Source organism: Hakea prostrata, chromosome 2 (assembly GCF_041222555.1).
Source record: "Hakea prostrata isolate BN-2017 chromosome 2, UWA_Hpros_2, whole genome shotgun sequence".
Lineage (NCBI taxonomy): Eukaryota > Viridiplantae > Streptophyta > Magnoliopsida > Proteales > Proteaceae > Hakea > Hakea prostrata.
In genome coordinates this window covers 58586779-58805156 of record NC_142601.1, presented here as the reverse complement: position 1 = coordinate 58805156, position 218378 = coordinate 58586779, and the positions used below count along the sequence as shown (strand labels likewise).

The window sequence follows — 218378 nt, the reverse complement described above, 5'->3', positions numbered from 1 at the left end:
AAGATTCGGATCACGTACACCTTCGGAAGAATGGAAATCGCTCCTCTCTCTCGTTTCTCCTTTTCTCCAAGCCTCCGTCTCTTTCTAGCCTCCAAAATGCGTTTACGGATGAGATAAACATAAATAGGGTTTTAAAATCCGAATTTCCAATTTTGCCCCTTGTAGGTGGGGGTTGGTTCACCTAACGGCTCAAACTTCGCCTGGTTGGCCTCCAACCGAACTCGATTTTGATGTTTTTGGCTCGTTGGAAGGTCTTTCGCGATCTTTGATTTGTATCTTATTTGTGTCAATCGGTTCTCCATCACTGATCTACGATATTCCAAATTACCCTTTTATCTTCGAGCTAATCTTCTCTCTTCACTTAAACTTTAGGAGAGTTTTGAGTCATTATAGGGTCATTTACCAACATTTGTTTAATTTCCAATCCTTCGGGCTCGATTGATGGTCCACAATTTCGCCGAATCAGTCCCGGGTTCTCGGTCTTAAACCACGGGTTGGGGGGGGGGGGGGGGGTTTTTTTTTTTTTTTTTGGGGTTTTGTTTTTGGGGGGTTTTTTCCCGGGGGGCCCCTGGGGGGGGGGCCTTTTTTGGGTCGATTCTTTTGGGATTAGGGGCAAGTCTTGCCTTATATTTAAATTCTATGTAAAATATCTATTGAATAGTCAATTCTATAATAGTTCTATTGTAAGAGTTTCAACTTAATTTGCTTTGGTGGCGTCTCTCTTAGCTGGCGTGGTATTTTTTCCCACTTTAGAAAATTTACAAAGGCAAAAAATGAGTGACTTTATTTATTAATCATGAAAGGCAAAACACAAACTTAGTCTACCTTCATTAAAATATATATATATATATATATATATATATATATTATTTTTTTTTTTTTTTTTTTTTTTTTTATTATATATTATATATATATATATATATATATAAAAAAAGAAGTCTAAACTCAGATTTTTTTTAATTTTTTTGGTCCAAACCAAACTCATATTTAAAAAAAATACGAAGACAACCTTTTTCTACTCATTTTTACATGTTCTTCAAAAACATATTAAACATAAAGGATGTGTGTGTATTTTTATTTTTATTATTATTATTTTTTCAAAGAGTTAAAAATGTGTTTACAATGGGAATTTTAAGTTTTTTGCAACATCCTCATAAAAGCACCCGTTCAGAAAAATCATATATTATATTTAGGTCATTTAAATTACAAGTTTTTCCTTCAAATTCTTCATTTTCTTTGTTTATTCTATTTTCTTATTCGGTCACTAACAACCATCACTCAATGGGATATCGTTGTATAATTGAAAAGAGGAGGGTGGCAATAAGAAGGAATGGAGTCAAAAGAATGCAATTCCATTCAACTTGGTCGTTTTGTTTCTTCCCTTTTTCCATATTGTGGATCATCTCAATTCTATATTTGAAGATTAATGGATAGACCAATACAATGTTAGTTTCCTAGAAGTGTCAACTCTGCATAGACACTCTAGACCGTAAGGCCTTGTTAAATGAAAGGTAGGATGGTTTGGCCATCTTCCACTCCCTACGTGAGGGAAAATTTAGACTTCCAAAACCTCGAACTCCTTATCTTGATCAATTCCTTTCTACCAAAAGAAGAAAAAAAAATCTCAATTTGTAAAAAATAATAGATATTAAAAAAATAAATCTATACATCAAATACAAGACTGCATTTTGTACTTCAAATGTAACTAAAGAATAAATACTGATGTCCAATCTAACGAATAAATTCCTTTATAGGAGGAAGAAGTAGAAGAGGAAAAAAGGCAGCAAAGATAAAGAGGTTTTATTATTATTATTATTATTATTATTAGAGCAAATTGCACTGGCACCCCAAAATGGAGGCTTTAAAGCACTGACACCCCACTTTATGTTTAAAAAACACAAACACCCCAATTCATTAACCATGTTAGTCCATTTTATTAGTGAAACCATTAACCCATTATTTATTTTTTTAATTCCAAAAATACCCTTGTCAAAATCGAGGAAAGGTGCCAATCTTTCTCTCTCCTCCTTGGCTATCTGTCGCTTCCCCTCTCCCCTTCGCTCCGTGGCGCCGCCTCCCCCTTCCCCTCGGCTTGCTTCGGCCTGGTTTCATCTAACGGTTCCTGTTGCCCGGCCCCTTCCGCGCCGGGGTCTTCCCGGGCTCTCTCGGGTTGCTTCCTCTGTTGGTGCGGTGCCTCGTTTCTCTCTCTCTCTCTCTCTCTCTCTCTCTCTCTCTCTCTCTCTCTCTCTCTCTCTCTCTCTCTCTCTCTCTCTCTCCCTTTCCCTCTCTTGTCGCCGTGTCTTGGTGTCTGTTATGGTCGAGGTGGTCGCTCGGTGGCGAAGTGGCGGGGGATGGCGGTTGTGGCGGTCTTCCGCACTTCGGTGTCCCGCCTTCCATTCTTCGTTGGCCATCTTGTTCCGTTCTTTCTCCGCACCCCCGTGGTTCGTGCTATAATCCTAGGTGTTTGACCAATATCATCCCATCTGATCATTCGGTTCCGGCTGGGCGGTGTTCGAGCATGGGCCTTTGCTTATATTGGCCGGCCCTCGCTCCGCCCGCTTTCCGTTCTGTTCCTCCCCGTTTTTTTGCGATAGAATGAATTGGAGGGTGTCGGTGACTCCATGCCATTTCGGATCTTTTATCGTCTTCACTGGCCCATGGCCCTCCACCTGTGGTGGGGTGTCGCCATATCTTGATTCCCATTCCAACCCATCGCTTCTTCTTCTTCTTCTTCTTCTTCCGTGTGAATATTTTTTGACCTTGAGGTAGGATCGTGCCGTTTGTTTGTGAGTGAAGGCAACATCATTCTCTCCATGTTCATTTCATTGCTCGATTTCCTCGGTTCTGGGTCTAACTTTCTGCCTTTGTTACCTTGCGTCGTGGGCGCGTATCGCCATGCAATCTGCTTGACGTAGTCGCCCATGGCGGTATGGTGGTGGCGGCGTTCGGGCCGGTGGGGGTGAGCGGGGCGGTGGGAGGGTAGTTTGGCTTTTTTCCCCATTTTGGTAGGGTATTTTCGGAATTGTATAATGGTTATGGTTTTCCTACGGATGGACTAACATGTTTAATGACTCGGGTGTTGTGTTTTTAACATTGGGGTGTCGGTGTTTTAAAGCCTCCATTTTGGGGTGCCAGTGCAATTTGCTCTTATTATTATTATTATTATTATTATTATTATTATATACACATATATATTTTTATTTTATTTTTTAGGGTGTCAGAAAGTAAGAAGTTCTAGTTGGTAAAAATGGTTGAAGAGGTATACGTGTAAGGAGATGGATTTATTAGGCGTGATAATTTGAATTATTTCCATATCATTTCATCCTCTCATTTGAATTATTTCCATATCATTTCATCGTCTCATTTGAATTATTTCCATTCATCACTCCTCTCATTTGAATTCCTTCCATTCATCATTCTTTACATTTGAATTCTTTCCATACCATGCCATCCTTCCATTTCATCAATATCCTAATTTGGCTTTGGCTTGATTAAGTTTCTCTATTAAATCATTTCCATACAAACATTTCCATTTATTTTATTTCTATGTTTTATATCTTTCTTTTATTGTTCATAGTTGCCTTATATCTTTCTTTGATGTTCATAGTTGCCTAACAATATATTTGAAGTTCTCTCATATGAAATCATTCAACTATTTTTCCCATTGAGATTGTTTCTTAATATAGAATCAGCTTAACATACGATTCTACATCTTCATCAGCCATGTCTTCTTCTTCATCATCTTCCATCTCTTCTTCAATGGCTACCAATACTACGTCTTTAATGGATTACTCTCATAAGGTTCACTCTTTTGCTGCAACTGTGATCCTTTCAGTTGTTGCACCATCTTTCACCACAGATCAGTACCATAAACTTCTATCTCTGTTGGAATCCGGTAACATTCCACCATTGACAAATGCTATAGGTAAAGTATCTTCTCTATGGGTTATTCATTCAGGGTGTCGTCTTCATATGGTTTCCGACCTATCTTTATTTCATTCGGATAGTCTTGTTCCCCACACCCAATCTATTCATCTTCCAAATGGTGGTTTTGCTCCCGTTACACATATTGGGAATTACAGCCCCATACCCACTTTACCTCTCACGAACATATTACATGTTCCTTCTTTTGGTTTGAATTTATTATATGTACCCAACTTACCCAACAACTTCATTGTTTCATAACTCTCTATCCTGATCATTGTGTGATACAGGACCTACGCGCGAAAGAGATGATTGGGCTAGGCAAGGTGTACGATGGACTTTATTATTTGGAGTTGGATTATCCTATCGCTGCTATTGTTTTACCCACCAAAGACATTTGGCATTCTCATTTAGGCCATCCGTCTTTAAAGGTTTCTTGTTATATTGCACATTTGGATCCTAATATTTATTTTCCTAAAGATTGTGTTTGCTCTATTTGTCCTTTAGCTAAGCAAACTCAACTTCCCATCTAGTACAATTTCTACCACCTCTTGCTTTGAATTGATACATTGTAACATATGGTGACCTTATTTCGTTTCCCTCAAATTGTGGTGCAAAATATTTTTTAACTATTGTGGAAGATTTTTCACGATGCACCTGGGTGTTTTTGTTAAATCATAAATCTGATGTTTGGTTCCGATTAAGAGAATTTTTTGCTATGATCAAAACCCAATTTGAATGCCAAATTAAACAACTTCGAACTGATAATGGTAATGAGTTTTTTAATCACTATTCAAATGCCTTTTTTACAACCCATGGTATTATTCATTAACATAGTTGTGTTGATACACCCCAACAAAATGGGGTTGTTGAACGCAAACACCGCCATCTTCTTAATGTTGCCCGTGCTCTCTCTTTTCAAGCAAGTCTACCTCATAAGTTTTGGGGTCCTTGTGTTTTGACAGCCGCTTACCTAATTAACCATTACCCACCCCGTTGTTACATGGTAAGTCACCACTTCAAATTTTATTTGGCAATATCCCTTTATATTCTCATCTTCGAACTTTTGGATGCCTTTGTTATGGTCATAACCATTCATCCATTCGTCACAAATTTTACCCATTGCAGCTTGGATTTTCTTTTTTTCACATCTTTTATCATAATATTGGTAGAAGTACATGTGTAAGGAAGATGGATTTTTTTTCTTCTTCTTCTTCTTCTTAAAAATGAATGCCACAATGTTATTGGATGGGTATGAAATGAGAGTATGTTAAATACCCTAGGCCGACTTACAAACTCACATTGTTAGAATTTTTTTTTCTTGTCAAGTAACTTGCGCTTATTTTCTGGCATAAAAAATTGTGCCGATCCAAAACACCAATATAGGTGAGGTTTTAGGCAAAAAACCAGCAATTCTAGTGTGTTTGTTAGCATCAAATTAGGGTAAACACCACATTTGGGCCTAAAATATCCCATAAATTTGGGGGGGGGCGTTCAAAATCTTGCCGAAATTTCGCACTATGGGTATATATAATAGTCTTCACCCCCCTCTTATAAAGTTACCAATTCCCCCCTCCGGCCTCCCAACCCAAGAAAAAGAGTTACTTACATCTGAGTCATTTTTGTGGGATGAAACTCATGTTGAAGAGTCTCTTTGGCATATTTTCAAAGAGATGCATGTGAAAAACACCATAACAAATAATAATATGAACTTATAAGGGGTACTTCTTATTTAATGTGTTTCGAAAGTCTAATGGAAAGTAAAAGAGTTATTTACATTTGAGTCACTTTTTGTGGGTTGAAACTCGTGTTGAATCACTTAAGTGCCCAAAATTACATTTGGATCAACAAGTGAAATTGACACCATTAAGCCTAGTTAACTTCACTAGTAAATGGTCAAAATACCCTTTGAATAAGCTAAAAGAGGCAAATGTACTAAAATACCTTTGTTTCTAATACCATACCCAACCCTTTAAGTGTCCCACTTCACCTTGCCAAAAATCGCCCAAACTGGCCCATCACAAGCTTTGGCCTCATAACAGCCATCAATGCCACACCAACACCACTCTTGGTTGTTACATAAGCATCACCCTTACCAAAAGGGCAATCAATCCCATATCAACATCAAAGACTCGCAGAATCAATTTCAAACCCATAAATTGTTCAAAATAACTAATGGCAATCTAGGATGTGGTTAAAGGTTTGCTTATATAAGAAAATCAAGGATGCTACAACAACAAGTAAGTCGAAAAACAAGGCAGTCTCATCGCCGCTAAAGGTAGATGACATTTTCTCAAGAAATTAAGAAAATATCTTAAAATTCTTAGATTCTCTATGATCTGTCGAGTTTGGAACTTGCTTCCCCCTACTCCACATTGCTTCTCTCCGTTGAGGTAGATTTAGAACTATAATCTTTCATACCACACAAACACATTTACCTCTCAAATATAATATCGGGATCCTCTCTTTCGAAAGGAAAAATAATAGAGTTATCCAAGGTGGTTCCTGGAGGGGTGAAGGATGAAAATGGGTGAATGGGGGGGGGGGGGGGATCTCTTCATGCACTAAAGGGTTGGATATGGCATGAGAAGACACAAGTAAAGGTAATTTAGTATCTTTGCCTGTTGATTTCATAGGACGGTATTACATTCATTTGATTAGTAAAGTTAATTGGGTTTAATGGTGTAATTTTAATTTAATCCTTTGCATATGCAAACGATAGAAATTGATGATATCAATTTTTTTTCATATTTTCTCAGATGGTTCATGGGATTCAACAACTTCTCACAGTGGTCGTGGAGGGCTTATCAAGATATCATTTGAGTCTTTTATAGCTACTCACATGAAAGCAGGTTGGGCTTTATCTGCACAGTAAGTGGAGTTGGAAGCAATGTATGATATCCTTCAAGTAACTTTTATTATAGGGATCAAGAATATCAAGCTTTTTTTTTGATTGTAAGGTCATGGTCTCTAGCTTACATGATCATTCTAGTGCTATAGATTGGTACTATTTGAACTTAATTCAGCTTATTAAGAACTCTTTGTTGGAGTTTGACAACTGTGTTGCATTCCATACTTCTAGGGCAGAAGATACTGTAATAAATTTTTTGGCTAGGGGGGCGTTGTTTGGATTTGTTTAAAGTTTGGTGGATACAATCACCTCGTGGACTTGATCCTTTTTACTAAGTTTCTGATGAGAGAATTTTTCTAGACTTGTTTTTTTAAATGCATTTTTTTTTCTAGACTTATTTTTTTAAATGCATTTCTTTTTTTTGTGTTCGGCCAAAAAAAAACACTTTAACATAAATAACTTAAAACAAAGAAAAACAGAGAAAAAAAGAAAATTTGTGTGAGAAACTTTCCAAACATATGAAATTCCATATGCCGATTTATAAAGTACGGTCTTGCGGGGCCCACAACAAAGAAGGTCATACTGGATTTTAATAGATTGCTTTGGATGCGATACTTAAAACATGACTACCACGAGAGAAAGAGGAAATGAGTCCACTTTTCGTGGATTACGATTTTTTCCCATTCTTTCTTTCTTTACTTTTTTTTTATTTATCGGTTAACACTAAAATTATTATTTTAAATTAATGTCCTAATAATACGAGACCACGAGTTTGTTTTCTCGTGGATGCATCGTCTCATACCGGATGTGATATATCCTCAATTTATCGAGATATTACTTTTTGATTATTGTTCATCTCTTTACGAAATCCAAAATTCCGTATCACGTGATTATTGGGACAGCAGTGGCATATCATGGTAATTATGAGGTTCTCCTTGGGCAAATAGAAAGAGAAATAAAGTTCCAGAGACCAGAGGGTTTTTTTTTTTGTCGCTTCTTTAGAGATAGAGATCTGGAAGTGTGAGAGAAGAGAAGTGCAGTCTCTCTCTTCCCTTGAATATTAGCATTAAAAAGGCCAAGACAGCTGTTTGCTCAAGATTCCGCGCCGGTAAAATCGACAAAACGTAGCTGGCCTTCTTTTCACTGTATCTATATAAGTACTCCTACTTATCATATGATAAGCACATTTTGTTATGACAATATAAGTGCTGTAACTTATGTTTCCCTCTCTGTCTCTTCTTCCTATAAATACGACTTGTTTCTGCAACTTGTAATAATATGGTTTTTTTAATAGCTAAAGCGAGAAGGAAAGAGGGGTTGTGAAGAGAGGAAGAGAGAGAACCAGCTGAAACCTAGTTTGCTCCCAGGCTTGCTTGCTTCCTTCTCTCTTTTGTTCTGTTTTATTTTCTCTGCTTCTTCCCTCCTAGATCTTGGTCTGACTCTGTGTTGAAGGTAAACTTCTGGTGGTTTTCCTCTGTTCGAATCTTTGCTTTTGAAGAAGTTGTCCTTTTTTCCCCTTTCCTTGACCTGCTTTTTTATATTTTTCTTCTTCCATTTCTCGCCTTTTATTCTGCATCTTCGATTGGAATGCGTTAAAGTTTCTTTTGTATTTCCGATCGTTGAAAGCCCTAATTTTGCATCTTACTTCTGCATTTTTAGTTTCTGCTGCCTGCTATTTCTCCGTTTCTTTGGTTTTTGGTAATGGAAAAAATTCGTCTCTTCAGGTTTTAGCTAAGATCAGTTCAAAGTTCTTGTTGTCGTCTGGCGCTTTTTCTCTTGGTAGCTTAAAGCTTGCTTTTGGTGGTGGTAATTTGGAGGATTATGTATAATGGATTTTTGTGTTTTTTTTTGTTTTTCCAGGAGATCTGGGGCTGTTTTGCTTGATTCTGAGAGCCGGGAGTCAAAGTCAGGGCCGTCCCGATGTCTTCTCTCAGTAGGGAGCTTGTGTTTTTGATTTTGCAGTTCCTCGATGAGGAGAAATTCAAGGAGACTGTTCACAAGTAGGTTCATTTTAAAATTTAATCTTTAGGAAATGCTTTTTAAAGTCAAGATTATTGCTAATTTTATTTTTCTGATGGGATTTCTGTTTTTTTTTTCTTTTCAAAGGCTTGAACAGGAGTCGGGGTTCTTCTTCAATATGAAGTACTTCGAGGAGGAGGTTCATAATGGAAATTGGGATGAGGTCGAGAGGTATCTCTCAGGCTTCACCAAAGTGGACGACAATCGGTATTCCATGAAGATTTTTTTCGAAATTAGGAAGCAGAAGTATCTCGAGGCGCTGGATAAGTAAGTTTATCTTTTTCTAATAACCTTCTCTTTTTGAGTAAATATTTTCATGCTGAGTGTTACCTTACTGACTTTATGGCTGATATTTTCGGGAAAATAAACTGATTGTTTTCGAAATTTACTAGGCATGACCGTGCTAAGGCTGTAGATATCCTTGTAAAGGATCTGAAGGTTTTTGCCTCATTTAATGAAGAGTTATTTAAGGAAATCACACAGCTCTTGACGCTAGAGAACTTCAGGTATGATCCTTCAATTTTCAAAAACTTGTAAATGATGGATATCTTCAATGGTATATCTTATTCTGATCATATGAACTTTGTAGGGAAAATGAACAACTTTCCAAATATGGAGATACGAAGTCTGCCAGATCAATAATGCTAGTTGAGCTCAAGAAACTCATTGAAGCCAATCCCCTGTTTCGTGACAAACTGCAGTTTCCTACCCTTAAAAACTCAAGGTTACGGACACTCATAAATCAAAGGTATCCGATGAGTCATTGATTTTTATGGTGGCCATCCTTTTCTAACTGAAGATTGCAATTGTATCTTTTTGACCTTAGGTTCCGTCTGATTGCAAAGTAAATGGAAGGGTGTCAATGCCAGTGTAATGAAAATGGGAATTTTGTAATTCTAATTGTCTTACTACCTTAAACTTTAACTAAATTGGGTATCATAATTTTTAAATTGGATATTTATGTCTGTGTAAAACCAAATTCAAATTTTCTTGCCCTCTCCCATATTTGGTCTAGATCTAGGCGCCACCAGCTCCTGGACATTGAATGCTGCTGGTTTGGTTCTACTTTTGGAGGTTTTTCGATTATCAACACATTGGGAAGCTACTTCTAGGGGCTTGCATCTTGCATATTTGGATGAAGCGAAACTCCTGAGGATGGACCACCAAATCTCAATCCTCCAATCAGATTTGGAAAGCCATCTGCAATGATGTGATGTCCAAGCTCTCCTTCTTGTCTCATAAGGCTTTTGTAGATTTTGCAAGGAATAGGCATATTGTTGTTTCCTGAGGACTTGTTCTTTTTTAGTTTCATCCAGGCATTCCTAGCTTGGTTCCCACCCCCCGCTCTTCCCCTTTTGTATTTCTCTTCTTCCCTTTAGGATCTTTATAGTGTATATTGTTCATAGAAAGAAAAAGAAATTCAATTGCAAAATGTAGTAAAATGTTTTGGATGAATTATAGAATGTTTGTTTTGGAGTTGCATGAAGTTTTTGGTATCATCACTGAAGTTCCTCTTTAGTATTATTGTTGCTTCCTTTATTTCTTTTGAAACCAAATAGAGCTTTCATGCTAAAAGACTTTTGCCTGTGTATATATATTATGACAATTATATATATATATATATATATATATATATATATATATATATATATATATATATATATATATATATATATATATATATATATATAAAATAAAATGACATTGGTTTTTTAAGCGTGGTTACAAAATGGCAGTCCATATCAAGTAGTTTAGATAACTCTGGCTGACATTGATGTTACTCATTGGTTACAATCTTGGATATGTTGGATAATTATTGTGGGTTGCCTGGCAGCTTGAATTGGCAGCACCAGCTCTGTAAAAATCCAAGGCCTAATCCTGACATCAAGACTCTTTTTGTTGATCATACTTGTGGGCAACCAAATGGTGCTCGTGCCCCATCTCCTGCAAACAATCCAATCCTGGGATCCATACCAAAGGCTGGAGGTTTTCCTCCAATTGGTGCACATGGGGTAGGTGGCCTATAGTTCAGTTTATTTTTCATGCTTTATTCTTGTTTATTTACTATGTTTTGAACTTTGTTTTCAGCCTTTCCAACCTACACCAGCACCAGTTCCAACACCCCTTGCTGGTTGGATGTCGAATCCATCTACTATTACTCATCCAGCAGTTTCGGGTGGACCCATTGGTCTTGGTCCTCCAGCAAATCAAGGTTTTGACTTATGCTTGTGGATTATACATTTTCATATTGTGCATTGATGTTCTTTCTGAATCTTATTTTGTTCCAATGCATTGGTAGCTGCAATTTTGAAGCATCCTCGAACTCCGCCAACTAATAACTCCATAGATTATCCATCTGGGGATTCAGATCATGCATCAAAAAGAACAAGGCCAATTAGTATTTCCGATGAGGTACATTTGAGTTGATTTCTGGTTGTTCCCTTTTTTTTTGGGGGGTGGGGGCTGCTTTTGAGATTTATTTCCCATTTCAAGCTCTTTTTATATTCCAACTTTCTTATTTTGACATCTTGCTACCGCCGTCCATTGATACTCGTTCATTTTGTGCAGGTAAATCTGCCTGTTAATATAATGCCAGGAAGTTATCCTGGTCAGAGTCACAGTCAACCTTTCAACATTCCTGATGACTTGCCGAAGACTGTTGTGCGATCCCTGAATCAAGGGTCATGTCCTATGAGCATGGATTTTCACCCTACCCAACAGACCATACTTCTAGGTCTTTGCTTTATCTTTACTTATGTTTCTAATGCTTCACTTTTTATTTCTAATCTTGTTATTTTTTAAATTGGGTTTTTGTATTTACTGTTTGTTAGTTTTGCTGGTTTGTGCTTTACAGTTAACCTGGGTAATAGCTTACAAATGATATTATTGATGTTCCAGTTGGTACCAATGTGGGGGACATAGGACTGTGGGAAGTTGGGTCTAGGGAGAGAATAGTTCTGAAGAATTTCAAGGTCTGGGATCTAGGATCATGTTCAATGCCTTTCCAAGTATGTTATCTTCTTAACTATATATATATTTGTAGGGTGTTTTGATTTTGTTTCCTCGTAATTTGTATTTTTTGAATGATCTGAATTTCAACCAACTTCAATGGACTTCAGGCGGCTTTAGTTAAAGATCCTGGTGTATCAGTTAACCGTGTGATATGGAGTCCTGATGGATCTTTGTTTGGTAATGTCACAGATTCTGCATTCCTTCAATTGTGGTCATGGTTTCTGACCCTGACTCTAACTTAGTCATTGTTCAATGTTCCATCCTGCCATTAAACAGGAGTTGCATACTCGAGGCACATTGTGCAGATATATTCTTACCATGGGAGTGATGAAGTACGGCAGCACTTGGAGGTACACATACTTGGTTTTGGCATTGTTTGGTTCTTTTATCAGCTTATATTATTGATTTGAGAATGCTGCTTGTCTTCTAACATTGTCTCAATGTCCAGATTGATGCTCATGTTGGTGGAGTAAATGATCTTGCATTTTCTCACCCCAATAAACAACTGTGTGTCATAACCTGTGGCGATGACAAGACAATCAAGGTTCGTTTATTGCAGAAGATCATTCATTGCCTAGCACACTAAAGCTCAAATTTGCTTTGTTGAAAATTTGTTTGCTCAGGTGTGGGATGCTGCTACTGGTACCAAACAGTATACTTTTGAAGGTCATGAAGCTCCTGTTTATTCTGTCTGCCCTCATTACAAGGAAAACATCCAGGTGAGGACACATGTCTCTAAATTTTCCTTCTTGAGTATTTATAAACTTGATTTGCGAAAAACTTCCCTTGCTACATTATTTTTTATTAATTTTTTTGGTTGGCAGTCAGTGGCATCCTTAACCTTCTTTATACTTCTTGTCTCAGTTTATCTTTTCAACAGCACTGGATGGAAAGATAAAAGCATGGTTATATGACAATTTGGGATCAAGGGTTGATTATGATGCTCCAGGTCACTGGTGCACAACAATGGCATATAGTGCTGATGGAACAAGGTTTTAACTGCTCCTTTTTCTCCATGCTTCAGATTTCCTGGCATAACAACTACTACCGCCATGATAGTTATTTTTGTTTATCAAAATGACCAATAAGCTAATATTTTCTCATATATTTCCATAGGCTATTCTCATGTGGGACCAGTAAAGATGGAGAATCGTATATTGTTGAATGGAATGAAAGTGAAGGGGCTGTGAAGAGGACCTATCATGGATTCCGGAAACGTTCATTGGGTGTGGTGCAGTTTGATACCACCAGGAACCGGTATTTGGCTGCTGGTGACGAATTTGCGGTCAAATTTTGGGATATGGATAATGTTAACCTTTTGACGACAATTGATGGTGATGGAGGCCTACCAGTAAGTTCTGAATGTGCTTCTTGGTAAAAAATAAAATTTTTGAAGAACATGATTAGTGATCTTACTTATTTAATTTCTTACTATCTCAAGGCAAGCCCACGTATCCGCTTCAATAAGGAGGGTACCTTATTGGCTGTTTCTGCAAATGACAATGGAATTAAAATTTTAGCCAATGCTGAAGGCCTTCGGTTGATCCGTTCATTTGATAATCGTTCTTTTGATGCCTCAAGAATGGCCTCTGAAAGTGTTACAAAGGTTAGCATAATAGTTACTCTTGTGATTCAGTGGTGTTGATTCAATGGTATTTTCCTAATGCATGCTATTTCTCTTGCAGGCTACAATAAACGCAATTACAACTGTAGCAACTGCAACTAGTGCTGGAATGGCAGACAGAGGAGCTCCTGTGGTTTCCCTAGCTGGAATGGTCTGTTTCAACTTCTTTCCATTACCTTGATAAAATCCTATGACATGCACAGTATCCATCTCTGTTTGAAAGAGTTCATTGTGCTTTTCGTTATGTATGCTCTCTAACCACTAAAGCAATATGTAAACTTGTTTAATAGAATGGGGATGCACGAAATTTGGCGGATGTAAAGCCTAGATTAACTGATGAAGCCAATGACAAATCAAAGATTTGGAAACTCACGGAAATAAATGAACAAGCCCAATGTAGAGCTGTGAGACTTCCTGAGAGCGTCAGATCAAACAAGGTACTGTTTCTTTGATTGCCAGCATTTCTTAATGGCATGTTCAACTTGATTTTAACCAAATGATTGCTCAATAAGGCTAGTGCTCCTCTTTTTTTTTTTTGGCTTTATTGATCTGGTTGTCGGTATTGTTCTTTATATTTGGACATTTGATTGATAGTTGTATATACTTTTCCAAGGAGAAAATGATTAATGACCTCACAATTGGCCATGTACACTTGCTTATATTATGTGGATGCATCTAGCAATGTCACTACCATTTGAAGATTCGTTCTTAAGCTTTGAGTAACATAGCTTTATTGATATGATTCTTTCTTATTACTGGTAATTTCACATGTCACTGATAAATCCACAAATCATGCGAGTGCAGAAAAAGAGTCTCACACCATTTTTGCCAGCAGTGTACTTACATGTCTTTTTGTCCAATATATGATATCTGTATAGTGTTTTTAGCCAATTATTCATCTATTAATTTACAGTTTTCTTCACATGCTTCAGAAGAATAATGTTGGATGGTTGGACCGTATCTGTCTTTGTTCTATTACTGTAAATAAAATTCATCTTGGATCATTTGTTGTCATTTAGCTTCTAGTACCTTAGAGTTGCATAAAACTGAAGATGAGGTGGAGAATTATGCAACGGCATTCTAGCATACTAACTTTGCGTGACCATTTTTGTGGCATAGAAGTTTTACCATGTTTCTGTTTGTTTTGGCATAACATAAAATTTATGTGCAAATTTTTACTTAAAAAAAATCAATATTAAAAAAGTTGCATGTTTAAAAATGTTTGTAATTGCTATTTTTTTTTTGGAGGGTGGGGGGGGGGGCATTGAAATTTCCATGTATGAACTCTTTATTTACAAATTGAAATTTTCCACGAGAATGGTTTTTGGGTAAATTTTTACGCCAAAGCAAACGGTGCCTTAGTGATCTTGTGTGCTTTCCCTCTGCTACCGTGGATTCCTATACTTGGGAAATAATTATGATGCAGTTTGACAACTTTGCCACATCTAGAGTGTCTGCATTAGAAACTCGGGATTAAAGTTAGAAAAATGGGGTATCTTACAGAAATTGTACAAGGTTTGGGCTGTTAGCCTGTTAGAAAAAAATGCCTGAGTTCTGTGTCTTGAGGGCAATCATTTTTTTACAAAAGCGCCAAAACTTATGACCGTCTCCAAATGCACCCTCCTAGGGCCCTGCATGTGTTGGAAGGATCATCAGCACTGGGTAACGGCCTTGTGACATGTGGTGGACCTGAGCAAACTTTGAGGTCACATGGTGTATGTAAAGGCTGGTCAATGTCCACCATAGACTGATCTGAATGAGACCTGTTGTGGTGGAGGTTCATTTCCTTGGACCAATCCAAACCCCACCCATTTGGGTATCTAGATGGAGGTGAACAGAGTCCAATTTGGTCTTTGGCTAATAGCTCAACTAGCACCACATATGATCAATAGGTAGTCCATAGTAGGCAGCATAGGCTTCTGCAATGAGAAGTGCGACTTTGCTTGTATGACTATAAAACAAGACAAGTAAGCATAAAAACTGGTTAGTTTAGCTCTACTGCCATGTAACAATAGTAGAATTAGAAATCAGCAACTACGAGTGAGTATGGAAGAGAAGAAGAATTGAGAGATTGCTAAGGTGACTAGCAACTAATTTTGTAGACTCTCCCATCATATCATCTATAGAGTTCAGATTACACAATTCCCATAGAATCCCAGAAAGTTCATCAAGAGAAAGGAGAGAACACTTAAATATTGCTACTGGTAGGACATAAATGCTATTAATCCACTATAGGAAGAGGAGGTGGTATACAATCACATCAAGGCCTAAGGTTTAAAAATTCTTGCATTAATTTCTTGAAAAATTTATCTGACCACCATTAATTACCAGTTCTTGTCTGGGAAAAATAAGACCGTCTGTACCTGATTTAAGAGCTTCAAAGAAACAAAGTGATATTTTGGGCTCTCTAGAATGTTGCCACACCATGAATAGGATTTCAAAGCTTTTCTTAGCCTTGACCAGTGATGAATCTTTGAAGCATTCAAATGGAAGGGATGATTCATGCAGTTTTCTAAGTTTTCCTTTGTTATAGTAATTGGAATGTTCAATTCCTGTTGGTTCTTAATGTTTAGTGGTATTCTAGTGATGATAAGGTACTACTCAAACATATAGACACCAACAAGGGGCAGGATTATGACCCTTTATTTTCTTTAAAAAAATAAGCCAGGGATGCATTGTACCCTAAATGGTATCCAGATCAGTATTGCTGTTTTTGCTTATTTTATGATGCCTCAAAATCTTGTGGTTTGTATTCTTCGCCTGTTGCATGTCTCTTTTTTGTCTGGATAAGTACTCAATCTACTGCTTCAATTGTGTTTCTGTACCCATTTTATTTATCCAAATATTAAAGTAATGGCAAAAGACAGGAACAAATCATATTGGAAACCTACAAAGTATTCAATTCCAAGCCAATGGAAAATAATTTTCTAGTACTACTATCTAATCCTTCTACCTAGAGACTGGTTTTTTTTTCATGGTAAATAGATTTGCAGTATCTTTGTAAATGCCTTGTGCGGGATCTTTATCCCTTGGGGGTTCTCATTAGTTATTTCTTCTTCATCTTCTTTTTTTTTTTCTTCTTTTTTTCTTTATGGCTGTTGCAGATTTCAAGGTTGATCTATACAAATTCAGGAACTGCTATTTTGGCATTAGCATCAAATGCAATTCACCTACTTTGGAAATGGCAGCGTAGTGATCGTAATTCAGCCGGCAAGGTGAGAAGGACACCCAACGAATAATCTCCTCTGTTTTCTTCTCTATGATTGTTTTTGTAATGAAAGGTTTCATTCTTTAGGCTACAGCTAGTGTTCCTCCTCAATTATGGCAACCAGCAAGCGGTATACTAATGACTAATGACATAGCTGACACCAATCCTGAAGATGCTGTTCCTTGCTTTGCTTTGTCGAAGAATGATTCATATGTTATGTCGGCGTCAGGAGGAAAGATTTCCCTCTTCAACATGATGACATTCAAGGTGTCCATTGAACAATAGTGCATTGGAGTGTGAATTCACTGTATCTTTAGTATTTAACCGGCTCTCTATGTCTGCAGACGATGACAACTTTCATGCCTCCACCACCTGCCGCAACTTTTCTTGCTTTTCATCCTCAAGATAATAACATAATTGCTATTGGCATGGATGACTCCACCATCCAGATATATAATGTCCGTGTAGATGAGGTATGTCAGTGTTTCAGAAAAAAACTACCCGAACGGTACTTGTTTGCAAAATTGTACTTAGTTGTTGTGTGTTTCCTTGTTTCATGTAGGTTAAAAGCAAGCTTAAAGGCCACTCCAAGAGAATCACTGGACTTGCCTTTTCCCATGCATTGAATGTACTAGTTTCATCTGGTGCAGATGCGCAGGTTAGTATCAAATTTATATTCCCTGTTCACCAGGAACCGCCGACTTTTTCATCTGCCTGTTCTGGATTATCCAATAGATCCAGTTCTTAGTTCTTATGGAGAAGAAATTTATTATCCTTCTTGCCACAGATTTGTGTCTGGAATTCGGAGGGTTGGGAAAAGCAAAAAAACAGATTCTTGCAGCTTCCTGCAGGCAGGGCACCAACTGCTCTGTCGGACACTCGTGTACAGTTCCACCAGGATCAAGTGCACTTCTTGGTGGTGCATGAGACTCAGCTTGCAATATATGAAACGACGAAATTAGAATGTGTCAAACAGGTAAAGATGGAGTGAACGAGTGCTTCAGAATGCTTTCGAGTCTTTTCAGTTGTCTTATTACTTGAATATGTTTCTTGTAGTGGGTCCCACGAGAATCCTCTGCACCGATATCCCATGCAACATTCTCCTGTGACAGCCATCTGGTTTATGCCTGCTTCCTGGATGCAACTGTTTGCATATTTAGTGCAGCACATCTTAGACTACGGTGCCGGATAAATTCAACCGCTTACCTTCCTGCCAATGTGAGGTATTTCTCAAATATCACTGCTCAGATGATATTAGACATTTGTGCCATCTTGGCTCCTTTCTAATCTGTACTGTTAAAGTTGGCATCCATATTTTGCTGCTTATTAAAACTACACCAGGAAGTTAATATCCTCTTTAGTCTCATCGGTATGTATGAGAGCTTAGCAGTCGAGAGCTTAGCAGTCGAAGTCCAAATAAAATACATTTTCCTGGTTCCGACGTTGTATTGGATCTGTGTGTTCTCTCGAATACCTTTTTGGGGTATAGTATTTGAGGGCTTCGCAATTTAGCAGACCCCAAAACTAAAATGAACAAATTGGAGAAGCCCTGCCTTCTGATGCTTGAAATCGACGGGTATTCCACTTTCAGGTGGTGGAAGTCTCTATGGTAGCTATCAGTTCCAGATTCTTTCTGCGAGATAGACTACTGATGAAAGAAGCTTTGCATGCATGAAAATGTGGCATTTGCTTTGTTTTTTGTAATTGGTTTTGTTATCCTACACTGACATGAATAATTACTTAATTGTTTTATTGGTTTGCAGCTCCAACGTACACCCACTTGTGGTTGCCGCCCATCCATCAGAGGCAAACCAGTTTGCTTTGGGATTAACAGATGGTGGAGTCTATGTCTTCGAGCCTTTGGAATCTGAAGGCAAATGGGGTTCGCCACCACCTGTTGAGAATGGTTCAACAAGCAGCATGTCTACAGCACCCGCAGTTGGAGCTTCTGGTTCAGAACAACCGCAGAGGTGATCGATCTATGAAAGCAGCAGTTCTTTTTTCTTTCTATGCTGCTTGACTGATTTTAGGTCCCCTGTACAACTGCATTTTGGGGTATGTTCCGCTGAAGCACTGTTCTCTTTATGTGAATATGCTTTTCTCCTGCAATGTCTATTACTTAAACACGATACTTATTCGTTTTAAACATGTCTTCTGTGCAGGTTCGAGGTTTGGGTCGTATAATTTACTCTGGAATGGGCACATAGTAGATTAGACTGAGCATATAGGACAAGAGATTTTACTTAAGCTGTATGGTAGTTGGAAGTGGTGGATCAATCTCTTAATTTTATCAGGAAATTGATTTTCTTTCCATTTTAATTTCTTATTTGTTTCAGCGTTTACCCGTTTGATGTAAAGAAGTTGTGTAGTATGTATTTTTTGTAGATTCTGTGAAGTTTACTCTTAGAGCTGCTTTTCCCCCCCTTTGGCGGTGGGTGTCTTGTTGTGTGTTCTGCTATGATGCAATTAATGGCCGTGGTCCAAAGGCATAGTTGTCAATTGGTTGGGTTCTGAAAAGCTTTAGCCCCGGAAATTGTGAAATTTGAAACTGATGGGAGAAGCACACTTGGGATGGAAAACCAATTTCATGCTTTTGCCAATGTTTTCCTTGACAGATGGTTATGGTGATGATGATGCCTTTGAAAGGTGTGGTTCCAATCAATGCTTCGTGCAAGGTCTCTGTACAAGTGTAACCGACACACCAATGGATGTTGTGGCAGATACTTCCGTTTGAGTAGAGCTGAAGTTGAAGTTGAAGTTGAAGTTAGGTTAATTCCATATTTAAAACTAGTCAATGCGACATGGATCCAATCTTCTGATCCATATCATGTCAGCTTTCAGATTGCCTTTTGAAAACGGTGTTTGGGAGAGCAGAGGTGACTCAGCTGCAGCATGATGCCGACAGACGCTGTTGACAATTCAAATCGTTCCAACTGACAGTAATGAATGAATCGAGCACGCTCCAACGCTTCTCTCGACACCTAAGTTTCTATACAGATCATGAATGTTAACACTCGTTGCATATCACACGCCCTAGCCCCTTCTTTCTTCTGAACCAATATGAGCGTCTCACTTAGCCAGGTCAGATGGTTTAATCCTGAACTTCTACTCTATCTTATCCCTTGAATATCACAACTGAAGAGACCTAAATGTTATAAATTATAATCGAATTTAAATTGGATATACTAAGCAACAGAGTTACCATATAAGAACCAAATCCAAATTTCAAACTAACCGAGATAAGGTCCGGTATTCAATCTCAACATCGATCAGGGACTTGATCCAGACTTAAATCTCTCCTCCTTCAGTGCTTGGAATGGAAATTCGAACCAAATGATCAAATCCGTGACCGGTTGACACTATTAAATAAGGGTGTCAATTCGATACAACAGCGGTATTTGGGATGGTTACTAAGATGATCCACACTTTACTCTCCTGGTGGTATAGTTGTGGGGATAAAGATGATCCACACTTTGATTTAACACCCTTATTTTTTTAAGTTTTACCTAAGGACATTAAAAAATAAAACTTACAACCTCGACCTTCTTTGGCAAAAGATGTCTTGCCAACCTGGTTACCCTTCGGATTAATTTTCTGCTACCTACTACAATCTTGATATTCGATGATGACATGAGGTTGAATTTCTTTTCTTTTTGGTAGAAGACAAGGTTGAATCTTAAGAGTGCATCAAGTAATCATGAGGATTTTGTTTTTTGGCCAGAAAGTCATCCTGAGAATTGAAGTTGAAACTGAAAAGTGCACCAAGTCACCATGAGAACTAAGGTTGAAACTTAAAGAGTGCATCAACTCACCAACTACCATTTTTGCTTGTAATTGATTAAATGGTTTTCCTTTCAAACTTTGGATTTTACTGTAAAGTTATTCTGGAAGATATATAGTTCCATGTGTCTTTATCCATAAAACAACATATATTAAGTTAATAAAACTTTAGAAGAGAAATCATATTTTATTGATTTATAAACCTATGAACTAAGAAATCAAAAATGATAAGATAATCTGATCGGTTATCATATTCATGTCGACTATTTATAAAATGAATTCAGACTCTCTAAATTGAATAAGAATACAATACGAAATTGGAAGAGCTTTCCAAACTAATACGGAACTTTGTGTCTTTATGGTTCAATGAAAATAAGATGTAAAACTCACCCAAAAGAGACACTGGAAATGTACTCAAGTATTTCACTAGAAAACGGCAGATATATATTGTTTTCATAGCCCCAAAGCAGCAATATAAATCATGCCTGGGAAGCATGTATTCAATTTCTTGTGCGAATGATTCAATGATCATTTATTCATTTAGAGTGACTTGGAATCGAGATTTCCTTGTTACATTTGTCGAGGATCCATAGATGAGAAAAGGGCCCAGCTTTTCTGGCTTGGCTATGAGCAAACTGATTGAGACATGAGGGAGTTCAGATTCCTCAGAAAACTAATGTCTTCCACACTACGCCAGACTTCCAAAGGAACCAGATTCTGAATAGCTCGTATCAAGCTCAGATTGTCTGACTAAAGTATCATCTTCTCATGGATGTCACCAATTGCTTGAACGCGGCCACTTCGAATGGCGATCGCTTCACCTTGTAGCACTGTCGAGAAGCACACTGGATGACACCTGATGAGCCAGAAAGGAGGAAGCCTATTCCATTAAGTGGCTTATTCTGTGTTCCAGTGAGAGTTGCATCGCCTGACCATACTGGAATAAAACTTCACATATAGCACAGACCACACCACCTTTCTATTTCACCAAGGATCCAGTGAAATTTTTACATGCTATTCTTTTTTACACCTTAATCCAGTCTTCCATATGTACAAATTCATCAAGGTTCTAAGCATTGTTATCGTACTTGAAAACAATATCAGTCTTCAAAACTATACACATACTTGTCCGTCTTTGCAATTCATGTATATCTTAAGGTTCTGGCAACATAGGCCGGACACTGACCAGGTTAGGGAGAGCAGTGGACTGAAGCTTCTTAATTTCAATTGCTGTCACCTTGCAGGACTCCAATGTTAATGATCTCAAATTCTTTAGAGGCTTCAAATAGTGCAACCCCGCATTAGTGATACGAGAATTTGAAACATTTAGAGACACCAATGCAGTCATTCCTGTATTTGCAGAAAACATATATAAGTTAAAAATATGAAGCTACCAAAGGGACATCAACTGAAAAAATTGATAAGACTTCTATAAATCTATCCCTGGAAAGCTCGTTTTTTCGGGGTTGGCATACAGTTCCTTTTCTGGGAACTCAAATCTGGGTTCTCTTTTCAGTCAAGTAAAAATATTAAAAGAATAATATGAAGTTTATAACACCAAGATGAGTGACAAAATCACTCAAAAGTAAGAAATCAGCAAATTGAGATGCCATTGTCCTGATATTCTCTCAATTTGAGAGGTGAGATATTGATCTGCCAATCCGAAAATGATCAAGTTTTGAAAAGTATGTTGGAGTGAATGTCAGGAGCATTGAAATAGGCTTCCTGAGTGCTGCAATGGATGTTGGGAGTATCACTTAGACTATTAGTCAGGCAGCAATTGGACATCAAGCAATGAAGCAGCAAATGGGATATCAAACAATGAAGGATATAAACTTCTCAGCATAAAACGACGTATAGATACCAGAAATTGTTTCCAAGCTTTTATCTGTGAGGTTGCTGTTTTGAGACAGGTTTAATAGCATTAAGGAAGCAAGATCCTTGATATTCCTCACACCAGCATCAGTCAACCCTCCACCACATATCTCTAGACTGCGGAGATTCTTGAAGTCTGAATAAGACAAATATACACATACCAATCAATATGTTGCTGATAAATATGAAGCTGCAATTAAGCAGGGTATTCTGCTACATAATTTCAGTAACTTATTTTTGGATAAAAATATTTCAGCAAGAACCAACCATCACTAACTCTAACAAGTAATATTCAGAAGATAGGCTGGCACAGAAAACATATGATGTATACTTTAAACTTACATCGCAAACTATTTGTTCCTAGATCTGTTATATGAGCGCCAAAAAGATCAAGATGAGTCAACCCAGTAAGACCTGCAATAGCAAAGATAGGTAGGTAAAAAATACATAAAATCCTAAGCTGAAGCATAATATGTTCAAATGCCATCAACAAGTGTAAGGGTTCTCTTTCATCCTTTCCAAGGATTCTAATTACAATAATCATTCAAGTCACCAATTTCAGGCAATTACTAAACTCTGCCACGGGCTGAAGAAGCAAAATGTTGTATAATGTTTAGGCATGATGGTTTAATGACAAAGATATCAATACCTTGACAAACATCATTTCTGACAATTTTGACTTTGTTCCTACAGCTTCAAATAGATACAAGCTATGATAGTAAAACTATATGAAGAAATCATAGGCGATCCCCCTTTCCCTCTCTTCCCTTCAAAAACAAACGTAAGATCATCACAGGCAAATGTCAATGCCGTGGTAGTTTCATGGACAGTTAGATTGGTACAGGAAATCTTGGAAAAACTGTCAAATGTCCAACCAACACTCTATTTTTTACTTCCTTCATCCCTTTCACTTGTGAGAATCTTTAAGAGGATGCGTGTGTGCACCCGGGGGGGGGGTTTGCAGGGGTGCTTGGGGTAAAAGCATCTTTGATTCACAAGTGAAGCAGGAACTCCTACAATAACAGGAGCCAAACAATATTCAACCAAATGAACAACTCCTCCAACACCAACAACAAGAAACACAAAGTGCACAACTCATAAACTGGTAAGACATTACAGCTGCTTCAGTACAAAGATTTACATTTGTGAGAAGTACACTAACAAGCAATATTCCTTCAGTGTGTAAAAGTACTTACTTGTAAGAGCCGCAATCCCAGTATCAGTGATTTGGCGAGAATCCAGATTAAGTGATTTAAGCGATGTCAGTCCAGACAATTTCCTCAGGCCACTATCGGTAACCATGGTGAATGACAAATTTATACACTCCAGATTAACCAAGCCTATAATTGGAAAACCAATACAAAACCAGGATTTAATTTGGGATATATAAAACAACTAACATAATAGCCCACAAATTCAACCATCAGAATGAATAGAGTCAAGTACCAATATCCATAAAATAGACTAAACTTTAAGCCAGAAGAGAAATTGAATAAGATTTACACAGAATAAGTGAAAAAATATCACTAATAATAGAAAATGTGAGCAAGACCAGAGAGATGACGGAGCCCAGGGCTTCCAACTTCAGTATCAGACAACTCCAAACTCTTCAAGTGCCGAAGACCTGAGCTTAAGAAGGGAAACAAAAATAAACAACAAATCAGATCTCCATACACCAGCACATACCCTAAAAGAATAACCTTTTCTTCAAAAGACAGGTTTGTTGTGTAACAATAAATATGTGCAGCAAGTCATACACCCTCCATCCCTAAAAAATAGTAGATATTTTTGATGTTTGAGCCTCTCAAAATGTTTGTGAGATGCCCTCATTTTAATCATCCAAAGTTTACAGTATTCATTTGCTATAATTGTCACTTTCAATTATAATGTTTTTATTATTATTATTATTATTTTAATTTCAAAGAACAGTCTCTTATGCAATACAGCTTTGGAACAATCCAAGTCTGTTTGGAACCCCATCAAGAATCAGGTCCAAATATGGTTTTAGTATCGTAGATATTCAAGATGTTATTATTTATTTTATTGGGATAAGTATGTAAACCTATTTTTAATTTGAGTAGGCTACATAGGAATGAAGATAGTTTTGGTAAGTTTCAAATTGTTTTAAGTTCTAGTATATATATATATATATATATATTTTTTTTTGGAATGAAAAAAATTCATTAACCAAAGGGGAAGCAAGGACACGAGATAAGGGCAAAGCCCATCCAAGCCAACAGCCGAAAAACAGAGCAACACAAGGAGAAAGTACTACAGAGAACTCTAGGCAAACACCAAAAGAGAAATTAGTGTTTTTTTGTTTTCTTCTTCTTCCTGTTGGAAGGATCATACTCCACAACAAAGTCTTTGTCAAGGTTGTTTTGACCTCTAGGAGGCCAATTACTCTGCCTGCGGTACCCAAGGGGGGGGGGGGGGGTGTTTCTGAAGAGGAGATCTCAATCTCAGAGCTGTGGGAAGCAATGTCCAAGGAAGGATCAAGAGAGGGGGAGGGTGAGAGTTGGAATAATGGAAAGGTTGGGTGAGTCCTAATATAGTTGTCGTATTGAAGTCTGTTTTTCTTTTCTGTTATCTGTATGATTGTAGTCAACGTGTTATAAACATAATGAATTGAATGAAAGCGACTTTTCTGTTACTCCCCCTCCCCCCCTCTTTTTTCTTCTTTCCTTTTCAGCTTATGAGATTTCTTCTGTAATTCTGCTTCTGCTCAAACATTCATTTTCACTGTCTCTCTTCCTAGCTATTTCTGCTTCCTCCTTTGATATTTCTTCTCATTCTGTTGTTCCCATTTTCTACTGCAGTTATGACTGTACAACACCAGCCAACAGTGCCATTCTCTTTGTCTGCTGCAAGTAACAGCCCCAGCTCTCTTATTCTCTTCTTTTTTGCTTTCCTCTTTTGGTTTTGCCTCACTGCTGCTGTTCAGCTAATTCCTAGAGATCTGCAAGTTAATTCTATTCCATTCTTATGCTGATCTCTTGCAGTCATTGTTAAAGCTACAACTACTTTGATAAAAATTAAAAAATAAATAAAATCCAATGACTGCAGCTTCTTTTTTTTGTCTTCTTGTTTTACATGTTCTGTTAATGGTACATTTGGTGCTTTGTCATCTTCTCAGCCCAGTTGATAATCAAATTCAGTATTTTTATTTATTTTTAATTTCTAACCCCTGTTTTAGCCTAATTAACCTAGAGTAATCAATGCACCACAGCCTTGGACTGATCCAAGTTCATTTGGGAACACAGGTAAAGAATCAGGCCCCGATTTGGATTTTAGGCCAGCAGGTATTTGGGATTTTATTATTCATTTTACCGGGATATGCATATAGAATCTTTTTAAATTAGTGTCAGGATACATATAAATAGGAATAGTTTTAGTAAGCTTCTATTAGTTGCCCTTTTTTTATTTTTTTTTATTTAAGCATATTCTTTTATTATCCATATGCATGTAATTGAATTGAAGATTGTATGCATTTCACTCCTCTCCCATTCCCTCCCCACACCACCACCCCCCACCCCCCCAAAAAAAAAAACACAAAAGAAGAAGAAAGAAAGACGACAACAACCATCATCTTCATGTTTATAATATAACCATGGTAGGACAATTTATGGGGGTAACAAAGGGAATACCGTCAACATGCCTATTAAACAATCCAGTTGATCAATCCAAATCCCCTAATGGGTTGACTCTCTGATTACTGTTTCATGCAGTTTAGATTGTCTGATTGGGCCTCAGAAAACTTTATTTTGGCCCCTTGAGCTAGAAAAAAACAGATAACATGAGGATGTTGGAACTGCATAAAATCATTAAGTACCATATAGCATGTCCATTGCTTCCAAATTATCAGTAAAGAGAGGAAGCCTGCAAGAGTATAATATAAATCCAAATAATAGAAGCCAATGACCCTTAGATGCTTTCAAGTAAAAAGAACTACAATGAGACAGCCACTAAGTAAACATCATTTTGCCACAAATAGAGCAGACTTTAAACACTGAAAAATGTTCACACAAGAACAGCACCTATAAGGGCAGTTAGACTGCTACGTAGCTATTCTGGATACATGAGTGTCAAGTTGAGAGTAATAAAGTATTTGAAAGCATGTCTTTAAAAACTCATGGTCACATCAGGATTGCTAATGAAATGCAATACAAATGAACAGAATGAAACTGAATCAGAAGAGGAAAGGCAAGGGGAAAAAAATTAACCTGCCAAATTAACTAGACCCGCATCACCAACCTTACATGAATCCAAATTTAGGCTTTCTAAGTTGGTCAAACCTGCAAAGCAGCATTGCTGAACATACTTAGTTAATATTCTTTGGAAAATACAAATTCAATGTTTAAAATTGCTACCAGCAATCACATTAATATATAATGAAAAGAAAATTAAGTACTAAACGTGCAGTTGCTTGCTTCGATGTACCAAGAATATAACAACACAATAACCTTCATCAACCTCTATGCTCAGCTTAACAGCTAACAGAATAAGATTCAAAAAAATCCAAGTCTCAATAACCTGGGGTGGGGAATGGACACTCAACCAATAGCAATCCTGATAGATAAGGACTGAAGTTTCAACACGGGCACCTTCATGGGGGGAATTTTTTTTCTCTTTTTTTTTTTTTTTTTTTTGGGGTTGGGGGGGGGGGGGGGGGGGGGGGGGGAGAGAGAGAGAGAGAGAGAGAGAGAGAGAGAGAGAGAGAGAGAGAGAGAGCACCTTTCAGGTTTACCAAACATGCATCTGTGATATTGTTGAAACCCAAGTTCAATACTTTCAAATTCTCAAATTCTGCAAGATGTAATTGATCACAGGAACTCAATATGCAGACTGCATAGTGTCATGTGTACATGAATATCATAATTCCTTGCACCAACCAAAAAATAGTGCCAACACTCAAGCATCACTCACCAGAAAACTTCTCACATCCAGGATCAGATAGACAGCATCTATTAAGATTCAAAAATAAGAGGGCTACTCGAGCTGCACATTAAAGACAAAAATCCAAAATTCAGTGATAAGCTATCACCCTAATCTCCCCATGTGCTGGGGGAAGGGGGACAATGGAATTTTTACAAGATGCCAAAATATAAATTTTATAAATATCCGTGATAAATTTAATTTGGAAAATGCAATGATATTGTCACTAAATAAAATAGAATTTTAAAAATGTCAACATTTAGTCTCTCTTGATTTAATTTGGAAAATGTAATGATATTGCCACTAAATAAAATAAAATTTTTAAAATGTCAACATTTAGTCTCTCTTGCTTATAGAAATTCTCTAGCAATTGAATACAAGGCCTCCAATTTCTGTGAGAGAGAGAGAAGCCTGGGGGTGGGGGAGTAGTTCAAATTCTCATAAAACTGTTCCTTCAAATCCTAAAGTTGGACTTCCCACCATGGTTATCAAAGCGTCCGCCTAGGCGGCAAAGCGGTTTTTGAACCGCTTAAATTGTGACCGCTTAACTAACGAGCTGATTTCTTGCCGCTTTTTTGTTTATCCATTACCGGTTTGCCGTCTTTTGCGCCTTATTGCCGCCTAGATGCTAAAGCAGCCGCTTTTTTTTACATTTTGTAATTTGTGCATATTAGTTTTCTTTTTTTTTAATCATAATTTATCCTACAATGCCGAATATAAATTTAAATATGTGAGCCATTTTGGAATTGAGGCCCAAATTGCCTGTCGGCAACAAAATGTGAAGCATGAGCCATATTCAATGATTACTAATATAGTACATACTACTTTTCTTTCATTTTTAGTTTTCACATTGATTATTGATATAGTACATGCTACATAATTATTGTTATGAATCTATGAAGCTTGATGAGATAAAGTTATGTTTTTATTCTTTTTTTGGATAATTTTTCATAACTGTGATTCTTGAATGTTTTTTTATTTTTATTTTTATGAATGTGATTGTTGAATGTTTGTTTAGTACTTTAGATTATTATAAAAAGTATTTGTATTAAAAAGTAGTTATATTAAAAATATTGACTAAACCGCTTTGGTCGCTTTATTGCCGCCTAAGCGCGCTTAGTCGCCTAATCGCCAAGACGGAGCCCCAATCGCTTTGGTCGCTTTGCCGCTTTAATAACCATGCTTCCCACTGAATTATACAAAAATAGTAGGGATACTAAGAATCCTTAAGGGCCAGCAGTATTTGTGCTTTAACTTGAATCGTAGATAAAGGACCTCGGGATCTTTCAGTAGACAAATTTTGGGCTGCAACCAACATGGGAGATAGAAGTGCACCTAGAAAATCTTCAAAGGCAAGCCACTGAGAAAGCTGATCCATTCTAGAAAATATTTCTGGGAAAGCTCACTGTGCAGCCGTCTAAATTGTGAACCCATTTTATATATCATAGACTGGGACCTGAGATTCTGAACATCCTCAAATTAACAACAAAACCACTGGTGAATGAAGCAACATCCAAAGGAAGGAAGCAGTATAAAATCCCTAGCCATGGGTTTGTTAGATTGCCTTTATTATGTTTGTTTCTATATTTTTCTTAAATCTCTATATTCTACTCTCTCTGGGCAATCATAAATAGAAGCTCCAGTTCATGCTTTACTGCTACAGAATGAGCCAGAGTTTCTGTTTTCTGTAAAAGTTGCAAATATAAAGTAGAAAGATGCTGGGTTTGATCGGCCTAAAAACCCACATTATAGTGACGACTGTTGGTGACCAAGACTTATGTAATACAAGTTCTGCGGCATCTCATTTTCTGTGATTCACAGTAGCTTTCCGGGGTTGGTCAGCCACCTCAGGACTTCGAAGCACAAATCTTATCAGTTACCAGTCATACAAATTTTACAAAGCAGTAATGGGCTTGATTGTGGCACTATCAAGGTGTATAGTTGAGCTTATATTCAATCTAGACCAAGAAGTTTTGACAATATAACAGTACCCTTTTTTATGCAGAATTGGCAGCATATACAAAAAAGAGAAAAGCCCAATGGTCAAACCCATCAAAGCTTAAGGATATGATCCAAAACAGCCCATGGCTTGCATGGGCTAGGATTATTGTAGTGGGTTAAAGTTAGCCCACATATGTTGAACCTTATAGTCTAGACGTAAGCCCAAGTCTAGATTTTAAAAAGTCAATAAAAGGGGCTGTGGTTTGAAAATAAACGAACTCATTGTCAAAGGAGTTTTCCTTTGTCAAAGAGGTAGGTAGTAGTTGAGTTATTAATAAGTAGATGGTGTTAGCTAGTGGTTGGATGTTACCATTATGTCTCTTTAGAATGCTATATAAAGAGACTTATGTAAGAGGTGAAGACACAACTTATGAATTGGAATCAAATTGCTTGCTAGCATTCCTCCTCTTTGGAGAACCCTTGTGTTTGATCAAGGTAGGTTGGTGTTCGATCCAATCGATCCACCTTGCGGTGTGAAGCTCGGGTGTTACATGTTACATTGTTATTGTCACTTTCTTCATTATAGTTCTGCCCCTATTTGAAGATCTATTCAGCCCGTTATAATACCATTCTAGTTTCAGCCCTCTTTCCCATCTAAACTCTGTTTCACCTTAAGTCCATCAAATTTGCAATTGACTCCTGTGAAGAGGTCCTATTTGGGTATTGTTTTGATCAATCAAATTTGGTATCTACATTACTTATGCTGGCTTTTTTTCAAAACTCATTAGAGGAACTTCATTGTTTTACCCCTAAATTCTAATGTTCTTTTTGGCTAGGGAATACTGCAACTTGGTTTGTTCTCTACTTCTCTGTCTCCCTTCACCACTTTCAAGAAAATGTTGTTTCTTTTGCAGAATATTTAAAAATTTAATCATAGAAAATCATAAAAAATTAAAAAAAAATCCCATGAAAACCAACACAGAAACAAAAATAGTCAAACACCTACACAATAGACAACGATAGACCAATTCACAACCAGAAAGCAAGTTGAAGACTAAATTAATGAATAAGAATAATTCAATGTATAGCGAATTCCTTCAATTTTAACTGCCAGTTATTTTATTCTACACCTAAAAGCAACCATGATGTAAAAGGCAACTCTTTATCCAAGTTGCACCAAGTAAAGCACTGTATGTCTCAAGCTAACAAATGACTGATCACCAAAAAATAATTTATCTATACCAACAACATTGAAAATTTTAAATCAGCCCAGTAAAACATGAGACCTGAGATGGACTCCAAGCATGCTGCAGTAACAGGGCAACCTTCCATGTTCAACAGAACAAGCTTATCCAGACCTGTAACAAAAGAATTTTACGCTTCACCAACTCACCAATCAAGTGCACAAAATCTTTCAATAATGTTCTTTTCTTGTTATCTTCCTTCGGGGTTTGTAATGAATTTCTTTATCATCCAAAAAAAGAAGATGGGAGGGGAGCATGACACTGTTCATGTGAAAAGTGTTTTGGCCTCCTTTTGGTCCTTTTAAAAGATCGCCTGGGTCCAGCACTAGTTCTACTTCAGTCTTTTTAGTGTTGTTTTTGTTTCTGTTGCCAGAACCTCTTGCTCAGCTTGATCTTCTTCTTGTCAGATGATGTCATGGATAACATCAATGAAATTCACATAAGACATAAAACAGGGGTTGGATTATATTAGATGTTTATGTTTAATGGCAATAGGTTAACCTTACAAAGATTTAAGGTAACTTTAGGAAATATAAAATAAGAGACGATTAATTAACCGAAAATATAAATGGAACAGACTAGAATGTAATCTCATAACACATTTATAAGGTGTCTGTGATATTTCTGAATTCCTTTGGGATATCTGTGCTTTAAGGATAAATATTTAGGGAATGTCAGACATTATTAACCCTAAAAAAAAAAAGAAGGAAAAATGTTTGCAGTGTTCTTGTAACCAAAGACAAGTTTCTAAATTAATGAGTTGGTGTATGTATCTACATAATCATATGCACAACAGTATAAGGTAACTACTTTTAGAAAAGAACTAAGGAACCTTTAAGATAAGCAACTCCAAAATCTGAGACTCTATTGCATGAAATTTGCAATTCTTCCAAGTTTGTAAGCCCTGAAACAAAACAGAAAAAGACATTTTAAACAAAAGAATTGTTATTAGTGTATAATACGACAAGTATTCAAGAAGTGAATCAATAACTTTGATGCATGATTTGCAATTCTTTCAGGTTTGATAGCCCATATGAGGAAATATGCAATCTGCACTCCAAATTGATAAATAGAGGACTACCAATCCATGCTTCATCAAAGTGAAGCTTAGGTGATGATCATCCACAGAATAAATATTCAAATTAATAAACAAAAGTAAATGTTTGCAGACCAAATACATATGCTAAAGAAAATTAGGTAGACAATAACGCGCAGCAGAAAAGACTCAGAAAATAATTGTTTGAATGGTAACATTTTGAATCCTTTGTTTAAGCTTCAAGAAAACATCAAACTGCCTCTATTTTTGTAGCATCACAACCATTGGCATCATAACGAATACAAGACCTAACAACAAGTCATACAATTATTATGTAGCACTGCATGCAAGTGCTGCTTCTCAGTATCTGTAAAAGAGAGACAAGATAGACAATGCACTGTCCTCAGGAAAGAAAACTAAATGACAGAATGACTACCTGAGATATGCTCCATGTCTTCGTCCGTAATGCATTTACAACACCTGATATTAAGAGACTCAAGCTTTGATAAACCTGTTGAAAAGAGAAAATGATACTAGATATAAGGCAAATGGCATGTGTAATAGAACAAGATAACACAAACCAATAAATTAATTTTAGAACATGGTACATAAGAGTAAGCAGTTACGTTTGGCTCCAAATACACGAGTGCACCCAAATATTCCAGAGCAGTGAATGCATATAAGACCTTTCAGGTTTTGCAGTAGGAATCTCTATCTACTTCCCTAACAAGTTTCTGTTATAGATTTTCCAAGAGGAAAAAGAGACACATGTAGATGCCATCGGAATTTACCCCCACCCCCACCCACAGCACACACACCAGGAAAAAAATTGCTGTGCAAAAAAATATACAGGAGCAACGGAATTATGGAATCCTCAACACAATGTATCCAACCATACAAAGATGCTAACAATTTAAAATCCCCAAGAATGCTTTATTTTGTTGGAAGTAAATAAACCACGGCTTATCAGTATCATGTAACATATCAGAAGGATGATTTTAAGAGAGATTTTGAATTGTAGAGGAGAGATGCAAGACAGAGAAATGGTCAAGAAACATATGCAAATGCCCAGGATGTATGCAAACTACGGTTATAAAGCATAAAACATTAGAAGCAAGAACTATATAAAATATATCATACATAAAAAGGATAACTGAACACAACAAAATCCACTTAGAATCAGCCCTATGTCGCATTGAATCGTACAAAAAAAAATCTGATAAAAAAGAGCATTTAGTTGAATATATATACAAGATGATGTTTCTTGAATGTATTATGTATCAATACCAATTTTTCATAGATATCACATTGGTGCCTTCAGGATGTGATATGCATCAGTCAATATCCGTGGATATGAGTGGACTCTTGAAACCTCGACAAAAACCTCATATGAGAGTTGTCATGAACTATTAAGTTTAACTATTTTATTTATTAGTTTGATTATCGAATAGGAGTCAGAGAGGTATTAGGAGTTGTTTAAAAGTGGAGCGGTAATCCATTGATGCTGTGTAGTCACGTATGTAGCTATGTCACCATGTAATATCTCCTCAATATTATTATTGTAATGGAAGTGGTGGAGAATTATATCTCAAATTTATTTCCAGTGATTATCTCTTAAGAGAAGAGGATGGCAGCCCCCCCCCCCCCCCCAATTGAGCCAGACACCATTGCTTCACCCATAAAGCAAATCACACTCCTGCCACATCTCTTCTACCCAAATTCCTTTCTATTTCTCTCTTAATTTAATTTTACTTCCAGATTGTCTCATATGTAACAAGAGTTGTAAAAATAATCAAAACTTTATTTTCATAGAGCATCACTAGTTAAATTTTTCCAGTCGAAGCTAGATTACTGACTGACAAACCTTTAAGATGAATAAGTCCGCCATGAATTTCTGAACATCTCTCTAGGTCCAACTTTACAAGGTTAACTAACCCAGGAAAAGCACTCATTCCTTGAGCAGTGATGAAATTGTTCTTTTTAACACTCAAAGATGTCAAGCTTGAAAGACCTGAGAGAACAAGACAAACAATATATTATGATAGTACAAATTCCCAAACCACAAAAGAGTAAATATGAAATAAATAGATAAATAATTGCATGTAGTGACTATATCCCAAAGTAGAAGAGCACAGATCCTGAGTCATCAACAAAAAAAATCCCCTAGCAGGCTATGCATGAAATCTAGTGCATTAGAAAGAAAACAATTAAAAAAAAAAAAAAAAAAAGGATGTTTGTTCATAAAACAGAACTGGAAAATAGAACACATTATCAAATCATCAGGATACAAAAGAAGAAACGTCATCAAACAGATACAGTGTCCATTAGTTCCCAAAGTTAATGACTAACCTTTACCAGCTGAAATTTTATGACATAACACAAAGAAAGAGAGACCCATAGAGGCCGTGACATTCATAAACACATGATTTAAGTACCACTTAACTGCCACAAAGATGATCTCAAGGTCATAGGCTATAGTTTTTATGTCTCCAAAGCAGAATTTATACTCCATTGACGTAAACCAAGAAAATGGTTCTTAGCATAACTAATACATGAAAACATGTAGTTCAATCAGGAGAGTTACATACATAGCATAATAATACCAGACAATGCTAAACTTAAAACACACGCATATCATTCAAACTAAATTGTTCACCATGGTAATAATTTGAAAATTTTATGAGATTTAACCAAAGGAATGTGTGGCTCCAGAGTCCATGAGGTCATGGAATCTCACTAAAAAAGAAGGAAGGAAGGGGTGGGGGGTTGGCATACCCAATGCACAAGACTCCTGCCATTGGTCTGTGGAACGCCAAACCTATTAGCCTTATCCTGGTTTAGCAGAGGTGATGTTTCAAAACTCAAACTATGACTGTCACACTGGAGAAACCTTTAAACGTTGCACCAAGTCCCGCGCTCTAATGGGACCTCATAACAGGAATGAAAAACTAACACTTAAAATAGTTAACAGATATGACATGGGTGACAAGTGAGCTTGCATCTATCATGAAGCAAAGATAAAGAACATAAATATTGACAGTGATTGGTCAACTCAAAGCAACACGAAAATTTCAGCTCACCAAGATAAAACCCCAAACAGGAAGGTGGCCAATCACCACCCAGAATTTCTAATCTCTGTTTTATTTGATAAGATAAATATAACACAAGCATGTAATCAACTGTGTTTTGTGTTGTAACCAGTCAACATTTTCTTTTCATCAAAGTAGCAAGGCAAGAGTTATGTTGAAACATAAAAGCAATCCCCTCCTAGAAGACAAAACAGCAAAAGAAATTCACATCAAGTTGGCCCAAGGCTGTATGATATATGTAATGTTGCCACCGATGAAAGGGAATCATATCAGAAATTAGAAGCTAGATATAATTCATCCGTAGTAAGAAAAAAAATAGTAGAGTAGCCAATTCAAACAATTATAAAACAAACCAGCAGATTTCAAGTCAAACAGTGCTTCAATAATGTTAAAAGATTTCTTTGCGTTCATTTTTATTTGGAGGTAGGGGGATTGAAAGTATTCACAGTGGATCATACATGGGGAGCTGTGTCTAAACAAAACAACCACAGTGACATAGGCTGATATGGGGAAGAAGATACCACTAATGTGTTTTAGTCCACAGTCTGAAATCTGTTCACAATAATTAAGAGTCAGGTCTTGAAGGTTTGTGCAATCTCTAAGCCGAACCAGCCCGGAATCTGTTACATCAGAACCAGAAAGATCTGCTGACAATAAAGATGAACCCTGGGAAGCAATTACATACATCCAACTGTCTCTTGCTCCAGGGTATTCTCCCAGACAAATATCCTGACAAGCAGCAGCTAAAAAAATATTATTTCTCAGTAGACTGTTAGATAAACATGAAATCATTATTTTTCTTCTTCTTTTTTTTTTTTTTTTTTTCTGGGTAAAGGAACATCAAAGCAGTCAAGACCACAAAAGTATGTAGCTGACATGAATAATACCTGAAGATCACAATCTCTAAAAGCCTCAAGAGAAACATCAGTCAAACGATTGGTGTATATGAGTTCATTAAAGATTTGCTGACTTATATCCCTTGGTAGCGTCGAGAAAGCACTATACTTATCAATATCCTGATACGTAAAGCAAAGCGAAAAAAAAATTGGTCAACACCCAAAGAATCAGCACTGAGGATTCTGAGCTAAGCATGCCAAAGGAAATACATACTTCACATAGTCTCCGAATACATAGTTCCATGAGGGATGGGCATCTGCCTCTTCCCTGCTGAATATCTACACTCGACCGAGGAAGGAAAATCCCCATCCATTTTGAGCTGCCACTTTTTGAATATATTCCAGGAATCCCTCTTCGCACACTTTCTTCATTTACCTGTTGGCGCCATTTTCTCGAACAAACCCCTCCCATTGAATAACGACTTCGGAAAACAAAAACAAAAAAAAAAAATCAGAAACTGTCACGAAAATGCTGCAGAACTATACAGACCATCATAAAAAGGAAAGAATAAAAAACGCAATAATAATAATAACTCCACACGTCTGGTGGATCCTCTAAGAATGCAAATGAAGTAAAATTAGTTATGTCCGATACCCAAAATTCAACGTATAATTCAGGGGCATTTTATTTCATGCAATGTTTCTGAAACCTGCTTTCTGCAACCACGGTTGATTAACTCCGCTAAATATTTCGTAAATGAAGAACTAACAGCAAAAAGAGTAAAAGAGAAATCTTTCCTGCCAGAAAAGTGTTCCACAGAATAAACAGGGGAATTAAATTAACAGATCAGAGAAAAAGTAGGGAACTGGGAGGATCAGCGAGTACGTAACCCTAGATGGTAACAAAAAAGCCAACTCGAAAGCACTATCACATCAATCCTCAGCTCATTATACGTTCATGAAGAAAACGAATTGCTTAAATTTCTCAGGAGAGAGAATACCTAGATGAACATCAGAGCCAACGGAGAAAATCAAGAAACTTGGTCGAGTCGATCGTTAGATATAGATGAAAAAGAGAGATGAGAACTCCAAAACCCAGTTTAACCGGAGGGATGTAACTGAAGCAAGCACGAAAGGAGAAAGACGAAGAAGAAGGAAAGCAAAGGCAGTTAACAAGTCAGGACTCACTAGTGAGAGAAGAGCTTCGAAACCCGAACCGTCCTCCGAAGCGTCAAACGGAAGCCACGTGTCAAACGGAATGAGTGGGAACGAGGTCTGGCGTTGATGGTTTGGGCGTTGAGATAAGTAACGGTGTAAGTGTGGGTCCCACGCGAGCTCTCTTTGCTCTATCCGACTCTCCGAGACGTTCCAACTTTAATTATAATTAATCTCCTTTATTTAGGGTCCACGTAATCACTTACCTCATCGTTACTGAACTCATAACTCGGACGAGCTGAGAACCGTTTGAACTCGGGCGTGTTACGGTTAGAGTGATAGAGTTTGTTTCTCTTGGATTATCCAGGAACTGTAGGTTAAGCCTTATGGGTCATGTTTTTTTTAAACATACATTCAACTCAAGCAGTGACTATTGACGGGTGGGGAAATGGTTTGAAAGTCTATCTAGCTTTTATATATATAGCCTTCACTTTTATGTATAGTGTTCACTTTTTCCTTTTTTGATGAAAATATATAGCTTTCACTTAATGGCATGCAGAACACCCATTTTAATAGCATTCGTATATCTTAATATATTATTGAAGTAATTTGAAAATTTTATTCTACATACATAACAGGCATATATAGATAAGGATGACACTATCAAGGAATAATAAATCTATTTGATAAAAAATATCCCTTGCAAGTTGCATTTCAGTTTTAATGGAAAAGAAGAAAGGATAAGATTTAAGGGAAGTAGCCTTTTGATTATAAAACGAGCAGTCCTTTGACTCTAAAATTCTAATATCATATTATATTATAAAAAAATATTAAAACTAGTTGTTATAAACCAAGCTATGATGTGGATGGTACCAAAAAACCCACATAGATGAAGGGGCTGGAATATAGATATTGGCCTTTCACTTTCATTTTCGTTTCCCATCCTTTTCATTGTTTGATACTTGGATGGTGCATTGTTTCCTGGTGTGCTTTGATTGGCTTAGATTTATGCACCATTTTATGTATTGATAGACAAATCGTCCGCTGGAATTAATCTAAGTCGTTTTTGGCAAGTTTTTTCATGTCATGATATGCTCTAAAGATGTAGCTAGTTCGTTGCATAGCTTTTTAACTCATAAGTTAATCCAATGCATGGATCTAGATCCGATCTACCCAAATTGTCTGTCTTCTATCCTTTCACACTCAAATAAGGACTGACACCATGGAGAGCCGTATGTGTGAGTGTATGGGCAGAGCCAGATTGAACATTGTGAGGCCAGATAATGAGTCTGGATCACCTCTCCGTCGAAGAACGAACACTAATGTCTTTTCATCATACATATTACATGGGCCAATGCAGGACCTATTGTAGTTCCCATATTATATTATTTTATTATATTCCAAGGTGTACACAATAAAAATTTGGATAAATTAATAAAGAGACTTAAATATAGATAACACAATTATAAATAACTTATAAAAAAATATTAAAATAAAGCGTAGGGGCCAAAATTGTGGGAGAAAAACTTTAAAAAATCAAAAGAAAAAGGTGAAAAAGAAATTGTGGGAAAAATTATAGGAAAAAATGTAGATTTGAAGTATATTGACTAAATATGGGATAAACACTCAATTTATCATAAATTAATTTAAAAAAAACAATAATTATGATTATATATAATAATATTAATTGCAGAAATTTAAACATCCAATTAATAAAATTTAAATTGCTATTAGTATGAATTGAAACTTTATGAGAAAGTTTATGGATTCAAAAATAAAATTAAATGATTATGATTAGATAGAGAAAATTGATGGCTGAAATTCTAAATGAGATTCAATTTCCATTAATAGGAAATGAAGTTAAAAAAAAAAATCAATGATTATGATTTGATTGATAAAATCAATAGCTAAATTATAACGAGATTTAAATTGCTAATAGTAGAATCAAAATTCTAGGAAAAAGAAAGAATAACGAAATAATTTTTTTTTGTTAATTATGCTTTATGAAAATAATACTAGAAAAATCATGAGTGTGAGAGAGAGAATAATAATTTGAGAAACAGAGAATGAATACTTGATAACTGTGGAGAAGATTAAAAAATATGTATATTCATAATTATAAATTATTATCTCGTTAGAATTCAGCTAGTAAAAGCTAATTGTGATTTAAATATTCTAACGTCGACCACTCATTCCATCCTCACCATACGCAGTTCAATGTTATGCAATTAACGTACAACATTTAAGCTCTATCCCTAAGAGGTTACCATCCAATTCAGTCCGGGTCCCATCATCGGGAAAAAATTGTCTACTTGCACAACAGTGCAACACCAAAGTGCGATATGTGTCTTATGCTAAATAGACGGCGGAGATCAGAATGCTAGCTTTTAAGTAGAGGAGACTCATTTTTGCAACCCGTCTTGGCCAAAACCCACTCTAAACCTAGATCTAGAAATAAAAAAACCATGTTTCCCATCCCTTTCCTCCGTCTCTTGATCTCTCCCACCATCTACCTTTCCTCCATCCATTTTTCCGATGAATTTCCAAGGGACTGCGTTGGTTTCTTCAAGAATCACTTGGTATACGCTAAAATGGGCATACAATAGTAAGGGTACGTATTGTTTACCGATTTCCAAAATGAATGAGAGATTGAGAAGACAAGAAACCTTAACTTATCGAATGATTATGTTCTTATTTTCATCCACTAAGGGCCTGTTTGGTTTCATGAATCCAGAGATTTCAAATCTCTAGATTCATGAATCTGAGAATTATACCCGTTTGGTTGTAAAAATCTATAGATTCATGAAATCTAGAGATTCACCTTTTTACACTAAAAACGTGAATCTGTAGATTTATGGGTAAGGGGTGAAATCCAGAGATTTCAAAAAAGCTATACATTTACACATTAACAAAAATCACGTCGATCAAATAGTTTTTTAGGATGAATCCACAGATTTCATTCTACAACCAAACACCTAATTTTATAAATTATAACTCCATAGATTTGAAATCTATAGATTTGAAATCTATAGATTTGAAATCTCCAGACTCATGTAACCAAACAGGCCCTAAAACAATTTGGAAACCTATATTTTTGAAAAATTTAAGCACGAATTTTGAAATCTATTGATATATCATCTCTTGAAGGACTTCAAAGAACGGTTGTTGTTTGTGATAATTTTGAATTAAAGATGCTACAATGAGTGGAGGTTATTTCCTTGTTAACCTAATTGAGAATCCAAAAGAGTCAAAAGAGAATTAATTTTCTCTCAACCCTTGAATCTCAGTTTGAAAACATAAACATCGGTACAAACAATGGGCTTGTTCATCAGTTTGGTTAGTAGAAGGAAGAAAACAAATACCAAAGAAGGGAGTTTTTGGAGTTTCAATTAATCGAGTTTTGACAAATGAGAGAGAACCAGAGATGCAGGAAAGGGGTGAAAGGAAGATGGGAAAAACCGTGGATTATAGTTTTGGAACTGAGTTTTAGAAATGGGTGGTTTTTTTTTGTTTTTTTTTTTTTTTTGTACTGGTGCTTTTTTAATACTGGAAATGAAATGTCGCCAGTGCGAACCAAAGACCTCCCCATGGGAGTCTGGGCTTTTAACCGCTTTACTAACCCACCATTGACAGAAATGGGTGGGTTTTAACTAAAATGGATCATATAAATGGGTCTCCTTCGCTAAAAAACCAGCGTTCTGATCTCCACCGTCTATTTAGCATAAGACAAATGTCGCACAGCAGAGAATACGATTATTTCCCCCAACCAGGCAGGGCCACCACCATACATGGGTTGGGCCCACCTTTGCCTTTATGTATGGTGGATATCTATCCGAACCCCTAATGAGGCTCATGGCTGGTTATTAGTTATTACTCGCCTACTCGGACAATCCACCCAGTGACTCAGTCCCTGGTAGAAGATTAGGAATGCTCGACTCTTGTCATTTCTGAACATGAGAGTCGAGGCTCTGGGCTCCGGATAAAACCTCCTTCCAGTAGCAGAAGGAGAATTCTGTAACCGCAGGACCTTATCCCCATTTCTGTATCTTGAACTACCTGCCATGGCTGCGATGTCTATGGACAGAGCGACTACCTTAATTGGATTAGATAAGCGGCAGGTGAACACGCTTAGGTTTCAGACTGAAGCATTCCCTGTTTCATGGAGAACCAAGCTTCATCAATCTCCGAGCCTCCAAACATCTTTAGTCAACTTGAAAATGGTGTCCACTTTTTCAGAAACTAAGAGACGTGTTCGCTTGTTTACTGCAGCAGCTGCCACGACTGAGAATGAGAACTCGGATGTTTTAACAAATATTCCACCAGATGATCGTATTCCTGCTACAATAATCACTGGCTTCTTAGGGTCCGGGAAGGTACCCCTGCTCAACCTTTTCATTTTTAATGCCTGTATAAATCAAGAGAGCAAAGTAAATTTGATTTAAAAGAAAAAAAGAAGGAAAAAGAAGTGGTCTTTGAAGTTATTAATCCTGCATTTTGTTATCTGTTACTCTCCAATCTTAGTAGTAGAACGAATACCTTCTGTTATGTACTCAATTGGATATATTACATCTTTAACCCTCTTGAATATGGTCTTGTTTTGAGCAGACGACTTTACTAAACCATATATTGACTGCTGATCACGGCAAGCGCATCGCTGTGATTGAAAATGAGGTATGGGTTAGTGATGGATTAGTCTTTTTCCCCCTAATTGGGAGGATGGGGACGGTGTCATTTTGAAAATAAGAGATGAAAAGCTTATGTGGCTGTACTTTGAAGCTTTGTCCAAATTTAATTTGATTTTATTTCCAGTTTGGTGAAGTGGACATTGATGGTTCTTTGGTAGCTTCCAAAGCCACTGGGACTGAGGACATAATCATGCTCAATAATGGTTGTCTCTGCTGCACTGTGAGGGGTGATCTTGTTCGGATGATTGGGGAGTTGGTGGAAAAAAAGAGAGGAATTTTTGATCACATAGTGATAGAGACTACAGGTACGCATGCATTTAACTCATTGTTGTCCAGCTTATTTTTATTATAAAAAAACTGTAATAAACTAAGGCTTTTCTTTCCTAAAATCGTTTATACACACGCCTGAGATTTTGTTTCTGGAATTAGTATATGCTTCACAGATTACAACTCTTATCAGTTCCATAGTTTGAAAGCTTAGCAGCCCCCCCCACCTTTTTTTTTTTTTTTGGGGGGGGGGTATATCTTATGGATGAGAACAGTACATGTTTGGCATGGCTTCACTGCAAAAGACTGTTTTGTTCATTGTATGATAGAAAACGGAAACAGTATTATTTAATTTGTGTTTCCCAATTGTGATCAAGTTTTCTAGCTAGTTGCAAATTGTGCTAAGGAGAAACTATCCAGCACGATTGACTGTTTGATTTCCCCACAACTTTTCCCGAGACAATCCAGCTTGCTTCAAGCTCCACATCTACAAGATAGATGGTTGTTTGATCTTTTCCTATGGATTGACTGTTTGATTTCCCCAAAACTTTTTGCATATTCTTCAGGATTAGCAAATCCATCACCAATTATCCAGACATTTTATGCTGAGGATGTTGTTTTCGATTCTGTCAAACTGGATGGTGTTGTAACCCTGGTTGATGCAAAACATGCTGGCATTCACCTTGATGAGATTAAGCCCAAAGGTGTAGTCAATGAAGCAGTTGAACAGATTGCTTATGCTGATCGTATTATTGTAAACAAGGTAGGCGATGTTCTAATATCTTTGACATACTTTTCAATTTGGTTTTTGTCAGCCAAGAATTGGTCAGCATAGCCTGAGCAATCGAGTTCTTGAAAACTTGGCTACTGTACTGTTTTGAGGAAGCCATGTATGGATTTGAGTGAGAAACTGAAGAAATGGCTGACCTCAATCGACAGTGCTCTGTTTACTTTTATTACAGTCTCAAAACAATTGTAATTGTTTTGGAAATGTAAGATTGAATTCCATGATAGCGTCCTATCCCATCTCTTTTCTGGGGGACAAGGGATAGTTTTATCGAAACTGACATTGATATATTTCTCTGTTTTCTGCATTTCTTATAGACAGACCTTGTCACCGAATCAGACATTGCTTCTCTGGTCCAGCGTTTAAAGGTTATAAACCACAGTTCTATTTTAATTTCACATTTACCATGAGGCATTGCAACCTCAAGGTTTTTAATGTTCTGTTGGGATGCCACTGGTTGCAGAACATAAATGGCATGGCTCATCTAAAGCGAACTCAATTTGGCCAAGTTGAATTGGATTATGTTCTTGGTATTGGAGGCTTTGATTTGGAGAGGTTATGTCTCTTTGACTTCTACTGGTGCCGTGCTTATTTAGTGAAACTAAGATATAATGCATCCTTTTAGTATACTTGTTGATTGAAGTATATCCAAGGATATTCTAGATCAGTTACAGTATTTCAAACCTTTTGTCAAAATCCAATTTCTTTGGTGTTTCTTATTGCTGGACAGATCTTTCATCCAGATTTGGGTCCTCCTTGTTTATGTTGTGCATGTGTTGCATAGGATGCACGTGGTTTATGTTTGATGCCACGAGTGATTTAGTTACTTTCTTGAAGATTTTTTCTTCAAAAAACTTTTCTGTCGATGGTTTGAGGGATTCTGTTTCCTTAAATTTTTTTTTTGTTTCTTTAGCATAGAAGATCCCCTAGTGCAAACTTTGAATAGTGTGTTACTGGCTTCATCCAAGGCCTATTCAAGTTCCCTGCCTTTTCAGTTCATGATTTTCTTGGGTTCTCCTTCAGTCCTTCTAGCACCTTGAATGGATTTATTAAAATTAGCATTTGACCATCTGAAATGTTGGAAAAGCGAGCATTCTAACTGGTGATTTTATTTTATTGCATGATCCATTATTATTGATTTTGTATGCTTTAATGTATGGTTCTTCTTTCTTTCTCATATATCTGTTCACTATGGGTGCTGATAACTAACATTATTGGAAGCTGCCAGGATTGAGAGTGCAGTTAACACAGAGGATAAAAAGGAAGATCACAAAGACCATACGAGTCATGATCATGACCACCACCATCATGAACATGGTAAGCGCTTCCCATAAATTTCAGTATAAAATTGTCAGGTCCTCCATAATACCGAAGGATGGTAATCTTGATCCACTTCGTTGATGTGTATACAGGGTTATGTTTACTTCGGATCTGACATGATCATTATATGTTTGAGGAGTATCTTGGATTGTAAATTGCTGGAACAAACTTTTTGACAACCTAACTTTCTTTTGGTGATGGATAGATTTTCCTTCACATTGTTTTCAGCTGAATATGAGTCATTCATTGGCTTTTATTGCTCTTGAAATGTGATAGACTTTAAATCGTTCTTGGAATTAGAATAAAACTTATAACCTTTACCAGACTGCTAATTAATTTCTTGTAAGCTCTGCCAGTCTTGGTCAATTAACTTACTGTCACTAGTCATTTCAGTCTTTTGTTTTTCTTAATGGTCTTTATATTTTGTGCATAATCTTGTATCAAATTGATGATAAATTTTTCCATTGGTGTCCCTTTTTTTATCACTTGCACGTATCAAATAGGTAGGCTTAGCTGTGACTTACCCATAATTTCCTTCCTGTTACATTTGACTGTGGCTAGAGTAGATAAGAATATAGGTTCATTTTTGAGTATTGAACATGCGTTTTGCAATTTTATCTGTTTATGTCCTTATCAGTTGGTCTCAAAATGTATGACGTGACTTTGGGCTCCCAAAGATCCAGAAAAGATGACTACGCAGTAGAGATTTTCTACTGGATGCTGCATCTACATATGGTTTGTTTATGGTTTAAGGCCTAACAACATCCTGCTTTTGGGGGGTTCAAAGGAATTTTTGGCTGGTCTGTGCCTCAGCCCCTTTGCTGTCCCCCATCTCCATGGTTAAGTACAGCTCAATATGCAGATTCTTTTGTGTGAGCTACCAATGTATTGTTAGTTATGTATTTCTTAATGCTTTTAAGTTTCCAAGTGTGGATTCTGTCTTGTTTAGTTTTCGCTAGCCTTGAGCTGATATATGGTATGATGTTATGGTTTAGTGTTGTATGCTGCTTGCTGCACTGCACCTGTATGCCTATTTCACAATGTTACATCCCCATGTTTGTATGAATTTATATAGCCTATGTTATATGCAGTCTCAGTCCAGCTCTCATCAGGACAGCAGTGGAGGGATCATCTTTTGGGTGGAATTTGGTGGGGGAATATATGTTAGGGTTTGTTGCTTTTTCACATGGGTCTTTTGATTTGGCATGCTTATGCTCACCGTCATATGTTTACTAATCATACAGAGTTTCACCCTTGTTTTATCAAGGCAAAAGAGGTCCTGGCCACCTCATTAATGGTGACGCATGATGTGCAGGAAGCTTTTGTATTGGGGTTGACACTTGTGCCCCTATGATATTTGCATATATGTACCTTCATATGGGTTTATATGAACTTATGTACCCCATAGTGAATCACAAGCATGTATGTAAATGATTTCACAAATTTTATTTTAACATATGTTGTCCTTGATTTTGGTTGGTTGTTGTGTTTGGGATTCCATGTTTGTCACCGTTAGACATGGTCTCGGGGACAAAATTGAAGGTGATGGAAGGGATCTTATAGTTACTGAAGTTACCTGCAGAAAGGACAGAATTACTGGAACAGCCATTGTGAATTTGAATCCTCTTTTTGTCACTCTTAGGTTTCCTGATAATCATGTTGACTGAATAATCTCTGTTGCCTCCTTTCATCTAATTTTACCATGTAAATCATTTATCCTCAATTTGAGATCCGCTCCTTAAACTATTCACTCGTGCAGATGCACTATTTTGAATGCATTGGTGTCTTTGATGTTGTGAATGCAGAACATGTTGATCACCATCATCATACTCATGATCCTGGGGTTTCTTCTGTCAGCATAGTGTGTGAAGGGAGTTTGGATCTTGAGAAGGTAGGTTTGTGAAGTTACATATTGTTTTATTTTTCTGTATTGTTGTGCATTCCTTTGGCACTATCAATAAAACTTCTGAGCCAATCATTGCAATTGATGCTGTAGAAAAGGATTCTTGAGCTTTTTGCCTGTATGTCTACCTTGGAGGAATATTTCTTCATTTGATATTGGTGGTTGAGATAATAATACTGCTAACTGATGGCATCAGACTGCTAAATTTTCCTGAACCTATTGCAGGCCAATATGTGGTTAGGTACATTATTGTTGGAGCGTAGTGATGATATATATCGAATGAAAGGCCTCTTGTCTGTCGAGGGTATGAATGAGAGATTTGTTTTTCAAGTAAGTATATCCTGTTTGGAGATTAATTTAACTGCTATTCTTGCTGTGAAAAAAAGAAGAAAAAAAAAAGAATCTTGATGGAATTGTCATCTAGATTCTGGTTAGTGGCCCCTGACTTCAACATAAAAAACAACTTTATCTGTGAAAATTGTGATTCCTGTAATTGATTCTCATTATGCCTTGCATGTGACATGTCCAAACCAAAACCCAGTATAAAAGGAGTTTCACATTACTCATTAGATTGGCACATTGGGCTTATTTTTCACCATCTAGTCACCTATGTATATTTTCTTATTGTCAACAACAACAAAGCCTTATCCAAATTGGGGTTGGCTACATGAATCTTTGCCTTCCACTCAGCTCTAGTCAAAGTCAAAGGTCAGGTGGTGTGAGGCCTAGGCTATGGATGTCTTTCTTCAGCACCTCTTCTAGGGCTTACTTTAGGCCTACTCCTTGCTCTTTTAGCTTGTCCAACCTGAATCAAATCACTTGTCAGGACTGGAGCATCTAAAAGCTTCTGTTGAACATGACCATGCTACTTCAAAGGACATTCTTATAGCTTATCATGTGTTGGAGGCTTGGAGCTACATCGAATTCAGCTCCTGTTTGGTCATTACTTGGCCTTCTTTGATAACCCTCTTAGATAACTTTCACATGCTCCTACTAGTAGTGGAAGTACAGCTAATAAGCTATTATTAAGCCTAATCCCATACAGATACCATGTACTGACATTGCAGGCCCATTAGAAGTAGTCCACTACAAAGAAAACACATTGAAGCTCAAGACAGCCTGTAGCTTATTTCCATCAAGAAAAGTCCTTGAGGTGACTAATCTGCACCATTACCATTGTAGTTTGTAACAAGCGAACCATACAGAGAAAGGTGGCGCTGTGTGAAGACAGCGGGGAGTTCCGGCAGTGATTGGCTCTTAGGAAGTGGTGATGGTGGGGAAGAGTTCTTAGATATTGGTGGTATGACAAAGTTGAGTATGAGAAAGGATACCCCAAGTGACGTCTCTAAAATATCTGGTTGCCTGGTGTAAATCGCCCTTAATTATCCTGTTAGCATCAAATCATTATTGAGTCTCACTGTTTAAATTTGTTCATTAAAGTTATTATGCTTAATTAATTAGTTTGATTTTCTTTTATTTATGGTTATGTCCCCATGATATTATCGTACAGGGAGTTCATGACATATTTCAAGGTTCGCCAGATCGATTATGGGCTCCAGATGAACAAAGAATAAACAAGATTGTTTTCATCGGGAAGAACTTGGATTCAAAGGCTTTGGAGAAGGGATTCAAAGCTTGTTTACTGTGAGATGGTAAAGATACCAAGATGACACTAACTCTTTATTATATGCTAAGAGGGTAAAAGAATTTGTTTGGTGGCACTGTGGGCGAGGGAGAGACGGAGACTAATTTGTGGTAATCACTCATCAGACTCATCACCTCTCCCATTTTTACTTCGTACAAATGATTGCATTCAGATTTTATCCAACCATGTTCCCTCTCTCTCACAGAAAATTCTAACAGGGCAATGGATTCTGAGTTAATCTTCACATATGTGAATGGATGTGAGACATTCGGATCAATGAATGTTGTGGGATCCATGTTTGGTGGATTCTGTCTGAATGCCTAAGTTGCATTTATGTATGTAAAGAATCATTATGTTCATGTTGAGGATTATTTGGTTAATATGATAAATCCACCAAACGTATGTATTCTTTGTTTTTTTGGGGTAGGATTATTTTTGTTTATGGTTGATATGATAAATCCACCAAATGTACATATTCTTTGGTTTTTTGAGGTAAATAACGTATATATTCTTTGTGAAAGTAACCATTGATGCACCCAGAGGCGGACCCACTAAGGGGCCGGGGGCCATGGCCCCCGGATTTTTGAATTTTTTTTATTAATTCCTTTAGTTTTTCATTTTTTATAGTAATTTTCTTCAAATTTTCAGTTTTCTTCTCTTCTCACGTATGAAATGTCACTATTTGGCTCCCTCAATATTGAGAATAATTTTTAAAGATAAAATAATGGGTATAAATGTCATCCCTAGTTAAAAACTAAATCCTCAATTCCTATTTATTCTCTCCTCTTTTCTCTCTCACATATTTTCTTTCTATTTATTCTCTTCTTTTTCTGTAATTGTGGGTTAAAGGAAATTTTTGAAAAAAAAAAAATCTGATTAGATATTCAAAATGTCATTCCTAATTAGAAATTAACTCTTCAATTTTTATTTATTCTCTCGGATCTTTCATCTCTCTTCTTTTCTTCCTATTTATTCTCTTCAGTTTCTTTCTTTTTCCCTCTTTATAAGCGTGGGTTAAGGAAAATTTAGGGAAAAATCTTCCGGTATTCTTCTCTTTCTCAATTTATTTATTGTTTGTTTTTTTTCATTTTTTTTGTTATTCTTTATTTGATTTTATATTGTAAATAAAATGTTTAGAGTTAATAAAGCAACTAACTACCATTGTTTGTAGCTCTTACCTTTTAAAAAAAAATTGGATTGACTTTTTAGGGTTGAAGTCATGTATATTTTTTTTTAACTGATGCTTTAATTTACCTGTATCTTGTTGAAAAAAATATTATTATTAATAATTTAATTAATTTTGTTATATATATGTGGGCCCTACAAAATATATGAGAGCATATTCTTTAATATAATAAAATAATTTATAGGTGGGACCCCCAATGGTTCTTATTAGGACCCACACAACATGTGTTGCGAAAAAGAATTGATGCTTTTCCAATCTAGACTTTCATTCTTAGCCTCCAATATTGAATCTTGGGTCTGTCCTTAGATGCATCAAGAACCTATGATATGATAGTGTAATGTATGCTAGCATCTTGGTTTAGGCTATTTCTCCTGACAGTTTTCCCCCTGTTTTAGGAGGAGAGAGATATAGTTTTAGAAGCAACACAGCAAGTTACATCATGGGCACATGGGTATAGTTTGGGAGGGTCACACATGGCCAAATTTAAAGTTACTAATGGGCCAAGCTTAGTTTACATTCTAGAAGGTCCTATATGAGGGGAGAAGTAAAAAGAGTTTTAAGTCTTGTAAAGTGTCTAGTCTCTAGAATGTTCCTATAGAAATATTTAGATCTTAGAAAGTTTTCCACCATGGAGGACACAAGTAAATATCTTGACCGGTCCTTAAATCATTTGCTAGAGACCACAAAGCAATCATGCAATTGAGTTGTAAGCTTGTGAGAGTTTTCAACTAAAACAAGTCATTATTGTATGATAATTTATTTATTATTTATTTATTTATTATTTTTTTAATTTTTATTTATTGTTTTGGGGGGAAGACCCATTTATTGAACGAAAGGGCACAAGGCCTCACAAGCGTAGGCTTCTTGAAGCCAAGTAGTAGATAATGACTAGATAGTCGCACCTTCAATAGACCGAGCCTCACGGGGTAGGGGATTTGCCACAGAATTTGCCTCACTAAAAATAAACTAAAAAAAATAACAAACCAGGTGGAGAAAGCTTCCTAATATTCTTCGGAACAACCCCTAGTTGGGCAGAGGTATTAAACTTGCTATTTAGGGGGTCCACAACAACTTTACAATCAGACTTGACAACGAAAAATTGTAGATCCTTTTTTATCCCTTCCATTAAAGTTGTCTAGATCGCGAGACCCTCTTCCACTGTCTCCAACCCTCACTTTATGAGACACTGAGCCTAATAAAATCCTATTGGAGTCTCTAATTACAAATCCAATAACTAAATTGCCTTTCATATCCAATGAAACATTCACGTTAATCTTCACCCACGGCTGAGAGCATCTCCTTACCTTGCCCTCAAGTCCATTGCTCTATTTGCCTCATCAAATTCTTTGAAGGTTTTTTGGGCAGAGGTAATCACATCATTTGGGCTCCATTTGTTGTTATTAATCATGCCTTCATTTTTAGCTTTCCAAAGATACCGGGCTATAAAGTACATTTGTCCCCCCCGAGTTGTTAAACATCCATTCTGCAAAGGAACCATTTTCATCTTTAAGCACTCTAAGAGATAAATCACAATTAAACCATGTTGCTCCTGCAAATGGGCATCTCATAATTATGTGATCGATGGATTCCGTCTCCTTACCACACCTATGACAACTAAGGATCTAGGTTGAACTTTCTACTTGAACATGCTGCTCCAGAAGCCACTCCATCAGCACAAGCTTTATGTAGAAATGACCTAAATTTTTGAAGAGTATATGCAAACTATGTTACCTTTCATGTCTTCTTTGCTGTTGTTGTGCACTTGCGGCTTGATGATGATGGTTGGGCTTCTAAAGACTCCGAATTCTTGGTAAGCCGACTTAACCGAAAATATACCTTTCTTGTCGAATACTAAGGCTGTGAAACTATGCTCTAGAGTCTAGAGTTTGGTCAGAGAAATTAAAACAATTATATGTAAAGGAAAACAAGCTGCCACCTTTTGTATTTCTATGCCCAAACACAAGATTTATATAAAGGCATCCATGGAGATAAACCTGGGAAAACAGAAGACTGTTGTAAAATGAAAGCTGGTGGTGATTCCAAATACTCTTGACTAATATAATCTAAAAGAATCTGCCACTTAAAAAAAAAATTACTCAAATGTGTTTGAAGACCTGTTTACAAAACTGAAATGAACATATTCAAACCTAAATAAAGTTAAAAAATCTCAAAAGACTAATCTATGTGCAACCTGAGACAATCTCAAAGACTAATTCATGTGCAGCCAATCACATGTGTTAGGCAGATTATTAAGAGCCTTAATGATAGTCAAAATGAAACTGAACCAACAATTTGAAATCCTCTGAGTCTCAAACGAGTCTTAAAAGTCATGTCAGGTAATCGTCATTCTTACCCGTTCAGTTGAAACCCTCTAATTTTTTATAATGGAGATCCTCTCGACTCCTGCCCTTATATCTATTACTTTACATTTACATGAGTTTGAGATTCAGACTGCTTTATTTGATATATAAATACACTCTATAAGTATGAATCTCACTACTTCATATAAGTATGGAAGCATTGGTAAAGACTAGAAAGGCAAGCCTAGTGTAGAGGATCTCGTGATTACTAACAATGGAGGCCTTGCGTAAGAGAGAAAAAAAAATTATAGGGAGATTAAGTAAGGGATAATTACTGTTGTCCCCTTGTACTATAGCTTAGTTACTAAAAGGACTCTATTAGTATGAAATTATTGTTGGTCCCCTCAGTTTTAACAATGCTAAGAGCTCGTTACAGTCTTTACCAAAAAAAAAAAAGTTCGTTACACTTGCATCTTTAATGTCCATTTTGTCATTATAAAATTAAAAAGTCAAAACATAATACTATCCTCATTAAAAAAAAAATCATATCAAGTACTAATTTTAAAGTTGTATTCTTATTATTTTGAATTTCAAAAAAAATACTATCAAAGTTTTTTTTTAGCAAAAAAGAATTTCTTAAAATTGAAGTAGGAAACTTCTTAAAATTGATAATATCAAATTGAAAAGCAAATAACAAAAACTAAAAAATAACACAAAATTGAAAGTAAATATAAACATTTTTTTAAAATAAGGAACTATCAAATTAGTATTAATTTCTCCCTTAATTAACAGAGTTTAAATAAAAATGATCATATTATCCCTTAATTAACAGAGTTTAAGGTAACGAACAACAATAATACACCTAAAGTCAAAGGCCAGACTAGTGATTTCAAGAAGTATAAGTGATAATGTAGGAACTAAATTATAGTATGGCTGTATGAGAGGGAAAAAGTTATTATTTTATTAATTAAATATGATTTTGGCCCCAAAAAGTATTTAATTAAATAGGGTCAAAGCGCAATTAATGAGATTCACAACTCACAAGCCTCCAAAAACCCTAAATCCTATCATGAGCTGTGATATCTTTATACCAAAAAAATAAAAAGCTGTGAAATCTTAAAATAAGATTTACCAAAAAAGAATAATCAGGAGGAGATCTGTCAATAAAAGGTCCGCCAAATAAACCCTACAGAGTCAAATCGTCGAACACCAAAACCCTAACCCTCTTTTTTCTGTGTCTCTCTGTGTCTCTCTGTGTCTGTGTCGCCACGTTTACCCGAGTCCATCCAAAGAGCCCTAAACCCGAGTTTCACCCGTTTCGACTTCGGCCTAAGTGTTCGTTTTGCCACTGTCGTGTAAAATAGTCTGCAACTCCTCTGTCGGTATCTCCTCTGTTCTCTGTTAGTTATGGGCTCTCCAAGGTTTCTCTTCTTCTTCTCTTCCTAGTCAAAGTTCCTCTTTATTTTTCCTTTTTTTTTCTTTTTCTGTAAGGTTCTCCTGTCTCATATTTCTTCTTCTTCTTCTTTCGTCGCCTATTTTTCTCTCGGTTGTTTCAGTATCTCTGGTACGTACTTCGTTTCTACTGCAATGGAGGTGGAGAGGTCTTATCAGGAGTTGGTTGTTTGGGAGAGGATGTTCTCTTCTGTTTTAGAAGCTGTGGTAGTGGAGACGGCTTTAGCTACTGTTAAATCTCTGGCCTGGTTCTTCTTGGCGGTATGAGTTTCTCTATTAAGTAAAACCTCGTTTGTTTTTAGTTTATGGTAAAGATACTATTTTTTTCCCCTGTGATTTGCTTTGGTTCGTCTCCTCTCCTTTCCCCAAGATCTCTTGACACAATACGATTTATGTTGTATTGCTTCGACGGAACTTGGGTCCTCTGTTGGTTAAGTTTATCTTGTGCTTTTTGCCTTTTTCTGAAAATTTCGTTAATATGCTCTCCGGAAGGAATAGTTTTGCATTCTTAACCTTCTAGGGTTTTTTTCCCTCCCCCGTAGATAGAATTTGATTTTTGTTTGGGTTTCCTTTGAAACCGCTGTTTGTTTTTTGCCTGCTTGAATGATTGAACTCTGAAATAGGATAATGGCCGAAGTCGTACCTTTTTTACTTCAACATGTTGGGTTGTACTTTATTCTTGCTCGTGCTCTGATTCGTTTTAGATACAAAGGACCTTTTTTTTTTTTCGTGGTAAAATATATAAAGGACTTTAAGCTTTTAGGTGTCTTACCACTTGTATTTTCTTTCACTGGTCTCTTTTATTCTGCCTTTCTCTGGGTTTGTGGAGTTGGAATATGGAATTTGCTTGGATTTGGAGTGATTCTTTATTTCTCTCTTCTTCTAGAAGATTGTTCTCTACTCTGGTGCCACTTATACCGGATCTTCTCTCCAGGAATTGGAGATACAGCAGTTATTCAAACTGACAAGACATTATCCTTTTTCCCCTGTAGTTACTCCATTGTTATTTTTCTATTCTTTAGGACTCTGCTGTGGCATCCGTTGATTATGCTGTTTTCATCTGTTAGTATTCTTACATTCTTTGTGTTGCTCCAAAAGCTTGACCACTGCAATCAATCAGTGCAAAACCTGCAACACGAGGTGCCCGACCAATGGTGGTCAGGGGAATGTCTCCGATGATCAAGTCAGGGAATGCTAACAGCTTGAAGGAAGACTCTGTGAATGAGTATCTACACAATCTTGATACTAGAAGCAAGATTAATAATGCGTACCTTGTGGGGTTGGGGAACTGGGTTTATATAACTGCTAGGGTGTTACCTCAATTGTTGGATTAATCAAGAGTGCTTGATCCCTGGTCATTGGATGAAGGGTGTCCCTGCCTGTGATGCTGGTAGAGTCCCAACCAAATAGGTTAAGTGGCGCTTCATTCTGATCAATCCCTGTATGTCTGGGATTCAACCCTGACTAGTTGGGATGCTCGTCTAGGTCCAGCTCCTGTTACGGGACTGACCTCCTTTGCATAACGGTCTCAAGCCAAGTCTGACCGGTTACGATTCGCCTGACAGTTCATGTCTGGTCCAACCTTATCACTTTGCTTTCTAAATGGTTGCATTCTTGTATGTTAATGTTGCCATTACATGTCATTTTTTAAGATAGGTTTGAGGTAGCTTGGTTGCAGTTAATGACATACTATTATTGCAAGCTGCTGAATCAATTGATTCTGTTTTACATGCAATCTTCTTGTTTCCAAATCTGGTGTTGAGTTTCCTGTTGTTTTTTTCCCCCAATAATGTGCGCTCCTTATACTGAAGAGATATTGTTCTCGGGTGATGTGGTTAACTTTCTTGAATTTTTTTGTAGCTATCATGGTGCCAGTGAAAAAGTCGGTTAAAAGTTTTTTATGCATTGCTTATGTAAATGGGTAGCATTAGACCAACAAATGCTTAATTTGGCTTCAATGATTCTTGTTTTGGGATGTAGCTCTCATGCTTCTAGGGTCCTTGTTTTGGCCATACTGGTGCTAACAAAAAAGTTGGGTATACAAGTAATGGATTCTGCTCTGATATAAAGTTTTCAATGAGATGATTTTGATGCCTTGTTCAGGAGGTGCCAGGTAGGTTTCTGAAGTGGATATGGACTTCTTTATTTTGTTTTTTTTCCCTTGTGTTTTATACTTAAAGAATGTGATACGAATATTCACTTTTCTAAATGGGTTGTGTTAAACCAATGAAAGCTTAATATGGCTACTGGCCTCATACCAATTTAGGGATGGGCTCATGTAGGGATAGTTACAAAACCTTTGTAATGCACATGTTGGCTAGCATTCCCCAGGAGGAAAGGGTGGCCTATTTTTCAAAATTCACACTGGTTGGTAGTTGATTCCATTTTTTTGTGTGTCCATCTTATAGTAGTTAGGTAGTTCTATGAAGTTGTGTAGTGTGTTTTCCTTTCTTCACATTGCCTGAATTGGTCAGTTCAAATTGGGGAAGGCCAGATGGTCTCATGCTGGCCACCTTAACTATAACAATATGCCTCTGTCTCTCCCATTACATGAAGTTTCAGGTGGATCCTAGAAGCTAGAAGCTGTAATGTATTACTGTTTGCTTTGCACATACTTCCGGTTCCAAGAAGCTAGAAGCTGTAATGTGTTACTGGTTGCTTTGCACATACTTCCCATTCCTAGAAGGTAGAAGCTGTAATATATTACTGTTTGCTCTGCAATTACTTTCAGTTCCTCAGTTATCATACATGTCTCCTCTAATTACTGCGTAAGAGCATTCCCTACGTTATATATTATAATTGTTCAGTATTGCACATGTGATGCCTAATAATGAATTGGAAACTATTTGTTTGAGCTATAATTTATCTTTCTAACCTACTGTAAAATCCTGTTTCAGGTAGGGTCTATTTCGATCAATATGTCTATGGCTCCGAATGTTCCAAGTACAGACAAGAGGTAGAAGGAGCTAGTTGATTGTCTTGACAGTATTCTGCATTGTGGACTACCATAGTGTCACTGAAGGTTTTAATTTTGCAGGTTTCCAATGGAGGAGCTTCACAGAATGAAACATCCTGACCCAGATAACAAGGATGCTAGTGATACTGAGGACGATGACGACGATGACGACGACGATGACAATGGTGAAGGTGTTGATGAAGAGGAGGATGGTGGAGATGAAGTTTCAGGTGATGAGCCTAATAATGATGATGATGGTGGGGACCCTGAAGATGATGCCCAGGCAAATGGTGACGGAGGAGGTGATGAGGAGGATGATGATGATGAAGAGGAAGATGAGGAGGATGATGATGAAGAAGAAGATGACGAGGAGGTAGAAGAAGAGGATGAGGAGGAGGACGAAGGAGAGGATTTTCAGCAACCACCTGCAAAGAAGAGAAAGTGAGATTTAAGGCTAGTTTCCTCTGTTTTAGTCCTCGTAGTGGATGATCATTGGTGTAGTGGGGGGAGGTTCCGGTGTTGTCCATCTTCATAGGGTAGGAAAATTTGCCAACCTGTTGTGAATGAACTTGTTTTTGGCTATTTATCATGTTACTATTTCCATGATCTTACTTATTTGCCTCCTCATTATATAGTATTAAGTATTATGGGATGTGAGGATGTCTTACCTATTTTACTCGTTATTGGTCACTATTACATTCTCTGGATTTGTAGGGTAAATTTGAGGTTTACCAGACAGCATAACCTCTGTACAAACCAAGCCTTTGGGAAAAGCCAAGAGGGATCGCTCTTACTCTTAATCCTCAAAACGCCCCTTGGACTATTTACTAAAGAAGATGGTTTTTCATCGGCTAATCTGAAGAAACAGTCTTAGAAAATCATCTCCATCATAATGATCCAAATATTCTTGTCTTCCTTCTTGCCCAGGATTGCTTCTTTCTGAAAAATAGATGGAGGTGAACTACAACGGGCTGGAGGAGTTGGCCCTTTGGGTTACTGATTAAACTATCAAAGCAAGAGAATGGTAAACAAGGGAAGAAAAGAGAAGCTCAACAACTCACAAGTGGGAGTTTGACCACTTGGAACAAATACTAAGTGTGGTTTGGTCGTGGTCAAACTGAGAATGACAAGGAATGGGGGGGCTCGATATCAATGTTGTAAAGTAGGACTTGAATTCTTGAAAGAACCTGGACAGGTTATTCCACTTCGTTATCTGGAGAAGTGAATAGAAAGGCTGTGTTTGCTGGTGAAGATCAAGGTATCCTCGGTAGATACCCCTGGACTCTCCCATATCTACCTTGATCTGAACAAACCAAGAACTAAGCCCGTCTCGTTCCTCCGTGCCAGCGATTGCATGATTGCATCCGTCAGTTTATTGATTAAAAAAAGCATATCAAAGCAGGGAATGAACAAAGTTGTGTAAGATGTTCATGATATCACATTGAGTGGTAAGCACCGATAAATTGGTTTATGCAAAATAGAAATTTTGGATTCCCTGATGATTTCCTGTGTAGTATGGTGCCTAAATGTCCACAGTTTTTTAGTTGGTGGTGAGCCCTGGTGAGGGAAAACCATACAGTTTCCAGGAACCCAGATTTCTCCGTATCAATAAGTCGATTATCATATATGAGCTTTGATCTTAAATGCCAGCAAAATAAGAACAAAAACTGTTGAGTCTTGGGTCTTGGATCTATTCTAAGGGTATCAACTTTGAAGAAAACGACAAACCGAACTCAAACCTGGAGATGAAAGCCTCCTAATTATTCAAATGCAAAGCTGGAAGAGAATCCAGCATCCCCCACTTGTCAATGTTTGATTTTCAGATCCACTGAACATTACTATATTGATGTGATGCTCCGGAAATTGTTTGGAGGAACTTATTTAGCTCTGATTTGCTTTCCCCTGCTTTAAAAGCAATGGAATTAAAAAGTAAAAAACCCAGAAAAGCGTACGGTTGACATTATTGCTGAGATTACATAGTATTTCGAAAATTTCGATTTTCAGTGCCACATGATGGCTTAATTGTGGCCCAAATTTGATCAGATTATCCACATCAATACATAATTGTGATTAAATGTGGCATATTGTATTTTTGTTTTTAAGTTGACATCAACCATTTTTTTGAAAATCAGTGGATTCTCTAGGGGTCATGATAAGTATGGAAAATTTTGTACATATTATGTACCATTCAGCTGAGATAAACTATTAAAGTTGACAATTATCATTAAAGATAGATTAAAAAAAAAAAGAAAAACGAAATGTTATTTGATAATGTGGAGTGATTTGGTTCTTGTATTTGGCAACAGTTTCTTCAATCCCATTAAAATTAAAGAACCCATTGTCCAAATATCATTGACTTATCATTGCGATAAAAGTTTTACATGCCAAGTTAAGTATTCTCTTATCTGAAAAAAATAATAGCACTTAAATGTTTTAGCAAAAATTTAAATATTAATATGGTGGGAACGTTTCCTCTTCATTTACCATAATCTCTTATGACTAAAGAGTAAATTGGATGTACTTTTGTCCCAAGCAAAAGGTCAAATGGTGAGAAGCATGCATAGATGACTCATGGTAGAAAGAAGAAGACTAAATGATCGATCAAATCCGGGACATGACATGATCTAATCACACGTAGACAAGTGTAAAACTAATGAATCTATTTGATTATTGATGATACGAACATAACTAAAAAGTAACTTATTCGACGAAGTTGTATTTTAGTACATGTAGTGTTCTTCTATGAAAAGAATTATAAGTCTAATCTTATGATGAAGAATTATTCAAATTATTTGAAAATGATTTACAACCTTATTTTCAAATTTATCATTGTTTTGTACATCTCCAAGCAAGTCATGCATATTAGGTTTTGTGGATCAATCATCTCTTAAAAAAAGAAGATATGAGTGGGTATATTATTACCTGAGGAGAGTCACATGGAAAAATATTTTTCGGTCTTGTTTCTTCAAAGAAGAATATAAAGGTGTTTATTAACTCCAAGACATAAAATGTCAATGATGTAGTTGAATTGCAAATAACCTAGTTCATACAAATATCAATTCTAAGAACTTAAAAAGGATAACATGTGAAAATATGAGATTGGAGTGGTTGATCATTAGCAATGGTAGGTCACCTTAGAGTGGGCAAGTCAACCACTGTAAGGAATTGTTAACTAATTAAATGGAACTTTTATGTATTATTCTCTCATCCGTAACATGATTTGGTTGGCAAAACAAAGGCATTTTGGCATTAATCATGCACACTTAATTGAAAGAAAGTTTCTAGTCACATTTTTCACAATAAAAATTCACTTTTTTTTCTTCAAATTGTCCCTATATTTAGCAATTAGCAATATATTGAATTTTATAGGCTAATTCTATGTAATATGATAATATCCTTTGCGAGCTGATCAATGCATGCTAAAATTGAATGGAAAATCAATGTATCTTTTTTATTTCCATGCATATACTTCTGTAGATGTCCATCTACTCATTTATAGTCCCTTGGAATTTGCAGATAATTTGAAAATTTGTTGCATGAAGTAGGGAGGATGATTCATCATCATAGAACAGCAAATAGCCATTCTATACTTAACTACATCTTCAGTATGAGATGATTCCGATCCATCACAGTTTGGGTTTTTAATTTTATTTCAGATTTCAATGTTATGCAAAGACCAATAACCCTTCCAAGTGCCCAAATATGAGTGACAAATCAACCTTTCCTTCTGGCATAAGAAAAAAGACACCAGTAGGTGACTGGCCCACTCTGTCTCCATCACAAGGTGTTTGGTGCAAAGTCAAGCCCAAGTTTCTGTCCAAAGAGCCAAACCTGCCCTCTTTAGATTACCCATTAAAGGGTTGGATTTGGTGGTGTCTGGTGTGGGTGCTACCAGTTCCAACTTCCAACCTCAAATTGTAGCGTAAGAGGTGAAAGAAACAAGACTTAGAATATCAGGCATTTTCAGACAACAGGGTCATGCAAATGAAAAAATCTGCTCTGACTGGGGAAGTCTTTTTCTGTACTCAAAAGAAAAGCCAAAATGGAATATTAGTGTCCCATCAAACGAAAACCCAATTATCAAATCCATTACTAAGCCATACACTTTACAGTTTACACTGAAAAGAAACATAAGAAAATGACCTTTCCTCTGACAAAACGGAAATAAGATTTTAATTTTACATTAAATGATTGTACCATATATTTTAATGAATTTATATAATTCCCGTGCTGTGTAAAGAATTACCTGTGCTGTGTCTTACCCAAAAAAAAAACCTGTGCTGTGTAAATCAATACTGTTTCACTCCTCGAGACGATACAGATTCTTATGGTTTCTTGATTGAATATGGTAAAAACTTTAATGAGGCTCACCGCGTCCCCAGCTGAGCTCTGGGTTGTCTGCTTTCTTATTTAACGCTATCGATATACTCCAATGGGTGGTCGTGATTCTTTGGCCTGTTTTGATGCTTTGTCGTTCAGGCAGATTGAGTTCAAGCTAATTTTTTGAAACTCGAAATGGGCTCTTCAGTTCATCTTCTGGGTTTTGTCTTTTCAGTGATTTTCATCTTTCAGAACTCCAAAACTGCGTTTTCTCAGAAGTCAGTTGGAGGCGGAACTGTTCAAGGAACTATTTTGATAAATGGAACCGCAGCCATTGGAAGGACTGATGAAGATTTCATCTGTGCTACACTGGACTGGTGGCCACCTGAAAAATGTGACTATGGAACCTGTAGCTGGGGCCTTGCTTCCATGCTCAATCTGGTTACTTTACTCTCTCTCTCTCTCTCTCTCTCTCTCTCTCTCTCCCCCCCCATTAGTTTAGATTCACTTCTGTTGTAATTTCATCTATGAAGAATGAGATCTTGAACATGTGTTTTCTTTTCCTCTTTCTCCTAATGCATCTCATTCCATCAACAAATTTCTGTACTTGCTATAGTGTTTTTCATCATCTTGCATAATGATCTCAATCCCTTGTTTGTATAAATTCTTCAGTTTCTTTGAGCCCAGAGAACGAAGTGATGCAAAAAGGAATCACGCTCTGGTGACTTTAGATTCTGAGTTTGGAGATAAATAATTTTGGAGAACTCCTGTATCTACAAAAGTTTCTCTCTCTCCTATCACAGAAAGTGGATCTTAAACATAAGAGAAAACACAAGGATGTTTTGTCCCTCTGTTTCGCTGGTATTCAATTTTCATTTTAACCAACCCCACGTCTCTCCCTTCTTCTGGTACACAAATTTTCAATTTCTGTGGATTGGTATTGTAACTTCATGCTTCTGTGGTGCTGACCTGTGATCTCTTTGGTGGATTGTGTTCTGCTTTGAATAATTTCAAATTACAAATGCATTGGGTTTGAAGTCATGCAAACAATTGATTCGTGTTTAACTTATGAAACTCGTATGTTTATGCTTTGTCTTCTCTTTTCTCTTGCAGGATCTTAATAACAAAATCTTATTAAATGCTGTCAAAGGTACAGCACCTCTTTCTTTTCCTTCTTCTTCTTCTTCTTCTTTCTTTTTTTTTTTTTTTCTTGTTTGTCCTCTTGAATTCTTCAGGTTGTGCTCTCTGCTTTTACTACTTCAAAGATATAATTCCCTGCCTGGAAAATTTTGCAGCTTTTAAGCCCTTGAAACTCAGATTGGGTGGAACGCTGCAAGATAAGGTTATATATAAGACTAATCATACAAAGGAACCCTGTCACCAATTTGTTAAGAACAGCTCTGAGATGTTTGGATTCTCTGAAGGCTGTCTACCAATGTCTAGATGGGATGAACTTAACACTTTCTTCAAGAAGGCTGGGTAAAAACTAATTTCTCATCATTTGTCTTCATTTTTGAAAATGCAGTCATTGTAATATTCAATGATATGAACTGGGCTGAAGCATTTGTTGTTCTAAGTCTATTTTCTTCTACAGTTCTCTCATTGTTTGCCTTATTCAGGGCTGTGGTTATCTTTGGATTAAATGCACTCAATGGAAGAACTATGGCATCTGATGGCTCTGCAGTGGGACCCTGGAATTCTTCAAATGCAGAATCCTTTATACGCTATACTGTCAAGAAGAAATATAGCATTGGTGGTTGGGAGCTCGGTAAGAATTCATATATTGTCAGCTCAAATGTTTTAAGTATCACGATGATTGTTTTTTGAGTTAGAAGAGGCTGTGGTTCTGCCTCATGGAGAGTCTGATATTGTAGATCGAAATTTTCCAAATAAAACAGATCATATGAAACAGTTAGATATATAGGCACTTTTAATATCAGCCTTTGGACTCTCATTGTGTTACACTGCTCATGATTTGAATCAGTTTACAAGTTTCCCTATGAGTTTATTGTCCCAACTACTACCACCACGCACAAAATCCTGCTCTGCCCTGGTTATGTAGAGCAAGTAGCATCATTCAAAGTGTCTGCATGTTTCATAATTTTCTCCTCACTCAGTATATTGTTGAAATCCTAATAGTATCCCCTTGACATTTCAGGAAATGAATTGAGTGGGAATGGGGTTGGTACACGCGTTGCAGCCGACCAGTATGCGGCTGATGTGATTTCTCTAAAACAGATAGTGAATGATATCTACAGCGGTTCTCGTGTAAAGCCATTAATCATAACACCAGGGGGATTCTTTGATGTAAACTGGTTCACAGAACTAGTAAATAAGACACCCAAATCTCTGGATGTTGTCACACATCACATATATAACCTTGGCCCAGGTATCACACTCAGAATGTTAACAAATTTCACTAAATATCCATGCCTTCAAAATTGTGTTACCTTTAAACATTTCCTTTTCTGGAGTATAGGTGTTGATAACCATCTAATTGGAAAGATCCTTGATTCATCATATCTTGATGGTGAGGCACAGACCTTCAGCAGCCTCCAGGGTTTGCTCAAAAATTCTGCAAGTTCAGCAACCGCTTGGGTTGGTGAAGCAGGAGGAGCATATAACAGTGGCCATAACCTAGTCACCAATGCTTTTGTGTTTAGTTTCTGGTAAATTTCTTATGAATTAAACTCTGAAAGTTGTCACCTTTTTAGATATATTTCTTTCCAGGATTAACTTGTTTCTGACCACCAAAATAGGTACTTGGATCAGCTAGGCATGGCATCATCATATGATACTAAAACATACTGCAGACAAACATTGATTGGAGGAAACTATGGCTTACTCAACACCACCAGCTTTGCTCCAAATCCTGATTACTACAGGTAATTCCTGAACTATGAAATTCTTAGCTTACTACTGCTGGTGGTCGGAGCAAGTTTTTATGACCAAATTCAGTGAAATAATGTCTTTCAGGATCTCAGAAAACTATTACTTTCACAAGATTAGATACTTCACCCATAGAAAAGACTTACCTGTACAAGTTTTTTTTGTCTAGTTTGAAGACTGCTCCTTTCAGTTCATCAAACAAGACTTACCTGTACAAGGATTTTTGTCTAGTTTGAAGACTGCTCCTTTTAGTTCATCAAACAAGACTAGTCTCAGACAGTTAGAAAATACCTCATAATGAACCAGCTCATTGATGTTGTAGTTACTGTGCAGTGCTCTGCTTTGGCACCGGTTAATGGGGCAAACTGTCCTAGCGACGAACTTCATAGGAACAAAGAACATAAGGGCATATTCACATTGTGCAAACCAATCTGTAAGTTTAACTGAGTTACATAAATGAATCATCTTAATATCCTCTTTCCAGAATCATTGATTTGAATGCAACCTTGCAGAAAGGAATCACATTGCTACTGATCAACCTCGACAGCAACACCACAGTCGATGTTAGTGTTGCAACCGAAGATGCTGTCCTTAGTAGCACTTGGACTCCAGAACATAATGGAATCACAAGGGAAGAGTATCACCTAACACCCAAGGATGGAGACTTGCAAAGCCAAACGATGCTTCTAAATGGGAAAATATTGACTGTAAATTCAGCAGGGGATATACCTGAATTGTTACCTTTAAGTGTTAATTCATCAGGACCAATAACAGTTGCCCCTTACTCAATTGTATTTGCTCATATTCCTAATATTGCTGTTCCAGCTTGTAAGTAACTGGACCAAATGAACCGACGTGGTTCATTTGGTTTTCTATGTTTAGTTTTTTTTTTTTTTTTTTTTTTTTTTTTTTTAAGAAAGGAAAGAAAAGAAGTAATTTTTAAGTGTTTATTTTTATCTTATTTTCTCCACTTAGGATTCATTTGTTTTTGAAGGTTACTCTGTATACCATCTCATTAATGTAAAGACGAAGTGCAGATTTGGTAAAAAACAGGGTTAAGACTCAAAACTACATCAACCTCATCCTATGTAAAGATGAAGTGTAATTACATATACAACTTGGTAGCCTAGTTTATCTTTCCTTTGTTTCCTCTTCCCCCACCTGCCTTCGTTCCTCAAATGAATTAAGATTCTCTACCCATGGTCGGATTTAACATTTTATTTTTCTGGGGTAGAATTGGATATAAGTATTTAACAATCAAGCATGTGATTTTGAATTTCCTGCCATCAAAAACCAATGTGTACCCCTTTTTTTAGGGCAACCAATATGTAACCAATAAAAGTTATAAAAGACTGGACTTGGTAGACAAGTTCCTTTTCTTCTTTGGGGGGGGGGGGTTTGAAAAAAAAACAAAAAACACACCCCCCGGGGGGGCGGGTTCCCCCCCGGGGGGGGGCGGCCCTTCATACCTCACACTCGGAGGTCTAGTCTTCTTCTACCTTTGTAGCACTTAAGTCATGGAGTGATTTCTATAAAATAAAAATAAAAAGGAGAAAATTGTTGCCTTCTATATTATACTTTAATTACTATATTATTCTTCATATTTTTTAAACTATTAATCCAACCTTAAACTTTATTTGTAATTACTAATGTCTCTTTCCATTAAGTTTCTTTAGTTGAGTGATAACATAGCATTTTTTATTTATTTAAAAATTAAAATTTTTTTTTAATATTTTATATTACTTATCTACATTTTATATTAAATTATTATCCTTACAAGTAGGGAACTAATTAACCCTAATCATACGATCTTCTTCACTAATCAAAATACAGAGAAGAAAAGAAAAAAAAAACTCTACATCTTCTCTAACCCTAATTAAAAAAATTAAAAAAAAAAAAAAAAAAGAAAGAAGAATTTCTTCGTCTTCCTGTCAACTTTAAGAAGATAGACCTTTCAATTTGCATGTAATGACAAGGCAACTTGGATGATCATGAAAGAGGATCTTATCTAGTCTCTCACAGGTGACTTTTGTTTGCAGTCACTGGTGGAAACCCCTCTGTTGCTTGGGAAAAGGGGAACCTAAGCCCCCATCAATATGAGAAGCAATCCCAGATGGTTTCATTCCAGTAAAAGACTTTAATGGTAGTTCACCCTATTGTCCCATCTTAGAAACCTTGATGGGGACGTCCTAGAAGTCTTCAGTTGTTTTCATATAAATCTTTACATGTAAAATTTCTACTACTTGTATATTAGTCACTCTGTTTCCATCACAAGCAAATTTTTGTCAAAAACCAAACCTGTCCTCTTTAGATCATCCATTAAAGGGTTGGGTTAGGTAGTTTCTTGTAGGCAGTGACACCATATCCAATCTCAAATTGCAGAGAGACCAAGAAAACTATGTTTTTGAGGTGCAGAGTGCAGTGGTCAAGCTTCTGCAAGATGAACTGGGCTTAGATGTCATCCTGGAACGACCAAGAAATCCATTTACTATAAATGATCTTGGAGGCCCTTGCAACCTAGACATGAATGAGAAGCTGCCTATTGACTTGGAACCCTTGGCCAGAAGACCTGAAGTTTTACAAAGGCTGAAGGTGACCAGGAAGTCATTGTATCAATGGTTATAGAGATTAGAGAAGAGGTAGGTGTGACTGAATTTTAAGTATCACACGGCTTCCATAACCAGTTTTGCCAGTAAATTTGTGCTTTTGTTGCTTTACAATTTGTATTTAATCAAACAGTTTCTACAGCAGAATGAGCCCACCGTATTGTAACATGTACAGATGCTATGAGTCATTGCTTGTTGTGCTATTCATAACTTCATCCGCGATGAGCAAATTGCGGACAAAAAGTTTGAAGAATTTGGAAACCCGCATTGGATATCTGAAGAAGTAATATTGGATCCTGATATTCCCCCTGATAACACCCAATCGGAGCAAGACAAATGGAAGAAAAAAAGAAGAAAATTGCAAATGAATTGGCAGCAACAGCGAGACTCCCATTAATCACTTGAAAACATCAATTATAATCTCACTTGATTTTATGTAAGCACCTATGTATGAATTGAACATGCATGTTTAGTTATTTTTAATGTCTTTCATATTTATCTTTTTAAATATTTTATTAAAAAAATGTACCTATTTTGGCACAGAAGTTGTACATACCATACAAGATTCTGTGCCAAGATGGGCCAAAGAAACGTGCCCATCTATAGGTTACCATACAAGATTATGGCAATGATTCTGTGCCAAATTTGCCTACTTCAGGATAGAAGCATAAAAAATGGGTTCTGTGCTGAAGTGGGAATTTTGGCATAGAATGATTACCATACAACCCCTAAAATCTCTGACATTTCATACAACAGGGTCAAGCAAAATGAAAAATCTGCTCTGACCGGCAAAGTCTTCTTCTGTGCTCAACATAAAACCCAAATAGAATTATATTGTCCCAACTCCCAACAAACGAAAACCCAATTGTCAGATGACTCATTTACTCTGAAAAGAAACATAAATAATGACCTTTTCTCTGACGAAACGGATAAAAGATTTTAATCTTCAACAAAACAGATAAAAGATTTTAATCTTGCATTGAATGATTCTATTTCAAGCCTCCACTCTTCAAATTACATTTATTGAGTTGTAGAAAATTTCTGTGCTGTGTAAATCAATGATTCAATATACTTAAGTTTTCTTTCTTTCCTCTCCTATACGGCTATACAGATTCCGTCCCATATATTTTACTCTGGAAAGAGACATAAATGATGATCTTTTCTCATACGAAACGGATAAAACATTTTAACCTTCACCAAAAAAGATAAAAGATGACTTGTTATAAATCAAAATCACAAAATAGAGAATGGAATGGCAAGCCCATAGAGTCTTTTGTGATGCAGCTCTTGCTCTTGAGGTTGGGGGTGCTTTGCTATCCTAAATCAGTGGGGGGCAGATGCATCAGGCGGTCTCTGAACCAGTTGATTTCAGGGAGGCTCTCGTTGGTGAAGCTCAAGCAATCCGAGTTGCTTTGGTTGAGTACCATCGCCAGGGTCTTCATGAGATTGAAGCGATTTCTGATAATCAAGCCTTGATCAAGAGGCTAATGGAGCAAAACCTCCATCCACCCACAAACAAATTGAAGGGATCCTTTTTGACATTGGCCTCCTGTTACAGGAATTTTGAAAGTTGTAATTTTTCATTTGCTTTTTTAGGTAGATAAGAAACGGGAGGACTGGGTAGGTTCCAGCCCGTCTTCTACTTTTTCTAGCACCTGAAGTCAAGTCATGGAGAGATGAACGAAAGAAAAAAAAGAGTCTTGCAAGGTCTAGCAGTGGATTGAAAACTCTTGCAGTATAAGTGGTATTACCTCTGTAATCTTCCATTTTGTATCAGATTGCATTGCAGTTTGCAGTTGAGATGGGATCGAACAAGCTTGATGTATTGGATCTTCTTTGCAGCTTCATTGGGTTAGCCTTTTTCTTCCATACTTCCCAGGCTCAAAACTCTCCACAGGATTTCCTCGCAGCACACAATGCCGCCCGTGCAGAGGTTGGCGTCGCCCCATTGACATGGGACGACATATTAGCTTCCTATGCTGAAAACTACGTTCAAGAAATCGCCAAAAATTGCAGTCTCGTCCACTCCACCGCCCTACCCGCCTCTGGTGAGAACCTTTGTTGGAGTTCCGGTGACATGTCGGGCTCCGAAGCTGTTAATTTGTGGGTCTCTGAGAAAGAATACTATGACTACAATAACAATTCTTGTAGCGAGGGCATATTTTGCAGACACTACCTCCAGGTGGTTTGGAGCAAATCCCTTCGCCTTGGTTGTGCCAGAGCTCGGTGCGACAATGGAGGGACTTTCATCTCATGCAATTATTATCCTCATGGAAACCTTGTTGGCGAACGTCCTTACACAAGAGAAGTCTTCAGTTGTTTCCATATAAATCTTTACGTGTAAAATTTCAAGTACCCGTATTAGTTGGAACTTTTTCTCCGCAATAGAACCAAGAGACAGTATTTAGATTTTTTAGGGCAAAATTTTGCTTGCCCACTGTTATGAATCCTTAACAAGCAAAAGTTATCGTCTTTTAGATTTCGAAAAAATCGTATTGGTATTACTAATTTGAGGAAATTTCTTCTGTGCTGAGAAGAAGATTCGCATGGAAATTGGAATAAGAGGATGCGGTAAAACCCAATTACCAAATCCGGTGTGATATTCCAGACAGATCTTCATGAGAAACCCAAAAAACATTTCTCCGGCGATCGTTAATCGAGTTCCGGAGGTCTCTGATTACCTTCTACGATTTCCCATTTCACTGGTAACCCTACTATTCTGGCGTTGGCGCAAGGACCCAGCAACCTGAGGATACTTTTCATGCTCATAATTGCTCTCAAGAACTCAGATATTTTGTATTAATTCAAAAACAAATAGACAAAAATGACCAACATAAGATTGCAGGGGATTGATTTACAATGCATAGAAATTTACATAATAAGAAGAATATAATTTCTGTTAAGACATTGATTACGAGGATAAGATGGAATAGCTAAAATATGTTTCAGAGACATGAGTAAGACAAATAGATAGATAACTGGATGGATTAAATACGGAAGATTTTTTCCCAATCTTAATTCCCTGAGATACATGAATAGCTTGTCATTATTGTTCAGCGGAAGAGGGGAAAATGAAAGAAAGATGCGATTATAGACAGTTGATTCTTCTGCTCGACTTCAAGCCATGCTACTAGGGTGCCACTGAGACTCCTCTCTAAGTTAACTCATCATGAATAAAAATGAAACAGAGCTTCTTCTGAGTTTACTAATTTGACAGGAACTTCAACCTCTATCTTCAGTCCAGAATAGTCAAGAATCTAACAAAATGGTATAAACATCATTGGTGACTACGATAAAAAACAGTGTAGAACATAAACTAAATATGCAATCAATCCAGTTAGAGCTCGGCCTAACGTTTACATGTTTATAGTGAGAATGAACATTAACAGAAAGCTGGAAAACCCAACAAGCCAGATAAGAATTTTGAAGTACTTGACCAATGAATTCTTTAGATGGTTAGGAAATCAATATGGTGGACCATCCACACAAAGTTGAGAAAGAGAAGACAGAAAATGCAGCTAGAACCTAGATGGTTGGGATCATTAAGATAACTACAACTCGATATGTAGAGTGCAGTGTGAACATTATATGCATGTCAAATGACAAGCCTCAGTTCCCTTTTTATTCACATGACCCTCTCAAGAAAATGACAGAAAAACTTGAGGGTAAAGAACTGTCTAATATTATTGGGAGCTAATAAAGAAGAAGTCCTCTTGTAACCAGCTTCCTCCAATAAGTGGGTTATTACTTCCTGAAATAAACAGAAACATTAAAGAAGGAATAAGACTTCATATAGATTGTAACAACATATGCAAGCACAAATCAACATTAATCTAACAAACAAGCTTGAATCTTTATAACTGCATCCTACAGAGGAAATAAGTTGTCACATAAATTGCCATATCTTTTTATCTACCTTTCCTCCAACCAATCTTCTTATTGGGCAGAAGAGTGGTACATATTGCTGCAATGGGAGCTAAAAACCAAGTTCACTGTCTATTGAAGCAGAATTACAAGGAAAAGACACAAAATTACCTCTCTTTGCTGCTCAGACATATACGAACCCGTCAAATCCTGCAAGACATCTAATATGTCATCGAAAGTCACCTTGCTGTTACCATCTACATGATATACTTTGAAGATAACTGAAGAAACTTTTACTTATAGACTGAAGCTCTAGGAGCAGGAAAACAAAATTGTTTAAAATCATAAAATGCAATATAGAAATGCCAAAAATAAAAATCCTACAGCAGAGAAAAGCATCCTGCATTCAATTTTCTGCTTAATGCTTGCCTTTGAGCTGAAGGCTGACAAGAAGGCGATGTAGTCCTTGAAATTTAAACCATCCACAATCTTAAGCAGTCTCTGCAATTTTATGAACAAAATAAGTCACTATAAACAAGGGCACCCGCTGCAAAGGCATATAGTCGAACTAATTAAATGCTTAGCAACCTAATAATCAAAGGAGAAATAAATGACTCTTAGACATATAAAGCATACAAGTTGAAATATAGAGAAAACAAGTTGAAAACCAGTACAAGATGTTACCTGAGAAAGAGGATTAACTATCATTACAATTGATTTTTGAGTTAGAAGAGGCTGGGGTGCCTCATGGAGAGGCAGATTTTGTAGATTCAAATTCTCCAGATAACACAAATTATATGAACCAGTTAAATATAATGGCAACTCTAATATCAGCCTTTGGACTCTCACTGTATTACACTAATCAGTTTACAAGTTTATTTGAGTTTAATGTCCCAACCACCACCACCGCACACACAGAAACACACACAATCCTGCTCTGTCCTGGTCATGTAGAGCTAGCAGCACCATTTGAGGTGTCTGTATATGTCGCAGTTCTCCTCACTCGTCTATTCTTGAAAACCTAACAAAATCCCCATACATTTCAGGAAATGAATTGAGTGGTAACGGAGTCGGCACACGCATTACAGCTGACCAGTATGCAGCTGATGTGATTTCTCTAAAACAGATGGTGCATGATATCTATAGGGGTTCTCGTTTGAAGCTGTTAATCATAACGCCAGGGGGATCTTTGATGAAGATTGGTTCACAGAACTAGTGAATAAAACACCCAGATCTCTGGCTGTTGTCACACATCACATATACAATCTTGGCCCAGGTATCTCACTCAGAATGTAGACAAATTTCACTAAATACCCATGCCAAATGTGTTACCTTTAACTGTTTCCTTTTCTGGAGTTTAGGTGTTGATAACCATCTAATTGGAAAGATCCTCGATCCGTCCTATCTTGATGGTGTGGGAGATACGTTCAACAGCCTCCAGAATGCTCAAAGATTCTGCAAGTTCAGCAACTGCTTGGGTTGGTGAAGCAGGAGGAGCATATAACAGGGGCCAAAACCTAGTCACCAACACATTTCTGTTTAGTTTCTGGCAAGTTTCTTACGACTTACTCTGAAGGTTCTCACCCTTTCAGATATTTCTTTCAAGAACTAACTTGTTTCTGACCACCAAAATAGGTACTTGAATCAGCTAGGCATGGCATCATCATATGATACTAAAACATACTGCAGACAAACATTGACTGGAGGAAACTATGACACCACCACCTTTGTTTCAAATCCTGACTAGTACAGGTTATTTTTGAACTTTGAAATTCTTAGCTTCATAACTGTTGTTCCGGCTTGTAGGTTACTGGGCCAAATGACCAATTGGTTTATTCGGTGATCTACATTTAATAAAAAGAAAAGAAAAGAAGTAATATTTTTAAGTGTTTCTTTTTCTTTTTTCTCCACTTGTAAATTGTAATTCATTTGTTGAGAAGGTCACTCTAGATTACCATCTGATCATGTAAAGATGAAGTGCAAATTTGATAAAAAGACGAGTAAAGACTCACAATTACATCCACCTCATCTTACTGTAAAGATGAAGTGAATGCACATACAATTCGGTAGCCTATGTTCTCTTTCCTTTAAAGAACGCAGGACGTGTGTCTCCCCTTCTCCCAAGCGTCTGATTTTGAATTTCCTGTTATCAGAGACCAATGTGTACCCTTTTTTGGGGACAACCAATAAGTACCCACTAAAACTTATCATTTGCTTTTAGGTAAGTGACAAACTACAGGACTTGGTAGGAAAGTTCCCTGTGTCTTTGCAGTTCTACTTTTGCTAACACTTGTGAAGTCATGGAGTGTGAAGAGGCAAGAGAAGTCTTGCAAAGTCTAGCAGTGAATTGAAAACTCTTGCAGTACTAATAGCATTACCCTGTATCTTACATTTTGTATCAGATTGCATTGCAATTGCAGTTTACAGTCGAGATGGGGTTGAACAAGCTTGATGTGTTAGATCTTCTTTGCAGCTTCATTGGGTTAGCCTTTCTCTTCCATGTCTGTCCGGCTCAAAACTCTCCAGAGAATTTCCTAGCAGCCCACAATGCCGCCCGTGCAGAGGTTGGCATCGCCCCAATGACATGGGACGACATATTAGTTTCCCTTGCTGAAAACGACATTCAAGAAAGCACCATAAATTGCAGTCTCGAGCACTCCACCCTCCAACCCACCCTACCCGGCGTCTCTAGTGAGAACATTGCTTGGAGTTCCCCTGACCTGTCGGCCGCCGAAGCTGTTAATTTGTGGGTTGCTGAGAAAGAATACTATGACTACAATAACAATTCTTGTATCGAGGGTGTAGTGTGCGGACACTACCTCCAGGTGGTTTGGAGCAAATCCCTTCGCCTGGGTGCGACAATGGAGGGACTTTCGTCTCGTGCTACTATTATCCTTCTGGAGACATTCCTGGGGAACGCCCTTACGAAAGAAAAGTCTTCAGTTGTTTCCATATAAATCTTTACATGTCAAATTTCTAGTACTTGAAATAGAAACAAGAAGAGACGGTTCAGATTTTTATGGCAAAATTCTCTTGCCCATTGTTAGGAATCCTTAACAAGCAAAAGTTATCCTCTTTATGATCTCAAAAAAATCGTATCTGTCCTTATGCGAGGAAATTTCTTCCATGCTCACATGAAGACTCAGATGTAAATTGGAATAAGAGGATGTGGCAAGACCCCATTAACAAATCCGGCGAGATATTGCAGACAGATCTTCATGAGAAACCCAAAAAACATTTCTCCAGCGATCGTTAGTCGAGTTCTGGAGGTTTCTGATTACGTGATACGATTCCCATTTCCCTGGCAACCCTAGCCATGAAATGCCTTATTCTTCTGGCGATGGTTTTTGTCTTTTCGTAAAAGCATGTGGATTGTCATCATAGAAATTTGAAACAAGGTTCTTCACACATACCCACGCGGTATGCACGGGTGAACCAGAAAAATATGATTTTTCAGGAGCAATTGAAATCAGGGAAAAGGGCACAAGCTACTTCGTCCTGTAAAGTTAAAATGAATATTATTCTACTGGTTCAAGCACTTCTCCAAAATATTTTTGAACTTCACATATGTAGGTATTGTTACAATTAATTGAATTCTTTTGCTGGAAGAGACTTTTACCATTGAAGAGAGAAAATTTTGTCTCTGAGATAAAGTACTTTTCTTAGAAAGCAGATGGAGGTCATACACCCGTAGCAATACAGCACCTGGACTATATAGCTTTTATAATAAAACGTGTTAATCACTGAACCTGTTGAGAACTGTTTAAAGGAGAAGATGAGGCTGAAATTGCAACTGTTTAATTGTTTTTAAGTTTTGCTATGACTGTGGAAGATGAAGATACTTTTCAAGCTCATAATTGCTCTCAAGAAGTCGAAAATTTTATACTCCAATTCGAAAGCAAATAACAAATAACCAACATAAGATTTGAGGGGATTGATTTACAATGCACAGAAGTTACATAACAAGAAGAATATAACTTCTATTAAGACATTGATTACAAGGATAAGATGGAATAGCTAAAATATGTTTCAGAGACACAAGAGTAAGACAAATGGACAAATTACTGGATGGATTAAATATGGAAATTTTACCCCAAAAATAAAAAATCTGAATCTTTAATTCCCTGAGATAGATGAATAGCTTGTTAATACTGTTCAGGGGAAGAGGGGAAAATGAAAGAAAGATGCGATTATAGACAGTTGATTCTTCTGCTCGACTTCAAGCCATGCTACTAGGGTGCCACTGAGACTCCTCTCTAGGTTAACTCATCCTCAATTAAGAATGAACAGAGCTTCTTCTGAGTTTACTTATTCGACAGGAACTTCAACCTCCATCTTCAGTCCAGGATAGTCAAGAATCTGGTGAAAGGGTACAAAACAACATTAATGACTATAATGTAAAAAAAAATGTAGAATATAACTAAATATGCAGTCAATCCAATTAGAGCAGGGCCTAACTTGCCTAACTTGTTTTACCAAAAAAAAAAAACTTGCCTAACTTCTACATGTTTTATGTTTGAAAGAAAACATATTTCCCAAGACAGAATGAACATCAACAGAAAGCTGGAATACCTAACCAGCCGGATAGCAATTTTGAAGGACTTGATCAATGAATTCTTTAGATGGTTAGGAATCAATATGGTGGACAATCGACACAAAATTGAGAAAGAGAAGAGAGAGAATGCAGCTAGAACCTAGATAGTTGGGATCATTAGGATAATTGCAAATCGGTATATCGTGCGCAGTGTGAACATTATATGCACATCAAAGGACAAACCTCAGCTGCCCTGTTATTCAATGACCCTCTAAAGAAAATGACAGAAAAACTTGAGGATAAAGAACTGTCTGATATTATTGGGAGCTACTTGCGTTTGCAGCATTTACCAAGTGGTTGGTCTGAATGAATATCACTTCCAAGACATAGAATTTTAGTTCCTGCCTTGCTCCTGACTCATTTCTAAAGGGAAAAGGGGTTTGAAGAAAAATGGTGACCAACAGGTAATAAATTCAATCCTAGTGTTTATTGAGCCTTTCAACTATAAAATTAGAAGGGCCCAATAAGCACAACCAATTCAATGAAAGCTCGGAAGAGAACTCCAAAATATAAGGAGTGTACCTTAATGAAGTCGCCCATTAATAAAGAAGAAGTCCTTTGGTAACCAGCTTCCTCCAATAAGTGGGTCATTACTTCCTGAAAACATAAAAAGAATAAGACTTAATATAACAACAAATGCAAGTACAAGTCAACATTAATCTAACAAATGCAAGCACAAGCCAGCTTGAATCTTTATTACTGCATCCTACAGAGATAGTAACTTATAACATAAAAATTGCCATCTCTTTTTATGTACCCTTCTTCCAACCAATCTTCTTATTGGGCAGAAGAGTGGTACATATTCCAGCAATGGGAGCTAAAAACCAAGTGGACTGTCCATTGAAGCAGGATTACAAGGACAACAAAATTACCTCTCTTTGCTTCTCAGACATATATGAACCTGTCAAATCCCGCAAGACCTCTAATATGTCATTGAAAGTCACCTTGCCGTTACCATTTACATCATATACTTTGAAGATAACTGAAACACATGAACAGTGAAAATATTGAAACAATCAATGTCTGGAGTTTAGCACTAGCACTGAAAGAAACTTTTACATATAGACTGAAGCTCTAGGAGCAGTAAAAATGAAATATAGCAGCAGAGAAAAGCCGTACATTCAATTTTCTGTTTCATGTTTGCTTTAGAACTAAAGGCTGACAAGAAGGCGACGAAGTCCTTGAAATTCAAACCGTCCACCATCTTAAGCAATCTCTGCAATTTTATGAACAAAATATACATCACTATAAACAAGGGCACTTCTGCAAAGGCATATAGTCGAACGAATTAAATGCACTGAAACCTAATAATCGAAGGAGAATTAAATGAATCCTAATACACAAAGCAATACAAGTTGAAAACCAGTATAAGATGTTACCTGAGAAAGAGGATTCATGGAGAACTCAGGCACGGATAAGAATTCATCCGCAGAGATAAAACCCTTGGAATTGCGATCGAGCTGACAGAATCTCTCATACAGAGAAACTATTTCTTGCTGCGAGACTGAATTTGGCATAAAATAGAGAGACACAAATGAGTTCCCACAAATAACAAATAGATTAGTTAAGAACCCAATTGACACAAGTCCAGAAAACGGAAAAGTTGAAGAGGTTTACATAAATAGTCGCAGTATTCCTGAACTTCTTCGATATCGTACTGAGTAAGCGTCGAATATGCACCACCCATCTCTTCTATCTTCCTCTGTGAGCAGATATGAATTGCTGAATTAAGCGATAAAAGGTGGGGTTTTGCAACCGCTTCAAAAACTTGGAACAACAAAGGTAAAAAATTCTTCAACAGCAATAAGCAAGACACCTTGTGAGAAAGATGGGTAGGATTTATATAAGGATAGAAGTCCAGAGTGACGGCTTTGTGATCATCGAAGAACCCAGAGACCAGAATCGAAAGAACACAATTTTAAGTGAATTAAAAAACAAGCCAGCAGCAATGTTTGGATTTTCAAAGGAAAAACGAGAACCTGCAGACCGTGGACTTGGTGAGTTGCGTCAAGGAGTCTCTTTTAACACAAAAAGACAATCTTCTGTGCTTCCAATGTGTCATCGATCTCAAGATTCATCCTAGTCGTCCACTCGTACACCATTGGCCCATCTTGTGAGATGATCATTGAGTCATTGAGAAAGTTTCAGTTTTTCTTAATTCTTAACGCGTGGAGGGAATTCCAAGGATTGTCAAGAATAAAGATGCCTCGAGCTTCAAGTTTGATCTTTTTACTTTTTCACAAGTCAGAATAGGATTTTGATCAGGTTCACAAAAAAAAAAAGGGTTTTTCATTTTCTTTTGAACGAAGTACAAACGTTGATCCGTGACATCCAAAGGTTTAAATTTAATTAAAATAAAATAATTATATATTATATATTTTAGATTAACTTTTGGATATAGCTGATGAACATGTGTCCTTCATCCAGAAAGAAATGAATGCAAAAAATAGACCTGATAAAATTTCAATCTCAATAAGACCTAGGTTTATAACCAAAGAATAGAATAAGACTTGGGTTGGCCTAGAAGATGAATTAAGGACCTGTTTGATTTGATTATCTGAATTTAGAGATTTTAAATCATTGAATTCATGAATTGAAAATTTATACCTATTTGGTTGTAAAACATCCCTATATACCTACAAACGTGAACTAAACTATTTTTGGGTATTCGATGAAATCCATGGATTCTACTATAAATATAAAATTGGTGAAGCAGATTCATGAATTCTATGAACTTTAATAGATTTAAGGTTACCCAAACAGTTAATTTTTCGAACCATGAGTCTGTAGATTTGAAATCTCATTTCATTTCAAATCCCTGAATTCATGTAATCAAACAGGTCCTAAAAAATTTCTAACTTTGTGATAAGGTTGGGTTTGAGCTGAACCTAGCTTCTTTCTCTTCTTTGGCCCTTGGATCTTCCAATCAAGGTCAATCAAGTCTCATATTGATGATGGGTTAAGATTACATAAATTATTCAGATGTTGAGCTAGAGTCAAGCTGAGTCAGGGTTGAATTAGGGTTTCAATATATAAACCTAGCCCCAACCCAACCCAACCCAGCACTGTTGTAATCCTAAAGAAAGAAAGACTTTTCAAAGTCTCAACAGTTTAGTGTTGACCAGGCCTCTTGCCAATTGCATTAAAATTAGAACTATTCTAATGTTTGCTGATTCCAGGAATTGCAGGAAGGAGAGTGGTGAGTGGAGCTTACTTGCTTGGATGCACAAAGCTTGCGTAGGGTATTTTTAATTCTCAAAGAAGTTTAAGTGTTGACTGTTGGATTATTGGGTATTATTTTTGAAATATTCTGAGCAAACCATTCTTGAAAGAAGTTTACAACATTCCAATTGGTACTTAGAAAATTTCCCTGAGATTTTGTTTTGCATTTTTCAATTCACAGGAATCTTACTTCGTGTGAATGCAGTTTGATTCATTTTCTAACATACCAAACTGCAAACCCACGTTTTTTCCCTTGCCCATTTCATTCTAAAAAAAAATAATAGGAATGATTTCCTTGCTGTACTAATCTAAAATATTATTAAGAACTATTTCTTGGATAGCAAGTGAACACCCCCACATTGTCATCTTCGCTGGCATTATTTTTCCTTTGCTTAAAATTTAATGAAAAGATTCAAGATCATCTTCAAGTTGCATGGTTTTAATATGTGAATGACCAAAGAGGGTTTACACCTATCTGGCGGCACATATATTAGTAATATTCCCCCCTCCATAATATCAACTCGCCAGCTCCAAAAAACAAAAAAATGTTTACAAGTGTTATTAATTAATAAATGCATAATATGTTTTTTTATTTTTCATGTTAGAGGGATGGGATGGTCATTCTGATTAAGATTTTCATATTTATGTTTACTCTCCCATCATTCTTAAAATTTGTGTTTCACATAAACCAGGTAGAATGGGCAGATTTAAGTAATTTTGACAAATGGGTTTCGAATAAATTCAGCTTATATAAAAGACTAATATCTCATAGTACGAAGTTAAGAATTAAAATCTGGTTGAAATCAGGATAACAATTCTATCATATATTTAAATTATATAAAAAAAAAACTATTCTGAAGATGTAAACGAAGTACATGTAAATTTGGCCTGAATGAACCTCGTATTATTACAAATAAAATAATAAAACAGCTTATGCAAATTGACATTGATTAAAACATGATTATAAACACATAACTAGCCCTGTTTTTGAATTTCTGTTACATATTCTATATCTAATTTGTTTTTAATTTTTTTAGATGGGGTCAACTATGTATTAGTCAACATTTGTGTGAGAACGACAAAACATAATGTTCTCATTTAATTTAGGCAGTTTTTGGCCTCTCTCTCTGTTTTGTTTATCTTTATTATTAAAGATGTAAAAATGATGACAATATTCTTTCATTGTTATTTGAACTAGCCAAACAATTTTTAAGTAAGACTTCATGCACAATTAGATTTATTGGTAAATGATGTCAATTATTATGGAACCAAGGAACTATTTTAATATTTCTTAATGTTAGGTTTTAGCTTTCCTAACTACAAACATAAATTAATTGTTTTAGATTTCAAAATCCGAAATATGATACCCAAAGTGCATTGAAAGAGTCACCAACTTACCCCTACTCCTGCTCATTAAAATCATCTTTGATCATTGCTATTAAAAAAAACCCTTTTGTTAAACTTTTGAAATATTTGATTTATATTTTATCACAACTGATTTATATTTTATCACAACTTCAAGTCGCACATGGAGTAACTGTTCCAATGGTCCTCAAAGAATTGGGTCAAAGTCAGATCGAGTTCTCATTAATCTTACATGGATTAATTCTTTTCCCTATGTCAGCTCTCTTCATTCATCCTAAGTTCTCCGACCACTCTCCAATGGCAGTATACCTAGGAGTAATGCCCACAACAAGAGGTAAATACTTTTCATTTTATAACCATTGAGTCTCTAATCCTAGTTTTCTCCCAATTGTAGCTGAGCTTCTAGCAAGCCACAACCGGGGAATCTGGATTTGCAACCCTGTCGGGGAGCACTTGGCTTTTCCACCCCAAAATACAGGGGGGCCCAAGGGTGGGTGATGGGAGTTTTAGCCTTTGGTCCTTTCATTGAAGATGACTTTCAAACGAAAGAGGGGAAACAGAAAAATTGAGAAGCCAAATGTTTGCAAGGGAATCTGAATACAAGCAAAAATCTTGGATCCACTGGCTTTTCGAAGGTGATGGTAATTCAAAGAACATCGTCATAGTAATCGTATCTCTTTCATCTTAGATTCCACTGGCAACATTCTAATAAATCCGGACCTGGTTTGTATTGAAGCTAGGCAATTCTTTAAAAATTTATATTCAAGTAAAGCTCCATTGTCATGTGAAGATATAATTTTTTTCTTGAAATTTTGCAAAACATCCAAACCCTAAACCCAATGTTTGGTCACTTGCCACTAAATTAGAAAATCATATCTATAAACTACTTACACAGTGATAGCAACTTGACAATCACAAATTAAGAAAACCAAACTAACATTACTATGACTAGCTATGCGCGTTAGACTTTTGGAAGCAATCGGAGAAGGTAATGAACATGTGGAGGTACACTCTGACTATAAGGATCCAATCAATTTGGTTTTGAATGAGTTCATCCCTCTCCCATGTATTCTCCCTATAGTTCAGGATGTGGGATTTTTAGCCTCTAAATTCTTGGATTTTAGAACAAGGCACATTTCTAGGAAGTCCAATGTTATTGGATATCCTATCTAGGAAGACAATCAACCTTACAAATGAGGTTGAGTGGCCTATTTCCGACCAATGGCTTTTAGAACTTTGCTCGACCACTTCTCAGGTGTCTTATAAATAAATATATATTTACAAAAAACAAAACACGAGTTAGAACCTAATCTACAAAGCATGAAGAATATGACTTCTTTTTTTTTTTTTTGGGCTTTTCTCAATAAATATGTATCCAACATTGATAAAGATTATAAAGTAAAGAAAATTCATTTGTAAACATTTGATAGTCAAAAGACCTATTTCACCTCAACTTAATTAAAACAGATGATTTGCATACAAGATCTCTTCAAGCAAAACCAATTCTGAGAAGAAGCATATATTAAAACCCATAAAGCTAAAAAAAAAACCAAAATGTGAAAATTTGATGTTAATAATCATGAAGCTTAGTCCAAACTCCAGCATTGTGCATGCTTTAGTTAGACAGATTGTCATTTTCCCAGAGGAAAAAAAAAGTTGGAAAACTTTTCACCCAACAAATAGTTTAAGACAATTTGTTGAAGCAATCAGACATAAACCGAATTGGCTTAACAACTACAATCTTCTAGGAATATTACTAGTTGAATTAGATTTCAAAAATTATGTCTTGAGATAATGGTGGATTCATGCAATTTAAAAAATTAAGTAAACCTGCTTCAACTTGACATTCCTTTTCTGAAATTACAACTTCTTTAGTAGGTATGCTCATGTAAGCAATCCTTTTTAAATAATATCAACTTGGTTTTTACCAATATTTATGATTGTTGGGTCTACAAAATATTGTGTAACAGTTTTTTTTTTTCATGTCTCATTTAAATTATTATGGTCAATTTAAATTTTATTACTCTTTTATGGAGTTGATGATTAAAAAATATATAATTTCTAATTATTAAAATAAAAATAAATAAATAAAAACTTCAAAAGGAAAGAAATGGGAGAGTTCCCACTTTTCAAAGGTACAATCTCACTATATGTAGTGTGAAACCATCTCTCTCATGAGCTTGTCAATGTCAACTACAATTTTGATAGTTTTAATTTATCAAGAAGGAAGAGAAAAAAAAAATCTCAATAGATTTGATTAATTAAAAATTGATTTATCGTGCAAACTTATAATAAAGTTATTAGCTATAATCTAGTGAAATAAGATAATGAATAACAGAATAAATTTTAAAATAGATTTTCATGTAAATCAGGTGATTTTTTATCATTTAAAAAATTGTTAAAGTACTTTCCTTGGACAAAGCATTTTTTTTCTTCTTTTAATCATTTAAAACTTCTACTCTCAAATTCATCTGAGAGAAAAACACGCTTACTAACCGAATTATAAATTTATTGTATAGATTTGTATATCGTGATGAATGGATTTGAAGTTGAAATTTAGAGAACATCAAGAAAGATGCAGGAGCTCAGTTTCCAGGCCTTCGTTGAGATTATCACTTCTTACACATTTCCCATTACTGTACTTAAATTTTCAACAGAAACTGAAATCCAGAAACAAGTTAGACTCACTCTGTTAATCAGCCTTGCTAGTAACAACTGCTCCAAATGATGAAATCGAAGTTCAAACTTCAAACTTCAAATGAAAACCATGACTTTATATATAATATCTGATACCAACCCCTAATTTATATAACACATTAAGTATTCCAACATGAAAGAAGAGATGGTGACGCGCAACTCCCGGGCCTCAAGTAAGTCACCACACATTTTAAATGTAAAATTTTGACCAAGCCCAGCAACATGCAGAGCGTGTACAGCACAGAAGACTGTTCCTTCCATTACCATTATCCAGGAGTACATTTATTGTATTTTCCAAGAACTAAGACTTTGGAGTTCTGGGTTGAACCCTTAAACTGGAAAGAGAGGCAGGGAAGAAGAATTAAGGGTTTATGATCAAAGACCTTGCTTTAGTCATGCGCAGGACCGTCATGCGATACATCTCGGTTTGTCGGATTGAAATCTCGACTATTGAGATTCATCATGCAAAGTGAAGGAATTTCGTTATGACCAGAGCTTGGTCAGTTTCTCACTAACTACAAGGGATCTCACACCTCACACTGCTTCTGACGGCTGAGTGATGGTAAGCCAACGCACTCTTCTTTCATAAAATTATTCTGAATTGTGTAGCTCATGGCCTTTACTGATCACCAAACATTTGACTAAAGCACCTACCAAATCTTTACCTGATTGTTATAATGAAGCCCCTCCTTTTTGACAAGGAAGCCTTCCCTCAAGAGTATATTATCATTTATTGGCAACTAACACTCTTCACGATCTGTTACAGACTAGTTTTAAACTTAGGGCAGGCCAAAAATTGGCCTTAGGGTTGGACCCATCTTGCTCCATGAATACCAGGCCTGTGGTGTTTCAACCTAAATAATTTTTGTTATATACATGGCACAAAGAGGACATAAAATGAATAGACTTTAAATATAAAAAGAATGAGACATATCATCAATTCTCTGTCGATAAATTTAAAAATGTGCAACTATTGGGTTTGTGCATCTCTTATCTCCTTTCCCTCCCACTTGAACAATCCCTCCCCCCACCAAAAAAAAAAGGATTTACAAATATAGATTAGAAATAAACATTCAAGAAATGACCCGCTGATGTTCTTGCAATGCAATAGGTACTGTTGGTCTCCATACTGTACCATTAGGGTTGTCCATCAGCGCAATACCCACAGCAGCTAAGTCTTTTCTGATTGCATCTGATTTCTCAAATTCCTTATTTTTCCTTGCTGAAGTTCTTTCAACAATTTTCTGCAAAACTTGGTCTTCCGTCAACCCTGCCCGTTTCAACGCCTTCTCTCTCAACTGCTGCAAAACCTGCAGAAAAAAAATGGAACCTAATGAACAAACATAGAAAAGAAAACCATTTGACACACCAAACTTTAACTTCAATACCTCAGAACAACTTGTCGGCATCAATCCAAGAACGGTTAAGACTCCTCTAATTTCTTTTTCGAGAGCATGCAGTGAATTGATACGGAACTCCTGCTTCTTCCCCTGCATTGAGTTATAATATTAGAATGCAGAACGAGTATGGACACATGGGAAATAGGAGAGAGATACCACACCTTCCGAGTATGTAGGAGATCATTGATAGTTTTCAATGGGTCAGAGAGTGCAGCAAAAACAACAGGAGTATGAAGGTCATCTGACATAGACGTCACAAAATCATCGTGGAACTTATTGATGCAATTCACTGTCTCGGATGGAACAGGATCCTTCATGTTTGCTCCATCATGTTGCAACAAAATTTCTTGACAATCATGAAGTGTCTGCAAACATTGCAACATCATGAAATTGCTCCATTACTTAACAGGCATCTCCAATTAATTAATTGCAGATTTGATGAATCTCCTCATCATGCTTATAAATGCTAATTTTGTTTTTGAAAGTAACTTTGTATACCACTAGTTAATCTAAACAAAAACAGATCCCTACTTCATTAAATGTAGTGACTCTCCCATGGGCTCATAGCATCTTATTGAGGCTAAACTTCATGGACATATAAACATCACAATGACTTAAGTATTCTTGTAGCCAAAAACCATTTTGTCATGAAGGTATCAAAAGCTTTTAAAAGTGGTTGAAAATCAACAGACTTTAATCAAACAGCTGCAAAAATACCAGCAGAAAATGAAATGTAGGGTGAACAAAGTCAAATGGGATATTATATGAAGAGCTGGATTCTTCATCCTTCCAACAGTTGAACTGTCCCTGCAAAAGGTCCACATGGCTCAATCTGCAGAGCCACTTAATGAACGCAATATCTTCAAATTAAAGGAGCACAATAGTCGTCCCCCCTCCCCTTTTTTCCATCTCTCTCTTTTTCTATTTTCTTCTTATCTGTGGAAGGGATAAGAGAAGAAGAAGGTCGGAGGGGTTTTGAGAGAGAGAGAGAGAAACTGAACCTATTCCAAGATATTCTCGAAGAACTTGAGCAAAAATGCTAATAACAGAAGGTTGCATCACCTGATAGATGTAGAAGAGCCGGTCTGAAGCACTTTCAAGCTGAGAGTCAGAATAATTTATTGGAGACCGATAGTGGGTCCCCATCAAGAAAAGCCGCAAAGCCAATGGATGATATAGGTCTATTACCTGAGAAGGACCCCACATTTTCAAATAAAACAAAATGCTTAAGTCATGAGTTAAGGCAAAATTACAAACCAAGATTTCAATGTAACCTAGGGCCAATCAAACAGTCATCACTTGAAGACACACGAGAAATTCTTCAGGGAACAAATTCAATTACCTGCCTAATTGTGAAGAAGTTACCTAAGGACTTGGACATTTTCTCTGAGTCAATAGTGACAAAACCATTATGTATCCAAAAGCTTACATTGCTCTGGTTACAAGCTGCACAACTCTGAGCAATTTCATTTTCATGATGAGGGAATACAAGGTCCATTCCCCCACCATGGATATCAAAAGAGTAACCAAGATAAGCAGCACTCATTGCACTGCATTCAATATGCCAGCCTGGCCTACCAGGCCCCCATGGACTCTCCCAGGATGGCTCTCCTTCCTTTGCAGACTGCAACAAACAGAAGACAAGTTATCACCAATTTCAAATATATCTTTATGCATGGCCACATACACGGATTCAAAAATAGAAGACAGGAGCTTCATTACTTACTTTCCATAACGCAAAATCAGCAGGATTCTGTTTCCTGGAGTCCACTGCTACCCTTTCACCTGCTCGATTATCTTCCAATTTTCTGCCAGATAATCGTCCATATCCAGGGAATTTGTCTACAGAAAAGTATACATCTCCATCAACTCTGTAGGCACAACCATTATCAAGAATCTGTGAAGAAATATAGTCAACCAAAGTCAATGTTTAAACATTTATTAACTTCAACAAGAAAAAACTGACTCCTCATTCCGAATAAAACTTCAGTAGAAATGTATTGAGCATTAGCTTCACAACAGACTCTCAACCTGATAACTACAAGCTCACAAGAAACACCTAGACGAGTGGAACTTCAGTTTTTTCTTCCAAAATTCCTGTTACCGGATATCCCAACACTAAACTCTTCCTCTTCTAAAATTTTCCAGCCAAAAAAGGCTCTCACAAGAATGCATACAACAGGAACTTATCTCTGTGCAGAATTTCTTTTTGGTGAATAAATAATAAATAAATATATCAAACAAAACAAAGAGAGCTACCTACAAGGTTAGGGAACCAAGAGAAACTAGGAAAGGAAGGGGGGGGGTGTGAAGGAGGCATTAGTGTAGGAAATAGAAGAGTCTAAACCCCAGGGAGAAACAATGAGCCTGTTCCTTGGAGTGTCTAACAGAACCATGGGGCTAGCATTGTAGAGATGGCCAAGTATGGATGACGAGATTTGGCAGTCCATCTGCGAAGGTAGTGCTCCAACCAAATATGGGGATAGTATCCATGAAGACCAGTATAATGACATCATCAATTGGCGATCCACTCAAAGCAGTAGCTAACCACCGACACTCTGAGGTGAAAGGTTGAGGGCGTCTACTTCTGGGCCAGATGGAGGCAAGGGCAAGAAGCCAAATGAAGTGGGAGAAGGGGCAGGAAAAAAAGCAAGGGCTGGTGTCCTCTTCTCAGTTGCTACAAAGGATGCAAATGTGGAGGGATATGTCCACTAAGGAGGAAGGTATGGGTGGGGAGGAAAAGAAATATCTGCACTCTGTGCAGATTACTCTACTGTAAGACGTGGCTGTTAAACACCCTCAGCGACTCACATGACCTGAGCCCACCCCATGCTTTTATGGTTTGAACACTCCTTAGTTGATTTATTGTTTTGGAACTTGTGTGGTGAACTGGTGACAATGTCTGACAAAGCTGTTGTGTTTCTTATGCAATTACGTAGCCTCTTCCTATTTAGGTTCTGGATCAACCCAAAACCCTGGACTGACTGACATTTGTTAACTATTACTTAGTTCTTACACAGGCTTCAACTTGTAGAGTTCTCTGTTACTCTGCATCACACAGAACGTGATGTAACTAAGAACATAATCAATCAAGCACAGAATCTGCCTTGCATCATGTAAAATGAGATTTGGGATCAACAGAGAACTGCCACTACAGTGAATATTACTCAACTCATCATCTTTACCTTTCTATCATGATAAAGAATTGATACTAAGTCACCTCATTGAAATGTTCTCGTCTGGTGGAATATCATGCTTCACTGAGTTAATCAAGGACCCATAGATGGAACCAAGGAGATGAGAGTTCCACCTAAACCATATAGCTCACCATTAATTAGGATTTTTTCCTCATAAGAAATCGAACTACATTCTCATCAAGATTAAATGAAAAGTAGGGTTTTGCTGCAACCTCGCATAATTTCTTTTAGTACAGTATAAACAGTCCTACATTGTACCAGCCCTTGACTTGCTGATTCTGTCACAGTAAAATTCAAACGTCTTGACACCCAGATAACAATAATATTGAGCTAACTAAAGAGCTGCAGAATGGATCATATAAGCCAAAAATGGTGCCAACATGCTGAGTAACAATCTGAATTTGTCAATAACTTCTATAATATCAGAATAACAATCTTCAAATAGCATGGCATTCCCTCCTCCCACAGGCGCAATAATGCAAGTGATGTCACTGAAGGATATCACCAGTAGGAAGTGGCTGATGTCCCTTACTGTTTTGCTTCTGTCATCTGAGGTGCAGCTCCCATCAACAGGGTAACAATTTGACTTCTATTGTTTAGGAAGCAAAGATTTCATCGAGAAGGTAAACCAACATATACTTCAACAAGTATAAACAGAGGAAAAACTTCTCCTTCTTCCACTAGACAGAACAATGGTTTTACATCTCTGACTCTTGATTCTTTAGATCCAGAATGTCAAATGGAGTCATGGAGAGGGCAACCCTTGGTACAACAGTAAGGTCACTGCATTTTGACCAGGTGATCAGAGGTTCAAGTCTGCAAACAACCTCTCTGTGAAAGCAGGGCTAAGGCAGCATATGTTATGATCCCCAGGACCCAGACTTCACACTGGGTGGGTTCACCCTTTTTGTTCTTCATTCTTCTATTCCCCACCCTGCAGAGGTTGTAAGTCGTCTGAAAAATGATTAATAGGTCAGAATGCTCCAATAAGCAATTAGAGCATGTCCTAATTATAGCTTCTAAATTTTCAACAATTGGCCTTTGGCAACAGAAATCGGTTGGACTGAATTAAAAGTAAAGCTTTCATCATTCATAATCTTGTTTGCTTGAGGTTCAGTCCATCAAAATCTAAAGAATGTGCATATACACAGTGAAAATAGAGAACGGATATTGTAGATGGATCAACCAAACTTGACATATTTTGGCCAACTTTGGAAGTGTGATTTGCACCACATACTGCCAATCTGCCATCATAGGCACAGTATGGAGAACCAACATTTGTCCCTACATGGCTACACCATCCCACTTTGACATCAAATAAAGGATTACAACTTAATGGTTACCACCAAGGGGATCACTTCTGCTTATGACGAAGCAGAATCACTGTGATGGTGCATGGGATGATGTGCCCATAGTGGTAGTGTCGTATGTTCCAAGTCCAATTTTTTGTATGAATCTTACATCTTATTCATCATAAATGGAGATCTGATCTCAGTGCAGTGATAATATAGTTCCATTGCAACCTAGTAATAGCAGATTCAAGTTGGGGGACAACCTACTCCAAAGGATAGAAACAAGAAACCATCAAGTTGGGACAAAATACACTCTGGATGACAAAGTTTTTTGTTCTTGTGCAATAATACAAATAGAATAAGAAGCTCAAGAGAACAATCCTGACATCACAACAACCAGAGAGAGAAGAGTAACTTTGTTGATCATGAAGGATTTATAACCAGCATGACTTAAGTGCTTTATCTCTGTACACCTGTTTCCAAGCATAAATAACCAGTACGCACATTTGATTGATTGATTGATTTAATACCTGTTTAATCATATCAATGATTTGAGGCATGTGATCTGAAACACATGGTTCCACAGTAGGATGAAGACAGTAAAGATATTCCATGTCATGACGAAACTCTTCACAGAAACGTCGGCTTAAACTTAATGGATCCTCCCCCAGTTCATTAGCTCTAGTTATAATCTACAAAATTCAAGATTTTTTTCAGTTTGTATTCAAATCCTGCAGCATAAGAACAGTTTAGCAATACTACAAGGATCTGAAAACATTCACAAGCTCATGAAACTAACATACTACAAATGAAACAAAAGTTCAAGGGAAACGAGAAAAAATGGATAAAACACAATACGATCAGCAACATGACAATCAAAGAATAATATAAGCTGCTGCAACTACAACTACCAAACAAAACATAAACTTACAGACAATAAGACAGTTGTTACAACAGAAGATGATCCGCAACATGACAACCACAGGATAAATGTGCATAAGCACGCATGGATGACTAAAGCACAACAAGTTTGAAAGTTTCAGATAGTCCCAAAGAAGATCTCAAATCAGGGTATGAAACACACTTGTAATATGCTCAGATTGTGTAGGAAGGCTGATATGATGAGGTGCAAAACAGAGTGGGAGAAGTCAGGTTTAAACAATGGTTTAGGACTGGGACATGAGAAAAGTATACAAAGGATTAGGTCCAAAACAAGGCAGAAGATAAGAACAGAAGTTTAACATAGCCTGCAGGTACTCACCTCCCTGCCAATATCACAAAGTGTGTTTGAATCCAACTAGAAAGAATAGGGGAGCCGCATAACAGGTGACCAGCAGGTCAAAATGGCCTGCAAGTTGGATCAAGGCCCTCTCTTGGTGGGTATAAAATTAGAAATTAACCAGAGGACTAATCTGAAACTTCCAGCAGTGAATTCCAAAGGTTGTAGAACAGTGGTGTGATAAGGAACCAAGATAGCAGCCCCCTGGCTTCACACTGCAAGGAATTGACTGGATTGAACAATAGCCCCTTCCACCTTATATACAACACTAAGGGAACTCCATAGGAGCAAGCATGCAAGTAACATCAAAATAGCTGACAAAAAACAATAAGTGCTTCAGCCCCTTGAGACTTGAGTTGCTTTATGTAATACTAGAAAAGAGCAGCAGAGTCTGCATTAGGAAGTTTCTAACTGATCCTCCAAAGTCCAAGGGAGTTGCTTGAGGTGGTATGGTTATGTTCAATGGATAACAGAGGGAAAGGGATGCCTGACTGATATGCTCCCAATGGAAAAAGCTAAAGAGCTACTTGAATAGAAAAGATTTTCTACCAAGACCGACCTCAAATAGAGCCTATTGCAGTACAAGGATCCATAAAGCAAACCCCATTTAGCAGAGTTATTTTGACTTACGGGCTCCTTTAGTCTAGACTTCAAATGACTACCCTTGTTTTGTTTGGATCCATGTAGGTGACCACATTGGGATGGAATAAGACTGTGTTAGTTGTTATTCATTGGACTAGCTTCTACACTGATGTGAACTAGTTGTTGACAATGACTAAATGAAAATAGAGAGTACCCAGCATCAAATAGACCAATTTGACTACTACTTCAATTGAACCAACCAGTTTAATTTAACTAATACTAATTAACTGAAAAATAAAATAGGTAGAGAAATAAACTAACCCACCCTTACCCCACAGGCAAACCTTATGAAAGTGGCCTATTACATCGAACACCCATGGAATCAAAGCCTCAAGATATATAAAACCCAACTTAAACTTATCTCTAAGAAACAAGCCCATTTTGGTGATGAACCTGCATCAATGATAGACCATACCTGCGCATATACAGTTGGGATGTACAGAACAGAAATTCTGATGCATCAATAAGTAATGAGCTTCATAAAAGCTTTATTGTAGGAGTTACAAAAAACTGTTAAGGCTGAAATATTTTACACCCAAGGCATCGATTTCCTTGTTTCAAATCTTCAAAATGGAAAGGTCAAAGCTTCTAGACCTCCCAAAATTAAATCTACAGTCTTCATGGAACACTGATGTGGTATATCTTGATTAGTAATATGAATGATTATTTTATCAATAAGAAGAAAAAAGGATTTCCTAATGTAATATTTTCAAGACTCCAGCATGCTCTTGCTCCATCTCCTTCCCTCTATCGGCTGGTTTTGCTTCTAGAAACAAACCAAGCATGGACAGCCACATTATATCTTAAGGCACTCTTAATGTATATTGCTATATTGATGTTCTTAGAATGTGGGCCTTGGTACAATAGTAAGGTTGATCCATAGCAACCAAGTTCTTGGCACGTTAGGGGGGCTACCTTCTATGTACTTCCTTTCCCTCTAATTCAAAGCTCACCTATTGAGAAAAGAAAAGTCCCTGGTACGTTATGACCCTCCCCAGAATCCAGACCATGCAGTGGCAGGAGAGCCTTGTGCACTGCGTACACCCTTTTAATTGACATAGTAATGTCTTTAGAGGAATGCTGATCACTACCTTAAATCCAGAAGGACACAAAGGAAGATATTTAATCATCTGCTACCAGCATAATTATTAAGTCATACAAAATTAACACACAACAGCAACCAGCAGAAAACATAAATAAGAGCAAGGAAAATAATGTGGTCTCGGAGACAAACAGCATACCTTGTCATCGACATCGGTGAAGTTGCGCACGTAACAGACTTCGTATCCCAAATACTTCAGATATCTGCCTAATTTTCAAACAGAAATACAGAGAGAACACACTTATTCAAAGAGAGTGGAGAGGAGGCGGAAATATCAACCAAGTAATGAAGCAGAAAAGAAAATCTTGACAGTCAAAAACATATCTTTGCAAAGAAGCATCCATGGAGTTACAATGTACTCACAAGAGGTTCAGAAAAATGAACATTTAGATGAAGACGAAGAAAAGGTACAAAGCAGACATTTTGATGGAGCAGTCACAATTTATTTTCCGTTGGGGGAGGGGGGAAAACGAAACTCTAGCAAATATCTGGTTGGCTAATCTCAATAGAGATTTCGAATAAAACCAGTTCGAATTAGGGATTCTAGATTGAAGGGAACCGACCTGTAAAGAACATCGAAGGTGACGTAAACGCGAGCATGGCCAATATGACTCAGGTCGTAGGCGGTGACGCCGCAAACGTACATGCCAATTTTACCAGGATTCTTAGGCTTGAAAAGCTCTTTCTGTCTGCTCATTGTGTTGTGTAGCCAAAGCTCCGAAATAGGATTCCGGGATTTCTCTCCATTGTGGTTGTGATGGTTGCTATCAACAGAAGGCAGAGATGCTAGGGAACTAAAGCAGTAGACTTTGTGATTGGTGTTATAGTTGGTGATGTTGCTGGGGGAGAAGAAACCATTGAAGTGTAGTCTCTTAAGGTGGTTACAATGGTGGTTTACGAGCAGAATTCTCCTCTTAGAAAGAGAAAGTCGAAAGAGATTGTGGGAGAGGAAGGTCCGAGAACAATTTAGCAGCGTTCCCATGTAGCCCTTCCCTTCTGAAACTCAAATCACTCGGCCTTCGAAGACTAACTATTCATCCGATCCTCTGGTGAGCTGCAGCTGTGAGCGCAAGAGCCACGCGACCAGGCAGCTTTTTCATTTTTCTTCTTCAATTTGCCTATTACAAGAGTTTTACCTAATAAGGTTTTAACTTTTAAGTATCGTAACATGGTAAATAACAAAATATCGGTATCAAGTATTGTGATTTTTTGAGACTTAGGTTCGTCAGCATCCTTTTAAACAAGAAATATTTATCAAGCTAAGGGCCCACAGACCCAATGAATAGATTAGAGGGGGAGGAAGATATGGTGGGACGGCCAATGGCGTTGGACTTCAGCAGCACTAAACTGCCTACTGTCCAGATGTAAAGTGGTAGTCGAGATTCACCCGTTTTATTTTTTTTTTTTTTTTATTTTGTTTCAATGACTTAATTAAAAAAAAATAAAAAATAAGAAAAACCAGCCAAAACAGGTGGTTGATCACCATAATTAATCTGGGCCATAGGCAACTCAGTGTTGTGCATTAATTGCATAACACTAAAACTTAACCCCGGCCTAATGTGGGGTTGGTTGGTTGGTAAAACCCACACTTTGAGCATATAGTTGTGGCCGAGAAGATGTTGGGTCCAACTTATTATTACTGTAATAAGTACCATTTCCACCAAGTTTCACTGGAAGCTAAAAATTTCATAGATGAGGCATAGACTTTTATTATTTCTGCTGAATGTCAAGGTTTTTTCTTTTTTTTTGGGTAGAATGCTCAATGTCAAGTTGATCTCAATTGGAAATGGTAACTCTATTGAATAACGCATTGTAAATTCAATAAAGAATCTTTTTGGAACTACAATGGAAGCATGGACATGGCTTCATAAAATAGTTTAAACATGCTTTTGGGCTCTGAAAACTTTCTGTTGGACCGTGAGCTTCCAAGGAAGAACTGAAAAGAGCTGGTGGGCTATCAAACTGAGGTTAGTTCGGCCATCCACTCAGCCCATGGGTTCTCTACTTTTACTTTGTTTGATAAAGGTCCAGGCCCAGCGTGATTAGGGTCTTAGTTTTTTATTATTGTTATTTAGAGATTTACGTGTAGTCCCTTTAGTAGACCATAGTGTTAGTTCTCTTAAATGCAGTATATTATGTCTGAATCCCAACCAGAATAACACCATTAGCCACTATTAAGCATATTCAAATTTCAAATGTAAATAAAATATCCCTTAAATTATTTAATATACTGTATTAATATATAGTTTTAAAAAGAAATAGTTAGTCATTAAGTGTTAATTATATGGTTAAAAAATGTAAAAAGAAAAATAAAAAAAAAATTTATATAATAACACAATTTATTAAATAATCTGAGAGACATTTTGGTCCCTCCACGTTTTAAATTTGAATATACTAAATGACAACTAACAATTAACGGTGTTAACCTGATTAGGACCCATACGTAACATATACTGTGCTAAGGAGACTCAATATTAATTTGTGATCACTAAAAAGACTCACACATAAAAAACTCTATTAAATTTTTTTCCGCATACAATGAGTTTAGGTGCATGTGGTGGAGCTTCGCGATCATGATGAGCATCATGAAAGGAAAAAGGAAGATTACGATGTTTTTAACGTAAACCGAAATGGTTGATAGAATTCTTAACGTTATATCGTCACCATCCATGACAATGACAAATGGTAACAAAACAACCGAGTAGCACCAAGAAGTTTCTATATTATATTCCATCTTATCCACCCATGAAACAGAGAGCCGCAGCCTGATTTTCAGAACTTGGATTGAAATTACTCGAATCTAGATCCTTCAAGCTTAACCCTTGAGGTTGTTAACTTGATAACATTAAAAATTATTAGACTTTTACTGTTAGGGGCAACCATATGAATTCTTCCATTAATCAAAGCAAGAAACTTGTTTGACCCAAATAACCAAGGTATACTCAACCTCCATGCTACGTTATTTCATGACAATATGAGTGGTTTTTTTTTTCTCACAATCATACCTCTCGACAACATAGAATGCAAGTTCATTTGTGGAAAGAGGAGGATCCGTGCCTTAATAAAACAGTAAGGGAAGGTTGACAATTGAACTTAAGACATATGACATCATCTGAATGTAGAAAAGGGGCTGAACAAGTAACTTGATGTGAAAGAAATCATTAATTTGATTTTGGTTGACCCAGAAAGGAGATCATCAGTAGTAAATAGGAAACCTCAAGGGTAGTTTACTTCTCCTCCGTTGGGAAGTTGAGTACAGTAGGCAGAACTCAGAAGACAATCTTTGTTAAGAGCCAATAGTTATCTTAGGGGAACGGCACTGCACGGCAGCATGCCTATTGCTAAGCAAGATGACGATGGGGTTCAATTCTTTGGTGTCTCCGCCCAAACGCCCCCAAACAATTGGTAGCTACGCTATTACAGGTGAAAGTGTGCATAACAAATAAATTCACAAAGCATGGTGGCCATCATAAATGATAATAGTGTCAGCATGTGCCATCGGCAAAATATCTAGGAGCAGGACAAAATCAAAATCATGGGAGAGATTCTTTTTCTTACACCGAGGTAGTAGAGGCCCACCACATCAAACTTGCCCAAATGGTTGGGCAGTAACCACAGATTCATTGAACAAGCAAACACAACATTGAAGCCTTTGTAGGCTTGTAGCAAAAGCACAAAAAGCAAGAAAGCAGCTTTCGAAAATGTTCTCTATTTTCACACTTATGAGGTTACATACGAATTTGGTACCTGATAATCCAAGGAAAAGTAAGTGAACTGAACTACTCTTCGTTTTGAAAAAAGACCATCATCATCACTCAAAAACAGGGGAATGCCTCCCCCCAGACTCAACGCTTAGATGGTACTGTGCTTTAAGAATAATGTACTCACTAAAAATTACAGAAATCAAGAAAAAGAGTTCCTACTAGAAAGAGAAAAAAGTTGGGGAAGATTGAGCGAAGCAAAGTAGAGGGAAATGAAAAATAGGGCTGCAACTCAACAGATGAATAGGTGGTGGTGATTCAAGCCACCTACTTTGACGTTACTGATATCATCCCCTTAAAAGATCTTGAAGATAAGGCCACCGTGTGTAGCGAAGAATGGAGCAAACACAAGCGACTCCACAGCCATGAGCTTGATGAGGATGTTTAGTGACGGGCCAGATGTGTCCTTTAGTGGATCTCCAATGGTGTCACCGATAACAGCTGCCTTATGTGGATCAGATCCCTTGGGACCAAGGCTCCTAGCATGCTCTGAAGCACCAGCCTGTTCCAGAAGAACCAAGCATAAGACACAAAATTTAGTAATTTAGTATGAAATTACAATTACTAACAAATATAAACTAGATGGTGAGACATCCAGGCAGGCACAGAACGGATCAACCAGAACAAGTCGTACCTCAATGTATTTCTTGGCATTGTCCCAAGCACCTCCAGTGTTGGATGCAGAGATGGCAATCTGAACATCAGGAAGAAAAAGTTATTGGCAATCTAAACATCAGGAAGAAAAAGTCAAGGAAAAAACACTAGTCCAAGGGACCACTGAATGAGGAGCAGACAGGGGCAGTAAGCAAGTTCCTCCAAATTTACCTGCACACCAGAAACAAGAGCACCAGCCAGAACACCTGACAAAGTCTCCACACCAAAGACTATGCCAACAATGAGGGGTGTCAACATGACCAAGGCACCGGGAGGGATCATTTCCTTGATGGAGGCATCTGTAGAGATCTTCACACAAGTAGCATAATCAGGCTTAGTGGTGCCTTCCATCAGACCTGGAATGGTATTGAACTGTCTGCGGACCTCCTCAACCATCTTCAAAGCTGCTTTTCCAACACTCTTCATGGTCATGGCTGAGAACCAATATGGAAGCATAGCTCCAACAATCAAGCCAACGAAGACCTTTGGGGAGAGCACATCAACAGTTGTGATAGCTGCACGGCTAACAAAGGCACCAAAGAGTGCGAGCGACACCAGGGCAGCTGACCCGATAGCAAAACCCTACAGAAAGTGATTGGAAAAGAAATCAGCATCCAATAAATAATATACAAAGGAAAAAGACAAATTAATGGATAGAAGCAGAATGGATGTGTTCAACCTTCCCTATAGCAGCAGTGGTGTTTCCTGCAGCATCAAGAGCATCAGTCCTCTCCCTGATCCTGTGGCTCATGCCAGCCATCTCAGCAATGCCTCCAGCATTGTCACTGATGGGACCATAAGCATCGATAGCCAATCCAGTAGCAATGGTTCCCAGCATTCCTAGAGCAGCAATTGCAATACCATACATGGCAGCAAAACTGAAGCCTACATATATACAGATTGCAATGGCAAAGATGGGAATGATAACAGATTTGTATCCCAAAGCAAGCCCAAAAATGACATTAGTAGCAGCTCCAGTTCTGCAGGCATCCGCCACATCTTGCACAGGGCTGTGAAAACATGATTAGACATTAGCATTGTATAAAAAACTACCTAAAAGCAAACAGAGTAGAGAACACAACACAAACAAGAAGACACCTGTATGCATTACTGGTGTAATACTCGGTGACGAAACCAATAGCAAGTCCAGCCCATAGACCAACAGCAACACAAAGGAACAAGTGCCTGAAAACCAAACTCAATGTCAATAAATTTATAAAATTTTAGGGGGGGGGACCCTCCAATTAGTATTACGAAAATCTCAGTCGTTCATTAAACCACCATGAAAGCAGTACAATTGATGTGGCTTACCAGTTCTTCACATCCTTTTGAATTCCAAAATTGAAAATTGTGAAGGACGATGGTAGTGCAACCCAACTAATGATTGCAACTCCGAAAGTCATCAAAACAGTTGAAATAATAAGTTGCTTCTTCAATGCAGGCTCAATTTCCTTGACGGCTTTGATTTCAAAGAAATCAGTTGCAAAGAGGGTTGTGAGCAAGCATACAAGAATACCAACGGAGCTAACAAGCAATGGATAACACATTGCAGTAAAATCATGGTCGATCCCAAAGGAGGAAATGGAAGCAATAACAAGTGCAGCACAGGAAGCCTCAGCATATGAGCCAAAAAGATCAGATCCCATTCCAGCAATATCCCCAACATTATCACCAACATTGTCAGCGATGACCTGAAAGCAAACAAGAATAACAATATGAGAACTGAGAAAAGAAACAGTGCATCAAGCAGACAGTAGAACAAAAAAACTGGGTGAGATTTCTTACAGCTGGGTTTCTTGGGTCATCCTCAGGAATGTTCCTCTCTACTTTGCCAACAAGATCAGCACCAACATCAGCTGCCTTGGTGTAGATGCCTCCACCAACTCTACCAAAAAGGGCCATGGATGATCCACCAAGACCATAGCCCGTGATAGCCTCAAAAAGCCCTTCCCAGTCATCACCATAGTACAGCTTGAAGAGGTTGATTGCAATGTAAAGGACCAAAAGACCGTTGGCACTGAGGAGGAAACCCATGACTGCACCTGATCGGAATGCAACGATGAAAGCCTTCCCGACACCCTTCCTTGCTTCTAGGGTTGTTCTTGCATTTGCATAGGTAGCAATTTTCATTCCAAGGAAGCCAGACACCACTGAGGTGATAGCACCAAGGATGAAGGATACGGTACTGAAAGCAGCAGTGGCAAGAGCAGGTTTGCAGAGCTTTCCAGCATCATACGTGCAAGGCTGGCTTTCAGTGCTGAATCCCTCCACCGAGCCAAGGAAGACGAAGATAAGAATTGCGAAGGCAACCATGAATACACCAACATACTGATATTCAGTGAATAGGAAAGAAGTTGCTCCTGTCACATTCATGAACATGTTTTACTTCAGAGAAATTTCAAGGTTCAGCATCAGTCTAGGATTATTTTAAGAAAAGATTAATACACCAACCCAGCACAAATTAACGTAGTAACTGCAAAATGATTCAGAAGTCAACACCAAAATCATGAGCTGAAATCCCCAAATTAAATCAACTAATGCATAGAAAATATTAATGAAAATCAGTTATAAATTTTCAGTTTTCATCTACAAAATTCTCAGGCATGGACCTTCAAAACCAGTCAGAGGACGATCCCACAAATTAGTACCAAAAAAAAGCAGATTGAAATATCAGAGGTAACACTATGTTTGGCTGTGCATGGAAACTTACCTCTTACCTCGTAAACCCTCAGATAAATCATGTCCAGCACAGATTATCTACATCTAAACCAGAAAATTATTCAGGATGGATCAATTTAACCTAAACAGGAAAGCAAAAAAAAAAAAACTGAAAAATGAGCACCTGACATCTATGAGTCACAAACTGATATAACTTGCCTATAGTAACGATATCAACAACTAATGGAAGTAGTAATAAATTATACAAGAAAATCAAGATTCATAAGAGATAAAACTGCATATATTTGTTTTCACGTCCCAAGAAAACGTTCGGGCTTTACATGATCCCAGAGAATCACCTTTCTTCAGATAAGTTCACCAAATTCTCAAATCATCAAAGCAAACACCATTTCGCAGATAAATTCTTGATAAATCTTCAGCAGCAATACCATTTGTTCCCGCAATAAAATTCTAACAGTTGAATCCCGTATAAAACCCTACTTCCCTAGACCCCTTAAACTGTTCATTCCAGAAAATAATAAGCACCTACAGGAAACTACACTCTCAAACAATAAGAAAACAGAGTAAAAGAGCTGACGAGAATATTGACGTTTTCAAAAGCCAGGAAGATAGCCAAGAAGAAGCAGATACATACACAAAAATATAAGCTTAAAGCGAGTGGTCTAATGAAACCGATAACTTTAACACAGTAAAATACCCAAAAAAAAGCTGCTAGACTAATGCAAACAGGTAATAAAAGGAACGCCACGAGTAGATCCATAAGAAGCACCATAAGAAAGTTAAGATCTAAGGCTAAAAACTTCACCTTCCGAAATGGCAGTCTGTATCTCAGCGCATTTAAGGACGACGTTGTGATCGTTAATACCTTCCTCCTCTTCGATAAGGTAGTCGTTGTAACCATTCTTACTGTTTTTTGAACCCTGTGTCTCAGGGGTGAGCTTTACACGAGAGACGATATACCATTGAACCAAGGAAAATACAATTCCGATGATCGAACACACAGGAATCAAAATCTCCGTCGCGAGATCTGAAATAATCGCCATTTTACACCGAAATGTCACCTATAAACAGCAAATAGCGATTTAGAAGCCTGCCGGCGAGAAGGAAGACGAAAGACTCACAAGAAATATAGGAAACCCTGCGGACGAGGGTTAGCGTCTAAATGGTATTCTCTCCTTCTCACCTCGGTCTTATATATATATATACGACCAACGACCACTCAGAGAGAGATCCAGCCGGCATCGGAGGGGAAAAATTAATAATTAAAAATAAAAAATCATTATGTGAGTAAAATTGGGTAAATTTTCCAGCAGAGGCATATTCGGATCATTTTTGGCGCACATCGTGTCAGACGACTCCGAAACGGCTTTTCTTTTCCTTTCTCTGGAAATTTTCCAGCTCATCCTTTTTTTCTTTTGGAGATATTAACCTAAGACACACATACGAATCTCCACCGTTAATGTAATCAACGAACAACAAGACATAGGCCTACCTTTAAAGCAAAACTGATCGGACGGTCGAGATGGTCAGATCGAGCTCGGGGTGCATTATCTTCTGTGGGTCTTGAAGTAGGGTATGTTTGTTCAGTTGCAGATATGGTGGAGAATTTGAATGGCTTGGCGTTGCTGGCGTGTATTGAATGGCGTGCAATACCCCTTAACGGATAATTGTTTTATTATTGGAAAAGTGAAAACTAGAAAATTTTTTGTTTGGGTCGTCTCTGTAATTTTGCTAATTCTGGTTTTTGTCACCTTTGTCTTGAAGTTCCGTTGGATGGGTCGAAAGTTGAAACTCGGCTCTCATGAGCTGGTCCACACACCGTTGGTACTGGACTTGCTAACGAACACCGACGGAAGAAGGACACCCAACCCTAATCAACATTACATTACGATTCCTATATTTCTCAGATCCCATTTTCTCCTTTACTGATAAATTGAGATTTATTAGGCACGTGTGACTAAAGTAAAGTGACATGCTGACACGTGTTACCAATTATTGTTAGTTATGTGTTAAAGTACGCAAAACCCGCATTAGTATTTGGTTCAGCCGTTAAAATCGTCGGACAGAGAGATTCTACTCTAAATATCATACGAGGGAGGTGGTTACTGGTTACCGTGTATAATGACAACAAAGCCCTTATGTGCTGACAAATGCCAGAATTTCCAATTTTGATCTTATCTGATGCTACTGACTCAGATTTCTGGTTTTCACTGCTGGAAATCCTCAGTTGCCAACGAGAACGACTCCATAGATTCCTGAGAAATTCCATACCTTATTTGACCCAAACGAGAAAAAAACGCCAAATCTCATTTGAACCGTTTTTACTGGTCGAACCAATAACCTAATAACAATCCGCGACAAGTTAAGGAGGGTTGTGCTCTTCCCTGCCTTTTCAAGCGGGTCCACCTCTGAGTATTAATAATGTGGAGTACCGGTAGTTCTTCCTCTTAAATATGTGCTGGTAGAATGTGAGGGGAGTAAACTCCACTACCCATCCAAGTTGAAGATCCTGACTCCAAACACAGAGCAAGCTTTAAGCCTAATTCTGGTTTTATTTACATAACCCACTCTAAAGATTTTTTCCTTTTTCTTTCTAATAATGCCAGTTCTGTAAAGATGTTGGATAATTAGTTTACAATCTAATCCTATGAGATACATGTGTTTCTAGGGTTTAAATGCACAGCACTCTGATGCCGACGGTTAAAATCAAATCTCGACTGTTCATTTCAGTTTTTACCACCTTTGAAATAGATCTCGACAGTTGCCAGTAAATGTTATTCATTATATGCACGGCATTCAAGTTCACTCCGTATTTCTAAGATAGTAGTACAACTTCCTATGTACATGTAGTGTCCATTCCTTTGTATTATTCCGCTGCATTGGAAAAAAAAATTGAAAGAATTAATAATTGAGTATCTTAAAATAAAAATTCTACTTTGAGTGTACAACATGTTGCTTAAAGTAGTTGCTGTGAGAGAGTAGTTTATAGGATGTGAGCTTGAACGGAGTAAAATAAGTGTAATATTATAAATAGCCTAGGATTCATTGCCAACCTGTAGTAGATTTGAAGATCCAATCTGGGTTGTTGCATAAATGCTAACAAACAAAACTCGCCAACTAATGTGATTATGAATGAACTTCCAAACTAGAAATTATGATATTTAGAAGACTATAAAAAAATAAAAAAACTTTGATTATTTTACTACAAATATCGAACAACCAAATCTGACATCTATATGGTCTCTACATGATTTCCACATATATATATATCCTTGGTGTCTACATTCAAGATAGTATCCATCACAGTCTCTATGTATACAAGAAAATAAAAGCATGAAAATTTACCCATTATGACCGATGAGGAATGAATATACTAAACAACGGATCAAACTTGAGATGATAAAAATTCCTACGTGAACACATATGGTTACTATAAATCGCATTGACATAACATACAACGACAAACGTTTACAAAAATAATATGTAATACCTTGGCTTGGGACCTACATGTTCACACCTTTTTTTAAGTCCAACAAGTTTTCTTTGTTATTCACATTGTTGATCTTTATTGTGTTCATGCGGTCTTTTGGTTTCTTTTCAATGGCATATTGAAGAATGATGCTTTTATTGATGATTGATCATAGTGGATGCTTCTTCAGTTAAAAATGTGTTCATGACAAAGCATTATGAAATGTCAAAAGTCAAAATGAGAAAATCATTTACTCTCTCTCTCACTCATATATATTTTTCCTTGAATTCTCATTTTAGCTTATGCATTAAGATGGGCCTTAGGTTATTAATAATGTCATATTATATATAAGGTATACTTTTACAATAGTATCAACACTTTATTAACTTTTTTGTTTATGAGGATGGAAATTTTCCTTCTTAGGTAAGAAAAACAATGACTTTATCAAATGTTAGTTGTGAGGCGTTGCACCTACTAGGTATTGATGTTCTTTTTTTAATCTCTTCACACTGTATGACTAAGGGATTGAATCATTTTTTTGTTTGTTTTGAGTTGGAGAGTAAATTTATTTGAGAAAGGCAATGGTTTTTAAAAAATACATAAAAATTTCAGTTTTTTTTTTAAAACCAAACATACATAAAATAAAAAAATTACAAAAAATATGTCTTTTCTTCCTTCCACTCAAAATTTGAAATTGCTCATCAACCTTAAGGAGCATTCACGAAGATGACAATATATAACAAACTCGTTGTTTTTATTTTGTGCACTCAAGCATTTGGCAAATGTGAAGATTAATGATAGTAACATATATGTGAGTCTCCAAGACTCCAACATTGCTAGTTGTATCTTTTGTTTTCTTGCAAATGATTATATTCTTTCTCACAAGCTTTAAAATGTAACTTGGTTTATCAATAGAATTTGTTTTTCGTTTATTTATCAATAAAGAAAAACTTCAATAATATTAATTTTATTTATTATTATTATTATTCTTTTAACATGGATTTGGGTCAAAGACCCAAAACAACAAAGAAACGAAGCAAAACTAGGCTGGCTCAGCCAACAAATTAGCCTGAAGGGGCATCTCCAACTCCTGAGATGTCGAGATGATTCCTGTGTCTTCACAAACCATCTTTGAACACCAATCAGCTGCCTTATTTTCTTTCCTAGCAATGTGAGCAAATTAGACATTGCTCCATTCCAGTCGAATTAATGTGGTAATGAATGAACTTCCAAACTATAAATTATGATATTCAAAAGAAAAAAAATATTGTTTAACAAAATCTTTGTTATTTTATTAAAAATATAAAACAATCAAATCTAACATCGATATCGTCCCCACGGTTTCCACATATATATCCTATGCATCACACACTCATGTAACGTTATCTCAATAGTTAATTATAAATAAAATAAATATTTGTATTCGAGATTTCAAACATGAATTTGTCCATTATGATTATGACCCACAAGGGATGGATGTTCTAGACGATGCATTGAACCTGAGATGATAAAATTTTCTACATGAACACATATGGTTAATGTGATTTGCATTATCAAAACATACAAAGACAATGTAACACCTTGACTTGGGACCTACATGTTTTCATACCTATTTTTAGGTCTAACAAACTTTCCTTGTTTTTCAGTTTTTTATTTTTTATATTTTTTAGTAAACACTATTCACTTAGTTCATCTCCACTGTATTCATGCAATCTTTTGGTTTCTTTTTACCATATAGTGATCATGGTAGATGCTTCTTCAATTAAACTATCTTCATACATCAAAACATTATGAAACATCAAAAGTCAAAAGAAAGAAGATCATCTCTCTCTTATATTCTCTGGGTCTATCTTGAATTGTTATTCTTTGAGATTATGCATTAAGTCTTTACCAAAAGGAGGAAAAAAAAAACAAACTTATGCATTAAGCTAGGCTTTAGGTCATTAATATTATTATGTTATATGTAACTTATATAATTGTATTAACACTTTAGCTACAATTAATTAACTTTATGTTTTTCTATCTAAAATATATATATATATAGTTTTCTGTTTATGATAAACAGGTGAATTTTTTTTCTTCTTAGGAAATATAAGTTTATTTAATTTTATAATCATCAACTGTGGAGTAATTTTGTGAAGCTACTTGTATTTGGTAGGTATGGCATCCAAGGATGCTAAATTTGTGAAGAAACACATAAAAAATATTTAAAAAATTTGTTGGGTAAGAAAAAATGACTTGATCAATGTTAGATTGTTAGCCGTTGTACCTACTAGGTATCAACGTTCTTTTTATGAATCTCTTCATCAAGTAATGAATAATTTTCTTTTTACAAATGATCCGTATTTTTTTCTTCCATTCAAAAATTGAAAATTTCTTATCAACCTTCAAGTCGCATTCGTCAAGATAACAATATATCATAAGTTCATTGTTTTCATCTTGTGCACTCAAGCATTGAGTTATAGTAGCAAATGTGAAGATTACTCATGCCTCATGGTGACATATATGTGACTTTTCAACATTCTTAGTTATATTTATTATTATTATTATTATTAATTTTTGTGGCAAAGGACAAGTATGTTGTATTCTTTTTTTGAGAGTATCAATCGGTACGGTTTTGATACAGTACCAATTTTGAATACAAAAATCTAGAACTGAATTGTACCGAATTTACATGGTATGTTATAGTTTCGGTATTTGCAAAATCGGTTTGGTACAGTTCCAGTATGAAATTCGGTGCAGGAAAAATGTTTAAACACGGTATCGAGTGAGGTACAATTTTGGTAAAAATGAACCCATGTCACTTTTGTTATTAGTTCATTAAGATCTTAATGAAATTGCGATCAAATAATTGATAAAATTTGATATTAACAGAGAAAAAAATCTAATTAATAGAGACAAAGCAAGTAAATCTAAGAAGATGAGTAAATGGTGAAATGTAAAATTGAAACAAAAAAATTAGGGATAGGATAAAGGTAAAGTGTTTTAATTGTAAAATTACATTTATATCCTTTAATTTGATACAATACCAAATTGGTACATATTGACTGTATGAGTACTTGAAATTGGAACAGTATCGAAAAAACTTAATTATCGAAACCGAATTTTGAACGGTTCGATACAGTGTGGTTTTAGACGGTGCGGTTCGGAGGTTAATCGGTTTCGATACGCAGTTGACACTTGACACCCTTAATTATTTCTTCACAGGTTTTAAAAGCGCTTGGGTTTATCTATAGAATTTATTATTATTATATTACTATTATATTATTTATCTATGAAATTTTAATCTAATATTAAGTTTTTTTTTATCAAACAAGAAAAACGTCAATAATATTATTTTAAATTTAATTTAAATCTTAGTTCCTAGTTGGGAACAACTTCCCGTTACTTAATATTTTTTCATGTACATTTAAATTAACTATCTCAATTTTCAAGACCATACGTTTTGAGATAGAGATTCTTTTTTCTCACATTGGATCGTGATTAACCTATTTTAATCTTAAGATTTAAAAATATAAATATTTATAAAATTATTATCATTCATATTAGTTAGAAGTGTCAAGATTTAGAATTAGATTTCATGATGTTTATGGTTTAAGAAAAACATAACTATCCAATATATTCATATTGAAATATATATATATTTTTTTTTAAAGAACCAAGCAGGTTTGTGATTTATCAATCTAAAAAAATGAACCTAACAATCAAGTCCATATCAGTGACAGTCACGAGTTTGTTACATGTATCAAATTATTAATAGATTTTTTTAGTAGGTAACCCGTAGTAATCAATCACACGTTAAAACATGTCAGTCACTCCTCTACTCAACGATCATCAAATTCCAAATCTAAATATTTTGATCCCTTACATTGATGATCAACCCTAGTTACTTTAATTCTTAATTTCATTTTATAATTTTCATTAATAAACCTTTTTCTTTGTTTATCTTATATAATTAATTAAGTGAGAAATTGTTACTGTATCTATACAAGGAGGGGACCAGTAAGAAAGTGTGGAGATATCAATATGGATGATTATTTTATTTCTTGATAGGGTATGATAGTGATGTTGCATATTCAAGGAATAAGATCACATGAAACAAAATATTATTTTTTTCCCTCCAAAATTTAATTAAATAGATTCCTATTTTGAGAAAGGATATTCCTAGAATAGATGATTATAAACTATAATACTTCCAAATTTACATTCATTGGCCATGTAATACCTGTTTCATGAATGTAGAGGCCAATGGGAGCAAACGTAAGGATGTCAATTAACGAGTTTTCCATTTTGTAAGAGGGATTGTATAAAACGATCACAGATGGTATCATGGTCACACGATGACAATTGTAAAATCTTTTACCGATTCTCTTTAACTTTTATAGAAGTGGGGAAAGTACTTGAAAATTAAGGATAAACACGACGTCTAATCATAGTGTCACATCATTGTGGATGAAGAATTTTACTCTTTCTCCGATTGTTAATTGACTTCATATAATTTGTCAGGACACACAAAGGACAGTCAAGATCACCTTGGTATGGCATACGACACTTAAAAAAAAAAGTTATGATAGATTTTGAGTGTATGATCAATGCAAGGAATCCTAAAAACAACTCTAATCATCTTGAAAAATATTCCTTTGAAGGTTAGTTTTGAAAGATTGGTTGATGTCAATTCTTTGATGAAGAATCAGGTCCTTGACTCAGATAGACAGAGTCCCTTCTTTCTTTGGAAAATCATTCCAAAAGTTCCGAACTACCATTCTTTGCTATCTTCAAGGCTTTAGAGACTAGACACATTAGCTCCTCTGGTGGAGGATATTAGGGAGTTATGCTCATCTTTCCTCTCGTGCTCATTCTGTTTTGTTCCAAGAGCGATAAACGCAGTTGCGGATGCTCTTGCAAGGAGGGCCCCCGATCCCGTGTCGCGGTTGGCCTTTTCCGTTCCTTGGCTTGCTTGCCAGGCTGTTTCGGGTTGCATTTCTTTCGTTAATGGAAATTTATTACCAAAAAAAAAAAAAAAAGAGACTAGACACATTGAAAAAGCTATTGCCTTTGGAATTTTTGTTGTTTGGGACCAAATAGAACAGATCACACCCTTCATTTTCATAGATTGCATGCGTTATTATGACTTTGGAAAATCGAAAGTTCGGATTCTCTATCCATCAGGCTAGAGGTTTACACGTATCTCATGTCTCTTCATCGTATATTAGGAGAGGAGTCCATGTTGGGCCCAGTGGGGTCTCATCTCAAAGGTGACAAACCACTATCCGTCATGATAGAAGATCCAAATTTGAAAGATGCTTCTGGGCTGGGCCTTGTCGTGGGCCCAAGCAATAGTGTTCTTCCAATTTGGAACATATTTTTTTTGGTTAGGATTCCATTTATTGTTTTTGGGGTAAAGTGAAAGCAAAGACCACTTTGAAACATCCTTCACGGGTCGCAGCATGATTGCATGCATTACCTTGTGGACTTTGGAAAAGCGAAAGTCTAGATTCTCTAGTGCTTCCCTCATATCTTTTTATTATACACATAGGAGATGATCTACGTGGGGCTTAACGGAAGTCTCTATTTCTGATTCATTTTGTTAGAACTCAGAGATGAGCCCGTTTTAATATATGGTGGAGAAGTATGAGAGGAACACTAATTTCAACCCTAACGGGTATAGAATCCAAACTTGAGAAACGCCTCTGGGCTGGGCCTCGTCATGGGCCTAGACGGTAGTGTTCTTCCTTCTTGTCTAGAACATGCTTCGCGGGCCGCAGCATTATTTGAAAGCGATGACGAGACGAACGTTAAAAAGGCCTCTCTCTCTTTCTCTCTCTAACTCGCGTGGCCAAAGCTGAACTGCGGAAGAGAGAATTCTTTCGACCTTGGTCGGTTCTTTGGGTGCTTACAACACTTTTGATAATGGCCGTACATATAAGGAGAGGGAGTCCGTTCTCCACTGCTTTAACGCTGCGTGGCCGCTCAGAGTTTCTCTCTAAGGTAATAGAAGTTTTAGAAATGGCGGGCTTCTAGCCGTTGAGTTTAAAGAGCGAAGAAAAGGGTGGTGGTGGTCCCATTAACCATTGCTATTCTTCTTAAAAGTCATTATGGGGAGGAGGAAGCGAAGAGATGACCACAACAAACCTTCCGTTTCTTCTTTACCTTCTGGTACGCCTTCTTCCTCATTTGGGTCCTTTCTGCATCTTTTTCCAGTTCACGGCTTTGCTATTGGGTAATCTCTCCTTAAATTTTATGGGTTTGCGCCAACATTGTAATTCTTTTTCTGGGTTACTTCCTGTTCTGAATATTGTAACTTTTTCGATTTTCTCTCCTTTTATTATTTATTTATTTATTTATTTTTTATGGTGCGCTCTTGCTCATCTTGATTGATGTTTAATTAACAGTGGAATTCTTTTCTTTTCTTTCAGATTCAGTAAAAGACTCTAAATGCATTAGTGTTAGGCATGGCGAAGAAATCTTAGATTGTTTCTTTATTGGTTTTGATGGTTCTAACTTCTTGAATATAAATTGGTTTCTTGAACTAGGGGGTATGAGTTTGGATTGATAACAGGTATCGGCTAGTTTATGTTCTCTCGGTACAGATAATGAATCAATTTGGTTTGGGATGACGTCTTCTTGAGGTATTTCAACACATATATGGTTAACTAAACAACAAGTCGACACAAACCCAGCCACATTGTGAACTCGGTGATTGAATCACATGCATTTATGCAATATATGAATATATACATAGAAAACGAAGCATGGTGAACCGCTGATGACTACAACTTCAGAATATAAAGGGGAATTCAACTTCTTTTTGCGACTTACACGTCTGCAGCTTATTTGCCTTCTTGCCCTCAAAGAGGGAGAATTCAATGAAGATTGAGCTTTCTCTAATTTTTCTATGGCTCAGTTCCACATTTTATTTGAAAATTGTTATATACTTAAATGGATAGCTTGATACACTATGTGGGAGGTAGGTCTAAGCAAACCAACAAAGGAGGGTAATCTAGAAAGAGATTATATCATCCTTAATGCCATGGACTCTGGGCTTGTCTCAAATCCACAATTCAATAAAGAACATGTTTGAGTAATTATGGGAAAGGTAAAATATCAAATCTTTTGTATCTCCCTAAAGATAACCGTATCATAAAAGTCAAACTGTATTATCCTCGTAACAGCAGACAGAATCTAATGTTTTGTATTTTGAGGTAGTTATTCTAAATCCTCTAATATTTTATTGTTATACAAAATTAGAATTGGGAGGGTTCAACTTCAAATTCTACAACAAATTTTGAATCTTATAGGGATAAACACTAATCTACTTAACATACGACAGGGTTGAAGGCTCAACCAGTCCCAAAAATTAGGATCTGGAAATGGGGAAAGGGTTCAGCTCAATAGAATAGGACAGGGTTGGTTCCGTAGATTAGGGATTGGGCTTATTAAGAAGGGACAGGTCTGGAATGATGAAACAATGTCAAGGGAATAAACTTAAGCAGGTCTATAGCAGATATATATTCTTCCAAGTTCCATTCTTAGGCCTATAATAGGATATAAGTGGGGTGCTGAAAGAATTTGTGTATTGGTCAATCTGATGGGTGGAATGGGTTATAAAAAGGATTGAGAGGACGCTTTAGGATGAGGAAGTTATGCTCAAATACAAGAGAAGCTGATGGCTTGATTGGGTTGGAAGAGAAGTTAATAAAATTAGAAAGGCTGTTCAAAATTTTGAAACTAATAAATTATAGTGAAGGCCACAGCCCGGTGTTTCAGTTTCCGGGATGAGTCTCATAATGGCTGTAGAGTTTGAATAGAACAAAAAATATTAATAGAGAAGAACCTTGTGGGCTTCTCACCTCAAAGGCTTCTGCAGGATCCAACACCAAGCCCTTGTCCAAGGATCAAACACCAAGGGAATATTTGAGTAGAAGCAGCAGCTTAACACCCAGAGTAAATAACAAACTCATGGCCTGTTCTGGCCTCCCTAGGTTGTATACATGGATTACAATGAAAGAAATAGCAGGGGATCAAAACTAGAATGTCTCAAAATAGAAGCTTCCAACCTTAACCCTCACTAGGGTTACAATATCAATTTCTGAAACTGATGCAGATTACTAGTTCTTGTCACCTACCAATTATATAAATAGAAATTAGCTACTTGTAATTCAGATAGAGAGTAAATATCCTAGACTACTAACTTAGTCCAGATGGCTGACCATATGTTAAACTGGACTCATCGAACCACCTGTTCATTGGTCTTCTGATTGACTCAAAAGTTAAAAACATAACAATCCAGTGAAGTTGCAGCAGCAGCCTGCTCAAAGTTGTGGTTTGTTACTTATTCTTCTTCCTTGGATATTTCTTCAGATCTGCATCACTACTAGGACTGAGGTTTTTATCCATAAGTTCCCACAAGTGCAAAGATCATGGTTTGCATTTATTAGTGATGGTCATCACGTGTCTCATACTTTTATGGCACATGTTAGTGACTAAGCCTGACTGTCGTTTAAAGCTCAAAGATTAAGCCTCAAATGCCTTTTAGGAGGCTAATCCAATGTGTTCAATCTGATTTTGCCTGATCAACTAAGGTGTAGATCTCAAAGAGTGGAGCACGCCTTTATTTTACTTGTTTGGCTTATTGTAGGATCAGTCTCACTTCATGCCTATTTTGATGGCCTAATTATGTTAAATGAACATGGTTGTCAAGGCAACAAGGTGAGGCGAGGCGACAGAGGGCAATGAAAACCAAGGTGACACCAAGCAAGGGGACACTAGGTTGCCTTGACCAAAAAATGGGCCTAGGTGCCTAGGCAGGCGCCTAGGCGGACGCTTTGACAACCGTGTAAATGAATCAATACTGCCGTCTACTCCTTGAGGACCAGATTTCCTTTCAAGTCTGAAACCTTTTAATTACTCACTCCCCCTTTTCATGCAGTCAGCATTACCATAGTTTTTGATGTTGGATGGATGAAAAACAGCAACAAGACAGGTTGCTATTGCTACCTGCTTTGAATTGGTGGGGGTGGCATGAACTTCTTTCTGGCAACTTTTTTACTAACAAAATGAGCAGAAGTTAGTGAGCTAAATGATTGGAATGGTGTCTCTTACTACCACATGAAATAGGAACAGCGGATCTGCCACTTAAAAGCTACGAACAACTCTTTACCCCTGCTAATGTTAATGCTGGTACTCTCTAGTGTGAGCTCATATCGCTATCTTTGAATTGAATTTTGACTTGAAACAGCTCTATTCCTACTTATTCATTTTGACATCACGGCTTGTACTACTCTTGGGTAATCATTCTACTACTTCATCGGTCACATCTACCACACCATTCACATTCCTATTTCATTCATGGTGGTGGATATTGCTGTCTACAAGGCAGTTTGTTTATGCTTGATATTCTTAATTCCAGGGGTTTCATATTTTCTGAAATTTCTATCTACATGTTATACCTGGGATGTTGCATAAGAATTTCCGATTCAGCACCCAATTTCTGACCATGTTGATGGTTCAAACTTTTGATTTTTGAAAGTATAAAGCTTCATAGGTGTATGAATAACATGATACAAAATTGTATGTGGCTATGCGCCTTCACTATGATATCAGGGTGATGCATTTCTTGTTTTACTGCAGATATCATGCCATGTTCCACTGGAATGGATTTGTTTTCAGAAGTGGTTAGTTACTTGATTAACCTCTTTCTTGCAATAAACATCCCTGTTGTCATTGTTATTGTTCTTAATATTAATTGAAAGTGGACCAACTCTTACATTTTTCTCCTGTGTAAACTGTTTTCTACCTGCAGAAGTCTTCCTCTTGTGTTTCTTCAGATTCTGCTGTTGTACATCCCCTCTCATCTGTAATTGATATGACAGATAGTTCCGCTAAGCTGCAAAATTTACACTCTTCACCTGCGCATCACCATTACAATGTTAGTCGTGCAATGTTCTTAAGACGTTCACGTCATAACTACAGCAATCACTTCTCTCAACGAAACTCAGGTGTCCATGCTGATACTTACCGCTCACTTTGCAAAGGAGCTTCTCCGATCAGTGATGAGAAGCCCTCTTTCAAGTTGGCTAGTCGGTGCAGCTCAGAGTCTGGATATCATGGAGGTAACTTAAATGTTCATCTACGCTTTTCTATTCTTTTTTATTTTGCTTGTGTTAACTTCCCTTTTCCTTTCTTTCTTTCCCAGAGAGAAGGCTGTTCCATGGGCCAGACAGAATAAGGTGCAGTCCCTTGATAAGTGATGCAACATCACCTGATGCAGCTAAGATGGTGTGTGGCATATGTATGAAGCTGTTAAGACGTAAAGCATATGCTTTGGGAAATACATTACCATCTAGTGAACTGGCTGTTGTTGCAATTTTAGTTTGTGGCCATGTTTATCATGCTGACTGCTTGGAGAAAAGAACATCTGAGGCAGACAAACGGGATCCCCCATGTCCATCATGTGTTGAATGGTCATCGAAGGTTGATGCCAGAGGAGGACAAGAGTGAAATGTACAGATGACTTACATTATTCAGGTCAGATTCAGAATAATGTGAAAAGTTTCTTACATTTCAAGCAGAGGGTTTACAGGCTAATTCTTTTGTGGGAATCGCATTCTGTTGCCAGGTTTCTGTTGCTTAGATTGTTACAGGGCCATCTCAGTTTACTTGGTGAAGATGTTTTCAAATGTTCTATAGTAACTTAAATTGTTGTGCTGGCAGTACCTTAATATGATTGAAGGCTGGTTTTTTCAGGTAACTTTCTTGGTTGATCCTTTAAAATCTTTGTGCACCAAAATAATCACACAACACACACACACATGTACGTTCTGCATAGACCTCTATCGTTTTCAACATAGATTTCCATTTTTTATTGTTCAAGATCATGACAGGAAGACATCTTTTCAGCTTTGTTATAGGATAAAAAATCTCAGCTTCTTTATGGTAAAATGATCTAAAATTGTGATTATCATGAAAAAATTTTAGGCAAAAATCCAATTGGATGTAAAACATAACCATCCAATCACAACTTTAATAGAGGAACAAAAAACATACATTTGCATGCAATAATCATGAAAGATGCATTAGCTTTTCTGAAAATAGATGCTTATGGTGCTAAAGCTGCTACATTTTATTGTGCAAAATAATGCAGAGCCTGAGAAGGCATGCTGAGGTGTGCTGCACTGCATTAGGAGAATAGGAAAGAGGAGACTGGAAAGTCATATTCATAACTCACACTGGACCTTCTCTACTAAAATTCTTCATTAATCATCCTTGATTGAGGGAGCGATTCCACCATCAAGGAGGAAAATCTCAATTTTGTAGGGCTGTTTTTGTTACTAAATTCGCGTCAAGGTTTACTTCTCATTAATGATGGTTGATCTTCCACTGGACTAACATCAGAAAAGGTCAAAGAACCAACCATCTTTGATGCACAAACCAGGGGGAAATTTCTTTTGAAATCAGAATTGAAACTGCTACTAAATCCCACTCGACTCACAGATTAGAAAATCCCAGCAGCTTCTGCAGGTTTGAGCCTCAAGACTAATGCTAGGAACTCCACATAATTGGTTTTAATGCCCATAAATTTCGGAACAAGAAATGTATGTTGCCATTATGATCATGAAAGGCGCTGTCTGCGCCCGATAAACACCAGACACAACTGCAAAGCATAGCAAAAACAACTAGCTCCCACCTTCTGGAATGCCATCAATGGAGGAGGATACTTTCGCTAATGGAGGGAAAGAACAACTAAGTAACCCATATACAGTCTTTGATGGGCATCAGCAAGTAATTCATCCTTAATTGTTGGAGGGGAATCCACCATCAAGGAGTAAGCTCTCAATTTGCCGCTATTTCTGCTAATAAGTTAGCAGTAGGGTTTACTTCTCTGTAATAATTGTTGATCTTCCACTGGATTGACATCAGAAAGGTCAAAGAGCCAACCATCTTTGAACTAAAAACCAGCAGAAATTCCTTTTGAATTCAGAATTAAAACTGCCGCTGAATCACACTCAGAGATCAATGTCAGGAACTCCACCTCAAAATTGGTTTTATTTCCTAGAAGTTTTGGAACAAGAAAAGTATATTGACAATATGATCATGAAAGGCCCACCTGCCTGAGCTCGAGCAGGATTTTCCAGAGGACATCCATCTACATTAGGCTTCAGCCAAAGGGTGGGAGGCAGAGCCCTGAATACCTCGAATTAGCACTAGGGTTTGTGAAAAAACTGAGCCTGAAGCCTCATGCTTCTTGCTAGCATCAAATCATTTAAGGAGGAAATCCTGTGGGGAAAAGCTTTAGACATAATAATGGACAAAGGAGGACCATACTGATCAAGCAAAGTCTTTGACTCCTAAAATAGGTAATGCAAAGTCTCCACCTAGTTAAAAAATAAAACACAGATCACATCTAGAAGGGAGGGACTTCTCCAACATTTACTTTTTCGACTGATTGAATCCTGCACAAGAGCCTCCAAGCAAAAACTGAGGCACCAATGAAATGCAGGCAATTGTTAAGCCCTCTAGTTTTGCTTTGCATCTGCTTAAATCTTGTCATCTGGAATTTGATTGATGCCTAGTCTAATTTCCTCCTGTTAATTGTATCTATGATTTTAAGTTCTAGCACTGAGAAAACTGATTTGGATTGTTATCATTGTGATCAAAGAATATATGATGAATTGCATGTCTGCCCATTGATCTAGTCTGCTTTTTATATGTAAATTTGGGGGAACTTATATGGTGGTTCTTACTCTCCCCTGCAGGTATAGAGACAGGATTCAAGAGGATTCTCTTCAGTGAATCAAATGCTTTATACCTATATGTAATTAGTAATTGTAGAAAAGGTTTAATAACTTGATGCTGCAATTTCCCCCTTCCATTTTCTACCTTTCCAATTCAATTCTGCTAATCTTTATGCAGAAATATGGTATCAATGTAGTAAGTCATGGTGGTGATGAATAAAGTGCATTTGGGAGCACCCCACCCAGACTTTTGATTATTGTTGTAGCTACCTTGCAATGAATGTGGAAAATAAAGGAATTTACTTGTAGATGCTGCCGCTATTTTCCAGTGATTGTTTTTCTTCCCAAGTCAACTTTTGATTTAAATTCTTTTGTTATTGTACTTTTTAATCAAACAGAACTACTTAAGAATGCTTGGTCATGGCTTCAAATCCTGGAAACAGCCTCCTTCAAAACAGGGGAAATTATGATCTTTGCAAGTAGTTTGAGGAAACCCTTGAGGCTGGTCATTTGACACTGTTTATCAAGGACACCGTTTTCGACCTTTAACCATCAATGGATGATATCTTACATGATGATCTGAATTTGGTTTTAGGGCTGGATCCTATATATTAAAATGCAGTGTTGGCATTACTTATCAGGCATGATGTAATTAAAAGACTAAAAACCTAGGCTGGACCATGGGTGGCAAGTTTTGACCTCCACCAACCATCCTACTATAACTCTTGAGATATTTTTTTTTCTTTCTTTCTGGTAACCAACTATTACTCAAGTTCAGTTCCCTTGAACTTCATGGGGTTCCAACTTTTTATTGTCTCCCTTCTCATCTGCAGATTAGGTGTGATTGTGTAAAGGTTAGCTGATTGGTGATTGATGCACCCTCTATTGAATTTGTGTTTGTCAAAATGGTAACATGTAGGGATAATGGATGCACAACCACGAAGAAGAACACAAGCAAAGCACACAAGGGGAATTTAACGTAGTTCGGCAAAACCATGCCTACGTCCACCAGAGAGAAAAAGAGTTCCACTATTTCCAATAAACTTCACACCACTCTCACACTTACAAAGTGCTACCCTTTGTTTGCCCCCATCCTTCTCCTTAGGATGAGTTTTCTAATCCCCTAAAGAGATTGATTCCCCATTCCCCAATCTCCTACAGAGATTGATGCCTATAGGTTATTTCAGAGAATATTTATAGGAAACTTAAAACCCTAATCCCAATGTAATTATAATTTTATCCCGGTATTAGTAATTGACTCAAATTCTGTTTCAATTACAAATACAATCTAGAACCATAATTACATAGACCCATAGAATACAACACACCCAAACCCAACAGTCACATGTGTGAAATGTTTTAACATGATTTGATTCTATCTTGGGCGTTTTGTGCTAAATCTATATTTCAGTTTTAAACTATTTTATGAAAGTAAGGTAGATCATAATTGCTTATGAGGTTTTTTCAACATCTTAAGCACAACGAAGGACGAAGGAATCTCAACGGTCAAAAGTCTATTAGAGCAATATTAAGATTTTTAAAAATGTTTTTTTTTAATAATAATTATTATTTTTTGAATCTTTGAAAATAAGTCTAAAGCTGTATGCTCTCATGCATATAACATTGCACTGGGTCACCTCCGAGCAATTCTTAAGATTTTTAGAATTTCGTCTATAATATATATATTTTAATTATTATTATTATTATCCCTGAATTTTCTAAAATTTATTCTAATCTGTCCAAGTGAGAATAAAAAGAATATCCAGGCCAGTTAAGGTGTAGAGAAAGATGAACTTCGCTTATAAGCATTAAATTGGTTTGTCTAATTAGTAAATTTTGCACGTTTTTTTCTCCGTTAATGATATATGAATATTTTGTGGAACTATCCAAGAATCTACTTTTGGGCATTCAATTTTAAATTTGTTAGGAAAGCAAATTAACTTTAAGAGGAGTAAAGACATGTTTAACTAACGATTAAAATCTTGTCTCATTTTGGTGTCTCTGACAAGGTCGAGAGACTTAGATATCGGATAATTTTTTTTTTTTTTTGATTTTTATTTAATGTTTTTTTTTTTATAAATAAATAAAAGCCCCCAAAAACAAGATTTTTTTTTTTTTGGGATCCATCGTCGTTATCATCCAAAGGCTAAAAAATGAGGAACAAGCTTCGCACCTCGTAGGGGATCGAAGGGATTTTGATTATTTCAAATTGGTATTCTAATTACATTCAATGCAAATGTTGCACACACAACTTGCGTAAAAATTTCTGCCAAATTATTAATTAAACGAAGAAAAGGAAAATGATGGAAGGTGACTTCATTGTGCCTTCATAAATTTAATCAATCCTAACTTACATAATAAATATTAATTTGAGTATTATCCATTGGTATAGAAATATTTTGCAATTACATACTCAATATTGTTCTAAACATTTTTCCAATATGTGGGTTATTATTCAAAAAAAAATTTAAAAAAAATAATAATAAGACCTGTTCAAGTTTTTCAAGTATAGCTTCGGGTCCACATAAACTATTGTCAAAGCAAAGAAAGAACAAAGTCATATTAAAGCATTAATGAGAGATGAGGGTGGGGGAAAGCATGGATCCACCTTTAGCCACTGAAGTAGGTTTTCTTAGGTCTTGTTTGGTTTCATGAATCCAAGGATCTGAAATGACATGAGATTTCAAATCTATAGATGCATGGTTAAAAAAAATTAACTATTTGGTTAACCACAAACCTATCAAAATTCGTAGAGTTCCATTGGGTTACTCCATGTGAATCTGCAAATTTCATCCATATTATATTTAGGAATCATGGATTTCACTCAATATCCAAGAATCACTTAATCTATGTTTTTAGGCAAAAAAGTGAAATCCCTAGATTTTATGAATCTAGAGATGTTTTACAACCTACTATGCATAAATCTCTCATTCATGAATCTAGGGATTTGAAATCCCTGGATTTAACTAATCAAACATGCCCTTAATAAATGTGAGCATAAGAGAATATCTATCGTTATTGAGGTCTGTACCTTTCTCACGTTTCTCCATCACATAATAGAGGTCAATATCTGTTAAGATGATTGTGTGTAGGATTATTTTCCAAAGATCTCCAACAGTCATATTATGACTAATAATACTCGATAAAAGATTTATCATGACGAATAAAAGATCTAAACTTTATCCAGAGGATTCGGATTCCACTCCTCCCCTTCTCCCTTGCAGTTTAAAAATTCACCCTAATCCATTTCCCAATTCGTTTATATTGACAAAGAGTTCATCGAAAATCATCATCTAAACATGACCCATCAAGCCTAGGAGTTGTAGAAAGGGGCAGTTATTTATTTATTATTATTTTTATTGGTTAACAGAAGTCAGTTCTTGATTGTGTGGGCCTCAGTTATTCAACATATCTAAACTTTATTTATAAGCCTCCCTTTTCGTTTCGTTATTAACTAACTTTATTATGTGATCAAAGGTTGTTGTCTTGTTGATGCAGGGGAAATGTTAAAAAATCCTCACCAAAAGAAGAAACGAAAAGGAAATTTACTCATGTGGCAGTTAAGGAACCGTTGGATGCTGCATGGAATCCAGATTAAGCGAACAAACAAGATATTCGGTGAGTTATTATCCAATCTGACAAATTTGAGAAACCCAAATCTTCTCTCTTTAGTCTCCCAATGCAAATTATCTAAATTTGAGAAACCCAAATCTTCCATAAACAAGTGACGTGATTTCCGTGAATTTGGATAAACATTGTCCACAATCCAACGTAATACCTTCCACATTACTTGGATCGGATTCACATAAGTCGATCAACCTCCCTTAACTTCTTCGTCATCTATCCATTTCTTTCACTTCTTCTTTCTTTCTCTGTGTTTTTTTCTTCTTCTTCATTTCTTGTTGGGTTTTGCTTGAAAATACGTACTTTGGTGGAGTTTTAAGAACTTGAAAAGATGTCTAAGGAAGAAGTTTATGTTGCGTCGATCGATCAAGGGACGACCAGTACGAGATTTCTAATCTATGATCGATCTCATAAGATTATTAGTTCTCACCAGACTGAGTTCACCCAGATATTTCCTCAGCCAGGGTAATTACATACGAGCTTCATTCATACTATTTTCGCTTGGCTCCCGTTTTTTCCTTTTAGTTTTCATTTTTAAAGTAATTTTTGGTTGTTGGGTTAGATGGGTAGAACACAGTCCTATGGAGATTCTAGAGAGCGTGCGGCTTTGTATGGCGAAGGCTATTGATAAGGCCACAGCAGATGGGCATAACGTTGATAGTGGATTAAAAGCGCTTGGAGTTACAAACCAGAGAGAGACATCAGTTGTGTGGAGTAAATCCACTGGTTTGCCTCTTTATAATGCTATTGTTTGGATGGATGTCCGAACTAGTTCTATCTGCAGGTTTGCCTTAATTTTCTGGCTTTTGGGTTCTTCTCCAAGAATTTAGATACGTTTGTTTGTTCATTCTCTTATGTTGCTCTTGCTGCTTTGGGATTTTAAGTGAAATTCATGTCCTCCATTTCACGATTGAAATCTGGGTTTCGCTACTCTGGATTTAAGAAAACACCATGTCTTCACTTTTTTCGATTGAAATTGGAATTTTGGAAATTTTGATAGGAACCCAATTCTTTTTTCATTTTACAGGAGATTAGAGGAACAATTTTCAGGGGGGAGAAACCATTTTGTGGGGACATGTGGTTTGCCTCTCAGTACTTATTTTAGTGCAGCCAAATTTCTGTGGCTGTTAGAAAATGTTGATGCTGTTAAGAAAGGTGTGGACTCTGGGGATGCTTTGTTTGGGACGATTGATTCTTGGTTGATTTGGAACCTCACTGGAGGTTCTGGTGCTGGTGCTGTAGATTCATCCAAGAAACCTGTGACTGGTTTGCACGTCACTGATATCTCAAACGCATCTCGGACGATGCTCATGAACCTCCAGACTCTTGAGTGGGATAAACCCACATTAGAGGCATTTGGGATACCCATTGGAGTCCTTCCCAAGATTGTCAGCAATTCCGAAGTTATTGGAAATGTTTCAAAAGGATGGCCAACCTCTGGTGTTCCAATTGCAGGCTGCCTTGGTGACCAACATGCAGCAATGCTGGGTCAGGCATGCCGGAAAGGGGAGGCAAAGAGCACCTACGGCACTGGTGCCTTCATACTTATTAATACTGGTGAGCAGGTTATTAATTCAAAGCATGGTCTCCTGAGCACTGTTGCATTCAAACTTGGTCCTAAAGCACCAACTAATTATGCATTGGAGGGCTCCATTGCGATTGCTGGAGCAGCAGTTCAGTGGCTAAGAGACACCCTTGGAATTATTAAGGATGCCGCAGAGATTGAAGATTTGGCCAAGAAAGTTGATAGTTGTGGTGGGACGTATTTTGTGCCGGCATTCAATGGGTTGTTTGCTCCATGGTGGAAAGATGATGCAAGAGGTGTACTGGTTGGAATCACAAGGTTCACAAACAAGTCACATATTGCTCGAGCTGTGCTGGAGTGTATATGTTTTCAGGCAAATGATGTGTTGGAATCAATGCACAAGGATTCAAAGGCTAAGGATGGGGAGTTTCTGCTCAGGGTTGATGGTGGTGCATCTGCCAACAACCTCCTAATGCAGATCCAGGTATTGGGTTTGTTGAAATTTGTCTGGTTTTCTGAAAATTTCTGTTTAACTTTCCATTGTAGCTTTTGCTGGTTCATCTATGTGTGAATTCCTTTGTAGTGATTCTGCTATATCTCTTTACTGTGACTTAACTGCCTTGGTTTAATTTCACGAAACCAGACGGTGGACATTACTCATTGTCAACTATTTATTTCATGTGACCCCTCTAAGTTGTAGTGGTCTCAATGAGAGAGTGGTTTCCAACACCCTCGCCTCATTACAACCACAATAAACTTAAGCTGGATACTAAGGACGGAAGGGTCCTTGAATTTATCTGTTGGTATCAGCCTTTGGCTACTGGATGGTTTGTCTTGAAGCATCCATGTTCGCAGGGGAGAATAATGATCAAATGTACCTTAATTCTACTCATTTTCTTGCTAAATGGTCATGGTTATGAGGAAGAGCTCTCAGAGCAACCATCTGAAACTGTTCTCTGGGCAGTCAAGTGCAACTTTTGTACTATTAATGTGAATCTAAATGTTAATTGTTATTTTGTAACTGTTTGGCAGGCGGATTTGTTGGGGAGTCCTGTGGTAAGACCAAGTGATATAGAGACAACTGCTCTGGGGGCAGCCTTGGCAGCTGGCTTAGCTGTTGGTATTTGGAAAGAAGATGCAATTTTCTCCTCAGAAAGGCGGCTAGCCAATGCAACCACTTTCCGCCCCAAAATCTCAGGGGAGGAGAGGAAGAAGAAGGCTGAGTGTTGGAACAAGGCTGTCACCAGAAGTTTTGATTTGGCAAGCCTTACCCTTTAGCTCCTAGTATTACCTGTTTTCTTATTTTTTTTCACCATCTTGGTGATTTATGCTGAATAATGTTCTCAGTTCTTATGTAGATCTTTGTAAGAAGTCAATGCTTAATCTTATTTAATTTCAGTTTCAATAATAATACTGAATTCAGAAACTGGTATACTCTTTCAGGTGTGCTACATCTGGGTGAGAGGCTTCACATAGAAAAACAAAAGATTAAAAAAAAAGGAAAAAAAAAAAAAAATCCTCTGTAACACACACTTTGATCTTTTTTCTGTCATCCTAATTGGAACATAATAGTGCATCCATGGTATGTGCTTAAAATAACACTAGCTGCTTTGCTGCTTTCAATCTGCTTAGTCAATGATACAAAGTGGTAGGTATTGGATAAAGGGATTTTCATGAAAGGGGAATGGTAGCCATACTGGCATTCTCAGTTGGACCTATTTGGGTTATTGTGTTTGGTGGTTGAAGTGTGCTTTTAAACACTTGTGGCATGCTTTGCTAGCATTTTTTCTTCTTCAAATTAAATCCTAAAATAGTGAACAAAATTTCATTCTAGAACACCCATTTCATTGAAGTGCCATCCGGTGTACTCAAGCAACAGGGAAGATTTCTTCCCTGTCGATAAAGAATGAAGGCTACTGCTGAATAAATGGGGTCAACAAAATACTTTCATTCTGTTCAACTACTAAAATAAAGCCATTCGATCATGTTCTTCTCTTATAATTAAAGTTCTGTCCTGGTTGTGTTTGAAACTGCTGAAGACTATGACTTTGGAAGTTAAAAAGGGATTGAGTCATGCTGTCGAAGAGTTGGACACTGATAATTCATTCAGAATAGACTTGCTTGCATTTTGAATTTTAGATCATTGTTGTAACTGTTCCATTTTTTCTCTCTTCTTCTGCCTTTTTATTAGGTATAAGTACAAGTGGAGCTCTAGTATTGTATTTCCATTTATATGCAACAGGTTTATGCTTTAAAGCGAGCAAGCCATTTGAGCATATTCTGAACTCTAATTTGGGTACTAAGAGGATGCGGAAAGAGAATGGTAGTGAGATCTCCCCTATTTGATTATTACTGGGGTTTCGTATACAGTTGGTTTCTATTTATTAATACTGAAGAAAGAAAGTGTTCTGTACTTGCTTGTAGTATCATACATTGAGAGATTATATTACGTTAATGAAATTCGTTAGATTTAATATCCAATTTAGAGTCTTTGGAAGAATTATCAGTTCTTCCAAAGTAGGGTTTACTATCATCTACAAGGAAAATGAACCACAGGAACCTGCTGTTGCTGCTAGTTTGGCCATCAGAAAGCGCTTTAAAATTTGCCAGATCATCCTCTGTATGAGTTTCTGCTTACTTTAACCCGACTATGTTTTTCAATTTTTTTCTCTTGGAATTCAATGTTTAGTACAAATAGGGGAAGAGTGTAACCATATTATGAATCACGGTCATCATGAGCAAAGGAAGAAAGAAAATAAGGGTGAAGAACGTAAGCATTGTGTAGGAAAAGAAAAGTTATTAGGTTTGTAAAGGAAATAGATATGAATCTATCTGGGAACAGAGTATTTACAATCCATGATAAACATGGAAACCCAATACATGCTCAATAAATAAAATAGAAGTCTAGTGAGTCAATCGGCATGTTCTAAAAGTCTTTCTGGGGAAAATTTTGAAAGGAGAAAACAAGGAAAGGGCAAAGCAAGGAGTTTAAGCAGAGCAGGAAGGGGAAGACCCTCCATTTCTGGATACCCATTGAAGTCATGTAGATTGAACTCGTAACTACTATATTGATCAGTAATCTCATCATTCCAACTGAGACACTCCACAATAGGGCAAACAAAGCAATAACCCCAAGAAAACAAAGATATTTTGCCCTTGTGCAATAGCTTCCTGGAATTAGTTGGGAATTGGAGTAGATTACAACTCACAAGCCAGGGTTAAAGGAACTGAATACAAACTACACAGACAAGAGGAAAGGCCATCCTTAAATTTATTATCTATCTTCCAAGTAGAGAATTAGATACTGAATTCCAGACATCCAATCTGTAGGTTACTATTTCATGTGATTCTCTCAATCTTGCTCAAAGTGAAGATTGTGCAAAGAAAATAGGGAAGAGGAAACCAGTCTAGGTACGTGCAGGATGTTTAAATTGTACTAGGTATCATAGACAAATTCACGACATGAGTGGATACATTGGTCAATGAAATAAATTCTCCACCAATAGGGATTGATGTAAAAAACTGCAGTGATTCCCAAGAAGAACATGAGATACGAGCCAGCAAAACTTGCAAAGAAAACGCCCATGTTGACACCATCATCTACATTCGGTGTCGTTGCTGCTGTGTTTGTTGATTTTTGATTGGATGAACAGTGGTGTAAAGGTGGACCACAAAAGAATTTGTTGCCTTCATAACTTGTGCTTGTGAATGTCCCAAACTGTGCTTTCATCTCAGGTGTCTTTCCAGATAAGTTGTATGCCACGGTGAAGACCGCCAATGAGTATAGAATGGATAATTCTAAAAAGATTTCCTCACTGAGTTTATTGTAGGAAAGGTCCAAACTCTCTATGTGGGTTAGGTTTGACATGGTTCTTGGCATGGATCTTGTCAGCTGATTGTGAGACAAGTTCAATGCAAAAATGCTGTTTAGATATCTTATTTCAAATGGGATGTCATTGCTCAAATTGTTGCGGGATAGATCAAACCCTGACAAAATATTAAGGATGTCACCCTTGTAGGAACAAGAAATACTCTTCATAACAAAATGAACTTTTGATTTACCAAGTGCTCATTATCGTACTAGCCAAAAAGCAGGTTTGAATCTTCATTAGAATTGAAGGAGAACGCAAATAAATTAACTGTTTTTACAAATGCAAGATCTGTGCCTACTGTCCTCCCGAAAGATATGTTATTCAAACACCATGGTATTGATCCAGAAAGGGCATCATGGAAAGATCCATTATGTTTACTAATGCCAATTGGCAGAAGCAGTTTGATATTGGACTGGTGAAATAATTTTGTTTCAAGAGAACTCTCAAAGGAAAGGGAACCAATCCAGTCCGGGATGATACCATTAAATTCATTGTCCTTGATGTCCAGCATAAAGAGAGACAAATGATTGACAGATGAAGGTGGTGGAAACGTCCTTGTGAACCTATTCTTTTGTAGATGCAGATACTATAAACTTGTTGAGTTCAATATTGATGGTATTGAACCCAAAAGCAATTTGTTGGACAGGTCAAGGAAGTGGATTTGCTAAAGATTACAAAACTCAATTGGGATGTTTCCTTGTAAAAAATTACCCTCCAAAATGAGTACACTCGGGTGTGTGAAGTTACCAATCCAATTAGGTATTCTTCCTTATCTAGTTGTTTCCAATAGCATGTGGCCAATCCAGTCAAGATATTTCTAGAGAAGGGATTGTTGTCCAAATGTAATGAAGTTAATTGTGTTCAGTTAGAATATGAAGGCAGCATTTGACCATGTAATCTATTATGAGAAAGTTTTAAAACTTTCAGGTTATTGCAAGCATTTGCCATCTCTAATGAAATTTCTCCTGAGATGTTATTACTGGACAGATCCAAATAAAGCAAAAATTTCATGTCAGCTATACAGGAAGGAATACAACTCTCAAAGAAATTTCGGGATAGAGTGAGATACATCACATTAGGTAACATCTCACCGATGTTTGGTTGTAACAGTCCACCGAAGGCATTGTCTGAGATGTCAATCACCAATGCAGCCTCATGGATAGAGGATGGTAGGACAAAATGACTACTCAAAGAACTATTTCTCAGGTTTAGAACTTCTAAAAACTTATTGTTCTCTAGCAACCAATTGGTGAACATTCCCTTCAAGTTGTTACTAGAGAGATCTAGGTGTCTCAAGTTATATTGGTTTCTGAGAAAACTTGGCAAAGCATTAGTGTGTTGGCTAAGAATCTTGTTTGATAACAAGAGAACCTTCAATTGAAAAGGAGGAACCCAGGAAGAATGGTCAGTTTCCACCTTCAATCTGTCTCCAGCAAAAAGAAGGTCAATCACTTCCAAATTAGAATTATTGGCAAAGGAGATGAAGGGGAATGCACCATCAAAATCATTATAGCTCAAAGAAATGATGTCGAGGGATGAAAGGCTGGATATGAGAGATAAGGAGATATTTCCTTTAAATTGGTTATGTGATAGATCTAACTTCCTAAGGGCTGTTAAATTATTGAGGCATGGAGGAAGATTATTATTACTAAGATTTAATTCCTCAAGGCTCTTCAATTTACCCAAATCTGCATAAGAGAATTAAGTCAATAAATATTTCAATATATAAAATCCTAGGTTTAAGCTTGGATAACCAATACTTAAGAACAGTCAAGATGTAGCTAACGTGTGGAAATATCTGGTTCCTACCAACATTTCTATAGCTAGACCCTCTTAGTTAGTTAAACCTCTATTGATTTTGATAAGTATGTCTTTAATCACTATTTACTTGAAAAAGAAAAAAAAAAGCATGGGTAGTAAAAGTACTGGAAGTAACATACCTTTAAAATGTAAAGATCCTTGAAGATTATTGGAACAAAACGACAATTTCTTAAGGGATTTAAGAGTAAAACCAAAGACAGAAGAATGCTGCTATTGAAGTCGTTCCCATCTAATACTAGGACTCCCAGACTTTCTTGATTTTACTGTGATCGATCTTGAGGAGTATCAAAGTAATCTGGGTCTAGGGCTCTCTGCAAACAGCCTATTTGGAATCATGGGTAGGGCGGTTTACAGTTCAGCCTCCTGAGGTCCTGCTAAACATAATGCCTTTTCCCTTTTAACTTTTTATGTTGCACTCGGTTCTTCTTTTATTGATAAAATTTCCTCTGTTTCTCTTTGGTTTGATGCAACTACGCAGGTAGTGACTGACTAGTTTCTAGGGACTAAGTACCATCCATAGCAATATCATATAACAGAGAAACAGAAAAATATTCCAAACCAATCAGTTATCATATAACAGAGAAACAGAAAAATATTCCAAACCAATCAGTTAACGTATATGTATGTGCAGTAATTGTTACCTTGGATTGTTTGCAAGGATGCTTCTATTGAATTGTAACTCAAATCCAACGCAAACTAGCTAGTTCTACATCAAATAAGAAAAGGGAAGCACTTGAGTGTAACAAATTACAATATAATACTACTGCTATCGATCAATAACAAAGACAGGACACTTGCAAAATGGAATGAGGATGGCTCATCCAATTGATTTGAAGTAAGGGATATAGTCCTAAGAGATGTGATAGCACCCACAGATGATGAACGGTGGTGTTTAAAGAATTCCAACTAAGGTCAAGGAGCTCCCAACTTCCTCAATCCAGCCAATCTTTCAAACCCTAAAAGATCAGAGAGATGTATAGAAGTGATTAAATAGTGGTTACTTAGGCATTTTTAACTTAATTTGATTTCATAGTAGAGGGGAAAAAGAAAGGCTGCAATTAGGAATGAAGCAAGTTCGTATTGAAAAGTACCTTAATTTTCTTTGCAACCACCAAACAAGTTACTAGATAAGTCGAGGTGTTGCAGTTCTTTAAACGCAGAAAACAAGGTGAACATTTAGGTAACTACCTTTCTTGTTTCCATCGGTACTCATACTAGTGAGGGAAAGTTGAATGACTCCCTGTGGTTGCATTACAAGTGACTGGCTCCCAATGACAACAATCACTCTCACTAGTATAAGCTGCACCACCTTCAACAGTCCAATCTAGAAAAGCCTGGATTTCTAAGAGAGCAATCTTCTCCTCTTCTAAGCACCCCAAACACCCATGAATTCCAAATAGAAATAAAAGCAAAACAGCTTCACCAATAACCATTCCATGAACAGAAACCAGGCCTAGAACACTTCTAATTAGAGTTATTTTCTCCCCAAATAGCAGGTGTATATAAAAGGAATTGGTTGCATCATTTTCAATTCTCACCTGCTATTATACGGGCCTTCCGTTGACCATTCAAATTGTATCTCTATATATTGCTTTGATCCAATGATGGATTTCTACCGTAATGGGTAGGAAATATCTCAAATCTCCTCTAATTTCTTCATCATGATTGAAGAGAAACTGTTCCTGTGGAAAATAATCTTCCTCTGCTCTCTTCTTGAGTTCAACTCTTCAATATGTCGGAATTTAATGGGAGTAAGAACCGGGCAAGGACTAAATATTCAATGTGGGAATTTCATTGAAGTAAGGATCAAGCAAGGACTTCCTATCCCATTTCACTATCGTGAACCATCAGATTTTCTGAATAATTTCCTCCAAAAGACTAAAAGAGAAAAGAAAAAAAAAATCAATCAGGACAGGATTTGAAAAACCCCCGTGTCATAGCATCTTCAAGTCACCATCTTGTGTGCCGAATCCAGGCAAAGAAAATCAAAAGGTGCAATAACACAATTATTGGCTCGTCAGGAGCCCTACACAGCGGGTGCTAGTTTGGCCTTTAAATTTGCCAGATCACCATCTGTTCCGCTTGATGCGTTTCTGCCTACTTCAACCCTAATTTTTCTTTCTTGAATTTCGGGAATTCATTGTCCTCGTAGGCTTCCAATTTGATCAGTAATTTCATCGTTGCAATTGAAACTCCTTGCGATTGGCAAAACAAAGCAGCAAAGGTCTTGATTTTCTGAATCAAGTGCTTCTGATCCGAATGTATAAGCTGTTGCTCAAAAAACTTGTTAAGCAGCGTAAGTGGCAAAACACGTGCTCGATCGGATTGGTTGACGAGCGTCTCCAACAATCAAGTTAGTAAAAAGCACACGACCTTAAAAGGAAAATAAAATTGATAAAATGATGAGGATTCCAAAGGAAAAAATGTATACACTTGAATCTACCTCCTCGTTTCCAGTTTTTTGTTGACAAACTTAATTTTGGATTCGCTATTTGGAAATCTAGTTGTTTTAAGTTTTGCAGGACGGAGAATTCTAATTTATTCTTTGTTCTCATCTTTACCCTCTATATATATATGGTGTGTTATGACCTACCAAAACAGGTCTGTTCTAACTTTGATTCCAGTGCAAACGTTTTTGAAATGGATCTACTGGTAAATCTCATGCCCTCCATTTAATTAGATGGATGAAACATGCTTGCCTAGACTGCTAGATAGTTTAGAATTTAGGAAAACTGGGGTTCAAAATAAAGCTTCTCATGAAAACTGTCTGGAGACTTCTTTTTGAATAGGTATCTCTATGGATTAGGGTGTCAAAAATATTTTCCAAATTCATCTTCTTTAATCTAAAGACTGGACCCGAAAAAGGATTTCGCATTGAAAGCCATAATGGCGCCCCCCCCCCTCAGCGTCTCTTATGTCCTGGGAAATGGGTTAATCACTTCTATCTGGTTTGAGGGAACCGGGTATCCTGATTTAAAGTTTAAACCATCCTATTCTCCCTTTTTCCATTCTCCATCAAGAATGGGTCTTAGACTACACAGTTAGGAACAATTGGAAGAAGAAGCAGAATAAACTAGGAGAAAACAAATCCACTAAACCCTCTATTAGTGAAATGATTTGAGTCAAGACTGATCGAAACGAGGGGCTTCGCCTTCTAGCTCTGTTTCTTCGTTAATTCTCTCTGGTTGCATCTTTGAGGTGTTTCCTCTTCGAAATCCTTACATCGTCGCCATCCTTGGTTAGTTACCGCGCGCTACTAGAAAAAATCATTTCACAGAGAAGATATAATATTAGATGGAGGCTCTACAACAACATCATAGGTTCATGAGAGCACCGCCGCTAGCACCACACATCAAACACCTTAAATGGCCGATCATCAGAGGATCCATCACCTCCTCAAGGAACTTGGTTTTCGTCCCAGTTCTCCAGTAACTTCCAAGTTCCATGGTCGATTAACTGCTGGTTGCCACTAGTTGAAGGGGAAAAGAGGTAGGGTTTCAGTGTTTGGGTTTCCACAAGCTTGAAGGACTAAAGAGCATTTTGGAACTTCGATTGAGGAATTTAGGGTTGGGGTGGCATGTGATTGTCTAATTTGTAGGGAAGAACGGAATTCGTTTGGTTTTCCCAAGCTTGAAGAACGTTGGTGGCTGGATGAGTGTTTTGGTAATTTTTTTTTTATTTTTATTTTTATAATAAAACAAAAGTTTATAAGCAAATCATCAGTCCTTGGTAATACATAATGCAGTTGGATTGGCACTAATATTTAAGTTCTATCTAGCTTTAGAGGCTATAGTATACATGCTATGTTAATAAAGTGGTTTAAGAGGGTGGGGAATTTGAAATTACAAAATAGTGCCTGTTGGCCTTTAGTTAGAGTGTCCACCAAAGATGTAGTTAAGTGTAGTGGCTATGCTACTTTTTTAAGTTTTAGTAGTAGGTTGAGAACTTCAGGGATGTTGTATTAGATTTTTTTTGATTGGTATCTTTGTTGTTGTTGTATACTTCAGCCCTTCTTGGATTGTCATTATTGCTGCTTCCATCTTGTTGAGGTTTTGATCCATTCCTACTTTTATGTTGTTTATTCTTCCTGGTTCAACTATCCCCACACTCCACCCTAGAGTATCAAGCTAGCATCAGATACGACATGGATATGAGTTTGTAAATATTTATCAATTAATAAATCGTGTTTTTGAGTTTCAGATATGTTTTCCTTATTTTTCTCCACGATGGGGTTGTTTTCCTTATTTTTGTTTGTTACCTGTAGCCAGAATTGGACATTGTCAAGGAGTTTGTGGGGGGTTTGGTTTGTGATTTTTAAAGATTATACCGTTTCTTTCTTTCCACATAAAATAACAGGTGTATGGTGGAGAAAATCCATTGCTTTGCTTTTATGTTCATCCGGAGGTTAAGGAGAAAGTCATTACACATATGGAGTATAGATTCCTTTGCAATTTGCTCTCTTCTTAATCCTATTGGTTCTGTCGCCCAGATTCTCTTAGTCCATTTGCATGAAATAAAGACGTCCCATAATGTCTCCGTCTTGTCTCCATAAAGTTCACAACAAGTTTGCATTTCTTTCCATTGGGACAGAGTAGACTTAACTAGTAACCCTGCATTCACAAGACGCCAAAAGAAAGCTTTAAATTTGGGGTGCAAGGGTAGTTTCTAAAAAAAAATTCCACCACTGCTGGTAAGCAGTAGGAAGGGTGGGGAGTTTTTTTTTTTTTTTTTTCCAATGCTTGTCTTGCTAGATTGGCAGTAAATTCACCATTAGGGGAAATAAGAGAGACCCAAGAGTCATCAGAGTGTGAGAGGGAGGGTGTGGATGGAGGAGGATTAGAGATATTGAAGTGTGTGAGATACTCCCTGTTTAGAAATAGTAGTTGTGACATTTCAACCACCGAGATGCCTGGATTCCATCTATGTGCTTTTGGGAATTCTTTGTAGATAGTGCTTCCATGTAAGTACCATGGGTTAAACCACAATGACGTATGCTTTCCATTACCCACTTTTTGACGAACCATACTCTCCAAGGTAGGGATAATAATATATATGCTCCTCCATGTTATTGACCCATTTTTCCCCGTACTTTTGGGTTTAGAAGTTTTGGTAATTCTATTTGGGGATTTACTATTAGGGTTGTGAGTTAATTGGTTAAAATATTATGAATTTACTGATTTGGCCCTGGAGTTCAACATTAAGGTTAACCGGTTTAGGCGTGTCATATTTTATACATTTAAAAAAATCATATTATTCTATTCGGGTAAAATCTTATCCATATATTATACGATCCGATTAGCAGTTATCCGAATCCGTATCCGATTACTTATCGGATGGATATAGATATTTTCTCGTAAGAAAATTCTTAGATTTGGAGACCTTTAAACAAATACGAATGCGAATTTAGAGTTGAATTTCGGTTGTCCATTTATAGGTCTAATGCAGGACAGCCCAACAATTGGCATCCTTGGCCTCTTCGTCCTTGGATCTCAGCTAATTTAGGAACAATTTACTTTAGGAAGCATCCTGATTTTGTTTAGTACTATACCACATGTTGCTCTAGATACGCCTATTGATCATACTTTAATTTCCTCCTTGTAACTTTTTTGGTTTTCTATCATCAATAGAAGGTGAAAAGAAAAAGAATGAAAAAAAAAAAAAATGAGAAAAAAAGAAAAAGGAAAGAGTTGAGCAGTATGGGAATAAAAATTCATTGAGTCAACAACATGCTGCAATTACTTATAGCTTCTAAAATAGTTTCAGAAAATAAAATACAAGGAAGAGCAGAGTAGCATGGGAAGGCACTCTTCCTTTTCTGTTTTTCACCTCCCCTCCCCCCCCCCCCCTTTTGGTAACCTCTTCATTTTATGTGAACTAACAAAAGTCACGTAGATTGAACTCATAGACACCATATAGATCATATTCAAACATCCCATATGCGTAATGTCATCATGGTAATTGAGACTCTCCATGATAGACCAAACAAAATGGCAAAAACCCTCAAAGAAAACAAAAGGTATTTGGCTCCAGTGCAATAGCTCCTTAGCTCCTTGGAGTTACCTGGCAATTGAGGCTTTATTCAACTCACAAGCCAAGGCTAAAGGATTTGAAGACAAACTATACTAACTAAGAGGAAAATCCGTCCTTTATTTTTTTTGTCTTTGATGTAGAAAATTAGATAGTAAATCCTAGACATCCATTCCCCCAACTTATTTTCAAATGTGATCCTCTCACTCTAACTCAAAGTTGAGATAGTGCAAGAGGAAATGTGGGGAGCAGGAAGTCAATTAAGGACATGCACAAGTAACTAACTTGTACCAGGGTATCGAGACAAATTCACAAGTTGAATTGATACATTGATCAATGAAATGAAACCACATTCTTCGCCAATAAGGATTGATGTAGAGAACTGCTGCAAATCCCAAGAGGAATATGAGATATGATCCAGCAAAACATGCGATGAAAGCTCCCATGTCGATATCGTCATCTTCGTTATTATCAGCAATTGAAGATGGTGTTCTTGCTGATGTGTTTGTTGAGCCTTTAGAACCAAATGAACAATCTCTTGGTAAAGGTGGACCACAAAGGAATGGGTTGCCTTCATAACTTGTGCTTGTGAATGTCCCGAATTGTGCTGTCATCTCAGGTGTCTTTCCAGATAAGTTGTTGTGTGCCACAGTAAAGACCGCCAATGAGTATAGAATTGGTATATCTGAAGGGATTTCTCCATTGAGTTTGTTGTATGAAAGGTCCAAACTCTCTATTTGGGATAGGTTTGAAATGGTTCTTGGAATGGGTCCTGCTAATTGATTGTGAGACAAGTTCAATGCAAAAATGCTGTTCAGATCACCTAATTCAAATGGGATGACATTGCTCAAGTTGTTGCAAGATAAATCCAACCCGGACACAAAATTAAGGACCTCACCCTTGTAGGAATAAGAAATAGTTTTTGTAACAAAATCAACTTCTTCTGATTTACCAAGTTCCTCCATATCGTACTTGCTAAAAAGTAGGTTTACATCATCATAAAAACGGGGGGAGATGGCAAAGGAATTAACAATTTTTACAAATGTAAGATTTGTGTCTATTTTCCTCCCAAAAGATATGTTATTCAAACACCTTGGTATTGATCCAGAAAGGGCATTATGGGAAAGATCCATTATGTTTACTAATGCTAATTGGCAGAAGCAATTCGGTATTGGACCAATGAAATGATTTTGTTTCAAGAGAAGAACTCTCAAATTAAAAAGGGAACCAATCCAATTGGGGATGATACCATTAAATTCATTGTCCTTGATGTCGAATGTCAAAAGAGATGAATGATTGAAAGATGAAGGTGGTGGCAGAGTTCCAATGAACCTATTCCTTTGCAGATGTAGATACTGTAAACTTGTTGAGTTCAATATTGATGGTATTGAACCTGAAAGAAAATTGTTGGATAGGTCAAGGAAGTAGATTTGCTGAAGATTACAAAACTCAACTGGGATGTTTCCTTGTAAAAAATTACCCTCAAAAATGAGTACACTCAGGTCTGTGAAGTTACCAATCCAATTAGGTATTCTTCCAGTTATCCGATTGTTTCCAATATCCAAAACTTGTAAGCTAAAGCATGTGGACAATCCAGTCAAGATATCTCCGGAGAAGGAATTGTTGTCCAAACGTAATGAAATTAATTTTGTCCAGTTAGAATGTGGAGGAAGCATTTGACCATGTAGTCTATTATTAGAAAGTCTTAAAACTTGTAGTTCATTGCAAGCATTTGCCATCTCTAATGGAATTTCTCCTGAGAAGTTATTACTGGACAGATCTAAATAAAACAAAAATGGCATGCTAGCTATAGAGGAAGGAATATGACCCTCAAAGAAATTTTGAGATAGATTGAGATACATTGCATTTGGGAACATTTGACCGATGTTTGGTTGAAGCAGTCCACCGAGGGCATTGTTTGAGATATCAATCACTGATGGAAACCCACTGATACGGGAAGGTAGGACAAGATGACCACTAAAAGAATTATTTCTCAGGTTTAGAAATTCTAAATAGTTATTGTTCTCTAGCAACCAACTGGGGAACGTCCCCTTCAAGTTGTTATTGGAGAGATCAAGGTGTTTCAAGTTATATTGGTTTCTGAGAAAACCTGGGAAAGCATTGGTGTGTTGGGTAAGAATTTTGTTTGATAACACGAGCATCTTCAATTGAAAAGGAGGAACCCAGGAAGGATAGTCAGTGTCCACCTTCAACTTGTCTCCAGCAAAGTGAAGGTCAATCACTTCCAAATTAGAATTGTTGGCAAAGGAGATGAAAGGGAATGTGCCATCAAAATCATTATGGCTCAAAGAAATGACAGCGAGGGATGTAAGGCTGGATATGAGAGATGAGGAGATATTTCCTTTAAATTGGTTGTTTGATAGTTCTAACTTCCTGAGAGCTGTCAAATTATTGAGACATGGAGGAAGAATCGCTTCAAGACGATTATTACTAAGATCTAACTCCTCAAGGCTCTTCAATTTACACAAATCTGCATTAGAGAAGTAAGTTAATAAACATCTTGATACATAAAATCCTACGTCTGAGCTAGAATAAACTAAAATTAAAGCACACTCAAGATGCAGTTAACGTCTGAAAATATCTGGTTCCTACCAACATATCTATAGCTTGCCTCTTAGTTACTTAAAACCTCTATTGATTTTGATAAATATGTCTTTAACTGCTATTTACATGAAAAAGAAGAAAAATTGCATGGATATATAGCTGAAGTACCAGAAGTAACATACCTTCAAAATGTAAAGATCCTTTGAGATTATTGAAAGAAAGCGACAATTTCTTAAGGGATTTAAGAGTACCCACAGACTGAAGAATGCTGTTATTGAAGCCGTTGAAATCTAAAACTAGGACTTCCAGACTTTGTAGCTTGCCAAAGCTTTTGAAAACTGTTAGATACAGAGAAATGGTCAATGTAATGTTTGTCTATTCGAAGATAAGAAAATTAATTTTTATCTCCTTCCTTTCTAAACATATGCTTTTCGAATTTGTAACTTTTTATGTTGCACTTGTTTCTTCGAAATTGCTTGGTTCATGCCGATGACCATCAAGCCGAGATTTCAGCTCGGACCGTCAGATCTCAGTTGATATTGAGCCTCGACTGTTGAATTTCAAGGGTCGAGACCAAAATTTCGATCAAACGGCCCATAGTATTTGCCTTAATGCACAGGACCCAAGCAAAGTTCTTGTTTCTTGTTTTATTGATAAAAATTTCCTTTTTGCTGTTGAGGCGGGTAGCGATTGACTATTATCTTAGGACTAAGTACTATCCACTATCCATCATAGTATTATGATGAAATAGAGAAACAGAAAAATATTCCAAACCAATCATTGATGTGTGCATGTTCATTAGTTGTTACCTTGCATTGTTTGCGACGATGCTTCAATTGAATTGTAACTTAAATCCAATGATTGTAAGTTGCGCAAATTAGCTAATCCTGCAACAATTAGGAAAGGGAAGCACATGAGTGTAACTAATTACATGCAACATAATACTAATCCTACCGCTAGCTATTGGTTTATTAATTACGAAGACATGAGCTCGACACACCTGCAAAATGTGATGAGGATGATTCACCCAATTGATTGTAAGCAAGAGATAGAGTCTTAAGAGATGTGATAGCACCCACTGATGAAAGGATGGTGCTGTTGAAAGCATTGCTACGTAAGTCAAGGGATTCCAGCTTCTTCAATCCGGCCAATCTTTCAAACCCTGAAAGATTATAGAGATACGTGAAGTAATGCAGTACTGTTTAGCTTAATTTGATTTCATAGTAGGGGACAGATAGATCTAGGGGGAAAAAAATGCAGCTAGGAATGAAACAAGTTCATAACAGTTGAGTTGCTGTAAAGGAAAAGAGATTGAAAGTCACCTTCATTTGCTGTCCAATCAGTAAGCAAGTTTTCAGATAAGTCGAAGTATTCCAGTTCTCTAAAGGCAGAAAAAATGGTATAATTTATCTTCCTGTTTCCTTCCCTATTGATCCTACCACCGAGGGAAAGTTGAGCGACTCTTCCTGTTGGATTACAACTGATGACTCCTGGCACCCAATTACAACAATTACCATCTTTAGCATAACCTACGACACCTGGAGGTGCCATAGCACAACAAAAACCATATTTAACACGATCTACATCGCCTGCAGGCTCCCAATTTACAAAAGGCTTCGTTTCTAAGAGAGCAATCTTCTCCTCTTCTACGCAACCCAAACACCCATGAATTCCAAATACAAATAACACCATAGGAATCCAAAACCACTTCACCAATAACCATTCCATAACCAGAAATCCGGCCTAAAACACTTGTAATTTGAGTCGATCGATCTTCTCCCCAAATAGCACAAGGTTTAAATAAAGGAAATTGGTTGGAAAACAAATTTCTCAAGTCACTTTCAATATGTCGAAATTTCATGGGAGTAAGGACAATTTCATAGGAGTAAGGACCAAGCAACGACTTAATCTTCAATATGTTGAAATTTCACGGGAGTAAGGACCGGGCAAGGACTCTTTATAAGTCTTTGGAATTGATATGGAGAGTTTATGATCAGACCGGGTTCATACCTGGTCCGACCCTCGACCCTGGTCGAGACGGAGAAAACCGAATCGCTCCCGAGCAAACCGGATCCGGAAGATGGCTTGCTGAAGAAGAAAGCTTATTCGGCTGCAAGCGTGCCCTAATCTTACTTATGGATTAGGGTAATCACCCTAATGAGGGCAGACTCAAACTGACGGCTGCGGATAATCATTATCGAAGGGATAACCATCGCATAACCTAAAGGTTATCTCAGGAGTCCTCGACTAGCCCAAACTAGTAGAAGTCTATCGCTTAACGGATCTCACTGATGAGATCCAACGACTACCCGAAGAAGGCTCAAGTGCATCCAACGAAGGAGATTCGAAGGTACACTCTATATAAACCTCACTACCATACAAGGTGAGGGACGGATCAATCGATCAAAAAGAATGCTATCTGAGACTCAGGTTCAGATACATACTGATAGACCTAAACTATCCGCGATCTGCTATCTAGATCACCTTTCCCAGTTCTTCATTCCTTAGCTCTGTGCTTCTAGCAGAGCCGTTTGTGATTAAGTTCATCAACTGACTTAGCCTTCGGAGGTGGACTCCCGACCCCAGCGGTCGGGCCACATCTGACGCTTTCGTTTTGCAGGACATCACGTGGAGATCCAAGGGCTGAGTAGATTTTGGACGCATCTGGAATCGAAGTTTCTCGGAAATAGGTTATCTGAATAAATTTTTTTTTTTTTTTTTTTGGGTCAACATCTAATTGAGCAATTTTCTGGGAATTTTTGGCGCCACCCAGACGTTCCCCTAAAATTATTGCTACCCATAAGGTATCCAATTTATCAGTTGGTCAGACCTTCTAATACTAAGTTATCCCGTAAAATTAAATAAAAACTGAAACTAACTGTGTTAGTATTCGGACATCTAACTGATAAATTGGATATCTTTGAAAGTGGCATTAATATTAAGAGGTATCTTCCAGAGTGGCATTAATATTAAGGTAAAACTATAATTCCTTTGAATTGGTCCAGTTAGCTGCAAATGGAAACATTATAGATTATTAGCCGGTTTTCATTTTCTGAATGAAGTGCTTAAGTCGGATGTTAAAGCAATGTAAGCGTAGGAAAAGAAAATTGATCATTATGAGGATTCCAAAGGAAATATACATACATGAATCTACATGGGTAACGGAATTTTCAGTGTCCGTGCAAAACATTGAAATCCAATATATGCTCTGTAAATGAAATAAAAGTCCAATTGAGTCAACAATCAACATGCCAAAATTTCTAATAGCCTTCTAGAAAAAATCAGAAAGTAGAATACAAGGAAGAGCAGAGCAGCTAGGGAACACATGGAATTCAGTAGATTGGACTCGTAGACTAGCATATTGATCAGATTCAACCACACCATGCCTAATGTCATCAATAGACCAAACAAAACTGTAAAAACCCCAAACAAAACAAAGGCATCTAGCACCTTGGAGTTACTTGCCAATTGAGGCTGAATACAACTCAAAAGCAAGGGCTAAAGGATTTGAAGACAAAATTTACAAAAAATATGAAAGCCATCCTTTATTTTCTATATTAATGTAGAGAATTAGATAGTGAATCCCAGACATGAGACGTCCATTCCTCCGAAAATAAGCACGCTCCTCCAATTCCAGTTAATATATGGACCATAAGATTATCTCAATAATTTCTCCCAAAAGAGAAAATAAATCCGTCAGAATGATTGGATTTGAAAAACCCTTGTGTTAATTATTGTACCTGTTCAACCAAAAAAAAAATTTGTGTACCTGTTCACCGGAGGGCTTTGGGTGTCATACAAAAGGACATATTCATTGGGATTGAAGTTGAAAAACCCTTGTGTCAAGTCAACATCTTTTTCTGGTAACAAAGGAAGAAATTAAAGAAGAATAGCACAAGCATGTTGGCCGTCGATCGAGTACAGGCAAGGAATATCAAAAAGCACAATTGCACAATCATTGTCTCCTCCTATAATCGTTGTGCCTGCGTGCAAAACCCATGAAACGTTTCATGAAAACATCAAGGGGTTGAAACTTTTTTTGGACAGAATTAAAAGTATAGAAATGTGAATTCTTCCAACACAAAGGTGATACGACTGGTTGCTTAAGATGACAGAGAAGGGGGAAATGAATTAGCAGAGAATACGTCAAGGCAGCTGGGGAATTTTTCAGAAGAAATTAGAGAATGTAATAGAGGAAGACGAGAGGGAAGGATGGAATTCACTTCTTCATGCCTTTAATTGATCAAGAAAGCAGCTTATTTAGACACAGCCCTAATCATAAAGGATGATACACCCTTATTACAATTATATTTCCAGCCAATCCCCTTCCCATTACGTTCTGCAATTTCAGCAATTTGTAGGAAAACCGTTAGAGCTCGTAATCTGGAGATTCTGAAAAGCCTGGTTTCCTCAAATCTTGCTAGGCTAGTGCCTTGGTGATGCTTATGATGCCAGGAGTTGGATGCATGTCACGTAGAGTCCATTAAATCCTAGTTGCAGCAAACATGGATCAGTTTGTTTCAAAGAAAAATCCTTTTCTTTTCCCCCTCACTTAAGTTGATTATACATGCAAATGGTGTATTGAGTAACTGAGATTAAATAGAATTCACATGGAGTTCATCCAATGTTGGGCACCACGTGTACCACCACTTAGCTCTCCTAGGCGAGCAACGTGGCTCTGTATTGGTTTCCATATCGATATCCTCATCAGCTTGCCTTCCATCTCACCATGTGATGTGGCTAGAGTCTTACAAAGAGGTTACTTTCATATAGAATTTGCCAAATCATCCTCTGTTCCACTTGTGAGTTTATCATTATATCTTTATTCTTTCTCTTTTTTTGGAATTTGGCATTCAGCCCTAATCGGAGAAAACAGAACAATAGATCCTTTAAATTCGGCCTGCAGTGCTGGCCACAAATGGAAATAACTCTACCAGAGAGTCCTAACTTTCTGAATGAAGTGCTTTTGATCGGATGTATAAGCATTGTACTTGTAAGATAAGAAAATTGATAATGATAAGGATTCCAAAGGAAACAGTGATAATGATAAGGATTATGAAGGAAACATTAATACATGAATTTACCTGGGAACCTTATGTTCAGTCTCCATGCAAAACATTGAAATTGAATACATGCTCGATACATGAAATAAAAGTCTAATGAGTCAATCAACATGTTAGGGTTTCTGAAAATTTTCAGAAAACAGAATACAAGAAGAACATAGCAGAAAGGCGAAGGTCCTGGTCCTCTTCTGCGATCTCAAGAAAGTCATGTAGATTGAACTCGTAGACTACCATATTGATCAAATTCAAAGATCCCATGCATAATATCATCATGGCAATTGAGACTATCCATGATAGACCAAACAAAACAGTGAAACCCCTCAAAGAAAACAAAGGTATTTGGCTCCTGTGCAATAGCTCCATAGAGTTACTTGGCAATTGAGAAGGCACTATTCAATTCACGAGCCAGGGCTGAAGGATTTGAAGAAAAACGATACAGACTAGAGGAAAACCCGTCCTTTATTTTTTGTCTTTCATGTAGAGAATTAGAGAGTGAATCCAAGAAATCCATTCCCCTAGCTTATTCTCAAATGTCCTCTTACTCTTAACTCAAAGTTGAGATAGTGCAGATGAAATGTGGGGAGCAGGAAGCCAATTAAGTACATGCACGGGTAACTAACTTGTACCAGGAATCAGAAACAAATTCACGAGTTGAGTTGATACATTGATCAATGAAATGAAACCACATTCTTCGCCAATAAGGATTGATGTAGAGAACTGCTGCAATTCCCAAGAGGAATATGAGATATGATCCAGCAAAACTTGCGATGAAAGCACCCATGTCAATACCGTCATCTTCATTCTTACCAGCAATTGAAGATGGTATTCTTTCTGATGTGTTTGTTGATCCTTCAGAAACAGATGAACAACTTCTTGGTAAAGGTGGACCACAGAGGAATGGGTTGCCTTCATAACTTGTGCTTGTGAATGTCCCAAATTGTGCCTTCATCTCAGGTGTCTTTCCAGATAAATTGTTGTGTGCCACGGTGAAGACCTCCAATGTGTAAAGAATGGATAATTCTGAAGGAATTTCTCCATTGAGTTTGTTGAAAGAAAGATCTAGACTCTCTATGTGGGATAGATTTGACATTGTTCTTGGAATGGGACCTGTTAACTGATTGTGAGACAAGTTCAATGCAAAAATGCTATTCAGAGATCCTATTTCAGATGGGATGTCATTGCTTAAGTTGTTGCAGGATAAATCCAACCCAGACACAAGACTAAGGATGTCACCCTTGTAGGAATAAGAAATACTCTTGGTAACAAAATCAACTACTTCTGATGTACCAAGTTCATCACCATTAAATTCATCATAAGAAATACTCTTCGCAAAAAAACCAACTTTTTCTGATATAACAGATTCAATAACACCATTTTCATCAATAAAACGTGGTTCTAGAAAACCATACAAATGGGATATGAATGTCGTTAAAGAAAAAGTTGGTATAGATGAAAGATTCATGTTTACTCTCCTCCCAAAAGAGATGTTATTCAAACACCATGGTATCGATCCAGAGAGGGCATTATGAGAAAGATCCATTATGTTTATCAATGCCATTTGGCAGAAGCAATTTGGTATTGGACCAATGAAATGATTTTGTTTCAAGAGAAGAACTTCCAAATTAGAAAGGGAACAAATCCAGTTTGGGATGATACCATTAAATTCATTGTCCTTGATGTCTAGTGTCAAAAGAGATGTCTGATTGAAAGGTGAAGGATGTGAAGTCCTTGTGAACCTATTCCTTTGCAGATGTAGAAAATATAAACTTGTTGAGTTCAATATTGATGGTATTGAACCGGAAAGCAAATTGTTGGACAGGTCAAGGAAGTAGACTTCTGAAGATTACAAAACTCAACTGGGATGTTTCCTTGTAAGAAATTACCCTCCAAAATGAGTACTCTCAATTGTGTGAAGTTACCAATCCAATTAGGTATTCTTCCAGTTATCTTGTTGTTTCCAATATCCAGAATTTGTAACCTAGAGCATGTGGACAATCCAGTCAAGATATTTCCAGAGAAGGAATTGTTGTCCAAACGTAATGAAATTAATTGTGTCCAGTTAGAATGTGGAGGAAGCATTTGACCATGTAATCTATTATTAGAGAGTCTTAAAACTTCTAGGCTATTGCAACCTTTGGCCATCCGTAATGGAATTGCTCTTGAGAAATTATTATTGGACAGATCTAAGATGATCAACTTTCCCATGTCAGCTATGGATGAAGGAATTTGACCTTGAAAGAGATTTTGAGATAGATTGAAATATTCTACATTTGGGAACATCTTACCGAGGTTTGCATCAAGCAATCCACCAACACCATTGCTTGAAATGTCAATCTGAACTACAACCTCATGAATATAGGATGGTGGGACAAAATGGCCGCTCAAAGAATTGTTTCTTAGTATTAAAACTTCTAACAACTTATTGTTTTCTAGCAACCAATTAGGAAACATTCCCTTCAAGTTGTTACTGGAGAGATCAAGGAATCTCAAGTTGTGTTGGTTATTGAGAAAACCTGGAAAAGCGTTGGTGTGTTGGCTAAGATTTATGTTTGATAACAAGAGCACCTTCAATTGAAAAGGAGGTTGCCAGGAAAGATAGTCAATTTCCACCTTCAATTTGTCTCCAGCAAAACGAAGGTCAATCACTTCCAGATTAGAGTTGTTGGCAAAGGAGATGAAAGGGAACATGCCATCAAAATTGTTATAGCTCAAAGAAATGTTGATGAGGGATTTGAGGCTGGACATGAGAGATGCGATGTTCCCTTTAAATTGGTTATGTGATAGATCTAAGCTAGTGAGAGCTGTTAAATTATTGAGACATGGAGGAAGAATCCCTTCAAATTTATTCCGACTAAGATCTAGCTCATGAAGGCTCTTCAATTTACACAAATCTGCATAAGAAAATGAAGTCAACAAATCTCAGTATGTTAATCTTTGAGGTCCTGATCAAATCCTATTTCTAATCTAGGATAACCCATACTAGAGAAAACTCAAACATGCAATTAATGTGTGGAAATATATGGCCATACCAACATTTCTATGGTAAGACCCTGTTATTTACTAAACCTCCTATGATTTTAATAAGTTTGTCTATAACAACTATGTACTTGTAAAAGAAGAAGAAAAAAATACATGGATAATAGAAGTATCAAAGCAGCATACCTGTTAAATGTGAAGATCCTTCGAAATGTTAAAAGAAAGTGTCAATTTGCTTAGGGATTTAAGAGTACCCAAGGACTGAAGAATGCTATTATTGAAGCATTTTTTGTGCAGAAGGAGGACTTCCAAACTTTGTAGTTCACCAAAGCTTTTGAAACCTGGTAGATACAGAAAAAATGGTCCATGGAACGATTGTTTGTGTGGATTATTTGATAGGGTAAGAGAAACCATTTGTTTTGTCTTCACAAAATCATGGTCGAGCATCAATTTTGGATGAATTCACGATTTCACTCCACAACCAAACACTTAATTTTATAAATTATAACTCCATAGCTTTGAGTCTAGCTTTGTCCCTGTTTTCTCTCCTCTCTCACCCAAACAGCCCTTAGGTGTTCACTTAACAGTACCCATTAGGCTCACTTAGAAGCTTGCCATTGGTCGCTTGCCTACTGATCAGAACTAGGACTCTTGAAATTGTTGCAGTTCCCCAAAGCTTTTGAAACCTGGAAAAAGACAAAATGGGGCCGTCAATGATTTTAGGTTATTTGAAAGCTTGTTGAGGACTCTTTCAACGAAATATCTAGCAACATTAATCTAAATACAAGAATGTAAAACTGTATAACCATCTGATGCTGGTTTGCGTCTTCAACTTGACCAAGGGAGTTAATCCTTAGCATTATCCATTGAATTATCTCTGACCTTGTGATTGGCAGTGCCATCAGAAGTAATCAGCCTGGCAGCCTAGGGTTCAGTCTCTAGAAACAATCTTATTCAATGGAAAAATGGGAAAGGCTGCACTATGATTTAGCTTTCTTCACACCTTGTTGGTGTCTTTCAACGAAACATCGGAGCCTATGTAAAATGGATATGTACACTATGACTTTTAAATGTTATTTATCCCTTCAATTGTAATTTAAATTGTTTTCTATGTTGCACTCATCACCTCTTCTTTCATTAATAAAATTTCCTTTCTCTTGTTTCCTCTGTTTCTCTTTGGGTTTGATGCAATAGGGTAGGTTGGGACTGAGTATAGTTGCTAAGGACTGAGAGTATCCATAGAAGTGTCTTAGGACAAAGAAATAGAAGAATATTCCAAATCAGTCATATAACCTTTATGTGCATTATTAACTGTTACCTTGGATTGTTTGCATGGATGCTTCCAGTGCATTGTAACTCAAATCCAATGACTGCAAATTATGCAAATTGGCCAGTCCTGCATCAAATGAAAGATAGCACATGAGTGTAACAACACATACATAGTTTCTATAATATTACTACTACCATCGATCAATTACAAAGTCAACTCACCTGCCCAATGGGATGAGGGTGAGGCTGATCCATCAAGCTATTCCAATGCAAGAGATAGAGTCCTAAGGGACGTGATAGCCCCTAAAGATGGAAGGATGCTAGTGTCGAAGAAATTACCACTTAGGTCAAGGAACTCCAGCTTCCTCAATCCAGCCAATCTTTCAAACCCTGAAAGTCATAGAGATATATGTGAAGTGATTAAGGAGTGGTTGATTAGGCATTCTTTAGCTTAGTTTCACTTCATAGTAGAGGAAAGAAAGAAAATGAAAAGCTGCAGCTATGTATGAATTGAAGTTACCTTCATTTTCTATCCAACCACCAAACAAGTTATAAGATAAGTCGAGGTGTTGCAGTTCTTTGAAGGCAGAGAAGATGGTGACATTCAGGTAAGTGCTATTGTTATCCATAAAATTGATACTTCACTGAGGGAAAGTTGAACGACTCGTCCTATGGTTGCACTGCACTTGATGACTGCTGGCTCCCAATCACAACAATCACTCTCTTTAGCATAATCTACAGAACCTGCAACAGTCCAATCTAGAAACGCCTTAATTTCCAAAAGAGCGACCCTCTCCTCTTCGAAGCAGCCCAAGCACCCATGGATTCCAAAAAGAAATAACACCAAAGAAACACACAACCGCTTCTCCAATAACCACTCCATGACCAGAAATAGAAATAGGAGGCGTTAAACACTTTGTAATTAGAGTGATCTTCTCCCCAAATAGCAGAAGCTTTAAATAGAGGAAATTGGTTGGAAAATATATTTCTCTGTCACTTTCAATTCCCACCTACTATATATTATATGTATACAGGACCATTCATATGGGAACAGATTCCTATGTCATTCATGATTGAAGAGAAACTGGGTCCCATGGAAATGTCATGAGAGTAGTCTTCCTCTGCTCTGTTAATAGACTTCAACTCCCCAATATGTGGAAGTTTCATATGGGTAAACCTCATTCATTTGTTAAACTGAAAAATTAATTAGATATTTTAAGTCTTGGGCATCGAAGTTTCGCGGAAATAAGCTTGATCCTCCCATTTCACTATAGTTGACCATAGATTGTCTCAATAGTTTCCTCCAAAAGAGAAAAAATAAATAAATCAATCCGGATAGGCTCTGATCAAGTCACCACCATTTTTTCAAAGAAGATTAGCACAAGCATCTTGACTGCAACTGCAGTCACGTCACCAGCTTGACTGCCGATCGAGTGCTGGCAAAGAAAGCAATGTGAATTCTTCGGAAATAGAGGTAATACGACTGGTTGATTAAGATGACAGAAGTGACCTGGAAATGAATTAGCAGAGGAATACGTCAAATAGGCTAAAATGTGCTTGGAACAAATCATAGACATCATGTCCAGTGGAATTTCAAGAGGATCATCATGGAATGCACAATTAGATGATGGATAAACCTTGAACTGCTAAGATGTGGTTTTTACTTCGTTGTCAGTGAGGGCTTGATATCGACTTAAACCTCAAATTAGGTCCTTGGCTAGAAACTAAAGGTTCTGAAGATCCTATGGTAGCGTCGTCAATGGAACTAATGCTAGTGTTAAGGTTTGCATAAGTAATTTAATTTTTCTGCATGCTTCGACCTTGTAAGTGTTTGGAAATTTTTTTGGCATAACTCCCTAAGTTACCCTGTAAAATTAATGACACCCTATGAGTTATCAAATTTATCGATTAGACTTCTTATAGGATTAAAATATATCAATGACATCTCTTACTCTTAAGAAACTACAATTAAGTGCTATGCAGGCAAATTAAAATTTTCAAAAAGACAAAAAATAATCTTGAACATAAAATTCCATGCTTGACTTGTTTTCTGTTTTTCTCTACCATCCATGACTTCTTCATCTTCCAATCATAAATTCTCACAAAATTTTAGAGATCGATATAGTTTACGGATAGTGTTTTTAAAGTTAGGATGTGGAGTAATACTGGAAATGAATAAATAAAGCACTTTTGATCGGAATGTATAAACATGCCAAGTGTAGGAAAATAATGATGAGGATTTCAAAGGAAATATCTACACATGAATCTACTTCGTTTCCAGTTTTTCATTCACAACGTTGATTCCAGATTGCCAATGATGGATTAGTAGAGCGGTTAAACGCCCAACCTCCCACGGGAAGGTCTTGGGTTCGCATCCATCTCCGGCGGCACCTATATTAGTAATATTCCCTCATCCCCTATATATAAACTCTTCGGATTCCAAAAAAAAAAAAAAAAAAAAAAGAGAGTTGATTCCAGTTTTGTGTCTTCCGTAAAAAAGAAAAAGAAAAAAAGAAGAGGAGTCCATGTGGCATTTGTGGTATCATGTGACTAGATTAAATATATTTGGAAGCTCGGCCTTTTGGCCTTCATACCGAATCTCTTCACGGCCCTTCCTTTGAAGACTTTTTTTCTAAAATTTCTTCAAATTGGAACGAGAATTTTAATAAACTTGAATGGGTGTTTAATGTAATTATGGTCTCTTACTATTATATTTGGCATATGAGAAATTCAATTATTCTTAAGCATGCTAAATTTGACCAGAGCAAAGCAGCAAGGGTAAGACACTCTTCCTTTCTGTAAACTTGTGAAAATCATGTAGATTGAACTCATACATTGCCATATCGATCAGATTCAAAAATTCCATGAGTAATGTCATCATGGCAATTGAGACTCCCCCCGATAGAACAAACAAAACGGTAAAACCCCAAAGAAAACAAAGGTATTTAACTCTTGTGCCCTAGCTCCCTGGAGATAGTTGGCAGTTGAAGAGGCTTTATTCAACTCACAAGGCAAGGCTGAAGGATTTGAAGACAAACTATACAGACTAGAGGAAAACCCATCCTTTATTTATTTTTGTCTTTCATGTAGAGAATTAGAGAGTGAATCCCAGACATCCATTCCCCCAACTTATTCTCAAATGTGATCCTCTCACTCTAACACAAAGTTGAGATAGTGCAGAGGAAATGTGCAGAGGAAATGTGCAGAGCAGGAAGCCAATTAAGTACATGCAAGGGTAACTAACTTGTACCAGGTATCAGAGACAAATTCACGAGTTGAGTTGATACACTGATCAATGAAACGAAACCACATTCTTCGCCAATAAGGATTGATGTAGAGAATTGCTGCAATTCCCAAGACGAATACAAGATATGATCCAACAAAACTTGCGATGAAAGTGCCCATGTCGATACCATCATCTTCATTCTTATGAGCAATTGAAGATGGTATTCTTGCTGATGTGTTTGTTGATCCTTTAGAACGAGATGAACAGTTTCTTGGTAAAGGTGGACCACAAAGGAATGGGTTGCCTTCATAACTTGTGCTTGTGAATGTCCCAAACTGTGCCTTCATCTCAGGTGTCTTTCCAGATAAGTTATTGTGTGCCACGGTGAAGACCGCCAAATAGCATAGAATGGGTAATTTTGAAGGAATTTCTCCACTGAGTTTGTTGTAGGAAAGGTCCAAACTCTCTATTTGGGATAGGTTTGACATGGTTTTTGGAATAAGTCTAATTAACTGATTGTGAGACAAGTTCAATGCAAAAAGGCTATTCAAAGATCCTATTTCAGATGGGATGTCATTGCTTAAGTTGTTGCAGGATAAATCCAACCCAGACACAAGACTAAGGATTTCACCCTTGTAGGAATAAGAAATACTCTTCGTAACAAAATCAACTTCTTCTGATGTACCAAGTTCATCACCATTAAATTCATCATAATAAATTCTCTTCGCAATAAAATCAACTTTTTCTGGTATAACAAATGGGATCTGAATGTCGTGAAAGTAAAAGTTCGCATAAATGAAAGATCCATGTTTAGTCTCCTCCCAAAAGAGATGTTATTCAAACACCATGGTATCGATCCAGAGAGTGCATTATGAGAAAGATCCATTATGTTTATCAATGTCATTTGGCATAAGCAATTTGGTATTGGACCAATGAAATGATTTTGTTTCAAGAGAAGAATTTCCAATTCATAAAGGGAACAAATCAAATTCGGGATGATACCATTAAATTCGTTGTCCTCGATGTCTAGTGTCAAAAGAAGTGTCTGAATGAAAGGTGAAGGTGGTTGTGAAGTCCTTGTGAACCTATTCCTTTGCAGATGTAGAAATTGTAAACTTGTTGAGTTTAATATTGATGGTATTGAACCAGAAAGCAAATTGTTGGACAGGTCAAAGAAGTAGACTTTCTGAAGATTACAAAACTCAACTGGGATGTTTCCTTATAAAAAGTTACCCTCCAAAATGAGTACACTCAATTGTGTGAAGTTACCAATCCAATTAGGTATTCTTCCAGCTATCTTGTTGTTTCCAATATCCAGAATTTGTAATCCATAGCATGTGGACAATCCAGTCAGGATATTTCTAGAGAAGGAATTGTTGTCCAAACGTAATGAAGTTAATTGTGTCCAGCTAGAATGTGGAGGAAATATTTGACCATGTAATCTATTATTAGAGAGTCTTAAAACTTCTAGGCTATTGCAACCTTTGGCCATCCGTAATGGAATAGCTCTTGAGAAATTATTATTGGACAAATCTAAGATGATCAACTTTCCCATGTCAGCTATGGATGAAGGAATTTGACCCTGAAAGAGATTTTGAGATAGATCGAAATATTCTACATTTGGGAACATCTTACCGAGGTTTGCATCTAGCAATCCACCAACACCATTGCTTGAAATGTCAATCTGAACTACAACCTCATGAATATAGGATGGTGGGACAAAATGGCCGCTCAAAGAATTGTTTCTTAGTATTAGAACTTCTAACAACTTATTGTTTTCTAGTAACCAATTAGGAAACATTCCCTTCAAGTTGTTACTGGAGAGATCAAGGAATCTCAAATTGTGTTGGTTACTGAGAAAACCTGGAAAAGCATTGTTGTGCTGGCTAACACTTCCGTTTGATAACAAGAGCATCTTCAATTGAAAGGGAGGATCCTGAATGTATTGGGTCGAAAATATCTCAAATCTCCTTCATGCTCTTCAACATGATTGAAGAGAAATTGGGAGATGTCATCAAAGACTTCCAATGCTCTCTTCTTAGACTTCCAGCTCTTCCTATGTGGAAATTTCATGGGAGTAAACATATTAATGAGAGCATAAGGACTGGGCAACGACTTTGAAGTCTTCCCCAACAAAGTTCTCAGAAATAAGCAGCTCCTTCCATTTCTCTATCACATATGGACCATAGATTATCTCAATAATTTCTTCCAAAGATTAAAAAATAAATTCGTTGGAATTGGATTTGAAAAAACCCTCATGATAAGCCTCCATCTTTTTGTAGTTACAACTTACAGTGAAGAATGTTATTTAAAGAAGAGCAAATTACATGAAACTCATTATATTTGGGGTGAAACTAGTGACCACTTATTATTGTTTCATAAATTACATGGCACTTACATGCATATTACAAGTTATCCACATTTAAGTTTACTGATAAAATGAGTTATGAAATTATCCAAATCCTTTTATTTTTATTTAAAATATTTTAAATTTCGAATTTCAAATTACCTAAATGGCATCACTAAAATGAAACTAAAGGGTATTAGTGTCATTTGGTAAGTCAATGAAGACATTATAGTCACCTACAACCCATTTCTCCATCTCCGATCACCCCTCCGCTCCCAGGGCACCCTTTCAGGTCTAACTCCTTCCCCGAATTTTAAAATTTAAATCTTTATAACGGATGCCCCCAAAGTAAGGACATTTAGATAATTTCATAACCTATTTTAATAACAAAGTACCGTGTAATTTGCTCTTTAAAAAACAGTAACACAAACATCTTAACTGCCAACAACAAGAAAAAGAAAATTAAAAAGCCCAATAACGTTTAATTGGAGGATGGGGAGGGAATTGTCGAAAGAGAAAGGAAATCCCAATTTCCGACTAGGTGCTTTGATTCCAGGATGAAGTACTCGGTGGAAAATATCTCAAATCTCCTACTACTCTTTTGTCTTTTCATCGTGATTGAAGAGAAACCGGCTCCAGTGGGAAGTAATCTTCTTCTTCTACTCTCTTCTAGACTTCAACTCTTCACTATGTTTTAACCAAAAAAAACCTCTTCAATATGTGGAAATTTCATGGGAGTAAGGACCGGGCGAGGACTCTCTACTCTTGGGCATCAAAATTTCTTGAAAGTACACATGTATTCTCATTTCACTATTGTCGACCATAGATCTGAACAATTCCTCAAAAGAAGAAAAATAAATCAATCAACACTGGATGTGAAAAACCCTGGTGTCAAGTCACCATCTTTTCCTGGTAACGTTAAAGAAAATTAAAGAACAATAGTACAAGAATCTTCGCGTCACCATCTTGACTGTTGAGTACACGCAAAAGAAAATAACAGAGCCTCAAAATTGGCCAGATCATCCTCATGTTCTACTTGATGAGTTTTTACAATAGCCTTGATGAATTCTATGTTTAGCACTAATAGAAAGAGTTTTAACTATGAATTCTATGCTAACGGTGACCTCACAATGATTAATATGGGGCAGACCTTGACGGTGGAGAGGTGATGTTACAAAATTGATGTAATAGATCCTTTGAATCTCTTTCCTGTTAGGTGCAAATAAAAACATCTGCTCTTGTTTTGATAAGGAATATAAAGGAAAAATATAGACATGAATCTATCTGGGAACATGTTCTAAAAGTCTAGTGACTCAATCAATCAACATGTTCTAATGTCTTTCTGGGAAAAATTCACAAAACATAAAACAAGAGCTAAGGAAGGAGTTGATTGATTGTGCAACTGAGACTCTCCACGAAGTCATCTGGATTGAACTTGTAGACTACCATTTTGATCTGTAATTTCACCATTGCAACTGAGACTCTTCACGATAGGCCAAACAAAGCAGCGCATACCCAAGAAAAAAAATGGTATTTTGCTCTTGTGCAATAGATCCCTGGAATTAGGTAGGAATTTAAGCAGACCACAACTCACAAGCCAGGGTTAAAGGAATTGACGACAAACTACATAGACAAGAGGGAAACGCGATCCTTCAATTTATTTTGTATCTTCCAAGTAGAGAATTACGTGTTGAATCACATACATCTATTTACATCTATTTCGCAGGCTACGATTACATCAAATCCTCTCCTATGTAAAGAAAGCATTCTTTACTTTCATTACCATGTGAATTCATGGAATTAATGTTGATCAAGAAGACAGCTTAATTGTATTGATGCAGCCCTAATCTAATCACATATACTATACACTCTGATTACATGAACATTTCAGCCAATCCCCTTCCCATTACATTCTGCAATTTCAGCAATTTGCAGGAAAAGCGTTACAGAGTTCATAACCTTCTCTGGAAAGATTGCTTTCTTCCCTCACCTAGTTGAGCAACTTTTGATGTCGACAACTTTTCCATGGAAGGTGTATCACATCCTTAATGATGTCCATGACAAAATGGCTGTGTTTGAAGGAATTTGTTTCTCCCACATTCATAGGGAGGCAAATTTTCCTGCAGATACAATAGTCAAGCAAGCGGCTTTAACGCAAGACTACTTTCTATCCTTCTCCATCCCAACTTGTTTGGTTTGCCCTCTCGTATTAGATTTCTTAGGTTGTAATATCCCTAAGGGCATTGTTCCCATTCTAATCAATGAAGTTTGCTTTCATCAAAAAAAAAAAAAAAAGGTCGCCGGTATTAATTTCCACGTGGACATCCTTGTCAGCCAGCTATTCCATCTCACCAGCTGATGTGGCTCGAATCGCATGAAGAGGTTATTTATTTATTTATTTATTTATTTGGTAGAAAGGCTACTCTTATTCTTATATAGAAGGAAAAGCCTTAGTTTCTGAGAGAGCAATTTTCTCCTCTTCTAAGCACACTCCAAATACCATGAATTTGAAATAGAAATAACACCAATAGAATTCACAGTCGTTTCACCAAAAATAACCATGTCATGCCCAGAAAGCAGGTGTAGAATATTTGTAATTAGAGTGATTTTCTTCCCTAAATAGCACAAGGTTTGAATAAAAAGGAAATTGGTTGAAAAATAGATCTCAATGTCTTTAAATTCCCATCTACTATCACACAGGCTTTCCAGTGGTCATTTAAATGGATTCCAGAGGGATTTAATGTACTGGGTCGAAAATATCTCAAATCTGCTTCCATGCTCTTCAACATAAATGAAGAGAAACTAGGAAATGTCATGAAAGTCCTATGCTCTCTTCTTAGACTTCTAGCTCTTCCTAACGTGGAAATTTCACGGGAATTAACATATTAATGAGAGCATAAAGGAGCGGGCAACTACTTTGAAGTCTTCGCCGACGAAGTTCTGAGAAATAAGCAGCTCCTCCCATTTCATTATCACATATGGACCATATATTATCTCAATAATTTCTTTCAAAGTGTTGAAAAATAAATTCGTCGGGATTGTATTTGAAAAAACCCTCGCGTCAAGTCACCAGATGGTGCTGATCGTGCCATGTAAACAAAATTTGATCGAACGATTGAGAATCAAATAGTAGGGATATACTTGTAATACTAATTTTTATTTTATACATTTTAAGGATTAAAATGTTACTAATTTACAAAATGAGGTCCCTCATATACCCATTCCGCGATATATGGGGTCTCATTTTGTAAATTTTTAAACTTTAAATCCTTAAAATATAAAAATTAAAATCTCAAGTCTCCATCTTTTAGGATTTTTATTTGCAATAGCTGTTGCTGGCTGTTGCCAACGGTGCTGATCGTGCCAAATAAGCAAAATTTGATCAAATGGTAAGGTATATAAAAAGTTAAAATCCAAATTTCTAAACCTCATTCATTTGTTTTTTCCTTTTTTTTTTGGTAAGAAAATTTTATTATTCAAGAGAAGAAGTCGAGAAAGGTAAGCATAAGTTTACCAGCTAAGGAGTGGATGTAGGCCAAACAGTCAATGTCCTAAATTGACTGGGCCTTCCGGGCTAGGAAGTTTGCAACAGAGTTGGCATTCCTAGAAATAAAAAGAAAAATACATTGTAAATAGGATACTTGAAAATGGATAATATCCTCAATAATGTGCTCGATCTGCGTAGATTTAGGGCGGTCAGGTGAAAAAGTAAGTGTACTAGTTCCTTGCAATTGAGTTCCACAAAAATATTATGAAGATCTTCCCTATTCTAAGAAGCATGCCTGATTATTCATTAATTTGCAAACCTCATTCATTTGTAAAACTGAAAAATCAATGAGATCTTTTAAAGTCTTGTCTTGGGCATCCAAGTTTCCTCGGTAACAAGCATGTTCCCCTCATTTCATGATCAGTAGATTATTTCAATGATTTCCTCCGAAAGGATTTGAAAAACCTTCGCCTGAAGTCACCGTCTTTTCCTTGGTTATGACTTGTGAGTTGTGAGCAAAGAAAATTAAAGAACAACAACACAAGCAACTTGACTGCAACTGCAATCACGTCACCATTTTGACCGGCGATGGAGTACGGGCAGAGAAAATCAAATGGGGGCATGGGGGGGGGGGGGGGGGGGGGGGGGGGGGGGGGGAAATTGGGGGGGGGGGGGGGGGGGCGGGGGGGGGGGCCCGGGGGGGGGGTTACATTGTCTCCTCCTATATTTGTTGTCTTTGTTTTCTTTGGTAGAATTTGTTGTGTCTTGTTGGAATTCACTCTTCGTGCCTTTAATTGAACAAGAAGACAGGGCTTGATTTTCTTAATCGAGAATGTAGGATTGAATTAGCAATGTTGAACGCATGTTGGATCATTTTTTCCTATTAGCCGCAAATGGAAAAATCTCTAGCAGAAAGGTCTTGATTTTCTTAATCGGAATGTAGGAAGCAGGCATTTTATTAAAAAAAAATTTTTTTTTTTTTATTTTTCCGGATTTGGTTCGATCCTCTCTACTAGCTCACCAAAAAAAAAAAAAATCGTCTCTACTAGCTGTACCTTCCACCCAAATCTTTTGTTTTATAGCCCGTCTAATGTTAAGTGGGTCCACAATGTCCACATCAGATGGGTATGAGATAAGATATAAAGTTGGATAGAGAGTGGGAGATGGGTGGAGGGAATCCAAATCCAAAATATATACTCACGAATCTACCTTGTTTTCAGTTTTTTTTATTCGACAAAGTTAATTTTTGATTTTTTATTTGTAGGGGTGCAAGTTTGGCCCTAACGGCCCTAACCTGCCCTAAATCCATCCTGAGCCCGAATAGGACTTGAGCTCAATATTTTGGCCATGAAGATGAGTTATGGTCAAAATATTTTGACCCTGACTAGGGCCAATAAGCGGGTCTAGGATTACTCTTTATCCCGTCAGACTGGTCCGACATGTCCCTGATTTTTTACCCTCACCTTGATTTTGGCCATAATCCTGGCCCTAATTTTGTCCATGATTTTTGTTTTCAATGAATTAGAAATATGGACAAGAATATTGCCATTCAGGGTCAGGACCAAGTATAGGGTCAATCAAGGCCAAAGCCAAAGACACGGGCTAATCAGGACAGGAATGAACTTGGCTTGGCCTTGTAGGGCTTAGGGTGAGGGACAATAATCCTTGGCCCTGGATTATGATCAGAGCAGGAATGAGCTTAGATTAGAATATATAAGGTTGGGCTTAGGATTGCAAAATTCTAGCCTAACTCGACCTTGTTGCAACCCTAGTTATTTCAAAATCTAATTGTTTAAGTTTTACAAGGGGTATAATTCTAATTAATTCCCTACACTCAACAAGCCATACATGATACACACCCTCATAGCCTTCTAGAAACATTGGGGCTACCATAACCATATAACCCACTCACCTCAAGAACCGAAGATACAAGACGCCTTACAGCGAATACAACAATCTATCATTGAATTATCCCCTCCCTTCACCCCAACACCAGTTCGAGAATCATCAAAGCTTATAAGGTGGGAATCCCCGACACTAGGGCATATCAAACTCAATGTGGATGGCTCCTCTTTTTTTGAATCACATAGATCTGGAATTGGTGGAGTGGCCCGCAATTATAACCATCAAATGGTCTTTGCTTTCGGACAAGGAACGAGATTTCAAGACTCTCTTATTTCATAAGCACTTGCCATTAGAAGAGGCCTTGCTCTTGCACTTGATTTTCACCTGTCTCACGTCTGTGTGGAAAGTGATAACCAAACGCCGATGCTCTGCATCCTCAATCCACAGTCCCACCACAACTGAGAAAACCAACCATTTAATCAAGGACATACTCATGTTAGCTGCATCTTTCACCGAATGCCCTTTCTCACATATTCCCAAAGAGGCTAACTCCGTGGTGGATGAACTTGCCAAGTCTGCAACACTTTCCCAGGATCAATTTGTGTATCAACATTCCCCACCCCACCCCATTTTTATCTTGGGTCTTACTTTTTGATTTCCTTATGTGTAAAATATCTAGAGGTTTTCATTTGAATAAATGAAATTCACGTTTCTTACCTAAAATAATAATAATAATAATAATAATAATAATAAATTATTTATTATCATCTTTTATCTTAAATCTATGTAGTGTGTAATGCTCTACCAAAATAGGTTTGCTCTAATTTCGATTCCATTGCAAATGTCTCTTGCCTGATTGAATCCACTGGTACGTCTCTTGCCTAGACAACCAGGTGGTTTAGGATTTAGGAAAACTGAGGTTCAAAAATAAAGCTCTTCTCACAAAAACTGCCTTAGATTTCTTTTTTGGATAGGAATCTCTTTGGATCTAGGCCTTGAAAATATTTTCCAAATTCATCCCTTCTTTGATCCAAAGACTAGGACCAAAAAAGATTCCGCATTTGGTTGCCATGCATTTATATGGTGGCCCCGTAGCTCAAGACAAAAGTCTCTTGCTGTGTTGGGGATGGGCTAACCATTGTTTTTTCTGGTTTGACACCTAGTTGGCTAGTTCTCTCACTCATGAGATTTAGAAGCATTTCTATTCTCTTTTTTCCCACTCTCCATCAAGATTGGGTCTTGGACTATTAAAATAGGCTGTTGCAAACAATTCAGGGAAAATTACTGGCTTCATTAGATTCCTAAGACTTGGGAATCATCAATCATTCCAATTTGATTGGACTCCTTCAACCTCAATTGGACTATTCTAACGAATACTAACCCAAATTTTGATTTTTCACATTTTTTGACATTTTTTACCCCTAAAACTGATCACATCAAGCGAGAAAATCACTATTTTGTCCAAAAAGGTAAAGTCATTATTATTTCATAACCTTTGGACATTTTCACCCGTATGCCGGTATGGTCAATTTTAAGGATAAAAATGTCCAAAGAGATGAAAAAACAATATTTTGACTAATTTTGTAAATGCAAACTCAGTTTTAACTAGTTTTGTAAAGTAAAACATTGAGTGGTTATTTTTGTAAGGAAAACCTAAAAGTAGTTAATCACGTAATTTTCCCAACAATTAATTATTGGCTTCATTAGATTCCTAAGACTTGAAAATCATCAATCATCCCAATTTGATTGGACTCCTTCAACCTCAATTGGAGTATTCTAACGAATACTAACCAGGTATCCCACTTGGATGGAGAAACAAGACATGTGTGGTCATTTTCAATGACATAGGGGGAGCTCGTTTGGGACGAAGGGGGCCATGGACCCCACTTTTTTTAAATTTTTTAAAATCCCTATATTTTTTTCGTATTTCTCTCACTTTATGTGTGAAATATCACTATTTGGCCCTCTCCAAAAATTTAAAATTTAAAATTTAAAATAAAGATGATGGGTACAAATGTCATTCTTAATCGTTATTTAATGGTTATCATTAAACTCCTTGTTTTAAGGAATAAAATGTTAAATTCTAATTAAAAACTAACTCACGATCCATGAATTTCTCCTTATATTCTCTCTCATATTTTCATTCTTATTTATTTTTTCATGAATCTCCTATTTTATTTCTATTTTTTCTCTCTCTCTTTTTCTCACACGTTTCACAAAATATTGGAGGAGTTAGCAGACATTGGAATTTTCCTAAATCTTCTCTACATTTATCAAGTATTCACTCTCTCTTTCACAAATTTCTAATATTCTTTTCATAAAGCATAATTTTAATTTTTTTATTTTTTAATTTAGTTGTTCTTTCTTTCTCCTAGGATTTGATTCTACTAATAGCAATTTAAATCTTGTTAGAATTCAGCCATTGATTTTATTAGATCTAATCATAATCATTGATTTTATTTATTTTTTAATCCTTAAACTTTCTCCTAAAATTTTGTTTCCTATTAATGGAAATTTAAATCTCGTTCAGAATTTCAGCCATCAATTTTATCATATCTATAATCATTTAATTTTATTTTTGTATCCCTAAACTTTCTTATAAAGTTTCGATTCCTACTAATAGTAATTTAAATTTTAAATTTTATTAGTTGGATGTTTAAATTTTAGTCATTAATATTACTCTATCTAATCATAATCATTGATTTTTTTAATTAATTTATGATAAATTGAGTGTTTATCCCATATTTATTTGAATCTATCTTTTTTCCTATAATTTCTCTCACAATTTCTTTTTCACCTTTTTGTTTCATGATTTTTCAAAGTTTTTTCCCCACAATTTTAGTCCCTTTTTATTTTAATATATTTTTTATAATTTACTTAGATATGTTTCTTCTTTGTCCTCCTTTTTTCTAATTTTATGTGCCCCCCGTAATATATATCTCAGATGGGTCCCGCATTGGTCCACCTATATTCGCCCCCCAATGCTCAATCCTGGCTCCGCCCCTGTTTTCAATTCCAACCTACCATCACAAAGGCCTCCCATTGACCATTTAAATGGATTCTACAGTGATTTAGTCCCATTATGGATTCCTAGTTTTATTGGAAAATATCTCAAATCTCCCTCATGTTCTTCATCATGATTGACGAGAATCTGGGCCACATGGGAATGTCATCAGGGTAAGCTTTCTCTGCTCTATTCATGACTTCCAACTCTTCCTCCTGTGGAAATTTCATGGGAGTAAACTTCATACATTTGTAAGATTAACATACTAATGAGAGCATAAGGATCAGGCAACGACTTTGAAATCATCGAAGATTCTCAGAAATAAGTATGTTCTTCCCATTTCACTTCATAATGGCTACTGTTAAGACATAAAACAGAATAATCAAGTATTGAGTATGAGAACTTATCTCTTTCAAATGGCTTTACTAGTCTCCTTGTGGAAAACAGTATTGTGCACATCCTCCTCATCAGCTTGCCTTCCATCTCACCATGTGATGTGGCTAGAGTCATACAAAGAGGTTACTCTCATATAGAATTTGCCAAATCATTGTCTATTTCACTAGTGAGTTTATCTTTATATTCTCTCTCTCTTCTTTTTCTTTTTAGGCAATTGTTCCTTTCATTCGTCCTTTAGTTTTGGCCGCTGGAAATAACTCTGGCAGAGGGTCGCCCTAATTTGCTCAAACGGAACAATAGATCCTTTAATTGGGCCTGTAGTGTTGGCCAAAAATGGAAATAACGGATTCCAAAGGAAAATTTGATAATGATAAGGACTCCAAAGGAAACACAAAAAAATGAATTTACCTAGGAACCAAATGTTCAGTCTCCATGCAAAACATGGAAATTGAATACATGCTCAATATATGAAATAAAAGTCTAATGAGTCAATCAACATACTGGGACTTATGAAAATTTTCAGAAAACATAATACAAGTAAGAGCAAAGCAGAAAGGGGAAGGCCCTGCAGCCCTGGTCCTTTTTTGTGACCTCGAGAAATTCATGTAGATTGAACTTGTAGACTACCATATCGATCAGATTCAGTGATCCCATGTGTAATGTTATCATGGCAATTGAGACTCTCCACGATAAACCAAACAAAACACTAAAACCCCTCAAAGAAAACAAAGGTATTTTGCTCCTGTGCAATAGCTCCGTGGAGTTACTTGGCAATTGAGGAGGCTTTATTCAACTCACAAGCCAAGGCTGAAGGATTTGAAGACAAACTATACAGACTAGAGGAAAACCTATCCTTTATTTTTTGTCTTTCATGTAGAGAATTAGGCCGTGAATCCAAGACATCCATTAACCCATCTTATTCTCAAATGTAATCCTCTTACTCTAACTCAAAGTTGAGATAGTGCAGAGGAAATGTGGGAAGCAGGAAGCCAATTAAGTACATGCACGGGTAACAAACCTGTACAGGGTATCAGAGACAAATTCACGAGTTGAATTGATACATTGATCAATGAAATGAAACCACATTCTTCGCCAATAAGGATTGATGTAGAGAACTGCTGCAATTCCCAAGAGGAATACAAGATATGATCCAACAAAACTTGCGATGAAACCACCCATGTCGATACTGTCATCTTCATTCTTATCAGCAATTGAAGATGGTATTCTTGTTGATGTGTTTGTTGATTGTTTAGAATCAGATGAACAGTTTCTTGGTAAAGGTGGACCACAAAGGAATGGGTTGCCTTCATAACTTGTGCTTGTGAATGTCCCAAATTGTGCCTTCATCTCAGGTGTCTTTCCAGATAAGTTGTTGTGTGCCACGGTGAAGACCGCCAATGAGTTTAGAATGGATAATTCTGAAGGGATTTCTCCATTGAGTTTGTTGTAGGAAAGATCTAGACTCTCTATTTGGGAAAGATTTGACATGGTTCTTGGAATGGGACCTGTTAACTGATTGTGAGACAAGTTCAAAGCAAAAATGCTATTCAGAGATCCTATTTCAGATGGGATGTCATTGCTTAAGTAGTTGCAGGATAAATCCAACCCAGACAAAAAACTAAGGATGTCACCCTTGTAGGGATAAGAAATACTCTTGGTAACAAAATCAACTTCTTCTAATGTACCAAGTTCATCACCATTATAATTATCATAAGACCCGTTTGGATCACCATTTGAAATGGATGTATATGCATAGGAAGTAATAGTTCGTACAAATGAAAGATCCATGTCTATTCTCCTCCCAAAAGATATGTTATTCAAACACGCTGGTATCGATCCAGAGAGGGCATTATGGGAAAGATCCATTATGTTTATGAATGCCATTTGGCAGAAGCAATTCGGTATTGGACCAGTGAAATGATTTTGTTTCAAGAGAAGAACTTCCAATTTAGAAAGGGAACAAATCCAGTTTGGGATGATACTATTAAATTCATTGTCTTTGATGTCTAGTGTCAAAAGAGATGTCTGAGTGAAAGGTGATGGTGGATGTGAAAGCCTTGTGAACCTATTCCTTTGCAGATTTAGATACTGTAAACTTGTTGAGTTCAATATTGATGGTATTGAACCCGAAAGGAAATTGTTGGACAGGTCAAGGAAGTAGACTTGGAGATTGCAAAACTCAACTGGGATGTTTCCTTGTAAGAAATTACCCTCCAAATTGAGTAAACTCAATTGTGTGAAGTTACCAATCCAATTAGGTATTCTTCCAGTTATCTTGTTGTTTCCAATATCCAAAATTTGTAACCCAAAGCATGTGGACAATCCAGTCAAGATATTTCCAGTGAAGGAATTGTTGTCCAAACGTAATGAAATTAAATGTGTCCAGTTAGAATGTGGAGGAAGTATTTGACCATGTAATTTATTATTAGAAAGTCTTAAAACTTCTAGGTTATTGCAAGCTTTGGCCAATCGTAATGGAATTGCTCCTGAGAAATTATTATTGGACAGATCTAAGATGAACAACATTCCCATGTCAGCTATGGATGAAGGAATACGACCCTGAAAGAAATTTTGAGATAGATTGAAATATTCTACATTTGGGAACATCTTACCAAGGTTTGCATCAAGCAATCCACCAAAACAATTGCTTGAAATGTCTATCTTGAATAAAGCCTGATGGACATAGGATGGTGGGACAAAATGGCCACTCAAACAATTATTTCTTAGCATTAAAACTTCTAACAACTTATTGTTTTCTAGCAACCAATTAGGAAACATTCCCTTCAAGTTGTTACTGGAGAGATCAAGAAATCTCAAATTGTGTTGGTTATTGAGAAAACCTGGAAAAGTGTTGGTGTGTTGGCTAAGATTAATGTTTGATAACAAGAGCACCTTCAATTGAGAAGGAGGTTGCCAAGAAAGATAGTCAATTTCCACCTTCAATTTGTCTCCAGCAAAACGAAGGTCAATCACTTCCAGATTAGAATTGTTGGCAAAGGAGATGAAAGGGAACATGCCATCAAAATTGTTATAGCTCAAAGAAATGTTGACGAGGGATTTAAGGCTGGATATGAGAGATGTGATGTTCCCATTAAATTGGTTATGTGATAGATCTAAGCTTGTGAGAGCTGTCAAATTATTGAGACATGGAGGAACAATCCCTTCAAAATTATTCCAACTAAGATCTAACTCATGAAGGTTCTTCAATTTACACAAATCTGCATAAGAAAATGAAGTCATCAAATCTCAGTGTGTTAATATCTGAGGTCCTAATCAAATCCTATTTCTTACTAGAGAAAACTCAAACATGTAATTAATGTGTGGAAATATATGGCCCTAGCAACATTTCTATGGTAAGACCCTGTTATTTACTAAACCTCCAGTGATTTTAATAAGTTTGTCTATAGCAACTATTTACTAGAAAAAAAAAGAAAAAAAAATACATGGATAATAGAAGTATCAAAGCAGCATACCTGTAAAATGTGAAGATCCATCCAAATGGTTAAAAGGAAGTGTCAATTTGCTTAGGGATTTAAGAGTACCCAAAGACTGAAGAATGCTATTATTGAAGTTGTTTCCGTCTAGAAGTAGGACTTTCAAACTTTGTAGTTCACCAAAGCTTTTGAAACCTGGTAGATACAGAAAAAATGGTCAATGGATTGTTTGTTGATTTGAAGGGTAAGAAAACCATTTTTCCCCCTTCCTTCAGATCATGACTATGCTTTTCATTTGATTAGTATGTTATTTATTGGACAAATTTTTCTCTCCTTGCTTTGTTACTTTGTTCTTTTCTCCTCTCCCACCCCCTAATTATACAGTGTTAATCTTTAACATTATCCATTAGTTATCAGTCAGAAGCGTGTGATTGGTCACTTGGCTACTGATCAGACAATGAGACAAGCCTGAGTGTTGCAGTCTTCTTCAAAGAAAAAAACATATAAGTGACTTTTCAAATGGATAAAATGAAGGCCAATTCTCTTCTGATTTTAGGTTTTAAAAACTTGTTGGTGATTCTTTCAACGAAATATCTAGCAGCACTATTCTAAATACGAGAATGTAAAACTGTATGACCATACAATGTTGGTTTGCCCCTTCAAGTGGTAACTAAAATTTCCTTCTATGTTGTACTCACTTCTTCCTTCATTAGTAAAATTTCCTTTCAGCATTTTCCTCGGTTTTTCTTTGGGTTTGATGCAACAGAGCTAGTTGCCAGGGACTAAGAGTATCCATAGATTTTGTCTCCAGAAAAAAGGAACCAAAAAAAGAAAAAGAAAAAGAAAAGTCTCTATAACAGTATCACAGGACAGAGAAACACAAGAGTATTCCCGATTAACTGTTACCTTGGATTGTTTCCATGGATGCTTCCAGTGAATTATAACTCAAATCCAACAACTGTAAGTTATGCAAATTAGCTAGTCCTGCATCAAATTAAGGGTAGCACACGAGTGTAACAACATATACAAAATTTATATAATATACTAATAGCATGCATCAATCAATTACAAAGTCAACTCACCTGCCCAATGGGATGAGGCTGAGGATGTTCCACCTAAGTTATTTATAGCAAGAGATAGAGTTCTAAGGGACGTGATAGACCCTAAAGATGGAAGGATGGTACTGTCGAATAAATTCCTACTTAGGTCAAGGAACTCCAGCTTCCTCAATCCAGCCAATCTTTCAAACCCTGAAAGTTGTTGTAGGGATATATGTGAAGTGATTGAGGAGTGGTTGATTAGGCATTCTTTAGCTTAATTAGTTTCACTTCGTAGTAGAGGAAAGAACGAAAATAAAAAGCTGCAGCTATGTAAGAATTGAAGTTACCTTCATCTTCTATCCAACCACCAAACAAGTTATCAGATAAATCGAGGTGTTGCAGTTCTTTGAAGGTAGAGAAGATGGTGACATTCAGGTAAGTGCCATTCTTATTTCCATCCATAAGATTGATACCACCGAGGAAAAGTTGAACGACTCGTCCAGTGGTTGCACTGCACTTGATGATTGCTGGCTCCCAATCACAACAATCACTCTCTTTAGCATAATCTACAGAACCTGCAACAGTCTCCAATCTAGAAACGTCTTCATTTCTAAAAGAGCAATCCTCTCCTCTTCGAAGCACCCCAAGCACCCATGGATTCCAAAAAGAAATAACACCAAAGAAACACACAACCGCTTCTCCAATGAACGTTCCATGACCAGAAAGGAAGGAGGCATGGAACGCTTGTACTTAGGGCCATCTTCTCCCTAAATAGCAGAAGCTTTAAATAGAGGAAATTATATGAAAAATATATTTCTCTGTCATTTTCAATTCCCACCTACTATATATTATATATGCAGGACCATTCAAATGGGAATAGATTCCTAAATCATTCATGATTGAAGAGAAACTGCGTCCCATGGAAATGTCATATTTTTTTTTTTTTTTGGTGAAAATGGAAATGTCATATGAGTGGTCTTCATCTGCTTTCTTATAGACTTCAACTCCCCAATATGTGGAAATTTCATGTGAGGTTGAGGTTTAAACTGAAAAATTAATCAGATCTTTTAGGATTGATCCTCCCATTTCACGATCGTTGACCATAGATTGTTTCAATATATAATTTTCTCCAAAACAGAAGAAAAAGAAGAAGAAAAAAAATCCATTGGAAATGGATTTAAAATGGTCAAGTCACCAATTTCTTTTTTTAAGAAGAAGAATAGCACAAGCATCTTGATTGCAAGTGCAGTGACGTCCGGCAAAGAAAGCAATGTGAATTCTTCGTAAGTAGCAATTTTGCTACTGTCATGCGCCAAGCCAGCCAGCCGTCCGATCTAATCAGACAGCTGGATTCATTATTCAAATGACAGAAGTAAGAAAGGAATTAGTAGATGAATACGTCAACGCAGGGGAGTTTTTTTAGAATAAACTAGAGAAGGATGAAATTCACCCTTCTTGCCCTTAATATAGGCAGGCAGCACATATGGATACAGGCCTTTTTCCAGCAAATCCCCTTCCCGTTACATTTTACAATTTAACTAACTCGACGATGGAAAACTTGGATTCTATCTTTCAGTTAAGCTCTGCAATTCTTTAGAATTCTTTAATTGTGCAATAATTGACTTAGTCAATCGGAGGCGACTTCCCGACTAGTCTGCATCTGACTATTGTTTTACAAGCCTCCGATACATGGACAATTTTCAGACGCATCACTACCAAATATAATAAGTCATGCTTTGTTTTTGAGTTATAGAAAATACTTCGGTAAAAAGGGATAAATTTGACATTTCAAATATTTGTTCAGTATAATAGAATTTTTTTTTTTCCTAAGAGTAATATATGTAATTGATTGCAAATGTAAGAGTTCATACGTATTTTCTCTACGTTACATTTAAATACACCTGATTTCTTGAACCCACCGGGCTGCTGATTACCGGAGCTTGAATGAATTGCAGAAGAAGTGGGGGCACTGGCAGAGGAAGCTGGGGGTAGCATGGCTGGCAAGGAGTTTTCTCTTCTTTTTTTTTTTAAATCTAAAAAAATTAAATGAGGTCTAATAAGATTTTTTTTTAAAATTATTTACACTTAAGCCCCACATTTTCCTTTACAACCCAGCTAGATTGGATTTGTAAACCATCCCTGCCACAAATAAAAATCCCCAATTCATATCTTCAGATGGATAATTTTTATTTAAACCCTTGACTCCAATTCATCTTTAACCTAAAAAAAAATGATACTTTTCATTTGTTCCTCTGTGTTATCCAAAAATACCTATTAAGAACCTATCATTATTTTTATGACCATAACAACCTTATAAATTTTCAATTTCTTCTTTTCAATTGCTAGCATATAAGTTTACTTCAGTCTATTGGCATTTTGATTGTAAAAACAACGTTTTATCTTCTATTGATCTTTCCAGATACCATAGCATGGCAGAAGCAAATGCAAAATATAATTTTATTTGAACTGAAAGTAGCTAGAATCAAACCTCGGCGGGCAAGTTTTTTCTTACACAAATCAATAGCTAATTATGGAAATATAAAAACAATAAAATAAAGAGTTTTTTTATATGAACCCCCTCCATTTTAATTGAAAATTCGTTGCACTTCCTTCAAAATTGAAACCTTACAAAGCCCCCTTCACATTTAACACCGTTAAGTTTCCTTTTGTTTCAAATTTACTTTTACAATTTTACCCTCACTTTATAAATTTATTTAAAATCCTAAATACTATTTGTAAGAATTCATTTCCATTGCACACCCCTTCCAAAATCAAAACATTATAAGACATCTTCACAGTTCACACCATTAGTGAATGTATATAATAAACTAACTAAAGTCAAATTAATTTGTTTATATGACCACATTGGCCATAGAGTGATAAAATGATCATGCAAGAGTTTTTTTTTTTTTTTTAATTTGAGGAAATTTTCAGTCATATAATTTGGAGTGATATGGTGACATCAAAATATTTTTGGGATTTTAAAATAAATATTAAAAATATTATTTATGATTTTATATGAATTTATTAAATGTGGATGAAAAAATAAAACCATTTCACGATTAAAAGAAAACAGATGGTGTGAAGTGTAGACAAGGATTTTGTTAGATTTTGATTTTGGTTAAGTGTCGTAAAAAAACTCTTTAAATAAATTTATTCAAAAGAGGGTAAAATTATCAAATTAAAGTTAAAACTAACAAAAATCTAACGTTGTCAAATGTGAAGGGGGTCTTTGTAAGAATTCAATTTTGAGGGGGGTTTACTGAGTTTCCAATGTAAACGGTGGGGACTCGTGTAAAAAATTCTAAAAGAAAACCTACAAGGCCAACATCAACAGATATACTAATTTTAAAAAGGAGTTCATTTACCCAAAAAATTGAGACAGGAGTTTTTATTGTTTCTGATATGAAATGGTTTAGCCTCCATAACTGGGCAAAACCTGAACACATTAGTTGGCCAAACTTCTATCTTTAGAATCCATGTACAAAATCGGTCGCCACCGCTCCAAGGTAAAAAGAATACCCCATCAGGCCATCACAGTTCAAATTCAACCACGGCCTCTGGACACTCTCAAAAACATGAAAATACACCATTTCATAATGCTGTCTACCGGATGCTAATGACACAGACCCATCATGAAAGAGTCTAAGAAACTGATGTTTCAGAGAGTATTCTCTTTTCTTTTTTTTTTTTTGGTAATCCTCAGAGAGTATTCCCCACTGCTTAAGCCTTAAGCCGAGGAGCAGACCTTGTCTGCAAGGTATCAAAGGTAGATTAATTATTCCCATCACATAACAATGTAACACTTTTCCCTTCATGCAGCAAAATAAAGGTGGAACAGATAAAATCGAAGCTATTCTATAACCTAATGCAGGGATTACGATAAAACCACGAGAGAAAGCTCACCTTTATTAGAGCTGCTACAGCAAAGACGTGTATCGTCAATATAAGTTGCATTGACACCCATCATCCATGCTCCCACAGATGTATCGTCATGTGCGTAAGTATGAAGAGATACACTGGATATGGAATGACAGGAAAAGAGAACACAATCACAGACAAAATGTCACTCAAGGATGGTACAGTCCAACAGCAACTATTTAAAAAAGTGGAGATATGGCACTAAGATACATAAGTGGACTGCGAATCCGGATCCTCACCCCGTCGGGGTAGCACAGAGTGCTCCCCAACGGATTCCCGACCACACAAAACAGTGGGGCCCACTGATGAAATTTTAAACTTTTTTTTTGTTTTTTCCAAAAAGTGTTTTTCACCGTGGGCCCCACTGTTTTGTGTGGTCGGGAACCCGTCGGGGGAGCTGATCCAGACTCGTGGACTGCCTGTGTTTGATGCGTTATAATATGTTTCATAGATAGCATTTTCTTGGTTAGGAAAGCAATATCAAAGTTAGAATTTAATACAAACCTGTTTATATTAATATACCGAGCCAAATTTGCAGACAATATAAAGAGCGAACTAGCAGCATGCCGGAAATACCTGCAAATGCAAATATGATGCCATCGAGTGAGAAACCATAGCACTCATTACTGCAAAGAGCAACTGACGTCGAGTATAATACAAAAGCAGAATCCCCCGCAAATAACTGTCATTCAGACTAAATACACCAAATGCATACAAATAGCTAACATTAGGACAGCTGACCAGTAAATAATGTAGTACATTAATCATAAAAGCTAAATGACCCTTTTTTGGGTGGTGATTGAACTGTAAATAATCTTTCTTTCTTTTTCCTGTGTACATTTTTTACCCTTCTTAGACCCTGCTAAACATGGGCGCCTTGTGCACTAGGTGCAGTTATTGTAAAACAACAAATCAGCCTTATCCCAACTAATGAAGTCAGCTACATGGAACCTTAGCAACAAAAAGGATTAATAGAAGTAGGAATAAAAGAACATCACAGCAATATAAACACAAGTCAGCATTCATTCCAACTAAACAGGATCAGTCACATGGATCTTTTCCATCTAATCAGTTTGAATCGAGCTCATACTAGAAAAAAGACCTAAGCTATGCATGCATGTATTCATCACTTCTCCCAGGATCATTTTAGGCCTGCACTTAGCTCATTACCGTGGCATCTGAAGGCCACCACGTCAAACATGACCATGCCATTTCAGAAAACTCTCTTGAAGCTTATCTTGATATGAAACAACTTCCAAGTCATCCCCACATTATCATTCCTAATTTTGCCACACATCCATCTAAACATGCTCATCTATGCAACACATATCTATATGGTGCTTCTTAATTGCTCTCATTCAGCATCATACATGATTGTCCTGCAAAATTTCCCTAATAAGAGATAAAGGAACAATGTGGATCACACAACATAATTTTATCCTTTGGCCAACATCATCATCTAAATCACCTTTTTAGATACAATTGAACCAAAATATGTAAAACAGTAACTTACCGGGATCTTTCCAGAAATACTCACCACCTCATTACTCGTCCTAGTGTGGCTAAGTTAGAGCTAATATCTTGTCTTTGTTCTACTTAAATGTAGAATTTGCCCCCTGGAACCAGCTTCACTTGGACGACCTGGTTCAAATCAAAGCAGACCAGAAAGTCTTCTTGAAGGGCCAAAAAAGTTCACGTGAACAGTGTCACATCCCCTAGTTTGGGTCATAACGAGAATGGCATTTGAAGATCTCGCAGGGTCCATTTGCACCTACAGCTTTAGAAGACCGACGACTTGTTAGATTTTATTTACTTTCATATTTGACTAGTTTCTATTTTACCATTGTAATGGCTGAATAACAAAGCCTAGATATTTCTATTTATCAAAGGTCCTAATTTTAGAATTAAAAAGTTACTATTGTTGTTGCTGCTGGGAATCTTAGCTAAATAACTCAGCAAACCATATATCTAGTGCAGCCACCAAAGAAGAAAAAAGACAAGCAAGTAGAAGACAAAAAAGAACTAGATAAAGAAGATGGTAAAGAAGAACGCCGTGAAGGAAAAAATGATAGGTAAGAAGAAAAAGGATCCCCAACGCTACAAATCATGTAACATTTGGGAGGACCCAAAACAGTGCAGACTAATCATGTACCGTTTCCTATGGTCTGCACATCATGAGATGTCTGCTTTTTTAATTGGAATTCTTCTTGGGGTCCGAGGGGATTCTTACTTCTACTTATTTCGAAGTCCTTGAGGACAAGGACAATTTTAAGAAGATGGAATGTTACTTGCATGCATACACAGAACCTTGAATAATTATTTTGTATTAACTTATAGACGTAAAATTAGAAGTTATTATCGTGTGGGAAGTTAATGTGAGTTAGAAGTTATTATTGTGTGGGAAGTTACCATGAGGTAGAAGTTATTATTGTGTGGGAAGTAACCGTGAGTGGTTTCAGATAAGTAAAAATATAATAGAGTAGTGGAGGATGGCTATAATTGCAATATTGTATGATAAATATTCTTAAATAAAAGTGAAAAGATGAAAAGGAATATTATCAAATCTTCTCACTAAGTAGGAAGGCAATGAGTTTCTACCGAAAAAAAAGGAAGGTAGTGAGTTCCTTGATTGAACCACAAATCATCTATTTTCTCTACTATTTCTTCTCTTTCACTATTTTATTTCCTTCATTCTCTATTTTTTCGTATTTAATTTTAGAGATACTTGTCCACATAACAAAGGTACTCTCCCATTTGTCCATAGACTTGCCGTAGGAGATGCACATGCAGACAGCATGCGATCCCTCCCCTATAAACCTATAATATATTAAAAATTGTAACAAGCATAAATAGTTCATCAATTATGGCTTACAAGCTTCAGTTACTGTAGAGTAGAGTAATAATATAATCTGTATTGCCAATTTGAATAAATGGAGTATCTAATCTACATCTAGTTCCATGTGGTGGTTTTGAAATTTCAGAATTAAGTTGCTTCAAGTCTCCAAAGACTTGGGGAATTGTACTGGCATGACATTCATTTAATTAGAAGCCATTAATGTATCAACTAATTTTTGGTGTTTTCCTAGACCAACTGTTGACTTCCTCAAAATTCATCTGACAATAATATATTCCTAACAGGCTAACAAAGTCAATTCGTAAATACAGGGCAAGTTCCAATTCCCAATGATAAGATGATATTCAAGATTCATATGCATACATCTTTACTTCATATCATAAAACAACAACAATAAGCCTTGTCCCAACTAAATGGGGTCGGCTTTACTTCATATCATAAAAGACAAACCAAAATAAGTAATAACATATCATGCATAAATCGCATTCACCAGAGATACTTACGACTTCTCATCCCCAAATTTCCACCAGTCAGGTTCATACCATGGCTTTCCCCTGGAAAAATCTTAGAAGAATTAGGCGATCAAAAAGCAGATTACGAACATAAAATGCTTTTGCACCAGCTTAAGTACAAGACAAAATCTGCCAACCAATGCAAAAAAATAAAGCATATCCAAACCATGAACAGCATTGAAACACCATGTTGAATAAAATAAGAAACTCAGACCAGACCATCCAAAAGTTAGAAGCCAGTGCCTTGACTGTAGGTTATGTAAACCCTTATTCCCAAACATATAACAAAACCAGATCAAGGAACCACAACCAATGAAGGAGTAATCAAGTAAAGGAGAGGACATATATTCTATATCTTCTATAATATGCAGTTGAGATTGTTGTTTTTCACAACACGCACACCTGCTTTGTTTGCAGAATCTTGTTCTAATTCTCTTCACATTAACACGTAAATTCATACATCAACAATTTAACCCTAACAAACCTAGGAGAAAGTACAATAAAACACGTGTAAGGCCCCTATTGCATTAAGGATCTCATAATCATCTCTCTGGTTTCCATTTTCATAGCTAATATAGATTTCACCACCTCCACCTAGGTTGGATAAAGAGTAGCATATTGCAGATACAATTCAACTAAGTATTAGCTGTGTAAAAGTTGTGTTCTGCAGTTTGGTGGTTGTTATGTACTGTATATAGTGAACTTTCTGGGATTCTCAGCACTGCAACCATCAGCCTGTTTGAGCCCCAACCAACTCTTCTTTAACCAAAAAAACAGAAAAGGAGAGGACAGTATGAGATTGTCGAACCTGGGGAAAGTTATTTGAAAAATGCCATGGTTGGATAAATTCTAAAAGAAACTGCCAAAAGGCTTGCATGCAGGAACTTTTAAACAATTGTGGAGCTGTCCAACCCCCTCCCCCAAATCATTGCATGTATAAGGTAATCTTTGAGCAAGTAAGAAAGAGTACCAGTTGTTCTATCAATTATCTAAAGTTTAGTTGACCATAAACCCTTCTGTACATCATCTTTTATTTAAATCTTATCACTTTTGGGTGTTGAAGTCCCATTATCTTTGATTGATTCTCAATAAGATGCCTAAGTACATGACTCTACCTAAACTCCCATAATAAGACAATTGCACAATGAATCCTGATCACATATCTGGGTTGGTTTGGAAAAATTGGAACCAGGCCCCCTTCTCCTCTTTTAGCATTTGATCACTGAACCTAGAAGGAAGAAAAATATAACCTTTTTCACAAGGAAATATCAAGAAATTAACCTCCATAATTCCAGAAGATACAAAAGCATTATCAGTCTGTAATGAATGAACAAGAATACACAAACAATAACAATCAATAAAAAATATTTATGGGAAGGATTTCTTCATCTATTTGAGATGAAAGGAAAGATGTACTTACTCCTCAGTAATCACTTCTCCAGACTTCATGCATCCAACATAAGCACTGTTTTGACCACGCCGGCTTTCAAGGGTTTCAATTAAGCCCTCTGATTGAACATAAAAAGTGTACAACAATGTGTGAATAAGCTATCTAGACACAGCATGGGCCATAATAGATTCCATTTCTTTAGAACAAGAGAACATGGATTCTAACCAAGCTCAAGGTTCATATTATCATCAACTTTTACATAAAATTCTGCATCCCACTTTTCAACTGCTGTACTGAAGAAGAACTTGGCTTTCTTTGGAGACTCTTCTTGAGCTTCCTCATGATCATCCTATCAATCGCAAGAAGAACGATCTCAATATTCCTTGTAAGTTGTAACACAGCCCTGCCTAAAGTATTCCTATTTAGCTTCCATTTTTCAAGCCCAAATTCTTGGAAATAGATGAGACAAAGTAGCTGAGTTAAGCTTGAGTCTTTCAAAAAGAAATTATTTAGAGTTGAATGTTACATCCAAAGCACAGTCCCAACCAAAAACAGATTGATGCCCCAATATTAGATATCAAAGAAAATTAGGTACTACAAATCATGCATATATACAGTAAAAGCAGATATAAAGTTTATAACAAATTCACATATCATTGTGTTAGCACTTGAACTTCCAGAAAATAGAAATAGTCCACTTTGAGTTTCTCTATTGGTCCTATATCAATCTCAGTTAGTCAATTCTAAAAATCTCCTTAAAGTTGAAAGGAAACTTGACACATTAAAGTGTTGTCATTTTCTGCTGTAATCGCAGTTGTCAAGAAAATGACACAACCAAATCTGTTGAAGGGCTACTGATGTGACCTTGGTTGACAGCTGATTCTACAACAATCATAGTTGTGAGTCAAAGTAAAATAGGTTAGAAAATCGAATAAAAAATAGAAAATTTATTTAAATTAAAATTGAGAGAAATTAGAATATAAAATAAATAAGAAATAGAAATAAATATAGACAATTTTAAAAGAACTAAATAGTTCCAACTCTTCCATTTTGGAGTAACTTAAACTGTGCAAAAGTGCATTGTTAAAACTGACAGCTTCTCAAGATACTAGTAGCTAAGATAAGATTTATTGAACATTCAAATAACAATTTAAACGAATATTTTTTCATCGATTGAAATCTTTCCTAAAATATGTCAATAGAATTGACTCCGAAGTGACCTTGGTTGACAGCTGATTCTACAACAATCATAGTTGTGAAAGCAATAATGCAACCAAAGGTGGTGGACGGGGTACTGATGTAGCCCTAGATTGGTAGATGATGAACTAATGGCCAGTCACCAGCTCTAATGGACAAAGTTAGGCCCTCTATGAATTTAGATAAGGGCCCTGTGGTTAAAAGTGACAAACTCTCAAATGGTTTCCGGGGTTATTTGTCTTACCAAAGACTTAATGGTGTGATTAGGAAGGGTTTAAGTGACTGCGGGTCAAGTCAGGGACCAAACAGACCCCTGTATAGAAATCTGTCACAGAGATATAGGGTGGGAGTCTTAGATCAAGAGATCCTATGGTAGGGTAGGAGCATAACTTGGTGAAACATAGGATGATGTAGGGAGATGATCCTCCAAGTTTAGTGATAATCTAATGGGTAGGTTAGGCTAGATCTAGGCTTGCTTTTAAGGGTCTCAGGAAATCCAAAAATTCAAGAAAGCAGTTAAACCTTAGATCTTGGATGTTAAATTGACATGTATTCCTGATACGGTGAAGGGAATGCCGTGTATCAGATGTGGGAAGGAATTTAACTAAATTCTAATGGTTAATTTGGACCATAAGTGGATCTCTAAGAACTAGGATCTCCAAAAACATACATACATGCATCTTTTTGGGGGATTGAATGCCTGTATTTTTACGTTTCATTGAATAACCGGTTTCCTCAGCTTCCTAAGAAAAGATTTTCTCAGTTCAATCTTTTTCCACTTAAGACAGTAGTGAAGCAATACATGTTTCCTTTAAAAGTTGAACCCATGGTATGTTATACCTGCTACTGTATCACCACTTTCTGCCATTCAATATTAAAATATTTTGATAAACATAGATATTTAACTTGATTAAGCCAATTAAACACTCAACCATGGTGCAAGTTCAATTAGATTTTGATGCCTACTGACAGTCAAGTATTTCAACACTAATACTAGAATCTAGATAAAGGGATCTCCAACACATGTTGTCTCTCCCTTTTAGATAAACGAATACTCCAGCAATACCAAGAAAAACCAGTTAAAAGAATAATAATAAGACATATTCTATCAAAATTACTCATACGGATTCACTAAGAACAGAGAGTGGGGCAGGGACCAAAAGAAAATAGGTTTAGATTCATAAAAATAAAACATTCTTCCATAAACCTTGCAGTTAAAGCAGGAAGCCCTCTCTATTCATTGAGAAAGAGGCATAATTGGAAAAGATAATCCGATTATTAATATACAAATGCTTGCAGCAATTGGAGAAAGGATGGAAGTATGAACATGTGATCCAATTTTGGCCCCAGTCTTGTCATATTACAGTACAAGGTCCAACTCATCAAACCATGATAATTGGTTACATTCAGATACTCACAAGAATCAAGAAATCCTTTGTCCGGCGATTCTCCTCGTCGATATTGCGGTCTAAACTATCACCTCGATTTGCACTGCCAATTCCCAAACATTCAAGTATTCAACATATCATGTAAAATTACTAATGAGAAGCTCAAATTAATAAAAAAACATATGGAATGGCCATACTGTGAATCAATCCAGTTGATGATGATGGCAACCAAAGTAAATACTGACAACATAAACAACAACGATGAGAAAGGTGATAATGATAATAAGGGAGTGTTTTCTCTCTGTTGTGCCTGAGGAATGGCTTCCTAATTTACATACCCTATGGCAAGCCATTTGGACAAGCTTTATGGAAATGTTGACAGTGCAGTCTTCTATACAGCAACTTTCAAAAAAATTGGTTTTCCAAATCTCTAAAATTAAAGAGTTTTAAGGAATATTTGAAGAAAGTTATGTTATCTCAAACAATTCAAACCACAGCAATACAAGCCTTACAAAGGGAATATAATCTAATGCATGGTGGGCCACAAAATTTCACTAGTGGCAAATCTAAAGGAAAGCAGCAATGGCTTCCAGGTTCCTAACAAAAACAGCAAATAATATACTTAACATAGTCAAAAGAAAGATGAAGTTCCAAGAGTTTGGGATAACCTCCGACCAATCACAAAACGTATGACCACTCCTCTATCCTCGAGCTTTTTTAAAGCATCACCTGAATTTAAGTTACCAAGAGTAAATCTCAAAAAGGATACTAGTACTAATAATTTTTGCAATTGCTGGACAAAATCAAGATTAAAATGATGTATACTATAAACTGAAGAATCAGAAATATGAATTTGGTAATCTAAATTGGGACAGGAAAGCTTCCACAAGAAAGAGATCAAAGCAAATGAAAAATCATCGAAATTATGACTGGAAGGGAAGACATAGATGACGACTGCAAAAAACCAAAATTCAGAACGAAATACATGAGGTAAAATATGATCAATTTAGGCCTAGTCAACCAAGTAGATGCCTAGGGAGATGGGGTGTTGCATAGTCATGTTAAGTCCAAACAAAGGATGAACTTGCATTTGTTTTGTTCGGTTCCAACTAATGGGATACTAGATTTTGAACCAAAGTAGCACAGTCATACAAAGGACAAGCAATGCGCAATATGTAACACCTTTACTACTACACTTCCAGATTTTCTTTCTCTTGACAGAAGCAATTTGTGTTGCTATTGGTTTGACAATCTGGTTCCATTTTGTGGATATGTAATGAAGATAGCAGCTGTCCGTGCAGACATGAACCTCAAATAATAAAGCTGTTCTTGAAGGCTTAGAGAAGGCTAATTAATTGGGAGAAGGTTCGAAGTTTCACTGGACCAATTGATGTAACCAGATCCAGCAAGCGTAGGGTCCCTCAGAACTTTGACCCAAAAGAAGGCCCTAGTGGCACAACAAGGAGCTGGCCAAATCATATGAGGGGCAACATGGTATTTTACCACCCCCTTTGGAGTCCAAGAGCTTGTAGTTGAGTCCAGAATAATTTTAGGATCCAACATTTACTTTTTGTTTTTCAATTGGACGAGTGGTTAGGATCCCAGTTAGAGAAGGATCTTCCTTAGGGTACTCCACTTTCTACAAGTAGTCTAAATCTGCTTTTCGTTTTGAGTTTGAGACCTTGGTTAACAAGTTATTGAAGAATGAAGAATCCTTGCCTAGGTAAGTGTCCCAGTTGGAAAACAATTTTCAAGTAGGATTTCTTCCAGAAGTTTGTTGTTTCTTTTGCAAGTTGTATTTGTTTAGGAACTGTTATTTAAGAATCCTTTTCTAGTTTAGAAAGTTAAGACTAGTTGTAATAGGGAATTCTAATTCAAATTGGATTTCCTAAAGTGAGTCCAAGTAGGTTTCCGAAGTTGAGTCAAATTGGTTTTTTGAGAAATCGTTATTTTCCGGCAATGTAATATGGCGATAAATAGTCACCCCCACTGTAATAAATCAGGTTTGAATGAATAAAAAGGAAATCATTGAAGGAAGACTTGGAGTCGTGGGGAAGAGCTCAGGTTATTAGAGTTCTACAATTTTCTGTAATTTCAGTTTCTGTCCACCTTCTTGAAGCTTGCTGCAGCCTTGGATTTTCTGAAGTTGTTTGAAGATTTTCAAGAGGAGTTAACCCAAAACAAGTAAGCATCATCCCCTACCCTTCCCCCACCCTAATCCCCTCTCCCAACCTTGCGCAACAGTCCCCCCTTCCCTCTCTCTTTCTTGCAGCAATGCAGCCTTCCTGATCAGCAAAACCCTACATCCCCAAGCCCTTTTCACCCTATTCCTCTTCCATTAGGATCACACCCCTCCCTCTCCTTATTCTACCCTTCATCTCCATCACAAGACATAAATCTCTATTAGTTTAGAAATTTCCTGCACTTCATCTTCTTCCTCTAGAAACCCTAACCATAGTTCCACTAAAACTCTCATAACTCCCAAACCTCTCTACCAAACCGTAACCCCCTTCAAAAAATCACCTTCTCCTACACCTTCTCTACCTCTCCTTCAAATCCTAACCAAGAGTCCTAAGCCAAGTAGCAAACCTAGTTTTGAATCCTAGCCTTTAGGAATCAATTCTGGAAATTACAGAACAATAAAGCAGAATTAAGTCTGTCAATTTCCCACCCAATGTTAACCAGGCCTAACCATAAAATCCTCCCGCACTTAACCTTGGACTTCCCAATTCTTAACCCAAGATTTGGAAGACCAATTTCCACAGGACCTAATTGGAAGCATAAAGCTGCTGTCCACATCAGAAAACCTGATTAAAAAAATTCTCAAAGAGTAAGCCGCAGGATGCATTGAAGCATTATTAGCTGCTGTCCACTAAGATTGACCTAGAACAACAGGGTTTTTGTTGTATGCTGGTTCTATTTCGAGAGGATCCTGAAGACTGGCCCCGGACCCTGGGTTACATCACCAATGGACCATGAGTAAAATCACCAATCACTTGGAGTAGCACATATTAATTATAGCATACCAATTGTTGCAATGAGTTGATCCGTCAAAAACAGTAAGGAAACTCAGAATCCTAAAACTGATACAAACCATATTTAGAAAGCAACAAAATAAACTAACCTCTGGGCATCCAAGACCCTCTGTACATATTCCGGTTCAAGCGGCTACCGAATTCTGTAAAAGCTCCAATGACAGCAAGAAACTTTTTACCAGAGGAAGATCTACCTTGCTCCAACTGCTTCTTGAGGTACCCCTGACTCTTGGCCAGTGTCAAATCCATCTCAGCTTCCACAATCCTCCTCTCCATATCTCTAGAAACAATCCAATTAAAAGACCAACAAAACAAGCCACTTGTCGAACTAGCAGACCCTCCCAAATTCTAAAATTTCATAGACAAAATAAAATTACTTACTTGCATCCAAGTACCATAAGCTTATCCTCCAAAGTAAGTACTTTTGGCGGCTAAGGGATGGGGAAAAGAAAAGACAATTCGACGTCAGGAGATAGTAATGGAACGAAAATTTTCAAGAACAGTTACAATAAAAACTAGAGATCGATACGAACGTGGCCTCTATTCTTCTGAAGCAGGTTAGCAAGTAAAGCCCTATTCTCTGCGTCTTGCCACAATCTGATCATCCAAAATGCAAGATCGTTTAAAAGAAACAACGAGATGCAACAAATTGAGGAGAAATATGAAAGTAAGCATAGCATCCAAGAATAGATCGAAATGAAGATACCGACCTGCCAGCGACGTAGAGACAAGCTAGGCAAGAGATTAAGGCCATGACAAGGGAGGAAATGCCAGTCTGCGAAGACGATTTGGATTTCCATTTCTTGTCGTACTTCATGGTCGATGCTAAGCTCTCCCGAAACGGAGAGCCGCGCTCCATTACAGAAATCACACAGAAATAGCAGGAAGGAAGCGTATCAGAAAAGCGTTGCAACTATCACAGACTGGGGAAGGGAAGCTCGCAAGGCACTCATTTGATCGACGGTTGTTCAGTTCTGTATATTCAACTTTTCCCTCAGGTACGCATCGTTTCCGCATATCACATTTAAGACCTGCAAAATAAAACATTTATTTTTCTTTTTTGGGTATAAACTTGCCAAAGAAAACATGAAGAAATAAAAGATTTTTTTTTGTCAAAAGTTCAACATTTCATTCGTAAACTTGAAAGAAAATATAGACAGAAATACCAAACAAAAAAAGAAAAAAAACCCAAACTAAACGTAGGTCAAGCCCAATAAAGACAAGCATACTGAATATGATATACATATCCACCACCCACTATCTGGTGAGATACACCACAAAGGCGAACACCGACGCAAACAAGGACACGTCACAAGGGCTTACATAACACTCGCCTCAACGGGTGTAAACGGATTTGGATTGTATAATCGGATAATTATTGTCTTAAACAGATTCTTCTAAATGCGCATGTATACAAATTGAATACAAGTCTTCAACTACTTGTTTATATTTTTACCATTTGAAATTTAAGAATTCAACAACTTTGTAGTTATTTTAATAGAAAATCTAGAATAATAATCACATATAAGAGGTAAAAAATTTATAAAAATAAGAAAAATAAATCTAAATAAGTAACTTAATCAGATAATTTTATCATACAGATAATCGGTTAAAAAAGAGTATACTAATATTTAAATTATTAGACTAAAATTTAACTTTGTCTATAATTACTAATGCCCCTACCATTAAACTCGATTAATTTGTACCAAAAAAATCTGTTAATTTATTGATGATGTGGCATCTATATATTTTTTTCAAAATTTCAAAAATAACCCTGAAGTTATTTCTCTACTTATTTACCATTTTGTCAAATTATAAATATAGAAAAAAATTAACCTTAAATCATTTTCTTCTCTAAAAAGAAATCATCTAATAAAGGAAATATATGATTTTTCTTCTTTTAAAATAAACCATCAAATAAATGAAATATATGATTTTTCTTTTCTTAAAAGAAATCACAAAATAAAGAAAGATGTAGTTGCCAACACAGAGCTATTCTAGTGGTGAAACCAACACCTCTTAGTGAAGAGGTTGTGGGTTCGACTCTTGCGGAGGCATTATTAATATCCCCATCCCCCAGCCCCTTTGTACCCAAATGAAGAAAAATAAAGATTTAGTAATAAAACTCAAAATAGAAACTAAATATAAATAAATATCAAAATTAATTCAAATTTGAAAATTGAAAATCACCTAATATATACTAACCATTGTGCATGTTACCAAATTTCCAACTCTAAACTGAATTTTCAGAGGAAAAAAAATATTCAAGACAATACTTTCATTGAAGATTAACCTTACCTGAAAATCTATATGATTTATATTTTTGAGTATAATAGTAAAACCCTCATTAATAAGTAATATGTTACAATAGAGATAATTGTTGTTTTATTCTTTTATGTAAATTTCAAGAATTACAATACATATACAGAAATTTATTTCTTTCTCCCAAATCACTGCTCCTATTGTTAAAACTTGATTTATATTGTGAAACAATTCGTCTTTACCATTATGCACATTTTGATGGAATTAGGGACCAAGAAGCAAGATCTCAAGAGGTAATTTATGCATAATTTTTTTTAATTTGGGTCTTCATCACACTTTAAATGGAGACGACTAGTACCATTTCAAATCCAAAATTGATTCTAAAATATAAGCTTTCTAATATATAATTGGCATTCAATATAGTTTATATAAATGAGTGTAATATCATGTTTTTGACTTATTAATTTGAATAAAGGGCAAAATAGACATTATATATTCAATGTTAATAGCCACTTAACACCGTTAGAACTGAGGGGGCAATAATAATTTCACAAAAAATGAGTTTTAATTAGTAATAAAACTAAAATATAAGTGGGCAATAATAATTATCCCAACATAATAACATTGCTATCCACTATCTTTATTCTTAAATCTTTTATTGGGGTATAGAGAAACTTCAAAAAATAAGCTAGGGGGAAACTTCGAGGGGTCACAAGGCCCCTATCCCAAAGCTTTGCCAACTAAATGGGATTTAGCTATATAAACTTTGCTTCAAACTTCTATTTTATATTTTTTTTTTTTTTTTGATAAATGAAACTTTATTTGAAATGAGCAAGAGGCTCAAAGTCCAATTACAAGACCAAGCCCTTGGATTGGTAAATAGACCACTATGTATGGGTGTTGGCTCAACACCGATAAGGCCAACCTAGCTAGAGTGAGCATCCCCATTCGCCCCCCTAAAAGTATAAACAACTGTAAAATTTTCAAAACTTTCATACATGAGTGAACATCTTGTATGATGGGCCCATGATGAAATTGTATACATTTAAGCAATTTATCATAATAGTTACTTCACCAAAACTAACTTCCATCGCCCAATTCATCATGTCCCTAATTGCACATTGATGGCAAACAAGCTGCAAGTACCCTCCCAACTCTTTTCACGATGAATCCAAACCTTCCTTGACTAGAATAGAGGGGAAGAACGGCATCCCAAAAGATTTGTATTCTCACATTAGGCCAGTCAGTGGTTCCACCACCAAATTCTTCCTACTTCTTGCCATTCGCCACCCAAAATTCATGAAGGCACCATTGGCCCCCCTCCATCACCTATGCTAGTGTTTTGACAACCCTACTGATCCTTGTAGTGTTCCAAGCCGACCAAATGTGCCAACTTACAAATGACTCATGAGGCAAGAGTTTCCTATTCGTCTTCTTCGACTGAAATTGATAGAATTCCAAGTTCCTCAAAATCTTAGGAAAGGAGACAGCATTGACCCCTACAAGTACAAACTCTAGTCCACAGTTGAACCAAACTGTAGGTGAAAAGGGGTATCTAAACAACACATGTTCTGTTGTTTCCAATTTCTCATCACATTGAACACGCTTACCCTCTTCCTTTATTTGTTGTTTGTGCAGGTTATCCGCAGTCGCCACCACTTCAGAGCAAACCCTCCACATAAATTTTTAGATCTTGGGCAAGATATTACACTTCCACAATCTCTTCCATTTAGTCTTCTTGATCCCCTCCTGCCAATGTCCTCTAGAGGACGAAAGTTGCATATTATGAATGTGACATCTCTAATTGACCAAGAAATGATATGATGGTTTGGTGGAGAAGATCCCCCTCAACTCCAGCCCCCATAACAATCAGTTTTCCTATTCTTCGAGAGGTATCACTATCCAGCGAATGGCTTCAAATTCCTCCTATGTAAATAATTGTTATAAGGGATGTTCTAAACTCTATTAACTAGGTCAATAAGGTCCATGTGAGGAGATCTAAATTGAGGTAGAGTGGGTACCCATTTAGTCACCCAAATGGGGATTTGGTTCTCGGCCCAAGTTTTGCATATCCTTTCTCACCCCTTTCCCTAAAAGATTATCTTAGTCTTCTCTTGTTCTTCTAAATCCTTCAATATGAATTAAATCATTTCTTTATACTCAAGCATTTAAAGACCTTCTTTAGTGTGACATAACCATCTCAATCAACTGTCTTTTAGCTTATTGTATTACATTAAAATAATTTCAAAGAAATTATAAGAAAAGACATTTTATGAATTGATCTTGTAATTTTGTTATGCTTGAGAGGAATTGGCCATGGATTAAGTGTGGCTTCAAATAGCATAACCCTTCTACCAAAAAAAAAAAAAAAAATCGATTATAATGCAAAGATTGATGCGGCAAATATTTTCCAATGGCCAAACTTCATATTCCTCAACTGCTCTATATTCCACTTGGCCAACTTCATTCAAGGTGCAATACGGATTTTGTCTGTAATTACTTCGTTCATTTTTTCTTCTTGGAGTACTTGCTCAAGTACCTCAAAACAACGGCTTTTAGACCACCCTAATTTATCTTAAAAAACACTTGAGTTTTGTTACGTTAGAATAGTTAGTGGTACAGTTGTAAAAACCATCATACCCTTATGTATAATGATACCTAACCTTCTCCAATAAAATTATTCTCCAAGTGCTCTTCACAGTGGTGCTTGTTGGCCATTTATTTCTTTTCATCTATTTTTTATAAGGATATTTAGGCAATCTCATATGACTCGAAGGATAGTTTTTGATATATAATTTTTTAAATTGATTTAACAACATCCATTGATGCATTGAATTAATGCGTCCCATTAAGTCCAACTTTGAGTTCTTTTTGTCATTTAAAGATCAATGGAGTGCCTGTGTTTTTTTTCTAGTGAAAGTGCCAGTGTCTAAAGGCCTTTGTTTTGAGGTGTTGCAATAACTTGCTCTTTTTCTTCAAGAAAAGGAGACTATTATACAATCAAAAATAAAAGTTTCGAATCTCTAGTTCCTTTTTTAAATTCTCATGAAATTTCCCTCATAAGACTTTGACATATGCATGTGGCTATACAAACATCCAATGGTTCTTATCAAAATTTAAAGAAAACATAATTTACTCTCCCTTAGATTCTCTTGCTTTTCCTCACATCTGTCACACCTAAACTTAAGTTTCAATCTCTAATTCCTTAGTTGTTGCAGCACTATAATGATTCTCGCTCCTTTTTCATTGTTGAAACCAAATTGACAAGATTATGACAATTCCTCTCTTCTTTTAGAATCAAATTGACAATATTACAAAGTTCCTCTCCTCTTTCCCTCTCTCAATGTTGGAATCAAATTGATTTTGCTCCTACAAAATTTTATGATAAATCCCTTTGATCCCTAAAAACAAAATCTCTTCTCTCTCTACTCCTGCAATGCAACCAATTTCTGTTTTTTCAAGCACAAAATTGCAACTTTTATATAGTAGGGAGTTGTGTGATCATTTGGAGGGGATGTGTCGGTTGGCAAATGATTATTAACATTATTTTTCCTATTATTTTTTTCAAACGAATTACCCCCACTTAAGACTTCTAAGGCAGAAGCCAAAATTTTGTTGAAAAATTCTTTATTGATCTTTTCCTAAGAATAATTTGTATTACATACATGGAAGGAAAAAACGTTGTCGAAAGTGTGGCTTAGGGCAACACTCCTATGGATTTAATTCGCTATTTCCCATGAGAATACAAAATAGATTCTTGGAAGCTTGTCTGGGTTTGTCGCTTAAGCCACAATCTCTTGTTAGAACCGTTTGAGAATTTATAAAGAAGAAAAAACTTTAATAGAAATGAAGAACAATTCAAATTAATTATTTGTTGACTTATATAAGAAAATAAATAAATATAAAAATAAGAAGGCTTCACAGAACGTGAGAAATGCAATGAACATGAGAAGATTGGTAAAGTAACACCGCTGCATTTTAATATACAGAAAATGAGATAATTAGTGTTTATTAATAATACATTTAATTGAAATGTGCTTGTTGGGAAATGTATTGCTTATGCTCAACCTCAATAACCGTAGTGGGGAGAATGATCGCTCTCTCTCTCTCAAGTGTGTACACAGAAGAAGAGTTTGAATTTGAACTATAATTAAAGTATCAACAAGTTGTAGAGTTTGATTGTAAACAAGTTGTAATTCAAATTCAAATATTTAAAATTTTAAATATTTGAATTATAATTGAAATAATATTAATAAACATTTCCCACTCATGAATTTGTGTATGGAAGAATTCTCTTAAGAAATTCTAAGTAAGACAAAGAGACTACTGAGAAAATTTTGCAAGGAGCTATTGTTTTAGAATCTCCTTGCTCCAATTTAACCAAAGAATGCTTTGAGTCAAAGGTTTGTCAATAGAAAAAAAAAAAATCAATGAGAGTGGGCTGCCTTCGTGGATGCGAAGCCACCTCCAATAGTAAAGTTAGATTATGGATAACACAATTTCTCCCAAAGAGATGTGTTCTCTTGGGTTGTTGTAGGAATTAATGCTAGGTTTACCTAAACTGTGCACCAAACCAATGGCACGTCGCATCTAATATATGTACCTGATAGTGTCATTTGCAGGTCTCGAAAAGAGTGCACCAAACCAAAAGCTTCCTACACAAGTTTGGTTTTGGTCTTGATCTCTCTTCTCCCATCAGATATAGGGATCAAACAACTGAGGTTTATCTCCTCCATGGTGTCTCACTTTATTCCCTCAACAAAACATCTAGAAGTAGTGCTTAGAGATTTTGATGTATTTGGCACATCTTCTGACAAGAGCTGCTCATTCAATGTATAGGTATAGAGCGTTAAATGTCAAATTTAATGCTCTGATGTGCATACCACTTTATAAGGGCTAGCTCATACCCAATCACGCTCTCGTCAAGAAGTGATAGCTGAAAAGTCCACCAGACGCTCAGTTCCTCATGTGGATCACACATGGTTCTGGGAATTGATAGAAGATGATCTGAAAGTGCATTTCGAAAAGAGTCAAGCCAGTCAATCGTTTAAGCCAGAACTTATTATCTCTGGTTCAAACGGTTCATACCAGTTCGGAAGTCAATGAAATGTTTTGGCATAACAAGAGCATTTCATGTTGAGACATGTATAATTGCCTTAATTGGAACCAATTCAATTGATTCCAAGCTGACTCAATCGAATAAACAATGATCCCGGTTCAACCGGATTATTGGGTGAATATTAAACTCCCATATAAAAATCTGCTTTGGTAGGATGGAAATGAAATAGACACCAACATCAATAATAATTAGGTATATGGGGTTCAATTGATCAAAAGCCTATAAGAATCTTATGAGGCAATCACTCAACCATACCAGTCTGGTCCACCTAGATATAATTGATTTCCATAATTCAACCCAATAAAAAAAAAATGATTTCCATAATTAATGAGTCAATCAAGGACATTTTGGGGCCATTACCACATGGGCTTTCATTGCAAGGGTAAATTAGGTCATTTTCCCACCAACTCACAAATTGGAGAAGCTCTGTTGCGAGTTGCAGGCAGTGAAACTACAACTCCGCGTCCAGAGGAGATTTTAAACTTGCAAAACCAATTGACAACAAACAAAGGAAAAGGAAAAATCTAAAGGAAAGGTGACTTGGTCTCTTCGCCAGCTCATCTTAACTAACATGCCTTCAAGTTAACTGGGGACCCACCAACCACTAAAATGAATTTAAATTTTAAAAAACACAAAAGGAATTTGTTCTCTGTTCATAAATTCTAAAGATGCGGATCTTCCATGGCAAAGTCAGAAGATTCCAAAACGCAATGGAGCATCAACGGCTGTAGATCATGTTCTCCTTCAAATTGTACCAGAATAATTCGGGAATATATACCTGCTTTTTCTCCAGCTTGGGTTCTTACTTGCAAGATCGGTTCCTTCTCTCTCTCAGCAGCCAACTCAACTTTTCTGTTCCCTCCCTTGGTTTCACATAATTGCTCTGAAGGGGAGATTGGGTACCTTTCTTCCCGGCGGTTGACGCCGGTGGAGAATTGGGTCTGTTGGGGTTTGATTTTTTTGGTTTGTGGCTTTAAGTTGGAATTGAAGGATATGGTGATGTCAGTGGCGTCCCAGAAGAGATCTATTAGAGATACTTTGTTTCAGACTGTTGGTGTCAATTATGGTCAGCAGAAGAAGTGTTCTTATGAGAGTTATGACGATGAAGGAACGGTGGAGCTTGTACAGATTGGAGCTGAGAGGACAAAGAATGTGTTGATATTGATGAGCGATACTGGTGGCGGTCATCGTGCTTCTGCTGAGGCTATAAGAGACGCGTTTAAGTTAGAATTTGGCGATGAATATAAGGTAATGGGTTTCTTCCGTTTCTGGATTTTGATGGGTTTTTTCTGTTTATATCGTTCTCGTCTAATTCAAACTTCTTGGGGGGTTTTTCTCTTGGTTGTTCCTTTTCCTTTTGGCTTCTCTTTGATTTCCTATGGAGGATCTTGCTGTCTCTCCTCTGCTCACTTTATTCAGTCGTAGGGAAGAAGAGAATTTCCTTCTTTTCCAATTTGCGGAATTTAATCTTTTCTTTCTTCCTCAAAAAAAGAAAAGGAGACTAGCTTGAACGGTTTCTTTATTTTTAGAATTTCCTACTGATTCTTGATATCACCGCTGTTTAACTACCTCTGAGATGACTGGATTTTGTCTTTCCGTGTGCAATTGGCCTGTCCTCTTGATGGTTTTGGATGTTTTGGATCAAATAATGCGCAATTACCCCAAAAAGAAAAAATAATAATAATCAAATAATGCCCAAATTTTGGTGGTTCTGATGCTTTGAGGATCATAGCTTGGTTCTTTTACAGCACCTTTCTGAATGATAATTGTCCTGTGTGTTGATTTCAGGTTGTCGTTAAGGATGTCTGGAAAGAGTACACCGGCTGGCCATTGAACGACATGGAGAGATCTTACAAATTCATGGTGAAACATGGGCAGCTGTGGAAGGTTGCATTCCACAGCACCTCCCCTCGATGGATTCACTGTATCTATCTTGCCGCCATGGCTGCCTTCTATGCAAAGTAAGTTCTTCTCTTCCAGTCCTCGGAACCCTGTCTACCTAGCAGTCATAACTACCAAGATTATCTATCAGTCCAAACTACCAAATTTTCACATCTCTCCTCTGACCTTCAAGTGGGTATTACTCAATTTCCAGATGAGTTAAATCTGTTGACTTGGGTCTGCATCAAATTTTTCAGAAGAACTTACTTGTCATATTTAGATAAAAATTCTTGATTTTTACTCTGTCATATGGCATTTGATTTTACATCCCTGCCCCTTTGTCTGCAAATTGAATACTGGAAGCCCAGACCCAGAGTTATAGACATATCATTTGCTCCTGGACAGGAACTAGCTTTTTGGAGATCCGAATTAGATTGAAAATTTAGTTTGAACACCTTTAATGATTTCTTTTTATTTTACACTAGCTTTTCTCTATTTTGTAATTGAAGAGAGGTGGAAGCTGGTCTGATGGAGTACAAGCCAGACATTATCATTAGTGTCCACCCTCTCATGCAACATATTCCTCTGCTGGTGCTTAAATGGCAAGGCCTTCAAAAGAAAGTGGTATTTGTGACTGTCATTACAGACCTTAATACCTGTCATCCCACATGGTAAGCTAACTGCATTTTAGACTCCTTTATTTTTAAATTGATCCTAAATTAGCTTATTGAGATTTTGAAGTGAAAATTTTATTTTTATCTAGGTTTCACACCAGTGTAACCAGATGCTACTGCCCATCAGAGGAGGTAGCCAAAAGGGCCTTGCTAGATGGCCTAGAATCATCTCAAATTCGTGTTTTTGGCTTGCCCATCCGACCTTCTTTCTGTCGAGCAATTTTTTCTAAGGTTTGCTTTGGGATTGATATATTACCAACCTTTTCTTTTTACCCTTTGGAATGGACTATCACATTTGATTGGGGTTTTGATTTTCAGTTACTGTTTTGATTGTTCCCCCCAATTATTGTATAGGATGAGCTAAGAGAAGAATTGGACATGGACCTTGAATTACCTGCAGTTTTACTGATGGGAGGTGGTGAAGGGATGGGTCCAGTGAAGAAAACAGCAAAAGCTCTCGGAGAAGTATTATATAGTGAAGAGTTTGGGAAGCCAATTGGGCAAATTGTTATTATATGCGGCCGTAATAAATCCCTTGCCTCTACTTTAGAATCAATAGAGTGGAAAGTCCCTGTGAAGGTGATACATTGCTTCTTTAATGAATCCCAAAATATAGCTCATATTGACATGCAATCATTCATATGGCTTCCCATTTAATACTTTATTTGCTGATTTCAGGTAAGAGGATTTGAGACCCAGATGGAGAAATGGATGGGTGCTTGTGACTGTATCATTACAAAAGTATGTTACTCAGTTCTTACGTGCTGAATTTCAGTTTTCACACTTCCATTAATTCATAGAATCTCAAAACTTCTGGACTTTATCCAACTGTGGTGTTTTTTTTTCCCCTTCAATAGGCAGGGCCTGGTACAATTGCAGAAGCTTTGATAAGGGGGCTTCCCATTATCCTCAATGACTTCATCCCAGGACAGGTTAGTGTTTAATAAATTACCTTGACCAGTATGAGGAATTTTAGTAGAATTTGATAATGTACACCAGAGGAACGACAATACTTATTTGGTTAAAATAAGACATAAAAAAGAAAAAAGAGAAAGACAGCATTCTTGGTTTTTGTTGGCTTTCTCCATTCTCGATTTTTGTTGGCTCTCTCTGTATTCTGATTTTTCAACACTTAGTTGCTGAACCTGAAATAATTTTGTTTCCTTCTCCTATTTTGACATTATGCAGGAAGTTGGCAATGTACCTTATGTGGTAGAAAATGGTGCTGGTGTCTTTTCCCGTAGCCCAAAGGAAACAGCTAATCTTGTTGCTCAATGGTTTGGTCCCAAAACAGAAGAGCTCAAAAAGATGTCTGAAAATGCATTGAAGCTAGCACAACCAGAAGCCGTATTCAACATCGTAAGAGACATTGATGACCTCGTACGTTTGCGTGGCCCTCTAACCAGCGTCCCTTATCAATTGACCTCATCATTTACATATGCAATCTAATTGATCCTTCTTCCTGTGAGACTAACGCATACCCTGCATGTGTGCTATGTACAGCTAGTTTTCTTATATCATTCTTTGACTTCAAGTGGCATTGTTTGCTAATAAATTTTGTAAAAGATCTCCAAAAATAGGTATAGCGTCCTTTTTTTCCTTTTCCTCCTTTTTTTCTGTCTTTCTTTCTAGGTGTAGTTTAGTTTGTTTGGGGTTCCTAGGAAGATGTTTTTGAGTGATGAACACGTATTCTGTATCTCTTATAGCCCTAGCTTCTAAGTGAGTTTTGTGTGCTGCACGTTCAGTTGCAATTTTGCTATTGATGTAAAACTATCTTTCTTTTTAATTTATATAGGTATGATTTCAAATTTACTTGTTCTTGGTGCACCTGATTATATGTTAATGATACTAATTAACATCTTACTTGTAAAAGTATCCATCCATTCCAACTGAAGTTTACATTATGATAAGATGTTAGGGAGTTTTTTGCCACCTGGCAGTACTCAGGTTTGTTACTTAGAAAGGAGATAATCTGAGACACTTTACAACAACAATAATAAGCTTTGTCCCCAACTAAATGGAGTCGGCTACATGGATCTTGCCCTCCAATCAATTCTGTTCGAGGCCATGCTAGATACAAGGCCTATGCTATACATATCTTTTCTTACCACTTCTCTTAAAGTTATCTTAGGTTTACTTCCTAGCTCTTCTAGTTTCTTCAATATGGATTATATCACTTCTCCGTATAAGGGCATTTATAGGTCTCCGTTGAACGTGGTTGTGCCATCTCAAGCGACTTTCTCGAAGCTTATCACTTATGGGAGCAACTCTCAAACCAACTCTAATATGATCATTTCTATTATATACATACTAGTTTTGTCATTCATCTATCTTAACATCCTTATTTCTGGTACACTGAGTTTATCTGTATGATTCTTTTTAACAGCCTAACACTCTGCACTGTATATCATAAATAATCTGAGACACTTTGATTTTTACTAAGTTTCTACGTAATCACTCAAAACAGAAACCTGTTTTGTTTGGTTTGAGGAGAAACCAAAAAAAGAAAAAGAAAAAAACCATTGGTGAAAAAGGCAATTGAGTGTGACAACTTCCTTAATTGCTTGGACGGTATTCACACTTTAATTATAATTTTTGTTGTCTTCGGAAACCAATTTTCAATAGTTTTTTTTTTGTGGGTCATCAACTTTCAATAGTTTGGATGGTTGCAAGTTCACGGTGGGTTCTGAAACCTTTAAGAGGAAATTAAGCAAACATTAGACACGCATCTCTTTGAAGGTACCTTTCGTCTTTTTATTTTATTAACCAGAGAAATATCTAACATGGATAAGTCTTCTCTCACCCAAACGTTAAGCAGAATCCACAACTCTCACGTCAGCAAGAAACCAAGCATTTGATGGAGGCATCCACAATCCTTTGTTTGCGGTACCCACCAACTTCATTGTAAAACGCAAAAGCAATAGAGCTTTCAAGGCAAAAGTTCCAAAGGGAACAAAACCACAGGTCAAGCATGCCCCCACAGCTAACTGATCTCTGAAACTAGCACATGAGTTCCCTCCAAATTGGTTTACTGTTATCAACTTTGCAGTAATAATATTGCTGTCGAATTTGACCCTGTGGTTGAACCGAAATCATACCTTGTAGGCTTATATGGGTTAAGGTCACGCATATTCAAAAGAGTATATTATCGTAATAGACCTAAGTAAGCATTCCGTGATTAGTTTCCAAACTTTCCAGTGCCCTTATTAATTTTGAATATATATACAATTTAAAGCAAATTATTCTCTATTTTCTTTACTCACAAAGTTTTCATCTACTCTTGTACTTGTTTATACTGATGACATTTTAATTGTTGAGTCTAAGACAACTGTGATTTCCAATTTAAAATTACTTCTTCAGCAATGTTTTCAAATTAAAGATCTTGGTTCGCTTAAATATTTCCTTGGTCTTGAGGTGGCACATTCCAATAAATGTATTTTCATCAACTAATGAAAATATACATTAGATATCTTAAATGATGTTGGTTTCACAGGTATTAATCCGACTCAATTTTCAATAGAACAACACCTCAAATTGACTAATTTTGATGGTGAGTCCTTACCTGATCCAACACCATACCGTCGGTTATTGGGCCAACTGATTTATCTCACAATTACTCGTCTAGATATTGTTCACACTTTAAATGTTCTTTAATCAATTCATGCATGAGCCTCGTAAACCTCATATGGATGCTGATAATCGTTTACTACGTTACTCCATGGCACTCCAGGACAAGGGATTCTTTATCTACTGACAGTGAGTTATATTTTTGTGCTTATTGTCACTCAGATCGGGCAAGTTGCCCTATGACTCGGCGATCTACCATTAGATATTGTGTATTCCTTAGTTTCAACACTTTATCTTGAAAATCTAAAAAACAACCCATTGTTTCCTGCTCATCTGCTGAGGCTGAATATCGTGCTATGACCATCACCACTTGTGAACTCATGTGATTAGATACATTGCTCAAAGATCTTGGTGTCATGGTCCTTTGACCAATACCTTTATTTTGTGACAATCAAGATGCTCTACATATTGTTGCGAACCCAATCTTTCAAGAGTGCACCAAGCACATCGAGATTGATTGTCATGTGGTTCGCGATTAAGTTTGATATGATCTCATTCAACCCACTTCCACCACTAATGCTGCCCAAGTTGCTGACATACACTAAGGCCCTTAGAAAATACTTGTTTCTCAGTTATAAAGGCAAGTTGAGAGTTCTTGACATTCATTATCCAACTTGAGAGGGAAGTATTAGGTGTGATAAGGATGATTTTTCATCATTTCCCTAGTTGTCTCTAATTTGAATTCTTTCCTATAATTTTCTTCCTTTATCTAAATTCTTTTCCATTTATCCTTTCTCCCATTCGAATTCTTTCGTTGCCATCTCACCATTCCATTTCATCAATATCCTGATTTTGCTTGATTGGTTTCTCTATTAAAACATTTCCATATATTGTATTTCCATGTTTTGTATCTTTCTTTTATTGTTCATTGTAATCTAATAACGTGAGATATATGCGGTTTATATATTTGAGGTTCTCTCATATGAAATCATTCAACCATTTTTCCTATTGAGGATGTGTCTTAATATTGACCACTGGGATTAGCGAGTTGACTCCAAAACTCAAGTCAAATTAAAAAGCAACACCACCCCAAGACTAGGGCTCTAATCAAGACCTTAAGTGAATTAGATTGAACGTAAAGAAAGCATGCATTGCATTTAATGCGCTCTAGTCAGCCCTAAGTTCCAATTTACTTAGCCCCTTCAAATTTGACTTGACAACGGCGAGATTGATGTAAAAGGACACTTGAGGTGCCGGTTACATGTAATGTATTCTCGGGTCTAACAGGTTTGCTGTCGAATGGTGCATTTAATGCGACGGGGGATCATCCTCCCGATTGGTGTTCAATGTCTGATCATGCCTTGGTGGCTCTTATTCGCTCTTCGCAACCCGTCGGGTCAACCACCTGGTTTAATGGCTCAACCACCGGTTCAATGGGTGGATCATGGCCAATTTTGGTATAACGAGTAACATGAAAAAAAGGAACAAAATGATAGTCAATCACAGGTGAAGAAGTCAACTAACTCATGGAATTCCTACTTCTCAAACCTCACAGGATATCTGCTTTCGTCACCTGAACGGATAAGGTACTCTCGGTCAAACAGTTGGACAGGGCAGACAATGTCTAGTTTTGTAGGTCGGTATGTGCTCCAACTGATTACCACCACCTTTCCATTTGAATGAAAATAGAAAACTTAAGTGAGGACAACAATGAAATCTATCAGGTCCCACTCAAAATATCACAAACAACTATGACATCAAAGGTTTTTGTTGGGATTTACAGGTTCCTATCATGGGTTACTCGTACAAATATCTAATTCATTGCTCTCCTCCCCTTTAGTTTAATGTTTTGTTATCCCAACAGCTAGCTTTATCTGTAAGATTTTCATTCATTAAATAAAAACCAAAACCCAGCAAAGTTCTTCCACACCAGTGGTCAAATGGCAAAGGAAACTTCAAAGAAATTTTACAAGAACAATTTTCAGGAGCAACCCCCTCAGGTGGCATGGCTGAGGTAAGCCAAGCTTGGCCTGGCATACAGACTCCATACCTGGGAAAAAAAAGGCCAGTCTAGACAGTCCGCAGCCATGTCGGCTTGGATTGTAACGGTTTGAAAATTGCATCGTTAGCCCAAAAATCCCAGAAGAGTTTAGTTTTTTTTTCAATAGATTCATTAGACCTTTGGTCTGGGTATGAGTACTACTGACTTCTGTGGATTATATTAAGCCTCCGGTAGAGCTTCACTGACAAGGCCAATGCTTGCGCTGGTAGTGCACAAGGCTAATATTTGCATAGGTCGCATTCGATAAATGTCCAAACATTGCGTAGGCAGGCGCTAAGCCGCTGCTACTGCATCCCCTCTTTTTATTTATAAAAAAAACAAATAGATCCATTAGACCCACCTAGAATGAAACGGATCCCCACACCAAAAAGAAGAAAAAAAAATAAAAGGAAGACGAGCCAATATACATTTCTGGGATAATCAGGAGAAACTGAATCACGTACAGCAGTCAGAAAGAGTTTTTTTTTTTTTTTTTTATAGGACCAGAAAAGATCACTTTTGACAAGAAAAATTTCCCACAATTATGGTTCTGGTTTTGAGGACAAAAATTCAACCGAAAAAAAAAACCAATACAGAGGCAAAGATTTCAGAATGAGAGTCAGTGATGTAGCATTTGATTAACATTACACCTCAATCTGCATTCCTTTCAGCACATGGCCCTTCAAACTCAGATGTAGTAGTCTTCTACATCGTGTTGACATTGGTCTTATTAGCTCCTCCCAGCTCCTGGCAACAAGTTCGCAAGGGAGGGAATCCCTTGGGTCCTCATTTCTTCTTGAGTTCGCTTGATTTCTTCAGGATCTGACAACAAAAAAAGGTAGACTGATGAGATCGCTGACAGTACACAAAAAAAAGACTGACAGAACCTCATCTTTGAGATCCACAGCCTAATCTGGCTTAGAAAACAGAATATGACAGCCTTTGAATTCGTATAAATGACAACCAAACGCGGTACAGTATCATAATATTCAAGGGAATACAGAACCACAGATAATAAATCAATCGCTTCAAAAAGAAAGGAGAGAATTCCAAATAAAATGGTCAAGTAGCAGGCAATAGAATCCAGATGTGTAAACCAATAGCAGAGGTAAGAAACTTTGCAGCAAGTTAGCATCTTAGATTGTGTCTGCTACACCCGGTCCAGTAGGGCAATCTACTAAGTTAGGCATCAGCATCAGAGACCAACATTAAAAAGGTCCTGATAGGAGAGAATAAAATCTCCGCAGACCGTATTAATCCAGGAAAGCACCAAAGTGAAGTACCCAAGGATTGAGGATGAGACCAAAAAGAAATTAATGAAGTACAGGCAACCGTACCCATGTTCTCCATTAGTTTGGGCATGACAAAAACCACCACCAGCATGAAGCCAACCATCAAACCCATCGGGCTCTTTACAAGGGACATTATTGAGAAGGGTTCCCTTATCTGTAACAGAATAGGAAGAGAGCGGTCAAACTGAAGTCAGTCCATGAACAATAATTATCAGCAACAAAAGGATGTTCCCATAAGATTACCCATTTTCAATCTGAACCTACCTCATAATATTGTTCTTCTCTAAAAGGCTCTAACACCAATTCATTTAGACTCTTCCTGTTCTCTGTCAGTGCTGCCTGAACTTTACCAGGGATCCTAGCACTGACATCAATGCGTACCTGAACATACGAAGAGAATGGGAGCATAATAAATCTCCATGATACACAATGACATGGAAAAAACTATGAAACAGAAAAAGAAACCTACCGGAGAAAAGAAATAACCAATTGCAGCCACTTCAATTAGATGAGTTCCCGCTGGCACATTGTAGCTTTAACGACAGGTTAAGGAATGAAAAATGCAACCAGAATGATCACTACAATCATCCCAAAAAATGTAACAGACACTCTATTGAACCAGATGCTTCTACATGGTTGAATGAATAGATGGTAAAGAGTGAAAACTAACAAATAATTCAATACAGATAACCAAAGGAAATTCATGATTGCCTACAGATTACATAGACCCTATCCTATTAGAATCACTGGCCTAATGCGTCCTTCCAAGTTTTGACTCACCCAACTCTCTCTCCTTTCTCAGCTTTTTCTGCCAACCAGCTCTGCCATCTCGGGTTCACTACCAAAGTGCCAATAAATGAAGTATAGAAATCCCACAAAAACCCAAGACTCAAAGACTGAAATGTCGCTGAAATTTCGGTGATATGTCAGGGTTTTAGTGGTTTCGGCAACCACTGAAACCCAACTTATAGCCAAAATTTCGTACCTCGATCATAGGACGCCTTACAACATGAGTTCCTTTTATTTGCAATACATGGATCATAGGATACCTTACAGTAGATGACAATGTGGTACGAAAGAATCTCTGTTACTTACTATTCTGCTTATTAACAATTTCCTTTATTTTATTAAAATCCTAGCACTGACAATTAACTAGACTTTAAAAGCAATTGCCCAAAAAAAAAAAGGAAAAAGAGGAAACAGTTCAGCTAGAATTTTGTATGGATTCTTTTAATCCTGTCTTACTTTCATTAAGAACAGAAAAGCTGCAAATTTTATCTTACAAAGCAACCACTGAAAGCTCTGCTGGAAGCCGAACCATTCTAGCAGGTAGACTATAATGGGAAACAATATTTCTACATCTTGTATATAACAAAGAAGTGATGCTAACAGGGAAACTATAAACTTAGCGTGTGAGCACTTGTTGACAATTTGACACTTAGTATGTGAGCACTTGTTGACAATTTGACAGCAATAGTATCAGAAGCCTCTAAGGTAGACATGCCGGACGTATGCGGTCAAAAAGTAAAACACGAACCACAGCGATATAACCCCTGATTGGAAAGGATCCAATTAGGATCAATAAGCAGAATCTGGGATCAACTGGTAAACCCCAGCAAGTCTAAATACAGTTTAGATCAAAACTACAGGTGATGCTTTGAGCATCAGAAGAAGTCGTCTTGGGGTTTGGGATGATCTAATATATTGTTGTTGAAGATCTTCTTCAACAGCAGCTTGAATCGTTGATGGTTTTCTTGGAAGGGAGAAAACAGAAGAAAAGAATCAGGTTTGGGTGGTCAATGCCCCAAGCATGGCTCAACAGCACCAAGCCTTTTATAAAGAAGACATTGTTTATCCAAAAATTATCTAATGAATGGAAGTTTGTAATTCACATATATACCAACCAAAGGTCCCAGTTTGACTCATTTAAGGACTCCTGACCACTCTAAAAGATTCAAATAAGGTAAATACACTCAAAAGAGAACCGTATGCAGCTATATCATCATCTAACTCAAAACACTCAATCTAATTACTAACCCCCTCACTGACATTACGCCACTTTATAGACTTATATATAGGCCCATTACATCAATAAACCTTAAAAGTTAGAAGCCTAAGGCCCAAAGAATTAACTCATGGGCCAAAATGAGTTCTTCTAAGGCAAAACAACCGAATTGGACAACCTTAACCGCATCACACGAACACAAAACCAATTCAAAGTTACAAAAGAATTGAGAACACATACCCATTTTCCATGACAAACAAAAAAATACACATGAAGAGTAGATATGTAATGGATACCAAGGAACAGAATAACACACAGTATTTTATGCACAAAAAGGAGAGTAAGATGTAGTGCAATGTCACACAACTTAGAAGGATACAATGAAAAATACCCATCAGGTCTAATAAAAGAAACCTTTTGACCACCATTAAGTATAATTTTGGCATTTGATATTTTTGCCGGAAGACTGAAACCTTTTGCACCCATGCCTGCCACATTAAACCACAATATAAGAAGAGATAATGAATCATCTCCACATCATATTTACATGGAACATAAATCAACTCCAGGACAAAGGACAAACAAAAGAAAAAGAATAAGCACTTAATTGTTCCCCACTCTGCATATAACTGAGAAAATAAAAAAATAGGAAAAGAGAAGGTGAAAAGGAAAACAAACCAAGACATTTCCATTAGTTTTATTCTTCAACAGTTTTCATGGCACTAGTTGTGAGTCACGAATCTTCAGATAACATTGGAGGTCAAATCAAGAATTAATGCAATCCATTCACATAATTACTCTCTAGTCCACAACATGAGTTTCAGGATGATTGTCACTTCTTAAAAAAAGGGAAGCAATTGCATGATCAAAGTTGTAAAACCATTTCTCCAAAACAGAATCCTAAGAATGTTGTCACTACTGAAAACCTACAATAAAATCAAATTGTGGGATGATTGTACTATCTTGTGGTGACCTATCAATTTTTCTATTTAGTTATAGAAATTATTTTTTTGTTGGCTGTTGTTGTTGTTGTTTTGCTAGTTCATAGTTCAATGTTAATCAATGTCTAAAACCCTAGACAATACTCAATCTGGCCAACCTTAAAGTCATCATAAAAGGAAAAATATTACACTATGTACTTCCGTTACCTTGGTCTCTTAATTCTCCCTGTTGTCTTTCTCCTCACAACCTCTCCCCTTCTATGTACTGACTCCAAATTCAGAAGCAAAGGCATTTGCCATTCTAAAAAGTACAAATCCTCAGAGGTTTTTTTGGGGGGATGAATAACACGCAGAACAAATTAACAACTTGGGGTACAGCTTTAATTTTGATAAATTCTCTTATTCCCATTAAATCCTTACCATGACAAGAAATGAAGCAACAAAAATACCTATAATAGTGCAGGTTGTTCTTCGTCTATCCTTTTTTTCTTTTTTCTTTTTTCGGTGAAGGGTGGGGGGCGGAGAGAGCGGAGTTGGCCGCTTGGTCTTGTAGGTGAGTAGGAAGTGTATATTCCATGCAACTAACTTCATGATTATCGAATTTGAAACATGCATTAATGACCATGGATTTAATTTAGGTATTAGAAATTCATGTTGTATGACTTGTAACTGAGCCCTCCCAATCCAATACCAAATGGAGGGCCAACAAAGCCACCTGGGGTTGCTGCCTAATTGCTTTGTTTCAAGTTTAATTGCTTTACTTAGTCCACTCAATATGCCACTGGCAGGCTAGTAAATTCTACCCATGTGAAGGGTATAGTTGGTATTGCAATTTTCTTTTTTAAAAAAACATGTGGTTAATTATTTTTTTAGCATTTTTTACATGTAAACCACTTAGTTGGGCCAAAACTCTTGTTGGCTCCCTTAAGTGGGTTATATTATGTGTAACTGTAACCCAATCCAATATTACACGTAGCACACAAATAACAGTCTTAGTTAAGTCCCAAAATGAAATGACCAAAATACCCTCCTAATATCAATTTACTAAACAACCCTTGTTTCTCATCCCATACCAAACCCATAGGTGGGTGAAGGGATTCCCTCTTCACCCATTTTCTTCCTACACCATGCCGGAAACCACCGCCCCCACCCCCAAAGAACCACCACTCAATCCCCACCCACCACCCCATGGTTGTTCTTCCTCAAATAAAAGCTCTAGAAAGAATTGAATAAATGCCCTATGAGGATTAAAAGGAGTTCGTCTCAGCTGCCTCCGTTTGGATGGATAGATCAAAATCCCAGAAATCATTCCCTCCCGGCCCTACCTTTTCTGGTCAACGTCTCTCTAAAGATCCGTTTAGGGTTGAGAAAAAACCCGAACATTAAAACCTTTCTAGGGTTTTCTACTGGAGAAGATGTTTTATTTTTTGGTGAAAGGGAGAAGATGTTTTGTTTTCAAGGTTTTCAGGTACGTCATGTTGCAATTTTGAGAAGAAAAAATTCGAATATAGAAGAGTGCAGGCTATAGATTTTGTGGGAGTAAGTTTGAAAAGTTCCATGTCAGAGAATTTAGATCCTTGTAGCAATTGACTGTGTGTACTTGTTCAAATCAAATCATCATAATTTCGATTATAATATGCATACCACTGCCACAGATTTTCTGGAACTCAAAGGAGAATCTGAGTTCATCATTCTGTGTTTGCACTTCACAATTACAAATGAGCATTTCTAACCCTACCAGAGCAGAATATTGTACTCATTGCAGGAGAAGATCCCTAGAACAACAATCAAAATCTTGAAGAAGGGCATACAGCAATGTTACATTCACCCCACCTTTCGGATGATTTGGATTTGAGAAACAGAGAACAAATAACAAGGTGGTGACTTGGACAACTTTTGGTTGTTAAAGACTCACAACAGGAAATTATATGAGCTCCATCTTGATGGTAAATCACTGTAACTATTTCCCAATCCGTTAAAGAAAGGATGGCAGGGGAGTGGGGTCTGCAACACAATACTGTGTCTTTCCTGTCTTTCCTCTCTTTTCTCTTCTCTTATCTTTCTTCTCTGCTCTGGATTTGAAGTGCAGCAATGATGGTTGGGGTTTGCCAGATACAAAGTAGTAAGGTTTGGGAAGCAGTTTGCCAAACTGGTGATAGAGGTGGATTAGTGCCAGTGATTGAGTGGGAGCAATGGTTTCCGGCAAGGTGTAGGAAGAAGATAAGTAAAGGGGGTAATCCCTTCACCCACCTAAGGGTTGGGTATGGGATGAGACACAAGGATAGTTTAGTAATTGATATCATGAGGGTATTTTGGGACTTAACAGAGAGTGTTGGTTGTGTGCTACATGTAATATTGCATTGGGTTACACGTAATATAACCCACTTAAGGTAGTCAACAAGAGTTTTGCCCCAACTTAAGTGGGTCAGGTAAAAAAACTTGTTTTTTTAAGTCAATCTTATACAGTTGAACTATAAGACCTAGTAGCAACTGAGAAACCCAGCTTCTAGGTTGTATATATAAACCCCTCCATTAGATGGGGAGAGGCAGCTCTGATATTGAATGATAAAGCTTCCCTTTGAGCACTTTTCTGTGTTTTTGTCATTGGTTCTGTCCATTATTTTGAGGATGCAAACAATAGGAGTTATGGTTCCATCAGTAATTTAAAATCCAAACCCAAGGAAGGTTTAAGTGAAGTCCAGCTCTGATCCTTTATAGTGGCTGTAGAAGACAGCCTTCGACCACCATAGTGTATTTCAGCTTTGGCAAAGTTCCCTTCACATACCTAAACAGGTACTACTGGAAGCCATCCTTTGCCCCCATCACTAATAGCTTTAATTTTCTGCTATAAACCCTAGAAAGCTGGTTCAAACTCTTTCTCTCTTCTCTCCCCCCTCCCCCAAGAACCCTAATTCTGTTATAACCCCTAAACAGTTTTGTCAACTTTACTCTTGCTGTTCTGAATTACAAAATTTCTAGTATTTCTTATACTTGGAACTGTTCACTTGGGAGGCTCACGGTGACCCAAGAACAGGGTTTTATGACCAAGGATTGCATTAGATAAGAGTTAATCACAACCACCCCGAAAGAGCCAACCCAACCAAAACAACAGGACGCTATCTGGCATCCAAAGGCACTTTGATGGGAGTATAAGAGGGACAGATCACAGAAAAAGCAAATAAGTGAAGCATAGGACTTCATGCAAAAGAACTTGACCAGCATCCAGTGCCAGATCTAATCCTAATACTCCAACACGTGACCACCAGTCTACTAGAGACCTGTTTCAAATATTATCAGGACTAAATTCATCTAATTTGAATTCAATCATAACAAAACATCCTATCAATGGCTGAGAGTTATATTCGTTTATTTTTCTATATCGCATTTAACAGAATGTAAATGTCCCCACGTCATTAATGCACCTTATAGAAGGAAATTCAACGACCTGGGTGGAACTGTCTTTCGTTTATATTCGATTAAGGATAACTGAGAGCAAGTTAAAGGGTTGAACAAGCCTAAATATGACAATACAAAGAATGAACAAGATACTTCAAGTTAATTCTATGTACATACTTTCCTTTAAAAAACTACATGACTTATAAGCACACAATTGCTGAGAAGCACGGATGGGCAATTGAATCAACTTGTGTTAATAGGATCTAGTGGATGATGGGGAATAATTTGGTAATTCATAGATTACAATTTAGTGTAAAAAACCCTTGTTTCTAAATAATAAATAAATAAACGAACGCTAGGGGGAGAAAAAAGAAAAATAGGTAATTATAAAAACTAACAAATTCTAAAAGGTAGAAAAGAAGAGAGAATGAATGCATACTTTCGACCTTAACTCGGCCACTAATGGTGTAACCTTCGGCGGACCTGCAAAATCCAAAATTGAAACAGAGAATCCATCAGTACTGTGAATAATCCGAATCAACTGATATTGACCTTTCGAGTGAGAAATTTGAAGAGAAACAATAGATGCTAGGGTTAAGCAAAGATCAAAATCAATACCCAGGTGTAATCGCTGCGGTCGAAGGAAGGAGGCAGAAGCAAAACTGCATAAGAATCGAAATACAAGTTAGAAGTTTGCATCTCTCCATCGTTGCGAGACTGGTGCGCGAAGCAGTTGATACGAAAAATGAGATCTTCGACTCCTCGGGGACTTGGCCTCTCTGCTGCAGTTTAATGAAGTTTTATTTTCACATTATTTTAAATTAAAAAATAATAATGAAAAAAATATATATATCAAATTCGAGGTGGAGCCATGGAGGTCATTTTGGGCGATTTGCTGGCATTTTCCCTTTTTATAAATTTTCTTTTTGGTTTGATTTTGATTTGCATAATAAACCGCTAGTTCTGAACCAAATATGAAGCTAAAAAGCCTAAATGAAAATAGGTATCCCTCATGTTAATGGCCTAATGGGATATGATAGACACTACACATTATTAAGGGGTACTATTGTCGTTTAAAAAAAACTTGTTTATACTTAATATTATTTGTTTTAGCCAATGCAAAGTTGTTCTAATGATTGAAACCAACACCTCTTAGTGAAGAGGTCGTGGATTCAACAATCGCTGAGGCATATTAATATTCCCATACCCGGCTTAATAAACCCTTTTGTACAAAATAAAAGAATTATTTGTTTTGGATAGCTATAATATTACGATGAGGAAAACACAATGTAAAGGTGAGGGATTCTTTATCCAAGTAGGGTGTTTCTAGCACAATGATGGCAATCTCCTATGAAAAGATCGTAAGTACAAGAAAGTCTCAAGCGAGAACCTCCAAATGTGGGCTAGTTGTGCATTGATTGTGATGATAGACTAAGGAATGGCCTCCATGGCTAATAGGTTTATTGGGCGGATGTTTTCCAGCACCATAATGTTTGAAAAAGATGGTGTTTTAATGACTATGCTCATTGCCATCAGAAAATGCCTTTGGAAGGTACCTCATTTGGGGATTCGAAGAGTCCATTTTGATATAATTTCTTGTAAAGCTGTGTTGATGATGTTGGGAAGCCATTGAACTCCAAGTTTTGCTAGAGGCCTTGTTGATGATATTATTGCCTTACAAAGAAGTTTTGAGATTGCATTTTTGTGCTCGAGGTTTGTCAGCTCAGCTGTGGAGTTGAATTTCTAGCATGCTCCCTTTAAATAGGTGGTGAGATCCATTATGATCCTAAAAGCCTTGTTGATGAAATTATTGCCTTACGAAGGAGATTTCGAAATTGCGTTTTTGTGCACCAGGTTTGTGAGCTCAATTGTGGAGCTGCATTCCTAGCAAAGTTCCTTTAAATAGGCGGTGAGATGTATTTTGACCTTAGAAGGCTTCCTCCCGCTCTTGCTATGATTATCAAGAATGATGGAACTCAAAATTATACTATAAGCTATCTTCTCCCCTTCCTCCCCCCCCCCCCACTCAAAATAAAAATTAGAGGAAATTTGGGGTTTGAACCTCCATCCTTCCACACTTTGCCACCCCACTTTCCCACTTCTTGCACATGTAGGCCCTAGACATTGTGACAACTTTGATGATAACAAAAAGGGAAAGGAAAAAAAAAACACTTTATCCAAAATCTCTTTTATTTCTAATCTATTAGCAAGATTAGTTGTTTGTACACTAAACCTCATAAACCCTAATTGCCAATGAAAAGCTATTTCATCAAATGAAAATCCTAAGTATTGTGAGAAAGATGGCTACATGTGATGATTGAATCTGATTGTCTTACTGTGATACGGTTATTGAATTATCCATCAGACGCGGTACCTACAAATTTGATGAATGTAGTATCGGACATCCATCAGTTATCAATGGCCCCCATTTCATGTATTTTCTCTTTTATTCCAAGGAGTGCCAACACTGTGGCTCACTCCCTGGCCCATGAAGCCCTATCGCGTGAGGCTGCGATAGATTGGCCTATTTCCACTTGCTGGTTGAAGGAGCCTGTTCCTTCCCCAGCCCATGTGCCTCTCTCTTCTTAATCAATGTTTTCTACCAAAAAAAAAAAAAATATTGTGAGAAAGAGAAACCCAAGGTATGCATGCCATGTAAACAAATGGGTAGCCTTAAATACATTGAGTCTTGGTTACAGATCACCCTTTTAGGTTACAGAGTGCCTTTTGCCCGGAAGAAATGATTACAGGGTGACTGACACCTCTATTTTTCTTTTTTGGTTTTCTGCTTTTGTTTCTTTCTTTTTTTTGGCTTAAGATTACAGAATGACTCTGTGACTGCTCAAGGAAGGCATTGTCTTTCTGGGACTCCTAACATTTAAAGCTAACTTACTTCGCAATGGTCCACATTCTTTCTCCCATTTTATTGGGTCAAGGGCCCATTAAACATATCAGGGCCCTACAGACTGAGCCCACTCAGATTGAATACAGATACTTGGCGTCAGATGAGTCGATTCCCACCGTAGATATCACTCAAAAGGAGGACCCACATGTAGGACGTCAAGCATGCATCTCTACCATCCTTTATTATCATTTTCTTGATTGATTATAGAAACAAGACTGTCACACATCTTGGAGACGCTTCTTCGCCTTTAAATGATTCTGATTGCAGGATCCAGGTGAGAAACTGTACACATCCTAAAGTACTACAGCATCACACTGTAACACACCTCCAAGTGATTCGTTCGGGGGAACTGTTTTTCGACTAAACTGATTGGTTGATGCCAGCCTCGTAAACCGTAATTGAGCACCGTGATAGGAACTAACGGCTCAGATTAATCCACATGGCAGGCATCGCATGGCCCACGCTGAACATGAGGTCATCACCATGTAGGAATCATCGTAGATGATCGTGACGAATTCTTTTTCTCGATACGTGAAATCCTACGGCTCTTAAAAATAGTTTTTAATATTGTTTTTATTTATCTTTGCTTCTTCGTTTCTTCGAGAAGAAGAGAGTCTTCAACATCAGTGAACTTGACTTGACTTCGGCTTACAAAACAGAGTTTTCGGATCATAAGAAATTCAGTCAGAGGTCATGGATGAAAAACAAGATTAAAATCAGAATCACAAAATTCTCAGAATTTTTTTTTACCTTCGTTTTGCTTTCTCTGATCATCAGATCAGATAGGAATTTTATAGAGTAACGAAGGGAGAGAAAAATAATAAATAAAAAAGGGGTAAAATAACGAAGAAAATAATTTCGATTTCTGAGATGACGAGAGAAATTCTTCGACTCAATGGTTCAGCAATAAGGAAAACGATACATTTAGGTTTAATTCTTCTCCTGCATTCTTCCTGCTGCTCTTAATTCATCGTCTCAGTTCCTAGTCGATCGATGACGCTTGTTTCTTGCAAATCTAGGGTTTCTTCTTTTTCTTCTTCTCTCCTTTTCTCAGAAACAAACAAGAATAGCAGGTGGTGTGATTGGGATGTCGTCGAAGAACAGTCGCAGACGTGATGTTCAGATTCCTGAACCATGTACTCACCTTGCTGATTTCCGATCTCGAAATGGTTACAAGCCATTTCGCGCCTTACAGGAGTGCCTTCGAACCAAGCCATTTGGTCGAGCTGCAATCCGCCGTGATTCGAACGAAGTTCCTTGCTGCTCCGCTTGCTGTCATTCTTCACGCAGTCGCCTCTACGCATGCGTTGCTTGCGCCACTGTATTCTGCCACTCGCCGCCTGAATCGTCCCACGCAGCCCTCCATGCCGAGTTGATTCCACAAGGTCATGAGATCGCCGTCGATGTCGACCGCGCCGAGCTCTTCTGCTGTGCCTGTCGCGATCAGGTATATGACCGTGACTTTGATGCCGCTGTTGTTCTCGCTCAGACTGCGGCATCGACTCTGAGAGGTGGATCGACGTTGCCGCCGGTTTTGAGGCCGGAGAATCTGAGGAAGAGGAGGAGGGTGGATTATCGGCCGTGGGCTCCCGATCCAAGGGAGCTCATTCGCATGGGAAGAGGTTCGAGTCCATTGCTGAGAGGAGATGAGGACTCTTCTTGCTTGCCAGCCGGGTTGCGAGGGCTTAACAACCTTGGGAACACTTGTTTCATGAATTCGGTCCTCCAAGCGTTGCTTCACACGCCTCCACTGAGGAACTATTTCTTGAGTGATCGCCATAATCGTTATCATTGTCAGCAGAAGAACAAGGTGGGTAATGTCAACAGAGTAAATGTAGCAGGCCATGATAGTAATAATAAAAAGAATTTGCTTCTTTGCCTTGCGTGCGACATGGATGCAATGTTCTCATCGGTTTTCTCCGGTGAACGTAAGCCGTATAGCCCGGCCAATTTTCTTTACAGGTAACTTTTCTTCTTAGAACGCATCTTTTTCTTCCCCGGAATTTGTGTGGTTTCAATCTGTAGCCTTAAGTTTGAATGGACTTGTAGCTTTTTTGTGCTCCTGTTCGATGTGTTTGTTGGTGATTGGTGATCAACGTAAATGTATAATTATTGCACTAATACTTAGATCCAAGTTTACTTACCATTTTTAACTACAGAAATAGAATGTTTGGCTTTCTAAGGTAAGTGGGGTGTAGGACTTGAGTAGGAGTACGGGAGAGATTTAAGCTTTTCCTTGTAGTACATCTGCACAGGTGGTTCTTGTTGAGGTGTGATTAAATTCAGGGGTTCTTTCAATGTTCAAATCTGCCTTCACTCTTCTACTTGGAAGCGTATTATCTAGTTGTATAATTTGAATCTTTTTCTTCTTTGGTCTCAGTAGATTTTCTTGAGTAGCAAATCACGTGGGTTCTACTTCTACGGATGGAATTTTGAAAAAAAACTCTGGCTTTGTTGCAGTTGGTGGCAACATGCAGAAAATCTGGCAAGTTATGAACAGCAAGATGCTCATGAATTTTTTATTTCCATGCTTGATGGTATACATGAAAAAGTGAAGGATCAATGCAAACCCCAAAGCCAAGGTAATTCCTTCTTATATTAAGGTCTCTGTTAGCTCTGCACATCCTGGAGTTCATTTTATCAATGTGAAGAACTGGGTTTCCTGATTGATTCTCGTGAATGTAACAAGGCATTATCCCAACTCATTGGGGTTGGATAAATGCTGCTTCACTTGATACATTCCTAGGATCAAGTGCAAAAAGCAACAGCTCTATGTGTCTCACATGCCTAATCCCTGGGATTTGTTTTACATGCTTGATTCAGTTTATGGGCCTGAACTATTTCAAGCATAATGGCTCTGATGGTGGGCATTTTGCAGCCATATGTTTTCCTTTATACCATTCATAGCTAATATGCTGCAGTTACCATGTTCTACTATTTGAAGGGTGGTTTGATTTCCTTAGTCCTTTCGAGTTTTTTTCAGATGCCATGCTTGTTCTGCTTTTAAAACGAAGAGATGCTGTGGGCAGTTAATCATGTCCAAGGTTTGTATGTTCTATGTATATGTTTCTCTGACAAATCTTTGGCATCTTTGATTGTTGCAGCTATGTCATTCTTATGTAATTTCAGAAGTATTTTTGTGTATTAAGAGTATGGTATGATCAGCTTGATCCATAGGATCTCAAAATGGGATTGCATTCCAAAATTTCTAGTCTGATTTCTCACTTCATTTGACTACGAGGAATCATCATAAACTCATAATTATACGAGGGGAAAGCAAATGCTGCTATGGATAATTCATTGATGGACCCAAGTGGCCTAGATTGGCAATTTGGAAGCATTCGACTATATTAATCATAGTTTGGCTTCCAGCTATTGGTAGTGTGGAAACCAAGTCAATATGCTATGTGAACTTAGTGTTGGGAAATTTGTTAGTTTTAATCTCAAGAAAAAGTTCCCAACATAATTTATTTTGGTTCCATCCCTAGCAGCTATCATAATAAGCTTATTTGTTGGTACAGGCAGTGGAGACTGTTGCATTGCTCATAGAGTATTTTCTGGTATCTTGAGATCTGATGTCACTTGTGCAGCCTGTGGCTTCACATCTACAACATATGATCCATGTGTTGACATCTCATTGGACTTGGAACCAAACCAGAGGGGTTCTACAAAGATGGCTTCCTCAAAGTCACATCATGCATCCAATAGTGAGACAGATAGCTGTGGAGTATCCACTCTGGTTGGATGCTTGGATCATTTTACAAGGCCTGAGAGACTAGGTTCTGACCAGAAATTCTTCTGCCAGCAGTGCCAGGTGAGGCAGGAGTCTTTGAAGCAAATGTCCGTTAGAAAGCTCCCATTGGTTTCTTGTTTCCATATAAAACGATTTGAGCATTCTACCACAAGAAATATGTCAAGGAAGGTCGATCGTTATTTACAGTTTCCATTTTCCCTGGACATGGCACCTTACCTTTCATCTTCCATCTTGAGGAGTAGATTTGGCAACCGGTTTTTTGCTTTTGAAGATGATGAGCCAGACACTTCCAATGAGTTGTCTTCAGAGTTTGAATTGTTTGCTGTTGTCACACATACTGGTAGACTGGATGCTGGCCATTACGTGACCTATCTACGGTTAAGTAATCAGTGGTACAAATGTGATGATGCATGGATAACTCGAGTCAGTGAAAACATTGTCAGGGCTGCACAAGGCTACATGATGTTTTATGTACAGAAGATGCTCTACTATAAAGTAAGTGAAAAAATAGTTTCCTCCTAACATCTTGTCAGAAAACAGAAGTTTGATGAGCAATAAGTTGTTTGCGTGAGAGGAGCTTGGATTTACAACCATGACAATTGACCTTTCTTTCTATACATCAAAGAGGATTTCCATGACGGCATGTGTTCCATTTAAACCAATACGCAGTCTTGGTTCAAGTCACAGGCAAGCTGATTGTGATTGGTATAAAAACAAGCAGTGCCTTAAGCTCTCTGGGAAAAGGCTTTGGGGGGTTTATTCAATTATGAATTGGAGCATAAACTGTGCCTAAATTTTTGAGGCTTTCCACGATTTGGGTCATTCAGTTTTTTTCCATCAATACATGGGTTATATGAAAGTGGTTTGATTTGATTCTTTTTTTACTCCCCCTTTCTTTTTGGCTGCATTTTCAAGCACAGTTGAGTTGTTTCTTTTTCCACATGGATCTTCTCACTAGTTTTAATGCTTGAAGATGCAGTTTACCCGTGTACTAATTTTGTGTTCTCGTAAAATTTCCTAGCCATCTTCAAATCTAATTCAAGGCTTACTTCATCTTCTTTGGTTTCCATATGGTCTATTCCGCTACTTTTTCTTGTCTTTCATATCATTAAGATTAAAGCTCTCTGTGGTTGCAAGGCTAAGAGTGTTTGGAACTGAGGAACAGTAAATAATGAGTTATTCACTGCTGAGCCACCCAATGTTTAAGCAAACTATGTTTGAGGTCTGTCTGGAATGTGGGATGGAGTAGCAGGTGGCGCGCTGGTTTTGCAATAGGATTTGCTTATGAGGAGGATCCTGGACACAGGTGACTCTCTAATCTTCTCCCCTTACTTTCACCTGCAATATTCCATGACATCCTCTCATATTTCGGGTTCTACAGTAGAGCATGGAACTGTTTGGGATCCTGGGTATAATCCTTGATTTCAACCAAAGGCCCACTGGTTGTGTCATCGATGGCCTTCAACAACTCGCATACAGTATCTGCTAATCTTGTTAAGAGGGTGATCAAGTCCTCTTAAGCTTCCACCTCGAGTTACTAACATCTAATATGAGAATTTTCACGTGGAATCCCAATAGCCTTGTGCACTTAGTTGGCCATCTTCTGTTTTATCCTGAGATTAGTGAAAATCTGACAGGAGTGCATGTTGGATCAAAGAGTGCCATGGCCATCTCATTCTTTGGCAGGATCTGGGTAACTATGCATTTAAAAATTCCCTATGCCACTTCATTTTAGGTGTCTCTAATCTTTAATCTTCTTTTCTCTTCTGCTGCTCTTGCTTTCTATTCCTTGGGGTTGGGGAAATGGTTTGAACTAACGTGCTCTAATTATAAATGTTGTCAACCTTTCCGCTAGAGGTAATGTTGATCCAATAAAAAGAATGTTCAATTACATAGAGAACTTTGAGATCGATCCTGCTACATGTCTACACTACTTCAAATTCAAAGATAATCAAGAATGATGTGTTTTGAAGAGTCTAGAATCTAGATCACCTTTCTGTCGGAGAACACATTGTTTTCTTAACGCTTTTTCATCATGCAATACATGTGAATCTACGTCTGAGTAAGAATAAAATAATTCAGAGGTAGAATCCTTAATAGATCTTACATGAATCCCATATTTATTGTGTGATGGAAAAGTGTCAGGAAAACAATGTGTTTTTCCAATAGAGAAGTAATCTAAACTTTTTTTGGGACATTATCAAGATATACTAGTCAAAAGTTTCTTTCCACATCTAGCTTGTGGTTCTAGGGAGTCTGCCTGAAATTTTGGACCAAAGTGCATTCATTCCATTCAAATGGTCTTTAGTTGGACCAACCGATTCATAGACTTATAATTTTATTTATGGTGATCCGAACACAAGTTGTCAATGGGTCACCTAAGCACTCTGGTCGTTCTTTGGGTCAAGGCATTCTAGTGACTTTGTCACCTAGGCGATGACTTGTCGTCTTGTTTGGTATTGTCTTCATTTTCTTCGCCTGCTATAATCTCATCTTGCTTGGTCACCTTGACAATTGTGGTCTGGAAAATTTCTTTGCATTACTACATCGAGATTTCTTTTGGCCAATTTTTTTTTTATTTTTTTATTTCTGATTGCATTTTTACCCAAAAAAGTATATTTCTGACCGAGTCATGTATGTTTTTATCAAGAATAAAAACATTTAATTAAATTAAGAGGAAACATTAGGGCATCGAATTTAGTAAGTGAGGAGAGAAAATGTATGATCCATAGGATGTGATGTAAATACTATGCATGACGGAATCATTGGCATTTTTTTCTTTTTATTTATAGAAAAAATATGGGAAGGCTTTGGTGCAACAGTAAAAGTTGTTCCATTGTGACCCCGGGTTCTAATGTAGGATCCAGCCTGCAACCTGAAAGTAGGGGAAGTCTGCATACACACAAATTCAGCAAAAATACAACTATTTTACCATTGAAATTCCTTCTAAAGTGAAAAGAAAAAATCATTCTTCTTCCAAAATACACAAACGTAGGCTTGCACCTCTACAATAGTCAGATCAGAAAATTGAGAAATGGAACATGAAGTACACCCCACCCCAGAAACTCTTTTAAATCAAAATTGTATACTGCATTCAGAGGTTTCCAAGACCACTGGAAAAACAAGGTTGACTCTTGATCCCTTTCCCACAATCAGATACATGGAAATCATACAACTCTTTTTTGCTTGGACTAAAAGAACCCAAAACTGGAAGTATCATACTACTCACACACTCCTGTTGGTCTTGCACCAAGAGGGTCAATGAAAAAATGGCAGTGGAGAAACAAAAAAGATCTAAGCTGAACTTTACAAAATGCTACAACCCCAATTTTCGGGATAACCAATCTGAAAGGTTAGCAATTACAAATCCACCAAACACCTGCAAGAAACCACCAAAATATCCACAAAAATTGATATATGAACCAAGTAACAACTAATGTCATTGTTCATAAGAAAAGGAAGTTGCATTTTACTGCTTTTAAGAATCAAAACATGATTGTGGAAGATAAAATCCGATTACCTGAACAGAGCCAAGAATATAAATTGCTGAATAGTGGCGTCCATGAATCATCATGTCAGCAACCATGGCAAGTGGTATGGTTAGAGACATGCCTAAGGTGGCCACCAGTGGTGTTGTCCAAACAACACATAAAGCCCTATGGAGAAGAAAATTTCCAAACAAGAGAAGCAATTACATGTCCAAACCATAAAGAAAAGGGTGAAACAATTCTACCATGAATACACAATATATAATGAAGTCATAAACAACTTGTGAAGGGGAGGTCACCACGTACCAGAAGTAGTCAGAGAGAACACTTCCAATGAAGCCGTTTGCAAGTACAACTTCATCCATTTTAATGGAGTGAGGAATAGTGAACTTTGGTTCAATTCCCAAAGCAGTCAATGGCCACACTGAAGAAAAACAGAAACATAAAAACAAATAAAAATTAATTTATCTATTATTTAACTTTACGATCAAGATAATAATCTAATCTGGTACCATTTGAAGCAAAAAAGAGAAATTTATTTGCCCTCAGGCTTCAGGTAACTTCCAAAAGGTGAAGTAGTCATTTTATTGATAAAAAGCCAAACATGTCATGTTCTTCACATGTTCCTCCTTGTAAGCCTGAGATATCCAGATTGATACGGTGGTGAAATGCTAAGAAAGAAACAACCTTCCCAGTGACCAACCCTTTTTCCCCTAGCCACTGATGTGATATGCTACAAAATATATGGCAGAACAAATAGTATAATAGCTGTCCTCAGTGGAGTCATTATGATGAACATCAACAAGACCACCAGAAAAAGGGATGTGGCATCTCAGATTTTCTGGTTAGTTCAAACTCGTTAGTTCCAGTTCACAATTTAGTGGAGTTTGAAGAGGTAAACATTTTTGTTTCTACTAGTCAGGGATTGAGCTTGTGAGTTCCCAACTGCAAGTCTGCAAGATTGCAATTGTAAGAACTAAAAACTACAAGGAAAATGTTAAAACCACATATCCCAAAAAGTCCTCAAGGGGCTAAGGGCAACAAAAATGTATAACAATACCCCACAGTGAATTCGCAGGGCTGTATGCACGACACATTCATATTGAAACACCATCATGTTAGAGAAACTGCCACACATCACAGATATTCACATGGAAACACCATCACGTGGCATGGAGGGGAGAATACGTTAGGGAACACCATCGTGCTTCCAAAGATCAAACACTTGACCTCCCTTCTAATGCCACTTTACTACTTATCCCAAAATATTGAGATTTTCACAGATTTTGCAATGTAAGTTAATATTTGTACTTCTATATTAGGTGTGTCATGTGCAGGACTGTGTCTGTGTCTGTGTGACCGAACACGTGGGGTGTAGATATATGTTCGACCCCTAAAAGATGAAAAGTAGACACGTGTTTCACTTCCTAGGGTTGAACACCTGAACATCTGACCTCCTTGCTCTAGTATTGTAAATCGAGGACAACAACAGCGTAAATCAATACTCCAGCATGTCCAGTCCAGTACACATGCAACCCTGCATAAGATGTGCACTCAAACAGAAACGACATCACATGGGAACTGAAAGAAGAATGCATCAAGGAACCTATTGTACTTCCGGGGAACAAACACTCAAACTCCCTGCTCTGATTCCATGTCAAGTAGCTGCTTATTTTTCTTGTTTGAATTTATTTATTGGAGGATTCTATCAGCAATGTTGCTGATGTGAGTTGCGGGCTTGAGCAGCAACCATAAACTAAGTAAAGTTTTCTCAGTGCTCATTGGCAACTACAACTGTTCTTCAGGGCTGGTGTTTCATTTAATTTCTATTATGTTGGTCCAAGCAGGAGGTTTCCTATGATATGTGAGCTTGAAGGGGAGTATTAACATAATGATGACGGGAGATATTAATATTGAGGTATCTCCTAAGTTGTTTAGCTGGCTTGAACTATTTTAGTGTGATTTCGTTTCCTTTTTAAGTTGTACTTTGTTTACTTATTTCCAGTAATAATCGAAGTTGCATTCTTGATTGATTTTATATATAAAAGCAGATAGTCATTCGATTCTGGACTATACTGGTTCAGAAACTGTTCTTTCTTGCATCATCTCTTCTCTGCTCTTGTTCTCTTTCCTGCGTTTATTTGTTGGCTGATGGGTTATATCTTGTTATGAAAAGTTTCTAGAGTACTGCCAAGCCCTCCACTGCCCCAGCCCCAGCCCCACCGCCACCCCTGCATCTACCTCCACCTCCAAATTCCTGCTGCCTACAAGTTTCTCCCTCTCTGCTACCACAAAAGGACTTGAACAAATTATAAAAGTAGAAACCATTTTTAGAAACTGAGTCTTCCAAGATGAATCTTTAATCATACACTCTAATGACATGAATTTCAACAATAAAAAAAATCCACATAGGTTTCATCCATATCCGTGCAGGCAAAGTTTAGCATGGATAAGCACACCTGCCAGACCGAGGGTTAGTCCTTCTCTCTAATCTCTTCCTCCCTATCCCTCTCCACACCCTTCCCCTCCTTCACCCCTGTTACTCCCCTGCTCCTCCCCTTCCCATGCATACCTTGCGCACTCCATCCAGATGTACCTATGATCATATCAGATCAGCCACATTCAAGAATTTGCACTCAGCAAATTCTGATCTTATTCAGTTTCTTGAAATGCTGATCTTGTTCAACTCTACTCAATCAGTGGGATCACATGTGCACAAATAAAGATTTCTTACACAGTGCTGAAGGTTTCTGGTACTACAGGGTCTGGTGAGGGTCATAATGTATTCAGCCTTACTCCTGTTTTCACGAAGAGGCTTTCCAAACTTGGAACTGTTGACCATATATCACAATAGAGACCTTTACCTTTGCACCAAGTAAACATAACCAGCTTTTAACTCCTGTCTCTATCTCAAAGGAGTACGCTAACAGCATTGCAAAACTAATATAAAATTCCAAATAACCATAAAACCATGGACCAGAAAATCTGTATTGAATCTGGGTCACCTCGGTCTACGTCTCTAGATTAGACCATTTGTTGAGTACTTGAGTGCTCTTCTTCATTTTCCATGCAACCTAAAAATTAAAATTTACTTCACTAGTTTTTCCTGCTTTAACACTCCCAAAAGGAATGCCATCTATTTTGATGTTTCTTTTAGGTTTGTAGCTTCACGCCATCCCTTGATTGCTGATACCCCAAGGAACAAGCTTATTGTTGTCTCCTAGGGTCTTAATAACCTTTCTTTCCGGTCTTCCTCTTAAAAGACCATATTTTGTTTGTTTGTTTGTCTTTCGTTAATTCAATTATTTATTCATCCAAAAAAGAACAATCTCTTGCTTGCAGAAAGCAGCAACTAATACTATTAATCTTTAAAATTCCATGTATATATTCTGGCGTCCAGGGTGAAGCATAAGCATAAATAGATAATTCAATGAGAAAATGGAGACCAACTCATTTTGTACAACAGCAATCAATCATTATGGTAATTAATTTAATCAATCATTATGGATGTGCCAGTCATCAGACAAGTCTTACCCAGCCACCAGAGGGCTACAAGCGTGAACAGTCCAATGTATCCAAATAACTTTTGCACATCAATTCTTTCTCCGTCCTCTCCAGCAAACTTTTTCAAAAGAACTGCAGCATGGTTATTTCAAGAAACATATTTAAAATAACAAATCATACTTAAACATTGGAACAATTAAAATCAAGCATCGAGTAGAGCTAGATGTGTCAAACAAGTTCTGTACCAGTAAACAGTCCATATGTCACCGCTGACAGAAGCCCAAAGAGGTCGCCTACAAGAGATCGTCTACCATTACTGCTCACCAGAAGAAGAAGACAAAGTGAAAAAAAAAAAGAGGGGAGCTTAAGCCTCATATGATGAGCTGAAGACTAACTACATGACACAAATTCTTAAACTAAAATCACTAGGAGAACTCTGGGCCCATTTTATTGGACCAAACTTTTCCAAGGTCACTTGACTATGAACCAAAGAATTCAAAGTTGCTTTCACCATTTTTTTTTTTTTTGTTGTGGGTAGGAGCGTTCAACATCCTTATAAGTATTCAATGTGCTAACAATTCAACAAACCCAAAAGACAGAAGAAATGATTTAACTATTGTTGCCGCAAAAGTTACTTCTGTACCGCATAATGAAAGCTGACAACTTCAGTATGTCATAAAGTTCGGCAGAGGTTGTGGGTATAAACTTACGCAGATTCACTTAATTCTGCCTCATCTGTGGCCCAGGTTTTTCCCAGTGTTGTCATCACAACTCCGGCCATGCTAATAAAGACAGCAACTACTTTCGCCATGTTTAGAGATTCTTCTCCAAGAAAAGATCCAATAAAGAGTGTGAACATTCCTGAAGTTGAGGACAATACAGTTGTACTTGCAACACTTGTACGTGCGAGTGCAGCATTAGAAAAGTACTGTCTCAAGAAAAAAAAAGAAAGGATAACTACATATTTTAGTTTTTTTTTTTTTACTTAAAAGTATTTAACCACACAAATTACCAAAAACAGAATGCACAACTTCATGGATAAAAATAGAACATATGTATCAATAACCATATAAGATATCAAGTTTTAGATCCATTAGAGTAAAGCACATTGTTAGCATGTAATGCACAATTAACACCAATGTCATCTAAGTATAGTAGAGATGTTACACTATCTGTGGATACAGCCTTATTTTGCTTATCTGGATGACAAGTGTGCCAAAGCACACCTTTTCAGAGATGGAAAGGAACAGGCAACGGCTATATATATAATATAACTTTTATTGCAAGACATCCGAAGTTCGAACAAAAAGGTGAAAGAAACCCAAGATTGGATATTCCTAGATATACTACATCATACATTATAGGTTCAAAAGCAAGTAAATGGTATAGAAAACAAAGAAAAACACATAAACATATTACATATTCAAGGGTCCAATGGAATTGTTGCAAAAGAAGTCGAAGGAAAGAATATAAAAGAAAGGAACATAGAAGTGGGATTATCTTAAAGCATACTTTAATCCCAACAATAAACATCTGATAAGTTTCTCGTAGACAAAAGTGATGTAGGACAAAACAAGAAGGAAAGGCCAAAACAATGTTCAGGAACAGTGGCACAGCCCCTTATTTTGCCCAGGTGTGGATGCTACTAGAAGAGTTTGTGGGATCAAAGACCAAGTCATGTGAACAATTCTTGCAAGGGTCAAAATTTTCTGTGAAGGGATCTAAAGTTTAGTAATATTTATATTTTTAGAATTATTCTCTTAGAAATTTTGTGGTTGTCTATCAAGCAATCTTAGCTCCTTACTTTCTAGTTCCTGATTTGGAAAATAGATTGCTATTTTTTAGTTTGTTTCCTTTTCTTGCTAGTTTCTAACTGTAAGGCAAGCATAGCTGCCCATAATATCTAATGCCCTTGGAGTGCCCACCCTCCTGCCACTAAATGATTTTATGAGATAAATAAGAATTGCGTGAGTGCAAAGAATGATATCATTCTTTATGTGGCCGAAGAGCTGAGAGGCCTAGCCGGTGATAGCTAAAACCTCTAAGGCCGAGAGAGCCCGACTTAAATAAACAGAATCTCCTTATCTCCTTTGTCTTCTGTTTTCCAATTCACCCTTTCCTACCCCCATTGCTCTGAGGAAGAAGCCTTCTAAGTCGTTCTTAATTCTCTCAAGGCCAGGATCTATCTTTGATCGTCAGTAGAAGGCTGCTAATGTTCTCACAAGCCAGTTTGTTGCTGCTACTTGTGAAGATAACTCACAAACCAGCCATCAGACTTGAGCGTAAGTTGAAGCACACAGCCCCCTCAATAGATCCCCCACTTGGTCAAGTTTGAAGAAATTCTTGCTGCTGGTTTGGTCTCTGCTCACTAAAGGATACTAAATTTATCTTCTATTTTGGTGACCTGCTGGTATCCTCATCTTCAGTCGATGATTGAAGCTAAGATTTCAAGGGTTTTATCAACCCTGCTGGACCTTACTTCATTATACAAGTTGAGGAACTACTGGTTCTTTAACAGCAATTTTCTGGTCTTAAATCTCTTTCAAACCTGCAGTTGAAATGTTTCAGATGCTGTTTGGCTGTTTGTTTTGTGGGTATTTTGGAACCAGGTTAACCCTAGTCTACTCTAACATTGAAAAACCAGAGAAATTGGTCAACCTATGAGAGCATGAATGGAAAGTGTCTGTCCTAGATGATAGTTTTAAGATGCCCAAAAGAATAGAAGAATCGGACCAGTATGCAGAGCATTGGTTTCTGCTGAAATGCATCAAGAACATACTTAGAAACTTAGATCTAATGTTCCATATAAACACCATATAAAGTTATAAACCAGGAATAACAGTGCAAAGAATCCTGGGAAAGTTAAGAGTGCAAAGTAGAGACTCACCTCTGTAACAAACCAGATAGGTGCAATATAGAACCCGTAAGTCGCAATTTCCTTTGTTGTAAGCTCTTTCTCATCTTTTACCATGTCTGTATCCTTGTTTTTTGAAACTAAAGGTCTTTCCTCTTCCTGTACAGAGACGTCTGCTTCACTGTTTTTCCTTTCGGCTTCCATTTGAAGGATTTGCATCTCATGGAATTTTATAGAAGAATCAGCATCAGCAGATGACTTGTCAACCATTTCTGCATTTTCACCACCTTTTGAAGAGCGGCTTCTAAACAATCTACATAGCCAATCCTTGATGAATGCTACAGGGAGATATATTACCATAAGAGAGGCTCCTAAATATGTAACTGCAAATGGTTGTTTGTAATCTGTAAAAATGCCCTGTTGAACAAAAATTTATCAGTCAAACATCTGGAATGTATAAATAGTTCCTTTTGCCTATACGATAGAAATTCAATGCTGAACAACTACAAATATTGGAAGGCATATTTCCGCAATTAATGAAGTCAATGATTTGCAGCTTAGGCATATTTGTATCAACAGCACAGATGCTAGCCTACACCATACTCAGGACTTCTCTTACATGATATAACCGCTCATCAATTCATAAGTGTTTGATAGGGAATGAGACAAAGACACCATGAAATTAAAGTTCTTGAGGTGTGACTAGCATTTTGGATAGATGATTAAGGAATTTAGGAGCACTAACAAACTATAATAGTCTTTGACCAGAGACGAAATAGGAAAGCAGTTTGAATAACATAAGGGTCTCATAAACAACCACCTACTCGGCAGGCTTATTGGAATGCTGCAGCCTACAAGTAGCATTCATCAATCTTAGTGAACTCAAGCATGCTAATTCCCCTGCTCCTGTGAGAACTTGGATGCTCTTTTGCGTAATTCACTGACCATGAGATCCACGAATTGTATCTGACCAAATTGCACAGTTTTTGCCAAAATAACTTAACCCTCAAAGACTAGATAAATTTTTGTTTCAGTTCATTAATTCGACGAGTTGGTTAAAAATGGACCAAAAGTGACAATGATAGCCTCTGAATCTCAAGAGCAATGGTTTATAATAAGATGGTAACCATTCTGTCCAAAGCAAAACGAAGCATCACTTTGAGATCAACATCCACCAATCAACCATAACCATGAAGTTAAACCGAATAATAAGTAAATTTCGAAATTTAAATTCCATAGTTCTATAAACCCCCCCAAAAAAAATAAAACAAAGTCTATATTTGTCGGCAACTCAATAAGTGGATCAAGGCTAACCAATCCAAACTGACCTGGGTGACTTCTGCAGAGGAGACCCATATGATCACAACAGTCGCAATAAGAAACAATCCTGCCTTATACCTCCAACCCATCACAATTTGGAAAGAAAATCAAAAAACCCAAAGATCTGAATTCGTTTTTCTTCAGATCTTCAACTTATTCTCCGGTTCTTTCTGGCGAAACTCATTCTGGGTTCACTTCTGACAAACGAAAACAAATCTCCGTGTTGAGAGAGAGGAGGGAAGACTTTCAACGTAAGACGGGTCGACAAACGAGGACCTCATGAGAAGGGCTTCGCTAAAAATTGACAAGATGATGCGTTAATCATAAGATATACATTCCCTTTGCCTTCTTCTCTGGTTGGCAACTCGCCTTCATGGCAATTCTTTTTCAAACATTTTCCACCTTCCCCCGGATGTTGTTCTCAAAATTAAGAAAGCATTTAACGTGGAGTTATTCCAGCTATTTTCTATGGCAAGTTTAGATTCAAGCGATCTCCATATTAATGGGCAAGAATCTTGATGAAAAATAATTTTAGACAAAAATGAAAAAGCAATAAGAGACGAAAATAATGGGCAATAGATTTTTTTTTTTTTTTTTTTTTATATATCAATTCTCATCCTCTATTATGCCTATTTAATTTAAAACAAATAAGTACAAGAATTCATTATTGGTCAAAAATGAAAAACGATTTGGTGAATTTTATCAAAATTAATTATTGAATAAAAAATAAGTTTGGTATGTCAAAACAAAAAAAAACTGTTAGAAAATGATAGTGAACAAGTGAGAGAAGAGAAAAGAGAAAAAAACAATTTTTTTATAAAAGAATGTGTATTGACTATTTTACCCTCATCTTAATTATAAAATTTTAAATAAATTTTTGCATAAATGAAGATAATGAAATTCTCACCATAATTCATAATAGACAAAAAATCTATTATAAAATTTGAAGGCTTTTCTATTATTTTAAATAAAAACAAAACTAATAATAGTGCCAAATAATTTAAAATAATGAAAATTTCTCAAAAATTAAGAATGATAATTGATAGCAAAAAGAGCCTTAATTTAGTCATATAAAGTCTCTATCAACATAGGTCAATGAGAACCCAAACTAAGATATCAATATCAATTTGATTCGTTAGGTACCATTTAAATAATTTGTTTTCTGATCTCGTGACATCGTATTTATATTGGGAGGGAAGCGAGTTGGGGTCTTCCATCCACGAAAGTAAAAGGCTCTATGGGATGTGAGGGGAGCATAGTCCGTCCAAAACTTTGGTATATACGGATAAAACAAAAAATGTGTTACTCATTTTGCCTCTTTTATGTATAAGAAAATGTTAATGTTCTTTTACCATAGTAATAATAATAAGAGAACATCTTTTTGATGCGAACATACCCAATGCTTGTGGAAAACACTTGAGTAGTTACTTCAAGTTGGAATTGCTCCATGGGCAAGAGGATCATTTCTTTTGTGGTAAAGCAAGAAGGATCATTTCAATGAAGGGGAAGTGAGAAACATTAGAGGGTCAGCGTAAGCTCACTACCTAGATGAAGAACATTGTAGAGAACCAAGAGAGTGAGAGAAGGGGCTTTGAGAAACCCTACAGCAGCCGCTTTGTTTTGAGGCAGAGAGCTTGTGTCTCTTCTCCCTCCTCTTCCTCCTTTCTCCTCACTTTTCTTCACTTCTCACACTCTCTCTCCTTTTCCCTTCTCCTTCCTCCGCCATCTTTCTTTTATTTTCTTCTTTTTCTTTGTTGATGCAAAATTTGGAAGTCATTCCCTCAGATCTAGAGTTTCTGATGCCGTGAGCCCATGTTGTTGCCTCTTTACTGTTGTTGGTTGCCACCATCGCAGCTGTTGCAACTTCTTTTGCCAGCGCCTCTACTACAACATCATCCAACCACAGATCTAGCGCAGAAATAGTCACAGCTGCCGGTTCTGCTTTCCAACTTGCTCCTATAGATGTTTACATTGTAGCTTCTCCACCCCTTGTGGGTGATATCTCTCTGCCCTTGTGGCGTGTTAGTCTTTGCCTTTATGGCGTGTTTTCACTACTATGAGCGTTTATGATGAAAGATGTGATATTGGAGCTTATTTGATGTTGTTGCCTTCACAACCCTATTTCTAGGGTTTTATTGGGTTTTGTCTATACCTTAACCTGGACGACCATGTCTATTGCATGTATAATAGTTTAGTCAAATTCCTCTCCTTAGCCTTTTTTCTTTGATGTGTTCCTGTACTCATTTTCAGTTCAATGAATGAAGTTTATCTTCTTACCAAAAAAAAAATGATGAAGAACATTCTCCTTGGCAATTATAGCAAACCGACACCTGAGTCCCAAGTTTGCAGGGTTCAAAAACATTTTTGGGGGGCTTAGTACATATAGGCTCTTCTTTGAGGATTAGTTAATGCGTATATAAATTGGCCTGGACACTAAAGACACCAAAGAAAAGAATTGTGAAATCCCAACAGCTTAGCAACAATCTTCGCTGCTAATGAAAACTTGGTTTTGATCCAAAAAGCAAGGAGATAGCAATCATAATTCGAAGTGAAAAATCAACTTCTTCATTAATGAAAAGATTTTACTTCACTTAAAAGAAATAGAACTTCTGCATTTGAAGACTTTCAAAGTCAAGGCAAAGCTGTCACAACCCTAGATTTTAGGTTTACAATTGGAGAATTGCTTGCCATTTTATCTTGTTAGGTGAAGAAAACAACTCTTGGGTTTTGAAGACTTTTATTTTTAGGCTCTTCTTTCAAG

At 36.9% G+C, this 218378-nt stretch overlaps 20 protein-coding genes and 4 pseudogenes across 26 annotated transcripts; 10 read left to right on the top strand and 14 right to left on the bottom strand.

The window, feature by feature from the left end:
• Window positions 1–8067: 8067 nt before the first annotated feature.
• Window positions 8068–18858, top strand: LOC149025273 (topless-related protein 1-like). Its single transcript, XM_089145499.1, has 27 exons — window positions 8068–8227; window positions 8636–8775; window positions 8882–9061; window positions 9187–9300; window positions 9384–9542; window positions 10629–10806; window positions 10883–11006; window positions 11094–11206; window positions 11363–11528; window positions 11693–11802; window positions 11914–11983; window positions 12083–12156; window positions 12255–12350; window positions 12430–12525; window positions 12671–12798; window positions 12923–13157; window positions 13248–13412; window positions 13492–13581; window positions 13721–13867; window positions 16535–16645; window positions 16726–16905; window positions 16983–17111; window positions 17201–17296; window positions 17426–17614; window positions 17695–17861; window positions 18402–18693; window positions 18801–18858. Exons 2-26 carry the CDS (start codon window positions 8696–8698, stop codon window positions 18610–18612), a joined length of 3408 nt encoding a protein of 1135 aa, XP_089001625.1. The 5' UTR covers window positions 8068–8227; window positions 8636–8695; the 3' UTR covers window positions 18613–18693; window positions 18801–18858.
• A 1810-nt stretch (window positions 18859–20668) lies between these two features.
• On the bottom strand, window positions 20669–36544 carry LOC149025272 (uncharacterized). The gene is made up of 16 exons (XM_089145497.1): window positions 36376–36544; window positions 35649–35856; window positions 35426–35554; window positions 35060–35267; window positions 33314–33460; window positions 31886–31960; window positions 31246–31317; window positions 30456–30527; window positions 27220–27291; window positions 27028–27099; window positions 26517–26588; window positions 23846–23917; window positions 23490–23633; window positions 22636–22707; window positions 22283–22429; window positions 20669–21768 (listed from the first exon to the last, which is right to left on the bottom strand). The coding sequence occupies exons 2-16, from the start codon at window positions 35844–35846 to the stop codon at window positions 21572–21574; spliced, it is 1749 nt and encodes a 582-aa protein (XP_089001623.1). The 5' UTR covers window positions 35847–35856; window positions 36376–36544; the 3' UTR covers window positions 20669–21571.
• Window positions 36545–40424: 3880 nt separating this feature from the next.
• LOC149025271 (uncharacterized) lies at window positions 40425–47538 on the top strand. 4 transcript variants are annotated; one of them, XR_016171709.1, is made up of 11 exons: window positions 40425–40902; window positions 41135–41200; window positions 41339–41519; window positions 42048–42244; window positions 42586–42636; window positions 42732–42823; window positions 43497–43585; window positions 45394–45479; window positions 45717–45821; window positions 47002–47246; window positions 47355–47538. XR_016171709.1 is itself a non-coding variant. In XM_089145496.1 (10 exons), exons 1-10 carry the CDS (start codon window positions 40591–40593, stop codon window positions 47137–47139), a joined length of 1317 nt encoding a protein of 438 aa, XP_089001622.1. In that variant the 5' UTR covers window positions 40425–40590; the 3' UTR covers window positions 47140–47538. The 4 variants fall into 4 exon arrangements, 1 of the variants encoding a protein (XP_089001622.1); XR_016171708.1 differs by having other exon boundaries at window positions 47342–47538; XR_016171710.1 differs by lacking the exon at window positions 47355–47538 and adding an exon at window positions 46559–46644 and having other exon boundaries at window positions 47002–47062.
• A 4297-nt stretch (window positions 47539–51835) lies between these two features.
• On the top strand, window positions 51836–55798 carry LOC149025270 (uncharacterized). The gene is made up of 4 exons (XM_089145495.1): window positions 51836–52043; window positions 52179–52335; window positions 54972–55030; window positions 55112–55798. The coding sequence occupies exons 1-4, from the start codon at window positions 52030–52032 to the stop codon at window positions 55473–55475; spliced, it is 594 nt and encodes a 197-aa protein (XP_089001621.1). The 5' UTR covers window positions 51836–52029; the 3' UTR covers window positions 55476–55798.
• Window positions 55799–59277: 3479 nt separating this feature from the next.
• Window positions 59278–63115, top strand: GUS3 (glucuronidase 3). Its single transcript, XM_089145493.1, has 9 exons — window positions 59278–59791; window positions 60464–60500; window positions 60646–60829; window positions 60970–61118; window positions 61509–61739; window positions 61830–62019; window positions 62110–62235; window positions 62573–62672; window positions 62752–63115. Exons 1-9 carry the CDS (start codon window positions 59546–59548, stop codon window positions 63073–63075), a joined length of 1587 nt encoding a protein of 528 aa, XP_089001619.1. The 5' UTR covers window positions 59278–59545; the 3' UTR covers window positions 63076–63115.
• A 3008-nt stretch (window positions 63116–66123) lies between these two features.
• LOC149025268 (pathogenesis-related leaf protein 6-like) lies at window positions 66124–67602 on the top strand. Its single transcript, XM_089145494.1, has one exon. The coding sequence runs from the start codon at window positions 66647–66649 to the stop codon at window positions 67187–67189; it is 543 nt and encodes a 180-aa protein (XP_089001620.1). The 5' UTR covers window positions 66124–66646; the 3' UTR covers window positions 67190–67602.
• A 410-nt stretch (window positions 67603–68012) lies between these two features.
• On the bottom strand, window positions 68013–69417 carry LOC149025267 (uncharacterized). Its single transcript, XM_089143559.1, has 5 exons — window positions 69394–69417; window positions 69114–69210; window positions 68881–68990; window positions 68524–68596; window positions 68013–68104 (listed from the first exon to the last, which is right to left on the bottom strand). Exons 1-5 carry the CDS (start codon window positions 69415–69417, stop codon window positions 68013–68015), a joined length of 396 nt encoding a protein of 131 aa, XP_088999685.1.
• A 1666-nt stretch (window positions 69418–71083) lies between these two features.
• Window positions 71084–71765, top strand: LOC149025266 (pathogenesis-related protein 1C-like; annotated as a pseudogene).
• Window positions 71766–72313: 548 nt separating this feature from the next.
• On the bottom strand, window positions 72314–75301 carry LOC149025265 (uncharacterized). The gene is made up of 6 exons (XM_089145492.1): window positions 74921–75301; window positions 74683–74807; window positions 74423–74519; window positions 74176–74285; window positions 73826–73900; window positions 72314–73068 (listed from the first exon to the last, which is right to left on the bottom strand). The coding sequence occupies exons 1-6, from the start codon at window positions 74988–74990 to the stop codon at window positions 73018–73020; spliced, it is 528 nt and encodes a 175-aa protein (XP_089001618.1). The 5' UTR covers window positions 74991–75301; the 3' UTR covers window positions 72314–73017.
• Window positions 75302–81396: 6095 nt separating this feature from the next.
• LOC149025264 (Cysteinyl-tRNA synthetase, class Ia family protein) lies at window positions 81397–90598 on the bottom strand. The gene is made up of 9 exons (XM_089145491.1): window positions 90063–90598; window positions 89639–89702; window positions 87007–87168; window positions 83714–83884; window positions 83330–83611; window positions 83050–83175; window positions 82149–82352; window positions 81976–82077; window positions 81397–81897 (listed from the first exon to the last, which is right to left on the bottom strand). The coding sequence occupies exons 1-9, from the start codon at window positions 90479–90481 to the stop codon at window positions 81661–81663; spliced, it is 1767 nt and encodes a 588-aa protein (XP_089001617.1). The 5' UTR covers window positions 90482–90598; the 3' UTR covers window positions 81397–81660.
• A 2594-nt stretch (window positions 90599–93192) lies between these two features.
• Window positions 93193–97774, bottom strand: AVP1 (Inorganic H pyrophosphatase family protein). Its single transcript, XM_089145490.1, has 8 exons — window positions 97399–97774; window positions 95700–96274; window positions 95226–95605; window positions 95013–95099; window positions 94594–94924; window positions 94086–94496; window positions 93895–93954; window positions 93193–93762 (listed from the first exon to the last, which is right to left on the bottom strand). The coding sequence occupies exons 1-8, from the start codon at window positions 97634–97636 to the stop codon at window positions 93556–93558; spliced, it is 2289 nt and encodes a 762-aa protein (XP_089001616.1). The 5' UTR covers window positions 97637–97774; the 3' UTR covers window positions 93193–93555.
• An 8135-nt stretch (window positions 97775–105909) lies between these two features.
• Window positions 105910–113103, top strand: LOC149025262 (uncharacterized). 3 transcript variants are annotated; one of them, XM_089145488.1, is made up of 6 exons: window positions 105910–106218; window positions 109693–109736; window positions 109865–110174; window positions 110258–110589; window positions 110681–110808; window positions 112818–113103. In XM_089145488.1, exons 1-4 carry the CDS (start codon window positions 106158–106160, stop codon window positions 110560–110562), a joined length of 720 nt encoding a protein of 239 aa, XP_089001614.1. In that variant the 5' UTR covers window positions 105910–106157; the 3' UTR covers window positions 110563–110589; window positions 110681–110808; window positions 112818–113103. The 3 variants fall into 3 exon arrangements, with proteins under 3 accessions (XP_089001614.1, XP_089001612.1, XP_089001613.1); XM_089145486.1 differs by having other exon boundaries at window positions 105910–106282; XM_089145487.1 differs by lacking the exon at window positions 112818–113103 and having other exon boundaries at window positions 105910–106282; window positions 110681–111601.
• A 3337-nt stretch (window positions 113104–116440) lies between these two features.
• Window positions 116441–119401, top strand: LOC149025261 (glycerol kinase-like). The gene is made up of 4 exons (XM_089145484.1): window positions 116441–116885; window positions 116983–117204; window positions 117448–118429; window positions 118978–119401. Exons 1-4 carry the CDS (start codon window positions 116752–116754, stop codon window positions 119221–119223), a joined length of 1584 nt encoding a protein of 527 aa, XP_089001610.1. The 5' UTR covers window positions 116441–116751; the 3' UTR covers window positions 119224–119401.
• Window positions 119402–121316: 1915 nt separating this feature from the next.
• On the bottom strand, window positions 121317–122122 carry LOC149025260 (cuscuta receptor 1-like). Its single transcript, XM_089145485.1, has one exon. The coding sequence runs from the start codon at window positions 121982–121984 to the stop codon at window positions 121382–121384; it is 603 nt and encodes a 200-aa protein (XP_089001611.1). The 5' UTR covers window positions 121985–122122; the 3' UTR covers window positions 121317–121381.
• On the bottom strand, window positions 122026–123518 carry LOC149025259 (receptor-like protein 14; annotated as a pseudogene).
• Window positions 123519–129584: 6066 nt separating this feature from the next.
• Window positions 129585–134005, bottom strand: LOC149025258 (uncharacterized). Its single transcript, XM_089143104.1, has 5 exons — window positions 133553–134005; window positions 133231–133392; window positions 133040–133117; window positions 132413–132568; window positions 129585–132156 (listed from the first exon to the last, which is right to left on the bottom strand). The coding sequence occupies exons 1-5, from the start codon at window positions 133956–133958 to the stop codon at window positions 129926–129928; spliced, it is 3033 nt and encodes a 1010-aa protein (XP_088999230.1). The 5' UTR covers window positions 133959–134005; the 3' UTR covers window positions 129585–129925.
• Window positions 134006–137179: 3174 nt separating this feature from the next.
• On the bottom strand, window positions 137180–142459 carry LOC149025257 (cuscuta receptor 1-like; annotated as a pseudogene). The gene is made up of 4 exons (XR_016171707.1): window positions 142059–142459; window positions 141761–141928; window positions 141588–141665; window positions 137180–140184 (listed from the first exon to the last, which is right to left on the bottom strand). The product of XR_016171707.1 is annotated as a cuscuta receptor 1-like (transcript).
• Window positions 142460–144319: 1860 nt separating this feature from the next.
• LOC149025256 (uncharacterized) lies at window positions 144320–152938 on the bottom strand (annotated as a pseudogene).
• Window positions 152939–156219: 3281 nt separating this feature from the next.
• On the bottom strand, window positions 156220–161045 carry LOC149025255 (cuscuta receptor 1-like). The gene is given in 6 exon segments (XM_089145483.1): window positions 156220–159061; window positions 159317–159472; window positions 160184–160261; window positions 160360–160527; window positions 160665–160904; window positions 160907–161045. Coding segments are annotated over 6 exon segments (2994 nt in total). The 5' UTR covers window positions 161034–161045; the 3' UTR covers window positions 156220–156836.
• A 2296-nt stretch (window positions 161046–163341) lies between these two features.
• LOC149025254 (hydroxyproline O-galactosyltransferase HPGT2-like) lies at window positions 163342–175714 on the bottom strand. Its single transcript, XM_089145482.1, has 12 exons — window positions 175325–175714; window positions 175148–175211; window positions 174996–175045; window positions 174704–174894; window positions 172248–172308; window positions 171610–171682; window positions 169220–169343; window positions 169025–169112; window positions 167596–167646; window positions 164743–164814; window positions 164224–164336; window positions 163342–164070 (listed from the first exon to the last, which is right to left on the bottom strand). Exons 1-12 carry the CDS (start codon window positions 175471–175473, stop codon window positions 164048–164050), a joined length of 1059 nt encoding a protein of 352 aa, XP_089001608.1. The 5' UTR covers window positions 175474–175714; the 3' UTR covers window positions 163342–164047.
• A 7187-nt stretch (window positions 175715–182901) lies between these two features.
• LOC149025253 (monogalactosyldiacylglycerol synthase 2, chloroplastic-like) lies at window positions 182902–186416 on the top strand. The gene is made up of 8 exons (XM_089145481.1): window positions 182902–183243; window positions 183784–183956; window positions 184386–184547; window positions 184640–184781; window positions 184905–185129; window positions 185229–185291; window positions 185408–185482; window positions 185739–186416. The coding sequence occupies exons 1-8, from the start codon at window positions 182989–182991 to the stop codon at window positions 185997–185999; spliced, it is 1356 nt and encodes a 451-aa protein (XP_089001607.1). The 5' UTR covers window positions 182902–182988; the 3' UTR covers window positions 186000–186416.
• Window positions 186417–190562: 4146 nt separating this feature from the next.
• On the bottom strand, window positions 190563–198581 carry LOC149025252 (ER membrane protein complex subunit 7 homolog). The gene is made up of 7 exons (XM_089145480.1): window positions 198411–198581; window positions 198232–198275; window positions 193835–193943; window positions 191920–191983; window positions 191715–191831; window positions 191496–191604; window positions 190563–190980 (listed from the first exon to the last, which is right to left on the bottom strand). The coding sequence occupies exons 1-7, from the start codon at window positions 198497–198499 to the stop codon at window positions 190889–190891; spliced, it is 624 nt and encodes a 207-aa protein (XP_089001606.1). The 5' UTR covers window positions 198500–198581; the 3' UTR covers window positions 190563–190888.
• Window positions 198582–201303: 2722 nt separating this feature from the next.
• Window positions 201304–206356, top strand: LOC149025251 (ubiquitin C-terminal hydrolase 22-like). Its single transcript, XM_089145479.1, has 3 exons — window positions 201304–202659; window positions 203158–203279; window positions 204219–206356. The coding sequence occupies exons 1-3, from the start codon at window positions 201785–201787 to the stop codon at window positions 204971–204973; spliced, it is 1752 nt and encodes a 583-aa protein (XP_089001605.1). The 5' UTR covers window positions 201304–201784; the 3' UTR covers window positions 204974–206356.
• Window positions 206357–207270: 914 nt separating this feature from the next.
• LOC149025250 (putative vacuolar membrane protein YML018C) lies at window positions 207271–216092 on the bottom strand. Its single transcript, XM_089145477.1, has 8 exons — window positions 215626–216092; window positions 214331–214714; window positions 212154–212371; window positions 211689–211759; window positions 211474–211575; window positions 208246–208363; window positions 207972–208107; window positions 207271–207830 (listed from the first exon to the last, which is right to left on the bottom strand). Exons 1-8 carry the CDS (start codon window positions 215704–215706, stop codon window positions 207768–207770), a joined length of 1173 nt encoding a protein of 390 aa, XP_089001603.1. The 5' UTR covers window positions 215707–216092; the 3' UTR covers window positions 207271–207767.
• Between the last annotated feature and the right edge of the window lie 2286 nt (window positions 216093–218378).

Bases quoted from the DNA above. Each gene is read 5' to 3' on its own strand.
- LOC149025273 (XM_089145499.1), top strand. From the start codon at position 8,696: ATGTCTTCTCTCAGTAGGGAGCTTGTGTTTTTGATTTTGCAGTTCCTC. The intron at 11,984-12,082 runs GTAATGTCACAG...GCCATTAAACAG, and splicing joins TCCTGATGGATCTTTGTTTG to GAGTTGCATACTCGAGGCAC. The intron at 12,351-12,429 runs GTTCGTTTATTG...TTGTTTGCTCAG, and splicing joins GCGATGACAAGACAATCAAG to GTGTGGGATGCTGCTACTGG.
- LOC149025272 (XM_089145497.1), bottom strand. From the start codon at position 35,846: ATGGGAGGGGTTTGTTCGAGAAAATGGCGCCAACAGGTAAATGAAGAA. The intron at 23,634-23,845 runs GTCTTGCTCACA...TTCCAATTATAG, and splicing joins TGGGCTCCGTCATCTCTCTG to GCTTGGTTAATCTGGAGTGT. The intron at 21,769-22,282 runs GTATCTATACGT...CTGCAAATACAG, and splicing joins AAGCTTGGAAACAATTTCTG to GAATGACTGCATTGGTGTCT.
- LOC149025271 (XM_089145496.1), top strand. From the start codon at position 40,591: ATGGCTGCGATGTCTATGGACAGAGCGACTACCTTAATTGGATTAGAT. The intron at 41,201-41,338 runs GTATGGGTTAGT...TTTTATTTCCAG, and splicing joins TCGCTGTGATTGAAAATGAG to TTTGGTGAAGTGGACATTGA. The intron at 43,586-45,393 runs GTAAGCGCTTCC...TTGTGAATGCAG, and splicing joins CCACCACCATCATGAACATG to AACATGTTGATCACCATCAT.
- LOC149025270 (XM_089145495.1), top strand. The intron at 52,336-54,971 runs GTATGAGTTTCT...ATCCTGTTTCAG, and splicing joins TGGCCTGGTTCTTCTTGGCG to GTAGGGTCTATTTCGATCAA. The intron at 55,031-55,111 runs GTAGAAGGAGCT...TTAATTTTGCAG, and splicing joins GTTCCAAGTACAGACAAGAG to GTTTCCAATGGAGGAGCTTC.
- GUS3 (XM_089145493.1), top strand. From the start codon at position 59,546: ATGGGCTCTTCAGTTCATCTTCTGGGTTTTGTCTTTTCAGTGATTTTC. The intron at 60,501-60,645 runs GTACAGCACCTC...AAAATTTTGCAG, and splicing joins CTTATTAAATGCTGTCAAAG to CTTTTAAGCCCTTGAAACTC. The intron at 62,673-62,751 runs GTAAGTTTAACT...GCAACCTTGCAG, and splicing joins CACATTGTGCAAACCAATCT to AAAGGAATCACATTGCTACT.
- LOC149025268 (XM_089145494.1), top strand. From the start codon at position 66,647: ATGGGATCGAACAAGCTTGATGTATTGGATCTTCTTTGCAGCTTCATT.
- LOC149025267 (XM_089143559.1), bottom strand. From the start codon at position 69,417: ATGATAGTTAATCCTCTTTCTCAG. The intron at 69,211-69,393 runs GTAACATCTTGT...ATAAAATTGCAG, and splicing joins TAGTTAATCCTCTTTCTCAG to AGACTGCTTAAGATTGTGGA. The intron at 68,991-69,113 runs GCAGGATGCTTT...AAGTTTCTTCAG, and splicing joins CATTAAGCAGAAAATTGAAT to TTATCTTCAAAGTATATCAT.
- LOC149025265 (XM_089145492.1), bottom strand. From the start codon at position 74,990: ATGGGTGGTGCATATTCGACGCTTACTCAGTACGATATCGAAGAAGTT. The intron at 74,286-74,422 runs GTACGGCTTTTC...CATGTGTTTCAG, and splicing joins CATGAAACAGAAAATTGAAT to TTATCTTCAAAGTATATGAT. The intron at 73,901-74,175 runs GTAATTTTGTTG...TTATGTTTTCAG, and splicing joins TGTCTGAGAAGCAAAGAGAG to GAAGTAATGACCCACTTATT.
- LOC149025264 (XM_089145491.1), bottom strand. From the start codon at position 90,481: ATGGGAACGCTGCTAAATTGTTCTCGGACCTTCCTCTCCCACAATCTC. The intron at 82,078-82,148 runs GTGTGGTATCTC...AACTCAATGCAG, and splicing joins ATCTCCTACATACTCGGAAG to GGGAAGAAGCAGGAGTTCCG. The intron at 81,898-81,975 runs GTATTGAAGTTA...TTTTTTCTGCAG, and splicing joins TGCCGACAAGTTGTTCTGAG to GTTTTGCAGCAGTTGAGAGA.
- AVP1 (XM_089145490.1), bottom strand. From the start codon at position 97,636: ATGGCGATTATTTCAGATCTCGCGACGGAGATTTTGATTCCTGTGTGT. The intron at 95,606-95,699 runs GTAAGAAATCTC...GTTTGCTTTCAG, and splicing joins ATGACCCAAGAAACCCAGCT to GTCATCGCTGACAATGTTGG. The intron at 93,763-93,894 runs GTACGACTTGTT...CTTCTGGAACAG, and splicing joins ATGCCAAGAAATACATTGAG to GCTGGTGCTTCAGAGCATGC.
- LOC149025262 (XM_089145486.1), top strand. From the start codon at position 106,180: ATGACCACAACAAACCTTCCGTTTCTTCTTTACCTTCTGGTACGCCTT. The intron at 106,283-109,692 runs GTAATCTCTCCT...GTTTTACTGCAG, and splicing joins GTTCACGGCTTTGCTATTGG to ATATCATGCCATGTTCCACT. The intron at 110,175-110,257 runs GTAACTTAAATG...TTTCTTTCCCAG, and splicing joins AGAGTCTGGATATCATGGAG to AGAGAAGGCTGTTCCATGGG.
- LOC149025261 (XM_089145484.1), top strand. From the start codon at position 116,752: ATGTCTAAGGAAGAAGTTTATGTTGCGTCGATCGATCAAGGGACGACC. The intron at 117,205-117,447 runs GTTTGCCTTAAT...TTCATTTTACAG, and splicing joins CGAACTAGTTCTATCTGCAG to GAGATTAGAGGAACAATTTT. The intron at 118,430-118,977 runs GTATTGGGTTTG...ACTGTTTGGCAG, and splicing joins ACCTCCTAATGCAGATCCAG to GCGGATTTGTTGGGGAGTCC.
- LOC149025260 (XM_089145485.1), bottom strand. From the start codon at position 121,984: ATGAAGAGTATTTCTTGTTCCTACAAGGGTGACATCCTTAATATTTTG.
- LOC149025258 (XM_089143104.1), bottom strand. From the start codon at position 133,958: ATGGAATGGTTATTGGTGAAGTGGTTTTGGATTCCTATGGTGTTATTT. The intron at 133,118-133,230 runs GTGTGTCGAGCT...TAATTGTTGCAG, and splicing joins ATCCTCATCACATTTTGCAG to GATTAGCTAATTTGCGCAAC. The intron at 132,569-133,039 runs GTAACAACTAAT...TGTATCTAACAG, and splicing joins ATCGTCGCAAACAATGCAAG to TTTTCAAAAGCTTTGGCAAG.
- LOC149025254 (XM_089145482.1), bottom strand. From the start codon at position 175,473: ATGGAGCGCGGCTCTCCGTTTCGGGAGAGCTTAGCATCGACCATGAAG. The intron at 175,046-175,147 runs GTTCGTATCGAT...CCCATCCCTTAG, and splicing joins TTCAGAAGAATAGAGGCCAC to CCGCCAAAAGTACTTACTTT. The intron at 167,647-169,024 runs GTAAGTACATCT...AGATTTTTCCAG, and splicing joins GGAGAAGTGATTACTGAGGA to GGGAAAGCCATGGTATGAAC.
- LOC149025253 (XM_089145481.1), top strand. From the start codon at position 182,989: ATGGTGATGTCAGTGGCGTCCCAGAAGAGATCTATTAGAGATACTTTG. The intron at 183,957-184,385 runs GTAAGTTCTTCT...TTGTAATTGAAG, and splicing joins ATGGCTGCCTTCTATGCAAA to AGAGGTGGAAGCTGGTCTGA. The intron at 185,483-185,738 runs GTTAGTGTTTAA...GACATTATGCAG, and splicing joins ATGACTTCATCCCAGGACAG to GAAGTTGGCAATGTACCTTA.
- LOC149025252 (XM_089145480.1), bottom strand. From the start codon at position 198,499: ATGGAGAGATGCAAACTTCTAACTTGTATTTCGATTCTTATGCAGTTT. The intron at 193,944-198,231 runs GTATGCATTCAT...TTAATGTGGCAG, and splicing joins TGGCCGAGTTAAGGTCGAAA to GCATGGGTGCAAAAGGTTTC. The intron at 191,984-193,834 runs GTATCCTTCTAA...CTGTCGTTAAAG, and splicing joins CCTGATGGGTATTTTTCATT to CTACAATGTGCCAGCGGGAA.
- LOC149025251 (XM_089145479.1), top strand. From the start codon at position 201,785: ATGTCGTCGAAGAACAGTCGCAGACGTGATGTTCAGATTCCTGAACCA. The intron at 202,660-203,157 runs GTAACTTTTCTT...GCTTTGTTGCAG, and splicing joins CCGGCCAATTTTCTTTACAG to TTGGTGGCAACATGCAGAAA. The intron at 203,280-204,218 runs GTAATTCCTTCT...TTGTTGGTACAG, and splicing joins ATGCAAACCCCAAAGCCAAG to GCAGTGGAGACTGTTGCATT.
- LOC149025250 (XM_089145477.1), bottom strand. From the start codon at position 215,706: ATGGGTTGGAGGTATAAGGCAGGATTGTTTCTTATTGCGACTGTTGTG. The intron at 211,576-211,688 runs GTACAGAACTTG...ACCATGCTGCAG, and splicing joins GACATATGGACTGTTTACTG to TTCTTTTGAAAAAGTTTGCT. The intron at 208,108-208,245 runs GTACGTGGTGAC...TCTTCTCCATAG, and splicing joins GTTCTCTCTGACTACTTCTG to GGCTTTATGTGTTGTTTGGA.